Source organism: Elgaria multicarinata, chromosome 1 (genome assembly GCF_023053635.1).
Source record: "Elgaria multicarinata webbii isolate HBS135686 ecotype San Diego chromosome 1, rElgMul1.1.pri, whole genome shotgun sequence".
NCBI classification, from domain to species: Eukaryota; Metazoa; Chordata; class Lepidosauria; order Squamata; family Anguidae; genus Elgaria; species Elgaria multicarinata.
The window spans coordinates 59,034,806-59,278,598 of record NC_086171.1 but is presented as its reverse complement, the minus strand read 5'-3'; the positions used below and the strand labels follow the sequence as shown (position 1 = coordinate 59,278,598).

At 42.4% G+C, this 243,793-nt stretch overlaps 4 protein-coding genes across 6 annotated transcripts; all 4 read right to left on the bottom strand.

Moving 5' to 3' along the window:
* Positions 1 to 14,014: 14,014 nt before the first annotated feature.
* On the bottom strand, positions 14,015 to 120,324 carry OSBPL3 (oxysterol binding protein like 3). 3 transcript variants are annotated; one of them, XM_063129005.1, is made up of 23 exons: positions 120,186 to 120,324; positions 74,570 to 74,799; positions 60,555 to 60,671; positions 60,331 to 60,384; positions 60,023 to 60,136; positions 58,085 to 58,258; positions 56,285 to 56,411; positions 53,898 to 54,001; positions 53,698 to 53,790; positions 50,796 to 50,952; positions 47,289 to 47,419; positions 34,707 to 34,814; positions 28,417 to 28,551; positions 27,745 to 27,838; positions 26,378 to 26,628; positions 24,049 to 24,186; positions 21,831 to 21,894; positions 18,850 to 18,928; positions 17,601 to 17,745; positions 17,228 to 17,372; positions 16,069 to 16,195; positions 15,228 to 15,350; positions 14,015 to 14,491 (listed from the first exon to the last, which is right to left on the bottom strand). In XM_063129005.1, exons 2-23 carry the CDS (start codon positions 74,660 to 74,662, stop codon positions 14,395 to 14,397), a joined length of 2,670 nt encoding a protein of 889 aa, XP_062985075.1. In that variant the 5' UTR covers positions 74,663 to 74,799; positions 120,186 to 120,324; the 3' UTR covers positions 14,015 to 14,394. The 3 variants fall into 3 exon arrangements, with proteins under 3 accessions (XP_062985075.1, XP_062985082.1, XP_062985090.1); XM_063129012.1 differs by lacking the exon at positions 120,186 to 120,324 and adding an exon at positions 107,963 to 108,049; XM_063129020.1 differs by lacking the exon at positions 34,707 to 34,814.
* A 70,423-nt stretch (positions 120,325 to 190,747) lies between these two features.
* Positions 190,748 to 194,863, bottom strand: LOC134400575 (cytochrome c). Its single transcript, XM_063128992.1, has 3 exons — positions 194,759 to 194,863; positions 192,874 to 193,050; positions 190,748 to 191,165 (listed from the first exon to the last, which is right to left on the bottom strand). The coding sequence occupies exons 2-3, from the start codon at positions 193,040 to 193,042 to the stop codon at positions 191,020 to 191,022; spliced, it is 315 nt and encodes a 104-aa protein (XP_062985062.1). The 5' UTR covers positions 193,043 to 193,050; positions 194,759 to 194,863; the 3' UTR covers positions 190,748 to 191,019.
* A 2,894-nt stretch (positions 194,864 to 197,757) lies between these two features.
* SPMIP4 (sperm microtubule inner protein 4) lies at positions 197,758 to 211,583 on the bottom strand. Its single transcript, XM_063115951.1, is given in 7 exon segments — positions 197,758 to 198,561; positions 199,659 to 199,750; positions 199,951 to 200,122; positions 200,826 to 200,911; positions 204,488 to 204,579; positions 209,907 to 210,107; positions 211,450 to 211,583. Coding segments are annotated over 7 exon segments (1,581 nt in total).
* An 11,777-nt stretch (positions 211,584 to 223,360) lies between these two features.
* On the bottom strand, positions 223,361 to 233,605 carry NPVF (neuropeptide VF precursor). The gene is made up of 3 exons (XM_063122514.1): positions 233,477 to 233,605; positions 225,969 to 226,342; positions 223,361 to 223,448 (listed from the first exon to the last, which is right to left on the bottom strand). Exons 1-3 carry the CDS (start codon positions 233,603 to 233,605, stop codon positions 223,361 to 223,363), a joined length of 591 nt encoding a protein of 196 aa, XP_062978584.1.
* Positions 233,606 to 243,793: the final 10,188 nt, after the last annotated feature.

Sequence of the window (243,793 nt, the reverse complement as noted above, 5' to 3'; positions counted from 1 at the left end):
GGGGCTAGCAACATTGTGGGCAGTAGCGTGAAACAACATTACAAAATTAAAGAAAAAGGTCCCAGATTTCTTCCCATCTGGGGAGGTTGGCGCTTGATGAAATACTGACACGGTTGCATAGTAAAGAACTAGCAACAGGGGATTTGAGGGAGAGGGGGGCACGATTCAGAAAAAACTAAATGGTATCCGAAAGGGATTCTGGAAACTAAGCCAGCTGTGTTGCCGTAGTCCTAATGCTTTGTCCATCGGGAGCAGTACCGTCTGAGCTTTGGCTCAATACTGTGAAACTGGCAGGTGCATCTGGACCAGCCGTTCTTAACCAGGTGCCCTCCAGATGTGTTGGACTAAAAGTCTCATGATCCCCAACCAGCAATGGCTAGCTGACTGGAAATGATAGATGTTGTAGTGGTATAAAATGTTTTATGAAATCAATATTATTTCTTTGCCACCCAATAGCTGGAGCTCTCTGGACACTTCACAATATTTATTATTATTATTTATTACATTTATATACCACGCCAAAGCCAAAGCTCTCTGGGTGGTTTACAAAAGAGGTAAAATCATAAAATACAAGAACAATAAAACGTAACGTCCTGGACTAGAGAATTGTTTGAGACATTTGGAAGCTGCGTTTCTAGCAATCAGTCTATTTCTCTGGAGTAATTTAACACTTAGATGATTTGGGGGGGGGGGGGGAACCAGTGGGAGTGTCTTATTTTTAGGGCTTATCTTGGCCTGTAGATCCCTCTAATTTGGTTCATTGTCAGGGCTTCTTTCCAACTTAATTAAGCCTGTCTGCACACTTACAAGGCTGGGTACAATCTTACGCCATGTGAAATCTGTAGAATCTTATTATCAGTGTTGTGGTTGTGGCATGGGATTTCTGCATCATGTTCTCTCATTCGCTTCATTAATCTGGAGAGTGGGCAGATGTTACAGCAAACAGCTGAGCATTTTCTACTGGCAACATGCAAAGTGGTAATATCCTCAGATGAATGAAAATATGATGCATCAGACTTCCAACTGTCCTGTTCACTTCCAAGAATGGAATTTAAAAAAATAAAAACCAAAACCAAGCTGCAATGTATTTGAGATGTAATATTTATTAATGTCTAGCTAAACTGGATACAGGGATAACACACATTGTATTTTACACAGTAAGATGAGCCAGAATGTTTACAACCAGTACATTATATAAAAACAAAAACAAAACAAGGAAAACTGGAAGACAAGAATAGTGCAACTATAAAAACAACAGTCCCATAATGCGACAGTCATGTGAGGCTAACCGTCATGGTAAGGTACAGTCCATCAGCAGGTTCAAGTCAATACCTTCCCAATTTAGAAAATAAATACATGTGTTGTGTGTTGTGAGATTTTCATTTGAACAATCAAATCTTTGTAGCAGATCAAGCATGCATATGTAGTAGAGTCTCTTCTGAAATATAACTTGAAATTTAAAATGTAATAAGATCAGCCTGATTCTGAAAGGGTAATAATCACAGCGAATTCTTACTAGATCACTGAGTGTTGAGGAAGATCAGGAGCTTCTCAAAAGCACATGACAGCAGCATTTCCCAACCTGGCGCCCTCTGGAGGTGCTGTGACAACTCCCATCCTCCACAGCCATCAGGCCCAATTATGCTGGCTGAGGTTGATGGGAGTTGTAGTCCAGAACATCTGGAGGAAGCCAGGGTTGGGAAGGATGCTCTATAGTAACTGCAAGGTAAAAAGAAAAGAAAATGGTGGCAATCCTATGCATGTTTGGAGAGCATGGCTGGCTGGGGAATGTTGGGAATTGTAGAACTTGATTTTCTGTTTAAACATGCATAGGGTTGCACCCTATGTGAACATTTTCAAAAGAAAATTTAGAAATCTGCAAAAGATCATTAATATGGCAACTACATAGATAAAGGGAAAATAACAATAGATGTATTGCTCTCGGAATTATGAAGTGAACAAATATTTCCTCTAAGCAACAACAAAAAGTACAGTAATACAGAATGTGATGTATTGACAAATAGAAAGCTAGTGCACATTTCCCTTCCTTCTTGATGTTAAAAAAGGTTTTTTAAAAAGCAGGGAGACACTCCCTATTCCACTTTCTTCACAGCACCCTAAGCTGGAGTTCATTTGTTTTCCCACTATTACAAAAAAAAAAAAAAAAGCAAAAGAAGCTCCCTTAAAAATTTACCCACATTGAAACAATTTCCTTCTGTGTGTGTGTTTGTAATATAGCCTAACCATGAACTCAAGAAGAGTATTATACAAAGAGAAATGGCAGGGGAGTTCTACACATCCAATGTATCAAATCTGCACCAGTCCAAGACTGGGGAGCTTCATATTATTAAAATTACAACAAGCATGTTGTAATGATGGCAGGGATGTCATGTGCACAGGCAGTTTCTCAATTAAAAAAGACCTGGGATAGAGGGATGCATGGTCATGTGCCACCTCATTGCAGCATGGTCAATGAATACATTGTAGCAAAGGTAGCAAGCTAGCAGCAATTCTGGCATGGGAACATTATTCCAAGTTCACCTTCCCAGCAAATTTCTTACACCAGCATTAATGCTAATGCTCTGTCAGCCTTACTTGTATGAATAGTAGTACCTTAACTCAATATATATGTTCTCTATATAATAGGACATAGGGACAGAAGATTAGATTATCAAACAGGCTGCTTAGATAACAAACAAAAATGGTAGTACAGAAAGCAACTTCAAGACAGTGCTGTGATCTTATATCACTTCATTAGCAGAAGCAGATTTATCTGAATACAGACTGGGCAAAATTCACCCACACTGTGCCAAAAAAACTATAGCCCCAAGCATTAAAAAGGAAATGGAGATGCTGCATCAAGGAAAACTACGAGACATGGTGTAGAACAGGCGCTTTTGAGTTCTTCAAAAGATAGTGAAAAAGGAAAGGCAGGGCAGGATTGTAGAACATAAGATTTGGAGTGGGGGGAGGTGAAAGAAGTAGAGGGAGGGGCACTGTAGGGCTTCTAACCTCCCCCCCCAGTCCCTATGGGGTCTAAACTCTCTGGAGATATTCCCCTACCCAACCTCTCATCACACCCATGAGGACATTTGTTTTAAAATAATAGACTGCACTGAGGATTTCAGGTATCCCATTTTTGTGCCTGATTCCAGATGTGTAGAACAGAAATAGTTCAGAATACTACTTTTAGAAAAGAAAAGCACACTTTGAGAAATCATGAGCTTGTTCTGCATTCCATCCAACCATCCCCATCTTCAAGGCAAAGTCAAACAAAGGGAAGTTTTAAAGCAGAAGCCATCTCTTAACACAGCAAAGTTAAATTCAGAATATTCCCTTTCTCAAAGAATAATAAAGTTATGCTTACACTAAAGCAGAATGTCATACGGGGATATGGATGGAAACGTCCAGCATTAACTGTTATGATTACATAAACTTTTAAAAGCAAGATCCTTGTTATTAAGGGTACTACTGACAGCTCACGCCTACTATACATATCTACTCAGAAATAAGTCTCATTGAGTTCATTGGGGCTTACTCCTGGATAAGTGGGTAAAGGATTTCAGCCTAAGACAGGGTTGAAAGTGCCTAAGCAAAGCCCGACGATATTTTATCTCCAGTATGCATCATCTCCACCAACAAGGACTTTCCAAGTAGAGGACTGTTATGTACATTGGTGTACTGTAATGTCCACATGGGGCTCTGGATCTGGCCAATAAAGTATTTAAGGGTGCTGGAATGAAAAGTCCAGTTTCTTTAAATTATAAATTATCCCACTGAAATGCATACTTTGTCATAAGCTTTCTGCCTTCAAGATCTAGTATCTTCTGAACTTTAGAAAGGCTGAGAATCCAAACAGATCTCCAAATTCTCCTTTAAATCTCACTGCTTTAAAATCTAATTAGAAATTATCAATTGAAATTCACAAGTATTTTGGATCGAACGTGTTTTTTTTAAGTGTTTGCTGAACACCTTTAAAACACTTGTAGCTCCTGGTGTTATAGAAGAATAACAGAATGCATTTCATCTCCATGCTTTTATAAGTAATGCAATAGGGTGTCCAGCTATCTAGAAATGTAGCATGCATGGTAAAAAGTCAGCCATGAGCTGAACCCCAGAACTTCTTTTCATAAAATCTAACTTACTCTAGATCTGTACTTTGTAGTTTGAGAGATCGACATTAATTGATCATTAGATCCTCAGTTCAGACTGCCAATTAAAACTAGTCTGTCCACAAAACATTGTTCTAATATACCAAATATGGATATGACCGTGTTTGTAAGAATATACGTACAAATATAAAAAGTTCCTTCCTTCCTTACCACTGAGATTTGGATGTATGTTTACGTTATAGACACTAAGGATGCTTCCAGATGGCTGGTTGTGGGGTCAGAAGAGGAACTACCCTAGAAAGAAGAGCTAAGTACTTGAATGGAATGGCATATGACACCTCCATCACAGAGCTTGTGGTCCTCCTATACCGATGCTGTAAAGTCTGTGTGGACTAGCTGCAATCAGCAAAGGAAGTGGCAGTCCTCCTAGTGCTGAATTGCAGTTGTCGGGGTTATGACGCAAACCTTCCATTGCAAGTGCTCTAATACCAGATGTATTGTAGGTGAGAAGACTTAGGCCATGGCTAGACCAGGCCTATATCCCGGGATTGTCCCGGGATCATCCCTGTGCATCCAAATGACACACAGGGGATTCTGGGAGCAGGCAGGGATGACCCCTCCATTTGCCTGGGATAATCCTTAGGTCTAGCTAAGGCCTTAATGCAAGGGATGTATAGATGTTGTTAAATCCATTCCATCCAGGTTTTGTGAATTGTCAGGCATCTGCTCATTCACAAAATCAGGTATTTTTTAATCAGAATTTCTTCTCCTACCCTAATTCACATTAGGACTAATGCAAATGAGCAGAAATTCCCCACAAAAGTGAAAAACTGGTCTGCCAGTCCACAGAATCCGTGACTCAGAAAAAGCTGATCTGCTGTGGAACCCACAAGTCAGATGTATAATCCAAACTCATCTGAATCCATTGCAGATTTCTCCAACATCCCGACTCGTACACATGTTGATGCAGTTTTGAGCAACTGTTGAAGCATTTCCTTCTCTTTTTGGTGGGACACAGATTATGCATTTTACCCTTGGGGTGAGTTCACAAAATACTTTATGCTGTAATTGCAGTTAATAACCTGAGCATTCAAAATTTTGCATGGCTGGAGCTTGATCCGTCCAGCTTTTTGACTGGATCCCAAGAGCTAAGATAGCACCATGTGACGCATGTGCGCCCTTAAGCATTCTCACCTGCAAATACTAGAAGTTTAAGCTGTGTAATATTCAGAGTTGTGTGATGGTTGCTACTTGCTCGAGTTATGTATGCCAATATTTCTCTTGCCATTTGGAAAATAACAGCAGACCAGGTTGGAAATATTCAAGACCACAAAATATGTCAACAAGCCCCTAAGGGAGTGGGGATTAAATATGTGTAAAAGGTTGTTAGAGCCCTTTCATAAGGGTCAATTCATATAATTCAGTATAAGATGCAATGTATTTGGAGAACTGGCTGTATGATTGTTTCATCATGCACCCAGCTCCCCGTTCTGTGTATGACAAGCCAAGCCAACAGTGAAATTAACATGATGACACACACAGAGCAGCGTCCTACCATATCAGTTAACACTGCACTAGAGGTCACTTACATTAGAGCAAGGTAATTTATGTTAGTGGATTGACATATTGATTATACTGCTATCTTGATTCCATGGGGTCTTAAAAAAAACAACAATAGACGAATTCCAGCAAACAAAACCTGATGCAATAAATAGATCAATTTCCCTTTTTGAATCAGAGACTAGATTTCTTTCTCAGGACCCAATTGATTAATGCATGTATTATGGGAAGCTCCTGGCTCATGAACAATGAATGTACTCTTTTCAAAAGCTGCATTAAATTTTAAAAATCTGCATTTGGATTGCATACTGTACAAAGCAGCAAAAGACGAAGGAAACTGGAGTTTCCACAGAGAGAAGCAGCCAAGCAACCAAACCAGTGAAATTTCCGAAAGTACAATGCAAAATTAAATTATCATTCTTAGCTGATCATTAAGCACGGAAATGGATTTATGCAAGAGACGATATATAAACAAATTGATTGTAAATGTATGTGACAAAACTGTCCAAATATTGAAGGATTTTGGAAATAATTTTTGTGTGGGAAATCTAAATAAATAATATAAATAAATCTACAAAGAAATGCAATGATAATTATATTAAATTATTCAGAAGGACTCCTTCTAAAGGAAACTATAAGAAAGCAAAGGAAATCTTAATTAGTGCAAAAAAAAAAAGTATCATGGTGACATATTGTTAAATAGAGAATGGCTGATTAAAATTAGGATTTTGTTGAGATACCAGAAGTAACTTGCTAAGCGAATACAAAGGGGTAGGAGCAAAAAGAAAATTTAGAATAACTGTGTGCCAGTTAAAGCAATCATAATGCAGGCAGACGGCCATCCGATAAGAGTTAGGATAGAATGGAGGCACCCCTCCACTATTGGAGGCAGATGGACACCCAGGAGGAAAGCTCTGTGGGCATAACACTATCACTGGTAGCGTTCTCACCAGCATTAGGAGTGTTAGATCCCCAGATGGGATATTCTGGGAGTGGGGCAGGAGCACCTTTGGATCAAATGGTTTCAAAGCTCCTGCGTTCCCGATGTCCTAGTTATCAGAACCCTCGCCCACTTCAGACACAGGGAGAGCAATTGCTTAAAACACTGCTGAGGAGGGGTGGGGGAGGGGTAAGTCTGCCTCCCATCGTTCACCCTGGCTCTGTGCCTACATGCAAGATATACTTGCCTGGAGGCACAAAGTGATTTGGGTCAGCCCTCCCATGGAAGAGCTCCATATGCATACTGAAATAAACCGATGTTATGTCCTCGCATAACACTGGGATGCAAGACATGTACTATGTCCCAAGAAGAAGATGAAATCATGTTTTGCCAATCTATAGAAGAAAGCATTCAACACTGAAAACCGACAACTTTCATTTCTTGATTCATAGGCAATAGATTGGAAAGCCTATGGAACAAGTCTATGTTTTAGCATGTACGTTTTTGGAGCATGTGCTGCCTATTAAAACTGTGATTGAACGAAGAAACAAATCCAATGACTTCCACCTCGATTCCAGACTGCAGTTTTGTCTACTTCGGATTCCTGCTTTAACATGCTGAAGTATGCTCATGAAGGTATTAGGATGCATACAAAGGATATAGGAAAAACATATAACCATTTTAGTGCAAGACACATATTTACCTGAACACAAAACAGTTAAAGGAAGATCATATATTCCATACATTTATCTAAGGCAGATGGTCAGTTTTTTTTTAAAATACAAGATATTGAAAATGCTGCTCAGAAGAGGTAGAAAATACCAAAATCTTATTTCAGAAAAGATCTGTCTCATAACACAATTAGCTACTTTGCAAAGAGTTAAAAAGAAGGGTTTCTCCATTGTCCAGCAGGATCTTCATTTTAGAAACAAACCAGGAGAGTAAAAAGAAGGAGAGTTCATGCTCTGTAAAGATTTTGCTCAAGCTAAAAACAGAACCATATTTCTTTTCGTTTGGTCCTTTTCATCCATGTTCTTGGTTTAGAAGTACTGCGTTATACTTAAGCAAATAGTACAATCTAGCAAAACATAGTTGCTTGCAACGGACGGCCATCCTGTTGATTCTAATGAGACTAAACTTTTGTTGGATTGTGCCCTAAAAGTATAGCCTACACGGTATTATCCAGATACATAATATGAAACAAATTTGGGGCACAAGCTACTTGGAACAGCCACTGTGCAAACCTTGCTGAAATCTGCCATGGTTGAACTTCAGTTCTTTTCAACAAGGCATAAGGGACGCTCCAAAGTGTCTGTGCCCATTTTTGTAAGGCAGTAGATCCATCAATGCTACTACCACTTCATACTATTTCTTAGAATAGGTTATCTAATTGTGTAAAAATATTAAGTTACTAAATCTCTTTTTATTTTTTAAAAAACCACCTTCAGTAAGACTCCAGCAGTAAGATGGAATCTTAGGCAAGAGACAAAATAAATACACTCAGTCCAGCTTGGGTAGCTTACTGACATTTTGGGGAATCAGTGGCATCCATGCAGTTTCGGCTGCTGGCCAATACTGTCTATCACGCAACTCGATAAGGCATTTAATCTGAAATGCAGGTTGCTTACCTGTAACTGTAGTTCTTTGAGTGGTCATCTGTGCAGTCACACTATGGGCTCTGCGCCGGCGCTGCGCCTTGCCTCGGAAATACTTCTCTTAGCTGAGAAAACGTTATTTTAGGCGGGAACCCTCCCCCACCATCCAGTGCGCATGACTGCGCGTGTTCCCGCCTTCCCCTCAGTTCCTTTGAGACCGATTTACGATCTTGGTACCGAGAGGATAACCCTTCAGTGTATGACACCGAAGTGGGGATGGTGGGAGGGTTGTGTGACTGCACAGATGACCACTCAAAGAACTACAGTTACAGGTAAGCAACCTGCATTTCTTTTTCGTGGTCTCTGTGCATCACACTATGGGCGATTACAAAGCTGACACTTACCGGTGGAGGGTCGGTGTCATTGAAGAACAGCTGACAGTACTGCTCTACCGAAGGAAGAGTCTTTCCGGGAGCGTGTGTCAATGCTGTAGTGCTTGACGAAGGTTAGAGGACTTGACCATGTCGCTGCTTTGCATATGTCCTCAAGTGTAACTCCTTTCGCAAAAGCTGTGGAGGTTGCCAGACTTCTAGTCGAGTGTGCCCGTATTCCTTGTGGGAGGGGAAGTCTGGCTAAGCGGTAAGCTAGTTTGATAGTGTGTGCTATCCATTGTGTAAGCCGTTGAGAAGAAAGTGTTAATCCCTTCTGCTTGCCACCGTAGCAGATGAAGAGACTCTGAGATTTGCGAAATGTTTTTGTCCTGTCATTATAGAAGGCTAAGGCTCTTCTAACATCAAGGCAATGCAATCTCTTTTCTAGGTCCGTGGAAGGGGATGGAAAGAACGTCGGGAGGATGATGTGCTGGTTGATATGGAATTCCGAAACTATTTTAGGTAAGAAAGCAATGTCCGGTCTCATGACGACTTTGTCTTTATGGAATACAGTGAATGGGGGATCGATACGAAGTGCTGATAATTCGCTTGCTCGCCTTCCCGACGTGATTGCTATTAGAAATGCTACCTTCCATGATACGAGGTGTATAGGTGCGGTAGCAAGAGGTTCGAATGGTTTCGTTGTTAATGCGTTTAGGATTACTGAGAGGCTCCAGTTGGGTGCAATTGGTTTAATTGGAGGTCTTAGGTTTTTAAGCCCTCGTAGGAATTTTTTAATTATTGGTGTGGAGAATATGGCCCTATATTGGATCTCTCCACGATGTGCCGAGATAGCAGCCAGGTACACTCGGATTGAGGAGTGTTGTAACCCTTTTTCATATAGGTGATGTAGGAAATTGAGCACGTTGGTAATGGAGCATTGCTCCGGCTGAAAAGAGTTAGTGGCTGCAAAGGAGCAGAATCGTGACCATTTTGTGGCATAGGATGTTCTAGTGGACGGCTTTATGGACGCTGATAGGACGTGCTTTACTTGTGCTGATAACTGTGCGTCGGTGTGTAAGCAGGTTCGTGTTCGATTCTCCATGCCGTTAGTTTCAGTCTGTGAAGATCTGGATGGAGGATTTGGCCGTGGTTGCATGATAGGAGAGATGGGATGGACGGGAGGTGATAGGTGTGTCCCTTGGTGAGGCGTATCAGTGTCGGGAACCATGCTTGTCTGGGCCACCAGGGTGCAATTAGGATGCAGTTCGTCCGGTCTTGTGAAATCTTCATGATTACCTTGTTGAGGAGAGGGAATGGTGGAAAGATGTAGTATAGGGTGCTTGTCCAAGCGTGTGTGAATGCATCCCCTAGGGATCCGTGACCTATTCCTCCTCTGGAGTAGAATGTTCTGCATGTCTTGTTTTCTGCTGTAGCGAATAGGTCTATTGCTGGTTGACCCCACATTTGAAAGATTTTTCGAAGTACGGTGTTCGAGAGTTGCCATTCGTGGTGGGGAGTGAATGTGCGGCTGAGGGAGTCTGCGAGAGTGTTGTCGTCTCCTGGTATATGTATGGCTGATAGATATATATTTCTGGGGATAGCCCACTCGAGAATTTGGAGTGTGAGGTCGACTAATTTTGGGGACCTTGTGCCTCCTTGCTTGTTGACGTGCCATAGTACCGTGGTGTTGTCGGTAAGTATTTGTACATGATGGTTCTTGAGGTAAGGTTCGAATGCTTTGAGAGCCTTCCTGACAGCCTCTAATTCTAAATAGTTGATGTGGTTGTTGGTTTCTTTGTTCGTCCATTGGCCCTGCGTTTGTAGTGTTCCGCAGTGTGCTCCCCATCCTGTTGTCGATGCGTCCGTGGTAAGTATTCTGGATGGGGCCGGTTGTTGGAAGGGGACTCCCTCCAATAGGTGATGTGGCCTTGTCCACCATCGAAGGCTGGCGATAACCGTATCTGGGATGTTGAGAAAGTGAGTTTTTGGGTCCCGATCTTTGTCGTAGTGGAGGAGGAACCAAAGTTGAAGAGGGCGCATGTGGAACCTGGCCCACTGTACGACTGCGGTGGTTGAAGCGAAGTAACCTAATAGGCGTTGAACTTTGTGTACATTTGTGTATGGTTTTGCAATGAGATTTCGAGTTTTGCGGGCGAGGTGGAATGCTCGGTCTCGAGGGAGGTATGCTCTTCCCATGATTGAGTCTATCCTTGCTCCTATAAATGTTATGAGTTGGGTCGGTTGTAAAACTGATTTTTCTGGATTTATGTAGAGGCCGAGAGTCTCTAGGGTGTAAAGAGTCAAAGAGATGTTGTCGTTTAGAGTTTCTTTTGAGTCCGCCGTCAGTAGCCAGTCGTCGAGGTAAGGATATACCTCGACATTGGATAGGCGCAGATGTGCACAGACCACCGCCATGCATTTGGTGAAAACTCGCGGTGCTGTGCTGAGTCCGAATGGTAGGACACAAAATTGATAGATGTTTTCTCCGATGGCGAACCGTAGGTATTGTCGGTGCGTCTCGGCGATGGAAATATGAAAATATGCGTCTTTTAGATCTACAACCGCAAAGAACGCATTTTTTCTTAAGAGTTGTAAGATGTTGTGTAGCGTCGTCATCTTGAATTTTTTGGGGCGGATAAAATAATTGAGATCTCTGAGGTCCAGAATTGGGCGAAGACCTCCGTCCTTCTTTGGTACGGTGAAGTACCTGGAGAAGAAACCTGTGTGCTTGGAATGTGGTGGAGCGGGTTCTATGGCTCCTTTTGAAAGTAGGAGTTCGGTTTCGCTGATTAGTGCGGTAGAGGGTGGTGTTGTCTTCACTGTACCGAGAGGAGGGAGGGTCTCGAATTCGATTTTGTATCCTTGGAGGATAATTTGGAGAACCCAGGAATCTGTTGTAATGGTTTCCCAGGCGTGGTAGAATTTTGAAAGACGATCGCTGAATGCCAAGTATCGGTTGTGAGTTGAGTCAAAGGCGACGTTTTTGCGGGTTGTCCTGTTTTGGCTGAGGGCGGAAACGGTTGGTTGAGGTGTAAGGTTTACGTTGAAAAGATTGAGTTGGTTGAAATCTTGCTTTATCAGTTGCTCTTTGGGTGTATGTTTGGTACTGGCGAGGCCATTTGCGACTCCGCTGAGGTTGGAGCTGTTGGTTGTGTTGGCCTAGTCCCATCTTTTTGGCGTTGTTTCTGGCTTTTTGGACTGTGTCCATCTTTTCATCTGTAGAGGCATTAAACAGTCCGTCCCCATCGAAGGGTAGTTCTTCGATTCTTGAACGAGCTTCTGGTGCCATTCCAGCTGATCTGAGCCACGCGTGGCGTCTGAGTGCTATAGAGCCCATCATTAATTTAGCGTAGCAATCAGTCTGGTGTCTAGTTGTATTGATTTGGAGTTTTGCTAGGCGTGAGGCTTCTGATTGAAAAACTCGAGCCAGTTCTCTTTGGTCGTCAGGTAAGTAATCACATAATGAGCCAACTTTGTCCCAAAGAAACAACTGATATCGGGACATAAGGGCTTGATAGTTTGTGACTCGTAGTCCTAGAGCCGATGCAGAGTATGACCTTCTACCAAGGAAGTCTAATCGTCGACCTTCTTTATCAACAGGAGAAGTATGCAGTTTCTGAGATCTTGAGTGGGATGACTCGACTATTATAGAGTTCGGACGAGGGTGAGTAAACAAGAATTCCACGTCTTTTTTCTGGACTCTGTACATAGATTCTAAACGCCGAGATGTAGGCGTCATTACAGAAGGAGAGGTCCATGTTTGTTTGACTGCTTGGAGCAGTGTTGGTGCAAACGGTATTTCTACTGGAGCTGATGCTTCGGTGAATATTGGTTCAAATATAAGGTCTGTGAGTTGCTCTTGTTGTTGTTGAGCATCGATACCGAGAGCGTGGGCCATTCGTAGTATCTGTTCTGCAAAAGAGCCCATCTCTTCTGATGGTGATCCCCTTTCCTTAGGGCCAAGGTTATCATCGGGAGAGGGCAACGACGGTTGTTCAGTTGAGGTTGTTGGAGAGTCGGAGTCGTATCCTCCAGGATGGGTAGGAGATCCTGGAGGAGTTGCGCGTGCTTCGTCGTGAGACATTATTATTCCTGTGTCTGGGTTAGACGAAGTCGCAGGGTTCCTAGTTTGAAATTGGGAAGGACGATGTGCATTCTGTTCGTCACGGTAAGCTGGTCTTTTGTCATAATAATGATCGTAACGTCTTGAAGGATAAGAATAGTCTGAGTATCTGTCATGATCGTGGTATGGGGATCTTGATCTGCTGCGATAGTAGCGTCGATGTCTATTATTATAGCGATCGCTATATACCGATGGTGAACGATGTCGAGATCGTGATCGAGAGTAATGTCTGCCACGCTCATAACGATCCACGTGGGAGCGAGGAACGCTGTGTTCCCTCGATCTTGGTCTAGATACAGGTTGATGTTGACGGGTAGAGCGAGTTTGCTCTATGTCTTCACGGCTGGGCGGATCTCTTTGAGTTAGAGGGAGCGTTGACTGTGGCGTCGGTGTCGGAGGTTCTCGGATTTCTCCTTCCGATATAGTCGAGAGCAGTTCAACAGCCGGGAATTCTGCCGGGTTGGAACTGTCCGTCGTGGCCGTTGTGCGCGGCGGAAACGGGCCGGCTTTAATGGCCTTAGATTTTTTCTTCTTAGGTTTGTCTTTCGCGATAGGTGGCGATTTGGCGTTTTTAGCTTTTTTAGCTAGTTTTTTCGCCGTCGAGACCGTGAGAGAGCGTTTCGATGTCGAAGGTTCGACATGGGTTGATAGTGTCGAATGTTCTGTCGATGTCGAAGCTTGAATGGGCGTGGTAGGGGTGGTCATGGCTTTTGGGTTATCGACTTTTTGAAGAGTCTGTTTCCAGAGTTCAGCTTTTAGCCTATCTGCCCTGTGTCTTCTAGTTTGCTTGGAAAACGCTTGGCAGTGGTGGCACGTTTCAACAACGTGTGACTCTCCAAGACACAATAGGCAGAGGGAGTGTCCGTCCGCTGCAGGGAGTTTGCTACCACAGCGGACGCACTTTCTAAAAGGAGCCTTAAGGGCCATACAAAAAGTAGAAAGGAAATAAAGTCTTTTTTTTTTTTTTTTTTTTAGGAGATGAGAGATGAGCGAAGAAGGAGGAGAAGAACACAGAAGAATAGAAGAATAGAAGATGTATAGTATAAGGTATAGTATAAGGTAACTCAGCTACTCAGTAAAATGCGAGGAGGAGAAGCTTTCCTGAGGCATCAGCTAAAGCGGTCGCAAAGGAACTGAGGGGAAGGCGGGAACACGCGCAGTCATGCGCACTGGATGGTGGGGGAGGGTTCCCGCCTAAAATAACGTTTTCTCAGCTAAGAGAAGTATTTCCGAGGCAAGGCGCAGCGCCGGCGCAGAGCCCATAGTGTGATGCACAGAGACCACGAAAAAGAACTTGCATTATCCTTTGGAAAAATAGTGTTAAAGCGTCTCTCTCTTCTCCCCCCTCTCAGAGACCACATTCATTAATTGTTTATTAAATAGCATATGTAAAGCAAGTTAGAGTTTTTGTACATTCAAACAAATCAGGGCTACTATCAAAATAGACTGGGGCCACAGCTAGACCTAAGGTTGGATGTCCTGTGTGTCACCTAGTTGAACAGGTTTGACCCCTGGACGATCCAGGAATAAACCTTAGGTCTAGCTATGGCCACAGAACCAAATAACTGTGCATGTCAAAAATCTAAATCAAGCAGAAGTCTAGAAGATCAAAGTGATATGCAGCATTTCCTTCCTTATAAATTATAATCAAGAGAAACAATAGCGAAACGTCCGCTTCTCTTTTCCTTTTTCACCACAGAACAGGATTATCCAGCTTGGAGAAACTGGGGTTTTTTCTAAGTTCCAGGTAGGTTCCATTGCTGACCCAGGATTCATCTGCAGATTTCCTGTCAAACAGTGAACAGAGCATCTTTGTTCTCCTGCTAACATGGGTGTCTTAAGTCTGCTACCTCTTTGCTTCTAACGATTCCTGATTTTGTGGTGGAGGAGAAACGGCTACAGTGCCTGGAGTTCACTTTGAACAGGTATAGCCCCCAAGCCATACTTAGCATAAGTTACCTTTGGATGGAAGCCTGGGGCCATTGCCCTCAGGCAATCCGTACTTCTACCAATAGGATTGCATGGGGACAGCGCTTCATCAATGTGCTGATTCTGGGTCTCTCTATAGGGTAACTCACATGCTTTGTTCTCCCCAAATTCCCTGCTTTTCTTTCAGCAAACTGGAAGTACAGGAAATTCCTAGTTACAGGAAATTCTCTCATCCAGGCACAAACCACACCCAAACCTAATCAGTTTCAGCAAGGTAATTATGTGCCTTCTCATTTATTTCTTGGCTCATTGTTTGTTCCAACATGTTTCCAAATTAGGTTTCAGCCACCCCACCATAAGAAAACAAAGGTGTGGGTGTGGTTTTTGTGTGGTTTCCCCCCTCTTTTCTCCCCAACTCATCTTTCTAACCATAAGACACAAATAAAGAAAATGTATTTAGCAATTAGTCAAGTGATTTGAAAACTAAACTACAAAGTTGGATCTCATGGATATCTCTTTGCTTTTATCATGTATTCAGCATATTAATAGACAAAACATTGCAGCATAGTAATCTGCCATGTTCTTAAATACTACCTGAAAAATCTAGGTTGATGTTCCATACTGTTTTCTTCTAGAACTTTCCGCCGCTCTCTCTGTAGTTGCTCAATCCTCTGCTTTTGTACTTCTGCTCCTTCAATATTCCCTTCTTCTAGTAGCCTGCCATTCAGCAATGATAAGCAAGAGCACAGCATTATTGAGATATTTCATCTTGTGCCTTTCTCAGTTCTTGCTGAACTACCTAAATTTTACCAACCACCAGACTTGGTCCAACCCTTCTACAGGCCGTAGACTGGATAGGAATGACAATTTGTGAGGAAACTCAATTGGTGGAGAAATTCCAGAATTATTCAGAAATTAGGGGAGGGGATCCGAACAGCTGCTGACTTATTCAGCGGCAGGTAAATATAATTGCTTCTCCTCTTTCTCCTTCCTAAACAAGTGACCAATAGAATTGATTATTTTACTTTGATGCCCGGAACAACACATACAGGGTTGCCTCCTGCTTTTAAAACAGAGTCAGGCAACCATTTTGTGATATGGGCACATTAGACAAATTGTTAAACTGTCCTGGGCACAACCACAAAATGGTTGCCATGGGAAGTATGCCAAAGGACAAGTAGCCTGCCCAAAATACTGAGTATAAGGCAAAAGTGTGGTCTGGGCCCCAACACACTAAAGAACTCATATGAACCCATAGTTTTCAGCACCAAGAGAAAGCTTTTTCACAGCAAAACGTGTTACTTTTTTTTTAAAGTGTCCAGGCACACATTGGTCCCTGCAGGCACCACGTTGTCTCCCCGCTCTAAAGAATGATAAATAAACGTTATCACTGCGTGAATTCAGCTGTATGACATTTAAAAAAATTAAAAATTACCTTTGGTCTGGTCTGAATCGTGTGTCACTAGATGGTAACAGTGGTCTAGTGAGTGGGTCCAATTCATTTAATTCTAATGCAAACTGTGTGAAACCGTACCACTGTTCATAATCTTTAGGCATTGGATCTGCAAATAAAAAGAATTCATTTTCCCCCACAATAAAATCTATAAATTTGTTTATTTTCATGACAGTGCAGTTACTGCCTGGTCATTTTAAATCTATAGCAAAAACTACGCCAAGAGGCCCTTTTAGTGGTGGCCACCACAGTGTCCTCCTAATAGCATGTGAAGCTATGTCCTTTGAAACCTGCTTGTCATCTTGTTAGCAGGTAGGCTGGAGAGACTAGAAAGCTGGCTTAACAATGGCCCCATTCGGACATAACAGTAAAAATTAATTAACCCACAATTTGCGTGGTTTAGGCTGCCATCATTTTGAATATGCAATTTATGATAGGGCAGCCCGCAACCAGCACACTCCATGGCAATTCATGGGTTAATCAACTCATAATTTGCTGCCTTTATGTGTGAACTAGGCTTGTTCAGTAAAGATACAAGACTAGAGCATTATTTCTTTAAACCATGGTTTGCTCATTCCATATAGTTTATACCCCAATTTCCAATTAATCCTTAACAATGATTTGGATATCCAGATGAAACTATTTACCATGATGAAGCTTTATGTCTGGCATGTGGCCAATAGCTGCATACTTCCCGTGATTTAAACACTGTTTTAAAAGGTATATCTTTTAAGAAAAAGAAGCAGCCAGGCTTAACCTTGATCTATCTAGGCAGTCATTTATGGGAAACCATTACCAAGTTCTCCAATACAAGAGTCCATCCACAGCACATAATATTGTAAAGTATTTATAGAGGAATGTGCTGAATTAAACATGCCTAGGTTAGGGGGGAAATTAATAGAAGAACCTTGTCAGTGAGTATAAAGGCTTCAAACATAGCTGTTTTTATAAGGATACTGTGTTTTTATGCTTTTTATGTTTTTAAACTTTGTATATTTTGTTTTAATGATTACTGTTTTTAACTTTTGTAAACTGCCCAGAGAGCTTAGGCTATGGGGCGGTATATAAATGCAATAAATAAAATAATAAATAAACAAATATACATAAAAATAAAATGGCTGATGGCTGATTGATCACTAACTTGCTCTCCAGATGCAGTTTGCCGAAGACGATGTTCCACAGTATATATTCTCATGCCATTTTCCAAAAAGACGATGTACTACTTTTCCATTTTTGTCCAAAACACTGCCTTCAATCTCATGAATATTGTGATTCCAGTATTTTGTCTGAATACGAAGTTAGCAAAAGAAAAACAATTTTAAAGGGTCAGAAAAAAAGTAGCTTGCTACTTTAGGTATAACAAAAAACATTACAATGACAGCGTACAATCTTCTGATTCTATTCAACATCCTGTTCACCCAGAAAATTCTTAGTAATCCTGCTCACTTTTGCATTAAATATTTTAGAGCATCCAAGACAATTTCAATATTTACAGCAGTATCTTCGTAAAGTACCTTTACAAAAGTAAGTTTGCAGTGACAGCTGTGGTCATTCAGATTCTTGATTATGATCTCTCCGTAGTGCTCTATCCATCGTTGTCCACTTAAGATATTATGAATGCAAGATGTCACCTTATTCCATTCATAATGGTCCCTAAAACTGGAATAAAATGGGAAATTGTGAGTGTGCGCTGAAATATAAAGCTAGTTAATAATGTCAAGTCCCCCCCCGCCCCCAAATGGTCAACTCAGGCACTCTGAATATCCCATTTTGACTCCCTTCAAGAAAAGCACACCATGATAAAGCATCTCACTCAGAAAGAGTTCTAACATATCTGGACAAAAAATAAAGAGAGCTGAATTAACATTCCTCAGAAATCTTGACATTTCATAAGCACTTCTCAAATTAGTGGTCAAGCACTCACTTTGCATGCAGAAATATCCCAGACACTTTCAGTTAAAAGGAACCCAGGGAGCAGTGTGATGCAAAGATGTCTGCCAAGGCCCTTGGAGATGCACTGGGCTAGATTGACCAATGGTCTGATTCAGCCCGATGCAGCTTTAGTTCAAAAATATCAACACCATATGTCAATTGAACATATAGAGCAGCCTTCCCCCAACCTAGTGTTAGGGAAGACAGATGTATTGGAGTACAATTCCAACATAGGTGGCTGGGGTGTTATTAAGATTCAGTCCAACATCCAGTGGAAGATCAACTTAGGTAATTTTTAGGTGTCACAAAATCACCTCAAGTTAACAGCCCACTAACTCACCCTGAAGCTGATTCCTAATTTAAGGTATGATGTAAAAGTGCCACCATCAAAGAATAACCAGAGTAGCTTGATTGGTTCAAAACAGCAGGCTTCTCTAAATGAGTGATTTATATCATGTTCATGACTGGCGACCCATGGAAGTTTGCGGGTCGATTAGATGACATCGTCAACATCCAGTACATCTCCCGCGGTTTCCCCCAGTAATTCCAAGTTTTAAAAATACAGAGATAATTCTGAATCTAATTTATGATAGATTTATTCCACCACTAGATGGCAGACTTTCATTGAAAAGAATAGGCTGCAATCGCATTCCCTTTCCCATTCAAAATCACGTGGTCGCTGCTGTTGTAAACACAAAAAGATCTGAGACCCGGTAAGAGTGCAGGTTTTTTTTCTTAATGTAGAGACACCCAGCCTCTCCAAAAAGATAAGAACAATTCACTACTGGCCTGATGGTACAGTTTCATCATGCATGCTATTATAGAACTTACGCTGGCAAAATTACATGTGTTGTACCAACTGGCACAATTTCCATGGATTTCCCCCAGAATTTGTTTTTCCATCTGATATCTGAAATTAAACAAACAAAACAACAACAAAACCTAAGCACATTCTTAACACCGAACACAGATATCCTGCTATTGCTAAGCGCGACGGCTTACAAACCTAGTAAGCCTTTCGTCAATAGATATGGTAAACTAAAAAAGGTATCAAACAATATGTACTTGCATGTTCATTTATGGTTCCACAATCCGATATTAGATTATTAGACTCATATTTTACTAATGTAACATCACAACTCCTATATGATGGTGTTTTGGAACCATGATGGAACTCAGCCTGGTGACAGTTATACTGACTGGGGCTCTAGTCCAGGAGTGTGCAACTTGTGGTCCCCAGATGTTTCGTCTTACAGCTCCCATCAGCCCTAACTAGTATAGCTAATGGTGAGGATGATGGAGGGGCTCATGTTGCCTCCTTTGCTTAACCTTATACACACTTATCTGGAAGTAAGCCCAACTGAATGGAAATGTAGAGGATTGCAGCCTAAGAGGCTTAAAGCAAGCAGTTCAAAACAGTTCATATAGCCAATTCATATAACTATGGGCTTTATTTCCCCTACCCCTCTTTTGAGACCAGGACCAGATTTTGAGTAACTTAGGGGGTGTCGTCACAGCGCTGCTTCGGCCCGCGTTCCCTTAAAACCTGCAGCATCGCAGTTAATCCACGTGTTAGAAGGCAGCATGGGCTTTCCAGCAGCCATTCGGCTCATCAGGCCTGACCCCTGCCCTCTGCCTGGCCTTCCACTCTTCCAGCGACCTATCAGTGGTTGCTATCCACCCTGGAATGCCCCTGGCCCGAAGACAAAGCCAGGTCACCACCGACAGATGGCAGGAAGACGGTGGCGACCTCAAAGCAAAACAAAAAGTTGGGGTAAGTCCCCGATTGTTTAAATCTGCAGCTTTGGGGAAAAGTACCTTGATGGCTGCGAGTTGGTAGCTGTGTTGTGTAACTGACGCAGGGCCACTGAGCAGCCATCACTGAGTAAACAGGGCTTACAGAACAAACAAAATATCACAAGAAGAAAAGAACAATAGTTCTCTCTATGAATCTCTCATACATAGGTTGAGAGAAAGCATGCCAAGTTACAATCGGTGATCATGATGAATAATTTAGGCACCAATCAGTTCTATCTGGGAGAGCCAGGCATGGAGATCATGTGATTTGGCCTTATGAGGCCGAATCAATCAAAACAACTAATTATTTATTTCTAGTCTGTCAATTTAAAAACTGCTCTTCAGTAATAGGATTTTCCAGGTAGCATACAATTTTAAAACAAATGCAGTCGAATTATGAAAATAAAAACAGAATCAAAGAAATGGCAACAAAGCTATAAACACACACTGGAATGCTCTGGCAAATAAAAATAAGTCTTCACCCAGTGCTGAAAAGGCACAAAAACTTGCACCAGATGAGCTTTTCTGGGGTGGGCGTTCTGTACCCAAGGTGCCAGGGTCAAGAAACCCCTCTCACCAGCTGCCAGCTGCATAATTTCAGATGGTGGTGGGATCCTGAGAAGCAGATCAGATGAAGAACAAAGTTTTCTGTAGGGCTTACATGGAAGATGTCAGTAGGGCTTACAGTATATGCAGTAACTCCTTTTAGCTCAAACGTTTGGCAAAAGGGACACAAGTTTATTCTTCTATTGGTATGTTCAAAAAAAGCTTGGTAAAAGTTAACCTATCTGTTTGGGTTATTACACACTCTCTTTTATTTTTTAAAAAAGGAAAATGCAGAGAAAATTATAGATGCTAATCTTGTTGACTGCGTGCATATCACATGCTAATTCTAGCTTGCCACCAATTTGGATGGCTTTAAAGGGGGGTTGGATAAATTCCTGGAGGAGAAGGCTATCAGTGGCTACTAGTCATGATACTATGTGCTACCTCCAGTATCAGAGGCATGAAGCCTGTATACACTGGTTGCTGGGGAACATGGGTGGGAGGGTGCTGTTGTGCTTATGTCCTGCTTGTGGGTCCCTGGTCGACAGCTGGTTGGCCACCGTGTGAACAGAGTGCTGGACTAGATGGACCCTTGGTCTGATCCAGCAGGGCTCTTCTTATGTTCTGATTCTTAGTATGTGGTAGCAAGATGCAATCAATTGATTTCTAAAATAATCTCCCCCACCCACAAGTGTATAGTCAAGGTTCCACAGCGACAGAAAGAACACTAAATTCTAAGTCCTGAAGATGTTCGACAGCTATCTAAGGATGTTGTCGGCACATGCTTATTATGTCAGTGATTTGTCTTTCCACACAATACTATAGAAGACATACTTTGGAATGCTGAATGCAATGGGCAGTAACCTATTCAACACTTCTGCTAACATAAATCACATTGCACGAGCACACATGACCTCTAGCACAATGGAAATTGTGTTTTGTGGCGCAATGGGTTTCCCAGGGATCACACCAGCAAATGCTATTGGCACTGTGCTAGAGGTCGCCAATGCTAGCACAGAGGTGCCACTGCCCCAAAAAATGGGGGAGGGGGCAGGAAAAGGTCTATAGTTGCTACCATTGAGCAGAAACCTCATTCCTACAGCATCCCAGGAAGCAGGGGTTGAAGGCTCCTGCCTACTTCCTAGGATACTCTTTGAATGAAGTTCCCTGGTCTTTGGCAGGAACCATAGACCCTGTTCCTAGAGTGTCTTTTCTCTCTTTTTGGTGATCATGTGTGTGTGTGTGTGTGTGTGTGTGTGTGTCCCCGTCCCCGCCGCCACTCAGCAGACATCTAATGCAGACCTTTGGACAGAAAAGGTTGCACACCGCTGCATTAGCACAGCTTCATTTAGGTTATCAACACGATACTATCCAGAGTCTGAAGCCCTCCAATACCTTCTTCTTTAGAGCTGCTGGCTTTATATCAAATTCTAAAACTAGTGGTACTAAATGTTTCGTTAAAGAGTTACCTTGCCAAAACACAAAGTTATCCGATTCAGCATGGCATGCAGATATAGGTGGGTGATGACTGACCTAACAGTAAGAGAAAGGGAAGGTTACAATTATATTTACAAGTTTGTTTTCAATTGCTCGTATTTCCTTCCCGTATGCATTTTTCAAATGGTTTCCGTTTTCTTTTGACCACAAGAGGGAGCTTGCAAAATTAAAATCAGCGATGAATGAAATGCATAAACACAGCTCTAAAATAAATATGTTTTTTTTAAAAAAACACATAGGGGGAGTTGTGAGGTTCGCTCATGTTTGCAAAGCTAGATATTAATATTAATTTATATTTCATTCGTAATGTAGACGTTAAACACAACTAAGGATGTTGTGAATTTATTTATTTTATACAGAGGCAAAAAGGCTTCTGGAAACAAAAGACCAAAGATAACATCTACAGAAAAGCCATATAACAAAGGAAACTTGACTTTTTCAAAAGTGCTGAATAGCCACACACTCCATTTATCTCAAGGGGTCTGAATTTGGAACAGGGAGTAGCAGAATACAATACAAGGGCTCTCATTCATCTTGGTCAAAATATTTTCTCAATATCTGCTTTGTTTCTGAAAAGATCCAAATTAAATAAAATTCAGGCTGCAGGGAAACACACAGAGGGGGAAAATATCAGAAAGAGTGTTGCTAACCTTCATTTCAATTTCTAATTAGATTCAAATGCAGCCATACTAGAGAATGTTATTTAGTGCAGGAGCCCCAGGATTGAGAAAAAGTTATGCATTTCCTGACAAGAGTAAGGCCGTGCTACTTAGAAACTTATTTTTTGCCATTTGTTACTGTCTTCAGCAATCAGATTTTTCTGGTTCCTACCTAGACATCTCCCTCTTGGACGACCATTAACTTTGATTGAGTTGTTCTGAAGACCAGTTTAGATTCAATGTATATCTACCCCACACCCATAACAATGACAATAAATGTCTCCGTATGTTTCCAAGCTGTATCCCTTTTTAGCTTAGAGAAAAGGCAAATGAGGGGAGACATAACATACGTGCACAAAATTATGTACGGTGAGGAGAAAGTGGATAGGGAGACATTTTATTCCTTCTCATAATATTAGCATCCCATGAAAGCTGAATGGCGAGAGATTCAGGACCGATAAAAAGAAAGTATCTCTTTACACAGCTCATAGTTAAACTGTGGAATTCACTACCACAAGATGTAGTGATGGCCGCCAATTTCGATGGCTTTAAAAAGGGGTTGGATAAATTCCTGGAGGAGAAGGCTATCAATGGCTACTAGTCCGTATGGCTATATGATGCCTCCGGTTGCTGCAGAACATGAGCAGGAGGGTGCTGTTGCATTCCTGTCCCGCTGGTGGGTTTCCCACAGGCATCTAGTTGGCCACTGTAAGAACAGAATGCCAAACTAGATAGACCCCAGCATAGTTCTTCATATTTTTATGTCCCTCTCTCTCTTTCTTTCCCTTTTCCTGGAGGTGAACCAGTAAGTCTTCTAGCTACTCTTTTAAACACCCAAACAGTTCTCACATAGGGACATAAACAAGGCAGATTTATTTTGAGAAAGTTGTCACATCACTGCTCATATGTCCATCAAGGATAAAAAGAAAATGCAAGTGAAAATAATGTAACCTGGTGTTATATCCTTGCCCAGCAAGACTATAAAAAACTCTCAGTGCAGTGTTATTTATACCAGCATATATCTGGCAAGCTTTGCTGATAATAAAATGGGCATTTTATGGAAGCCCCATTCACGTATTACTTCTGCCCCCATCATACTGCTTGGCCCTGCCTTACTAGACGGAGCATGCTTGACACCAGGGAGGGGCCAAGAGCATGGCTCTGGTCCGCAATTATGAAGAGAACCACTTTTAAAGTGGTAACATCTGATAAATGTTACCACTTTTAAAGTGGTAACATTTCACCACTAGATGTCTCAAACCACATGGTCGCCCCTCTCCATCTGTGTAATGTATCCCATAACAATCATACCAAAAAGGGGGAGCACAAACACCCTGGGTCAGCAACGTGATTTCCCCTTAATGTAAAGATGTCCCCAATCTTCCCAAGCCTGAATTGCCATTGTGTGAGTATGCCATGCCTCTGAAGTGGAAAAATAAAGCTGTCTAATATAGATTGCCCAAGAGAGACTCCTGCCAAGTAATCAGAATTAGCTTGTTTTTCAAACTGAATGACAGTAGGATTATAATACCTGTTCAGAAAAAAACTGGAAACCCTTATCTTCACGGACACATTCATAGGTTTCTCCAAGCACAGGATTAAATGGCTTACTTCCAGCTCTGTAGTAACTGGATGCATAGGCAGATACAGCAAAAGCAGCCACATATACCTAAAAACACAATGCACAGAATTATGTTGGTAATTAAAAAGTGTGTGTGTGCTTGTTATCTCTCCCTACATTTGTGTTTTGTTGTCTTTTAAAAAAGGCTTTTGGTCTCATATTGATGTCAGATAACATTTCTCTCCACTTGGAAATTTTCAGATTTGTGTCAATACCTCCTGCAAGCTGGAATGTTATCTTGAGCATGGAACATGACTCAGTGTTTATAGAGTTACTCTAAACCCTTTCCTAAAGTTAAGAAAAGTGCAAGATCCTGAAAAGGAGCACAACAGACTTTTTAAAACAACAGCAGCAACGAGGTGCTTTGAACAAAACTGCGGTGGAAAGAATAACTTTGTGACTGAATTTCAATCTGATTTCATTCTCATTACAAAAATGACCTGCGTACATCTCCCAGGCTAATGAACAGAAATGCTGAAGTATGCCACAGCTCAATCAAGGTCAGATTGAGTTGCCGGTTGTGAAGGTTCCTGGATTGCAGCCAGAATGTTTGCTTCATGTACAGAATGAAGGGGTGCTAAAAATATTTATTGGGCTGTTTATGGGGATCAGAGTACACTGCAGTCCCTAACACCACCACCACCACCAATACCTTAGAGAGAGCACACGTGAAGGTGCAGAGTGAAGCCTTTTCTTTTCTCAAAGACTGCAGGAGAATTGGGGCCAGTTTATACATATGTTACTATATCCAACACAGAATACTCCTGGAATGGATTATGCAATTATGAAAATTATGCATAGTGTGGAGAATATGGGTAGGGAGACATTTCCCCCCCCCTCTTCCATAATGGTGGAACCCAGGGTCATCCCAAGAATCTGATTGGTGGGAGATTCAGCACAGATAAAAGGAAGTTCTTCTTCACATAGCTCATAAACTATGGAATTCTCTACCACAAGATGAGGTGGCCACCAATTTGGATGGTTTCAGAAGGGGGCTGGATAAATTCCCGGAGGAGAAGGCTATCAATGGCTACTAGTCCTGATGTTCAAGTGCAGCCTCCAGTATCCAAGGCAGTAAGCCTATATGCATCAGTTGCTGGGGAACATGGGTGGGAGGGTGCTGTTGCACCATGTCCTGCTTGTGGGTCCCTAATCAACATCTGGTTCGCCACTGTGTGAACAGACTGCTGGACTAGATGGACCCTTGGTCTGATATGGTATGGTTCTAATGGAGACAACCTAGAACCAATGTCATTTGCAGGCCAACTTAGATGATACTTGAAATGTGTGAATGCCCTCCCTGTATCTGTTTTGTTAAATTCAACCAGTGTTTGGGACTGCAGCACACAGTGGTGGGCCGGGCGGAGGGGGGTAGCTAAACCTTTCCTTCTGCAATGCCGCACCAAGGAATCCCACCCCCTACTCCCCACAAGCTGCTGTTCAGACTAGGAGGAAAGCTGGCTTTGCTACTAATGACTTTCCCTCCCAGGGATTGGGATAACAACATGGGGGAAGCGGTTTACCACCTCACTGCATGCGATGGCCCTGGCTGGGACATGCAGCTGCTGTTTTTGCAGTAAAAGCAATGCTCATGCTGCCCTTCGCAACAGATATCTATTTTCTGAGAAGGAGATTAATCTCAGTATCAGTAAATGTTACGCTTAAAAACTTATCTCACCATCGAGAAAGGCTGCCAGTTAAGTCAGCTAAGCTCAGGAAGGGGCCATTGATGGTGTTTCCTTTGCAAAAACTTCTTTCTGAACTTAAAAGTGTCTTTCATCTCTCTCTCTCTCTCTCTGTGTGTGTGTGTGTGTGTTGTATTTATGAGCACTGACAGATGGCAGACTTCTCCTGGGCTGCATAGAGTTACTGCTCAAACCTTTGCAAGTTCACCACTGTACTTTTTTCTTTTTAAAAAAATTCTGACAGACTCATGGGTAGGCTGTGCATGAACCAGCTGCATGGGAAGGACCAGACATCCTTTCCCTTCTATTCTTCAGCTGGCTCTTTCAGTGGAGTAAGGAGAAGGAAAGGGGGTGAATGGCACACGGGGACGGACAGACGGACACCTTCAAAGATGGGGGTGGGCTCCAGTGCTTAAGGTGATGGAAGCCCATTGTAATGGACACATAGGTTTGCCTCCATAAGACAGACCAACTATTCCATGCCTGACCACACGTGAAAGAGAAAAGGAATCCCTCTCGGACTTGACCTGTCCTGGTATACAATTTCTTCTTACCATCCTTTCATACAGATTAGGTGTATGTGCTGCCTTGTCCAGCAAGTCACTGTACTCCAGTTCCTCACAGAGTCGCTGCAAAGTGTTCAGTGGTTCATTTAACTCTACTGGCATAGCCACCTTGGAGAGATCTTTCCCGATATTGTTCCGCAGAATGTTCCAGAGGCTGATGTTGCTAGTGTTGGGGCATGGAGCTGGCAGACACGTCCTCCGCTTGGAATGACATTCCAGGCTCCCATCAGGAACACAGTCTAGAAGACAGATTCCAGGATTACATTCGACAACATTACTTTTGCAGAATTCTCTCTCTTTGGTTAATATTTCTTTTATGTGTTGCATTTGTTCCATCCTCCCGCCCCCCCAAAGAGTTCAGACTGGTCGCTTAACTAAGACACAGCCAACCCAAGTTTCATAGCAGTGTAGGAATTTGAAAGCCTGAGCCTCCTGGTTTCCAAAACCAGCTTCTTTACTTGGAGATGGGTAACCTTCTGGGAAACCCATGTGAGCCATGCACAAGGCCAAAGCCACATCCCTACCCCATTCATTCAGGTCCATCCATTCACACATGCATGTCCCTCTTTCCCCACTCTCTTTCTCTGTTCCTTATTCTCTCTCCCCCTTACCCCATGCAGCAATTTGGCTTAGAAAAAAGATCCAATTCATGCAAAGAGGGCCTTTTCCCTAAGTCTAATTGCTCTGCCGGTGTGTGTGTGTGTGTGGGGGAGATTTTTAGGGGGGAAGCATGCAGAGAGGTGTGGGTTAACCTTTCTCTCCTCTGCTGCTCCCCCAATCCACAACAAAAGTTCCCATTTGCATACTTGGAAGTGTTTTTTCTAAGTCCAATTGCCATGCGAGAAGGGGGGGGGGTCAAGAAGGGAAACTAGGAGCCAGATCCAAGGGTTCTCTGGGGGGCTGTTTTCACAGTGCCGGGTTCGTGTGGCTCCCCCGCCAAACCCTGTGCTCTCGCTGGTGTGTGGCGGTTGACCGAATGAGGGGAGGCAGTGCGGGCTTTCCAGTGGCCATTAGGCTCACCATGCCCACCCCCTCCCCTTCCTGCGGCTTCTGGCAACCAATAGGAGGTCGCCTTCTGCTCAGGAATGCCCCCGGAGTGGCTCTGAGCAAGGACTTCGCTCTGGCTGGGAAAGTCAGGGTAAGTTCCCAACCTTTCAGCCACACATCTTCACCTCTTTGCCCCGGAGTGGCTTCGAATCTGCAGCTGCGTCATCTAACTGATGCAGCGCCGATGTGGAGCCACCCCGGGGCAAGTACAATGTCAAGACAGCCTGTAGGTAACAAACCAGCCCCAACTCTGCCTTAGCTACTGCACCACAATAATCAAAACAAAAAACAAAAACCATAACTCCTACCAAGAGTCTGCCTTTCATTCTCTATGTCGTTACTTAGGTTGTCTTCAGAGATGTTATCACTTACATCACTGGCATATGAATCATCATCAGATACCTGAGAAGGAAGGAAACACGCTTTCATTCTGATTGAAAGAGTGGGGGGGGAACCCCTTTTGCATGCGTAACGCCACAGTGTTCGGGAAACTGAAAAAGTGGATTAAAATAGGTCATGAAGTTTGAAGCGGATATTGCAATAACGGAATGCCATTCTATCATCTGTTACAGACTTGGTCTTCATGCACCTAGAGCGGTGTGTGTGTGTGTGTGTGTGTGGGAAAGGCTGAATATACATTCCTACATTAAACAAAATACCATTGCAATGTTTGTCAGAAGGATACAAGGCAAATAATATTTAAACATATGTTGCTTAAGGTTTTATTTTTCTTTATTTTGGGGGGAGGGGGTAATATCTACATCTAAGCAGCATTTCCTGTATTCAACCCCCGGCCTCCTGTTCTGCTCTTAATTTGTTTTTTAAAGACCAGCAGCAACTAATGATTGCGTATGCTGAAATGGCACATAACATGACACTTGCTGAACCCGGACTGCAATTAGTGTGAAAAGACAGCAAAGGTCAAACGACTTGGAGACCAACAACATGAGACCAATGCTTCTGATACGAGCGCCCCAGACCTCATTTTCTGAAGAACTGGCAGACAGCAGGACTTCCTGTGCATCATAAAACTCTGTGAGGGAATCTGTGATAGACAGTCGACTTTCGTTGGAGATCTGGTGAACTAGACCCCTGTTTTCATCGTCTGAATTTTCCTGCAAGAGAGAGAGAGAGAGAGAGAGGCAAAAGGCCCCTGAGCAAAAACGTATTGCTAAGTATAAAGGGCATGTGGCTGTAAAGAAAGTTACAAAAAACTTTAAAGATTTCTAAGGAATGTTTGCTCAAATTGCAGTGAGGTGGGCAGGAAAGAGAAAACTAGATAACCTTAGGAATAGGATCCCATATTCTCTGTGGAAAGTTACATCTGCTGCTTTTGGATCTGATAATGCAGAACACATTTTTTTATATGCATATATTATTTGCGGCATTATAACAAGTATGAAGTACAGAACAGGGGTGGGCAACGTGTTGATCGCAGGCACCCAATCTGCCCCTGAACACCTTTCTTGGCACCTGCCAAGGTGCCCTCCCCACAGTTTAAAATAACAACAACATATTTTCTTACTGGCAGCTGGGATCACTTCTAAGCCAGTTGAGGGTCTCCAGCTGTGGCCATCTTCATTTCCAATGAATGCCTCTGGGCTACATGAAGGTTGTTCAAAGACGTTGCTTAGCATGTTGTGGCTCAGACCCCACCTCTGCCTTGTGCACAGCCATTTGGGCAGGTTATTTGTCCTTTGTGACTAGCTACGCCTGCCATGGTGGCCATTTTGTGGCAGTGCCCATGACAGTTGGTCTGGAATACTTATGAAAACAGAGAGCAGGAGAAGAAAGGAAAGATGCAAGTGGGCTCCCTCATCACAGTACCTTCAGCAGTTTCATTTTGTACGCATTTGTGAGGTGCAAAGTCTGGAGAATCCTTTTAATTTTCTTCTCAGATAAAAGGTTCTTTAACACCACAAGCATTTGTCAAAGAGTAAATTTGGCACAATGCACTTCTCAACATTTTGTTCAAAGAGTAAGCAACACAAATAGCTAACTTAAATTGACATCCCTAGGTTATCTGACAGCTTATCTGTAATGTTTTTCTTTTCTATTAAAAGGCAATTACAAGGACATTTTCGCTTTGCTGTTTTGTCCTGATAATTCGGTCACTTAACTACCAAGAGCTATTCAATGTGATGGTGCTTTACACTAAACATATTATCAAAAAAAATCAAGTCAAGAGGATTAGGAACACTTATCCCAGTTAGCCCTGGCTATGCCACTTTGATTGCCAAACTGGTATGTTTCTATATGCTTTCAAGCCAGTTACTATGATTATTAGATTTTGCCTTATGCAAGACAAGCTCATCATCAACAAATATACCATGTTGGATCAAAGCATTTCTTAAAGTAGAAGAGAGATCATTACCACAGCAGGATGTGTAAAAATGTGGATTTCACAGTTTCTAAAGCTCCATCTAGCTCTCTTTTATGAAAAACAAATCAATAGACTTTAGCATAATGCAATGTGAAGCAGTTGTGTACAGGGCCTAACTAAGCTATAGAACACAATTATGCAATTGCTCATTTCCCTCGCCCCCTTTTACTTCTCCACTGTTTATTCACTATTCCATATATGTGCAACCCAAATGCTCTGCAAAGGTATCAATGGGGTAATAAGTATTATGGAATAGGGGCAAGTTAGACTGAATGACCAAGGTTGGGGGTTGGACAGGAAAGGGTTAATGAAAGTAACTTTTTTTAAAAAAATGGAAATTGCAGGTAAATAGCCCACTAGGCCTACGAAATGGTCAGAGACTGGTCTGGAAAGAGTGATCAATTCTGGAGAATGGTCCTTGTCATCCTTCTCCAACTTTCCCCCCTCCCCTGGCTGGGGATGACATCATCAAGCTGTGTGTGTTGGGTAGCCATGTCAGTATGACTATGTTTACCAGTTGCTTGGGAACATGAGCGGGACAGCGCTGTTGCACTTGGGTCCTGCTTGTGAGTTCCCCACAGGCAGCTGGTTGGCCACTGTGTTAACAGAATGCTGGACTAGAGGGACCCTTTGTCTGATCCAGCATGGCTCCTCATACATTCCTTTGAAAGCATCCTCTATTTGAAGGGCTGTTCAGCCGAACTCCAAATGCCCATTAACACTTAGCACCTGATGAACAGACTGAGCAGGCACACCAGTCACCTCTTCCAACTCTTTCCCATGATGGCGATCTGTACTGCATCTCTACAATTATAGTAATTGCTTCCAAATTTGCATCTCCACATATAAATTACCATATGCACATTTTATGCAAACCTGTCCCCTCTTTCCTTCTATTTTTTGTTGATCCTTACATGCCCCTCTATGTGTTGCATATAAATGCATAGATGGAAATGGATGAACTAGTTGGACAAAGAATCACATTTTGCTTCAGTGCCCGGAAAAAAGCAATTTCACCAAAAGAGAAGTGATGGCCGAGACCAGAGGTAGACAACTTGAGCCTTCCCGGTGCTTTAGCCCACAACTCCCATCATTCCTTACCACTGGGCATGCTGGCTAGAGTTCATGGAAACTGCAGTCCAACAACACTTGGAGAGCCACAAGTTGCCCACCCCTGCCATAGGCAAGGAAGACTGGGGGCTGTCCGTATATGCTCAAAGCCCCATGGTGGCTGCAAATCTGGGCAGTATCAATTATATGACACAGCCACAGATTCGCAGCCAGTGCAGGGCTTTTCTGTGAAGCTGCACAGTGAAAACTTGGAGGATTTAGCCCAATTTTTTGGTGGGAGCGAGGTCACCCAGGTCCTTCTGTCATCTGACCTCGGTCCATGGCCAATCCAGGGGGGTCACAGTCTTGGAGGATGGCGATTGGTCACCTGAAGCCAGGAAAAGGGCAGTGGGGAGGGGGGACAGCTCCATTACCCGGATAACCACCGGAAACTCCGCGCTCCCTCCTTGGGGTAGGAATTAGCTGACGCCACCCCAGGTAAGCAAAACTGCAGGATTTAGGGGGAACGCAGCGCCAACGCAGTGCCGTGAAGACAGCCCCTAGCTCTTTTACAACTGAATATTTATTGTAATTGTGCCTGCAAATGAGTCCCTGTGACACATGGGTTAGGGACAGATAGGACTACTGGCCCTGAGAAAGGTGCTCCGGTGTCCTTTAATCCTGGCCCAGTTATAATTGATCATGATAGATTTAATTTTCATAGCAAACATTAACCATAGCCAATCAAGAGGTGCAGCACACATTCACTCAGTTGCTTCACTGAACTGCAGCAATATGACAATGCCTGGATTAATAAGTTTTTACCCAGTTTACAAGAAAACTATCAAAGGCAGGCGCTGAAAATATTATGCAATGAAAACAAAAAACAGCAATGGATTGTATTCCAATATGAAAGCTTGTTTTCAGAACAGGTTGAAGTACAGAGGCCACATAAGAATGACGGCGAGTTTTTGGCATTCAGAAATGCAAGGGAAGGATAATTCACTAACAACTTTCAGTACAAACAGATCAATTGCATCGCTCCAAGCAGTAAAAATCATTTTAAAAACGTTCATTCGAGAATAATTTGCTAGAAGTCTCTAATATATAGGAACATATGTGTTCAGCTGCAGAATAAAATACATCCAGACAAGATTGGCCAAGGTTTTACTGGCTTCTCTGAATTTTCTCCTTGGACGTCTTTTTGTAGACATACCTTATGACAAAACTGGGCCCCAAACCCATCCCTTGTTTGTAAGGCCTTTTATTGGTAAATCCAAAAGTTAAGAACTGCTATTCCCCTCTTATCAAGCCTTATCTTTTGGAATCAGCAGAGTCCATGTCCATCAAGCCAACCAGCTCTCTGGGGCCTTCCACACATTTAAGTCCCGTTCATTTCAAGGGGTCTACTCTAAGTAGGACTTAGGTTGGATTTTACCCAGAGTAGATGCATTAAAATGAGTGGATTTAAGTTAGTCATGACAAACTTGAGTCCCATTCATTGCAAGGGGGGGTACTCTAAGGACTTAGGTTGGATTTTACTCAGAGTAGACCCCTTAAAATGAATGGGACAACTCCCATTCATTTCAAGGGGTCTACTCTAAAAAGGATTTAAGTTGGTTTTCACCCCAGGTCTTCACTTTGGAATTGCCAATTTGATGACATTATGACATTGATGTCCTGTTGAAAGAGAACAAACTATTGATCCCTATTGTTACACCTCTTCTCTTTAGCACACCTCCACTATTACCTTATGGGCCAGCACCCTTTTACCAGCATGTTTTTAATTGATTTAAAAATTGGTGTAAAACAAACCAAAAAGTGTTTCGGAGCAACCCACAAACAGTGATTTTTTTAAAAAAAAATTAAACATATGGCTAACACAGTATCAGGTGTATTTCTTACTCTCCCACCCACAGAGCTATATTACACCCAGTAGCGTGGACAGAACATAATGGAATATACACAGACTAAAAACTATATCCAATGTGTCACTTGAAATTCTGTTTATAGCTTAGGGCAGAAGAGCAGTAACTGAATAAGACAAAATGCAGTCTTGCAGCATCCCCTGGGCCCCATGCGGCATGCAGAGAACTTACATGATAACATAACGATTGGCCCCAATTGCAGTACAAGTGAGGACACATTAACTCCTGGTCTTTCCTGCTTTCCAGGTCATAGCACAGTATACTCCCAAAAAATAATCACTGGGATTTACTGACACCACCTGTTTACACAAAATGTCAACCAATTGGTTAAATGACCCTGCCAATTTCTATGTGGCTTCTAAAAAAAATTAGTATATATCCTCTGAATAAATTACTGTACCATTTAGCATTTTAAAAAGCCAGCGCCCACTTCCTTCTTTTAAAATTCCCACTGCCTGCCTACTATGATCTGTAAATATATCTCCATTCAGCTTCACTTTGGCCTCCAGGCAATCTCAGGGCCTTGCTAGACCTGCTGGATAAGCCTGCAGGTAGGAGGGGCGGCGGCGCGCTAGAGCTAGCGCGCGCTGTCGCCGGCTTCTAGACGCACGACGCGACGGGGCAACGGGAAGCCCCGTAGCGTCGGCTTTTTTTTTTTTAAAGGGACCATGTGCGCCAGAGAGCCGCCAGACAAGGTAAGTGGGTTTTTTTAAAAAAATTAAGCCCCCGCTCCCCCTGCCCCTGATCCCCCCCCACAATTCCTGATGCTCCCCTGCCCGCTCGGCCGTCCTCCCCCCATCCCCGATGCCCTGTCCCCGGCTGTCCGTCCCTTGCCCCCATCCCCTGTCCCCGGCTGTCCGTCCCTCGCCCCCGTCGGCCATCCCCGGCTCTCCTTCTCTCGCCCCCATCCGCCATCCCCAGCTCTCCTTCCCTCGCCCCCATCCGCCATCCCCGATGCCTGGCCTTCTCCCCCCCTCTCTCCTGCCGGGTTCGGCCTTCCCCCCCGCCCCTCTCTCCCCCCCCTGACCCGATGGGCACAGCGCTCGTATGAGCGCTGTGCCCAGTCCGTGGCTTTTCCCAGCTACTTGCGAGTAAGCGAGCAGCCGCAAAAAGCCACGGACCCTGCTAGACATTCCGCAGCCCCGGCCTCAGGCCGGGGCTGTGGAAAAGCCAGGCCATAAGCGAATTCACTTATGCCGGCTTAAGGCAGGTTTCAGCGTGGCCTGACCCCAGATTCCCCTGTGCGTCATCTGGATGCACAGGAGGGAAACCGGGCCTCACAGCGCGCTAACGCCTGGTCTAGCAAGGCCCTCAGTTGCTAGTGAGAGAAACACATACAAGCTGAAAGGGAAACTGAGAAGGAAACGCTGTGGCTCAAGCTATTTTGTGTCTTTGCAGCTTCATTCTTTCAAACAACCATTTGTGCCGGGGTGTGTGTGTGTGTGAGGGCGGATCAGCATATTATACTGCCTATCTAAGTAGCTTTTGTGAAATATCATTTTCAGGCTGCATTGAAAGATCTTGCTTTGAATGACTATTTACAAATAGTGCATTTGGCCTCTCGTGACATTATTTGGGATTCTTCTGTAAAAAGCTGTAACTGAGGGAAGAGCAGTAAGTTAGTAAAGTGCTGAAGGGTACAAAGTTTGGCGGCACCAAACAAAATGACACAACAGCTTTGGTTAATGAAACCGCAGAAGAGATGGAAGAACAGAAAGAAGCCTGCCAGCAGAAAGCAAGGAAAAGAAAACTCAGCTTTGGGAAGCATTCACCATTAATGTCGTCCTACAATGTCAGATGAGTCAGAATCACGAGGAAAGGAACAGCTGAACAGGATGGAGCAGAAGCAGGGCACTGGTGGGGCCAGGAATGGGGGAGAGATGCAGAAAGACAGGAAATCCATACCCACCTTTGCCAAATCAGGGATGGATTTTGCATTAGCTGCTGAATCAAGGAGCATAGATTCGGCATGTATTCTGCGTAACCGGTCTTTAAGATCTGTGTTTTGTGCTATGGCCTGGAGTATTTAAGACAAAAAAAAAAGTACATTTGGGCTATCAAGGTGCTCTTCGCTAATCTCGTATGGTTGCCTCTTTGGTACAAAATACAGACAGAATAGAACTCTAAAAGGTATCTGAAAGAAAATGTATACTTGATTCCTTTTTGGACTTTCTGTCTGCTAATAATGCAAACAGATTCTCTTTTCCACTAAAGAAAATGATGGATTTAGATGATGGGGAGCTGAACAGCAGTAGAGTGACCACATGGAAAGGAGGACAGGGGGCTCCTGTATCTTTAAGAGTTGCACAGAAAAGGGAATTTCAGCAGGTGTCATTTGTATATATGGGAATCTGGTGAAATTCCCTCTTCATCACCACAGTTAAAGCTGCAGGTGCCCTGCCCTCTTTTAAATCTGGTCACTCTAGCATAGCTCCTGCAGCTTTTACTGTGGTGATGAAGAGGGAATTTCACCAGGTTCTCCATATATACAAATGACACCTGCTGAAATTCCCTTTTCTGTGCAACTGTTAAAGATACAGGAGCCCTGTCCTCCTTTTCATATGGTCACCCTAAACAGCAGCATCTTTTGCAGAGTAACGTCTAGAGAAGCAGAGGGGTGACTAAGGCCTAATCAACACCAAGCAGGATATTGCACTATGAAAGCAATATGAAAGTGGCATGTGTCAATGGGCCCCAACAGTTGTCAGTGCACTTCAATACCACTATAAAGCAGTAGTGTGGCTCCTGCCTTTTATATACCACTTTCATATTACTTTCATAGTGCAATATCCTGCTTGGTGTAGATTAGGCCTAAGACTGGCCTTTAACCAGAGACCAAAACTATTCCTTTGCCACACAGTGTGAGCTTTAAAGCGGCTATTGCAGCCTTCCTCAACCCAGTACCCTCCAAATGTGTTGACTACAAGTCCCACCATCCCCAGAAAGTCACGGGTGATGCTGGCTGGGGATGATGTGAGTTGTAGTCAACACATCTTTAGAGGACGTCTAGAATTGGAGCCTATCTAAGGTGTGACATTAAATATGTTGCTTACAGAAATGTTAATTCTATAATATATAAATAAATAAAAATAAAATTGAGCATGGTGGGTGCAGAGAGGATTGGGACAACAGTGGATGGGGAGGTGAGGTTTAATCCTTCCCTCTACCACTGCAATTTGGGGGGGGGCAAGGGAGCTTTTTTTGCTATTGCTATTTGCAGCACCAAGGTTGGGGTATTTTTCAGGATTTAGGATGGAAGGAAAGGGTTAAACCTCCCATCCCTGTGCACGGTGGTCCTGATTCAGATTGCCCCTGCACCTGGTTGTAGTGAAAAAACAAAAACATCGGACCCTGATGTCATGCATTTAACAGCATGTGTAGTTAGGCTCTAAGCGATCGTAGAAATGTACGAAGGTGGGAGATGTAGGAATGAGTTCAAATCAGGCCCTTCAGTAGATGCTTATCATACAGATGCCACTTGAAGGGTTACAGTGCTCTGAACCTTTCTGCAACTAACAGTTTTGTCCCAACCATTGCTACCTTTGTTTTCACATTCTCTTAGTTTCCTCGAACGAGATAGGATTTTTGGTAGAAATATGACTAGTACAAGTATGACTGTGGAATGTAGATGTGATGATTATCTTCTAGAGGGCTCTCCATTACAGAATGCCACCGCCAAACAGGTGTGAACATGACTTTCTCGGTCTTCCTAGTGCAGCAAACACTTCCCTTGCTTTGTGTTAGAAAATTGTCATCATCCTCACCATGAGGCAACTGGTCCCCCCTCAGTTTTCAACTTAGGAGAGTGGAGAAGGGAACTGATAGAGAACGTAAAGACCAGCACACCTGAACTAGCCCTTCTTCAACAGGAGAGGTCTAGCTGCAGAGTAACATATAGCCATCTCCATTACAACACATGTGAAAGGCAGTAGAGTCAGTCTCAAATGGTAAGAACTGGCATTAAATTGTATATGAGTAATCAGGGCAAGATCAAACAAGCCTCTGCAGCAAGTGGGAGTAATTTTCCTCAAACAGAATATGATTTTTGGGCAAGTACGACTAATCTCTTGGGAATGTATATTTGTTAATGATCTTCCTTAGCCGTTAGAAGAAATGATGCTGAAATCACATTCCCATTTACCAGAGTGTAATCTCCATTTAACTCAATGGCTTACTTATGAGGAGACATGTATAGGATTGTGCTGTAAGACAATTCTTTTGGTGAGACTAACAGACAGCTGTGTTTGTTTTTAAATTGTATAGGGATGTTAGAAAAGCTATGTCTACATGCAAGATAGTAGTGTAAGTGTCTAAAAAGAGATTTCCATATTTGTATTTAAACATGACATGATGTGGTAAGTACAGAAAAGTAAACAGCAAAAGCACATTTCTGAATAGGTGAAGCAGATGTCAAAGACTCCAAAGTGCACTCACAAATTTCATGAATTCTATCGATGGCACTTTGCTTCCAGAACAATAAACATTGTGAGATTTTCAGAACTTGATGGCAGGCAATTTGAAAATATTTATGTTTCCAGTGCATTTACACGGCTGGCTGGCACCTGCTAGGAAATGTAGCATTTTTTCTGTCTAAACATGTATAGGATGTTTTTCTGAGACGTTTTTCTCACTCTCTCATAATACTAGAGCCTGAGGTCATCCCATGAAGCTGAATGGTGGAAAATTCAGGATAGCTCATTGTTAAACTATGGAATTGGCTACAATATGGTAATGGTCACTAATTTTGACAGCTTTAGACAAATCCATGGAGGATAAAGGCTCTCATTCCAGGAGAATTTGTCTGGTGTTACTTCTACTTTCTTTGATAGATTCTTTGGGAGAAACAGTTTGGAGTACACCTAACAATTCTCACAGTGGTCTAATTAAGGGATCCCAACAAAGAAACCCATGTGCCTCATTCCCTGACTCCAAACTGCCTTCCTTCTGTACCCTTCTCCTTTGTCTACCCCCCCCCCAATAACCGAAGTACCTCTTTCTTATCAGCCATCAAATCTCTCCTAAAGAGAATATATGCTGGGGAAAAAGCCAGAGGGGCACTTTCTGTAACTGCCTGAATTGCATCCTCTCATTCCCAGGAGAATTTGGCAGGGTCATTTGTGTTACACCTTCTCTGCCAACCCTTCTTTTCTAGGATTTCCTGGAGATGCTTTGCTATAATCAATATTTCTTCTAGGAATACATCAAGATGTCAGCTCAGTTCTTTGCAGTGACTGTCTATAAGCCCCATCCCATCTAGGTCAAAATGCGCGGCTCCCGTCCTTTCTCTGTCCTCGCTCCGACATCGCTTCCTGAAAACCGGAAGTAATTAGGCCCATTCAGTCTGGTAGGAGAGAGGAGCAACCGGACTTTTTCTGGTGGGTTTTGTGGCACAATGAAGGCCAGAAGGGGCGGAAGACGCATGAGAGGCAAATGACATCATGAGCCCAGTAACAAGCATGCAGTAAAACGCTCGTTGGATGGAGCTTAAAGTATCATCCATAGACATACATGACCAAATAAAGTGATGGAATATTGTGCATTGAGCTTCATCTCAAGCCACTCTATGCAAAACTATACATATTTCACATAAATGCATAAATGGCACATAAAATGGCTGTCTATCATGAAACATTATACTGAGGCCTGTTTCAGATGCCCAAACCAGAATTGGAAACCTGCTCAAACTGCATTTTCAATTTCTGCCTTGGAGATAAAATATGGCTTGTTGCAACAAATTTGGATGCAAAGACAAATTATTGTTACTCTAGAACCAGGAAGGAAAGAGAGGATCAGAGAGCACCAAAAGGTTAGGTGGGAGAGAGACGGTGCAGAGTCAGCATCATACTTCAGAACTGACAGGCACCTCAGCAGGGGGGATACTACCAGTCTTTGAAAAACGTTGACCTTGGGGCTAGTCCTCATAGCATTGATTACGACATCCCTAGTGTGATTTTGCAAGGAAGAAACGTCTAAGAAAACTAATTATTCTGATCCTACCAATAAGAGACAAGAAGAAGAAGCAGAAGAAGAAGCAGAAGCAGAAGAAGAAGCAGAAGAAGAAGAAGAAAGCTAGGATACTAATACAGCTTGATAGGTAAAGTCACTCTAGTTTTGCAAGTTACTGCTTGCAAGTTCAGATGCTAGGGAGGCCTTGAGCTTTTAGAAAGGTAGATGCAGTATATACCTTTCCTCTATCTGAGTTCAACTTCTTTCATAGACTTTCAGATAAATGAAAGGGGGAGAAAGCAAAAACTCAGTTAAAGTGCTCTATTGTAATGATTCTTTGGTAGAAATTCCTTCTTGAACAGATGAGCTGCACTTATGAACAGGTCTGCACTTTAGTTACACACAGCAGTGTGTTTGCTGATAGTGTAGTGCAAGAACCTTCACCAGGCCTTATCTCTGAAAACGTTAACAACACACAGTTTGTGGGAAATTGGTATTCTTCCAATGGGGAGGGTACTTCAAGGCTATCTGGTCCTGAAGTACGCCGCAGACTAAAACAGGCAGAGCTAAAGGAAGGCGAGAGAAGGTCGGCCTGGCTAGCTTCTCACCAAAGGCTTTTTCAGAACCCGTCTCCTTGAAGTTAAAGTGTTCTGGGGAAAGGCTTTCCATTTTTCTTGAAAGAACCTGGCCTCCTTTTCATATAGTCACCCTAGTTTATTTGTACCACTGTTTGGATATTGTACGCACTGATCTTTCTATTATGTGTTTATTTACCAACATGATTGCTATTTGTAATAGTTTCTATTGTATTTATTGAATATTATTTTATTTACTGCTTCTTGATATGTTGTGAATTATATTTCAGATCTTCATCTGTTATGCTGTGAACTGTTTTTTAAAAAAAACAAAAACAAACAAACCCACATTTGTATCCTGCCCTACATCACTAGGATCTCAGGGCGGTATACAGATAAAATCAGAACAATGTAGAACAATAAATATACACAGCTAAAAAAGTATTAAATCATTAACAAACTAAAACCAGTAGAAAAGCTTAAAAGCAATAAGAACCCAGCGGGCTTTGTCCGCTGTGGCACCCCGGTTGTGGAATGAGCTCCCCAGAGAGGTCCGCCTGGCGCCTACACTGTACTGCTTTCGTCGCCAGCTGAAGACCTTTTTATTCTCTCAATATTGTAACACTTAATTTTAACCTAAATTTAAATCTTACTGTTTTAACTCTGTATTTTAATCTTATATCAATTTTGCTGTGTGGTTTTATCCTGGTTGTGCTTTTTATACTGTATTTTGTAATTGTGCTTTTAACCTGTTGGTTGTTTTATTGTGCTTTTAATTTTTGTGAACCGCCCAGAGAGCTTCGGCTATTGGGCGGTATAAAAATGTAATAAATAAAATAAAATAAAACAAAACAAAAAATAAAACCATGTGCTACCTAGGAGAATTTTAGCCTTCAAACTCTTTAATAAAAAGCCACATTTTAACTTGGCACCGAAGTGAAACCAGCACCAGTGACAGTCGGGCATCGAAGGGGAGAGTATTCCACAACTGGGGTGCCACCACAGAGAAAGCCCTCTTTGGGCAGAATTTTGTGGGAAAGTGGCATACAAACAGACAAGGTGAGGGGCAATTCAGAGCATGACATACCATGGCATCGCAACTAATGTTAGGTCACAGGAGTGGTAATGGGCTCCTCCTGTGCCTTGTACTCATTTCGTGATCTTGAGCCACCTGCCTCCACCCAGTCCAGCACTCACAGTTGTTTGCCTCTAGGGGTATACTGCCCCTGAACATGGAGGCTTGATTTAGCTGTCATGACTGATAGGCAGGACTTCCATTGGTGGAGCAGCAGAGCCAGTCAGAGGAGCTTTGGGAAGATGGAACAGTGAGAAGGCTGTGGGGGACTTGCAGCACCAGCTGCCACGGATCATCCTTTTCCACCTGCTGGTTCAAGGACAAACACCAGGTTGCTGAGGCTAGGCAGCATGGAAAGAATCAAAGTGCTGCTGAAAGGAGCGCTTCCAACAGAGTTCCATAAGACATGCCGGAAGAGTTTGGCACCCAGCCCAACTTCTTCCTCTAGGCAGAAAACAGTAGTCAAGATATTGTTTCAGGAACAAAAGTGCACAGCAATCAAGAGCTGCAGGATGTAGATGATTTAAGAGTCAAATGCATGGGATTAAAGCAACAGGACGTACCTCCCTCGCCACAGGATTTAAGAAGACTCCTGTTTAAAATGACTTTATAATTTTGTTTTGTAGAATTTACTTGGAATATTATTTATTATTAATTTATTTGTTACATTTATATCCACCTTTCTTCCAAGGAGTCCAAGGTGGTATACATGGTCCGCCTCCTCTCCAGTTCATCCTCACAGCCACCCTGCGAGGTAGGTTAGGCTAAGAATTGTTGTGGTTAGGTTTTTAACCACAGAAGGAAAAGGACTCTAAAGAGTTAAAAAGATGTCCTTGGCCAGATTGTCTCTGCCAGGAGAAGTCCAGTATGAAGCAGATTCTTCCCTGGCCTACGTGCGGTACGAGATGTACAAGATGAAGAGACTATTGGTTAATTGGGCCAAGGAGAAAAGTGTATTTAAGAAGTCCATGTTGTATGGCTACTTACTGCTGGAACTTACTGCTGGAACTTACTGCTGGAACTTACTGCTGATGTTATACTGCTACGTTGTTGCTGTACTGTGAAAGGACTGTATATATGACCATTTATTCTGTAAGTAATTTATTTAGTGTCAGTAAAGCTTCTTACTGACCAAAGACCGTGAGTGCTTCTTTTTGTTCCTAAATTCAAGCTGAAACCATTTCCAGACTCTACGCTGCTGCTATTTCGCACTCTGCTATATTTTTGGGTAAGCAATTACCCCGATAGGTTATGCGCCCAGAGAAAGTCTGGAAGGCATAATTTTTGGTTGCTGGAAAGCTTGAGAGCAAAGGAACGCTGGAGGGAAAGACGGAGTCGAGCTCAGGCAGTTCATCGAGCTCAGACGGGTCTGTATCCAGTGTGAGTCGCGCTCCAGCCCAGCCGGTGAGGATGGCCCAGGTTCAGATGGCATCCAGTATTCCGGTGGAACGGCTGAATGAGAGAAATTACTTAACGTGGTCATTCAAGATGGAAATGTTTTTGAAGCGGGACAGATGTTGGAACGTCGTGAGTGTCCCGAGGCCGGTTGGTCAGACTGCTCAAGAAGCACAAGTGTGGGAAGAGCAGAATGAAAGGGCCAAAGCAAACATTGTCTTGAGTATGGAGGACTCGCAAATTGTCCATATCAACAGAGATGAGACGGCAAGAGACAGCTGGAATGCGCTGAGACAGATTTATGTGCGTGCGTCGGCAAGCACACGGCTGAGCCTCACCAGAGAGCTGTATCGGTTAAAGTTGGAGGAGGCTGGAAGTTTGGCAAATCATCTCCAACAGGTGAGATCTCTATTTGTCCAGTTGCAGGAGGTCGGAATCGTTTTTACGGAAGAGCATAAGTGCTACCTGATTTTGGGGTCGTTGCCTCAAAGCTGGGACATTCTGACAACCAGTCTGGAAAGTATGAAGACTGATGAACTCACTCTTCATTATTTGACGGGTCGTTTGCTCCAAGAAGAGAAACGGCGTCTTTCCAGGAAGGAGGAAAACTGCCAGGAAAGGGTTAAGCAGTCAGCCCTTGGCAGCAGAGAAAGAATGCAGAGAGATAAGTGTTTCCAAGACAACAATGTGGAGAGAACCGCAGTTGCAGTAAGAAAGTGTTATTTTTGCAAACAGCCGGGTCATATCAAACGCTTCTGTAAAAAGAGGAAGAAGGGAGTTACACAGGCTGGAGAGGAGAAGGAATGCTCGAATGCATTTGTTTCAGCCACAGTGAGGTGTAACGAGGCCCAAGAGGTTTGGCTGATTGATTCTGCGTCGTCCAGAACAATTTCTAATAATCCAGAGGCGTTTCGGAAGTTGGAACCAAGCAAGGTGAAGTCAATCACGCTTGCAGATGGACGAACGTCGAGGGTGGAAGGAATTGGCTGTTGCTACGTTCCATGTCTGCAAAAGGAGTGTGAACAGGTTCTGTATGTTCCAGATTTAGATTTTTGTCTCCTTTCTGTTAGTGCTCTAACGTCTGAAGGATACGTTGTTACGTTTCAGAAGGATGAGTGCCAAGTGATTAAGGATGGACAAAATGTGGCACTGGGACATGTTAAAAATGGACTGTTTTACATGGGTGCAGGTAAAGAAAGGGTGGCACAAACTGGTAACGTGCCAGACCATAAAAATTGTGTTCATGAGTTGCACAGGCGTTTAGGTCATGCAAGTTTTAAAGTGTTAAGTCACATGCCTCAAGTGTGTACAGGGTTAAGCTTGCGAAACTGTAAAAATTTCTTGGATTGTTCAATCTGTCATCAGACCAAATCCCGGGTGCAGAACATCTGCAGGAAAAGTGACAGGGTGTCACAAAAGCCTTTTGAACTGGTGTTTATTGACTTGGTAGGGCCATTCACGCCTACACAAGGGGGATCCAGTTACGTGCTTGTAATTCTGGATGATTACACACGCTTTAGTTGGTGTTATTTACTGAAGCGAAAATCAGAAGCTTTTGAAACTTTTAGGGATTGGAAAACTTGGGCGGAAAAGTTCTTTAACAAGCCCATTATTTCTGTGCAGTCGGACCGTGGGGGTGAGTTTGTTTCTGGAAGGTTCTGTGAGTGGTTTAGGAAAACAGGAATCACACACAGGTTAATAGATCCCCAAACTCCTTTTCAAAATGGGTCAATTGAGAGAAGAATTGGAGTACTTCAAATGAAGAAAGATTCTCTAATGGCTGATGCAAACGCTGAGCAAGATTTGTGGGGAGAAGCATTTTTAACCGCAAACTATCTGTGTAATAGAACCTGGAGCAGGGTTACAGGCAGTTCGCCTTACTGTTTACTTTTTGGTTCAAAGCCAGATTTGTCTCACTTGAGAACATGGGGGTCTTGGGCATACGTGCATATCCCAAAGTCAAAAAGATCTAAAGGTGAAACCAAGTCTGTGAAATTACGTTTTGTGGGTTATTCTGGCATGCAATCCAAATCTTGGCGTTTTTCCCTAAGTCATGGGAAGGTGGTTGTTTCTAGGTCTGCTACTTTTCAGGAGGCAGGTTGGGACAGGATTCAAGGTTCCCAAGTTCTGTTAGAAACCGTGAACAACCAGGAGAAAACAGTAACTCAGGGGTTAACTTCTCAGAGCCCTCACATCTCTGAGAAAAGTGTTTCCACTCCCAAAAGTGGAAGGGAGGAGGGAAATGAAAGGGAGGAAGAAATTGCCAGTGTACCTCGTCGTTCACAAAGAAAAAAACAAAGGAATTCCACCTTTAAAGTATTCAGATGAATTCAGTGTGTGTTATGTGAAGTCTGAACCTGAGAGTGTTACAGTGATGTGTTGAAATTGTCTGAACAAGAGCAAGAAAAGTGTTTTCAGGCAGCGAAAACTGAAAGGGGGTGTTTTCAAACACATGTGTCTGTATGCAAAGGGGCAAGCAAAAGAGTACATGATTGTGGAGCTAGTGGTTCGTCTACTGGTGGCAGGGAGTTCCCAAGACCACATTCAAGAAAACTCAGCCCAAAGCTGCAGGAAGGGTTGAAACTGAAGTCTCTGGGGAAAGTTAGGTGTTACCTTGGTGTAGAGGTAGAAAAGTTTCCAAAGGAAATTACCTAAAAAGCCAGAAGCAGAAAGTTTTAAAATTGCTGAAAGTTTGCAAATTGGAAGATTGCAAAGTAGTTCAACGCCCCAAAGCACAAAGTTTTTCAACAGTGCTTGGAAGAAGAAAAAAAAGAAAAGCTTACATATAAATAAATCTCTGGGAAATGTAACACACAGAGAAATGTACACAATGTTGGGATTGTTGTAAACATGTAAAGTTGATTTCTTACAGGTGAAATGTAATGAAATGTAAATTGTATTTTTTCTGTAGTTAAAAATGAAAGGGTGTTGTGGTTAGGTTTTTAACCACAGAAGGAAAAGGACTCTAAAGAGTTAAAAAGATGTCCTTGGCCAGATTGTCTCTGCCAGGAGAAGTCCAGTATGAAGCAGATTCTTCCCTGGCCTACGTGCGGTACGAGATGTACAAGATGAAGAGACTATTGGTTAATTGGGCCAAGGAGAAAAGTGTATTTAAGAAGTCCATGTTGTATGGCTACTTACTGCTGGAACTTACTGCTGGAACTTACTGCTGGAACTTACTGCTGATGTTATACTGCTACGTTGTTGCTGTACTGTGAAAGGACTGTATATATGACCATTTATTCTGTAAGTAATTTATTTAGTGTCAGTAAAGCTTCTTACTGACCAAAGACCGTGAGTGCTTCTTTTTGTTCCTAAATTCAAGCTGAAACCATTTCCAGACTCTACGCTGCTGCTATTTCGCACTCTGCTATATTTTTGGGTAAGCAATTACCCCGATAAGAATCTGTCCCAAAGTCCCCCAGTGAGCTTTATGGCTGAGTAGGGACTAGAACCCGGGTCTCCCAGGTCCCAGTCCAACAATCTAAAGGCCATCGTATATTCTAGGGCCATTGTTGCTGATGCAGAATGTGAATGTTGCTTGGTGCCATTTCTCACCCATATGTGAAACAGACATTGGGTCAAACTGCTAATCAATGGAGCTTGAATTAATATTAGGAGGTGGTAGGCCCAGAGTGAGGCCTAGTCTACACATTCAGAGGGATGAGGAAGGAATTAAAAAAAGAGAGTCCTGAGACAGTAGAAAGCACAGCACAACTTCGAACTGCAGATAGGGAATGCCATTTTCTTTTTTAATGCTCTTCAATGTACAAAAGTTTCCAAGCCAGTAGAAAAGGAACAGTGCTGTGAGGACTAACCTATAGACTCTTTCCCTGATGTTTTAGTTTTTGATATGTGGGAATTATTTAAATGGCAGGAAATAATCAATGGTGCCCTCCACACAACATGATAACCAATGGTGGTTCAAACATAACTCTGCCCAACATTGGTTATTTCAGCCAAATAACCAACCGTTGGTTAAAAAACTCCCTCCACCCGACACGATAACCCACAGTGGGTTAAATTAACCAACTGTCCACTATTTAAACCACTGTTGTCTGAACACAATCACTCTGTATTTACTCCAGTTAACCAGCCCTCAATTCACTTCTGCTTTTCACCACAAGCCTACACCATATGTTCTAATTTAGGAGAACAGCAAACACACTTCTTCTCCCTGTCAAAGCTCACTGCCGTTAGCTTGATGACTGTGAACATCGACAGCAGAAGCAGCAGGTATTCCAAAGCCAATCTCCTATTCCCTTGGATGCAGGCTGGTGACAACGCAGGAACTGCGCTGTAAGCCGACCTCTTAGTGTCGTCATCAGTTAGTGGGAGAAGAGACTGAAGAGAACAGGTTAGTGCTAAAACGTCGTCAAGCTTCCCAGAAAGCAGTTAGTAAGTTGGTTAAAATTTCAGCTTGTTTAGCAGCATCTATTAAGAGAACATCAGATGAGTTTGTTATCATAAAGAGGGGAAAAATGAAACATGAAGTGCATCCTATCCAAACACACAGCACTGCGGTCAAGGCACATGCTAGATTGCCCAGTTACTATTAATAATAATAAAAAGGCTTCACGATAAAAGGTCAGATTCTCTTTTAAAAATAGCTATATTCACTACTGAGACATTTTACTCCCCCCTCTTTTTTTTAACAATGCTCAGTTTATTGTCTAACCTTGCAATTCCATTGTTGCTGGATAATTCCACACAGCTTCCAAAATCAATTTTATAAGGATTGCAGAATACCAATTTTAGAGATGTTACATCAGACCCACATTTTGCTTGCACCTGCCAAGCAAGGGACTGACTCTAAGATATCCATGAACAATACAACCAGTTCAGTTTATCCATGCAAAAGCCACTTTCTGGGTTTTGTCCCATCCCTTGCATGACCAAAAAACAGAACAGAGACTAGAACTGTGCACACAAAGCCATGTTCAGTTCTCAGTGTATCTATGGGACAAAAAAATGGGCTGCAATTTGACTCACAATTAAAGGGGGGGATATAGATGTCACCCTGGACACAGACAGACTCACCCCTCAGGAACTTCATTTTGGTGCTATTAAATGTACCCCTTTACTTTCTCCCATATAATTGAATGGCTACCATTCACTCCTATGGGGAAAAAGGAGAACAGAGCACTTCGGAAGCAAAATCTGATTGTCCTGCTTCCATTAGTGGGGAATAATGGGGTGCAAAGCATGTCTGCATGCACAGCACAGAGACACACTGTGCCTCTCCCAAGGGTCCCTGCTGCATAAAGGGATATTCTTCCGTATAAAACCTGGCTATTACAATGGTTTGCAACTTGCTAGTGAAATAATCTGTGCATATTAGAAGGGTTAGGACATGAAGGCTCTTTGGCTTCTTGACAACATTCTTTTGCTCTCATTCCAGTGAACTGTAAACACAGGCAAAGATCAAACCAAGGAGAGATAACAAATGATTTATAAGGCACGTCTCTGAATATCAGTGCAATCAACGAGGGTAACTTACAGATGATAAGGCATTCTTCAGTCCAACTATTTGTGCCGCTGGAGATGAGGCTGAATCATGTTCAAACATCTGCTTCAACTTCTCTCTCTCTGTCGAGATTGTACTAAAAGCCGTCTTTAAGGTAAAGTACACTATAAAAATGGTTTAGAAAGGGTCTAAGTTACAGAAATGACAGTCTGTAGGGCAAAATGCAGAACAATTCAGTGCAATGCAGTGGAGCAAGATAAAGAGTAAGAGTGTAAATTTGATATATGTATATATATATAGAGAGAGAGATGATTGTTTAATTGTTTTGTGCGGGATTTTTTTAAAAAACCTAAGAAGTGGAATATAAATACTTTAAAATAACTTGGTCGGGCTAAAGCATTAAATTGCAACCACTTCATTAAAGAAGAATAAGCTGATATATAACCTTCTGGATGTGCTGCTGTTATACTTATTTTGAATAAAGTCTTAACTGACACTACCTGGATAACTTGGGAAATACTCAAGTCAGCTGGTTCACAAAGTCAAAATGATCCATCTGCCTTGACAGTGTTTGTGGTCCATTCGGCAACTGCACACAAGGGATTGGATCCAGATTTAATCATAGTTAGAGTAGACCCATTGAAATCAGTGGGACTTAAGCTAGTCATGACTAACTCAAGCCCCACAGATTTCACTGGATCTACTCTAAGTACGACTAAATCTGGATCCAACCTAAAGAGTATTGAGATTATTGTGTGAATTTAGATTGAGTGAGTATAGGGGTGGCATCACAGACAGGGAGTCTGGAGGCGGCATTAGCAAGATCACGAAGAGCAGGCGGTCCTTTTGCTGCTCTTGCCGGGCAGCTCTGAAGCCGCTTGGGACAAGCCATAATGCCAGATTTGGATGCCTTCCTCAACAACCCAACAAGACATGAGTTCTCAGGCTGGCTTGCGCATGGCTGGCAAACCGCATTGAATCATCATGACACAAAAAAGGCTGGCAACCCACTGTGGTTTATCGTGTCGTGCAAACCCAATCATAGGACATGTCTACACGGGGCGATATCCAGGCCTCTACACCTGTAGGTGTAGACATGTCCATGGATGAAAATGCCCATATGATTAGATTGTCATTAAATGAATGTATTGCTAGGTCATCCAGATTCACCATTAGCAAGCGTTACTTATTTAATTTTTGTGAACCGCCCAGAGAGCTTTGGCTATTGGGCAGTACAAAAATGTAATAAATAAATAAATAAATAAATAATTCCTGGCATGTCAAGGGTTATTTCTATTCAACACTCAACATGCTGTTAAGTAACATCAGCTAATGGCGGATCTGGATAACCTAACAACACATTCACTTAATGCCACCTCCCCCAGCCTGGTGCCCAACATGTGCACAGGATAGCTGCCTGTGGGATAATAGGAATTGTAGTCTTAACACATCTGGTGGGAACCAGGTTGGGGAATGCTGACTTAATGATAGTTTAATCATATGGGCACTTTGTTCCCTGGAAAACTGCTGCTTACAGCGTCATCAGACAGGGGGCAAATTGAATTTCCCTATCACTGCTTTGCTGCCTACTGCTGTCCCACAATAGGGACAACCATCTTCCTCTTTCTTTACATGGGGCAGGAAGCAACGGCCATGTGGCCCATTCAGTGTGCATTTTTATCACGCTGCCTCTTCTGCACACAGCAAGAAATGGCAGCAAGTTTTGTTATAGCCCCCCAAAATCGGGTTTTCTCTGTCTTATTTCATGACAGAAAAAAGACCAGAAGGAGCAGGAGACGCACAGGAGGTGGACGTCGTAGTCAAAAGGACCCACAAAAAACTGTGAGTGGCCAGTAATGAGCGTGCTGTAAAATGCTCGCCTGATAAGCTCCCTTAGAGTCACCACCTAATGCCAGGATGGGATTGTCTGTCTCTCCAGATGTTGTTGGACTGCAACTCCCATCGTTCTTCACCACTGTCTATGCTGGCTGCGGCTCATCAGACTTGTAGTCCAACAGCATCTGGAGGGCCACACATCCCCCACTCCTGACCTAATACATCCTGGGCTAACATGGAACAATTTCAAGTGTTCATGTGAATGTGATAATCTGAATCCTTTGCAAGAGGAACAGACTACAAATGTGTACTAACTAGACCCTGGGGGTGGGGAGGAATCAAGACACCTCTAAGACGTAATTCATATACCTATTTCTCAGTTTTCACCACCTAAAATTGGCAGGTGTATCAAGTCTGAGAAAAGCTTGACCTAATAATGGGGTTAATCACATTGAGCTATATGCAGGTTTAAATTTATTTATTGCATTTATATGTTTTGTCTACAAAGGGGGAGGGGGAAGCCAATTGGAGGGAGCGGGGGACTCATCCCTGAATATTTTGTGTTTAATGAAATGTTTGAAAAATATATCCTGTTTATAAGAGTTGTGCATAAATGAATCAAACAAGTCTCTGCCTCATTTACAAAGTTTGCTTTTCCCAGTGCATCTAGAACATTGCTAAAAATGAATATTGATGGGCAAAAGATTTATACTTTGCTGGCATGAATGCTGAACTGCTGGTGTATTTATTTATTTTGCAAAAGGCTGACTAGTGCCAGCTCGAGCTGGCCTTCTAGCTCCTTAAAATGAATTTTGTCTCTTCTGGATTCACTAAAAATAGGTTACTACCATAGCAACCCCCTTACATCAGAAATGCCAACTCTGAAATTCAGCAAGCTTCTTGGAGCATGTGTACATATAGACCAGATGTAATCTGCTGCTGCATTTTTAGATAAAGATTTAAACAAATGGCTTTCAAGGTTAGAAGATCCTAAAGACTTGCATTCAGAGTCATGGTGTAGATGGAATTGGCTTGCCACAAAAAATTCAGCCTTTTTGTTAAAAGAAAGAAAGAAAGAATGATGACTGGAAAGTATTTATAAAATACACATCAACTTTCTTGGTGGATAGTTAAATATGTCTTCATATATAAAACTATGCATACATTCAGATTAGGCCATAACAGAAAGAAAAAGTAACTAGTCTAGCATTCAAGAGGCGGCTGGATAACCATCTGTCAGGTATGCTTTAGGGTGGATTCCTGCATTGAGCAGGGGGTTGGACTCGATGGCCTTATAGGCCCCTTCCAACTCTACTATTCTATGATTCTAGTCTGTCATTGGCTAGTGAAAAATAATCCAAGAATCAAATCACCATTTCATACTTTGATAACTCTCCCATTTCGGTGAGGGTGAGACAGACACATTAAAGTCAACTTTAAACACACACACACACAATGTTGGTGTATAGTTATTGGGTTGGATCCACTCTTAGTATTACTCCTTAGAGCAGACTCACTAAAATTAGTGGGACTTGAATCCTGACTAACTTAAGACCCACTTAAATCAATGGGTCTACTCTAAGTATAACTTAGTCTAAATCCAACCCAATAACTGTACACCAACATTTTATTTGATATTTTCACAAACTCCCAAATAGCTTTCACTATCTTTATTTCTATCAAGTGAAACAAAACCCCATTTACCTTTGTGTGCTATGTGACACAAGTCTTCTTGCATTTTAGAAAATTCTGATGTTGTTTCAGAACCATTAGAGTAAAGTTTCTCCTCACCAAAATCTAATGTAGATAAATTAGGATTGGAAGCATGTAGTCTCAGCGGAGCGGAAAGAACAGTTGGTACCTACAAAGGACACACACCAGCTTCTATTAATATAAAAGGTTCTAAGTTGCCAGATTCAAGATTTAGCAAGCAAGGAAAAAAGATATCAATCCGAAAAAGACTATTACCACTTGCAAATGAAAAGATAAGAATTCATACAGATTTGCTACGTTGCTTACCCAAAGTGTAGAAAAGGGCAACTAAAATGGACCTGGAGCATCTCCCCTATGAGGGAAGGTTACAACAGCTGGGATTGTTTAGCTTGGAAAAGAGGAGGCTAAGGGGAGATGTGATAGAGGTGTACAAAATTATGCATGGTATGGAGAATGGGGATAGGGAGACATTTTTCTCCCTCTCTCAAAATACTTGAACCCAAGGTCATCCCATGAAGCTGATTGGTGGGAGATCCAAGACAGATAAAAGGAAGGACTTCTTCACACATGCATAGCTAAACTATGGAATTCACTACCACAAGATGTGGTGATGGTCGCCAATTTGGATGGCTTTAAAAGGGGGTTGGATAAATTCCTGGAGGAGAAGGCTGTCAATGGCTACTAGCCCTGATGGTTGTGTGCTACCTCTGTACAGCAGTTGCTGGGGAACATGGGTGGTAGAGTGCTGTTGCACTCATGTCTTGCTTGTGGGTTTCCCACAGGCAGATGGTTGGCCACTGTGTGAACAGAGTGCTGGACTAGATGAACCTCAGTCTGAAACAGCATGGCACGTCTTCTTATGTTCTTATGTCTGGAAGGCTTTCAGCTTACAACTAAAACATTACACACAAGCAAACGCTGTTCTTCCTGTAGGCCTAGCAAAGTCACTTCTGTGTCCTGTTCTGTAACTGTTCACATAACATTAACTTAGGCTCCATCACACCAACGTTTCATCACACTCTCGTCATGCCTGGTTTGCGGCTTTGCAGTGCGGCACACAGATGACATTGTGCCTGTCCTGCCTCTTCCCCTCCCTTTTTCAAGTTTTAGTGTAAGTCCCGTAGGGTTTGCATTAGAATTGCTAGTGCCTGACCAAAGTAGCGGAAAATGGCTTGAGGCCTTACGTTCTTTGCAATTATAACCATTAGTGTCAATGAACTCATGTTTAACTCTTTCCTGGTCCAGCACAGTGTCCCCTTATGCGATTACCTTCTTGCTCTACTCAGCTTCCCTTTTTCCTCCTCCCATTCAAGCTTCCTGCCCTAGCTCAGAAACTCCTCCATAATTTGGGGAGGCAGTTACTTATCAGTCACTCACCTGAAAGGTTGTGCTCCAACTCCTCATTAAATGTTTTGCTGAATCCAGGGTTTTGGAAGTATGGGGAAAGGCAAGGTAAGGGGTGGGATTGCTACGCTGGAGCACAGAAGTAGTGAAAGCACATTGGACAGTATATTAGGGGTTGGCATTTGACCGGTCGAAAACAAAAACAAAAACAAAACAAAAGCCATGGTCAATTGACTGGTCAAATAATAGGCAAGTATTTAAAATTGTTTTTTGTTTTGTTTTTAAGAACTGTAACAAAGAACACAGGTAATTATGCTAATTCCAGAACAACTACTAGAGGACTCCCTCCCAGAAGCATCACAGAGCACCATGCTAGATCATACAGCCTTCCTCCCCACAGCAAATGCGACTGACACTGTGGAGCAATTGTGAGCTTTGTCACATTTTGTTTGCACATGCCTGAGAGGTAGCCTGGAGCAAGATGGCAGTCAATCATTAGACTTAGGAGAAGAGCTTTGGGCTCTGTTTTGCCCTGGCCGGTATGTCTTCACCCATCCAGAGGATTCCTCCACTCACACCCATCACCAAGGGCATCTTGCAAAACAGTACCAAGTCACCTCTGTTTTTCACTTTTATTATGGGATAAAGCAGCAGAGTACAGCACTAATATTTCAAAGAACATGCATGTGTACCCCTACAAATGAGCCACATTGAGCAGGGTTTGGACTCGACGGCCTTATAGGCTCCTTCCAACTCTACTATTCTATGATTTAGTACATATTGTATGCTCCGTGACAGTGCACATATATGCACTAAGAGCAAACATAGCTGTGCTGGGAATTGTTTCTGTCTTGGCATTTTCTGACAGTCATTCTAGAGTAAGGGTGCAGAGCATTTTTGGAGTGGTGAGTCTACCAGGCCCTCCGCAGGCCAGATGATGTCCAAAGGTATGTCCCTACCCATTAATGTCATCACTCTGCTTCACTCATTGGCTGCAATCAAATAATAATATTTGACCAGTCAATTGACCAGCATCCCAGCCCTATAGCCTGTGTAAAACTCTGCCTTAATCTGGTTCAGACTAACACTAGCCTAGTTCTTCTTCCCCAAAAGGCAGCTCCTCTCTATCGCTTAGTGGAGAGGTCTTTCCCAGCCCCACTCCCATATTTCCTGGGTATTGGCATGAGGTGTTATGCAAACAAATGGTGTGGTCTACCACTGTGTTCCCGCCCCCCTTTCTGGACCCCTATAAACTCAGCAACCCAAATAGATGCGCTCCCTCCAAATGGACGAAGCCAAACAAAGACAAATGTTGTTTATTATGTTGTTATAAGTTCAATGGATGAAAGGCTCAATAAACTAAAACAGCACCCTCTGCTCATACTCCATGCTGCTCACACCTGCTCACACCAGCAGAATGAAATCACCATCTGTCACAGATAGCAATTATCAGGACTATCAATTACACTGGAGAAAAATGAGTATTTCACCGGTACATCCATACTGTATTTTAGACTAAGGAATGGGGGGAAAGAAAGAGATTGGTTACCTGCAACATTGCTTTAGCATCTTTACCGAGACCTCGGGTACGCCACCTCCTGTGTGTTCTTTTTTCCTTTTTAGGACTTTCAAAAGGGATGCCCTTTAGAAAAGAGCAAAGAGAAAAGTGCCATTTATTGTAAAACTAGAAAGAAAGTGAACATGAGGTAGTAACATGAACCCCCAGAAGTAGCAATTTCCACAACTAACCTGCATGGCATTTATGGCAGGTGCTGAGTACGTCCTATGGAGAACTTCCATACTTTGCAAAAGCTGGCTCATCTCCAAGAGATAGTTATGACAGTGGGAAAGGTCTGTTTGGCACAAAGAAACATTTTTCAATGGCTTTGTAAAATTGAAAAGAGAGAAAGAGAGAGAGAGAGAGACAGGGAGAAAGCAAAATTGATAGGCAGACACAGATAACAAATCTGTCACCACATTTTTTATTATAATTGATTACTGGATCATTTGGTTAAAAAATGTAAAGGATGCAAATTTCTGATATATTTGATCCCAATGTTTCAACAAATTCTGGAAGAATAACAAGTATTAAAAGTGACCATTATGTAAAGGTATCCAATATGTTAGAATTTAGCAGATTCAAAATAGCTGAGCAAAACATACCACCTGTGTAAATAATGGCTTTCTAACATATGATCTGTGTTGTTGTTGTTTTAAAAATAGTTAAATAGTTATATTAAAATTTTGGGGCAGAGAAAAAGGGATTTACTGACATCTTTGAACATATGGCTTTTATTTCTTATGGTAAATTTCAACTCAATATAGATGCATAATTTCTTATTTTTAGCATAGTAATGCCATCTAGTAATTATTTGCCGTTGTAATTATTAGTTGCCTCAAGGGAATTGATGAAATTATCCAGCTGTTAAGATGCATGTGAATTAGTGCTGTCTTACAATATCTGGGGTTGGAGAGGGGGACTAATAAATTTGAAGAAGTAAAATTGATCTGTTCATGAGAAGACATTCCTTCTAAACTAGTTTGTGGGAGCTAGTCCTTTGCTCAGTGTTCCTGAATACTTAAATTTCCCCACATGCATACCACATTAGAAGCAGCTTTCTCCAAAAGTAGGTGGAGGAAAGAGAGTTCTGAAAGGAGTTCACATGTGTAACCTATTCATATCCATTGCTTTCTCAAAGAGTTTTGGGCACAGAAGAAGAAGGGGATACCTATAATAATAAAGGAGAATGTATTTGTGTCTGTCTGTCCATCCATGCCATAGTTTCAGGTATCTAGGCCGTAAAACCTAGGTACCTGAAACTTGGCATGTATCCTAAAGAAACCCTAGGGAAGTGCACCTTGGAGTTTTAAAATGCATTAATTCAATGTAATGATTTCAAATGTGTCCATGCGTTTATGTGTCAGAAGCCTGCAGTGCCACCATCAATACCTAGATGGCAAACTTCCCATACAGCTCATAGCTTTGCAGTCGATACAGACTGGAGCCAAGGGAGATAGGCTGAGGGACAAATTATATGGCTCCCCTCCATATGGGGAAGCTCCTCTGGGGGGGGGGGAATGGAGTGGGAAAACCCCTCCTTCAAGAATGTACCATGGTAGATGTTGTATAACTCAACTTCAGTCATCTATATTTAGTATTCAGCCTTTTTAAGGCTGAAACAATTGATAAGTCAAGTGAACGGTTCTTGATGTGGGGAGGAAGATAAGCATACTACGCCCTTATCTGGACAGAGATAGCCTAGCTACAGTTATCCATGCTCTGATAACCTCTCGCTTGGATTACTGGAATGCGTTATACGTGGGGCTGCCTTTGAAAACGGTCCGGAAGCTTCAGCTGGTACAAAACAGGGCGGCCCGTTTACTAACAGGGACTGGCTGGCGAGATCATATTACGACAGTCCTTTAACAACATCATTGGATGCCGGTCCAGGTCTGGGCCCGATTCAAAGTGCTGGTATTGACATTTAAAGCCCTAAACGGTTTGGGGCCAGGTTATTTGAAGGAACGCCTCCTCCCATATGTACCTGCCCGGACCTTAAGATCATCTACAGGGGCCCTTCTCCGTGAGCCCCTGCCAAAGGAAGTGAGGCAGGTGGCTACTAGAAGGAGGGCTTTCTCCGTTGTGGCACCCCGGTTGTGGAATGAGCTCCCCAGAGAGGTCCGCCTGGCACCTACACTGTACTCCTTTTGTTGCCAGCTGAAGACCTTTTTATTCTCTCAGTATTTTAACACTTAATTTTAACTTAAATTTAAATTTTACTGTTTTAACGCTGTATTTTAATTTTATATCAATTTTGCTGTGTGGTTTTTATTCTGGTTGTGCTTTTTATATTGTATTGTGTATTTGTGCTTTTAACCTGTTGGTTGTCTTACTGTGGTTTTAATTTTTGTGAACCGCCCAGAGAGCTTCGGCTATTGGGCGGTATAAAAATGTAATAAATAAATAAATACTCACCTCAATGTCACATGATAGCTATACTTTTGCTTTAAAGTTTGATTTTTGAAATTACCTGGTGGGCATTGCGCAAGACAGCTGTGTCACAGGGAGTTGTGCAAAAACAAATGTGAAAACCAAGCAATTTAAACATTTGGAGTCCTTTTAGGGGAAAAACTACCTTTGGAGCACCTTTCCATATCCTCAGACGACTGCAGCCAAGATGGAATCCTCGATTCATTGTTTGAACAGGAGAATGATAAACTACTTCCAGCCTGCATTGAATTTTGTTGCGTCATACTGCCTCTCTGTTCCATAGAGACAAGATTTCATTATCATTATTATTATTATTATTATTTATTTATATAGCACCATCAATGTACATGGTGCTGTACAAGTATTCCAATTGGGGGGGGAGGGAGGGGGGAAATCGCCTGCATGGCCTGTTGTGATAAATGGGCACTTCAAAGCCAAGTGCAGAGGCCTATGTACAGATTCAGAAGGCTTGCATAAGCAAGTTCCACGACTTGTAAAGGTTGTATACATTAAAAAGCTTTACTTGCATCTGTGTTAGTCTGGAGATTGGCTGAACAATAATATACACCTAGGGACGGTTGTAGCTCTGCTACAAAGATTTAACTCAGTCCTTAATTCTTATAGGCCAGTGAAGAACAATTTATACTACCATTTCCACATGCCAAAAATGCAAAAGCTACCAGACTGCTTCACCATATATCCACACCACTGAGTCAATCTATGATCCACCATGATAGCCTGGCATGAGAGTCTGGGCAAGGGAGTCTGAATTTCAAGTTCATGCTGTACCAGGAAGAGCACAGAATGGCCCTGGGGTGGACCCTTTCTGAACCTAAACTACCCCAGCTATTACAAGAAAAGAGGGAACTGAGGAAAGTGAATAATGAGAACCAGCACAGTAAGGGCTGCAGTGCATGGCATACCTCACAAAATGCCATACAAATACTTGTCAGTCCACAACTGACACATGAAAGTATCGACACATGAAAGTGCCCCTCTCTTCTAATTACAGAAAACTAAAACCACACTGCTCAACATCCATTTGCTTGGGTGAAGTTTCAACTCAGTGTTTTGATCTTTTATGTTCTGTTTTGGATAGGGTGACTATATGAAAAGGAGGACAGGGCTCATGTATCTTTAACTGTTGCATAGAAAAGGGAATTTCAGCAAGTGTCATTTGTATGCATGCAACACCTGGTGAAATGCCCTCTCCATCACAACAGTTAAAGCTGCAGGAGCCCTGCCCTGTTTTGTATCTGGTCACTCTAGTATAGCTCCTGAAGCTTTAACTGTTGTGATGAAGACGGAATTTCACCAGGTGCTGCACGCATACCAATTACACTTGCTGAAATTCCCCTTTCAATACAACTGTGAAAGATACAAGAGACCTGTCCTCCTTTCCATATGGTCACCCTAGTTTTGGAGCCAACTTGTACAGGACAAAAAGAATGACTGTCGCAATGTTTTTGATAATGGCTGCTATGCTGCCTATTTTAGATATTCTTCCAACATCTTCTATCATGTCTCTTCTCTGTTGTAGTCTATACACCAAGGGTGGGCAACACGTATGTGCATGCGGCCCCTGAAGTCTCCAGTATGGCCACTGCCTCCCCCTGAAATTCCGAGAGACACCCCCAAAACTTTATTATTATTATTATTATTATTATTATTATTATTATTATTATTATTGGGGGTGGAGGTTACTAGAGCTCCAAAAAGGTCAAAATTAGCTTGCAAATGAGCTAACATGTAGCAGCTCCGGTGGCCATTTTGTTTTGTATTTTATTTTTTAAATTTCCCAATTTTAGGCAACCAGATGAAGGGGAAGTGGGGTAGTGAAAATGGCTCCCAGACCTCCCAAAGTTGTCCATCCTTCTATATGAAGTGATCAGATCAAGTTAATCCCTGAGGGAAGCCCATTATCATTCATTTGTATAGTGCCTACCTTTCTGCTTGATGTGGATTCCAAAAGGCCAGCGATGGATTCTGTAACAGATGCTGCTGCTGGGAAGAAATGGTTGTTGATATCATGCGGAAACATAGAAATTTCATTTTGACGATACATTCTATGATGGCGCAGCTTTGCTACCCATTCATCAAAGACTTCCTGAGATTTTGCCTAGAAGAAAATGGAGTTTATAAAAACTATAATTATATTCTTCCAAATTAGTGGCACTCAACACAACTGGACTGCAAGGTCTCATTTCTCTCTCCTCAAAGGAATATGTCTACCCAAGCGTTCCTTTATAGCCTCAAACCAGAGGACACAGGTTTTGCTGCAGCGGAGGGAAGGCAACAGTCCTAACCTTGGTAACTTGTTTCTGCTTTTTGGAATAGGTGACAGGTGAAGTGGGACTGGGGGAAGGAGGAGAGGCAGGGCTGACAGTTGAGCATAGTGGAAAAGAAGGGCTTGGCACAGGCAAACTGCAGCACAAAAGGTAAGATATAGGCTAGATGTAAGGCAAGGAGAACAGGGAGCAACTTAGAGACCTCAGCGTACTTCTTACCTTGCACAATGATTTTTTAAATGTTCCAAGTGGGTTATCAGGCCAGCAAAGCAAAGACAGACTAGTGACTGCTCAACACTGTAATTCCCAGTGGCCCCATTCAGAAGACACCTTAAACCATGGCTTTAATCACCGTGGTTAAGCCAGAAAGCCTTATTCACCATGGTTAAAGCCATGGTTTAAGGTGTCTTCTGAACACAGCCTGGCTTTTTGGCTTAACCACCGTGGTTAAAGCTGTGGTTTAAGGTGTCTTCTGAACGGGGCCAATAGCTCCTTTGGCATGCCTTTTTGAGTTCTGTTATACACAAGCAGAAGTCTAATTAACACTGGTCTGAAGTTCTTATCAGAGACTTGGATCTGAAACTCAGTCTTTAGGCAAAGTTTCTCCAATGTACCCCCCCTGAGGCACCACATCATTCCTATTCTATGGCTTCACTTCTAGCCAAAGACCAACTTGAGAAATCAATCCTAAGACAAGGTTCATTAAAGGAAAAGCTAGAGCTTAAGGGGGTAGCTTAAATTTTTATCCTGAAGAGCTACTCTGATCAAACGTCTTCAAAGAAAACTTCACAAACCCTAATATTGAGCACATATGGTCAAACTAAAACCTCACAAAGGTTTGTACTGAGCATTTAAAGTCAAACTTTGATTGTAACTTAGAAACCAGTCTTTTGAAAACCATGATAGAACAGCAGCATAGCGGACATTTTATTTATCTCACCTACCCAGCTGAGAGGCCAAAGGGTTTTTAGTTCACTGTACAATAATTGTTCTGAAGATTAAACTCAGATCTTCTATTGCTCTGGGTTTCTGATACCGCTATGCTGTATTACACCTCAGTTTACTGCACACATCTTTTCAAGCATAGCAGGAGGCAATTTTCAAAATCATATTTATGAATCAATAATAAACAACAAATCTATAACACAGTTCATCCCTTGCTTTAAGTACATTGAACTTTAAAAGCATATTCAATAATTAAGCTATGTTCATCTATTTTTACTCAAATTTTCTCCCCATGCAAGGGAAGTTATTACATTTATAACCAAATCTGACACCTTAGGCCCAAATTTAGAGTAAGATTTATTTAAAACATTTTAAAAATTTGTTTCATTTCATCCAAAAACGATCTCAACAATATAATTAAGTAACTTTCAACTTTTCTTTGTTTCAAATACAGATTGTATCTAATTGCAGTGCCCTTTGCTAAGTAAGAAGGTCAATGCAGAACAGAAGCTGCCAATAAAATAAAAGGCAAAATTGCAAACTTAGTAAAACAGGCATATGTAGTAGAGTAAACAGGATTCTCAGCATCCATATAGAGCTGTTTAGGGTGAATGAGAGAAGACACCCCATTTTTACTTAAATAGTATTACCTTTAAATGATAAATGTGTTCTTCTGTATCCAAATCTATACATTTTGTCGATTTCTTCACAGACATCACTGAAAGCCCAACGTCTATACACCCATGCAGCTTCCCTCTCTCTATCTGCCAAGAGACATTTAAAACTAATTATTTCAATTCAGGGAGAGGACACCAGAAGATGCCAGTTTCTAGAAATATCTCTTTGTGCCTTTTGATGTCCAGCTTGGAAACAGTCACATATTTCTGTCATCAAAATGTAACTCGTCATCACATTAAATCTGTACAACATTTGCACAATATGCCTTTAAGGTACTTACATCAGCTGGACTTTTTGCATACTTCAGAATTCCTTTGTCCAGAAAGAAGCATCTCTGTAATACAGAAGCAACGCTTTGAAGTCAGATAGCACAAAATGCTGCAACATTTTTTTCTAAAAAAAAGAGCTGCAATATTCTCTCCCACAACCTTTTAACAAGGACACCAGGCAAAGTGACTTAAATGTTAATGGCAACAAACGATGGTGACAATGTCTATTCCTCACCTTGTGCCAGCCTTTCAGAGGCCATTTCCTCTTCTTCAGCAGGTAGCCTTCCTGTTTCGATGGTTCCTGTGTGTAATTCATGGCTCCCCGTAACCCTTCTACAATTTCCCAGCTGTCCTGTTTGGAAACAAGGTCCAAAGTGTGTGATGAGTTTTCCTTTGTGAAGTGAGAGGATGGATCCAGGAACATTTAAAAAGAAAAAACCTGAACATATTAACAACAGTTCCAATTCCCAAACCAGGTGATGTGAAGTATTTGGATTTATTGATGACAGGCCCACGCTTGGAGGCTTCAACATATCTACATAGTCCATGGGTTATGATGGGACGAACGCAGAAAAGCACATATAAATGCACTCATTGTAGAGTTAAAAAGAGTGTATTTAAAGCAAAGTACTTAAATAAAAATTAGAGAAAATTGGTCTGACTCTAAGATTGAAACAACTCCAAGTAAATGAAATGTGTTTGAACCTAATGGCAACTTAGGGCTTTATAGTTACAGGAACAAATCTAGTTGAGCCTCAAGATTGCACACTCCCTCTCCTTTCTCCTTCTCCGGCACGAACAAGAGAAGTAACTAAGAAGTGTTCACTTCTGTTTTCGATTAACCACAGTTCAGTGCTACATCCATAATTAAGGTTTTCTTAACATTTTTTATTAAAAACAAGTCAGCTTGATATCAAGCTGACTTGTTTTTTAATAAAAAAATGTTCGATAAACCATAGTTTCGGTAAACCATAGTTAAGACAAACTAAAGTTTGTCTGGATCCAGACATGATGCTAAACTGCAGTTAGTCAAAAACTGCATGAGACTCAATTATATGTACAACATCTCATAGGAGATGTTGCATCCTTATAATGAACTGGTGTGGTACATAAGAACACACTCCTCTTCGTTCCAGAACCAATTAATCTTCTGACAAACAAACATTGCCATCTAGATGTAAGGAGATATTTGTTGCAATAATTCTGGAAACGAAGCAAAGCCCATTAAAGGAGATACGAAGAAATCATATTTATGACAGGAAACATAGGCACCAGCTTTGACAAGTCACGATTGAGATTGATTTGGAAACGGCAAGGCCACAGATAATTCCTTGCAGCCACCTGTCCCTTCCTTTTAAAAACTGCAATTTAGTGTTGAGAAGGATTTGACAAAATGAAATGAAATATCGCACAAATGTTCTCTTCGGAGTACATGAGCATCAGAGTACCTCAGGCCTGATGAGGTCCCCTCTCCTTTTGTAGATCACATCAGCCATAAGCAAGCATTCCACGACAGATGGGACTTTCTGAAGGGGGTTTACTATAGTGAATCAAAGGACCAAGGGAAACGTTTTCATGCCAGGACCAACTGTATGTGGATAGGCAAAAGAAGTGTGTGTGTACAGGAGTGCATGCATAAATGAGTGTGCAAACCTCACCTATGCTCTCTTTATTGTGGCATAATTGGCAATGTAATTATCAGACACTCACAAAAAAGATTTTAACCTCCAAAAATAGGCCATTTTAGTTTTGGCTATATAACTCAAAAAGAAGAGTTTTTTGTTTTTGTTTTAAATGAAGAAAGAAACTCGCATTCCAGTTGAATTTTAAGATGCCTTTTAATAATGTGCTGCTTTTAATGATATATTAGTTTTTAATGTTTTAATTATATGTATTTTATGGCGTTTGCATTTGTGTTATACTCCGCCTTGATCCAGAGGGAGAGGCAGCTAATAAATAAATAAATAAATAAACAAATTATTATTATTATTATTGACTAAAATCGATTAAAGGGCTTCTTTCCATCCAGAGCTGGGCCAAACATTCAAATATTTGGCCCAAAAGCTACCTTTTGCCTCCAACGGTTTTGGAGCGACAGCAATCACAGGGCAGGCTGGCAGCCGCCATTCCACCCACCCCACCCCCCATTATACCCCTGTGAGAACAACACCAAGTCATCACATTGTACTGTTCATAAGAGCATTCTGAGGAGAAAATGGCAGTCACCAGCTTGCAGTTGACCATAGGAGTAACTGCAGCTGTGGGGATGGTTTGCCCCCAGTGAAATCCCCCACCCCCAGTCTTCCAAAATGTTCCACTCCATTTTGCAATCTGCAAATGGGGCAACAAAAACAAAGTAGCAAGTTATCTTATCATACCCTCGCATCTGTTGTTGCGATCGCTGTTCCAACCTTCCCCAACGTGTTACTCTCCAGATGTTTTGCAATACAACTCCCATAAGTCCCAGCTAACATGACCAATGGTCAGGGATGCTGGGGGTTGTAGTCTAAAACATCTGAGTACACCAGGCTGGGGAAGGCTGTTCTGTTCATTTTCTTCCCAGTGCTATTCCTTGCATTTCATGTTATATTTGACTTCTGTATCTCCTGCTTTTTTTCTGAGGAGCTCAGAAAGATGTGCACATGATTCCTAGTTACTGGCCAGACCTTGATTTTTCTAACTTCAGAACAGAACTATGTTAGGTAGCAAGTTGAAATAATATGTTAGTTTCACTGTCATGCAGTCAGGCTAATAGATGTCAGAATAAAGGACAGGAAGATGCTTTTAGCTTATTTGTTTATGGCATAAAACTTGTGAAGGAAAAACCAGAGAAAAACACCGACAACATTTTCAGTAACGTGGAAAGCAGAAACTGTTGTAATCCACAGACTAATTTCTAATCCTTTAATTTTGGAGAGAATATTAGCTTCAAAACTTGCTTTTGAGAATCTTAAAATCTCATTAAGTTACCTAGACTAGAAGACAAGACTCCAAACAAATTACAAACAAAACACACCAGCTGTGACTCAGCCCGTCCCCACCATAAATACCCAGCAAGGGGGCACTATTTTGTTATTGGAACCCTAGGTGGATTCGGGGAAGATGAACTATTATTAAATGGAAAATGTTCAAATTATTTAAGCATCCACTTCATAGAGACAGACAAAACCCTAAACCTGATCTAGCTGACTAGCCAAGTAAGACCTATAGGATATAGAAAAACAAACAAACAGGAGATGGAAAGTATGAGCCTCTACACCTGTGTGGGAGGGGGGCGGGATTGTTGCTTTCTACTGGCAACATGGGCATTTAAGTCTCCAGTGCTTTAACCTCCAAATGACACAGATGCCTCAAATGCTGCCATGAACTTCCTGTGGGATGGTGAGAAAGTAAACAAGTCAAGGTTTAACATCCAATCATTTTTACTATTATTGCTTTCGTGCATTTCGTACTCATCACTGGTGTGGTAAGCAGGGCTGGCCCCATACATTTCGCTGCCTGATGTGGAGAAGAAAATGGTGCTCCCCCTAAGTCCATAGGGCCCAAGTCCAGTCAAGTTATTCTGGGACCCCAAAAAAATGCCTTTCCCACAAAATATCCCACAAAAATGCCTTTTTTCTACCCGATACCCTGGTTTGGACAGGCTAGACCAACCTGGTTCCCTCCCGATGTTTTGAAGTACAATTCCCAGCATTTCTGACCATTAGCCATGTTGGCTAGAGCTGATGTGAGTTGAGGTCCCTAAGAGTATGTTTTTAGGATGCTTTTAGGATGTTTTTAAACAGTGTATACTATGTTTTTAATCAGTATTTTATGTATTTTGTGCTTATTGTTGTTCCCCACCTCGATCCAATTGGAGAGGCAGGTAAGAAATATATTATTATTATTATTATTATCGGTGCTAGACCATTTAAGAGCTGAGCCAAACTTCCCTTTGAAGTGTGGCTTGACTTAGCACCAGCTGCCCCCTATTTTTCCTGTCTACCTCTGGCATAAAGGTATCTTGCAAAGGGGAGGAGAAGGGAATAGTTTGGGATAGCGACATTGTGCTCCTGGTGGTAACACAATGGTGTCTTCTGAGCATGTTCAGAAGCTCTCCATCATGAACAGGAATGTTGGGATATGCAGTTTTAATTCTTCCAGGCAAAATTCATTCAGCAGGGAGGAATTAAAACTACGTTTCCCAGCATTCCCAGCAGCAACAGAGGGAATGTTCAGAAGACTCCATGTTGCAGCCAACAGCACAATGCAAATTAAAGTTGGGCCCTCCCCATTGACAGTTCCCCTCCTCCTCCCTTTGGCAAGGAAAGCTTGGGACAGATGGTGTGCAGGGGGGAAAGGTGGAGGCCTGCCAGGATTACAATCAGATCAGGGCTCAGCTTCCCTCAAGAATCCTTTGAATAATAATAATAATAATAATAATAATAATAATAATAATAATAATAATAACCCGCCTCTCCCTTTGGATCGAGGCGGGGCACAAGACAAATGTAACATCATACAGCTAATTAAAACAGAAAGACCACTCCTGTTTCACAAGAAGATCATCAGTTTCCACCACTTCAAGTGGAAACGTTTTCCATGCTCACCCAGGGGGAATCTGCACATCGTTCTGAGATCGCTTCTAAGCGACCCCAGTGCGGCGTGAAAGCAAGCGTGTAACTTGCCTTTTGAAGAGCCGACGAAGAGACGTCCTTCCCGCCGCCGCCGCCACCCGCAGACCTCCTCGCCGACCAGCGAGGAGAGCTCGGCTGAAGAAGGCGGGGTTGAGAGCGGAAGAAGCTCTCCACCCCGCCTTCTTCCCCCGAGCTCTCCGTCCCAGCCGGCGAGGAGGGAGTTGGGTGGCGGGGGGCGGCGGGAAGGACGTCTCTTCGTCAGCTCTTCAAAAGGCAGGTTACACGCTCGCTTTCACGCCGCACTGGGGTCGCTTAGAAGCGATCTCAGAACGACGTGCGGATTCCCCCCATGTAATACTAACTAGGGCAATGGGTAGAAATCATTGGCATAAAACAGCTAGAATGTCTTCGCATCAGAAACCTATTCTTGGATGACCGCTTCTCATTTTGAACTTTAGGCCCTGGGACAGACGCCCAAGCGCAAAACACATGCACAAAGCGTCCATTGGGAATGGCATATACACATTTCAATCACCACTTTCCCTCAGCGACAGCCACAGAAGTGTTCTGTGCTAGGCAATAAAGTAGCAATATAAATGCATGTCCACCATTCTCAACGGACATGAGGGTATGACTATCATACATCTGTACCAGAGTACAAAATGAAAGAGCGGGAAGTGGCCCTGAGAAATAAGTAACCATCTTTCAGAGACACATTTTGGCTTTTCCTTTGACTATTTCTTGCGGGAGGAGACAGCATAAAGAAAACAGCCTGTAACTTAAAGCAGAGGAGGACAGAAGTTAGATCTGGATCTGCTAAGTACATCTGGGTGACTAGCGGCAAGTGTTTCTGATTCCTAATTGTCTAACAGTAGGAACCAAAAAGCTTCCCCAATGCCCAAAATTAGGTTGCTGAAAAATAACACCTGGGGGAAAACTAGAAGTGGATTTTGGTTGAATGGATTTGTGAACTTGATTCTGGTACTGATCTCGAATTCCTAGGCTGAGCATGTGCTCAAAGGTGCCCGATTCCTTAATTCTTCGCATATGTCCGCCTGGCTGAGCTGCTATTTTGTACCTGACTCCGCTTGTTGGACTTCTAAATTCTACTAATATATCTTCGGGGTATAAATTTTATTTCAAAACAACACCAATTTACAGAAACAATACAAGAGAAAAAAACATATCAGAAGGTAAAAAACACTAATATATCAAGCAGATCCAACAAGCCTGAGATCTGCCCACCCCAACATAAAGAGTTGTTCTGAATACTGAACACTCCATCACGTTTTCTACCAAGGAGACTTTTAATTAAAAGTGACAATGCCTAATTAAAGTGGGAATGAGGTGGCACGCTACCAACTCTCTGCAGAAGAAGGTATCATGACTGTCACATGGAGCCAACATTATCAGTCATCACTGAAGCAAAAGAGAATAGCTATCTAAAAAACATTTATAATATAGGACAGGTAGGTCTATGCTTTTATCTGACAAAAGTCACAAAACCAGCCTTCTCTTTGCTTTCCTCATTCTAATATGGTGCTCAGTTACCATTTTAACCCACGTGCCTATACAAAAGCAGTAACACCATCCAGTGGGAGAGTATCAACAAACTGAAACACTGTATTTCTAACATTCTAGACGAAGACTGGTGCATGAAACCTGTGATTAGCTGAGCAACGATTGAATCCATGAAAAAGAGCACAATTACACTAAATTGTTTGTTTATTGTGGGGATAAAAAATGCTTCTCTATTTAGGATTTTTTCCCATTAAAAATTGCAAATATGATACTTTACGAACTGCCTCTTTAGATTTTGAGCTCAGCTACCAGCTGAGTGCCCCATAGAACTCACTTAATCCCACAATGTACTTAAGAATCCACCTGCTGTTACTAAACATTAAGACCCTGCATGTCAGCCTGGCTCTCCCCTTACTTCCTTTACTGAGAGAGTGAGAATGAGAGGATGTATTTATCTTTGTAATTGTGGATTTGTATTGAATAATAGTGTTGTTTCTATAGTTGAAGTGGTCTAATTGTTAATTTTTTCACACAATAGGAAGTGCTTGATACTCCAGATCAGGGGTGGGCAACTTGTGGCCCTCTTGATGTTTTAGCCTACAACTCCCAATATCCTTCACAACTGGCTATGTTGGAAAGGGATGATGGCACTTGTAGGCCAAAACAAGTTGGCCGCTCCTGCTCTAGATAATTGTTTGGGGTCCTTTTCTAGATCTATTCTAGTTACAGATAGGGGTGATCTATCGTGAACTGTATCTGGAACACAAGTTGTGGATTTAGATTGTCTCCTGGGCAGGATCTACACTACTGCTTTAACAGTTGCTGCTTTAACAGTTATAAAGTGCTTTAACTGCTTTAAAGCGCTATAAGCGCTGCGGCAGAGTCTTGCTATTTACTGTTTTACTCTGTACAGCACCATGTACATTGATGGTGCTATATAAATAAATAATAATAATAATAATAATAGATCCGGCCCTGGTATTCTAGGAGAACAATACTAAAGAGACTGAATTAGATACTATTCCTTAATTATGGGTTTTTTTTAGTACAAGACTAAAACATAGTGCCCCTGTTCAGGTCATTATATTTCTGCTGGAGAATTCTCACCTTGCAAAACGTACTTTGTGGGCAGGCTTACTGCAGTTTATGTTTCAGAAACATATCAAATGCAACTCGAGTGCCAACCCCGAAGGACACTGGAAGGTAGCAGGCAGTGTTCAGAGGTCTCATATTTTTCTTTAAACAAAAATGACATGCCAACATGATAAAAACACACACCCAACAACAACTCTGGAAATATCAGGCTCAAGAATGGAGGGAAGCAAAAACATTCCTTTAAGCATTTCCTCTCAATATCATAACTTCATCTTTTTAGCCCAAAAAGCACCATGGGCCTTCTTCTCAATTCACCATGCATATATGATAAGAACAGATTGCATATGGACCACCCGATGAAAACCCAATCAGTCCAATGCCAGGCCAGCCTGAACAAGTTGTATTGTTGCTGTTAAGAGGATATATAAACTATTGGAACAATTCACAATGCGCAAAATGAGGGAGATAAGAAGGGCAGTGGGGCTGTTCCACCAGCCCTGATGAAAAACCATTTAATTTTCCTCTCTTCCTTTCCATCCCCTCTTCCGTTGTGTGTCGTGCCTTTTTAGATCATAAGCCTGCAATAGTGAGACAGTATTCTGAATTTAGGGGTCTGAGACTTTGCTAAGCTCAAGCATAAATCATAACAGTCAAAGCCTGCCTTGCTTTACCTCTTGGGTGTAAGCCACTCTGAGAGCCTTTTTTGGCAATAAAAATACCTTAAATAAATTAATTAATAAAATGAGGTGATGTTCAAAAGCTTAGGTGGCTTTAATAAGGATTAGTTAAATTAATGGACAACAGGTCTATCCATGCCTATTAGCCATTATATTTAAAGTGGAAAATTCATGTACTGACATAGCATCCCTTTGAACACCAGATGCTTGCAGCCAATTCTGTCCCCTGTAGCATCTCCTAACTCACAAGGCAAGATGCTTCATAGGGCATCTAGCCAGTTACTGCTTAAGAGCTTTATCACACCAGCGTTATACTGTGCAATCACTGCGAATTGCATGCAAAGGACTCAGAAGTTTTCCACCTTAAAATCTGCTTTGATTGTGAAGTACTCCCATGCATCCTGCCTTAATTGTGCAATAAAGGAAAAAGATTCGCCGTATTTAGCCCCTACATTTTGAGCATATCTTCCGAGCCGCCGCTGGGGCGCAGGAGCAGGATTTTAAAGAAATGCTTACATCTGCGTAAGCTTTAAAGATAAAGACACCAAAATTGGCACAGTAATAGATACTAGGGAGAGCTTTAAGCATACCAACGTTGAATTGAATTGGGTCATCCGTTGATTTTTTATGATTTTTTACATTTCCCCCCTTAAACTCACTTCCTGGTATGCAAAGGATCGCTGTCGCCCAGTAGCAAAAACAACAACTGCGAAAGCTTAGCGCTATGGGGATAATCTGAGGGAAGCAGGTACATGGGATGAAGTGCAGACAGAGTGCTGGACTAGATGGACGTAGGGAGTGATCCAGCATGATATATTGCTGAAAGCTTTGGCTGTTAACTTGACATTACATATAATAAACTAGAAGCCACTCATTTCCCACTCCATAGTGTACTAGATACTCCCGAAAGCCATATTTTATTTTAGTTCGAAAGAATGAAAGAGTGAGCTAAAATAGCTCTCAGACTGATGCTTGCTCTTACAGCTCTTTGAATATACCAGATGACCGCGCCAGACTTTTGACTAGAATAAATTCAGTCAGTGGTAGTGAATATTTGCATGTGCCAAAAATAGAAAGCTGCTTTGTGGAGGAGGATAGGATTTTGCATCAGCAGCATCAACTAAAGCATTTGTTACAGTTCATAAAATTGGCACAAATCATTTTACTTTGCCATTCTCTTTTTACTCACTTCAGAGCTGTTATTGCATTGTTACTCTTGTACCATACTTGATTTTAACATATTTTCAATAATGTGCTCTCCGGTCATTAATATATACCCTCAGGCTGCAATCCTACACCCACTTACATAGGAGTAAGACCCACTGAACTCAATGGGTCTTACTTCTGAGTAGACATATATAGGGTTGCACTATTGAGTAACTATGGCTGCAATCCACTGAAATGAATGGGACATTTGAGTAAACATGCCTAGGCTTTGACTGCTAGGCTTTGTTCTGGAGCTTAGCAAAGTCTCAAGACTCCTAAATTCAGACTACTGCCTCACTATCAAATGCTGCCTTGCATTATTAAAGAAGAGGGAAAACATGACTTGAGTCATCGTAATAATGCAAGAAGATAAGAAACAGGATCAATCATTAAGCTCTTCCCAATGCATAAGAAGAAATAGAATAAATGTACAGCCAAAGAGTTTTTCTTTGATAGTTGTCCTTTGAACACTACCTGCTCCCAACTAAGGTAGCTGACACTTCTGTAACTCACTTTGACAATTTCTCCAGGTTACATTTGAAAAGCTGCTGGAATATGAAAATGTCAGTAGACCCAGCTACAAATTAGATATTACAAGGAAAGTTTTTTTTCTAGACAAAAACATAGCAACAAAGAAGTTGCAGAAGCTTGGATAAAATGATTTGTATATTTGAGATGAAATAAATCTCAGTGCAACCAAATGCGCATTCTTTGGGTTTCATATTTTAAATCTAGAGAGAATACAATAGTTAATTTAGAGACAAGACACAAAGAAACCTTGTCTCTAAATTAGCTAGGATATGTCTCCCATACCTACAACAACACAAAAGCTATGAATTATAATCAAGAATCTTATCCTCCTTCATTAACAAATGAACATTTTTTCCCCCAGTGGCTCAAATGATCATAGCTCCAATCCAAAGTCATCAGGTCAAGGAACAGCACAAATCATTCAAACCTGAGAGCAGGGGCTTGCCTCTTTAAAAGTGGGAGCTGCAGCAGAAAAAACAACTCCTGAACAAAGTCTTTAGCTATACTATAATCCTTTCCTTGTACATAAATAACACCATGGGAACAGAAATTTAAGCGTAAAAAAAAGCCATCATGGGAGAACCGTGGGCTTTAGTTTGGCTTGCTAGAAGAAATGAAAAACGTCCTGCTGAATTGCAATTCTTGACAGAGCTTTTAAAACATAAACGTCTCCCACTTTCTTTATACAGCTTAGTACCAAAACGTATGTTACATGCTGATTCCATATTATTCTGCACTCAACAGAAATCAAATTCCCACCGGCTTCATTGGATTCAATGTTGTTTGCACTTCCCCTTTTTGGGTCTATGAAGGCATACGTGGCTATGCCTTCTTATTCCCTCCCTGTAAACAAGGAAGATGTGCACTTTTTTCTGTCTTTCACTGAAGCTGAGAATTTAGAACTGAACAGGAAGAAAATGAGCTGAACTTTTGCACAAATGACTCTCCTACTGTCTCATTAATTGGCATGGGCTTGGCGCACAGGACATTTCCAAAGTTTTTTGTTATAGGCAGACGGAGGCAACAGCACAGAGCACACTCAGTATGGCCTGCTCAGTCCCAAGGATGCAGAGATGCACTCTTTTGAAAAGAACAGGCATGGCTAGTGTGTGAAGCGCTTCTCCAGAGAATCATTTGCCCTGCTTACCTCCCAGCATGCAATGTGAACAAGTCCACAGCATAGAAAGTGATGTTGTAATGAAGACTTGTTCACATTGCACTCTAAGAGGTAAGCAGGGCAAAGGATCCATAGGAGGAGGGTTTCACAGACCAGACATGCCTGCTCTTTTCAAAAGAGCACACCAATGTAAAGAGACAGTTGGTACTCTTACTTTAATTTATTTTAAAAACAACAGCGTAAATTTTGAAGTGCAGATGCTCATCATGACAGTCCCCATCTTAGGCTTTTGTTGGAGGTGTCAATCACTATATGTTCTGGATTTTTGCAATAATAATAAGTGTTTGGAAAACCAACTTGGAAAAGATTAGAGATCACCTGCATTCAGGTTTTTGTTTTTTAATCTGAAGTTCCTACCCACCCCCAATAGGAACTTTGCATATAGCTGCAAAAGATGAAGAGTCTGTCAGGAAAAAAAAAGAAACAGCAACTCTAATTAAGTACCTACACGGTTGAATACACAGGGACTCAAATCTGGATGTTTACGAGTAAAGCACTCAAAACCCTGGGCCTGGATGGACGTACCTGTTGGTTTTAGGTTCTCTTATATGTAATTTTTAAAATTTCAAATTCTTTTTGTCCTGAATCTGGATAACTTTGTGAATTGGAGGAAATTCTTATCAAAAGTGAACTGACATGAAATTCTCACCCATCCTGAGCAACGGGGCATACTTTGCCCTGTAGTCCAAAGATGGTCTTGGCTTCTTAAAAAAAAAATCTGGGTCCTGACTGTGTGGAAGCCTATCACACATGAGTACCTTGCAGATGACCACATTAATGTGTGGATGTCTGGAACTGAAGACAGGCAACATGCTCAATGCACAAAGGAAACCAATACCTCTGAACATATCCAGGATGTCTGCTCACTTCCTGTTGTCCCCTGAAGCTGTTTAAACCCTCTTCTTTCTCATAATCTGATTTACTTAATCTGATCAGTCGCACAGACAGTGTGAAAAGTATGAAGTGTTCCTGACAACTCTGCCAGGTAAAAGGAAAGCAAAAAAAAAAAAAAAAATCTAGCCAGGAGTAAAACCGACATGTACAGGAAATAAATTATGTGTACGGGTGGGTGGGATCACCCTCACCAACAGAGACGAAAAAGAAAGGAATAACTCTTACTCATCACTCTAAACTGATCTTAAATTAGAAGTGGCAGGTCTGGGGGGGGGGGGTTTACTTGCACCAATCTGATTCAAAATAATATATATATTTGATACTTAATTTTCTTTTCTTTTTTGCTTTTAAAAACAGCTAGAGCTGTATCTATAAGAATCTGAGGTTTCATTTTAATATGTTCAGAGGCAGCTTCTCTCTTAAATAATAGTGCTAGGGACACATAAATGAGGTTTTTTCTTTTTTCCTTCATGCCCTGCTAATAAGCTTCCCAGAAGCATTCGGCTGGCCACCACTGGAAACAGATTGTTAGATGATATGGATCTTTGTTTGATAACCTTCTCTGAAGTGTTGTTGTTGTTGTTAAAAAAAAAGAGTTTCTAGTCCTTATGATAGCAGAGGGCTAAAAGGTATGCGACCAAGTTCTGAACTTCCACATGTGAATGAGAGAAAGACAGGCCTATAGATTTTGGTGAAGTTTTACATCAAGATCAAGATCAGCGATACTGTGTTTTGTTTTAAAATTAAAATATATGAGTACTAAGGCCATGCCAATGAGAAATTTTTCACTTATAAGAGCAAGTCAAAACATTATGCAGCGGTACTACAATGCAGATGGATGCTATTTTGAATTAGTAAATCCCTTGAAGATTGCAGCAGTGCAATGCAGCTATTTAGGAGCCTAGACAACTTGCTGTGTTTACAAGAATTCTGACATCCAATCTACATGCCAAAGAATGAAAGGGAAAAAGATTAACTGAATTTTGACACAATAAGACTACTTGGGGAGAAGGAGTCCTGACCTAATGTTTACATCTGATGTGCTCTAAGGATTGCACAGTAATCAAGCCTGTAGTTTTAGTATCTTTGCCAAAAAGATGGATTAAGGGGTGAGAGAGAAGTAGATGCTGATACTAAAAATACCCAGCTGTAAGGCATTATTTATGTTTCCACGTGGTTAACCCAGGAACATCTTTGAAGATATACATGACTACGGCATTGCCCAGAATCATTATGGGCATGCAAAAGTGCTTACAGACAGTGACCAGGCCATGGGATGTTCTTTTCTTTTCTTTTTTAAAGTAAAGTTGAGAGCCTTCTTTCTGAAAAACCAGGTGGTGATACCAGTTGCGGTTTTTTGGTGAAATTTTTGATCCATAAACAAAAGTGTCCTGTAATATCCTTAATCTTAATGAGAATAATAAAATAAAATAATAAAATTAAGATATTCTCCAGTAAAACTGCTGTGAGTAGTCACTAATATTAGATCAGTGTGGTAACTTTTACACAAGTGGTTCCCAACCTTGAGTTCTCACATGATGTTGAACTACAACTTTCATAATATCCAGCCAGGGTGAACAATGGTTGGGAATTATAGTCTAACATCATCTGGGGACCCAAGGTTGGGAACTACTGCTCTACACAAAATGATGGACTTCAGAAGATTCTCATGAAATCTATTTTTCCCATTAACTAAAAAAAACCATTTAGAGAGAGGAAGGTGATTTTTGATTTCTAAATTAAATCAGCTTCCAGTTATATATGAATCTCATATGATGAATAAAAGACCCAACAGATGAGCTGTTGAGATCTTGCTGATGGATTCCAAAGTTGCTGACATAGTGCTAAATAATTTCTAAGGATGGGATCAAGCTGGTGAGTTTTTAATATAAAAATGTTGTAGATCCATTAATTCAAGAAACCTTTCTTTGGCTGAACAGAAACCACCATAATGGTGAATGTTTAAGGACAGCCAGGTGGAATGCTGCAATCTATATGAAGATGTTCATCTGACACATTCAACATCCATGGCTATGATTATTCTTCTAATAATAAATCTAGTTTCCTGATCTGGCCTGCCCAAGGGCAAGCATAACATATAAAATGGTATTATCTAAAAATTGTATACACAGCCACACTTTTGGCAAGCTAAATATTTTTCCTAAGAACATGGCAGCATGCTCTCTTTCACACAAATGAATTTTCCAGCAGTAATCCAGTTAAGAAAGAAATGCAACCATTTATAATTCACAGAACAATGCTAGCAGTGCCCTCACAATGCTACTGAAAGGAAGGGTGCAAATTTAGTATGTAGTGTGCAGCTAACACAAAGCCAACTCACTACACCCCAAATTCACCACGGATCTACGCAACCCCAGATACTCAATACACCAATTTGGTCATGTGAATTAATCCTGAGAACCAGAAACAATGAATAAGGTAAACAGGCAGAAAGTTTGATATCTTTGTCTCCTGTTCTTCACAAAGTATGATTTCAAACAAAAAGAAAGACTAAACAAAACTTCATATTTACCTGTCTACTTCCCTGCTTAGAAGAGCAGCTGCTGGTACTTCTTGAAGGGGACAAGACTTTCTGAGACACACCAAGACTTTTTTCTTCGGTCATGATCTTGGAAAGTATTTCTTCTGAATCAATTCAATTGCAAAACCATCAAAAGGGCAGGAAGACATGGAAGAGAAAGGCAAGAGTCATCGTTTCCCCAAATGCATTCCAGTGGCATTGTTGGTGCTCAAAGGAAATTCCTAAGAGAGGGGGAGAAAAAACCAACAGCAGGCAGTTCAGATTTAGTTCATAGTAATTTTAGTTCATAGTAATCAATGGGATGTAACTTAAGTCTGATTGATTCAGATGGGTCTGATCTAAGTATGACTGTCGGGATCCAACCCATCATCTCCGTAATTACAGGGAATCTGTAAGATAGGCTTAAGGCCACTTAATGCATTTATGGACCAAGTTAGACTTAACCAAGCATTGCTGGGTTCACATGCTTAGTGATTACATTATATCACATCAGCTCAAAATTATGCTATAGGCATAAGATATCCTCAGGCCCTTTGGCTGGAGCAGTTGCCAAAGGGACAAACACATGGAGGGGGCATCATCAATATTAGCAAACAAAACAGAAATATAGCCAAGTTGGCCATAAGAAGAAAACAAACAAAAACAAAAGTCTTGCCCTAATATTGAATTAGCAAAAAGGACATTCTAACGGAGAAGAGTAGGAAGGCAAAACTCACGAACGTTCAGCCCAGGCTGCTCAAAGATTTAACGTGGTCCTGGATAGAAATGTGAAGGCCCAGGGAAAAAAATGGGGGGGGGGGGGAATCAGGAAAATTTTTTTTTCCCTGTTTCTTTTCCTAAGCTTTTTTGTTTTTTCCAGAAAAATTGGGGGGAAATGAAGAAAAAATAGATTATGGAATGTTTTATTTTAGCATGATGAATAAAAAATTTAAGACTAGGTGTTCATATATTTACTTCTCCAAATGATTTCTAAAAACTATGATCAGTATCAGATTTTTACAATTTCTGTGCACTGAGTACAAGCAAGTCCTAGGTTGCAAACTGAGACTACAATTCTCAAATGCAAGAGCAAGATGTATTTCTGCCTCTAGGAGGCACTGCCATTGAAGCAGAGACTGAAACTGATAGTGATTGCTATAGTTCAGAATATGAGTCTGTTTAAATTTCATGCATAGTCATTGAATCTTGGTCCCCCACCCCACCCTTTTCTCAGTTCTTTTTATGGGAATGGGGGCTTTATGTCTGCTTGACACTGTGAACGACTAGCGGAGACATAAATAATTTTCTTTGTTACTAATGTTGATGGTTTCTTCTGGGTTTTTTTTTAATTGTTTTTTGTCTGTTCCTCATAAACTGGCAAAACCAAAGAGGTTCCTTACAGTCCAGGTGTTTCTTACAGTTCAGGAGCTTGTAGCTCCATTTGTTACCAAAAACGGGAGGGGGGGGGATAAAAAGAAGTAAATTCAATTTGTAATAATTGTTTGAATACATTGTACTTTTAATATCCCAAATGTGATAACTTTATGCTAAACCGACTTGCACATAATTACATTTTATGTTCATAAAGTAACAAAGTGACCTTCAATCTGTAAAAAGTGTTAATATTGCATTTATTTTTCAATTTTGCTGAAAATTTCCATCCGTCCCCCCAAAAGAAGCTCCCCCCCGGGGGAAAAAAACCAGTTTTTTCCCCATGGCTTCAAAGTTTCCGGAAATTTTACATCTCTAGTCCTGGATAGCCTGTTTTCTGGTAGTGGTGTAGGTGTGGAGTTACTTCCCAGCTCCTTACCCACTTGGATTCCATTTGTTAGAAGGTCAAAATCTCACCCAACCGCTGCTAGAGATAATAGTTTATTTATTTTTCCCCAACCAATTCTTGCAGCAGTACTTAAAAGCTGTGGCTATTTAAGACAACTCATTTTATCTTATTCTGTTAGTTTTACCCTACCCAGTGCCTATTTACCCTACCCTGTGCCTGTTTGCATTCTCTTCCCCTCCTTATTGTTTTATTATGATTTTATTAGAATGTAAGCCTATGCGGCAGGGACTTGCTATTTACTGTTTTACTCTGTACAGCACCATGTACATTGATGGTGCTATATAAATAATAATAATAATAATAATAATAATAATAATAATAATAATACATAAACACATATACGTAAACTGGTAGAGGGCATTCCAAAATCCATTAGTGTAATACTTTTATTAGGCCAGGCAAAAGATCACAAAAAATGTGAAAGATTCTGAGATCTCTAGATCAACATTTCCCCTTTTCTGGCTCTAAGCAGCCTTAGTGGCAGCTTCAGGTCCAACTTTGTAACCATCACATGACCTTCTAATTTTAAATAAAAAGCAGTAACTGACCCATATAATGTGAAGTATGAAGTGAAGGTATTTTAAAGACTCCCAACATAAATGGGGAAAAAAAAACATTTAGGAAAATTATACCACCAAGCCTCCCCTATGTAACTTTCATAAGACAGTAATTCTGGTGAGTAATGAGGGCAGAGATTTAAGTAACTACACGTTGTTGAGTCTGGCAGAAGAAAATATTAAAAGCAGCCAAGGTTGTAGCCTGCATCAAAAGCCTTGTTGGAAACCAGCCCAGCACCCATGTATAGTGTGAGCTATAGTAACCATGGTAACAGATTCTTTTCATTTCACAAAAACTAGACTAAGGAGTAACACCTTTTTACAAACTGAAGGGGGGAACCCTCGTATAATTAATACATAAAAGGTAATATTAAATTGCATTATCAAACAGTGCTCAAAGTTATACATGATATGGGAACAAGGTGGTCATTTACACCTTGCTAAAAACAACAACAGGAAATGCATCACAAAAAAGATGACAAAAGTGTGCACCAATTTGCGTAACATTTGCATATGGTGATTTATATGTATAGATGCCAATTTAGAAATAACCTTAAGGCATCCCCTTAACCATTTTGTGGTTAAGCAGCATGGTTTAGCGTGTTGTCTGAACCAGGCCACTGAGTCAACAGCTCCTCTAGCTTGAGTCTCGGCTAACTTGGTGCTGGCCAGGGTCCTGGAAGATCTGGCCTGGTCATTCAACACCCTAACTGGACTTGTTTTGACTTGACCTGACCTGCCAAGTCCTTGCCTGCATGTGCTTTGCTGGTGATCACACCTCTGGGAGCCTTGACTCAATTTATACAGGACAGCTCCCACCCAAAATCTAATGAGGACTGAACATACTCAATGTCTTCCAAAATACATGAAATGTTGGATTGAAAATAATAATAATAATAATAATAATAATAATAATAATAATAATAACAACAACAACAACAACAACAATAATAATAAGTGGGGGCTGAAGGAGAGTGGATTGGCCTGCTTAACAACCCCCCCCCCCAAATCCTGTAGGAGGGCTTGTCTGGCTGATTCCTTGAACAGGAACACTCCAATTAGGGAGTGAGGATGCAATGCAACAGATCCTACTTGTCTCTTCCATATTCAACAGGGTACAGCAAAGAGAAGTTTTCCCCTGATAAATAACTGGCTCTAATCCAGGAGTGGGCAACTTTTGGTCCTCCAGATGTTTTGGCCTAATAGTAAGAATAACAATAACAACAACAACAACAACTTGTTTGATTTCTTACTTGCCTCTCCCTCTGGATCAAGGCAGGGAACAACACTAAATACAAAAATACTATAAAATACATAAAAATGATTAAAATATATAAAACTAATACATTATTAAAATAACAGCCAGACATCTTAAAATTCAACTGAGGACATGGGTGTGTGGGGCAGATTGTACAGGAGAAGGCAATCCCTCAGGTAACCTGGACCCAAACCATGTAGGCATACCACACTTATCATCCCTTACCATTGGCTATGCTGGCTAGGGCTAACGAGAGTTCAGGCCGAAACATAAGGAGGCCACAGGTTGTCCGCCCTGATCAAAACACTACATCTCTCAGGAATTCTTGCATTCAAAATCAATATCCAAAAGCATCTTCATGAGGCAAGTGACAGAATATGTAACCTGCAATTACCTGGTGGCAACAAAAACCACCACCACACAACATGATAGCCTTTTACCTTTAAAAGTACCGCTGGATATTTTAGAACTGCACTTTGTTAAATTGCCTCATGTGCCTGCAATACTAAATTTAGAACAACTGCGAACCATAGGCATACCATACATTCACAACATGGCATGTCTCCAACAGAAGCGATCCATGTGTAGGCCAAGCTTTTCTCCCATGGCCAGCAATGTACTCCTGGGTTCATGAACTTTGCCCAAGATCCCAACATCACAAGTCCAGGTGTGTGAAGAACTTTTGTATTTCACACTGAAAACTACTGCAGGAAAAAGACTGGAATGAATACCCAGGCATGAACATAGCCCCAGCTACACATCAAGACCTTATTCTCAGTTTATAAGTTCTCTTCCATTATGCTCCAAGGTGTACTTTTAAAGCACCCATTCCTCGCTTTTCAGAACTTCTTAAAAAGGCTCCATTTGTTCCCAAGAGCTCTTTTAGATCAGCAGCACTGATTCCCTAACTCCATATTTCAATTGTCAACGCCCGATGGAACACATTTCACTTTCTGCTTCCCTGAGACATGAATATAGCACGGATGTGTCAACACAATTCACTAGTATCTTTAACTGCTCGGGTCCTGTCTAGGGAGTGAGACACAAATCACCCTCTGCTGTCAAAACTCTGAACATCTGATCGCTTAGGCGTAATTTTATACAAGAACCTGTACAAATGCCTCAGAAAGCTTGAGGGGAAGGAAAAGAACTAGCTCTGCCTTTCTGTGTTCAAAACTATTCTGGAAATAGGAAAGTACCACATAACTGAGAGTTTTACATAGTAAAAGCATCACCCAGCGGAAAGAAAATGAACATATGTTGTTAAAGGCACTTCAAGGAATTATATTCTAAGAGCCAAGCCAGAAGTCCCCAACCTTTTTTGGGTCAGTGGGCAAATTTGGAATTCTGAGAGAGTGTCATATCTGCTCTCACAAAATGGATCCCATATTGGGCATGACAGGTCACAAAACACTCATGTGCCAGAAGTCAAACTGGTGAGAAAAGTAACTTGCCCCAAAACATTGCTACAAGGCAATGAATCTCCGAAACACAAAATCACAGTTTTGAACCCAAATAAAGATAGCACTGGAGGTCAGCACTTTGCTTTGCATAGCAGCTTCTCAGTTAATAGTTTTTTTAAAAAATTAAGAAAATAAAACAAAAGTTAGGAGAGGCAGGAAGCCTGCTGGGCATCAAGAGAAGAGCTTGCAGGCACATTGGTGCATGAAGGCACCATGTAGGGAGACTCCAGAGCTAAGCAGTTATATGATTTTAGGATCATGTTGGTGAGATTTTAGCAGTTTGTAGGTTTTGTCTTCCAAGCAGCTTTCATCCGTATCTGACCATGGGGCTGTCTTTATGGCGCCAGGTTAGCACTGCCTCCCACTTCAGCCCTACACTCTTCCTGTCCCGGGGCAGTGTTGGCTAATCCTGACGAGGAGAGAGAGCGAAGTTTCTGGGTGGCCATCCAGGTCCCAGAGCTGCCCCCTCCCTCTTCCTGGTGGAAGACAACCAATCGCTGGTCGCCTTCCACCAAGCTGGGTTGAACCTGGCCGTGGAGCAACGTTACACTGCGGAAATGCTGTGCTGACATCACTCCGTTCAAAAAAGTCAGGGTGAATCCCTGACTTTTTCAAAATGCAGCATCGCAGAGAAGCTCCATGGTGGCTGTGAAGCTGCCCCTGCATCATCTAACCGACAGGGCGCAGATCCACAGCCACCGTGGGGCTTTCCCCGTATATAGACAGCCCGCATACTTTCTTTGCAGATACAGCTTATGTTACGGGGCAGGAGACAGATTTCATATATAACTTCATTGTGTTTCTGTATTGCTTATTTGCCTGGAGGTGGGCCCAATAAACATTTCAGTAATTGAAGTGACATGCAGTTGAAAAAGAACAGGAAAAACCTGAGGTCCTACAATATACATATATCTAGAAGTTTCAATAATGTTAACAATATACTAGAACTATTTTAGAATTCCCTTACATTCATTGTAATGATAAATCACTTCTACACTCTGTTGTACTATTACGTAGCAAAGTGTGATTTCACTCCCAGCTCCACCTTCAGCCTTTCTGAAAGAAATATTAGAAGAAAGCTGGCAGCAGAGTTGCCATGGAGCATTTATATATATATTTTAATTGTTGCTGCTTAGCGCTTTCTATTGCTCTCATCGCTAACCCAGTAGTTATCCATCGTATTTTTAGAATATACAAAACTGTGTCTAAAAATACAACCTACTTTATCACTCATTCAGTTTGCCTCTAAATACCATAAAGAAAGAAAACAAGCTCATTTTCTGTCATTGTCCATGCAAATATTTGAAATACACAGAAGGTGGTTTTCAGGAACTTTGCAGAAATGCATTTCTAATGTGGTCCGCTCAAGGGCAACCACAAAATCTACTCGTTCATAGTCCATCAAAAGAGATTTTGACATAAGACCAGACAAGGACAACGGAAAAAAATAGGAATTCATTTACAAAAAATGCAAGAGGAACAGGTTATGAAGTTAAAGAAAACACAAGAAAATGTATGACCTTCTAGATGATTTAAAGAACAGCAACAAAAAAGAATTTCATGCTAGCCCTGATCTAGTGTGAACACAAATGACTGGGTTCGGACAATCAGTGGGCAAAACAATGCAGTATGGGTTGTTTTGCCTATCCCCGTGTGTGCAGGTCACACAACCGGCATTTCTTTAATTTCCTGAGCTGAGCCAAAGGTTGCCATGTCATCCAAACCGGCATGCAGCACAGCCAGGGTAGTATCTAACCCACCCTGCAACCCATGGCTTGCAGTAGGGGTTGTAGGGTGAGTGAGAAGCCACCCCGATGCGCACTGGGTTTGGACAACACGGCAACCCATGGCCTGGGTAATTTAGTAAATGACCAAGACGTGCAGAGGACACAAACCATACTGCATTGTTTCCCCTGCTGATTGTCTGAACACACATCTAGTTCCCACATAATAAAGCTTCCGCCATTCTTTTGTTACCTATATTTTGTGAGCAGCAATGGGGAGGAGGCAGCTTTTACCCAGGCAAGTGGTTCTCATCTGGGGGTGCTGCTGGATTCATCTTTGTTGCAGGAGGTACAGGTTGCTCCTGTGCCATATACTTTTTGTTCTGCTGAGGTTTTGTTTTTTTATCTGGCATTTAAGATCTTGCTTCCTTTTAGTCGTTCTGTATTTATGAGTGTTTGGTTTTATTTGCCTTTTAATTGTCTTTGTTTTTTTTTATATAGAATGGAAACAACTCTGAGAATGTTTATTGAAGGGGAATATATACAAATATCTGAAATAAATCCTGCTATTTCTATTTCCTGCAAGCCAAGATAGGTATGCTAGGTATGAAGGGAGACCTGCCAGATCCACATGTGCCTCTCCTTAAGCATAAATGAAGTTCCTTGCTGCTTCTGCAGATGCCCCCTCAAGCATGTGAATGACAGCTTCCCCATGTTTTCATCCCAACTACATAAAGCCTGACCAGATTAGTAGTGTTGCAGTCCTTCCTTCAGTTGAAAACATTTCACAGAACAGGAACTGACTTTCCATCTGTGTATTTGAAAACAGCCAGCACAGCAGGGCCTGCCTTAATAAGGTTCTGTAAGCATAGTTATGCCCTAGATCGAAAATACTAATGGAAATACAAGAGGGGTAAATAGGCTAATTGCCAAGGCAGAACAGAGGTCTCACCTTTGGAGTGGCCCAGATCCCACTGCACATCTGAAAGTGCAAGAGCCAAGCCACCCTAGCAGTGTGCAATAGAAGCACCTGTGTTCAGAATTAATCTTGTAAACAAAAGGATGGTTAGTCTCATACGGATGCGTGCACACCCACACAAATGGATATCAATAATGCACCTCCTACATTGCAGTAAACTTGGCAAAGTTCACATGGTTGAGTTCGGACAAGACAATAGTCAATGGTGGATTAATAGTCAACTCCACGGTTGATTATTGAGGGGTACTTCTCACACTATATAATTATAATCAACCATGGTGTAGATTAGGGCCAGCATCAAGTTGACTATTAGTCAGCAGTATGTTTGATTGGCAACACCCTGCCCTCTCTCCCCCCTCAGTCCTCCTGCTAGTATCCCATCAGCCATTGCAAGTTCTGCTGACTGGACTAGAGCAGCAGCCATCGCTTTGGTCACTCTTGCCAGGGGACTCTGTAGTTGCCAAAAATAACCAACTGTGTGTGACCAAATAGTCAACGGTGCCCGAGACAAGACACGATAACCTGTGTTTGTTCAAACAATCAACTCTGAACAGTGTTGGTTATTTGCGTTGGTTATTTCAGCCAAATAACCAACCATGGTGTGAAAAAGTCCCGACAGATGACACAATAACCTACCATTGACTATTTAACCCACCGTTGGTTATCGTGTCATCCGAATCCAGACATGGACTCTGTTACAAAGAATTGAGCAGCATCTCCAAAATGTGTTTAGCCCAGCTGAACAGAAAAAAATGTTTCATACAAGTTGAACTGCTCAAGCAGGTAAGACACTAAAAATAGACATTCAAGTACAGTTTGGCTGTAATTGATGCGTTCCGTTAGCATCTCTTCTTCTCCCTGACAACCCAGTCAAGAGATAAAACCAGGACAGCCAGATTTTAAAAAAACACAAAACCCTGAAGACCTAACCAATGTGTTTTAGATTTATGGTTCAATTGTTCATTGTTTTTACAAGACCTAAAACATGTGTGACATGTTAAAATAAACAGAGAAACAAACTGAAAGCCTTCATATAGGTGAGATGCTAGGGAACATGGGGGTCTGGTCAGGCAGGTGATTTGAGTGACATTCTTATAAACATCTGCCGCCCGTAAATTTAGGGCTCTGTTGCTCTTACATGACTTCACTGGGCAGCCCTTGCATCAGGCAGAGCCAGTTGGCTGCCTCAGGCAGCAGATTTGGGGTGTTTTGGAAGGGCAGCAAATTATTATTTAATTTATTATTATTGTATGTTTTAATGCCGGGGAGGGAAAGAGGCATTTGTGGGGCTTCCTGCCTCAGGTGCCAAAATAACATGGCTGGCCTTGAGTACTGAGCAAGGATTTGCTGCTAACAGCAAAATGCCTTGAGCCGGCCCTGAGGCTTCAGGTAGGCATTACAGCCGGGTCATAGTGCTGCTCACAATGATAGCATCCTACCAAATGAGTGTAGCAGCCTCATCCAAAGAGAAGGTATTTTGCTTCTTGGAAATATCTTTAAGAGGCCAATCCATGCGACTTACATCCTGTGGTAGATGGTTTCATTACCAGTTCAGATTTTATTCGTCCTTATACTGCTGAATGTATGGATGTGTGCGGGAACAAAAATCTAGTGCAACTATCAGAAAGCACTTCCATACATATATATTTTTACGTCGAAGAACGTTTTGTGTGAGTAGCCCTCTCTACATTACAGAAACAGTCATCAGTCCCGCACTCATTGAATCATTTTAATTTTTCTAAATACGTTTTTTCCATTTCTGATTCATACCCTAAATAAAGCATCTAACTTCCTGTCAATCCGAAAGCAGCAAGAAATCTTAAACTGACCACTTTCTAATCTCTTAAAAAATGAAGTATGTAAAGCAGTGGAGGCTGGTGGTTCTGATGTCAGTGGGGCAGTGAATCCACTCTATGGTTCAGTCACAACCAGTCAGAACTCTAAAGGAACTATCCAACTTAGATCACTCCTTTAAAGTCTGCTCCTGAATGAACCCTGGAGCAGATTCACCGCCCCACTGACATCGGAGTCACGGACCCCCATTGATGTGCTTTGCTCTGCATTTCCGGTATTAAAACAGGCACATTCCCCGAGTGTGTACAGAGAATGCCACACACAGGGCCATGTGCTGTCTGCCAGTAAAATGAGCTATTTGTAATACCATTCATACCTCACCATTCTTTAAGCAAGGCTATTTCCTCAAAACACAAATAATAATGCTTCTCTCTCAGACTTAAAGAGCTTCCATTTAACAGCACACTGTAGCCTTTACCACTCTTGAACAAAGTAATCAGCTCTTTCTTTTATTTAGTAGTGGCTGTCGGTCTTTTTGCTAGAGCTTTTGAATATTTTATAGCCTGCTGTCCTCTCTCCTTAGTCTGAAAGGCATAAAAGCTCAGGTACCATGACTTCTCAAAACTAATTAGATTTTGGAATCCTGACAGAGACAATACAGTAGACTGACTTACAAATAAATTAGCTTCTGATTATTAGGGGCAAGCATTATGTTGCTCTCAAATGCATGTGTGTTTAGTAAATGAAAAACAGCATTGGGAGGGACAATTGTGAGCAGAGGAGAGGCATTTGGAACACAGTGCGGAGGAAGCAACTTGGGGTGATTGGGAGCAGGAAAATAGCAAGCAGGCTACGGATTAAGCACTACCTTCCCATGCCAATCAATTACTTAAAATAGCTCCCTCCCAAAAGCTGAATGAATTTATATAATGCACAGCAGCAACCCTTGGAATTTCTTTACAAGCTTTTGTGTACATGTAGTTTGCCTCTTAGACAACAGCAAGAGGCCATCTTCAAATTTGTGTGTGTGTGCAATAAACATACCTTTTGTATTTTCTTCTCAGTAATGAGGACCAAGAAACAAGGTTTGCATGTAAATCGAACTTCATTTTATTTCTAAACCCTTATTTTCTGTTTTTTATTCCTCACTTCCTCTTTTCGCTCCCTTTTTCCTTCCTCTTCCTGGGCCCCTCTAGGGACAAACCTCTTCATAACTCAAAACAAGGAAGTGCATACCACTATTAGAATCCAATACTCAGGGCAGCCTGCAACTGTGTCAGACCACAGATGGATTGTGCTTCTGGAGATGCTGTAAGTTAGTGATGAGAAGACTGAACTCTGAAGTCAAATTGTCCTTTTGCAAGGAAGTCGTGCTCCTTCTTTTCGAACAATAATATCCCGGTTTGATAAGCCAAGATATGCATAATAAGGCTTGTGGCCATGATCTCCATTGATAAACCACCACTTACTTCCTCCCTTTTTGATGCGCTGCAATAAACCTCAGAAATCTTCCATTATGCATTAGTTATCTAGGTTTGAAACAAGCCAGTATCTTAAACCACAGTTTGGTTTAAGATACTGACTTGTCCTGAACTTGGTAAGCACAGTTTCGCAGTTTGGATGAAATGGAAAGCTGAAGACTTCCAGAGTTAACTGTAGGTAAGCTAAGAAGAGAATGAGGGAAGGGGCTGTACATACATGCCCAGGCACAAGCCTTGTCAATAGGGTTATCTGAATTCAGCTAGTCTACTTCTGCTTCTACTAGCCAGAAAGCCAATGTTGTGTAGTGGTTAAAATGTTGGACTGGGACTCAGGAGTTTCAAGTTCTAGTCTCCCATTGGCCATGAAGCTCACTAGGTGACTTTGTTCTAGCAACTGACTCTCAGCCTAACTTATCTCACAGAGTTATTGTGAAGATGAAACGGAGAGGAGGAGGGCCATGTAAGCTGCCTTGTGTTCCTCAGAAGAGGAAAAAAGGCAGAAGCCAAGTTCCCACGCTTAATGGGGAGCAATGAATTGTGGGGGCAAGCAGGCTGGCAGTGAAGCGAGAAAGGCTGGTAAAGAGCAGCTGCACAGCCACAGCAGTACAGACCCAGCTGCAGCAGCATCTCCTTCCCAAGAAGGGATTGTTGAGCCAATCAGATGATGGGTTGGGGCCAAAGAGGCGGACCCAGTATTGTGAGATCTCTGCTTTGTTCTGCCTCCAGTTCAAGCTGAGGCTCCCAAAGGCAAACCTCCCACGCGGCTCCAGAATTGCAGTTGCTGACTTCCTCGCCCACCCACTCCCGGAAGTAAGATGTCTTGCAGTGGCAGAAGTAGTCACCAGCTAATGGAGCTGGTTAGGAATGTTAGCTGCGCACCAATTGGCAAAAACTGTGCAGGGTTGTTGTTGTTTTGCCTTCCCCTTGCAAGATTAATTCCATTGTGAATAAGTTGATCTGGACTATGAGTAAATTCCTTGTGGATGCTTCATTTGATAACATTTGTCACAATTTACGTACATAGGTGTGATAGGCACCGGGCTGGATCCATTGGTAAGGGGGAGTGGGATTGGGCTCCCTGCTCCCCCACAGTGAAGATACCTGTAAGGGATCTCAAGGACGTGGCGCCAAGACTAGACCAGCCTCGGGGCTGCAAGCTGGCCACGTCCGTGGTGGTGGCAAGGGTAGCAGTCTGCGCCGTGGTGTGCCCCTGGCCTTTCCAACCACCACCAGTGCTCCTGGCATGTGGTCCAGAAGAATCAGTCAACAGGTGGGCGGGCCGATTACAAGAACCACACCCTATGCCACTGCCAAGCCTATTCAAGGGAGTCAATAAAAGTTGTGGCCAATTTATTATTCCAGCTATGCCTGTGTGTCTATTTGTTCTTGTCCTTTCGTCAACCGGACCCAATTAAGCACTGTCCGCATGATCTAAATTTAATAATAGATAAATAATAAATAAATTATCTCCCTCCATAATATATGGATTATATTACTGCCCTGCTTACTGGATGGTTGCAAGAACTGTCAAGATAAATATGAAGTGCTTAGACTACTCAAAGGTATAAATTAATTACACAGGCAAAGCTGTGTACATGGCACTTTATAAAGAATGAAAGGGCAGGTCCCTATGCCAAGGAACTTAATGTCTAGAAATTGACAAGAAAAACAACAGAGGAAGGGGAGGGAAATGAAAGCAGAAATAAACAGGTGAAGAAGACGCCATTAATTCAGTTACACATATTTAGATTTAGTTATAGTAGTGTCTATTGCAGGGGCGCAGAACCTAAAATGGGTGGAGGGCCAAACTGCCCCTTATTGTGCCCACTGTGGGCCAGATAACATCAGTGGTCATGGCCAAGCCCATTGATATAACCCCCCCCCCACTTTTTTCACTGTCTTTGTGCTGAGGAAAGCCACAGTGTTCTGTGTCTCTCTGAGCATGGAGAAGGGACCTCTGCTGGCACTAGGAGAAACAGCGGTGTCCCCGGGTTCACATCCCACTTGTCATCCCAATAGTGTCTAGGGTGACCCTATGGAAAGGCAGACAGGTCTCCTGTATCTTTAACAGTTGTATAGAAAAGGGAATTTCAGCAGGTGTCATTTGCATGCATGCAGCACCTGATGAAATTCCCTCTTCATCACAACAGTTAAAGCTGCAGAAGCCCTGCCTTCCTTTATATCTGGTCAAGCTTCAGCTATTGGGCGGTATAAAAGTGTAATAAATAAATAAATAAATAAATAAATTCCTTTTCTATACAACTGTTAAAGATACAGGAGCCCTGTCCTCCTTTCCCTATGGTCAATCTAATGGTGTCCCAATGGTGATGGCAAGCACCTTGCAAACCGACCTGGCCAGGGTTGGGGGGAGCGGCTCCTCCCAGTGCCAGCCAAATCCCCAGGATGTCCTGAAGGGAAGTGCAAGCAGTTTGCAAACAACCCCCAAGGAGGTTCTGCTGACCAGACTGGAGAGCCCAGTAGGACAGATAAAGCCTGTGGGCTATGGGTTTTGCCCCCATGGCCTAGAGAGCTCTACCAAATGCTTTATGGAATTGGGATGTATCCATCAGGCATAGATTGGGGGGGGGGAGACAGCGTGATCCAGCCAAACTTAGTGCTCAAGCCCTACTGATTATAACAGGAAAATTTTGTACATGCTACGTTCTGCTGTATTCTTTCAGATTTCTCTTGGTACTTTCTTATTATGAGCGTCATCAGACAGGGGAAAATTGCGGTTCCCTACCGTCACTTCTCCGCCCCTGTTTCTGTACCACAATACTTCCTCTTTCTACCAGGAGAAGAAAGAGAAAGTAAACAAAGACCACTTGGCCCATTCAGGGGGTATTTTTATCGTGCTACTTTTCCTGCACACAGGACAAAACAGAGGCACATTCCTATAAAAAAAAAAGGTTGGATTAAAAAGGGTCCATTTTGCGACAGAAATCAGGCAAAAAGGAGTGGGAGGCATGCAGGAGGCGGACGTCATCGTCTAAAGGATGCGTGAACATCCATAAGTTGGGCAGTAGTGAGCATGCGATAAAATGCTCGTCTGATGATGCTCTATGTCAACCATACAGGTAAGTCAGAAGAATTTCATCAGCTCAAAAAACTTCTACCTGCCTCATTGTACACTGGGTGATGGAGCTGGCAAGTTATTTAATCAGAAGGAGCTTCATATGCCTCAGCTGAAGAAGTAATTACAAGTCCAAATTATTTCATATTTCTGCATGCTAATAACCCAATTTGTAAAATAGTCCCTTCAGAAAATGGAATAGCATATGGCTAATTTTATAGATGCTGGAAATCGCAAGCACTGAACAGTCTGGCATCAATTTGCAAATATATTTGTCTTTTGTACAGCACTGATATCATATCTTGATCCAATTTAGTTCTCTCCTACATGGCTGCTTTAACAAAAAGGCCTAATAAGGAAAAAGAAAACTGTCAGCAATGTAGTACAGAGATTTCATGCTCAAATTCCAATGAATTATGCTTATATAAGAAGGCATAACATTACTCATCCCTACAGCAGACTGAATAGGGATTCATTTTATTGACACAAAACTGCTAACATAAGAGTTAAGCTGAACTACTTCTTAAAACATTACAAAGTGAACTCAGCCAACACCAATTCAGTATTAAATAGGGGAGTCCTGTAGATTGCTACTGGCAATTTTCTTTTGCAGCTATTTTTGCTGTGGAGAATGAGATCAGTTTCATTGGGAAACATTTGCACTGTCTAAGAAAAATAATTTCCCACACAATATTCATCACATGAGTATTAGGCAGAAGAGGGTGTTTTTGCACAGATTTGAGTGGCTCTTAAGCATGAGTATGCTAAAGAAGAAGATAAAGAAGATACCCTTTCATAGATGTGTGGCTGATTTTTCTTAACTTTTATTCTCTCCACAGTACTTCCTGTGTAAAGAGAGCATGGTCAGCAACTGCAGACCTCAGCCTGGAGAAGCACTCAGCTGCCTCAAAGGCAAGACCAGTGTGCAACACTTCTTCCTACTGCTGCCACTATGTCTTGATTCACCCTAGCTCCTGAGCGAGAAAGTCCAAGAGTTGTGAATTAACTGTCTACTTGGGTGGGGGCCACTGCCACCCAATTCCCCAGTCAGCATTGTGCAAGTGCAACCTGGTTTCTCCTCACCACTCCTTGGTCAACGTTATGTTGCGTGAGAGGTGTCTGGTGCACAAAAGGAAGGTTCCTTGGGAGGTTGCAGCTATACAGGTTCCGAATTCTCCTTCCCTGAAGGAGAAGGCTCTCAATGGTTACGAGTGCTGATGGCTATGTTCTACCACCAGTATCAGACAGTCTACTGAGGAACGTGGGCAGGAGGGTGCTGTTGCACTTGTGTCCTGTTTGTGCGTTCCCAGTCGACAGCTGGCTGGCCACTGTGTGAACAAAATACTGGACTAGATGGACCCTTGGTCTGATCCAGCAGGGCTCTTCTTGTGCTCTTAAGCTTTATTGGGAAAGATCAGGTAGGGAGCATTAAGAAGATACAGCAGGTTATTCTCTAAAGAGCCTCCACTAAGCAAAGAAAAATCTAAAACTTACTTGTGAGAAGTAAGCAGATGACAAAGGAAGGATGAGTGCTCATAAAAAATAAGGCCCATTTTTATCCCTGTCGAAACAGGAGAGCACATGGTAAGGAGAAAAGGATCCTCCAATCAGTTACAACTTTTGTGAACTTGGTTGGGAATTTTTTTCTCTCCACTTGGGCATGGCATGTCTTAACGCCTTCACAAAGAGAGATGGCCACACTGTGACCAGCTATAATGACTACTTGCTAAGGCTTTTCAACAACTCAGGTAGGCAGAATTAAGAGGTATGAAATAGGAGAAGATTTCTTATTTATTCCTGGTAGACAGGACCCATTATATGTGTTTATGGGGAAAAGGGGCACTACATAACACAGAAGAAAGCTATTGTGGAAGCAAAGCAAAGAAATGGGAATTTTCCACTCTCATGGCCCAAATTTGTTTCACGGAGGGTCTTTACTTTTCCTTTCATGTTGTAGGAAAAGCAGAAACCTTCTGAGACACTATGCTACTCAACTATGAACTATTTCTGACAAAAATGTAACAAAACAAATATCCAAAGCAAAAACTAAGGGGATCTTTACACCAGGGTTTTGTTGTGCAATCATCATTCCTCATGCATAGTATTTTCCAAGAACTTTACACAACGTTGTAGTCCTCCAGACATTTTCCCGCACCATCCTACTGCTTCGCCTATGTTATTTCCGAATGTGGGAAATGTGGTATCTTTTTGAGCTGCACCATTAAACCACCATCGCCCGCCTGTGTTCTGCCATTTCACAAAAAGCCACTTTGTATGGGTAGTTCTTAGGGGTGCAGTTATGTCACCGGTGACAAGGGGTTGGCAGAGTCACCTCCGCCCACCATACCTGCTCCCTTTGCCTCTTCACCATTCTGCTACTGATTGGCCTGCAGAACACAACACAGGGGACTCCGTAAGCGCAGTGGAGCATCATTGTGGTAATATGGCATAGCTGACACTGCTGAGACCATAGCACTTTATAATGGGATGGGGGATCGTAGCTTGTGCTTCACCCTGCTCTGCAGTTGCTGCCCAGAAAAGTTTTAACTCCTTTCTGCTCAATCTCCTTTCTGCTCAAGATTGAGCAGAAAGTATAACTGAGATTGAGCAGAAAGTATAACTGCACACAAAAGTATAACTGCTTGCTTTGGGGCCAGGAGGAGGAGCAGAGCAAACTTCCGAAGTTGTAAACATATTGTGGATTCAATATAAAAATGGCTGAGGTAGGGCTCGGAGGCACCGGAAGTAAAAAGGGGAGGCAAGGAAGTTGAAAAGATAAAGTTCATGCCGAGAGGGGCTGCCCCAGAGGGGTGGACAGACGGCGTACAACACTGCTGACATCCCACTAGGGCCCTTTCAACTCCTAAAGATTATCCCAGGCAAATGGAGGGGATCATCCCTGCCTGCTCCCAGGATCCTCTGCGTGTCATTTGAATGCACAGGGATGATCCCGGGATGATCCCGGGGGGGGGAAAGGCAGGTGCAGAAACGGCCTAGGCTTCACCTACCAGTGTAAATGGCAGATAGCATTATGCATTTAAAGAAAAACGGTTTGTGTAAAGAACCGATCTTAACCCCGCAAAGAGCCCAGAAGAAGAAGGTACAGTATAGATGTGGGATAAAAGCCTCGTGTAGAAATGCTCTTATAGTAGTGCAGTCAAAACTACCAAACACTGTGCCTGTCTCTCAGCACAGCTGACTCACTGTGCCCTTGAGACAGGGAAGCAACTCATTACTGCCTGGAAGAAGTGTGTGTAAACTGAATCCAAGTATGGGAAACTGCCCAATTTCAGAAGTGCTGGAAAGACCCACTCTGCCTTAAAGCACAACAGCTCAAAATGTAGCACTTGAAGTTGCTGTTCTAGAGAAAAGAGATCTGTTGTGCTTTTTAGATCTTACTCTGCTGCTGATTTTTACTTTGATTTTATTACGTTTTAATTTTTTTTATTCTGTTTTTATAGAGTGTGGTTTTAAGTTTCGTTTTGTGAACCACCCAGAGGACTTCAGCAGTTGGGTGATATATAATTCCAATATATATGAAGTCCCCTCAACTTGTCTTCCACATACTCTCTCCTACTAACCTTTCTCCCGCTCCTCAACCACCTCCTGCAAGCTGAATTTTCGTAGATTCGAATCTACGCAACGAGCATCACACTACAGAATCAACAGCGAGCGAGGAAAAGGACTGAGCGAGGGAAAGAAATGAGCCGGGGAAACAAACGAGTGGGCGAAAGGCACGAGCGGGGGAAAAGAACGAGGCAGCACAGGAGGATACGGGGGGGGGGGGAAGCAGAGCGTTGAAAACAACACGTCCCTTGCCTCTGGCTGCCCATTTCCCCCTGTTTGTTTTCATATTTAATATAAGCTCCGGAGAATCATAGAATTAAAAAATGAAAGAGCGCGAAGGAATGAGGGAACCAGAGGAGGATGTGATAAGTGGGAAGGCGGGAGATCAGCCAATCACTTTGTCCTGCCCTGGAAGATACGCCCACATGTCAAAAGGCGATTTAACTCCCCCAACGACACATCAGTTTAACGCAGCGCACATTCGAACGTTGCTCAAAAGTTGTGTTAAATCGCAACTGTAAATATGCACATTATCGGGTTAAAAACACGGTGCTGCTGCATATAGACAGCAGCAGCATGTGTCCTAAAATGCAAATCTGCGCATTTACTTCAGTGTAAAGAGCCCATGTAGATGTGCCCATAGAATGGATAAATTCATGTTTCAGTCACAATAAAGAAGTAGAATTTCTCAGCACATTAAATGACAGTGTCTCAGAACAGTTGGTATTGGAACTAATCAGAGTGGAGGTGACTCTGGACTCAATCCTAAATGGTGCTGTCATGACCTAGTGCAAATGCGAGCATCGTCGAACTGACTGGAAGCAATGCCTATGTAATTTCTATGTAAATGGAAAATTGCCAAGGAAATCCAACATAGTCACAGACGACTTCAAAAGAAGCAACTTCTCTAAAATGAAGGAACTGTTAGAAAATGAAGTTGAAAAGGGAAGTCCAGATGGTCAAATCTTTCCAGAATATGTGGGTGTTACTCAAAAACACAACAATAGAAGATTAGCTAGTGTATCAGAGGTCAGGAGGTCCCCAGCATGGTCAAGAAGTAGTATCAAGAGGTAAGAAGTCCTCCTTCAGAAAACAAAACTCCTGTCCAAATAATGACAAAAAAAGCAGTTCACTAACAAAATTAAGACCAACAATAACCATTCTTTAAATATATCAGAACCAGGATACTGGTTAGGGAGGTACAGAGGATGTAGGGTAGATACCCGTGCCTAAACCAGTTTTCAGGAAGGGAGTCTGAGGAATTGAGGCAAATAGTGGAGACAAAAGATGAAGTTCTAGATCTTATTGGCAAATTGAAAATGAACAATCACTGGGTCTAGACAGTGTTCATCCTATAGTTCTTAAAGCACTCAAATGTGAAATTGCTGACTTGTTACTGGTGTGAGGGGCAAACATTAAGATGAAAACTATGACCTGGGCTTGCATACTCTCCTGTTTTAAAAGCTACTCTGAAAAATGGCTGCACGATGGAAGTCTTTCTGCAGGCTTCTAGGCCAAATTAGTTGTCCAACAGGAAATTACATCAGATCATAGATTTGGCTGCACACATAAATGTTTCAACAATTCAATCCAAAAGCATTGTATAATTGAGGTGAAGAGAGAAAATTAATATGTTTGCTAAACCTAATCTAATTTTCTAATCCAAACCAATCCAAGAACACAGCACTCACACTTATCAGACTATTTACATATAGGCCAGGCAATCTCAAGAATAAATGAGTCAAACCTACTGCTCCTGTTATCCATGAGAAGCATCTTGATGAAAGATTGTGGCCATTAAGACATCAATCTGGGAGCTGTCTTCACGGCGCCAAGTTGGTGCCGCCTCCTTTAGAAGCCCTGCATTTTAATTCCCTGTAGTGGCATTGGGGAATCCCGACACCAAGGAGGGAGTGCGGGGTTTCCGGTGGCATTCTGGGTGCTGGAGCTACCCCACCCTCCTAACCTCTTCCTGATGGAAGATGACCAATTGCCAGTCACCTGGAACCAAGTCAGACGTTCTGTCCCCGACTTTTTCAATGTGCAGATTCACTATTCTATGATTTTGGTGTACTTAAGGAACACAAGAAAACTATAAGAAAGCTTTCTAAATCTATATGACCAATTAGAACACTGCAGTCTCAACATTAATATGCACAGGTTGATGAAACAAATTGCCAGACACACACAGGGTGTGGGTGTAGTGCGGGGAGGTTGGCCCACACTCCTTCAGGCTGTCTATACATTGTCTTTGTCCCGGGGTGGCTCCGAGACCACGCTGCATCGGTTATATGACACAGCCGCCAATTCGAAGCCACCCCAGGGCAGAGAGACCAAGATCTGCAGCTGAAAAGTCGGGGACTTACCCAACTCTTCTGCCATCTGACCTTGCTCCGTGGCTGATCTGGGGGGTGGGGCAGTCCTGGCAGATGGTGATTGGTCGTTGGAAGCCAGTAAGAGGGTAGGAAACCGGCGGAAACCCCGTGCTCCCTTCTTGGGAGTGGAGATTAGCACGCGCCACTCCGCAGGAGGGAAACCACAGGGTTTAGGGGGAGCATGGCGCCAATGCAGCGCAATCAAGGCAGCCCCCTTGCAAAATGGCTACTAGCAAACCATCCTTCCCTACTTTTTCTTCTCAGAGAGCATGAATTGCCTTTGTTGCCCCACATGATTTCCTATTAATTTTCAGATATTAATTTTCAGATTATTTATTTATTTATTTATTTATTTATTACATTTTTATACCGCCCAATAGCCGAAGCTCTCTGGGTAGTTCACAAAAATTAAAACCATAATAAAACAACCAACAGGTTAAAAACACAAATACAAAATACAGTATAAAAAGCACAACCAGGATAAAGGACCACACAAGTTCATTCACATCCAATATTAAGCTCTGACAATTTTCTCTTTTTTGGGGGGCAAGGAATTAAGCGAAAAACCCAGCAAGTCCCTTCTCATCTTGCCTTGCTTATTCCTTTGCTCCCATGTACATCATTCCCATCTTGCTTGAAGCTCAAATCAGCAGGTGGGATTTGGGGAGCAGGCAAGGTAATATTGCACATTTCCCTCTCTTCTTTACTTGCACACTTTCAGGTAACAGGGAAGGGAGAAGAGAGAGAGAGGTATGCATGCAACTTTATTCACAGGAAAATATATAGCCATTACCACTGAGAATGGCACCTTGACGATATTTTAACTCTTCTTTTAGCCTTTTAATTTAGCCTTTTAATTTAGCCTTTTATGGTTGTATAAGCTGCATTTTGTTTAATTTTATCCATCTTCTTAATGTTTTATGTGTTTAAATTGTTATCTTTGTTCAAAATATGTAAGCCTTTTACTGTTTTAATGATATTGTTTTTATCTTACAATGGTCCTTGGACCCAAGCAATAAAGTACTGATGATGGAGAATGGCAAATCATGGTACCTCCTGACAAGTAGATCTACTTGCAAATAAATGCTGCAGACCGATTATTGGTATAGCACACTAAAAAGCCATCTCCCAAATAGATCTCCCAAATAGATCACATGGAAGCATCCCTTCATGCTAATTCCAGTGGTATGCTAATAGGGGCAATGTTCCTTGAAGTATCGGCCTAGATAGAAATCATGAGCAATGTTGTGGTAAAGTTCATACTGTCACCCCATAAACCCTAAATCTAGATCCAACCCATTATAATTGCAAGGCTGCAATGTTGCTCATGATTGCACATGTTTTAATCCCCAAATCCAATACAAAATATGGCACGTGCGTGTGCACACACACATCACAGATTTGATATTAAATCCTTAGCTATATATACAGTTGAAGCAAATCCCAGGGACTTGTCCAATGCCGCTTGATGCTTTTGCCAAGCACTTCTTTTTGCCGTTTCACGCCATCAGCTTGCCGATTTGACAGTTTTCATAACACTAGTGCTGCCAACATTCATAGGTGAGTAAACAAGAGCGTTCCTTTTTTAATCCTGCAGTCAGAGTGGGCAGATGGGAGAGAACAATGAATGTAATCTAGAGAGAACATCATAGGAGAGAGACAGGGCTGTGCCATGAAGCAAGAATCCGTGGGTAGCAAGAGAACAATATTAATGTGACTTTAAAAAAGAGAACCCCTCCCTTGAAATCTGTATCAGCTGTAATTACACCCTGTGGGAGATTTTTAAAAAATTCTTCTCCAGTAACTTTTATTTCAACACTCACGATCACTTTCTCTACATTACTGCAGACAGTAGGACAACCTTCCCCAACTTGGCATCCTCCAGAGGTGTTTGACTACAACTTCCATAAACCCCTGTCAGCATGACTGGCTGGGGATGGTGGGAGTTGTAGTCAAACACTTCAAGAGGGTGGCAGAGAGAGGAAGCTTGCAGCAGGATATCAGCCAGTGTGCTGGTTGGAGTGTTGGGTGGGGGACTCAGGTTGAAGTCCCTACTCTCAGCCTAACCTACCTCACAGGGTTGTTATGAGGATAAAATAGAAAGGAGGAGGGCTGTCTGAACCGCCTTGGGTTCCTTGCAAGAGGAAAAAAAGGTTGTGCTATAAATGTTTTATTACATAAAAATAAATTTAAAATAACATTTTAAGGTTCTGTAGCACTGGATTTTGTTGCTTCCAATTTTCACTTTGAGGACATGTGGGAGAGTGGATTTATTTTTATATCAAACCCTATAAAATTAAAGACATCATGTTTATTTTAAACTTTGGGATTAGGTTTGTTTTTGATTTTTGTTTTACAGGGAGTCAAGAAAGGGAAGGAAGGAGATGTCAGTGATTTATTTACTGTTTTATACTGTATGCTTTTATCTGTACACCGCCCTGAGTTCTTATTGATATAGAGCGGGATATAAATGTTTTAAATAAATAAATAAATTTACCCCAAGTGGTTATTTATTTATTTCATTTCATTTTATACCGCTCAGTTGCCAGAGCTCTCTGGGTGATCCACAACAACTAAAACCATAAAATACAAGACAGTGAGATACAAAATAAAGGTTTAAAACTATTTATTCATTTGTTTATTTAAAACTACAGTATAAAATAATAAACAAATAGAAGCTAGCAGCAGTGCAAAGATTTAAGAAACAAAACCAGATATAAAACAAAAACTGAAAAATTAAAATGCTTGGGAAAATAAAAAGCTCTTCACTTGGCGCTGGAAAGAGCACTATGTTGGCACCAGGCGAACCTCTCTGAGAAGCTCATTCCTCAACCAGGGTGCCACAACAGAAAAGGCCCTCTTCTTTATAGGCACCTACCTCGCTTTCTTTGGCAGGCATTATCAGAGAAGGACTGCTGAAACTGATGGATGGATTATGGGAGAATAAAGTGAAAGTAGAGAACGCAGTGTAAAAACGTTTTTTTCAGTTGGCCTTTGAGAATTAATTACTGCTGAAGCCAGCTCTATTTTTCTTTTCTTTTTTTTCCTGTTCTGCTGCTTGTTATCGTGAGTTTTTAGTTTGCATGTATTCTTGTTTTATTGTTGTCAAGTGTTCTGAAGATTGATGAACAGCAGAAATACTTTGAACGAACAAGGAACTTCAACAAACTACTTGCCATAATATATATTTAAAAGGAAGTATAATTGGGTATTTTTATTAGTTTTTTATTTCCAACTTCTGGAAAGTATAAAAGCAGAGCACGGCAAACAATGAACTCTTGAAGAATTTCTCCAACATGTTGCAATCACCCTGGCACACCCAGCCACAGGCATTTGAAATACTTGCATTTTTAACTGCAGTTCAACCCTATTCAGGACAGAATGTTCAAAGTTGCTTATAGCCTACAGCAGTGGTTCCCAAAGCGGGCGGTGGGATTGCATAGGGGGCGTTTAGAGGCAAAGGGGCAGCAGGGGGCACTCGAGGTGGTCTTTTCCGTACCAGGAGTTTTGGTTACGGAAGGAAATTTCTGATCGCTATCCTGCACTATGGAGAGTGGTTCAGAAGCTCCTGGTTGCATTTCCAACATCATATTTGGTGGAATGTGGTTTTAGTGTGGTCTACCTACTTCTCTCCAAGCAAAGAAATTGACTCCAGATTACTAAATGTGGTGATTTAAGACTCATGTTAAGTGACTTTAAACCAGACATTGGGAAACTGGTATCACTTCATCAAGCCCATCCATCACATTAAGAATTTACAGAATAGTAAGGTGCTCTACCCTAGTTACTAAATGTGATATCTAATATTCTTGCTAAATGACTATCAGACTTTGAAAAGATGATATCACTGGATCAAGTTCATCAATTATGTTTAATTGAATAAACTAAAAAAAATGTAATTGGTTTTTGAATAAATATTCAATTAATTGTTACCGTTTTGAATTTTATTGTTATTATCTTCCTTAGTGGGTCGTTGAAAACCGCTATTCTGAATAATTATTTTTATAGTGTAGGATAGGGGGCACTGGGCATGAGTTTGTGGAACCAAGGGGGCGGTTACCAGAAAAAGTTTGGGAACCACTGGCCTACAGGGATCACTTGTGATAATAGATGGCTTGGTGGCATTAAAATTGGCTCCTTACATTTTGACTTTCTGAATTTGACAAAAACTGGTTCATACCTATGGGACACCCTAGCACCAAGCAAGGGATTTTATTAACCATCTCACCTTATACTTCACCCTGTTCCCAATAATAATGGTAGTAATGGGCATTACCACTACTCCAAATGGCAAAATCATAATTCTGTCTTGGAAATAAAAATTCATGAGTTAAGTAACTCATATTTTAAAATACTACTTGCTTTAGGTATCTGCAGTTGCATCTATTTTTGTTTGAAAACCCAATCTATATTTCAAGAGGGTGCAAAACAGAGTAGTTTACATGCTCACAGGTAAGCTCAAAAGGTTTGAAGCAGTAGGTGAAATACAAAACAGATTTAGGGGTTCATCAGACGAGCATTTTAACACATGCTTGCTACTGCTCACTCACAGTTATTCATGCGTCCTTTTGCCACCACTGTCTTTTAATCTGAGGGGTTTTTTTGGAAATGGAATGTGCTGCCATTTCCTGCTGTGTACAGGAAAAGCAGTGCAATAAAAATGGCCCCTGAATGGGTCGCGTGGTCTTTGTTTACTTCCTCTTTCTTCTCCGGGAAGAAAAATGAAGTAATGTGGGACAGGAGCGGGGATGGAGAAGCAACAGTAGGGAACCGTGATTTCCGCCGTTTTCTGAGAAAACAGAGAAAGATGCATTTCAAATTCTGATTGAACAAGCATTCTTTACTCTGGGATGGTATGAAAGAGACAAGGTAATTCTTGCACAGTTACAGCAGGGTTGGACAGAAGGGGGATTGGGATTTTTGGATGATTTTCAGTAGAGCACCAAGGGCTTCTGTCTCCCAGTAGCAACAAAAATACAATTTTCCTCACTAATCTAGGGTGCTGAAATGCCACAAATCTTGGGTCAAGCAAGAGTGGACTTTTGGTTGAAAGGATGGTGAGCCAAGTTCAGTTCTGGCACTGAAAACAAATAGGTTCAGAATGTGACCAGAGGCACCCTGTGCTTTAATTCCAAATGGTTCTGGTTGGTGGATCTTGGGATACTAGTAAATAACAAAACAAAGAAGATCTGATAAGCTTGAAATCTGTATGTTCCTGAGTTACAAGAATCTAGGAATTAAAAATCCAATTTCCAAAGTTATATCAGGGTCTTTAAGGCCAGCCTCTGATATTCCCAAGCACATTTCCTTAGAAAAAAAAAAGAGAAGGAAAAACTCCAACTGCATCTGAAACAGAGGCTGTGATACTATGTATGCTTGCACTGAAGTAAATCCCATTGAACATAGTGGGACTTACTTCCAAGGAAACATGCATAGAAAGGATTGCACTGTGAGCTTGCTTCCAGATGAAAGCTCCTAACCCTAGCAATCACTTTTCAATCTTTTTCTCATTAATAGATTTTCTGCATTAAGGAAAAAAGTAAGAGACACAGTCACGAATATCATAGAATCACAGAATAGCAGAGCTGGAAGGGGCCTACAAGGCCATCGAGTCCAACCCCCTGCTCAATGCAGGAATCCACCCTAAAGCATCCCTGACAGATGGTTGTCCAGATGGTTGTGGAAGACAAAGTTCTTAAGAGTCAGCTAGAGGTCAGAGCTTTGCTTTGAAACAATTCTAGCTGTGGGTGTGGGTGTAAAACTTTTTTAAAAAGTTTAAATCTGGACCGGTTGGGTGTTTTGACAGGGACTGATGGACCTAATGTGTAGAATAATAGGGAAATAGGCAAAATAATGTCTACTATCACCCCTTCCAATGCCAAGAACCCATTCTTTTTCTATGTAAAGGATGTAGGAACTTGTGAAAAGCCTGTCAACATGCATAAATTGTGTCATACTGCTCAGTCTATGTTAGGATGGACAGAAAATAGATCTCCAGATGTGTTCGATATCAACTTCTAGAATTGGCTGTGCTGACAGGGTCTTCTGGAAGCTGAAGTCCCAAACATCTGGAGATACATCTTCTGCCCATCCCTGTTCTAGGCAATTGCATCCTTACAGATCCATGAGTCAACACAGAAGAGATACACAGAGAAATATGATAGTCTTTATCCTAGCAAAACAGATTACTTTTAGGGGGCAAAGAAGCAGTTTGGCAAATCAGAATTTCAGACGGCTTTTGCATTTTCAGAATTGGAGAGCAAACATTGCTGCTGCTTCTCTCTCCCAAAATGCATTGTTAGGTGTAAACTGATACCTGCAAGGTCTACTATTGACTAATTCATTCAATCTGCAATCCCCATTTTGAGACTGGATGTATCTAAACTGCAGCCCTCAAGGCCACATCATCTGGCCTAATTCTGGGACATTTCTGTTTCTTTCCGACCTCCTATATTTTGCACCATCTCACCTGATGAAGAGTTCTGGAGAACTCAAAAGCTTGTCCATTTTTGTGGAATTTCGGCTAGTCCTAATCAAGGTGTTACCCAACTCAGTTAAATAAGTATTCATAAATTCACTAAGTTTCCCCCCACCCCAACACACACACAACTATCCCGAGGAAAGTAGGAAGAATGCTGGTCTCTTTTTTGGATGAGGAGGTGAGAAGGTTAATCCCCTTTGCCTACACACCCACAAAGTTGCCAAACAAGTTCTTCAGTGCTAGTTTCACAGAAACTATTATGTTAGCTGAATCTCAGAGCCAGATTTGAATGATCCAAATAAGGGAAAGAGGAGTATTTTCCATACTAACTTAGAATGTCCACAGGAGACCTCCAGGATCACCGACCAGTGGGAAATGCATATGTGCTCCAGTTGCATAATCTGCACACATTTTCCTCCAGGTGATGATATAATGGGCTCACCTGTGGGCCTTCTAAACAAGTGTGGGGGAAAGAACAGGAAGCCTATTTGCACTTCCTCTTCACCTGTTTTTTAGAACGTCCAAATATCTATAACTGATGTCATATCAGTCAAAAACAAATTTCAAATTGCCTATCATGAAACTCTCTCAGTGTCTTGATCAAGACATTAGATTTCAGCTGAACACCTTGCAGGTTTGGTGCCTGGTAATAATAATAATAACGGGGAAAGAGCTCAGTACATTAACAATGAAAACATGAAACACAGGAACACTGTTGATTTGGTAGTCCCCAAAGCCACAAAGCACATGACCTCTAAACCAGGACAATTAAAAAAGTTAGAACACATCAATGTCATTTAAAAACAACAACACATAATAGCAATCATAGCTACATCATCATGACATATGTTGAAATAAATTGTGTAAATAAATAAAAGCTCAATATGTATTTCTTTATTTCTATTGAGATTCAATAAAAATGTAACAAGCTTGTATTTTATAGACTTTATCTGCATTCACACAAAATGCTAAGCTAGACTTCTTCAGAATTGCTTGGTAACAGGTAAATATATTGGTGCAAGCTGCCTGATTGCTCCCGCTTAGCTACTCCTGCAAGTGGCAATGGCTCAACTAACCAAAACTTACCAGAATAGAAACGTTTGTCCAAAAATTATGTCCAAAAATTATGTCCAAACGTTTGTCTCTCCTGCTTGTCTCTCCTCTAAGAAGTCAACGTTTGAAGCCAAGGTTTGTAGCTGGCTTACAGATCCTGGCTTCTTAGAGGAGCGACAACCCAGGGTCTGGGTTTAGAGGCAAAGCTAAGCTTTTCTGCCCTCATAAATTTCTGATTAGTTTAGCTACTCTCACTCATAAGAGGAACCAGCTGGCACTGTGCCCAAACTATGGCTTAGCATTTTGTACTAATGTGGCCACTGTGTCATTAAACAATATATACGGTCTGCCAGTAACAGAAGCATTTTCAAAAGAGTTTAAAAAGGCTATTTGATTTCTCTCTAGAGACAAAATGTATAATAGGTTTGTAGGAGTTGCGTTGCGGAAAGCCAAAACCCAGTTTTAAAACAAAACATGGGTGCTTTCAAGTGAGGCACCCCACATGATAACAACAACTACAACAGAATACACTGTCCTGTTAATCTTATTTATCTTACCGGAAGATAAGTATCTTCAGGTTAGTTGGAAGATCTGTGTTCTAACCTGAAAATATTTATCTTCCATTGTATTGGTAACTCTGCTGATGAATGTTGCTAGGATTGTAGTCAAAACAGAGCTGCTGAGGAAAAAAAACAGAGGTAAATATCAGCATGCTGGGTGGAATCCCAAGGCTTGGAGTAGTACAAAAAGAAAGAAAAACTTTAGGGAGGAGAAAAAAGACTAAAGGAGGCAAACAAAGGACTAAAAGCCTAATGAGGACTGAGCATGCTCAGTAGCCAAAGAATGTAAGGTCAACATAGAAAAATAAAAACTGAACAGGTCAGCAGAGGGAGGGAAGAGAAGGAGTTGAGTGCCTTCTTGGGGAGGGAACATTTGGCTGAAACCATGAACAGGAACATTCCTTTTAGGAGAGAAGATTACACTGCAATATTTTGTTGCAGGTCTCATGTGTATTACTTTCCACTCAGCAACGTACAGAAATAAGTCACCAAAGAAGTTTTAGGGAACTTCTCAGTTGACCTCTCCCCCATCAAGGAAAAAAATGGCAGCTTAGAGACTCCTGAACAAACTTTCTATATGAAAAGAAACATAGAGGAGGAGTAGATTATTTGTTTTTCAATCACTCTCTTCCTCCAAAAAGTTCAGGGCAGGGTACATTATTTCTCCTTCCCCCACCCCCGCCCAAAAATTGTACACACACGAGAGTCAGTGTGGTGTAGTGGTTAGAGTCTTGGACTGGGATTCAGGAGATCCGGGTTCTAGTCCCCACTCGGCCATGGGAGCTCACCAGGTGACTTTGGGCCAGTCACAGTCTCTCAGCCCAACGTACCTCACAGGGTTGTTGTTGTTGTGAGGATAAAATGGAGAGGAGAAGGACTATGTACGCCACCTTGGGTTCCTTGGAGGAAAAAAGGCAGGACAGAAATGCACTAAATAAATAAATAAAATACTCACATTTTATCATGAGGGGTAATTTAGTTGGAAAGTATGTATGTGTGACCCAAATTATCAAATGAGGTTCTGAGCTAAGCAGGGTTTTGAACCAGGACACCCCCAAGTCTAAGGCCAACACTCTAACCACTATACCACAACTGGCTTTGTTGACAGTCTAATGGCCAAAGTTCCCAGCCAAATCAAGGTAACAAGAAAGGAGAAGGTATTGTTGTTGGAGGGATGACCAAATGACACACTTCCACGTGCTTGCATTTTAACATTAATATATTATTATAAACCTATAGCAACATGGAATACTTTTTAATTAGAGCACAAACATTTGAGAAAGAAGGAAATTCATTTCTATGGCTGAACTCCATCAAAAAGCCCTGCTCTTGGATCTCAATTCCTTCAACAAGCAATGAAATAATCGGTTGTCTCCTTCTAAATTATTCCTATTCCACACTTCTGCATTTGTAGGAGCTGATTAGGAAAACCCTAAAGAATTAGGCCTGCCCCCACCACCCAACATATGTATAAGGGGGGGAATTATTGATATAATAAAGGAATGTACTGGAACTGGTTTTGAATAAGGCACGGAGGCTAGATAAATTGTTTAAGCCAAGGTGAAATACCACGATTTACAAATAAGTTTCTTGGAACTGAAGAAACAAGTTTCTCAATCCAGACTTGAGATTCAGGTGGACTTTGTTACCAATATACGGACACGCTGGATAAGCAGTGGAGGCTGGTGGCTCCACTTTCGGTGGGGCTGTGATTCCATTCTGGGTTTCACTCAGAAAGAGCCAGAACTTTAAAGGTGTTATCCAAGAGGTCTTGTTAGTTCTTACTGAAAACCGGAATGGAATTACAGCCCCACTGAAATCGATGCCACCAGCCTCCATTATGCGTAAAAAAGTTATTTAAAGCAATTTGACTAATGAATAACTTACCAGGTTGCATGAACCCTCTAAAAATTGCATAAACAGCAATTTGCATAATAAGACTACATGGTAAGGCCTGGGAGCCTCCTTTTTATGTCCTGTATTGGTTTGATGATCTGATAATCTCCAACTCTTCTCAGTGCCAAATGTTCCTGTTGTAACTATTGTATTTCCTTTTTTCTTACCCGCAATCCAAAAGCATATTTTCTGATTGAGTGATTTCTTTAGTCCAGCACAATCTAAAGAGTCCCAAGACTGGACACGGGCTGCAGGGAAAAAAAACATTCCTTCCCCTATAAATCTACTCGGGTTTTCATATTCATACAAATATTACTTCAACTTAATACAGCCTCAATGGACTTTAGTGTTTGTTCCAAGTAAGGAGGGAGATCAGCATGAACAAATTTAAGAGAGAGCGATACTCCTATTCTTGAACCATTTGTTCATGGCAACGTTACCGGCCACCGTTTGTAAGGTGTGACTGTCTACCACAGAAATAAGAACAAGAGCCATGCTGGATCGTACCAAGGGTCCATCTAGTCCAGCACTTTGTGGCCAACCACCTGTCGACCAGGGACCCACAAGCAGGACACAGTGCAACAGCACCCTCCCACCCATGTTCTCCAGCAACTGGTGTACATAGGCTTACTGCTTCTGATACTGGAGGTAACATAGTCATCAGGACTGGGGGCCACTGATAGCCTTCTCCTCCAGGAATTTATCCAAACCCTTTTTAAAGCCATCCAAATGGTGGCTGCTCTGCCCCCCAATTCCAACACACACGCACCGCCACTTAAGAACATACAAAGAGCCCTGCTGGATCAGACCAAGGGTTCATCTAGTCCAGCATTCTCTTCCCACAGTGGCCAACCAGCTATTGACCAAGGACCCACAAGCAGGACACAATGCAACAACACCCTCCCACCCATGTTCCCCAGAAACTGGTGTATCTAGGCTTACTGCCTCTGATACTGGAGGTATTTTATTTATTTATTTATTTATTATTTTTATTTTATTTATTACATTTTTATACCGCTCAATGGCCGAAGCTCTCTAGGCGGGTCACAAAAATTAAAACCATGAAAAACATAAAAACAACCAACAATTTAAAAATACAAATACAAAATACAATATAAAAAGCACAACCAGGATAAAACCACACAGCAAAATTTGATATAGGTTAAAATATGAGATGAAAACAGCAAAGTTTAAATTCAAGTTAAATTAAGTGTTAAAGTACTGAGAAAATAAAAAGGTCTTCAGATGGCGACGGAAGGAAAACAGTGTAGGCGCCAAGCGAACCTCTCTGAAGCTCGTTCCATAACCGGGGTGCCACAGCAGAGAAAGCCCTCCTCCTAGTAGCCACCTGCCTCACTTCCGCACATAGCCATCAGGACTAGTAGCCAATGATAGCCTTCTCCTCCAGGCAAGTGAGTAATTTGTCTCCACAAAGCCAAACACAGCATGAATTTGAGATATTCTCACATAATTTACAATCGACGCCACCCTGAGATCCTAGTGATATAGGGCAGGATACAAATGTTTTAAATAAATAAATAAGAAAACAATAAGTGTAAACACTAACAATTTCCTTCTAGTCCAGAGTGTAGCTGTTGATTTGATGAAAAATAAATTCCAGCCACTGTGCATGTTACATCTGAAAGAAGCAAAGCTTCTTCATGCTTGCGCTTGCCTCTTTAGGGCAGGTGGGCAACCTTTTTTCTGTTGAGGGCCACATTCCCTCGTGGGCAATCTTTCAGGGCCACATGTCAGCAGCCAGGTGCCACCAGCCAGATTTTGGCAGAAAAATCTGCTCTTTCTGCCACCCGCCTTTTCTCCCTCTCTTTTCCTTCCCAGTGAGCTGCCAGGGAAAAAACAGATCACTCTTGCCAGAAATGTAACAAATCATCATCAACATCTGCAGAGGGCCTGTGAAATTAGGGCAAAGGTCAATTGGGGCCCTAGGGCCGCAGGTTTCCCGTTGCTGCTTTAGGATGTGACATATCGGCTGTATTCAGCGGTAATGCTAAATTATACTTTAGTGTTATAAGAATGAGCATAGGTGAGTCTTGGCTTTGTACTTCCCTCACCTCTTGTTCTCCAGTCCAGTCATGAAGAGAGAATGGAAGCTTTAGCTTCACTGCAACTTAGTGTGTCATTTGAAACGTAAACTGTGGTTAATTTTAACTATGGTTAATGAAAACAAAACAGCTTCATAAACTATGGTTTGAAGTTAGCTTGTTTACACTAGCTATTGTAAAGTTTAACCACAGTTTGTCCAGATTCAGGCAATGCTGCAAACTGTGGTTAATCTAACAAGGGAGCAAAAACTTCCCAACTCCTCTCCACAGCCAAGACAGGGGAGGAAGGTGAAGCAGGGAACGCACAAGCCTGAAGCCCAATGCAGCTCATCCTCATACACTAAGCTGTAGTTTAGCATTACATCTGAACCAGCCCGTTCTAGACTTGGTAGAGAGTTTGCAATTGTCTGAAATTTAAATTAGTTCTCCAATGAAATTTAAAGTAGTTTATCGTAACTTCTTAAGTCAGAAGGTGATGCAGAAGATCCTGCATAAGAAACTGACATTCATAGCTAAATCACATTTGTCATGGCTGAAGTAGAATATGACACAGAGAAAACAACTGCAAAGAGATTCAATGTGATTAGGAAGAAAAGCTTGTTGGGAGGGGAGATACATTACTAAAATCATTTCTACAAAGATTGTAATATACATGCAAACAATTGCAGAAATGAACTGCCAGTTAGCACTCCACTAGGTCATCACAAAAGGCATTTACAAAGCACCAGAAAGTCTGAAGTATTGGTCGTGTGTGTGTGTGTGTGTGTGTGTGTGTAATATATATATATATATATATATATATATATATATATATATATATATATAATATCTAAGCTGCCTGTAGCAGTTTTCAGTGTACCAAATGCTCTAGAGCAGGGATGGGCAGAAAGTAGCTCTCTAGATGTTTTGGATGTCAACTCCCAGCATTCCTGAACAATGGTCATACTGGCAGGAGCTTCTGGGAGTTGAAGTCCCAATCTTCTGGAGAGCTACCTTCTACCCACCCCCCACTGCTTTAGAGTTCTCATTTATTTATTTATTTATTACATTTCTATACTGCCCAACAGCCGAAGCTCTAAAGAGATACCACCCTACTAAAGGCCAACTTCATGAGTCTGTCAGAATTTGAAGCTAGAACCTCAACACATGCAAATGGAACACTTTTATCCACCACCCTAACAGCAGGAAGAAGAAAAGCATGACCAAACAAGAAGTTTCATTTCTTGAACCCAAGGACTTACTTTCTAAATCTGCAGAGGACTGCAAGACCGTCTCTAATGCCAAAATAGAGCCAACCTGTTGCTTATGTACACCCAATGTTCTCTGCTGAAATTTAGCATGTGATTCCACATAAGCCCTCAGATACAAATCAACAGATGAGTTTCACTAGGCCAAAGGGGAGAAAGACAGCAATGTTAAATTAATATTGCGTCCATGCAATAGTCACGCAGGGGGAGGTCCCACCCAAAACCTCCATCCCCATTCCCAAGAAAATTATACAAGGAAGAGCCTCTAAGATTAAACTCAAATAATCCAACAGCAAGCTACTGTTTTTCCAAACTACACCACCCATCTAATCCTGTTCAAGTAAGTAATCAAGTTTGTGGAGCAATCAGCATTTGGTAATAGAAGTTATCAATAATGATGCTAAGTAAAATTACATCAAACTGCAAGTAGAATCAGTATGATGTGGCAGCATCTGAAATCGTAGACACAATTTATTATTTTTCTTTTCCTTTTAAAAATTCTCTCATACTAGACTGTTGCACTCTTGGACAAATGTCAGTTTTGCAGTTAGTATGAGAATATTTCCAACAGATTAAACAACAAAGGCGGGGGGAAAAGTAGATGCAGTCATGGACCATAGAGAAATGTTAACAATACCTTGCTGATAGAAGACAAAAATGAAGATATTTAATGGAAGTTGTGTGTGCATACATATCTCACATAATTACATATGCATGCACAAACATTACACATGAGAAAAAGAAAATATAGATGGATAAAAGTATGTCTCAACTGTACAAAAGTTCTATTGCTTCCCTGTTCAAGCTTATCAGCTGAAAATCTGCTTACTTAAATCCTGGCTAATAAAATAATGAGCATTTTAGCTGTGCAAAATCCAAACTAAAATGATCCACTATTAACTGGAAGTTAATCTTTCTACTCAGTGTTCTCATCCCACCTTGACAGAAGTTACATGACTGCAAGCATCAAGCACAGTAAAGAATACAACTATCACAGCACTGTCAACCTTCTCTGTTCTTAACATACCCTCATCACTCACCTTTCGATTGCTAACACACTCATATTCTGCGAGAGAAGTCACCTGCTGGTAAATTGGGGTTTTTGTTTTGTTTTTAAAGAAGCTGTAGAGCAGCTTTTCCCAGCCCACGAGATATGATGGGTGTTGAAGAAATCCGTAACAGATTCAAATGTGTTTCTATCAATTCAATCTGTAGATTCCACAGTGGGCCAGCTTTTTCAAAGTCACACGGCTCTGCATGTTTGCGTTTTTTCACTTGGGGGGATTTGCATTCATTAGGTAATACACGTTAACGCTAATGCGAGTTAATGCAAGTAGAACGAAATTCTGATTTAAAAAATCCAATGAGCGGACAATAGAATGAAAGATGCCTGAAAATCCGTGAAACACAGAAGGAACAGATTTACACAAAATTTACCTAGATGATCGACAACTCCCATTACCCACCAGCGTGCCATGCTGGCTGCAGGTGATGGGGGATTGTATCCAATCCATTTGTATTGCACCAGATTGGGAAAGGCTGCTTTTAAGTGATACTTTAAAAGAAGGTGCTTAGCAAGACTATCAGAATATTTAGCAAAGTCAGCTGTGATGTCCAGCATAAACTAAGAACCCAGATAAGGGATCCATGCACCTTAGAATTCATCTGATAAATGGCATGCACACGCTGATTTAACATGTTCCCAGATCTACAGAATATAAAGTCCACCAACAAATCTCTCCCTTCACCTTTATGCCTTCCCACTCTGCTGAGTGTCCAGTCACACTTCAGGACATCACCTTTGATTAGATAAAGGGGTGCATCCCTAAAAAAAACTTTGTGAAGGAATGATAAATCCAATCCTTGTCATACTTACCTCACGTCACCTCAAATACTGTGTCCAGTTGTGGGCACCACACTTTAAGAAAGATTCTGGAACGAGTTCACAGAAGAGCAACAAAGGGAGCTAGAAACTAAGTCAAGAAATGAATGAGGATCAGGGCATATTTAGCCTTGAGAAGTGAAGATAGGGGCAGGGGCGGGGGCGGGGGGATAAGATAGCACTTTACCTAAAGGGCTGTCACACAGCAAAAGGCCGCAACCTGTTCTCTATCCTCTAAGACTGTATGTCACGAAATAATGGGCTTAAGGAAGGTAGATTTTGGTAGAACATCCAGAAAAACATCCTAACAGTCAGAGCATTCAGACAATGGAATCAACCGCCTAGGGAGGTGGTGGGCTTTCTGTTACTGGAAGCATTCAAGCAAAGACTGAATAGCCATCTGCCAGGGATTCTTTAAATTGGATTCTGCATTTAAAGAAAGGGGGTTGGACTCGATGGCCTAAATGGCCCCTTCAAACTCTATGATTTTATGCCTACTGAAGATTCTTGGATTTGCTTCCAAGTGGGCTGCTTGCTATTTTACTGTATATTTTTTGTTACATGAAACTCTTCTACAAAAATCAATAGGATTTCCCCCCCTACTGTAGCTACAAAGAATACCCTGTTTTCCTCTCCTCTTCTCATGCCGCAGATGTAATACTGGCACTTATATCTGCAGACAAGCTAGTCATCCATAAGATGGTAATTGGTTAATACCACCAACTGTTGTTTCTATCAAATTTTATGCAAGTGTGAGCAAGCTCTGTAGATCAGAATAATTTTACTAGGCAAGGACAAGACTTGTCTCAAGAAAAACTCTAGGGGGGAGGAATCATTGAATCATAGCTACCTCCTGTAAAGCAGTGATCTAATAAGCTACCCTCTTATTTGCATTTATGCATTCCCCCATTTGTATTGTATTTGTTCTGCAGACACACACACACACACACACACACACACACACACACATAATCCTTTGAAAGCAAGATAGTAATCCATCTTTCAAGCTGTGGAAAGACAATTTTACACAAGCTATCAATATCTCATTGATTTGGCCAGGATTATATCCCAGGAACCTTATATATAACATAACATGATATTTAATCTGATATGATGTGATAGAATAGAATAGACACACAAATTTTGGCAACTTAAAGCTCTTTTCAGTGAAAGGGGCTGCCTTTGGAGTGAACTAGACATGCCGAATTCCTTAGAGATAGTTCCATCCTACTCAACTACAATAGCTAAGTTATTGTATGAGAAACTCAGCACTTGGGCCACAGCTAGACCTAAGGGTTATCCTGGGATCATCCAGGGTTCGCCCCTGCCTGAGCACTGGATCCCCTGTGTGTCATCTAGATGAACAGGTTTGACCCCTGGATGATCCAGGGATAAACCTTAAGTCTAGCTACGGCCTTGATCTCTCTAAGCAGAAGGAAAGCACTGATGTGAAGAATCACCAGTTTCCCCTTTCCCCTTAAACAAACTTACTAAGACTTCATCATTTGAGATAGTTTAGACTTCAGCCTTGATACGATACTAAAACTGTGCCAGGTCTGTATGTTGACTGATGATTCATGTGTCAGCTTCTGAGGGTGCAATCCTAGGCATGTTTTGAGAGAGAGAGAGAGAGAGAGAGAGAGAGAGAGAGAGAGAGAGAGAGAGAGAGAGAGAGAGAGAGAGATCATACAGCTCCAAGCATTCTCCGGCCAGAAGGTAGTTGTAGAACTTTTTCCTGTCTAAACATGTATAGGATTATGCCCTAAATCCATCTAGAGACATTCTTGACCAACTTACTTGGGGATTGCAGCAACAGATGACTTTCCACCTCTTTTGATCTTGACGAACTTCCCATAAACAGCATCTATCTTTCCCAATTTTTCTCCCATGTTTGTGATAAGCACATTCTTACATACGCAAGTTTCTGCCACAAGAAATGTGTTCATCTCTAAGGCAGGTGAGGACAGACTTGAGGCTTATGGGATCTACTAATTTTTGTGAACTGCCCAGAGAGCTTTGGCTATTGGGTGGTATAAAAATGCAATAAATAAATAATACTTTATTGTTTACTAGAATTGGACCTGGCTGCAAAAGGGCAGCTCAGGGAGCAGAACCAATTACACACTACACCCCATGAGCCATATATTGGGATGACCTGATTACACAAGGATGACCTGTATACATAAGGGTGAATTTGCATCCCAGTTACTACAGATTAGCAAATCCAATTTAGACCTAAAAATTGCTTTTGTTTGGTGATCCTTACTGATGTACTACAAATCACCCAGTGATCTACCAGTATATCCCAATTTACCTTCTGCCCACCACTGCTACAACCCCTATAAGCCCTAGCAGCATGGCCAATGGTCAAGGATTACAAGAGTTCTAGTCCAAAAAAATCTGGAGGGCACCATGTTGCCTACTTCTGATATAGCTTTATTGGACATGCTACAGACTGAAGCTCCATCACCATCCTCAGTCCTCTTGAGCTGGAACTACATATTTAACTCATTGTTGCGTAAGACACTACCCTTGCGAAGTTTTTTGCTACAGCCGCCCCTCCAATCAAGAAAGCTATATACTGCAAGAGAACAGCCCTGAATGCTGCACGCTGGTATAGTTCCACATCCTGGACTTCTTGCAATGAAGATGACTGTCCCATGTTTCAGCGTCTGCCTACCAGAGGATGTTGGCTTAACTGCAGTAACAAACAGCGGCTGCTGCCACAGCAGCAGCCAAAGTGGCCCCAGAGGTCTGGCCTGCAATTCACAACCCATTTACTCCCAATCGATCCAATTAAAGTCACCGGGACCACACTAGAGTAAGTGGCTACAGATTGTTGCCTTAGGCATATGTCATTTTGGGAATATATCTATGGGATTGTACATCTGTACGCCAATCGGGTTTGCATTGATTCACCGGTTTTAGGTGCTTTTAAAGGTAAAGCCACAAATGGAACAGAATACCGCAAATGAAGGAAACACACACTGGCTATCGTTTGTCTACTTCCAATGGTTTAGCTAATTTAGCGGAATCACCACTATTCTCATTGATTAAACATATCCCATAAAACAGATGACTGCCTGGAAAGAAAAAGTTGAATAGCAAAGACCAATAACACTGAAGGGGAACAAATGCATTAACAAGGAGAAAATAATCACTTCTGTGCATTGCAGAGAGGCGCCCTTCAGCTACCGCCCCCAGCCGGGTGGGAACTGCTTTTTTTTTTTTTTTTTTTTTTGCAATGTACTGCTCCCACATGGGCAGGACCAATCACATGGAAGACCATCATCGAAAACAGGGTCTGGGGCAGCCAAGGGCTGCTGGTGAAGGGCAGCAGAGACATAGTTCTCATTGGCAAAGTAAGTACTGGAATCATAAGACTGAAAGATCAGCTAGTTCTAGGCAAGTTTTCTGAACCAATGCAAAAACATACTCCACACATCTCTCTTCTCCATTAACCTATCCACATGATTAAAAATGTTAATGCAATGATGGACGTTGTGCTGCACTGGATACACTTTGGACATGGCTCGTGGGACTTGGTTTCAAATCACTGCTTGGTCATAAAGATGACCACCTAAAGTCACTATCTTTCACCCTAACTAAAGTAGGCTCACAGGGCTCTTAGAAGAATAAAATGGGATGAGCACTTGTATGACTGAGCAGCCCATAGGAAGGGTGGAATACAAATGTTTAGCTGAAGGAAAATCATCCTGAATCCAGCAGTAGACTAAATACATAGCAAAATGTCCCCTCATTCTGGTGGCTAATTCATACAAGCCAGGGATGGTCAACCTTTGACCCTCCAGATGTTTCAGCCTACAACTCTCACACACAACCCTGCTGGTATAGCCAATGGTGATGGATCATGGAGATTATAGGCTAAAATATCTAAAGGGCCACAAGTTGCCCAACCCTATCATAAGACATTTTCCATTATACCAGCCTGAAACCCGACCTTAAGAAGTTAAGAAAAACCATCCTAGTTAAAAGCTATTAATATTATAACAGCCTTCCTCAATCTGGTATCCTTCAGATGTGTTGGCTGAAAGAGGCTGACAGTTATAGTCCAAAACATCTGGAGGGCACCAGGTTGAGGAACGCTGACTTATAATATAGGAATACCACTCTCCTTAGTTTTGGCAAGTAGGGATGTCGTGGTTACTCTAAATACCTGTGTTTAACAGAATAATGCTATATTTCCACCAGACTCCTAAACAGCATGCATCCAAAATACGTGTTACTAAATTATAACTCTATTTTTACATACATATTTTCAGCTCCCTTGAGGTGACAAAACTGATAAAGCCAAGCATACAGTCTTACAAATAGTATTCTAATTCACACGAGTTTTAATTCAGAAAAACCTTAAGCAGAATATGTTAAGCTTTTTTTCTTTTTTATAAAGGTAGCTTCATTTCAGACGTCATTCGCATTTCCTGTGCTTTATGAGCAGCCTGCAAGTTCCTGGACTGACCACAGTTGCAAAGGCCCCCATCTGCTCTACCTCTGATTAATTCATACTGAAAGTAACAGTTTTGCCATTGAGCAATTTCTACACACAGAAGCAATTTCTAATTAACCAGACAGACCCAGGAAGCTGAAGCTGGTGCTATGAGACATGCTGCATAGCCAATAAAATAATATATAAAAGATGGACAGCATCTTAGGCAGATTCATACACTCTATGACAAGTACAGACTAACATTTTTTTCAGATCTAAGAGGACTCCACCACTGGAGCAACAGCAATAAGTGCCTCTTCGGATTTCGCGAGGCCGGCCCTACCATTAGGCAGAGAGGCACTTGTTGGAGTTTCTGCATCAGTTGCCAAATTACTTGGCTGCCCTTGAGTACTATGCACCTTGAACGTGGGCTGAGGAGTGGAGAAAGTGATATTTGCTGTTCCATCCCAGACCACAAAATGCCTCAGGCTGGTCCGGCAAAGCGGTGTGCCTGAATCTTGGGGTGGGGAGCCACGTAAAGACCTCGGGGAAGAAGACTGGGATAGGTTTAGAGCAGAAATTCCCACCTTCTAATTTAACTGCCTGGGGAATGCTGGGAGTTGTAGGCCAACACATTTGGAGGGCACCAAGGAGGGGAAGGCTGGGTTACAGGAAACTACACAGCAGCCACTAATTTTTTTAGAAAGTCTACAAGTGTAACAGGAAAGGACAAGTAAAGCATGACAAGGCAAAAAGATCCAGGCTACATGAGCCAAGTGTACTGAAGGTTTTTATACCTTGAGGTAGAAATGTGTCTAGGGCTTACTTCAGAGAGAGAGAGAGAGAGAGAGAGAGAGAACTTTAAAGGGCAGCCTTGACCACAATCAATAAGTGAGGCTCTTTGGCCAGTTATATTGTGTTGCTTTTACTGAGAAACAGAAAGATTAAACCTGCTAATATAGAGGTTAGTATAATTCGGGTGCTACTGTGTTTCATTTTGACAGTAAATAGTTTGAAGCGCTACTAGAAATAGACTCCAGATCGCCAAAGGCACTACATTCTATTCAAGCGTTGCTCATGCATTAAATAGAAAAATATAAAAAAGCCTGATTTACAAGCTCTGCTGAAATGCAGTGCAGTCAGAAACTTCATTTTAGAAATCTGTGGGTTATCAATGGAAGTCAAAAGGCTAGGCAGATTTCCACCCACTGCTCTCTTCCTCAAGAAGGCAGAGAATTAACAGCATTTTTACAAATGCTCCTCCTCCTCCCTCCCAATCCCCTTTCCTTTTATGTCATGTCTTTTAGATTGTAAGCCTGTGGGCAGGGACTGTCAAGAAATACTTTTGTAAGCCGCCATGAGAGCCTTTTTTGGCTGAATGGCGGCATAAAAATACTTAAATAAATAAATAAATAAATAAAAGCAAAGATAGCCATGTCAACCTTAAGTAAGAGTCCAAAACTTATATTAATTTAATACCTAGAATAGGCCAACCAAAAGATCACCAAAAATGTGAAAGCTTTCAAGATCTCTAGATCCCTTCATCGGCAAGATGAAAAAAGCAAGTGGGGAAGAGGGGATATTGGGGGGCGGGGTGGGGGGGGAGAGAAGCTAACTTGATGCATCTGCATGTTCAGAGTCCCAAGATGGAATGGGGAAGAAGGGCTCTGCAGACATTCATTCTAGGTTCTCCAGGTCAAGTGATGTTTTCAGGAAGGACCTGCAGCTGCCCCTGGAGGCTGCTAGGAGCCGGAAAGGGAGAAATGTTGGATCTCACATTTAAAAAATATATAAAATCCACCTGTGCTCCGAAGCATTTTTAAAGTAATGAACAAATAAGGAGCTTCCAACATTATCATTTGATGTTAAGTTCAATGCTTTGGCTCCTTCAAGGCACAAAGATTTGGGATACACATGTTGGATTTTAAAACAACAACTTTAAGCTGGACCAAATCTAGTTCTTAATATTATAAAAACTTTTATACCAGATGGATATATTCAGAGCAAGATTACCTGTCCAATGAAAGACATCTCAACCTCTATCCTAAACCAGCCTTACCCAGCCTGGTGCCCTCCAGGTGTGCAGTCCAACACCTCTGTAAGGCAGCAGGTTGGGGAAGGCTGTCCTAAACTGAAAAGGAATTATTTCACACAGCGGGCCCGTTCAGAAGACACCTTAAACCATGTCTTTAACCATGGTGGTTAAGCCAGAAAGCCAGGCTGTGTTCAGAAGACACCTTAAACCATGGCTTTGACCATGGTGAATAAGGCTTTTTGCTTTATTCACAGTAGTTAAAGCTATAATTTAAGGTGTCTTCTGAACACAGCCTGGCTTTCTGGCTTAACCACTGTGGTTAAAGCCATGGTTTAACATTTCTTCTGAATGGGGCCACTAAATATAATGTTATCCACCCACGAATCTCCACGTGCTGAAAGTTTCCCGTGGTGCAGTGCTTACCCCACATTTGATTCCTTTGGAATGAGGTCACAGGAACTGTACCACTATTTTGCAATATTTCTGTTTATTTACAGATATACAGGCTGAGCATAGGTGAAAGTCCTGCATTAAAACAGATGTCCCAGAGTTCACTGCTCTCCCATCAGATAACTTTGGGGTGGGGCAGCCAGTATCCTTAGAGCTCCAAAAATCCTAGCCCTTTCCTGACTCAAACTGTCAATCTCTTGTTCTTTACTCCTTGGTTACATCACCTCCAGCTTTTTGAAGTAGGGAGAAGAGACGTTTCCCCTTTCCAGAAGATGTCTCTGGCCATTTCTTTGCCATTCAAAGGAAGAGGGTCGAACAACTAATCTCTATGGCAAACTATCACCTGAGTTTACTTAACAGTAGAACATGCTTGGGTAGAACCTGCCTAGCTGGTTTCAAGGCTGTTAGCCCTCTCTCTTTGAATCAAGCACCATAGAGTTGGAAGGGTCCAGAGAGGTCATCCAGACCAATCCACTCCCCTCAAAACTCACAACAACATCCACGCTCAGCATCATTGATCTCATACAATGAATCACTGTACAGGGCCTTGCTGGCCATAGCATCACAGTAGCACAAGGCTGCCAGAACCATATTTCTAATGAAGTACAAAGCAGCAAGAACATGTACATGGTCGGAGGACATAGGAACACTGGAAGCTACCATATAGAGTCAGACCATTGGTCCCTGTAGCTCAGTATTGCCAATCAGTCACAGCTCACCAGCAGTCTTTTCCAGGCCCTTCCTGACAATGCCAGAGATTGGACTGTTAACAGGCAAAGCAGGTGCTCTACCACTGAACTCTGGTCCTTCCCCAGTGCTTTGCTTTTTCCTTTCCACTGTCGTTGGTGTCACATTATTTTATATCTTGTATTGCTGTCATTTCTGTGCTGGTCTTAAGCTCTTTGTTGACTTTACAACATCACTGCAGGCAGATGAGCAGTGGTCATCCAGACCAGACCATAGGATCAGGTTGTCTTCCTGAATTTAAATGAACAGGCAACTTATTTTGCTCTAGCTTGAGAACTGCATCCAAGTAATTGGATTTAATCACCCCCTTTTCCCCAGTCCTAAGAAGATATGAAGCAATAAGAAAGAGCAATTTCTTATCTACACTACAAAAAAAAAAAAAAAAAAAAGGGGGGGGAAGCATAGCAAAAAACCCAAAACAAAACCCCACTATTTCTGCAAGCAGAGATATTCTCAAGGTCTCTGAAGCTACATTCAAAATCCAGCTGGCTGTCAGTTGTCATTTCCAAGGCACACAGCAAGAGGGCAAGATCTGCAGTCAGTCCCCGCTGAATGCCTCCCAGGAAATTCACCTCTCCACCCCCAGTTTTTAGTAAGCGCTTGGAAACACATGCTTAATGTATCAGTCTAGAATTGGCTGTATTCCAATTCACTCAACTAAACTCTCTTTTTTTAAAAAAAAAAACCCTTAAAATCCTCAACATGCAATGCACTCCAAGCTGCTGAAGATGTGTTCAAGAAGAGGAGTAAACCAGATACAGCAATCTCAAAGTGTGCTAACAACAGCACCACTGTGGGTAGCAATAGATTTTACAAGATATTCAAAATTTGAGTCCTTTTAGGGAACACAAGTAAACTAGGACATCTTCTCATGCCTTTTCAGGCTAATGAGTTCCAGTTCCAGTTAACAGCTAGCAGTCCAAGTACGTGGGGAACAGCTGTACTCTTACATTTAATATTTAGACTCATCTGGCCTTGCTGCGACTGGGTTGCAAATAAAGGTAAGAAAGAAAGGGTTAGGCTGCATCCAAAGGGAAGTTTGAATCAGAGTTGGATGTGGTTCACTACTACTCTGAAAGAATATCAGTGGGAATGGGGATTCTATGTTACAACGCTGAACTTGAAGAGTGCTATGATCATGCTAGCCCAAGTCTACTAAATCTGCACAGGTATTGCCACAACTCCTGTGGATCTTGCAGACACTAAGGCACATTGAAATGCCAGTTGGATGCCTTAAAATCACCTTTATATTAGTGCCTTATTTAGATCTTCCAAATCCCCTCCTGAAACTAGCACAAATTCCCCGTTGTTTCATGGCAAACCCAAAACCCTTTATAGGAAGAAGTGTCTCTTTTCCATTCTGAAGCAACTGTTTGATGTAAGCGGTGTTGCTGTATTGGTATGACAAATACAGAAATAAGACAATCTCTTCTGATGGATCAGCTTCTCTTGGTGAAACAGTATGCAAGCTTTAACAATCCACAGAACTCTTAGTCAAAATGAAAGAAAAAAGTAGCCAACTGTATAAACTGAGGCTTATAGAAATTAATTGCACAGATTTCTAGCAATATATAATATACTTTAGAATTGGAAGTAACAACGTGGGTCATTCAGGCCACATTCATTACTGCATGAACGAACTGTCCAACTCTTTAAAACTCTCTTTCAAAAGACACAAACCATAAACCTATTGGCCTTCCAGCAAACTAGTGTGGAATCACTTACAAAGAAAAACAGCCTTCCCCAACCTGGTGCCTTTCAGACATCACCTCCCAGCATTCCCTGACCACTGGTCATGATGCTTTGGGAGTTATAGTCCAAAACATCTGGATAGCATCTGGATGGGGAGGGCAGCACTAGTTTCAGAAAGTCTAATTCCGCTCCCCAAACCTGGTAGAATACCATCAATGGGAGAAGATGGGAACTGCAAAAGTGCATCTTCCCCCAGAAGGTTTGGACTACAACCAGTGGCAGCTAGTGGCTCCGATGTCAGTGGGGCAGTTAGTCCAGGTTTCTGTCAGAACTCTAAAGGAGCTATCCCAAGGTGTTTTGACTGGAAGCTGGAGCGGATTCACTGCCCCACTGACATCAGAGCCACCAGCCACCATTGACTACAGCTCAAGATTCCTGACCATTGGCTATGCTGGCTGGGGATGATGGAAACTGAAATTCAAAACATTTAAAGGATCAGGTTCGTGAAGGCTGCCTGACTGAATCAAACCACGGGTTCACCTAGCCCAGTATTTGGCCTCCCCGCAGAAGGCATACAGAAGAAGCCTTGGAAAGTTCACATAAATAAGAGCCATATTTTCGGTTTGGCCCTGGCATTCAGAAATACACCACCTCTAATCGTAGGGAACCCCACCCCCAGCATCCTTGGTTCTCTCACCCCCAGTTATACCTTTATGCCTAAAATTATCGACCCATGTAGCCGTAAAAGAAAGCTACATAATGGACCAAAGAGTTTCTATATGACAAATGGAACAAAACAAACGCCAGGGGGAAAGTCGACGGGGGGGGGGGAATGGGCAGAAGGGAGGAATAGGGATCGAATTTGGAATGTTAAAAGTTCCTTGCTCCTTCCTCCCCAAATAAAAGAAATTCCAAAAAGCCATTCATTAGAAGAAGTAGGAAGATTTCTTGAAGCGGAGCCTACCTGAGAGCCGGCAGCAATTGCACGCATCAGCCGCCGGGCTCACCGTAAGCTCCTCCAAGCCGCTGTGCCCCTCTGGCAGGCAGGGTGCGGAGCGGGTGAGACCCGAGCGGCTTTTCCTCACCTTTGAACCACTTGCCAAAGCCAGCCAAAAGGCAAAGCAGCACTGGCAGGCAGACGGCCGCCAACAACACGGCGGGCGGGAGCGACAAACAGAAAGATGCACTCTTTAAGCGGCTCTACCTGTGTGTTCGCTACTCCCTTCGCCAGCAAGAAAGGGGGCGGAGCCTCGGGGCTCGCCCCATTTTGGTTCCAAGGGAGGTTCCAGAGAGGGCAAAGAATCGCCTGGCTTGATTGGCAGTCGCGTTGACCAAACGCCAGCTCTAGCGTGAACGGCGCAAAAGTGGGGTGGGGGCGCGCGCTCGCGTTTTCCAGGGCGGCCGGGTGTTTCCATGATGTCAGCGAGCGGTTCTTCTCGGACAGGTGGGAAGAGGTGATGTGGTGCGGGAGGCCAGACAGCGTGGCGAGCAAATCAAGGGACCTGCCACTCTGCCCGGGGCAAGAATTTCGCGTGCAAGCGCACTTCCCCGCAACGCGCCGTCGCGAAGTCATTTCCAATGACAAGAAGCAAAAGTACTTAACGCAATGGGTGGGTTAAAACTTAAGCCCAAAGCAGAGCAAGAGAATTTAGACTTCGGCTGCTGCCTTCCACGAAGTCAGGATTTCAATGCAACAAACTAATCCCAAACCAGCTTTACTGCACTTCTTCCTGAGCTTAGCGATTTACAGTTTCCATAATTACTTCGGATTTGCATCACAAACGCGATGCTTCCTATTCTTTTAAGGTACGATCCTGCCTATGCTTTAAGGTTCCAACATTGGGCAGGTTTTAAGGAACACAAAATTATAGAATCTCTCGCGCTTCGACGGGGCCCTTCGTCCTAAACTGCCCCCCAGCCACCACTGCCAGGGCTCGTTTTGCCAACGAGGAACACGTTGCACTATTAAAATGCAGCCTTCTGTGGCCACAGGCAGCGTTGAACAGGAGGAAGAAACGTTTTAAATAAAGAATATCTGCAAAAAACAAGCAAACCAAAAACCCCACACAAAAACACCCAGCCCTCCAAAAAAAGCACACACACACACACACACAAGGCCGATAAACGCATAAAAGGACCATAACTCCTTTGAAAATCTAGAAAGCAATGAAAGAAAACATCACCACCTAACTTCATTTCACGGCCGTGACCTAAAGAACTCGCAATCAGTACTTATAAAAGCCCAGGCAATTAACCAAAAATAGCCTTCAAAAATAGCCAGGCAATTAAAACCATCCTAGTGAGAAATAAAACTCCGCATGAATTGAGGCGAGGAAGGAATAAATGCAGGAAGGCTTTTAGGTTGCATTTCATAATCATTGCTGTTATTAATAATAAGTATTATTATTACGAATCAGGAAGTATCCCCCAAAGTGGCCCAAGCCTATTTCAAAGTTCTGGACACTTGCCTCTGAGTAGACTCCTTCCCTTCCCATTCTGTTGGATTCTCTCAATGCAGCAACAAAGGGAAGACTCCGCCAGTCCCACCCCGACTCTGCCAAGGCGGAGGATGTGACTGGCTGCTCTCAAAGGGGAGGAGTTTCGCCTTGCATTCTTCAAGTAATCGCATCAGCGCCTTGGCACCATTCACGACTTTCTTTGGCTGATGGGAACAGCTCGTCTCGTCCCGCCCCCGCCCCCACCCCCACCCCCACCCCCACCCCTGGGGGAGAACTGACAGCTCTTCAAGACGACCCGCCCGCGTGTAAAATCCAGTTCTGGGGGGGTGATTGGCTTCCAGATGACACTGCCCCATGCGAGGAATTTCATTGGTTCGGATTAAAATATTGCCTCCCCCCGCCAAACCATGAAAAATAGAAACCAATCAAAATCTTAAAATTAGCACGAGATTTGGGTTTTCTCATTTGTTTTTGTTTTCGTAGAAAAAGGGACAAAGCACAGGAGGAGGAGGAGGAGGAGGATTTTGCTGCTAAAGATCCCACTGGCTTAAGTAAAAATCTAACTGAACGCTTCACAACTTTTAATGTGGATATTCTGAAAATACTCATTTGCTGTTTGTCTGGGTGCAGGCAAAGATCTGACTATGTGCTGCTTCAGGATAAACCTATAAATCAGCCTTCTCCAACGTGATGCCCTCCAGTAGTTTTGGACTTCAACTCCCATCAGCCTCAGCCAGCATGGGCAATGGTGAAGAATGCTGGGAGTTGTGCTTCAAAAAATCTGGAGAGCACCAGGTTGGGAAAGGCTGTTACAGGGGGTTGTGAATTTAGGGTTTAATCTTACGCATTTATTTATTTGTTACATTTTTATACCGCCCAATAGCCAAAGCTCTCTACGCATGTTTAGACAGTAAAAAAAATCCTACATAGCTGGCTGGAGAATGCTGTGAATTATAGAACTTTTTCTGTCTAAACATGCTTAGAATGTGTAGGACTTTTTTCTGACTAAACATGTCTTTATTTCAACCTTGTACTTCATTTTAAAATTCTGATTGATAGAGGCTGCTTTTCTGTAACCCAGCTACAGCCATTAAGGAGAGAAGCTCTTTTCTATATACTCCACTTGATTTTATTCCATTTCTCTTTGATTTGCTGTAACTCTAAATGAAATGACATGGCCTGAATTAAGCCCTTGAATCAGGATCTCTTGCTATTGCCCATTAAAAATGCACATTTAAAATGAAATTCTGGTTTATCAAAAGACTGCCATCACGTTTCCAGTTAGTCCAATCAAAGGGATCGGCACTTAATTTTCAGAACCATCTGGGAAGACGAAAAGAGGTGGTGGTGGTGGTGGTGGTGAGAATGAATTTATATCCTACTAAGAGAAATGTAATGCTTTTCTTTTTAATTATCTCTGTCCCAGACTGGGCAAAATGGTGAAGTTCCTTCATGTCACTCAGGCTTCAGTCCTCACAATAGTTTCTCCAGAGTTGCCAAAAGCACTACTTTTAGTCTTTAAATCCCTTAAAGTCACCTCTGACAGTTTGCTGAGGTACCTACACCTGTGTAAGCCATGCTGTGTACTGTGCCAGCTGCTCACTTTGGTAGGATTGGGGTGTAAGAAACCATAACTGCTTGTGCAAGCACAGAATTGTCTTAAAAATAAACTGGTGGCCCCATTCAGAAGACACCTTAAACCACGGCTTTAACCATGGTGGTTAAGCTAGAAAGCCTTATTCACCATGGTTAAAGCCGTGGTTTAAGGTGTCTTCTGAATGGGCCGCTGTCTCTTTTGTGCAAACTATGGGATGACTTATCACAGATAAAAAAGCCACCGATATGTCACTTTATCCACATTGTCATGCAGCAGTTTTCAAGTCTCCTTGCTCTGCTGTAATGCCCATTCAGCCCTTCCTGAACATGTAGGGGTTTTATATGGTAGAGGAGGTGGCCTTGCTATGAGGCAAGGTTTAACTACGTGCACACTGTGCATAGTTAAACTATGGAATTTACTACCACAACCACAAGTTGTAGTGATGGCCATCAATTCGGATAGCGTTAAAAGGGGATTAGACAAATTTATGGTGGATAAAGCTATCAATGGCTACTAGTCCTGAGATCTATGTGCTACCTCTGGTATCAGTTGCTGGAGAACATTGGTGGGTAGGTGCTGTTGCGTTCATATCTTGCTTGTGGGACTCCCATGGGCAACAGGTTCACCATGGTGTGAACAGAATGCTGGATAGTATACACCCTGGGTCTGATCCTGCATGACTCTTATGTTCTTACATGGTGCAAAATACCACACCCAGGTTATTGACAGGGGCTATATATTTAGAATATATTATATTTATTTTTTCAGCATGCAGCACCTGGTGAAATTCCGTCTTCATCACAACAGTTAAAGCTGCAGGAACCCTGCCCTTTTTGTATCTAGTCAAGAGGGCAGGGCTCCTGCAGCTTTAACTATTGTGATGAAGACAGAATTTCACCAGGTGCTGTATGCATGCAAATGACACCTGCTGAAATTCCCTTTTTTCTACAACTGTTAAAGATATGTGAGCCCTGTCCTCCTTTTTGTATGGTCACCCTAGTTTACATATAATCTGTAAAACATGACGGTCCCTGCCAGCAGGCCTACAGTCTAAAAAGTAATGACACACAAGGTAAAAGGAATGGGGAGGGAAGAGGAAAAATAAATCTTTCAGTAAGGCTGTTGGAATGACCCCACTTATTCATCTCATGTCCCTCAGTAGTACAGCCTGCTGGAATGGCTGCTGGTGGAATTATTCTTGGAATTCACATCAAATGCCTGGGAGCCATATTCTACATGCAGAAAAAGGGAAGATCACTTCTGTGGAGCTTGAGAATAGTCTTCCCTCCAAAGTCCTGATGATGAGTGGGATGGCTGACTAAGAACAGTGATGCATGAGCAGTGAAGTGGGCTGGTTTAATTACTGCTAATTTCATGGCATTTGCACAACATCTTTTTATAGCCCTACTCAAGGGCAAGGAGATTGGAATTTCACTGTAGCAACCAGACTCTGACCCAAACAATGAAAGATAGCTAAAGTGACATGTAAAGAATAGTAACTTATTATTACGACACGTTAACCATGCAGAACTATCAGAAATCAAATAGTAACATGCACTGGTTAAACCTTATTACAAATAAATTTGATCAGAACAGAAACACACAGCCTGATCCCACAGGAGGATATTGATTCTTGCTTGAGCGCTTGAACCAATGTTGCATGTTGATTGTGGGGCCCATGCAAATAGGGCACCTGACCACATGGATCCTCTAGGCCACAAATCTAGTATACGCATCAATTTCCTGGAAGCAGCAAATCACACACACACACACACACACACAGCCAAAGAAACAAGTGCTTTGCTTTTCAGTTTCTCTGTCGAGGAAATGCTAATAAATGAGTTGGTGTGAGAGCCTGGTTCTTCATGGGCTTCTTTTGATATATCTCATAATATACACATTCATCTCATACTGAACTTCACTGTAATAGCCCAGGAGCAGAGCAAAGTTGCTCTCAATGATAGGAACCCTTTTTCACTCGACAAACACAACCATACTATGACGGAAGACTTCCAGCCAATCTCTCTCTGCAGCCTGGAAGGGTATATCTGTTATTTTTAAGAACTTTGCTCATGCAGTATTGAGGAACCAGGACTCTTGCCAGGTGGCTGAAAGCAATAAAAATGCTGGAAAGTGGGCATTCTAGAATAAATCTGGACTCAATTTTCTTGCCTTTTAAAATTTAATTATTCATTGCATTTCTACACTGCCCAAAAGAAAAAGCTCTCTGGGCAGTTTACAAAAATTAAAATCGTAAAATACAACTTTATAGAACATAATAAAAGTTTAAAACAGAATAAAACCAAAGGAAAGGGGGGGAAACAGAGTAAAAGCCAGCGGCAGTATAAAGATCTAAAAACACTACAGTACATTTAGAGCGCAATCCGCTGTGTGCTTAGACAGGGGGGAAAAAGTGCTACAGCTACCGGCATTCCCCAGCCAGGAAGGACAAAAGTCTACAAAGTAGGTGCTACGAAATCCTCTCTGGGCAGGGGATTCCACAATGGGTATTTTTTTTCTGGTCCAGATCAACTACATGAACCAAAGGCTGAATGAATAGGATGAAAGAAACTATCACAATTATGCAACTGAATGGCAAGAATGGAGCGGAGCATGATGGAGACTCCTTGGTAGAGAGATCAAATGCCATTGGTCCCACAGGATGATTTGTGAGAGTCTGCTTGGCTCGGGAACTACTGCAGCATCTCCCAAGATGGTGCCCTCCAGAATCCAGATGTGTTGGACTCCAACTCTTATCATCCCCAGCCAGCACAGTCAATGGCCATATTGGCTGGGGATTATGGGGGTTAGAGTCAACCACATCTGAAGGCTGCAGATTGGGGAACATTGAATTACTGCTTTAACATTTCACTTTAGATTACAGTAGTGACAGCTGCAATTCAAAACCAATGAGAAGGATAATCAACTTATAAGAATCAATGAAACAATGTAGCTGAACTTTTGATTGTAGCCTCCAGCCTCTAATTTGAACAAGAAGTTCCAATTATTTCTTGTTAGACGTTATTGAATGACTTTAACTACAACATTAAATTGAAAGATCACAAAGCAAATAATTTTCTGAAATAAAAGCTAAGATATCTCAAAGATCACCACATAGTTTTCCTTGCATAAAAGGCCATGTCATTTAATAGTCATGGCTTGATGCTATCAGTTTACTGAGAGCCAGACATTACTGTATAAGAGGATCAAATCAAAGTGTTGGTTACTTATGTATCTCCTGTGACAGGGCCTGAATGGGAGGCTCCCACAGAACCTGTGTACGCTGCCTTGAATTCCACAGAATTCATAATAAAATGAACTTAGCTGAAATATAAATGAAATAAATAAAATGGGTGCACATAAGGGCAAACTTACATGTTATTTGCAAGTGTTTAACAAAATGCCAGTGGCAATTTCTTATAAGAAAAGCAGCTTCAGGAAAGGGCAGTTTGGAGAAATGCTAGGTGGTGAAAGGGGTGCTTAACCCTTCTCCCTTCCACCACTTCTCTCTCTCTCTCTCTCTCTCTCTCTCTCTCTCTCTCTCTCTCTCTCTCACACACACACACACACACACACACACACACACACACACGCTCCACCACCACCACCACCACCACCACCACTGTTTCCAGATGCATTTCTATATTCTCAATCATGCATCCAGAACGTCACAGAGGAAAAATCTGCAACAGAAAGGGAACAGTCAAACACTTGCTCCCCACCCCACCATTTCTCCACTCCAAATTACCCCCCCCAAACGCTGCTTTTCCTTGCAAGATGTGGCTGCTGGAGTCTTGTTGCTTCATTCATCTTTAATGTGCCATTCTAGACATTCTAGATTAATCTGCCATTGAGGGAAGGGCTGTAGCTCAATGGTGGAGCACATTGCATGCAAAAGGTCCGAAGAGGTTCAATCCCCAGCATTGCCAGGTAGGGCAAGGAAAGATTCCTTCCTGAAACTTTGGAGAGCCACTGCTAGATGGGCCAGTGGTCTGACTCCGTATAAGCCAGATTCCCATGTACCCAGTGGCCTAAAAGTTAATAACCGCCCCCCCCCCCCCCCCGTTGCCTTGTAAGATGAGGTTTGATGTCAGGCCATATAATCCTTTGACGACTTATATAAATGTGGCCAAGTTTTCTTAGCCAAAGTCGTCTCCAATTACTATTAAAGGCCAGTTCTTTGAATTCTTGTGTGAAATAATGAACTGCTGTCCCAGCAATCATAAATAAATATTCAGTAATGAGGGTAACTGCTGGGGCATAAAAGCTCTTTTGTGCTCATTTACTTTCATCCTGTGGTATTTACCATCCCCCCAGCCCCATGTTGTACACTGTTGCTTGCCAAATTCCTTTTCTGATGTGGATTGCAATAAAATGTTATAGACATGTCCAAGTTAGGGCAATTTAGCCACTCATGTTCTAACTGCAGATCTGACCTGAACTAATTTCATATCTGAAAGCAACTGCTGGAACAAGGGCTTTCTGATTATTTATTTATTTCTTTTTCAAAATATCTAAAACAGCTTCCAGAATATAAGAAGTAAAACATAAGAGATGATAGATAGATAGATAGATAGATAGATAGATAGATAGATAGATAGATAGATAGATTAAAGGACCATATTAAAATTATATATTAAAAAAAAAAAACAGAATGCCAATAAAAACCATGGCTATCAATTAAGGAACGCTTTCTGGAATAGAGCTGTTTTCAGGAGGGGCCAGAAGCAAGACAGTGTTGGTGCCTGCCTGACCTCCAGGGGCAGGGAGTTCCAAAGAAAGGGGGCCATCATGCAAAAAGGTGGAGGAAGGGGGCTCTGAATATCTCCACGTTTACAGAAGAATGTTGAAGAATAAGAACCTTGTTCTTATTCTTCAGTATAATGAAACCGTGGGGCATTGAATCACCCTTCCCCCGCTAAAGCTACCCCTGCAAAATAAATGCTAAAAATCCATTCAAAGCATGTTAAATATGGGTGGTGTAGAAACTGTGAGACTTTGACTAAGGTGTCAGGAATGTCCTACAGCAGATGATCCTGAGAGGGGGTCTGAAAGCAAATTAGTAAAAAAAAATGGACTCAGATTTGGGCGTACGGTGGGTGAAGCAGTAATTTGAGCCCTTTATTTATTTATTTATTTATTACATTTATTATTATTTATTTATTTATTTATTTATTTATATAGCACCATCAATGTACATGTGTGCCCCATAGCTGAAGCTCTCTGGGCGGTTTACAAAAGTTAAAAACGGTGATAATTAAAAACAAATATACAAATTTTAAAACCATAAAAAGCATAAAATAAAAAATAAAAAAGCGATTCCCCTGGCCCCTAGTAGGGACTAACATTTTGCTGCACTGCAGAAGATTGTGAAGTGTGGTAAAACATCAGTCCACATACTTAAAGCTCCATCACACCTACCTATTTGTCCTGGTTTTCCCTCAAATTATCCCATAGCATATGGAAGCTGTTGTCGTTGAGCTCCATCACACCACCCTCTGCGCCTCTGCCCTGCTCTGGCGCGTGCCCTGGGAAGGCTGGGCCGGGCTCCGCGGTGCTCACTTGGGGGCTGCCGAGGGAGGCAGCTCTGCTCCTTGTCATCCTTCTGCACCCCAGTGGCTGCTTGGAGTTTAAGAAGAATCACACTTTTTGAGGGGCAAAATACGTCGCCAAGGGGGGGGGGGGAACTGCAATCACAGCAGGACATAGTCGACATCATCCAAGTCCTTCACCGTAATAGCAGACTAAAAGGTGAACATCATGGGAGTCTTTTGCATGAAATTTGCCGTGAAAGCACACTATCAGCCTGGTGTGATGGAGCTCTTAGTCAAACCTATTGCACTGGCACACTACTACATTTCTCTCCTCAAAATATAATAAATAGAAATGAAATAAATGAAATGAAAAATGCACTTTTTCCAAGTAGCCTTTGGGTTAGCCCCTTCATCCTTATTACCAAATAGGCTTTTTACTTTAAGTATGTGGAACGGCTAGGGTAAGGAGCTGTGAATCACTCAAAATAAGAGGATATGATCGTCCCACCCCCGAAAAGAGGATGCTGATTTTCACAAAATCTCCATCTGCGAATTTATAGGTATAGTTGCACATTTAGAAATAATAATTATAATTTAAATAGAATGTGCCTCTCATCATTGCGTGGAAGACTGTGATCTGGTGATCTGTGTGCCTTGCTCTGTCTGCTGTCCAGGACCATGCTGGTGGGCAACACCATGGCCCCTGATTTTCCTTCTGATGGTTATTTGTACCAGGCATGGGCTGGACAATTCTTCAAATAGAGGACACATGGCCACCCTAGTAACTGCATCTGTCCACTTTCCCCCTCTAGTTTCTTCTGTTGCCAGATTTTGGCCAAACTCCACATTTTTTGTCAGACACAAGCCGAGGTACTCAGACTATTCTCACTTACTTACTTGAGTGCTCACCTTCTTTCTAATTTGGCAATAGGTCTGGATCATCCCTGCTTGCTTCTGGCCCACCAGCTCTAACAGGAACTGGCATCTGGGAGGAAACTTTCAGTTCATAACAGGAGGGCCTGCTGAACGTCACTGCCTGCTTTCCTAATGCACCTAAATCCGAGCCAACACAAATGGGCGAGGCAGATCCCTTTAGCTGAAGTGTTGCTGACAGACTGATACATCCTTGCACGCACAAAAAGGGCATTTGCCATAGCAGCTACTTGCTTCAAAGCAATTGCCAGTTTAAACTTTGGCATTATTTGCTTTTTAACCTCAGAATAATAACTGGGGACACGCTCATGGCTGAGTGTATATTCACTCAAAGGATGTATATTCACAGATGACATCATTGCCTCGCCTTTGTGGTTTGAAGACGCTGCTCTAGTGCACATACAAGAGATGGGGATGGACTGTAGCTTAATGAGAAGAAAACATGCTTTCCGTATAGAAAGTCCCAGGTTCAATCCCTTACATTTCCAGATAAATGGACCAGGTACGAGGTGTTAGGAAAAAGCTCAACCCAAGACCCTAGAGACGGTAAACAATACTTGGAATCAGAGTAAATTACTGGGCTGGATGGAAACGGTCCAGAAACTTCAACTGGTCCAAACAAGGACAGTGAGACTGGCCATTTCTAGGCCTGATTCAAAGTGGTGGTATTAACATTTGAAGCCCTGAATGGCTTGTGGCCAGGTTATCTGAAGGATCATCCACTCCCATATGTATCTGCCCAGACCCTAAAATCATCTAGAGCAGGCTTTCTTCAGGAGTCCCTGACAAAGGAAGTGAGACAGGTAGCTACTAAGAAGAGAGCCTTTTCTGCTGTGGCACCCCAGTTGTGGAATGAGCTTCCCAAAGAGGCTTGCCTAGCAGCTACATTGTGTGCTTTCCAGTGTCAGGTGAAGGCCTTTTTATTTTACCAGGCAATTTAGTCTTTTAGTTCTGTTGTTTTAAATCTGTTCTTGTATTTTAAATCACTGCTTTGCTGCTAGGTTTTATTTTGGTTTGTATTTTTGTATTGTTGTTCTGAACTTTTACATTTTATATTGCATTTATGATGTATTTTGTGGTTTTAATCATTGTCAACCACCCAGAGAGCTTCAGCTATTGAGTGGTTTAGAAATGTAATAAATAAACGAACAGAATCTGACATGGCACAAGGCAGCAACTGGGGGACAGAATTCCTTGTCCTTGGCTTCACTCTGGAAACACTACTATGAAGAGCAGGGGTGTGGAACCTCTTTCAGCCTGAGGGCCCAAATTCAATGTCAAAGAAGCTCTCATAGGCCACATTCCCGTGATAAATGGGACTGAAGGCAAAAGGGGTGGGGCCAAAATTGCAAAAATACCAGCATATTTCAGTTGAAAGCGGAGGAGTAACTAAGCTGGAGGAGAGGCATTTCAGCCTTTTAGAATAGGGAAAAGATCTGCATAAATCCAGGAAACAACCAAATGATTGGTGGTTGGAGAAAGGGGTGGGGCCAGGGGAAAGGGGGCATGGCCATCTGGGAAACCTCAGGGGGCAAGATTGAGGGTTCCACATGGGCCAGATTTGGCCCTGGGCCTTCAGTTCCGCACCTCCGATGTAGGGGCTGTCTATTCGGCTTAAACGCCCTGCGGTGGCTGTGAGGTGGCGCTGTGCCAGTTATACGACGCAGCCACCAACTCGCAGCCACCACAGGAGCTTTCCTCCCAAACTCCGCATTTAAAAAGTCGGGGACTTATCTTGATGTGTTCCCTTGGAGCGAGGTCACCATGGTCCTTCCACTGTGTGACCTCGCTCCGGCGTCGAGCTGGGAGCTTTCCCGAATGGATGCTGAGTACTGATTGGTTGTTGGAAGCAGGTAGAGTGCAGGGGGGCGACTCGAATATCCAGATGGCCGCTGGAAAATCCACGCTCCCTCCTGCTGTGGGGATTTCCTGCCTCCACACCACAGCAGCGAATCCGCAGGTTTTCTCCAAAGCGGTGGCAAAGCGGCGCTGTGAAGGCAACCTCCAAGAAGGAAAGACAGCAGTGAAGTGACAATGTCTATGTGGCCCTCCCATCATCCCTCACCATTGGCTATGGTGGCTAGTGGGGACAGGAAGTGCAGTCCAACAACACCTGGACAGCCACACTTTCCCCACCCCTGATGAGCTCAACCATCACTCCTTCTATGTGGGCACGCTCATATTTTTGAGTGGGAAGGAAAACTGTAATATTGCAAGTGATCCCTGCCAGAATCCAAGGGGATCAACCCAGTATTGTAAAACACAGATGCAAAAACCTCCCACACATTTCTGCCACTAATGCAGTAGGCAGGCAAGAAAAACAAAGAAGCTAGGGGAAGACTGAAAGCTCTTACGCCGTCGCAGTTGGAGTCAAGTAACATTCATTAACCTAGGACCCAGCTGTCCATCACTTCCCGGTACTAAGTAGCTGGTTTGGTACTGCTGTCACTCTGATCAGCTCCCTGGTCCCACACTCGAGCGCATAAGTCAGGCTAATTAGGAGCAGAAAACAGAACCATTTGATGTGGACGAGTTGCTTTGTACAAAATATTTCATCCTCATCTGCGCTTCCTGAGCATGAGACATGTGGATCAACGTATGCCTTGTTAGTTGTCAAACAGCTGATTGCCAAACAGGGAGACTGCTTCTTTCTTTACTTCCTCCACCATTTTTTTAAAATAACAACCCTGATTGTGTAGCTATTAAGAAACTTTAAATCAGCTCCTTAGCGGTGAGTGAATTTTTTGAAAGACCAATTCAATTATTTGGTTTTTTTTATTAAATCCCACACACAGAAGTTAGACATCTCATTATTCCTGCTGTGTAGGCCAAGGCTGGGGAATTTGTGGCCCTCCACATGTTGTTGGACTCCATCAGCCCTGGCCAGCATGGCTAATGGTCAAGGATGAAGGGAGATGCATTCCAAGAACTTCTAGAGAGCCAGACTCTCCATACCGTAGGCTGTAACCTGGGACATGTTGGGTTATTCTGCCAGAACTTTTCTCTCTCTGGAACTCTGTTTGTGCTCAGAAACAAACACACATCACGCAGGTCTTACACAGCAGAGCTGGTTTATTTCCTTCAGGCTTCTGTGCAGTTCAATTCAGATCAGTTCAGATCAGCACACTGAGGCATACACAGAGAGCAGTGATCAGTAAGCAGTGATCAGTGATCAGTGATCAGTTCCATTTTACACAAGTGAGAAACTATATACACATCTTACACAATTCTTATCTACATTACATACAGCTGTGATGAGGCTAACTTAGAATCTTGGCAAGGTTCCCAGAACAGCCTCTATCTCAAGGTAATTGCCCACAGATATACTTTCTCTGTTTAACCCTGAGATAGCCATACACACACAATTTTAATGACTAAGCAAGTATTTCTTTTCATATACTTAACAGTCCTCCTCTTGCGCATGTTGTTTAAATTGTGTTACAATCTGAGACCCAGCTTTAAAAGCATCTCTTTGTGTTTTACCATTGATACTGGTTTTGTGAATAAATCAGCCAACATCATTTCAGATGGACAATATTCAAGCTTAATCCAGCCCTTCTGAATTATATCTTTCACATGAGAATAACGAACATCCACATGTTTAGTTCTTGGTTTACACTTTTCAGATGTAGCCATACTAATACATGCCTGATTATCCTCAAATATGGTTACTGGTGTCTCAATTTCCAACCTTAGATCAGCAAATAATTGTTTATACCACTCAATCTCATTACAAGCCAGAGATAAACTGATATATTCTGCTTCTGCACTAGAGGTTGCTACACAATTTTGTTTTCTTGTATACCAATCAATCAAAGATTGATTGTAAAAGAATGCTGCTCCACTGGTAGACTTTCTATCAATTGCGTTAGCCCAGTCAGCATCTGCATAAACACAGAAATTTCCATCTTTGTGTGTAGATATTTCCAATTTGTGATTGATTGTACCTTTTAGATATCTCAATACACGTTTTACAGCTGTCCAATCAGTTACAGAAGGTTTTGTCATTTTTCTGCTTAAAAGATTTACAGCAAATGTAATATCTGGTCTACTTAGGTTTGCTAGATAAAGTAAACTTCCAATCACACTCTGATATTTCTGTATGTCTTCCATTTCAGTACTGTCTGTCTGATTTTGAAAATCAGTGACCATAGGAGTGGCAACAATTTTACAATTCTCCATGCTGTGTTCTTCCAGCAATTTTTTAATTTTGCCACTTTGTTCAATCAGAAATGACCCTGTGTTAGAATCTTTTGAAATTTGCATTCCCAAATAACTTTTCACTGAACCAAGGTCTTTTAACTCAAAATGTCTTTGCAGCTGGTTTACAAATGTGTTTTTCTGTTCTTCTTCATTAAAAACCAGTAACAAATCATCTACATAAATCAGCAAATACACTACATTTGAACCATCCTGTTTTGTGTACAAACAATGATCAGCTTTGCTTTGTTTAAAACCCATTTTGATCAATACATTGTCCAGTTTCTTATTCCAACACCTTGCTGCTTGCCTCAAACCATATATGGATTTTTTCAATTTACAAACTAACCCTGGATTTTTAACAAAACCTTTTGGTTGAGTCATGTAAATTTCCTCAGTTAAATCTCCATATAAGAAAGCTGTTTTGATGTCAAAATGAAATACATTCAATTGTTTTTCTGCTGCAATTTTTAACAAAAGTTTTACACTTGAGTATTTTGTTGTAGGTGCATAAACTTCTTCAAAATCTATTAGATATTTTTGAGCAAATCCTCTTGCTACCAATCTTGCTCTGTAACGTTCCACCTGTCCTTTCTCATTTTGTTTTACTTTGAATACCCATTTACAGGTAATGGCTTTACGACCTTCAGGTAAAGGTACTAGCTCCCACGTTTCATTTTTTTCCATTGCTCTGATTTCCTCTGACATTGCTTCATGCCAGCCCTGAGCTTCTGTAGGTTCCATTTCCTGAATTTCCTCAAATGAAGTAGGTTCATAGGCTATTAGTAAAGCTCTATGAGAAACCTGTTTGCTTTGGTATTCATCTGAGTAACGAATTGGAGCTTTGCGTTCCCTTTCTGATCGTCTTGGCATAGTTACAGGCATAGTTTCCTCCTCTACAGTTTCTTCCCCCTCTCTCTCTTGCTGAGATTGTTCAGGAATTTCTTCTGTTTCTACAGCTTTCTGTTCTACAGGCAAACTTACATACTGTTTTGTTTCCTGCATTTGTTCATGAAAAACTACATCTCTGCTCACAATTACACTTTTGTGATATGGAGACCACAAACGATAGCCTTTTGTTTGTGTATCATATCCCAACAGTTTACATTCCAAACCTCTTTGAGCTAGCTTTCCTGGTCTGTTTTCTTTCTGAACATGAGCAAAACATTTACTTCCAAAAACCCGTATATGTGACACTCTAGGTTTTCTTTTGTAAAACATTTCATATGGGGTTTTTTCATGTACAGAGTGGTAAAGCCTGTTTAACAAATAATTTGAGGTGGACAAAGCTTCTGCCCAGAACAGATTAGACAATCCTGACTCTTTCAATAGAGCTCTTAACATGTTCTGCAAGGTTCTGTTTTTCCTTTCTGCAACTCCATTTTGAAATGGTGAATATGGAGCAGTAAGGTCATGTTGTATACCCTCATCACTGAGGAATTTTTTAAATTGGTTGCTAAGAAATTCACCTCCCCGGTCCGTTCTTAGATTAGCTATAGGTTCTTTAAATCTATTTTTACTCCACTTAACAAAGGCTTTAAACTTTCCAAAAGTTTCACTCTTCTGTTTTAACACATACACAAATCCAAATCTACTGTAATCATCAACAATAGACAAGAAAAATCTGTTTCCTCCTTGACTTGTCTCAAAAGGACCTGCAAGATCTGCATGAATTAATTCAAAAATTCTTTTTGTTGTTCTCTCACTATGTTTTGGAATGTTTGACTTATGACACTTGGTTTCACTGCATACATTACATTCTAGATAGTTAGAACATGGTTTGATTTTCACCCCTTCACACAATTCTGGAATCTTAGAAATTGTTTTATAGTTAGCATGACCAAACCTTTTATGAGTTAAATGGATACACTCTTGGTGTGGTTTGCAATTGGCTATTGTTTTTGTTGTGACTTTGCTGGCTACAACTTCATTTTCTGTACAAGTATTAATCACATACAAGGATTCTTTCATTATTCCCTGCACACACACCTTGTTTCCCTGTTTTATAGTACAATTTTCTTCAGTAAAACAAACCTCATACCCCATTTCTGTTAACTGAAACACACTTAGAAGGTTTGTTTCTAATTCTGGTACATATAAAACACTTTGTAGTTCAACTCCCAGACAATCAAAATATACATTACCCACACCACAAATCTGGATTTTTGTTCCATTTGCAAGGGTAACACACTTTTGCTCTGAAGTAGAAGTTTCCAAGGTTACAAATGAAAGTTTGTCTTTTGCCATACTTATTGAAGCCCCAGAGTCCAAAAACCAAGGATTCATTGTTTCTTTGACTCTTGCTAGAAGACACTTCTTTGTTGATTCAGCTTCATTCATGTTGTTTTCTTCTCTCCACTTTGCTGTCAACTGCTTTTTCTTCTTGTTGTTGCAATCCCGCCTTAAGTGTCCTGTGGAACCACAGTTAAAGCATTTCCTTGCCTTTAATGCAGCCACCACGTCAAAAGTTTTATGGCTTTGTTGAAATTCAGCCACAGGATGTTTAAAGCTCTGTTGTTTTGAAGCTTGTCTTCTTTCATAGGTTTCCAGTAGTTTTCCAGCTACATACTCGAGGGTTAAATTTTTCTCCTCTTGACTTTCCATCATGGTGACAACCGCGTCGTACGATGAATCAAGACTTGACAAAATCACATAGACTTGGTGTATATTTGTAAACTCCATCCCTCGTGCCCTGAGTTGATTGAAGATTTCTCTCATGCTTTTCAAATGGTTTGACATAGACTCCCCTGGTTTCAGCTTCATTCCATACAGTTTCCGGGTTAGAATTATTTTACTGCCCGCTGTTTCTCTTTGATATACAGCTTGTAGCGCATTCCAGCACTCTTTTGATGTATTCAAAAACTGAATGAAGGAAATTTGAGAGTCTTCCACAGCTAATGCAATAACTGCCATTGCTTTTGCATCGTCCTTAAACCATTTAGCATTCTGTGGATCTGCTCTATCTGGTGGATCCTCTGTGACTACATACCACAGTTCAGCCTGAATCAGATACATTTGCATTTTGTAAGACCATAATGCATAGTTAGAGTCATTCAGCTTTTCAAACAATTGATGCAAACCAGACATATTAGCTCCTGCCATTCCCTCTGCTTTAGGAATTGGTATCTCACCGTCCTCCTGCTGAGAGTCCTCCTCAGAGTCAGCCGACTGAGATTATTCCTCACTTTGCAGCACTGGCTTTAGCTTTCTGTTTTAGCAGACTCCTGGTTCTGGTTCTGATACTGCACCGTTCCCACCAAGTTCTGGTTCTTCTGCCTGGGTTAGGCTGGCGTAGGCTTCCTGGACTGGACTGGGCCCATAACCTTTGTTGGGTTATTCTGCCAGAACTTTTCTCTCTCTGGAACTCTGTTTGTGCTCAGAAACAAACACACATCACGCAGGTCTTACACAGCAGAGCTGGTTTATTTCCTTCAGGCTTCTGTGCAGTTCAATTCAGATCAGTTCAGATCAGCACACTGAGGCATACACAGAGAGCAGTGATCATAGAGCAGTGATCAGTAAGCAGTGATCAGTTCCATTTTACACAAGTGAGAAACTATATACACATCTTACACAATTCTTATCTACATTACATACAGCTGTGATGAGGCTAACTTAGAATCTTGGCAAGGTTCCCAGAACAGCCTCTATCTCAAGGTAATTGCCCACAGATATACTTTCTCTGTTTAACCCTGAGATAGCCATACACACACAATTTTAATGACTAAGCAAGTATTTCTTTTCATATACTTAACAGGACAGTCCTACACGTATGTAAACATCACATGAAGCAATGAATACTGTGGACTGCTGCACATTTTTACAGCTTACATGTAAGGATCATGCCATTTCTTACATAGAAGTGACTTCTGTGTAAGAGTTTGAGATCAAGGGCCTAGCTAGACCATGTTGTAGCCCGGTACAAGCCCCGGCCCGGCCCCTGTGCATCCAGATGATGCATAGGGGATCCCGGGCTCAGGCAGGGGTAACCCTCCCTTGGCCCAGGATAACCGGCACTGCTTGTGGCCCGGTATTTCCCGCGGACTCGGGCTGAGCCCGAGACCACAGGCGTGTAGTTTGTTCTGCTGCTTTTCCCGGCTACCGCATTTACTCTGTTTCCTGACTTGGAGCTGAGCAGAAGCAGGAAAGAGCAGCTGACCCAGCTCAAGTAGAAGCTATAAAAGTAAGCCATTTCCCAGAGAGCGAGTGAACAGAGAGCAAGCTAACAGGAAGAGCAAACAGGAGTTTGACAGGGGGAGTTCGGCAGGGGAGGTCAAGGGGGAGGCCTCTAAGAAAAGAAAAAAGAAAAAAAAACAAAGAGGGGGGGGGAAAACAAAGAAAAACATGAAGAGAAACCACCCCCCACAAAACCACCAAAAACAAAAAAACAAAAAAACCCACCAAAAAATCTTATTTTCCCTTAAGACGTACTCATATAGTTGAATACCTTCAGAGAGGACAGGACAAAGCAAAGGCAATTCCACTATAATCAGAAAGGAAAAAACAAAGCAGAAATAGACAATATGGATGGAAAGGAGCCCCTAGAGGTGGTGACCTGCAAAGGGTGTGCAATGTTCGTGTTTCTGCCTGAGCTCAACATGGCGTATACCTGCAACAAGTGCAAGCTGGTGGCACTTTTGGAAGAAAAAGTGAGACGACTTGAGCGGCGAGTGTCCACCCTCCAAAGAATAAGAGAAGACGAGGAGTTCTTAGACCGAACGGTGAAGCTGCAACAGCAACAACAGCCAGCTGAAGCAGAAGTGGAGTATGCTGAGGGGAGGAAAGCCGATGAAGAGGAAACTCTCTGGAAAAGAGTGACAGTTAGGAGCAGAAGAACTAGAAGGCATTCTGCACCGGTGGAACCATTAGAGTTAAGCAACCGCTTTCAGCTTCTGGAGGATGAGTCTGACGGACAGTTTGCAGAGGAAGAAGTACAGCAGACACCATGCAACAATGAACAAGAGGCGGAAGGTAGGTCAACCAAGAAGAAGAGAAGAGTAATCGTTGTGGGAGACTCCTTGCTGCATGGGATTGAAACCCAAGTATGTCATGAAGACCCATGGACTCGCCAGGTGTGCTGTCTCCCTGGAGCATAGATTAGAGATGTGACTGAAGGGTTACCGAAGCCCATAAAGTCCACAGACACATACCCCTTTCTTCTCATCCATGTGGGAACAAATGATGTCACCAAGCAGAGCTATGAAGAAATCATTTCAGACTTTGAAGCTCTGGGAAGGAAACTGAAGAACTTTGGGGCCCAGGTAGTTTTCTCATCCATCCTCCCGGTTCTTGGAAGAGGATTAGAAAGGGAAAGAAAAATACTCCGGATGAACGACTGGCTACGAAGGTGGTGCCGACGTGAGAGTTTTGGATTCTGGGACCACGGGCTACGCTACTTGGAACATGGACTGCTGGCAAGGGATGGGTTGCACCTCACAAGGGCTGGAAAGAATGTGTTCGGCCACAGCATGAATAACTTGATCAGGAGGGCTTTAAACTGAATCTTACGGGGGCGGGAGACGTAAACCTCGAGGCAACAATGGATGAAGGCCAAGGCACCACAGTACAGAGAACAGCTCCAACAGTGTCCCAAAATAGTGTCCGCAACAATGTAGGAACAAAGCCAGACTATAAAACACATGGTCTTCGATGTCTATATACTAATGCCCAGAGCATGGGAAACAAACAGAACGAACTTGAACTCTTAGTTCGAAACTTTTGAGAAACAAATTGCCAGTGTTTCAAGGAAGTGTGATGTAGTAGTGATGGGGGACTTCAATTACCCTGATATCTGTTGGGAGACCAATACTGCCAAAAGCGGCCCTTCCAAGAAATTCCTGACATGCGTGGGTGATAACTTTCTCCTACAGAAAGTGGAGGAAGGAACTAGAGGATTGGCAATCCTTGACTTGATATTGACCAATAGGGATGACTTAGTGGATAAAGTGGCAGTTATGGGAACTCTGGGGGAAAGTGACCACGTCATACTTGAATTCTTGATTATGAAGGAGACAAAAGTTGAGTGTAGGCATACACATACTCTGGATTTTAGGAAAGCGGATTTTAATAAACTCAGAACTATGATAAGTAAGGCCCCGTGGCAAGGGAGCCTAATGAGAAAAGGAGTGCAGGATGGGTGGGAGTATTTAAAAAGGAAATTTTAAAGGCACAGTTACAAACAATTCCAACAAGGAGAAAAGATAGAAGACAACAGAGGAAACCAATGTGGCTCCACAAAAAGCTTAGAGATGACCTGAAAACAAAAAGGGATACATATAGGAAGTGGAAGGAAGGCCAGGCTGCAAAAGAAGAGTACAGACAAGTGGTGCAGAAGTGCCAAAATGGCATCAGGAAGGCTAAAGCTCAGAATGAGCTGAGATTAGCGAGGGATGCTAAAAGCAATAAAAAGGCTTTCTTCAGATAGGTGAGTAGTAAAAGACAGAGGAAAGAAATGGTGGTTCAACTGCTTAATGAGGATGGCAAATTGATAACAGATGACAAAGAAAAGGCTGAAGTGCTCAATTCCTACTTTGCCTCGGTCTGGAGCAGATTATAAAGAAGTCAATCTGTAAACACCTTGAAATCAATGCGGTGATCACTAGAAGCCAACATGGATTTGTCAAGAAAAAGTCCTGTCAGACAAATTTGATCTCATTTTTTGATAAGGTAACCTCCCTTGTGGACCGTGGGAATGCTGTGGACGTCATATATCTTGACTTCAGCAAAGCTTTTGACAAAGTACCACATGACATTCTGATTAGCAAACTAGCTAAAAGTGGGCTAGATGGAACAACTATTAGGTGGATTCACAGTTGGCTACAGAATCGGACTCAAAGACTACTTATCAATGGAACCTTCTCAAACTGGGGAGAGGCAACGAGTGGGGTACCGCAGGGCTCAGTCCTGGGCCCAGTGCTCTTCAACATTTTTATTAATGATTTGGATGAGGAGGTGCAGGGAACGCTTATCAAATTTGCAGATGACACAAAATTGGGTGGGATAGCTAATACCCTGGAAGACAGAAACAAACTTCAAAGTGATCTTGATAGGCTGGAGTGCTGGGCTGAAAACAACAGGATGAAATTTAATAGGGATAAATGCCAAGTTCTACATTTAGGAAATAGAAACCAAATGCATAGTTACAAGATAGGGGATACTTGGCTCAGCAATACTACAAACGAGAAAGATCTTGGAATTGTTGTAGATTGCAAGCTGAATATGAGCCAACAGTGCGATATCGCTGCAAGAAAGGCAAATGCTATTTTGGGCTGCATTAATAGAAGTATAGCTTCCAAATCACGTGAGGTACTGGTTCCTCTCTATTCGGCCCTGGTTAGGCCTCATCTAGAGTATTGTGTCCAGTTCTGGGCTCCACAATTCAAGAAGGACGCAGACAAGCTGGAGCATGTTCAGAGGAGGATGATCAGGGGTCTGGAAACAAAGCCCTATGAAGAGAGACTGAAAGAACTGGGCATGTTTAGCCTGGGGAAGAGAAGATTGAGGGGAGACATGATAGCACTCTTCAAATACTTAAAAGGTTGTCACACAGAGGAGGGCCAGGATCTCTTCTCGATCCTCCCAGAGTGCAGGACACGGAATAATGGGCTCAAGTTAAAGGAAACCAGATTCCAGTTGGACATCAGGAAAAACTTCCTGACTGTTAGAGCAGTACGACAATGGAATCAGTTACCTAGGGAGGTTGTGGGCTCTCCCACAATAGAGGCATTCAAGAGGCAGCTGGACAAGCATCTGTCAGGGATGCTTTAGGGTGGATTCCTGCATTGAGCAGGGGGTTGGACTCGATGGCCTTGTAGGCCCCTTCCGCTATTCTATGATTCTATGAAAAGGGGCGGATGGTGCGCAGCGCTCTGCAGGAGCACTGCGGTCATCAGGGCAGGGTGGGGAGATGGGGGGAATTGGAGCCAGGGGGGATGGGGGGGGAAACGGAGCCAGGGGGGAAGGGGGGATCAGAGATCATGGGGGGGATCGGATATCGCAGGTTGGGGGATCGTGGCCAGGGTGGGGAAATCGGGGGCAAGGGGGGAGAGGGGACCTTTTTTTAAAAAAACAAACCCCTACCTTAATCGATGGTGCACTCCTGCGCACCTGGCCTTTTAAAAATTAAAAAAATGGCGGACGCGGCAGGGCTTTCCTGCAGCCCGTCGCATCTGACGTTTAGACTGGGGTGACAGCCCATGCTACTTCTAGCATGGGCTGGCCCCTCCTCCCAACTGGATTCAAAGGTAGGTCTAGAAAGGCCCCAAGAGACTTATAACTCACCCTTTTAACTGAAGCTAGCAGGGCCAGACTTGACATGCCACTGGCTGTAGGGCTGGGGCTGAGATTAGGTTTGTTTTAAAAACATTTTGGGCACAATTCTATATATGTTTAGACGGGGGGGGGGGATTCCTACAACTTCCAGCATGCCCCAACCATAAAGGAAGGGGGTGATTTGGCCTAATGCTGGTTGTGCTGTGGAGAAAGGGGTGAACATCCCCCCTTGTCCTGTTTTTAATTATTTAAATCCCTTCCTATTGGCCCCCAAGCTGCTATGTCTCTTCCCTGTCTTCCTGGGGAAAACATGTACCTGGTAAATGTGGTGCAACCAACTAAATCAAGGCACAATAATTTCACAGAGCTACCCAAAGGAGTATTAAAGGATTTCCTTGTTTAGACTTTGAAAAGGCTCTTGACTAAAGCCTGCACACAGGAAACTTGATATCTTGGGCTAGGAACATCATGAATTAAAAACTAGTAAAGAGATAGGGCACAAGGAGTAGAAATACATTACTTGTTTTCAGCCTGAGAGGAAGTTAATAGTGGAGTCATGTCCTAAGGCACGGAGTTGGAACCAGTGTTCCAAGCCAATATTTGATATATTATTAACAGATGAGAATGTATTGCTAGAATACAAGGTGATAAAGGTTTATTTGTCTGGTGGGTGAACTACAATGACCTGTTAACATTCGAGAATAAGATGAGAAGAAAGCCAATGTTGCTGGAAAACACATGGGACAGTGACTCTTGAAATCAAAAATTCTGGTACTGGGGCAGAGGCCTGCAGTCTATTTATTTAATTATTTATTTGCAACATTATGCAGATACTTTGGGGCTACAGCACAGCACAAAAGTAGTCTAATCTCCTAAGGTATGCGGCTTTCAATTTAAAAAGCTGAGAGAAAATGGACTTTAGCCAATTATTTTTCCAGCAACTGCTCCCCCCTAAAAAAAGTGTGAAGGAAAGATTTCGCCAGCCAATTGGCAAACCTAAGAATATAGTGGTTTCAGATAAACTCTGCTTTTGTAGAAAGTGTTTATGTTTAATTTCCTCCCTCTGTGGGATTTTTCTACATGCTTCTGCATCTAACCAGCACTTTTGGGGAGTTTTTTTTAAAAGAGGCATTTATTTGTGAAAGTGAAAGAAAGCATGATTGCCTCTTCTGTATTTGTGCTATTCTTCTATACCACAGTGCCACCTAGAGGTTATGTAGCAGAAAAGAAGGAAAGGAAATGCTCTTCATGTAGTGCTCAGATCTCAATTCTGCGATGAAACCAAAAGTAGATACAGGGGATTAACAGCCTTATGTAGAAAAGCTCTGTAACGACTTCCCTTACAACAAAATCCACTATATACAAGAGAATACCTTTGCTGATCTTCAGTGGTACAGAAGAAAGCCAGGGGAGGCGAGTCCAGTATGGTATGTGGTGCTGAGGGCACAGCATTGCTGGATCCAGGTTTGGGAGTCCCTTGGCAAAGACACCCTGAGTGTCTTTATTCTCCTCACTGCTCATGCTGCCAGGTGAGTAAGCAAATGAGTAACTACTGATCCTCATCCTGAGTGGTGACATACAATCTGTGCTACAGGGCAGTTGAGCAAACAGGTGGCAACAGTGACGAGGAGGAAGAACAAACCCAACAGGCTCTCAGCAGTAGATCCCATGACAGGCCCCTGGCCCTTGAAGGGAAGGATCAGTGGTCTTCACACCCTTCTTCACACGTTCAGTTGTATCCACAGAGAACCCTGAAAGGACCTTACATTTGGCTCAGTGGTATAGTGGAGCCAGCACTTCAAGAACAAAGCCCTGGGAGTCTGTTGCCTGGTTTGCATGTAACGAAAAGCAACCATGGGTGAATTTCCCTGTGGGGCTTCTCGTGGTGGCGGCGGCGGCCATTTTGAATATTCGAGCTGCAGTGGGGTGCTGCTGCTGCTGCTGCAGATTATGGTTATTTGTGAACCTGGTGAGGGTGGCTGCAATTTACACATAACTAAGCACTTTATGGACACAAATTGTTTAAAATATGCTAATTACAGCTGTAATTTGCCCAAAACACAAATTTCGTACACAATTTATGTATGTTTCTATTTTAAACGGATTTTTTTAGATGAAATCTAGAAGCTGGACCAGGGCTCCTGTGTAATCTGTCTAACCCCAGGAGGGCTGGATTTCCTCATGATGGACATCCCCTGGACTGGACCAGGCAGACTCACACATCCCCATTTCTTGTTATGTGCAAATTGCGTCTCTGATAAGCAGGGTTGATTATGTCATCTGCCAACTCCCTCTGAGTTTAACTGCAATCTACAGTAGTTGGTGGGCAGGAATGAATTGTCCAAGCAAAAATATATTGTTCCCTGTTGTCATGCAAAATATTTTGGGTGACTTTGTTTTGAATGGGCAAGTAACATATTAACTGTTGAAATGGTGGTGGTGGGGAGACCTGCTCCTGGTGGAACTGGTTTGTTGATATGAACCTATTTTGGGGATAGGGTTCAGCATCATGGCTAGCCCCTATAGAGTTCTGGCTGCTTCTAACTGAAACCTGGAATGGATTTACAGCCCCACCAAAATTGGAGCCACCAGACACCACTTCTTGAATAGACAATGATTCGTTTGCCACATGATCATGTTTTATTATCATGTTTTAACGTTTGCGTCAACGTCTTACTGATTCTTAAAAGTTATGTTGTTGCTTCCGATTCAGAAAAAAGTAGAGTGAAAACTATCCGCAGCAGCTGCTGCAACAAGAGAGCATACAGAATGGGTTAGACCAAGTTCTAGGGTTTCCAGGCTCCTGTCTATACGACAACAGGATTGCTCCTCATTAAATATAAAGCTGAATTTTCGTAGATTCAAATCTCTGCAATGAGCATCACACTGCAGCATTAACAGTGAGCGAGGGAAAGGAACGAGGGGGGAGATGAACAAGCCGGGGAAAGGAACGAGCGAGCAGGGGAAAGGAACGAGCCGGGGAAAGGAATGAGCGGGGGAAAGGAACGAGCGGGGGAAAGGAATGAGGGGGGAGAAACGAGCCAGGGAAAGGAACGAGCTGGGGAAAGGAACGAGCCGGGGAAAGGAACGAGCCGGGGAGGAACGAGCGGGGCAGCACAGGAGGGTATGAGAGGGGGGAAGCAGAGCATTGAAAACAACATGTCTCTTGCCTCTGGCTGCCCGTTCATATTTAATATAAGCTCAGGAGAATCATAGAATAAAAAAATGAAAGGGCGTGAAGGAACGAGGGAGCCAGAGGTGGATGTGCAGCGTCATGTGTCCTAAAATGTGAATTTGTGCATTTACTTTGGTGTAAAGAGCCTGTGTAGATGTGCCCCAGCTCTAGAAAGATAAAGGTTGAGAGCAAATTTGGGTACAGTCTCAGCACTGGGGTGTGTGTGTGTGTGTGTGTGTGTGAGAGAGAGAGAGAGAGAGACAGGATAAAAGATGTCTATTCAGAGAAGGGGGGAAGGTAATGCCTGGAAAAACAAGTCTTGACCTTGTTTTACTGCCAAGTGGACCGAAAAGAAAACAAGAGGAGCAGCAACAAGGCACCTCGCCCAGACCTCTTGAACTTCTGGCCGTTTAGCTCTGCCCAGATCCATTTTGGCACAAGCAAATCTACGCACAGCACAAACACACACATCTCTCCCTTGTTCAAACCAGTGAGCCCATCTGACTTGACAACTCTTATAGGGGTCAGGGTGTATCACCTGACCCACTCTAGACTATGAGAAGGAAGGAAGCTTCCTTAGATGTTGACTGAGGTTTACCTCATTTTGACTTAGTTGGGTGCTGTGGCAGCAACAGCTCCTTTCGTGCTCAATATCCTTCAGAGTGAGCAGCTGTTCAAATCCTGCAGGCTCAACTCCTGAAACCAGGCCATTTTGAATTATTGAAAAAACTGGGGTTCTGCTAGCCAGATTGCATAAAAATGGAAATCAGGCAGCTGCTTTTGCAAATGGTACAGGAAACTTGGATGTAAAAAGAGTGATTGACTCACAAATTATGGCTCAACATTTAGGTTCAAGAGGGAAGAGGGTGAGCTAGTTGCTTGTCATGTTTTAGAAGGGAAAGGGGTTTTGTGGACAAACTTGTGCTGCACATGCATGGATATCTGCACATGCATACAAAAAGCCATGCATGAGAATGTGGAAGATTTACTATGGCAATGATTTGTGTAGTATCCCTCTCAATATTCTTCCTACTTTTCCTTAGGGTTTTACTACATGAGGCTTTTATTATGCACTTGTCATTCCTTACTCATGGTGGCTGTTTTATAGTTCCTTAGATGTTGTCATGACTGTCCAGTTTCAGTTCTATGTCTAACAAGCACTTTTGGTGAGTGTTTTTTTTTTTTTAGAGCAGGGGAAATGTTCTAAATGCAACATTTAATTGTGAAAGCGAAAGAAGGTGTGATTTCCTCTTGCATATCTGTGCTATTCTGCTATACTACTATGCCACCTAGAGGTTATGCAGTGAAAAGCAGGGAAGGAACTGCTTCTCATGTGGTACTTGCATTACAATTCTGCGACAAAGCTGAAAGTAGAAGCAGCAGATTAACAGTTTCATGTAGAAAATCTTTTAGTTCTCAGTGTAAAAATTTTTTTTTATCAGGGCCAGCCCATGACATTTGCTACCTGAGGTGAAAAACAAGATGGCGCCCTCTCCCATTCCATGTACAAAAGCTGATTGAACTGGCAGATGAATCTATCTAAAACTGACGATGGGATAGCATCCTCCACTGTACCTGAAGGAGACAGGCTAACTTAGGCAGTACAGAGCAGGCTACATGGCACACAGATCTGTCCTCCAATCACTTGCTGCTGCACTTGGCACCTGAGGTGACTACTTCACTTTGCCTAATGGTAGGGACGGCACTGGTTTTTAGATTTATCACTGTAGTTCTTGCATGGTTCACTGAATACTAGGACTAATATGATGCGGCTGCTCAATATAGTAAATCAACACATTAGTCCATTTGGCTTTAATGTTATATTGGCTTTAGTCCAGCTTTAAATAAGCATTTCTGAAGATCTCTTTGAAATTCCATATAATACTTTCTTTATCAAACTAATTAAAATGTCTGCAGAAGCTTGCAGAAGATTTTATTAAATACGCTCTTCTAATATTTTTTCAAAGGGGGTTCTAGAAAGGAAGGGATTTAGCTTCCAGGGCACTGGCCAATCAGCTTGAATGAGTGAACTAATTTAGGATGCTAATCAGTGTTTGCAAGATATTCTCGGTCAGGTGCATTGACAGTATTTCCTTTGAAGCTTGCCTTAATATGCTAATAAAAAGTTTCCTCTGCTGTAGTTCCATAGATCACTAAAGACTTCAGTCTTGCAGAGTTGATCAGAGTTGATTTCCAGAACAAAGGAAAAGAAAAGAAAAATACTGGGAAATCCACATTTTCTAGGATTGGAACTTGGCATGCCTACAAATCTTTTACTGAGTCTGCCAGCTTGCCTTTATAGGGACAATGGGATTCCGCCCTCTTTTTATTTGTGTTTAACAATAAATATTAAAGTGGCTTTTCTCTTCCTCTTCCTTGGTACATGTTCACAATGGCCCCAATGACATTGCAAAATGTACTCAAATATTTTTCAAAAATTTACTCAAATATCCCTACCATGGCAGGGTATAATTATCCTGCTTTTTCTAGTCTAACTAAAACTGGTCATCTGTTATGAGGCCTTAAGTAAAACCTCTAATATGTTGTCCCCTTAATAGGCCTCACAGGAAACCTCCTTCTTCTTCTGCCAAGGTTGATTCCCAATTTCTAGGCTTGGGGAAAGTTCCAGATTATCTCACTCTGGGTCTTTCATCAGAAGACAGCAACGTAATATTATGAAGCAACAGGATATGAGCTCCCTCATCCAACTGCTGTATTGTAGCATGACATCTGTGTCCACAGCTAGACCTAAGGTTTATCCTGGGATCTTCCAGGGTTCGCCCCTGCCTGAGCACAGGATCCCCTGTGTGTCACCTAGATGAACAGGTTTGACCCCTTAGGTCTAGCTATGGCCAGTGTTTCTCCTGCTCAGAATCCAGCCCCAAAATACAAGGCTGTTGAATAAAATGCAGACCTTAGAACATTATTATCGTAAATTGCCAAAGAGGAAGCAGGCAGGGCATGCTAGTAGCAAACACAACAGTGACCATAGAAACAGTCTCAGCATTGCTGATTCAATGGCTCTGCTAAGCCTGCTTTCAGAAATTTGGCATCAATTCAATCTAGCTTCTCATTTCTGGTTGGAATATGTAGGAAACCACATGACTGATTAGATAGTTTTTTGTATGGCAGCAATTTTACAAAAAAGTTTCAAACGGCAAGCAATTCTCAAGAAACTATTTACACATATCTGTAAGATGCCAAATAGGTTGATGTGGGCATATATAAGTTTTGGTGCCACATAGGACACTTCTTTGGGTGGAATACAGCTTTATATGCAACAATTAACGTCTCAAAACTTACCCAAACATTTTCTGACTCATGTGAGGATTACTAAAGCCTTCTTGGTTGTGGTGCACTGCTCCACATTTGGAACAGTCTTCTCAGGAAACGTGCCTGAAACTGAGTCTAATGGCTTTGTGGTGCTTAGAGGAGATCTCATCCTGTAAGCATCAGGGGCGTGGGGCGTAGGACATTTCGGTTTCCTGGTTTTGAGGCTCCCCTCCCCTTCCTCCCTTGTAGGTCACGGGTAGAGAACTACAGCAACTATCTTTTACATGCTCAGAAAACAGAGCACAGAGACAGGGAAAGGGGTGCATTCCTAGAGGGGAGGAGACCAGGGTGGTATCTGTACTATCCTATGGCCATCCCAGCCTCCTTCCTTCTCCCTCTGAGGTGGCAGCGTTACGTGGGTGAAATCGTTCATCTAGTAGAAATGCAGGGCAACTGGAGCACAGAGGCAACAATCGCCTCCCTTCTCCTCTCACCCTGCACTGCAGTTTGGCAGCCTCCAGGATCAGAGTCCAGATAGGATTGCCTGCTTAGTTACTAGTTTATTAGGTTTAATTTGGCTATTTGGTCTCTGCTGCTGCTACTTGCCTTGTTTGCATGTAACACTAAGGCCTTAGCTAGACCTAAGGTTTATCCCAGGATCATCCTGGAGTCATCCCTGTTCATGTAAATGACACACAGGATATCCCAGGAGCAGGCAGGGATGACCCCGGGATAAACCTTAGGTCTAGCTAAGGCCTAAGTCATGGTGTGGTTTGTTGAAATCTGGCTTGTTGTGTCTGAGCGCATCTTCACAAACAAACTATGGCTTGTTACCAGCTGCAAACTACAAACAGAAGGTATGATTTATTGTTGGCTTAACAAGTCTGACTTATTATTATTTATTATTATTTATTTATATAGCACCATCGATGTACATGGTGCTGTACAGACCACACAGTAAATAGCAAGACCCTGCCGCATAGGCTTACAATCTAATAAAGTTGTAGTAAGCAATAAGGAGGGAAAGAGAATGCAAACAGGCACAGGGAAGTGTAAACAGGCACCGGGTAGGGTGAAGCTAACAGTATAGAGTCAGAACAAACTCAATGTTTAAAAGCTATAGGGAAAAGAAAAGTTTTTAGCTGAGTTTTAAAAGCTGTGATTGAGTTGGTAGTTCTCAAGTGTTCTGGAAGAGCGTTCCAGGCATGAGGGGCAGCAGAGGAAAAAGGACGAAGCCGAGTAAGGGAAGTGTAGGTCCTTGGGCAGGCGAGAAGCATGGCATCAGAGGAGCGAAGAGCACGAGCGGGGCAATAGTGTGAGATGAGAGAGGAGAGATAGGCAGGAGCTAGACCGTGAAAAGCTTTGAAGGTCAACAGGAGAAGTTTATATTGGATTCTGGAGTGAATTGGAAGCCAATGAAGAGATTTCAGAAGCGGAGTGACATGGTCAGAGCGGCGGGCCAGGAAGATGATCTTAGCGGCAGAGTGGTGGACGGAGACCAGCGGACTGATGCTTGTTGTGATGTCTGAAACCAGAGCCATAGCTTAACCCTGACTTATTTGCACTGCTCTCTACCCTAAAACAGAAGCGCCCCAGAAAAAGCAGCCTGAAAACAAAACAGAAATAGGAAAAGCAAGATACAGTATAATTTGCTTGCTTCTCTGCAAGGCAATACATAGATAAAGCAACAAATTAAAGTTAATATAAACCATGGCTTAGCCAGGGGTGGACAATTTTGGGGGCTCTGGAGGCCCATTTCAACCCCTGAAAGCCCCTTGCTGAATTTCATCAGTAGCAGCAGCGAAACAGTCAGTGGATTGCTGCCAAAATATGGCAGCAAACTGCGACAGTGGTCTAAAGAGGCCAAATTTAGCTTTAAAACAAGGTGTGGGCCTTGTTTTAAAGCTCATTGTTGACATTGTCTTATTTGAAACTGTATTGGAATGTAGTGTTTAATTTTGAATAATCTTGTTAGCTGCTCTGGGAGATTTTTCCTGAAGAGCTGGGTAAAAATCTCCTAAATAAATAAAAAAATATGGATGCCAATGCATGGCTTCTTGCAATGGCAACAGGGGTTGACAAGGTTGGGCATTTGATGGGTCTCCAAGATTGTGCTGCCAGTTCCATCACACCTGCTTTTTTTCCTGGTATGTACGCGTGATTTTGACCTCTGTTTCTTTAGCATGGCAAGTGCTGGTCCTTTTCATGATCGTAGTTATACCAGGGGACTCTCTTTTCACTTGTTTGCTCTCCCATTATTGCGCCTGGTCCGCCTGGCGCCTACACTGTACTGCTTTCGTCGCCAGCTGAAGACCTTTTTATTCTCTCAATATTTTAACACTTAATTTTAACCTAAATTTAAATCTTACTGTTTTAACTCTGTATTTTAATCTTATATCAATTTTGCTGTGTGGTTTTATCCTGGTTGTGCTTTTTATACTGTATTTTGTAATTGTGCTTTTAACCTGTTGGTTGTTTTATTGTGGTTTTGGTTTTTGTGAACCGCCCAGAGAGCTTCGGCTGTTGGGCGGCATAAAAATGTAATAAATAAATAAATAAATAAATACCCCACCCCGCCCCTTCTCCTTCCCCCTCCACTTCATTGGTTCTTGTCAGTTGATAGATGTGGGAGCCTCTCCCCACACCCCGCTCTGGCTTTGTGGTCTAGCATTTTGCCAATTCAAGGTTTAATCAATTGGGCACCATTTCTGCAGGCAAGGTGGGTGGGGGTTGGAGCAGCAAAAGCCTGCTCAACCGGCTCAGTTCATTTGACACAGTGTGCTGGACGAAGAGAACCGCCCTGCCCTCCTCTTTGGTCAGCAAGCACATGTTCAAAGCACATGTCCACAACAAAAGAAAAAATGTGAGGACTGCAATACACAGGGGTGGAAGGACACTTTAATTCCATATGGAGGAAATAAACTGGACTTTCCCCGCTCCAGAATAAGACAGAAAAGGGAGGGGAAGCAGTGAGATGAGTGCAGGACAGTGACGATGTCATGTGACTACCGTGATGCAAAATCACAAACCAGGCATGATGAGAGTGCGATAAAATGCTTGTGTGATGGAGCCCTTTGTATCAATAAAGGCCAGAGGCAATGTTCTCACACTCTACTGCTTCAAGGTTAAGAGAGCTCATTGGATGCATTAATTGAGGGAGGGGCTATGAGATACAGGAGGACCTTACAAGCAGACCCTTGCTCAGATTTTGCAATGTTGCAGCTGGAGACCACAGCCAAAAGAGTCCACAACACTCCTGGGGAAATCAGTGATCAACTTGTCTTCTCAGACCTGGGCATCCTCATCAAGCATTTCACCACAATGCACCATCTCTCACATAACCCATATGGCTGGGTATGAATTAGTGGTATTAAGAACAAAGCTTTGACGGATGCAGATCATCCATTATTACCATGTCCAGGAGAACATCTGTTTCCTGTACGAAAAATTGATTCGTGGTGGCAAATCCCCTTGAAGGGATGTGGTATTAACAAGATTCAAGGAAAGCTTAGCTATTTAAACTAATTGCTGAAATAGTTTAAACTAATTTCACCAATTAGTTCAAACTATTTAAACTAATTGGTGAAATAGTGTGGTGTGAGAGCCAGTGTGGTGTAGTGGCTAAGGTGTTGGACTGGGAGCTGGGAGATCAGAGTTCTAGTCCCCACTTGGCCATGGAAACCCACTGGGTGACTTTGGGCCCATCACAGACTCTCAGCCCAACCTACCTCACAGGGTTGTTGTTATGAGGATAATATGGAGAGGAGGATGAGGATTATGCACACTGCCTTGGGTTCCTTGGAGGAAAAAAGGCAGGATATACAGTAAATGTAAATAATAATAATAATAATAATAATAATAATAATAATAATAATAATAATAATAATAATAATAATAATAAAATATCCATTAGAAATTTGGTGAGAGAACCAACATGGCTGGCCTCTGATATTAGCTCTGCAGACCACGCTGAGCAGCTACCTGCTGGCTCTGCTTTTCCTCATCATTGCTCATTTTCAGAATATGGCTGATTGTGATAACCATGGTTCAACCCAGGGTTCCTGAACCTAGTGCCCTCTGGATGTTTTGGACTTTAACTCCCATCAGCCCCAGCCAACATGGACAGTGGTCACAATGCTGGGAGTTGTGGTCCAAAACATCTGTCAGGCACCCGGTTGGGGAAGGCTGTTTTAGAGCTTGTGCGAGCCCGACCTGTGGAAGAGCACTGGGTGAGATGAGTCACAGGAAGCCTCCTTTGGAAGCAGATGGTTTAAAACCCTCTTTTGAGGGGACGGATCGGAGCATGATGGAGAGATTCTGCTGATAGTGGTGATCAGTGATTGAAACTTGAACAAATGACAGGCAGTGTGGTTCAGTGCAGCCATCCTCAGCCTGGCACCTTCAGTGCAGGTGGACTTGTTGGACTTCACCTCCAATCAGCCAAAGCCAGCAGAGCTGAAGGTCAGCAATGCTGGGAGTTGTGGTCCAAAACATCCGGAGGGCACCAGCTTGGGGAAGGCTGGGATAGGGTCTTGGCTCAGGGAGACTTTTAAAGCACACCTGAGGAGCAGAATGAGAAAAAGACAGGCTTTATTGCTCCCATTGTTGGTTTGAATCTCATCATCAAGAGGCTAAGAAGGGAAGATAGTAAGCAGCTCTTCGATCACCATTTCACTTTATGACACATTGTTTCTGTCCAGGGACTAATTCCTAACAGTTTTGTGAGCCATTCCAGCAAAGGAAGGCTTTGTGAGCCTTTTTAGCAAAAATAAAAATAAAATTGTAGATCAGTTTGAAAAAGAAAGAGCAATATTGGGGAAGTGCCATTAAGGAAGAAAAGCAAAGTTGTAAGGGTCTTGAATTGAAGCACAATGCAGAAATCACCTTTGCATGTTCAGGGATTCATCAGACAAGCGTTTTTTTGCACACTCGCTAATGCCCACTCATGGTTTTTGTGTGTCCTTTAGACGATGCTGTCCACCTCCCACACACCTCCTGATCCTTCTTGCCTTTTTTCTACCACAAAATGGGCCCTTTTAAATCCGACTTTTTTGTGGGGGAGGGAAATGGAATGTGCTGCCGTTTCCTGCTGTGTGCAGGAAAAGTGGCACAATAAAAACAGCCCCTGAGTGGGCCACGTGGTCTTTGTTTACTTCCTCTTTCTTCTCTGAGAAGAAAGAGGAAGTAATGTGGGACAGGAGTGGAGGCAGAGGAGACAGTAATGAACTTCAATCCCCGCCCCCAACAGTCTGATGGAGCTCTTTGTCTCATTGTGGGAAAAATATGAATCGAAGACTGAGCCAAATAACAAACAAACAAGTGGGAGGTGCAACAAACTGCTGCAGTTGGGTTTCTCACGTTCAGGTTTTCCTCCAGCTAACCACATCATTTTCTAGGTTTTTCCATTCCCTCCTGGTTTTCTGCCCTCCTCAAAGATACTTAGTGTTGAGTGGCCATGAAGCATTCTTAAACCTCGTTGAGCACTTTTAGCCTTGGTTGCCTCCCCCCGGAAATGAAAGCCAACATATCCCATGGTCCCTGAGACCACACGTAGAAGTTCTCTGTTACTGCTTCAAATGTTGCCTTCACTGAGAGCAGGCCTTGGGTCCATGCACTGGCTTAAGTTAAGCCCTTGTAAGTTCATCACTCTACTAGGATAACATCGTTGGAAGTCTTTCGCTTTTTCACCCATGTTTTAGTTTGAGTGAACTATCACTTGAATTATTTAAGGTATGATTGTACTCATACTGTGAGATTGGTCTTTCAATCCCAAGGTCAAAATATCACCGTTTCAAGTTTCAATTAATTATCATTTGGGACTTTCCTTCTGCTTCAGTTGGTGTGTGCATTACAACCATGTACACATGACGGTTTTCATGCTTGAAATGTCACCATATCCCCTTTTTCCCCAATTGACTCTTAACATTCTACTGCTACCAAACATTTTCAGTCATCTTTGGGCTGTTTGAGGTGGTGGGGTTGCCCCCATAAGCTCTCTCTCTCTCTCTCTCTCTGTGTGTGTGTGTGTGTGTGTGTGTGGAGAGAGAGAGAGAGAGAGAGAGAGAGAGAGAGAGAGAGAGAGAATAGATAGATAGATAGATAGATAGATAGATAGATAGATAGATAGATAGAGTATTCTGCAAATCTTGGGAATCTCCTAAGCAAGCCATCGCTCCATCCTTCGTAGTAGAATTTCTAAAACAGGAATTGTAGTAGAGTTTCTGGGATGTCGCAAAAAGCACGAGAAGCTGCCTCTTGCTGCAAGCAAGAAAGAATGTGTGTTACCTACAGCAACCAAGGTCGAATTGGCCTGGGCTTCTTGATAAGACAGATGTTCACAGTACCCATGTTAGAAAAACTTTCTACAACGATAAAGGGAGGGGAGCCCCCTCCCCTGCATAGTGGTCGTTAGCTGTTTGTATAACTGTATAAACGCAGGTGGTTTCGAAGCAGGGGGCAGCCTCCCTCCCTGCGTGGATGGGAGCTCCGTTGTTATGGGAGTTTCTGACTTGCAATTAAAGCCCCTTAGCTTTGGGAATGCAACCGGAAATCCTGTTGGTGTTTGACCATTGACAAAGAAAAGCCACGACACCTCTTTTTCAGCAGCCCCCATTTTGCTTTCAAGCCTGTCAGCACTCACCACCTGAGTTTGCAGTTAGAGGGAGTAATCTTGTTTCTTATAGTTCAGCAGTAATCGCCTGATGGAAATGCAGGTTGCACAGTGAGCCACAAAAGCTATGACAGCGAATAGGGCAAGTCTCGTGACAAGTGCCTGGCACAAAGGCGTGAAAATAGAACTGCCTGGGAGAACTGAGAAAACCAATTGAATCACCATTCGCCAGACGGAGTCATGTATATGCAGACTCATATTCCAGGTGCTGCAATTACCTCAGTCATCAGTACATAACAAACAATAAATCTGATTATTAGAATCAATCAACCAAACATCTCTCTTCTCATTAAAGAGAAAAAAAGAACACATCATGTACAGAATGTCAAGTCTTGATCTTATTCGATAAAGAAGGGGTAGGCAGACGTTTGGGGCCATGGGAACATTTGTCAATTTGTGAAGCCACCGCAAAATGGTCCCCCTGGAAAATCTGAACTTGAGTATACTAAACAACTTCTTTGAATTCACCGTCTTCAGCACCTGCTTCACAGCAATCCCAGCTGCCTGTAAGATTTTTTTTTAAGTGGGAGGGGTAGGGCACCTTAATGAGCACCAAGAAAGGTGCCTGGGGGTGCACTGAGGCCCATGGGTACTACATTGGGCCAGTTCAGAAGACATCTTAAACCATGGCTTTAACCATGGTGAGTAAAGCAAACAGCTTTATTCACTGTGGTTAAAGCCATGGTTTAAGGTGTCTTCTGAACACAGCCTGGCTTTCTGGCTTATCCACCATGGTTAAAGCCATGGTTTAAGGTGTCTTCTGAACTGGCCCAATGTAGTTCAGGCCATTGTCTGCTTCTGCTTATAAATTCAATTTCCCACTGCTGCATTAATGCAGCAGTTGCTTCTATCTGTGCTATTTCCAGGATGAAGCATGGCAATGAATGGGGCACACTGGAGGAGCCCAGAGTGCAGATTGGACTTCGCTACCAGATGACTCCATTGTAGCAGCAGCTGGGTGGATGGTAAATCCACATTATATGGTACTATGTAAGTTGCAGACTATGCAAAATCCTCCCCGCTGTCTTATGATGACATCATTAGTCTGTATTGGCAAGACATCACTTAGTTCAGGCTGTAGGCCCTTGTCTTCTGATCCAAGCTATGATTTTTGCATTGGTGGGTAGATTCTTCACTGGAATCCGTCCTGGCCTCCTTTCAAAACAGTTCATCTTCAGCATTTTGCAAAGAGTCGATGACTGTCTCACTATGACTATCACAGGTTTCCTTCCAATGCCGTTTCAGCACCTTTCATCGCTGAAAATCTCTCCCTGCATCTATAGCTGTAACTGACAATCCACCCACGGGCTCTGCATAAATAAAAATGATAACCAATCTTTCCCTAGCCATTAATTTTCATAGATAGCTTTCATCTTTCTAAAATCTAGAGAGCAAATTAGTAAAATTAACTCATTTCTGTTTGAAACATGCTAACTATAGAATGCTGCCTGTTGTCTGAGCAAGTGATCTGAACTGAGAGAAGCCAGATGCTTGGCACATAACCGTTGCTTTGAAAAGTTACTTAACGGGGATGATAAACTTATATTTCTGAGCTGGTATCTTGCGAAAATGTGAAGCATTTGATAATGACTTGATACTTAGCAGAAAGCCAAGTCCTATTGAACTTGACAGTGCTGACATGTTTAGGACCTCGCTGTCCAAATTCTTTTTGCCTCTCAGTGGTGTGATGAAGAGAAGACCACTGAAGGAGTCTGCCAGGCTAACTTTTTAGAGATTTCTTATAGGTCAGTTCCACTGATTTTAATGGATCTAAGTAAAACAGTGGGATGCCAGTCTGAACAGATAGAATAGTGGTTTAAGGCAAGGGAAATTCTGAGCTAAGATCTTGCAAATACATTTCTCAGCTCATCACCATCTTTTATTCTCAGAAGTGACTGTCAGGGATACTTGTGGAACTTTTCATGTTTGAGGTTCTTGAAGGTTAGTATTTTTTCTTGGCATATGGAGCTATTAACATCTCTGGGAGCCAAAATACAAAACTCTGTCTTGAGTTTAATAGCTATTTTTGGCCAGTGACGCAGAACAGTAAATCTCATCCAGAGCTCTGTAAACGGCAGAGACACTGATCAACTGAATTTTGGACGCTTTCATTTTTTTGCATTGTGGAATGTTAATTAGCGTGATGGTTGTACTAACATCTGCTTGATGAGAATGATACAACAGGAATGCAAAGAACACATCCTGACAATTTGGCTGTGCAACATGAAAACACAAAACAAAATCGTAATGGAAATACAATAGTAAACAGCTGCTGTTTCACCAAGAAAAGAGCTGAATGGCCCTTTTGCTCTGCAAGATGTTCTTCAAACCAAGGCTCTTCCTCTATTGAATCTGCGTTCAGTACACAGACTTAACACGAGCAGGAGGAGGTGCTGTTGCACTCACAGCCTGCTTGTGGGTTTTTCCCATGGGCAGCTGTTTGACCTCTGTGTGAACAGAATGCTGGACTAGATGGATCATTGGTCTGATCCAGCATGGCTTATCTTATGTTCTTATGGATCATCATCTCCCAGGACGAAAAGGAGTCATACCATTGGTCCATTACTACCTCCTTGATTCAAATAAACCAGAATTCTTTAGAATTATTATTGTGAATGAGGCAACCTGCTAGTGCTCTTTACCTGCTCACCCCTGCTGCCCAGTTAGCTTATGACCCTGGCTTGTTGGGCAAGAGGCAAGCCAGAGTTCTTGGTTTGTGCATCACATTAAACAAACCATCATCAAACCACTATGGCTTGTTTACCCTGTGGTGGGCAACTTGTTTGCCCCTGATGACCACATTCAGGGAGCAGTGGTACAGCTGACACACATGCGCATACACACACTCATGCATGCACCCCCCCACACACACCATGTCCTCCTTTGAGCACACAAACCCATGCATGTTCACCAATTCTTCCCCCCTCAATCACAGAACTCAGAGATGGGGAGGGTTATACCTCCCCACTTGTCTGCTGCTGAGATCGCACCTCTCCTGATTCTGCAGGGAAACAGGACACATGAGGTGTCAGAATCCCTGTAGAATCAGGCTCTTTCAGTTGAAGGGCAGCTAAAATGATTAAGGGGTTGGAGCATCTCCCTTATGAGGAAAGTTTACAACAGTTGGGATTGTTTGGCTTGGAAAAAAAGAGGCTAAGGGGAGACATGATAGAGCTGTACAAAATTACATGGTGTGGAGAATGTCGATTGGGAGACGTTTTTCTCCCTCTCCCATAAGACTAGAGCCCAGGGTCATCCCATGAAGCTGACTAGTAGGAGGCTCAGGACAGATAAAAGGAAGGACTTCCTCACAAAGTACATAGTTAAATTCGCTACCACAAGATGGAGTGACGGGCACCAATTTGGATGGCTTTAAAAAAGGGGTTGGATAAATTCCTGGAGGAGAAAGCTATCAGTGGCTACTAGCTCTGTTGGCTACATGTTACCTCCACTATCAGGAGCAGCAAGCGTATGTTCACCAGTTGCTGGGAAATGTGGGTAGGAGGATGTTGTTAGGCATCCCTGGTCGACAGCTGGTTGGCCCCTGTGGGAACACAGTGCTGGACTAGATGGACCCTTGGTCTGATCCAGCAGGGCTCTTTGTGTGTTTTTAAGTGGTGGTGGTGGTGTGTGTGTGTGTGTTGGAATTGGGGGGCAGAACAGCCACAGCAGGCTAATCTCTAAGGGCTGCATGATGTGCACCTCTGATTTAGCTGCTCCTGCTTGCAGCAGCATAGATCAGGCAGTGTAAATTAGCATGCAGCTCATAAACAATAAGTTGTTATTGCTTATTATTACATGCAAACCAAGACGTTTTATCTGGATTGACTGGCAGTGGCTTCCCATGATCTCGTACAGTAGTCTTTCACAGCTGTACCCCTAGATGCTGAGGACTGAGCCTGGGCCCTTTTGCAGGCCAAGCGTGTGCTCTACCCCTGAGGTGCAGCATTTCTCCCCAAAGGTTTTCCATCTTTGACATGTTTTCCATATTAGACCTAAGAGTGCATTTGCCCACCTCAAGCATGATGGAGTTTTCTTTTGTTACATAGCATGAGTACTTCCATCTTTTACAGACTTCCAAAGAGTACAATATCCAGGGTGACCATATGAAAAGGAGCGTGTTCAGAGGAGGGCAACCAGGATGATCAGGGGTCTAGAAACAAAGCCCTATGAAGAGAGACTTAAAGAACTGGGCATGTTTAGCCTGGAGAAGAGAAGATTGAGGGGAGACATGATAGCACTCTTCAAATACTTAAAAGGTTGTCACGCAGAGGAGGGCCAGGATCTCTTCTCGATCCTCCCAGAGTGCAGGACAAGGAATAACGGGCTCAAGTTAAAGGAAGCCAGATTCAGGAAAAACTTCCTGACTGTTAGAGCAGTGCGACGGTGGAATCAGTTACCTAGGGAGGTTGTGGGCTCTCCCACACTAGAGGCATTCAAGAGGCAGCTGGACAACCATCTGTCAGGGATGCTTTAGGGTGGATTCCTGCCTTGAGCAGGGGGTTGGACTCGATGGCCTTGTAGGCCCCTTCCAACTCTGCTATTCTATGATTCTATGAAAGGAGGGCAGGGTTCCTGTACCTTTAACAGCTGTATAGGAAAGGAAATTTCTGCAGGTGACATTTGTAAGCATGCAGCACCTGGTGAAATTCCCTCTTCATCACAACAGTTAAAGCTGCAGGAGCCCTGCCCTCTTTTGTAACTAGTCACTCTAGTATAGATCCTGCAGCTTTAACTATTGTTATGAAGAACCAGGTGCTGTATGCATACAAATGACACCTGTTGAAATTCCCCTTTAAATACAACTGTGAAAGATAGGCCTTGAAAGGAGGACAGGGCTCCTTAGCTAGACCTAAGGTTTATCCTGGGATCGTCCCGGGGTCATCCCTGTTCATGTAAATGACACACAGGATATCCTGGGAGCAGGCAGTGGCGATCCCAGGACAACCCAGGGATAAACCTTAGGTCTAGCTAAGGTCATGCAGGAGCTCTGTCCTCCTTTCAATAAGGTCAGCCTAACAATATAAAACTCCTTGCTGCTACTTCCTCTATTAGGCCTCATTAAAGCAAACCCTACAATCATCGCTGATGGACCTGGCCTGCGCACTGAGGCACATGACGTACATTCTGTTTCTAACTTGTCTTTGAATCATCAAACCTTCGCTTGGTGTTGGCCGCAGAGGATGCCTAGGTAACTTGCCTTTCTCAAAAATTGTTCAGGAGTCAGATAACAAAGCTCAGGTGTAAGGAGTTCCATAAATAATTCAGCCTCTCGCTATGTGTGGGGTGTGGAAGAACTGAGAGATCGAAGGCACTGAGCTGGTGCTTTAGAGCACCATGCAGCACGGAACACAGGATAGAAACTGGGGACGACTGTACCGGCGGGCACGTTTGTTTCACAATGAATGAAAAATTGGACCGGATGGGGCCTGTTTCTGTTTTTATTAGTTTTGAATTAATGCACAGAGTCGTAAATGAGCACAAACAGGTATGTGTTTTGGTACTCTTGTTTGTGCCATTTGGGGTTGGGGAACACAGCTGTGACCATGGCAACAGGAGCTAAGTTCAGTGGCCATTCCTGATGGCTGCCATTCCTCCCCCTTCAGTCTTCCCCAACCTGTCCCCCTCCCCAACAATTGACCATGCTGGCTGGGCTCATGGGAGTTGTAGTCCAAAACATCTGGGTGCACAACAAGTTGAGGAAGGCTGCTCCAGAGAGAGGAGGAAAAGATTCCTTTTGTACGAAATGAAACAAAAATCAGCTCAAGAAAAATCTGGGACAGAGCAGATATAAGCCATGCAGAAGGAGCAGTTATTTGTCTGCAGTGCTTCGCCCAGACATGACCCCTGGGGCATTAAAAAGAAATAAAAATGGGATTTTTTTGTCAATTAGAAATGAAAATGCCGACAGTGATGTGGTCATCTGAAGACACCACCACAGATCTAGTTCCTGATTTAAGACACGATTACAAGAGGCAAACAGTTTAGGCTGATGTACCAATCATTCCCTTATCTGGACAGAGATAGTCTAGCTACAGTTATCCCTGCTCTGATAACCTCTCGCCTAGATAACTGCAATGCACTATATGAGGGGCTGCCGTTGAAAACAGTCCAAAAATTTCAGCTGGTCAAAAACAGGGCAGCAAGATTGTTAACAAGGGGGTACATCTTGACGAGGGGAAAGCCCCGGGGTGGACCCACAGTGGCGGCAGGTTGTTTATATGACACAGCCACCATCATGGAGCGATCCCAGGGTTTCCCCCTGAAGCTCCGGTTTAAAGAAGTTGGCTACTTAACCCGACTTTCTTGGCTCTGTCTCCTTGATCTGGAGCTGCAGCGCATCCGCTGGACAGGGGGCAGGCTGGCGAGCGCACCTCCCTGGAGCGTCCTAATAAAAGAAAAATGTTTTAAAAAGTAAAGCAGGGCATGGGGAGAGAGCAATCCAGCGAGCCTCTGTGTCGCTTGGCCGTCAAACCTGCACACAAAAAGAAAAATAGTTTAAAAAACATTAAAGCCGGGGGTGGGAGAGGGTGGCAGCTACCAGGAGGAGGGCCTTTTCTGCTGCGCACCCCCGGCTATGGAATGAACACCCTAGACAGGTTTGCCTGGCACCTATATTATTCTCTTTCCAGTGCCAGGCCTTTCTATTTTCCCGGTATTTTAACATTTTACCATCCTAGTCTTTTAACTTGCTGTTTTAAATCTGCATTTTAAACCTTTGCATTGCTGCTCAGATTTATTTACATTTGCATTTACATCCTGCCTTTTTTCTTCCAAGGAACCCAAGGCGGCGTACATAATCCTCCCCCTCCTCTCCATTTTATTCTAGTTGTACTTTTATATTGTGGTTTAAATTTTAAACTTAAGTTGTATTTTATGGTTTTAATTTTTGTGAACTGCCCAGAGAGCTCCAGCTATTGGGCAATATAGAAATGCAATAAACAAACAAGCAAAGGCTGTGTATATGCAAAGGTTCAGGTCTAACGTCAGCACCAGCATTCTTGGGCAGCTGCTAGACCTCAGCAGCTTGTGAGTCCACTGCCGACCCCAGTCCAGTCCCTGCCCATACCAGATGGTTGGGCCTGACAGCTGCTCACCCTGTTTAATTTCTCCAGTGACTTGTGTGATACTACGTCAGGGGAATTGTGGGGAATTGAAATGGTAGATGCCACACAATTGCCTGGTGCAGTTCAGTCTTCTTCTGCTGCTGCTTGTAGTGATGGCTCCAAGTTTTTGAGGGCCCTTGGCATGACACCCTCAGTAGGCCCCCTCCCCCAGTGAGTCTACCTTCTCACCACCATCGTCACCAGCTGCTATTGCTCCTCATCCTCCTTCTCATCATTGCTCCCACTTGCTTGCTTGACAAGTAGACAGCCAGTAAACGGTGGCAGGTACGTCTCCTCCTGCTCACCACCACTGTTGTCAGGGCCAAAGCAGGAGGCAGGTGAACAAGCAGGTTGCCATGGTGAAGACGAGGAGCAACTCCAGGGAGCTCTTGCTAGTGGGCTCCTGCTAGGGCCTATGACGGTGTGCAACCATGCCTACTCTTGAAGCTCCCAGCACCAGTAGGTAAGCCCACTGAGGAGGTGCCTATCAATGTAGGAGGGAGCGCACCAGAGGGAATTTTGCTGGTGGCCTGCTTAACCCTGGTGCTGGCCCTCCAACCATTCCCAGTGCTCGTTTAAGTAGCATTGCCAGATCTTAACCCAGAAATCCTCCCTATATCTTTAGAAGCACAGATGCTCCACTATCTTATTCCTTCATTGATTCTATTGCCCACCCCTTGGCAACTAACCAATGTTATATATGCAGAACTCCAGGCCAGATCTATACCAAGTGGGACTTTGAAAGCGATTTGAAAACGGTATATGGAATGTGCCCTGGGCCCCAACAGTTGTCAGTACACTTCAAAACCGTTATAAAGCAGTAGTGTAGATCCTGTCTCGGTTTCAGTTCATAGCAGGCAGGAGGAAAGGCAAAATGGTGTGAAATAAAAAGTAATAGAAAAGGTTGTCTCTGAGCATATACAGAGGCCATTTCTACATCTGCCTTTTTCCTTGGGATCGTCCCGGGATCATCCCTGTGCATCCAAATGACACACAGGGGATCCCAGGAACAGGCAGGGACAATCCCTCCGTTTTCCTGGGATAATCCTTAGGTGTAGAAAGGGCCAGAGATCTTTCCCCTTACCATATGAAATAATCACGATCCATCCACAGCACATCTGGGATGAGGGTCAGTTCTTCAAGGTCAGTGGATATGGCTTTCTGGTGATGTTAAGCTCCTGCACTTAAACAAACAAACACAAATTTAGCACTGGCATACTGAAGGCGAACTGGAGGACTCAGAGATGCATGACTGTTCTTCACTAGCTGGGGAATTTCTTTCTAATGCGCACAGCTGCTCAATATATAAGTGCTCTGATGATTCAGTGAAAAGCCCATGGAAAAGTTCAAAGTCCTTTTTCCCAAGGAAAAAAGAACAATAAGCATGACTATATGCAGCAGGGAGGAGGAGTGAAACACCTACATCTTAAAATTGAAAGCAAGGAATCTTGTTCCCAGAGTAGTTTTTCATTGATTCTCAAAAATGTTATTGCATTCCCTTGAGGTAGAGATGGAAGAACCTGAGTTGGAATTCGATCGTGTTTGCCTGTTGTCAAATTAAAACACACTCACATAGGAAACTATTGTTATCGTAGCATATACTGAACCACAATCACTAGGTAACCCTACCCAAATTGGTTTCTGTTTACTTTCTTTCACCTAGTACAACACTGAAAATTAATCTCCAGCTTTGCTAATATAAAAACTGCAAAACTTCTCACTTTTTCTCTCTGCCTACCAAGGAACTTGTGTGTTTCAATAAACGGTTGGAGACAAATTTGACTAATGACTGCATTTTATATTTTAAAAAATGGGGTCTTGGCCAATATGTGTTTGTTTGTCCCAACAGTTCTTGGTGTAACCTGAAACCTGCATGACACTGAAGAGCCAAATTGATCTGTCTGCAACTCTTCTTCCATTCCTCTTAAGACTCTGGTCATACAGACATCATGACTTCACCATCAAATCAGCCATCGTTTCCCCTTCTTTTTTATGGTGAAAAGATCTGGAATTCTCAAAACCTTGGGCCACAGCTAGACCTAAGGTTTATCCTGGGATCATCCAGGGTTCGCCCCTGCCTGAGCACTGGATCCCCTGTGTGTCACTTAGATGAACAGGTTTGACCCCTGGACGATCCAGGGATAAACCTTAGGTCTAGCTATGGCCTTGCTCACAATTTAGTGCACATTTGGTTGGTCCTAATAAAAGCACCAGGTTGGAAAAAGCTGCTCTATACTCTAGGGCTGATCCTAAAATCACTTATGCACAATCATGTGGGTAGTCCAATCCCCAGTTAAAATATCCTACGTGACTGGACTAGATAGCACAGTTAAAATATGGAATTTGCGACAACAAAATGTAGAGATGGCCTCCAACCCGGTTGGCTTTAAAAGATTAGACAAATTCATGGAGGATAGGGCTACTAGTCTTGATGATTATATATTAGTTCCAATATTGGAGGAAGGATGGCTCTGTATACTAGTTGGTGGAGAACATAAGCAGGAGGGTGCTGTTGCACTTCTGTTCTACTTGCGGGTTTCCTTAGACAGCTGGTTGGCCACTGTGTGAACAGAATGCTGGATAGAGCCTTCCTGTCTTGCTCCAAGCTAGAGAGACTCTCTTCCAGAATGTAGATTTTGGCCTAATCTACACCAAGCAGGGTATTGCACTATGAAAATGGTATATAAGAAGCAGGAGCCACACTAAGCAGGATATAGCAGTATGAAAGCAGTATATGGTACGCGACAATGAGCCCCAACAGTTGTCAGTGCACTTCAGTCCTGCTATAAAGCAGTAGTGTGGCTCCTGCCTTTTAGATAACTGCTTTCATACCGCTTTCATGGTGCAATATCCTGCTTGGTGTAGACTAGGCCTTGGACTCTAACCATGCCTATTCAAAACACAGTCCAACTGAGTTCAACAGAGTTTTCTTCCTGGTGAGTATACTTGGAATTATAGCCGTAGTTCAAAACAGAGTTGAGATGGTTTGATGACCTCGATTTGTTCAGGGCCAGACGTCAACATTGAAGCTCTGGGGCCACAGCCCAGTGGAAGAATCCATGCTTTGCATGTTCAGTCTCTGGCACCCCCAGCTAAAAGAATACTGGTAGCAGGTGCTGGCAAAAAATCTCTTCCTGTGGCATTGAAAAGCCACTGCATTTCAAAGTTGGCAACACTAGGCTTGTTGGACCAAGGATCTGACTCAGTTTAAGGCAGCTTCATTTTATGGGATGGTGAAGCAACAATAAATGGATGTGTTTTGAGAATGTACCAAGTGTTTTCACCTTATTAGTAAGGGCTGGTTCAAACATGCCTGTGCCTTATCATTTGATGACCCCACAGTCTCAAGTGGTGACTTGTGTGGGCAAATGACCTGCCAAAGACAGATGTTTCATTTCACTTTTCTGTAGGACTAGTACACATATTCAGCTGTTCAGTTCAGTTGATTTGATTGCATATAACCATAACGTCTTACAATTTTGCCACAACAACAAAAGAGATAACCACGGGGAAAAAGGTTGAACAAGCCACTCAAATCAGTTCATTATGTACATAATCTACAGCAACAGTTTTTAGGACCCTTGCTCTAACCTTTTTAGCAGATACTGCAAGGAAGGCTACCTGATTAGTTACATAAGGATCCATATCTACAGATATTTTACACGTGTGCTCTGTCAAAGTTCTACCAGACTTTCCTCCAAGCAAAGGTGCAAGAAACCTTTTCCTAGGACTGCCATACAGTTCATGAAAATAAATACACAATGAATACTATTTGTGGAGCCCCACATATACAAAGGTGTTGGGATGTAGAAACATATTCTGCTGCAATTCTTCTATTCTTGAGTAATGAAGTCCTTAGAAATCAAGTGATGGGCACAGATGACTGAGCCAGCCTTGAATAAGCACAATCAGCTCCCAAGCACTTGAGATTAGGAGGAAATAACACCTTCCATGTAGGTTTGATGATCCATGGTAGGGATGGGGGATACAGTCATTGGGTTTGCATTTTAATGTGAACTTAACTAATTTTGCACTCTCGAACCAATGTGAGAACTGAAACCCAGTTATCCTTTGAAATTCACACTTCTTTGAATTTTGCAATGGAGTTCTCCAACCAAAACATGCATGCAAAAATGTGTGTATTAGGGAAAAGTGCACACACAAAATGCATATATTAATGAAAATAATGTTTAGTAATCCGTTACATTGGAAAAATTGCATCCAAGCTTTTAAAAAAACAAATTCTCAAAGTTTGGGACAAACCATACTTAAGATTGGAAAAATGAGAAACTTGAGATTTTTTTCCATCCCTAACTGTGGCATTCTGTCTTTTGAGTTCTAGAGAACAGGGGTGAAGAGATTGAAGCCTACATACACTTCCTTGGCATTAGACCCATTGAATTGCTTCTGTATCAAACACAAAAGATCTGGCAGCACAGTGACTGTCTGCATTGACCACCATGGCATTATATACTGCTTGATCTGCCTGTCCTATTTTCCATTGTGCTGTTAGATAACTGGAAGATCCAGCAGTAATTTAACACCAAATTACTTCTGGTTATCCATGGGGTATTCGCAGGCAAGTGCAGACATTCTGGACAAAAGTGCACGACAATGTCTCTAGCAATAAAATACTGGGATTTGAGTGCAGAGAAAACGCATTATCTCTCTGCACCAGAGGCATTAGTTAGGGAGAAAACATTTGGATACCTCGCAACAACAGCCACACACTGTTGCATAATAGACACGTTCTCTGTAAGGGTCCAGAACAAGAACTTCAGGAACTAAATGCCATTTTGAAAGCACTCATGGTTGAAAGTGCTATGGGGAAAAACAGATCGAGAGATGCTGTTTTATGACTACTTTATTGGTATAACTTGAACATCACTCTGCGTACTGCTGTAAAGGACAAGATAAACATCTAATATTTATTATATTTGCATTCCACTATTCCTTTGAAAGCTATGACAGGGATCCTCCCTGTTCAGCCTCAGTACATACCGTATTAACATAATGTACTTGATGAATTTCTGAAACAATCGGTTTAGTGTGGTTTATTTAAATGGCAGGTCACAGTGTGGAGCATAAACTGTGGGGTGAATGAGAATTGAGTAATATCGGGTTTCATTGTGATATATCTGGATGTTTGTTGATATGAAAAACATCTCACAGTTCTCTCGCTCATTTATTTCACACTATATGCCATTGTGTGAGAAGACACTCTGTCCTTTTGAAGGGCCAGGGAATGAATTGGCATGTGATATACCAATTAATAGGGTGAATGACATTAATTTCTTTGGATCTCTATCTAAGACAACAGTACAGAACTCAGGCCTAGGGGCCAAATATGCCCCTCTGGAGTTGTTCCAATGGCCCCTCTGGGGTTGCCCCCTTCCCCTGGCCCCACATCCTTTCCTCAGCCACCAAGTGCTCGGTGGTCTTCCAGCTTATGTGCATTCCAAAAGGTTGAAATGGCTCTCCTAAGGCTTAGTTACTGGCAGGAAGAGTTGTAAGGCAAAATCTGCTTGAATGTTTGGTCTTCGGCCCCAAAGAGCTTCTCCAAAATGGAACCCATCTCTCAGCCAGTCTTGCAACTAAAGAGCCTGACCTTTTGTTCTCTGCCCCCAGGACCAGCCCAAGGTATTCTGCTGCTTGAGGTGGAGCGGCCAATGGTCCCCAACCCCCATATCAAGTGGCATGGTAGCCAAGGCCAGTCAGGATATTTTGGTACCTGAGACAGAAAATCCTGTAAGCATCTCTCTCCCTCCCTGGCACTAAATAATAATAATAATAATAATAATAATAATAATAATAATAATAATAATAATAATACATTAAGGGCACAATCTTATCTGGATTACCCATCACCCTCTGAATTTGGAGGCTGATGGCATCCTATATGCAGGGCAGGAGGAGCACAGAGGTAATTGTTGCCTCTACGGTCCTCTTGCCCTGCATTTTTGCTAGATGAGTGATTTTGCCTGTCCAGCTGAGGCTCTATGGAGCAGGAAGGAAGGAGGATGGGGTTGCCAGAGGATTTTTTTTTCATTTGCTGGCCTCCCTAGTGTCCTCCTCTCCATGCCCACAAAACTGCCCCTTTCCCTCCTCTCCAAGCTCGCATTTCTGAGGTTGTAGAAGCAACTGGCGTAATCATCTCTGCTCTGGCTGTGATGGGGAAGGGGTACGGAGCTTAGATTCCTGAGTCTTAGGTTGGAGTCTGTCCTAAGATCCAGGAATCCAAAAAATCCAATCCCCCCACCCCCACAGATGCTCTCTAGAAGCCATAGGATTGCTCTCTAAAAGCTCCATCTGACGAGCATTTTATTGCACACTCATTACAGGATTCCTCGGAGGTAGTTTCACCATCTGTCAGGGATGCTTTAGGGTGGATTCCTGCATTGAGCAGGGGGTTGGACTCGATGGTCTTGTAGGCCCCTTCCAACTCTGCTATTCTATGATTCTAAGCTCACATGACGTCACCAGCTTCTCACGCCCCTTCTGGTCTTCCTTGCACCGCAAGAAAAACCAGAAAAACTGCGAAGTTGCTGCTCTTTCCTGCTGTGTGTGGGAGAATCAGTGTGTTCACAAGGAGGGACTGAATGGCCTTCGAGCACCTTGTTTACCTCCTGTTTGAAAACAGGAAGTCACTGAGTGTCAATGGAGAAGTGACGGTAGCCAGCGTTAGCCAGCGTTTCTTCCAAGGTGTGATGGAGCTTTTAATGACTAACAATTTTTGCTGCCTTTTATAACATACAAGAACAATTGCCTAAGGCAGCCACACTCTGTCTAATGGCAGGGCCGGCTCCCTCCACCTCCCATGCATCCACCGATGTTGCTAGTGCAAGAAAGGTTGATGCTCTTGTCTATCAATAAGGTTCATTGAGTTTCATCTGAACTCCTGTGTTAATACCATTGGTATTAATAACAACACTGCAGATGTACATAGCACTTTGAAGAGCAGGTGATAAGCGACCTGGTGCCCTCCAGATGTCTTGGACTACAACTTCCATCTGCTTCAGCCAGCAAAGCCAATCGTCAGGGATTGTGGAGGACACAGATTGCCTACCCCTATTTTAGAGTGTGCAAATCATATCCATTATTTCACTCATCCTTCCAACAATCCTGCAAATATTATGATCTCCCATTTTGTAGACTGGGAGGAATTCAGGTGGAGAGAAGAGTGGCTTGTCTAAGATCACCCAGTGATTTCATGGCAAATATGACATTTGAATGGGGCACTGCATGAGTCACAGTTAAGTCTTACAACCACTACATCAACCCTTCTCTCAACAGCAGCAGAAACCCAGAAAGGGGTTATTACATCTTTTGTTTATTTATCTAAGGCAAGGATAGGGAACATGTGGCCCTCGAGTTGATGTTGGACTGCATCTCCCATTTTATTTATTTGGTTGATTTGCACCTTAAATGCAATGGCACTCAAGGTGGCACCCAAACTCCCATCTTCCATCACCATTGGCTATGCTGGATAGAGCTAACGGGAATTGCAGTCCAACAATATCTGGTGGGACAAATGTTCTTCAGCCTTGATTTAAAGTATCTGCATACCACCTTTCATACAAAAATGTCCCACGTTGGTTCATAATGAGAAAGATACAATAACATAATTCAAATACTACTGCGCACACCCACACTTAAAACAAAAACATTTTCCAGATTCGCTACAGCTCAAAACTAATTCTCACAGCAGAATGGATGACTCAATTACAGCATTTAAAATACAGCTTCCTTTTCTCTCAGATCTAAAAAAAACAAAGTAAAACAAAAGCATTTCATTTACAATTGCTGAGAGAATAAAAGTGTTTAAACCTGGCACCTGAAAGGCAGCAACATAGTCACCAGGCAAATGCCCTTGGGGAGGGAGTTCCAGGATTGGGGTGCCACCGATGGGGGGAAAAACCCTCTCTCTCGCTTCTTGCCACCCGCTTAATTTCTGATGGTGGTGGCACTCTGAGAAGGGCCACAGTGGAAGTTCTTCAAACCTATGTAGGCTGATGTGGGACAAGGCAGTCCTTGTAGGCCAGGTGAGTCCCAACCTGTAAACACTCATTCCCTTGACCTACAACTCCCATCAGCCCTAGCCATCATAGCCAGTGGTGAAGGATGATGGGAGTTGTAGGCCAAAATGTCTGGAGGGGCACAGCCACTCCATCCCTGGTTTATGGCCTCTTCCTCAGTGCCCTCCAGCTGGTCCCTCCCAGAAGAAGCTGGAAGATGTGCACACAGCATCCAGTACAAAAATCTGTACCCCACCTCGCTAAACACTCCCTCACTGCTGCCCTTCTCTTCCTTGATCCCCTTTCTTTCAGGGATCCCCTTCTCCAATGCAAATACATTCATGACCAACAGTGAGGTTGCTTAATACTGAACTGTGGGGTCCTATCATCTTGAGTACTTCATATTTTTTGCTGTCTGATAGGTTTTACATCTCCAGACCCTGTAGGATCTTAATGTGAGAAAACCAACTCATTAAAATAATAAGAACAACACTAGAGGCTTTAATGAAGTTTTATTATAATAAAGGGGGGCAGTTGATTGAATCTGCCCTAAAAGTCTTCAACATCAAAGCAATAATGCAAATGCTTTCTAGGTCTGAAATTTGGGGGTTTGACAACACCATCAATAATGCCCTGGAAATTGTGCAGAACAATTTTCTTCGAAAACTCTTCTCTCTCCCATCCGGAACCCTGCAGCTTTTTTGTGTACAGAATCTGGACGGCCATCATTTAGGACAAGAATAGAGTGTGCTCAGTTAAAATATTTTAAACGAATTGCTACCTTGCCAAATGGACGTCTTCCAGCTATGTGCTACCTGGAAATGAACAAAAATTGTTATTGGATGGCAATACTCCAAAAGCTCCTGCATAGCTATTACTTTCCTGAGCTGAAGCCTGTCCTTGATATGGATAAGAAGCAACTAAGGGATTGGCTATTTTGGATAGCTTCTAGGAGGGATCTGCAACTAATTAAAAACTCTAAATTCTTCCGGTGGTTCCCTCTTTTGAAAACAGAACATTTCAGAACCAGCTATTTGTCCAAACTGAGGCCTCTTTCCTTAAGAAATGCTTCCATTGAACTGAGATTCCAAGTTATGCCAACTGCAGTTCTGGATGGCTGCTATCTCAAGGTTCCATTTGAATGCAGACTATGCATCTGTGGCCAACATCAAGTAGAAGACATTGTTCACTCCATGTTAATTTGCCCTTTGTATAGGGATCCAAGAGAGAGATTCCTGAAACCCTTGTTAACACATGGATATAGGAATGCCCTTGCAGAAACCGTTATTTTTCTTCTGAGTGATACCAACAGTTATGGGACACATAAAGTGGCTTTATTTGCTCTGGCAGTAAAAAAGATTAGGAAGAACTAGACAAAATTGCCATAAACTGCCATGGAGATTCAGACTGCTGAGTGAAAGCTGAGTTTTAGTTAATAACAATTTCCCCTCCCAAGAGGCTGCTTTGCTAAATATTTGCTATTTTTCTTTATGGCCGTATTAATTCACCAGACTTTCAAAATGAGAAATGAGTGCAAGTATACATACCTGATAAAGGAGCTCGAGAGAAGATACCACAATTCTGGCATCTAGTCACTGATATCCTTTTTGGAATAATAGGTTCATCAGATGAGTGTTTTATCGCACACTCGCTACTGCCCACTTACGGATGTGCAAATACTTTAAACCAGACTTGGACTGGGCAGCCCATCAAATAGTGACACCCTCAGATAGAGGACTGCCCTCTGCCAGCTCTCCAAAATAGAGGACTGTCCTCTGTAAAGTAGGACACCTGGCCAATCCCCCACCACCACCACCACACAGCCTTTCCCCTCACACATACCCCTCTCAAACTCACACATGCATTGTAATGATGAGAAGGGAAAATGGAAACATCTAGAAGCCAGTGTGGGTTCACCGGGAGCTCTCTCAGGAACTGAGAAAAGAACTTGTATAGGAGATGGAAGGCAGGATATAAAGCCAATGAGAGCAACTGTGTAGCCTGATACTGTAAGGATACTGTTAGGAAGGGCCTTGCTAGACCTACCAGGTGTTCTGTGGTTGAGGAGGGGTGAAAGCGGGTTTTCCTTGTATAGGTGTGACGCCTCATGGTCCACAGGTTGTGTGGGTTATCCCAATGTTGGAGGGGGGGGGGTTGCGGGAGTTTGCTCCGGTTGTGGTGCTGTCGGGTCGAGCACAGGATGCGCAGCCACACCGGCCTAATTTTCGTGTGTGTGTGTGTGTTCTGTCCATGGCACAATTTGCGCAAGTGCAAAAGAGCGCAATCTGCGGTGGTTGGCAGCAGTGGGGGTGGCGGCTGAAGTGCTGCTGCTGCTTTTGTTGCATTCCCCCCCTGCCGGACTGGGCACAGGGGCATGGTCAGTGGTGGCAGGAGGATGGGAAAGAGTGGCATTGTTGAGCGGCAACATTGACAAGGCAGAGATGCTGCCATTTGCTTTCGGGGTGATGACAGATGTATTGTGATCCGAGGACAGTCTGCATGTGCACTCTGCGCCTACATCTCCCATCTGGCCTCTGAGTTTTTCTGGTGATGACCGGCCCTGCGCCCTTCCCCCCCCATCCCACGGAGCCAACCCACATTATGGTTCCTCACACGCCGGTACTCTGTCCGCATGCCCTTGGTTTTAGTGTGACACTCTTCTGCGGTTCGTTTATGGCCTCTCTTGCCCATCTCCCATGCCACTTGTTGGAACACATTAAAGTTGCGGTGGCTAGCCCTCAGCTGCTCTTGTATCCTCTGTTCTCCCCAAATGTCCAACAGATCTAGAATCTCCTGGTGCTGCCAAGTGACCCTCCTCCCCTTCGGAGCCATTCCTGATACCTACACACGGGCCAAGCAGAAAGAAGGGGGGCTCATCAGTTTCCGCACCAGCGGAGGTCCGAAACCGGTGTCAGCAGCCTGCCACCGTCACTCCGCCCCCCCCCCAGCAAATGCAATCAGAAGGATAGGGGAGTGTACTGACACAGTGCAAAGGGGCCCCAGGGCACATGCCCACTCCCTCGGCTGATGCTTCCCTGACCTTCCGCCTGCCGTCGTGTGGCCAATGGAAGACTGCCGCCCACCCTCGCCTGTTGCCCCCTTACACCCAGCTGCCGCGTACCCACACCAATAGGCACACAGCCCTGCCTGCCTCTACCGTGCCCGTCATTCCCCACTCGCCTTTACATCATCCGCGCAGCCTAAACCACCGGCATTAGGATGGTACCTGCGGCTGCCCACTGTTACGGGCCACCAACTTCCCATTATAGTTGGATGCCCGCCTTCCTGAAAAGTTACCCACACAGAGGTAGCAAGCTCTACATATCCCACACATCCACAACACCCCCCCCACAACTCACCAGACAGTTTTTCGGTCGTCCATTCGTGCGCAAAGCAGACCCGTTTAGTAAAAAAAAAAAGCCGCCATGCTGCTGCCACAGCTGCACATGGGGTGCAAATGGAGGATGAGATTTGGCTGAAACCGCTGGCCACTCCCCTTAGCATGCCTTCTTCCTGACCAGTGCTGACCTTGCCGGAAACTGCACTGACCTCATTTCGTCCCACACCTCCACCGCCCGTATCCAAATTAGAGCGCGCCGACAGGAAAAAGCGGGCTTAAAGCTGTTTCATAAAACACGGCACAACAGAGGTTTCACCACAGGATGAACATGGATCCTGGTGAACGTCATGTAGACCTGTAAGGACGCCGCCGGTATGTAACGCATGCTACAGCCCCGTCTAGCAATGGCCGAAGGCTAAGGCCCAAGATGAGCTGAAGCTAGCAAGGGATGCTAAAAAACAACAAAAATAGCTTCTTTGGAGCAAGAAGAAAAATAAGCAAGAAGGGGTAAGTCTGCTACTCAGGGAAGATGGCGGAGTGTTTATAGGTGACGGAGAGAATGTGGAATTACTCAACTTCCCTTTTGCCTCAGTCTTCTCCCACAATGTGAGCTGTGTTCAACCTGAGACAAGTGGAACACACGATATAAGGAGGGACTTGCAGCCTAGGATATGTAAGGAGATAGTTAGAGAACAGCTCTCCAGGGCCAGATGAATTCAGGTCTCCAGGGACAGATGAATTACCCTAGGTTGGCTGAAAGAGTTTGCAGATTTTATTTCAGAGCCACTGGCTGTAATCTTTGAGAAACCTCAGAAATCAGGTGATGTTCCAGAAGTCTGGAGATGGCAAATGTTTTCTCCATTTTTTAAAAAAGGTGGTGGTGGTGGTGGAGAGGCAAATCCTGGAAACTATAGACCAGTTGTCTATCTGGGCAACATTCTTGTATGGACTTTGGCCAGTCCAAAGAAAAACTTGATACTCTATGCCAACTTTGCTCATCTTCATGGATGCTGCCCTGAAAGAAACTTGGAGAATGAATTTCTGACTTGTGGAAAAAAAGTGCCCTTTTGCTCTTCAAGCCCTGTGCCCTGTAGCCATTATGGAATGGTGCCATGATAGCTAATCTTCAAAGTGGACAGCAGCCTCAGAGGAACAGTGCACTTTATTGGGATTGAGATATCCAAACCAAGGTCAGATAGCACTGCAGGAAAGGAAAGAATTATAGAAGCAGTTTGCAAAGAGAAGAGGGTGAAGGAAAAACAGGCAAGCCCACATGGGTACTTGTGGTCAAAGAAACAATGGGGCTATTCACATCAACGCCTGAAAAATCAGGGAGCCAGACAATCCATCAAAGAATTAAGCATGTTCAACCCCATTGCTTTCAATGGTCTTAAATGCATCTCACTGTGTATTTGACCACAGCTTTGCCTTTCTCATCATCTTTATGACTGCAGCACAATTTGACAAATGTGAAGATACTCTGTAGAGTAATTTTTCACATGGTACTAATTATAAAAACCCACATGAATAAACTCTGAATGTTTTCCAAGCTGCAGCTCTAACAAGAAAAAGATTAATATGACAAAGGATTTCTCCTTTTCTGTCATGAATAATTTTTTAAATAACCAAGAGCTCAGTCACATCTGCCAGTCTAATTTTTGTCTTCCTGTAAATACTAACTTTTTAATGCCTTGAAATGAAGTAATGTCTTGCTAATGCATTTTCAATCTGATTCTTGGACCAGCTACTCTTCATCTTCCAATGGAATCTCTCTCTCTCTTTCTCTCTCTGTTCTGACACTGCACTTCAAATCCTAGATCAGCCATAAACCTGAATGCCCTGGACTGCCCTAGGAGAACAGTAACAGTGTCTGCATTCTATATAATTGCAAACCCCATTATGACTGAATACTTGACAGAGGAGCAAAGTGCATTAAGCACCACTCAAGCCCAAGTTATTTTTCAAATGTGTTTGAAAGGAAGTTTGATAACGTGGCGTAAAGGAATCCAAACTGAGCAACCAAGGCAGGGTACTGAGTGATTCATAGAGCAGGCATTTCTTCTGTCCTATCATATCACCAGCTTAAGAGTAGCCATGGTGAACCAACATTACAGACTTCTTTTACTGTTAGGTCTTTAAAGCCCTGTTTTTATAATTAACAACACCAAACTCTGGCCTGGGGAGGCAATAATTTAATATTCTCCCAAAGGGAGAAGGTGGAATGGCAATCAAGGACACAAGACAGAACTCGCTTATACAACTGTGACTCAGAGATCGTTATTTCAGGTATGTGATCCTAGGATAACGGAACTTCCCTACATGAACAATAATTTCCAAGTAACTGAGCCCCACCCATAGCCATTTTATGTGCCTTGGGTGCCCAGAGCGACCAATGAATACTGCTCTTGCAGCCAGGCAACACTGGCACCCAACATGGGACCTATATTGACATGGCCTCCTCCATGGTGGCTGCCTAAGCTTTGGAAATCTCTTTTCCCAGATTCTTGCTTAGCCACTTCTCAGCCTCCTGAAGGTCTGTGAAGATCCTCCTTTTTACAGTTCAGTCCCACACATGTCTACTTAAATAGGGTGACCATATGGAAAGGAGGACAGGGCTCCTGTATCTTTAACAGTTGCATAGAAAAGGGAATTTCAACAGGTGTCATTTGTATATATGGAGAACCTGCTGAAATTCCCTTTTCATCACAACAGTTAAAGCTGCAGGAGCTATACTAGAGTGACCAGATTTAAAAGAGGGCAGGGCACCTGCAGCTTTAACTGGAGTGATGAAGAGGAAATTTCACCAGGTTCTCCATATATACAAATGACACCGGCTGAACTTCCCTTTTCTATGCAACTGTTAAAGTTACAGGAGCCCTGTCCTCCTTTCCATATGGTCACCCTAACTTAGAAGAATGTTCCATTGACTTCACACACAGACACAGTTCTTTATTGTGTCTTAGCAAATTGCCGTTATATACAAACACAGAATAAAACACTATGCAATTTAAAACTCCACCAACAAACCATTAAGAGCTCAATAGTTTCCCATACGGTTTTTAGACATCGTGGCACATATTTGTAGAGCATTGACAAGGAATTTGGAAGTTCTAAAGGATACATACTTCAACAGAGCTTAGTCCCAGGCAAGTGGGCATAGGATTGCATTTACCTGGGAGCAAACCCCATTGAATTCAGTTTGAATAAGTTTGTAATATAAATAAATGAACGATTATTGAATGATTCCCTGTTTGGTTTTGTAGTTTCTGTTGGATGCTGCTTTATTATAGATGTTTCATTACTTTATTTAGAAATGGCATGTTTTGTTTTTGTTGTGTAATTTTACATTATGATTGTAAGAATACTTTGAGGATGACTTGAGTGGTATGGCATACAAAAGCCATATAAAATGGCATATAAATACAACACCGTGTTGTACACACAGTGGCCAACCAGCTGTCAACCAGAGGCCCACATGCAGGGCATAGTGCAACAGCACCCTCCCACCCATGTTCCCCAGCAACTGGAATCAGAGCGAAGCCATGATCCAAGCCTCATGAGGAAGCACTTGCAGTATCCTTTTGCATGTAAAGATCTGTGGATCATCCAGTGTTTAGAAACAGTTATTTCTTTTCTTGGGAGGAGATAAAGATTTCTCCTCCCATCTCCAAAGATATTTTGTTGCCTAAATAATGCCTCTTGCTTTAGGACCCAATTTTAAAGTGTCTTGCCACAACATTTAGACACCATTTCCTGCCTGTCATCTGTCCTCCTCATGGTAGTGCCTGAAGCAGGCTGGTTCACCTAGCTGCATGGCAGGACCGGTCCTGTGGGTGGTTTTTTTTTTAAAAAAAGTAGTATTTGGAACTGCACTTATAGTGTGCAAAAGTATTGTACAGTTTTTGGCCATAATCCAGCACTGAACCTGTGTGCTCAAACACTAGGGATGTGCTCCGCTTCTAATCGGTCCGGCAAATTAGAAGCGGAGCGGGGTGCTTCGCCTCCCCTTAAGGCGGAGGCAAAGAGGATTGGGGGGCCGGCAGAGCGTGGCAAAGAGGATCGAGGTGAAGGTGGATCCTTCGCTTCGATCCGGAGCTCCGCCGGAAAGGTAAGTGGGGTTTACTGGGCCCTGCCGCTGTCGCTGATGCGGCGACAGCGGCAGAGCCCGGTAACCCCCCCTCCTCTCCCTTACCTGCCTCCGACCACGGTCCCTCGGCTTCTTCAATTGAGCCCGCGGTTCAACCAGGAAGTCTAGGCCGCCCTCCTCTCCCAGCCTTACCTGGCACCACTCCCCTCCACTGCGGATTCGGAGCCGGAGCTCTGCGGCGAAGAGGAGCGGAGTATAGGCGGATCGGCCCACAGGGCGGAGCGGGGGGTCCGTGCACACCCCTATCAAACACATTGATTTCAGGGCGATTAAGTGCTTAATCCTATGCTGGATCGTGCCCATCCTCATTGACTCCCATAAACAGATCAAAGTTAAGTCCAATGTTGCCTGCAAAACTGTAAGTGATTGCTCAGAATCTATCAGTATGCGTGCAGAAAGCATCACTTTATCCATCACATTTGACTGTATTTCCAGATAGGTATATAATTCAGTTCTGTTCTTATACATAATATTATTATTATATTATTATATTTGTTTGTATCCCTTCTTTTGCCCAATACTGGGCCTCAAGGTGGTCTTACAAAGTTTAAAACATACATTGTAAAACCTAGGAAAAGAAATGTAAAAACAAAACAAAAACAATAAACGTTTAAAATACACAACAAAATTATAAGTCATTAACATAGATGGAGGACCAAATTACTCTCCAAAGGCCTGCTGGAACAAACAAGTTTTAGTCTGCTTCCGAAAGCCCATCAACGAGGGAGCCAGTCTAGCTTCCCTGGGAAGAGAGTTCCAAAGCACTGGAGCAGACACCGAGAAGGCCCTCTCCCATGTTCCCACCAAGCGCGCCTGTGAAGATGGTGGGACTGAAAGAAGGGCTTCTCCAGAAGTTCTTAAAGCACAGGCAGGCTCATAAGGGAGAATACAGTCTTTCAAATAAGAAAATACATAAGAAACTGAACAGATGTGCTCTGTGAGGGGATCAATTTTTGCAAACAATGTGTCTGTCCACCCTCCCCCCCCAATGATTTCAATAAACAAATACAGAGCATTTTATACATGGCAGGCCATGTCTTTTGTGTTTTATAAAGGCCTTTCAACCTTTAATCACTTTGACAGTATAAGATTGATCAGGTTTATTGTGATGTTGTGACAGATTAAAGAAATATTACTTATCCGTTATGCTCAGGCGTTCCCTTTGGAAAAGGATGGTCTATTTAGATTGTGACTGAATTCAATGGAAAAAGAAAGATTTCCCTCTGGTGGCTAGACTAGGGCACTGGAGGCATTATAAGAAGAATGTCCAAAACATAAATTTACCATTTGCTTAATATCACAAAACATATGAGGGCCAGATCGGATTTAAAAAAAAGTATTATTATGCTAAATAACTTATACTTTTAAAAAACTGTTCTAGAAAAAGTATGCCTAACTTTTATGGACACAACGGTCTGCACCAATGCAGCTCCTAGCATTATTATAGGTTAAGTCAATGGCACAGGACCATCTTGCTGTGATGTTTGTCAGGTGATGCAATTCAATAACATCCTCTGTAAAAAAGGACACATGGCCACCCTAGCAGACATGGCTGCCTGGCACCTCTTTAGCTGGTTGCTCCTTTGTCCGAGGTTTATCCTTTGGTACTGTCACCTGTTTTGTTCACTGTTTTGTGCCTGAACAGATCCTGTTCCTATATCCTGGGACTGGGGTGGTGTGCGGATACTTCCTGAACCCATCCATCCCATTTATATAGCACCTGCTGTTACATATTTCCACAGTGCCTTGCAATGTGGCAGGAAGAGTGACATAAAAATAATAGAATTTGAAGAAAATCCTCATATTGGAAGGCTTTCATCTTCAGGCCTACAGCAGAAGGCATATTTTGGCAGTAATGCTTAGAATTATCTCTAATACAATGAGGAGCTTAGGGAGTTTTATTAGAAATTTTTTTCTAATTATATTAGCAGAAATTAAGCTTCCGCGTCATGTACATTCATCAGATGCAATCCTCAAAGTAAGAGAACAGCAGTTCTTTTAACCTCATCTGCCAAATTCCTTAACTTCCAGACAGCAGGAGTCTTCTATTAACTAAGAGAAAGCAAAACAGTCTTTTGAAAACACTTCTCCTCTATAGAGAGAGAGAATTTGCTGAGAGTCAGTTACTCTACTGAATGAAGGAGGGTTGAGATTTAGTCATGATTAATTTTTCCCACGGATTGCAACAGGATCTAAGTGCAACAAACATTATTTGGATCAAACTCCATGCGCTCATAATTGCAGCCACAGAGTTGCTGCTTCAAAGGAGCAGGATCAAGGAAAGAGTAGGAGCTATGGGTAATCAGACAGCATTAAAGTTTGGGACAGGAAGCAGGTCAGAAAACAGAGAGGAACTGTTTTGAGCAACAAAACACAGGAAATGCTGTTTGCTGAACAAGGAAGAGATAAGAATGGAGATCAAAAGTAAATAGGCTTATTGATCTTTGGGCCTGGGAAACAAATGGCCTAGAAGGAAGATAGCATCCAATCTCCCAGAGTTATGGATATTCCTACAGCTAGGGATACCTGACACTGCACTGCAAATACTGCCACCACCCTACTTGATGTCTGCATACTCTCTGACAGGCTAAGTATATAAATGATAAGTGTAAACCATGAGTGGAGAACCTGCCTCCAATGTTGACTCCAACTCCCATCAGCCCCAGTCAGCATGAACAGTAGTCAGGGATGATAGATGCTGGAGCCAAACATCTGGATGACTATAGGTGTACCATTTCATAGGTCCTGCTGATAGAGGAGTTACAGTTGAAGGTATTGCTGTGCTTAAGTTCTCAGAAAGACAAAGCCAGTTCCAGGGGCTGGTGAGCCAGGCCTGGTCAAGCCCAGGTTGGGGCACCGAGAGGACAGGTGAACAACCAAAGGTTCAGATCCACTAGGCAATGTCAGGCATAGGAAGGATTGGCTTCCAGGAAGGTCTGCACAATATTGGTGGTGGGGGAGATTCCAGAAGCAAACTCAATCAATGCCAAGGTCAGATACTGGTTAAGTAAAGCAAGGAGTGGATAGTATCACAGAGATCGTCAAGTAGGGCTAGGTTGGAAGCCAAAGAAGCTCAGCTCATATGTTGCTCCAACAAATGGCAGACTCATAGGACTTGGGCTTCCAAGAGGCTGCTAGCTCCTCCCCCATACAGGGCCTTCTCCCTTAAAGGGGGCAAGCTTGCTTTTGAAGTCTTTGGCTGCAACTACATGGTGACAACTGTGCTGTGACGGTGGCTTTAGAAGCAGACTCCTTGGAAACCAAGGCATGGCAATGCAACCTTCTCTGGAAGGAGGGGGACTGGGCCCAGGGGCCCTGAGGAGAGGACTGTCAAGCTTCTGCAGCCACATCATCTTCTGGGTCTGAGAGACTAACTTCCAAGGCGGCTGCTTCTGAGGAGGGGGAATCAAAGCCTTGGTTCATAATACCATGTTTCCTACCCCAGAGCAGTTTGGATATACCTTTTCCACCAGGTTTCCATTAGCCATTTCTAATGACTGGCCAGGAAAATGAAATTCTATTGGGCCAGCACTATTATGGCTAGCTGGCACTCAAAGGTGTGTAGTTTGTTCATCAACCACTTCTGAAAATAAAAATGACAATTTTAAAAAGTAACCATTTAATAATTAGAAGCTATAAGAGAATATACATTTGAAGAAAAATGCAGGCAAATTCTACTAACAGAAGAAAAAGGAAGTGGAGATAGTCAACTTGCAGATGGAGAAGTATCAGTTCTGGCATCCCCACATTTTATAAATTGTAATACCCATTGCCAGGGCATAGCATAAAGAACTCTCAATAGAAGTATCATTATTTAGTCTCAATTGACTTTTTTACCTAGTTCACCACCTAAAATTAATATCTGGATTTGCTAATATAAGGACTGTCATGTTTCTCTGCATTTCTACTCTATGCTGATTCAGGAACCTGTGTGTTTCACCCAAGGCAAGGGACAGATCAGTGTTACAGCCAGACTTTGTATTTTCAGAAACGGAGGTTAGCCATTGCTTCTCTTTCCCAAAATATATTATTTTCATTTCTATACCACTCAACAGCTGAAGCTCCCAGAGCGGTTCACAACAATTCACGACAATTCCAAACACCCGATACTCATACCACAGCCCCCCAACTGTGGAATGATCTCCCCAATGAGGCTCGCCTGGCGCCAATACTGTTATCTTTTAGGCGCCAGGTCAAGACTTTTCTCTTCTCCCAGGCATTTAACACCATTTAACAATGCTAAGTTCGTTTTTTAACGGGGCCCCAGAACTGTTGTTTTTAAATGGATACGGTTGTTTTAAGTTTTTAACTTTTGTATACGTTTAATGTTTACTGTTTTAACTTTTGTAAACCGCCCAAAGAGCTTCGGCTATGGGGCGGTATATAAATGTAACAAATAAAGGAAAGGGCCCAAGCAGGACAAGCAGTTGCATTCTAAAAGCCAGTTGCCAAAAAATGTGAACATCAGGAAGGTTACCTGATCCCCTTTCCCTTCAGATAGAAGACAACCTGTCCCTTTCCAATATTTGTGTGAAATGAACTTTTGAGTGAAGTATTGTGCCAAATCGTATCCTGCAAAATGAAAACTCTGTTGTTTTTGCTTTTTCTTGCCTTTACGTGCTCACTTGAAGACCTGCTGTTTGAATTAGTTTTATGTACTTTATGGTGTTTTTATTTGTGTTGTACCCCGCCTCGATCCAGAGGGAGAGGCAGGTAACAAATAAATAAATAAATATATTATTATTATTATTATTATTATTATTATTATTATTATTATTATTATTGCTGGATTGCCCAGAAATAATAATAATAATAATAATAATAATAATAATAATAATAATAATAATGTTACCCGCCTCTCCCTCTGGATCGAGGTGGGGTTCAACACAAATGCAGAAACCATAAAATACAAATAATTGATTAAAACATTTAAAACAAATACATTATTTAAAAGCATCTTAAATTTCAACTGGGTAGGCCTGCCGGAAGAGACCAGTCTTTATGGCTTTCCTGGCATTTGCAATAAACCTATGCACATTTAGCTGGAAACCATTAGTCCATCTCTCTCCCAGCATTGTTGACACTGATGGGCCGTTGGTTCTCCAGCGTTGCAGGCATAATACTCTCCTAGCTCTACCTGGAAATTGAACATGGTACCTTCTGCATTCAAAGTATGTGCTCTACCCCCTTTACTTAAAACATTGTTATACCATCAGGGCCCACCTTCAGCACTGCATTGGGCCTTGTAGTTTATAGCATTTTTGGTTTGGAATATCCTAGCCAAACCAAATACGCTATTCAATCATCAAAAACCCTGTTTAAAAGACAAGAAGGTAAGGCTGTTTCGCCTTCATCCAAACTCCACAAAGCCAGGAAATTGGAAGCTAAAGCTGATGCCTTATCTGGCGTGCCCCATGATCAGTCGTGATGTTCTTGCTTGCTTACAACTTACCCTCCATGCACCCACACTTTTCCTGAGTCTTGAACCAATCTTCCTGAAAATGTCAGGCTATGTAAAGTAGGCATTTCTTTCTGATATGTGCAATTTTCAGGAAGATTGGTGAAACCCTTTAGATTTTAGTAAGGTAATAACGGCCGGGGAAGGCAACGGCAAACCACCCCGCTATAAGGCCTGTCAAGAAAACGTCAGTGAAAGCTGGCGCCCCTCCAAGAGTCAGTAATGACTCAGTGCTTGCACGAGAGGTTCCTTTCCTTTCCTATAACAACCCACACCCCTGATTTCCATTTAACCTTATGGAATTTTTATTTTATTTTTATTTTATTATTCATTATAGCACTTTTATCTCGCCCTTTAGCCAAAAACTCTCTCAAGGTGGCTTACAAAAATATTTCTTAAGACAGTTGCTGCCCACAGGCTTACAATCTAAAAAACATGACACAAAAGGAAAGGGGATTGGGAGGGAGGAAGATTTTTTTTTTTACTGATTGCCTTATGTATTGGAGGCATTACTGTGCCTCCAATAATAAATTACAAGGACCACTGCTGTGCTGAAGCTGGGCCTTGACATATCCTTCTCTTCATCAAAATGCCAGGGTAATATACAAAGTATAAAACACGCTAACCACAAATAAAGCACAAGTCAGCAGAGCAGTCAGCAATAAAAGTACTTAAAAGCCCTAGTCATTTGGTTGTGGCGGTGGGGGCGCTTGGAACTTGTGGCTGCAATCCTATACTCACATTACCTAGGAGTAAGTGCCACTGAACACAATAGGACTTAGGTTTGAGTAGACATATATAAGATTGCATGCAAAAGGTGGGTGCATTGGCAAGTAAGTACACATAAGATTGTGAGGTTGGGAGAGGAAGCAGAAGGAAACCCAGTGCACATAAAATGGATTTTAAACAGGCCAGAAGATTTATTGAAAGGATTTGCAGAGCAATTGGGTGAACCAAATAAATGTGCCACAAAACCACAGCACAATAATGTCCCAAATGAACGGACGGATCACCAGCATAGCTATAGAACACCCAGAAGCTGAGATTAAATTAAATTTGAGCACCTGTGGAATTTTGCCAAATTAAAAATGAAGCCTACTGCTTCTTATAAAAAACAGTGAGTAAAAGGAATATAATTAAGAACTCCTCACCAGAGTTTTAAGAGCAATCTAAAACCACTTAACGTCATTTTAAGCCTACCTGGGATTCTGACTCACCCTTCCTACTATATTTATGTCAGCTTGATAACTCAACATAGTTAAACCTGACTTCTGTTTGTCAAACTTTCTCCTCACTGTACCCAGGCCCAAAGTTTGCAACAAAAACACATATATCTCAAAAAAAACCCACAACACCTTCCCCACTCCTAAAATCCCCTCACATCTAACAAAGTTCAGAATGGTGAGAGGCAAAAAACTTGAAAACTAAAAAAAAAACCTGTACCAACAATAGGCCAATTAGGTAATTAGTAACAGACGGTACCTGCTGCAGATTTTGAGGGGCCTTGGGCAAGACATCCACAGTGCCCCCCTCATTCAGTGAGTCTTTCTTCTCACTGTAATGGTCACCAGCTGCTATTACTCCTCATCCTTTCTCATCATTGCTACGACAGCAGCTTGCAGTGAGCAGGTAGGCAATGGCCTCTACTGCTTCTCCTTCTCACCACCTCTGCTGTCTGGGCCAGAGCAAGAGGCATGTGAACAAGCAGGCTGCCATGGTGAAGAGAAGGAGCAACTCTAGGGCTTTCTTGTCAGTTGGGCCCTTACTGGGAGGTGGGCCCTTAGCAAGAGCCCACCCATGCCTACTTTTCATGTTGGGTCTGGGAAGAGAAGATCCTTCCCACCTCTGCAAAGAAGCATCAAGTAATAGCAGCTCATAAGCAGTGGCATTGCTAGGCACTTAAAAAAATTGGGGTGCCCAGGCCCACTGAAAACAAATCTACATAAAACGTGCATATGCAAATTTATATCTGCACATGCACATTTAGAAATAATTTCCATTATGTATGTAAAATTCACAGAACACAAATCCAACCAATGAATTTCTCATCAAAATCACATCAAATAATATACATTCTTCAATTATTAATTCGCACCCTGCCCCAGGTTAGAGCAGTACGACAATGGAACCAGTTACCTAGGGAGGTTGTGGGCTCTCCCACACTAGAGACCTTCAAGAGGCAGCTGGACAACCATCTGTCAGGGATGCTTTAGGGTGGATTCCTGCATTGAGCAGGGGGTTGGACTCGATGGCCTTGTAGGCCTCTTCCAACTCTGCTATTCTATGATCTCAAATCAATAGTTCCTTTCAATGGTGTGAAAAACATGCAAAAAAGAGAGTGGGTTTTCTTCATGCGTAATTCACACACACCCTAAAAATGGCAACACCTGAACCAAAGTGGAGTTTCAAAAATGTATACAGAGTGCTAATCGAAAAGCACTCTGTGTTTGGGGGACATTGCAGCATGTGGGGAAGGCTATCCCTTCCCCCAGCAGCAAGCCCCATTGAAAATTGCCCCCAGATAGCAATTTGCCCCACACTGCATTGGGACCAATGGACAATCAGGACTCTATATACAGACCTACAAACTTCTTTGCCATCCAGTCAAGATTTAAGAGTCAGAAATGTAGACAACTAAAACCCAATTGGTAAAGAGAGGAGAATGCATAGGCTTAAAAGCCCCAGGGGAACCAATCCTGAAAGAGGCCTGATTAGATATGCTGCAGGCAAGCAAACAGCTCAGCCAATCAAAGCAAAGAGCACCATTCCAAATCAACCATTAACAAATACTCCCTGCCCCCCACTCACAAGCTCCTCCCTCAACAAATAAAACTCCCACTTGTCTGCACAAGATGGCAGTGAGGGAGCTTGGTGTAAACCTTTGTGTTGATGTCTACTTAAGGAACATCCTAGAGCAGTTTGATAAGCATCTAGGGAACATTCTGGATTATTTTTCCTGCAAGCATCAATGTGAGTTTTTAATCCATGACTCCCATCCATGGCTGCACTCTCTCCTTTCCGACTTTTGTTTGCCCGTCTGCTGCTCAGTTCAATAAGCTAATGCAGACATGGTGCCACACAGGTAAATACTTGATCCAGAGCAGAAATCTAAAGGATAACATTGAGCGTGTTGTAATTCAATCATGCTATCTAATTGAGGACCTGAGAGTCTAACATTTCACAAGAGGGATCAGTCTAAGGACCCACGAAATGCCACTTGATATGTGCAGAAGTAGCAGTCAAGGAACAGTCACACCACCCTTTAGCTATCTACTTATTAAGGTGGAACAATAATAATTAAAACACAGGAGGCTTTTCTGCAGTGGAATGATTTCCTGCAAATGGAAGAAAATGTTGTATTTTGTTTGTGAACATGGAATAACTTGGTAGTACAGTCCCACTGAAGTTAATGTGGAGTACTTTTTTGATACAAGAAATGATCAATGTAAGAAAAAAATGGCAAAATAATTTGAAATCATTTCATATTAATAAATAAACCTGTTGAGTTTTGATGATTTGTCCCAAGATTTTTTTAAAAAATACCATGATTTAAATCAGATTATTATAATTTAAATCAGATTATCCAAGGATAATATTGCCTCCATTCCTTTGTTTGCAGTCAACACACACAAATTGAAGATTGCAACCACATGGTGATCATCACATGGGTAATAAGGCTATGGATTCTTGGGTCTAAGAACATAATTTAGCAGCCTTCCCCAACCTGGTTTCCTCCAGATATGTTGGACTATAACTCCCTGCATGGAAGGCTGGGCATAGTGTATATCATCATTACATGTACATGGGCTGGGAAGCCTCTATTGGCCTCAGAGTCCCAGCATGTGAAATAAACCTATATGCAAGGGTGTATTTATTAATTATAATTATATCCTGCCTTTCCTCCAAAGAGTCCAAGGTGGCATATATAATCCTACTCTCCATTTCATCATCACAACAATCCGGTAAGGTAGGTTAGGTTGAGAATCAGTGACCAGCCCAAAGCCACCAATAAGCTTCATGGCCAAATTGGGATTAGAACCTGGGTCTCCAGAGTTGCAGTCCAATATTCCAATCATTTCATCACACTGCCTGTCACTTGCATTTTTGCATTTTCCAACATGAGAGTGTTTTCAAGCAATTTTGAAACTGTTCAATAATTTCAAACCAGGGAATACTATGCTCTTAGAAGTGAATTTTTCATTCAGTATTTTAGCTCCCTCTTCTGGTCCTACTGAACAAGTATCTGATCAAATTTGTATCATTTTTAAAGAAATCTTTCATATTATTACCATCTTGATCAAGGAATTCATTATTTGAACAGTTAACTAAAAATGCATTATAGAAGAGGGTTTTTCCCTTTGAGGCTTAAAAAACACCTCTTGCCAACTGCTGTAGAAGCTTGGCTTGAAGGGGCTGACCTCCATGTACACACAGGCTGGGCCTACAGATGTGTCTATGTGCACCCCACCCCAGGTTAAATATAATGAAACTCAAGCCTCAATACTGTGTTTGGCCGGATCTACACTACTGTTTTAAAGCACTTTATAACAGTTTTGACAACTGTATATGGTGTGTGTGCTGGGCCCTAACAGTTGTCAAAACGGTTATAAAGCGCTTTAAAGCATTAGCGTAGATCCTGCCTTCGATTGCATATCAACCCTAGTCATTGGGTGAATTGGCTTTAATAATGCAACAAACATGGTATGATGATTACCCCAATCCAGATTTCTGAGCAGTGTGCGCTCTAGTTTGCATCCTGCATATTGAAAAGGATGCTACACGGAGTAAAGCATCTTGCTCTAAGGATGCAGTAGTAACCCATGGTCATTTGTCTGACTAGAAGTTATAAGATACAGCCTTCTGTTCACTGCCACAGGTAACTGACAAAGCTCAACAGTTCCATTCTGCACCCCCAAGAGCCATACTATCGCTCTGCTTGTGCCCTCCGCTCCAATAACACCATGTCTCTTACCTGCCCAAGAGTTTCCACATCTCTTGCTTGTCTTCGCCCATTCTCGCTCGCTGCCCCCCATGCCTGGAATTCTCTTCCAGTGCATTTGCGGACCACGACGTCAATTTCTATTTTTAAATCTCACGAAAACATTTATTTTCTCAAAAGCTTTTTAACCATAGCGTGATCATACTAGTCTATATTTAGTTTTAATGTCCCCTACCCCTATTGGTTTTTCCCCTCCCTCCCCTATCTGTTACGGTGATTTTAGATTGTACGCCATATGGCAGATTGTCTTGTTTTGTTTTATTCTGTACAACACCATGAAAATTGATGGCGCTTTATAAATATTAACAATATTAACCATCCCTTTTTAAAATAAAATCATAATTGAGGGTTGGAGGAAGACCCTGGAGAATGCTTTGTTTAGGAGAGTACTACAAATAAGAAATCAGCTGAGTGATAGGAACAGGCATATTCTTGTTGCGTTCTGTGCTTTTGAATTTTGTTATCTAAGGCTTTAGGCACCAGTCTTGGGGCCTGCTGGTGTCTGGGTGTGTTGTGGGTTTGTGAGAGAAAGGATTGAGAAAGTCTGTCTATGGGTGATAAACCAGGATGAGAAGAGCGCATGGGTAGTGATCCAGAGTGAGAGAAAAATTATCCAGGAAATGTTTCCAAAAAGTAATATAAGATTTGCCATATGCATAATTCAGTTACTGAATGAATCAAGTGACACAACTGTTGAATAGGCTGATAACCTCAGTCAAATGGAAGTCCTTATACTTTGTAACAGCTCATAGTTTCCTTAGGGCACAATCCTATGCATGTTTAGGCTATAACACAGGATTATTTTCTGCCTAAACATACAAAGGATTGCACCGTCATTCTAATGATTCTTTTTTTCTTGTCAATTATACAGGCTTTCTGTACTACTTCATATATGCTCATAATTCCACAAACATTTCAGATTATATTTTTATTTGGAAAGAAAACTAAGCATTCATTTTTTTCCTTAAGGGCAGTGTTACATGGAAGATACATTAATTCTAACAGTTCAATTTAATCTGTGGAACACTTGGTAAGTGAGGGGTTTAAGTGAACAATTTAAACTACTACTGTACAAACAGAAATACCAGAACTGAGCTTAAGGTACATTTGAATGTGTCTTTATAGTATACAGTGGGCATTTGTGCATGTTCTCTTGGGTCAAAAAAGGTTGTGCACCCCTGCTTTATACCTATAAACCACATATAAGAATTAACTTAGAATTTTTAATTAAAAGTATTTCAGTGCAAAGGAAGAAATTCAATTGGAAGCATGATGGTGCCATCAAATTCTTGCTATAAGCAGCTGGCCTGGTAGTATCCTTGCCCATCAAAAGCTCTCCTCAAAACCTACTACTGCTATAAAAGTCCTTAATCTACCCTATGTGAAATCCAAGGGAAAGGTTGTACCCAGCTACAGCACATGGATTGTACAAATGGCAGGATCTGATCACAAGCCTCAGGGTTTTAAGCACTCTCAAGCTGAGCCTAAAACCTCATGTATGAATTAAAGCTTATGCATGCAATTCTTATGGAAATAGGCCCTGTATATATGCTGCTGCATGGACTGCACATGTGGCCATTTATATATGCAAGGTTCTTCAATGTAAGAAAAGGCATGAGCTCAAAGCACATTCCTGTATATAATCTACACACTGTAAATATGTATAAAACTGCCCAAAGTATATATACCTGTAACTGCTCAGACTCATCCTTTGTTAGCTATGCCACCATTGAAACTGTAGATTAGCCTTCCCAAATCTGGTGCCCTACAACTGTGGTCACCCCAACCAACCTCAGCTACTTGGGGAAGGCTGCTCTAGACTGTATAGTAATTAGGGCAAATATTTTATTTATGCTCCAAAGTAGGGATCTCGAGCCTCCTTGGGTTCCTCCACGGGGCAGACCAGCAAGCAGAGCCCCCCACCCCTGGTGAGGGAGAAGCAATTCAACCGACATTTTGTTTCTGCATCCCTATTCTAAAGGCTTTGTGGTATAAAAGTATGGATAATTGGTATAAACAGCTGAATAATTGGCTCTTAACTTTCATCTCTTAATATTTAAAATGAACAATCAAGACATCCCATGGTCTGCTCAGTGTATATACAAACAGGTATATAACTCTTCGTATACCCAACAGACCTTTTGATCACACCCCCATCCCCCAAATATAGCAAAAGCAGTTGGCAATGCAGCATAGGGCGGGATACTACTGTGTCTTCACACATTGTAGCACATGGCTTTCATAGTAAGATTTGTTTCAGTAAATCGCAACAGAAATGAGATGCCCAAACAGTGAGGTTATGGAAAGCTTGCTTCAAATTTGCTCTTGTTATAAAGGGAAACAAAAGGACACATTGAAAGTTTTTTTAATTACATGATCAGGAAACATGATAGTCATCATGCCTGTACTCATTCAAGCCTAATTACACAATTCTATAAATTATAACAAAGACATGTACATATTCTTTAATAACCACTCATGATCAATGTTCTCTGGCTGACGAGAAAGATTTTTGAAGTGTTAGATTCAATGCATGTAAAAATCGAAAGTTTAAGAACCAATCTCATCACAGAGAGTCATTTCCTTTTGTTTGGTGAAATAAATAAGGCAGCAGATAGCCATTACTTAGTAGAGGCCTTAAGGTATGCTATTAGATCTTCCCTCTCTCCCTTCTTCTTAATGCCAGCAAAGATCATCTTAGTTCCTGGAATATACTTCTTGGGATTTTCCAAGTACACCATCAATGTATCTTCACCCCAGGTTATACCTAGGAAATAATAACATTATTATAGATCTAATAAATGATTTATGTACTAAAGAATCACTACATCCTTCTTCTCCATTAATTCCAGACTTTGGGCCAAAGTTAAGCAGCATGCAAAACATGACACATAAATATAAAATGAACTAAAGCTAAAAACATATTTACATAAACAAGTCAACAGCTGGTTAGCCACTGTGTGAACAGAGTGCTGGACTAGATGGACCCTTGGTCTGATCTAGTATGGCTCTATTCAAAACACCTTTTAAAGACCATCATGAAGTAGTTAGTACCTCATTAGATTAGTTATCACATATATCTGCAGACTGATTATTGTTACAGGACCTTAAATACTTTTAATTTGCAACTAAGACTGTAGTGCCTGAATTTGCTTTCCTTCCCTCCCCCTCCACCCTCCCAATCCCCTTTCCCTTTGTGTCATGTCTTTTAGACTGTAAGCCTGTGGGCAGGGACTGTCAAGAAATACTTTTGTAAGCCACCGTGAGAGCCTTTTTTGGCTGAATGGTGGCATTGAGCAGGGGGTTGGACTCGATGGCCTTGTAGGCCCCTTCCAACTCTGCTATTCTAGGATTCTATAAAAATGCTTGAATAAATAAATAAATAATTAAAAGAGAGCAAGCGAAGAGTCTAAACATACTACCTAACTCTCGAGGAAATGGTCACTGATCAAATTGTCTGTACAAACATGATGGATGTTACTTATAACATGGAATGCTACTTTAGACAGAAGTAAGCCAAAACCACAACTGCTCTGCAGTGCAGAAATAGTTCTTTATAATGACTAGAACTGGTGTCAGATTGCTTTTTTCCTTCTCCCTTTCCATCCCTTTTTCCTTTTGTGCTGTGAGTTTTAGATTGTCAAGTTGAGGGCAGGGACTATCTTGTTATTTTAATTGAACAGTAAGCCACTTGAGGAGCTTGTTTGGCTGAAGGGCAAGGTAAAAATGGTTTAAATAAATAAATGAAATCTTCCTCTAAAGGGGTATTCTGTTAACTCTATTTCTTCAATTCTAAGACGCACTTTTTTCCCATATAAACATCTCTAAAAATGGGGTGCGTCTTAGAATCGCGGGTGTGTCTTAGGGGTTTTTTCCTGTTGGTGGTACTGAAATTAGTGTGCGTCTTACAATCAATGGCGTCTTACAATCGAAGAAATACGGTATCTGAAAATCTATTTTTATTTTTAAAATAAATTTATTTTATTTTTAAATAAAAATGTAAATAAATTTTAAAAATTATTTTTAAATTTATTTTATTTTTAAAACCACAAGGTGGTGCTTCCATGGCACCAACACCTTATTCATCAGGCACTTTTGCAAGTCAGACAACCTGTCCTATACCAACATGCAAGGGCTGGAGATACAGGAAAGACACTAACTTACTCTGGGCTACAAGATGAGAAAATGGAAGCTCAAAGCTGCTACAAGTTTGGAGACTCTCTTTGGAGAAAACAGTGGCCAGTTAAATATGGGAAGAAAGCACATGGGCAACCAAAACTGGGATTGGTTGAATTCTGGGATGGTGTAGAATACATACCATAATGCCCAGGTCACTGGAGTGAGGATCCATCCTGCTGGATCATTTCATTGCACATGACTGCTGCAATGCTCCCCCTGTCCCGTAACTATGTTCTTAACAGTTAGTGGTACAATTGCATCTGATCTGTAAGGTTAGTGAGTTATTTCCATTTTACCTTTGCTTTTGTTGGCTTCTGTGTAAGAGAAACCATCAGCTTGACCAGTCTTCCGGCCAAACAGACCATTCAGGTTTGGGCCAGTCTTGTGTTTGCCTCCCTTTTCAACTGTGTGGCACTGCGCACACTTCTGAACAAAGATCTTCTTGCCCTTCTCAGCGTCGCCCATTGTCAGTGCTGAAAAACAACAATGCACACTCAGAAGTAGTCCATGGTGAGCTGGGGTCATACAAGGTATACGTGAAAAGGGATAGTTATGCAAAGCTCTAGGCACTTCTGAAAGTGTTCATTAAGAAAAATCACAGTTTTTAGAACTAATCATTAAGACTAAGAGGTCAACGGTTACAATTGATGTTCTAGTGATGGATAATATATATATTAGACTGAAACATTAAAAGAGAAAATGTTCTGCCCCTGAGGTTGCAAACGACATATGGACAAGCCAAATAACCTGCAATACGTTATTTTGATCGTATTCTGCCCTAAAGTATGATCGTATTCTGCCCTAAAGCATCATCACACCCAAAAAGATGTAATTAGGGCAAGTGAAGCAGTTGATTACTTCCAACTAAGGCCATAACTGTATCTTTGGGAAACTTGTAGAAGGCTGCAATCTAACTAGCAGATAACATTGGGCATGACCTCTAATCCCCCATAACAATGCAGGTACCATTTTCACCATGCCCCCATTAAACACGTGCAACATAGTCTGAAACACATTTATTCAGGCCCTGTGTTCTCAATGGACCTTATTTCCACATCATGTTCTATGTTGCAGCTTTAAAGCAGGACCCTCAGCATTTCCTAACACGGATTAGCTCTCAACGCCCATCCACAAATATGAGGGAGTGAGGGAACTCGGTAGTCAAAAGCTGACAAAATTAAGATCTCGGTGCATTTCCGGTGCTGGCTTTGAAGGGCAAGAGTTCATCTGGGGACAATGTTAAGGTGGCGCAATTTCCCCTGTGACCTTAGGGTTTTACCCCCTGACCTTAGGTGGCGTTAAAGCAGCCTTTCCTGCATCTGGCGCCCTCCAGAGGCGTTGGACTACAAACCTCCATCATCATGGGCAATGGTCAGGAATGCTGGGAGTTGTACTCCGAAATATCTGAAGGACACCAGGCTGGAAAGACTAAAGTAGTACCTTAACACAGTGCGGCAAGGTCGGACGGGACTGGCGCCGCTGCCAGCTCGGACCTCACTGTGAGGGCCATATAAGGGCGGATGCCCGATACTGTCGCAAGCCGCCGCCGCCGCCTATGAATCACCGCGTGTAAACCGCCCAGAGAGCTCCGGCTATTGGGCGGTATAGAAATGTAATAAATAAATAAATAAATAAAGCGTGGGGCTTCCGCGAGCGGATGCGCCTTCTCGGGCCAGAAAGAGGCAGGAAAGGCGCGCCGGCTAAAGAGCCCCCCTGCCCGAAGCCCGGCCAGTGGAGCGCGAAACCCGACAGTCGCGCTAAAAGCAGGAAACGAAGCAGCGAAGGGAAATCCTGACCCGTTATTGCAGCCTTCCCCGGCGGGCGCCCTCTACACGACTCGGACTACAACTCGCCACATCCCCAGCCAAGCTTGGTTGGATGGGGATGCTGGGAGTTGCAGTCCAACCCGCAACCGTCTCACGCCACGTGGAGGCCGCTTAAAGCCTCTCCTCTCCGGGTCACCATCTCGACCTTGGCCTTTTTACCACAACCTTGACCACTCCTCCCCCCCGGCCGGTTTCCCCGGTCAGGCCAAGGCCAGGCCTGCGCCGGAGGCTCCCGCATCTTCGCCCTCCGCGCCTCGGATTCCGGCTCGGGGATCCCGCCTCACACCTACGCGGCCCCGGCCTGGAGAGGTTCCCCGCAGCCCTTCATTACCAAACCAAGCTAAGGCAGGCCTACCAAGCAGCCGCTGCCCCGCGCTCTCGTCACTCGGCTCCTGGCACAGCTCGGAAAACTCAGCCCAAGGACACCTCGTACTCAGCGCTATGTAACCGGTGCTTCTACAGCCAAACTTCCACCCAAGGCTCCTCGCTCGCCCACTCTCTGGGTTGGCCAATCGAGCGCCGGGTTAAGGAATCGCCATTGGGCGGCCGGCGCGTCCGTCATGACGACGTGTCACAGGCAAGGTAGATTGAGCCCGAGGAGAACACGGGAGAGCCGGCTCCTGCCTTGCGCAGTGACGGAGGACGCAAGAAGGCGGGAGAGAGCTGCGCGTGCGTAGAAGCGTGATAGCGGCAAGGTCAAGAGCGACGGAGAGAGCGCTGCCTTTTTTTTAAAGGGTCATGTGAGAGCGTGACTCAAGCGGGGATTCCACCCTGCGTTAGAGCACAACGAGGCTCTTATTCGCTAGTCTCAGGCATGGAAGAAGGCAGGCAGTGATGCAATCACCAAGCCATAGAAGTTGGAGCGCCTCAGCGACTGATGCGTTCAGAGTAAATGATTAAGTTCTAAGTCTGAGGACTATTGCAGCACCGTTTTGAAAAAGAGCCCCGAGGTCGGTTTTGACACGTCAGAGTAGGTGTGAGTAAATGTAATGCAGAATAGAAAGGGGGAAGCGGAGAGAGAGAGAGGACCTCTTTTAAAATCAAATGTTCGTTCTCGCTAGAATAGCTTTGCCGTTCATATTATGCATATAAGAATGGAAAGTCCGGTTTTGCAGTGCAATCCTATGCATGTCTTCTAAAAAATAATAAGTCCCATTTAGTTCAATGGGTCTTACTCTCAGGGAAGTGGTTATAGCATTGCAGCCTTAGTCCCATGTGTGAAACTGCTGAATTGTGTCAGGGAGGTATTACAGATCTCTTAGTAGAATTAGAATCTTAGCTCTACAACCAGCAAAGACAGCTGTGTTGGCCATAAGGAAATAATAATCCAAACCAGAATATCACAAAACAGTGTGGAAATGTTCAAACTCTTCATTAGGGTAGATAGATAGTGAACATTGCATGTGGGCGGGGGAGGCAAAAAATCTGACTTATGTTGAAGTCAAAGTGTCTGCATTTAGATACAATCTTAAGATGAATTCCAAAAGAAAAGAAAAAATACTGAGATCCCTATTACTGTAATACTTTTGTTAAGCCTACTCAAAGGTCACCAAATACTGTGTAGTCTTTTCAATTCTTCATAACTGCATCAAAGCAAAAATAGCAGAGGAGAGTGGCTGTTCATGAAATCTGTATTTGGTTACCATCTGAAGTTGGAAAGTGGAATGAGGCTGCAGACATTCAAATAAGACATTACCTGGAACGGAAATGGTTGCAACTTATACCTGGGCCCCTCCCACTACATATGCTGAGCCCTTTTATAAACAAAGGCTCTTCCATTCATGGCAGTGTCAGGGGAAGCCTGTGTAGCTTTCCTGGCCTGTCATATCAGAGTCCCAAAGTGCAGCCTTGTGAGTGGGATGTGTGAAGAAGCGACAAGTTTGCCCATTGTGGGAAGGGTACTGTGCCACTAGTCACACTCCTGTCTCTGCATGCTCCTCTGGCCATACTCCTAAAATTCACACGCTGGGCCTGTTCTGTTAGGCCGCTCACCCTTTTGCAGTGAATGGTTAGTGAACATGTTTAAACCATGGTTATATAGCCACCATGGTTAGGAATGGTTCCACAACACCCTAAATCATGTTTAGCTCAAAATGCTTAACTTTGGATGGAAGTTAGTCTTTTTGGGAGGGGCTCAGGTCTGCTTCCCTGTCTGGCTCAGGACAACTACGTGAACAGCTGGTCCAAGCTTCTTGCCAGGAAGGCAGCTTCAATAGGTCTCTCCTCTTCCCTCCTCCTTAATCTGGGCTTGAATTTTGCTTTTAAAGCTATCAAACAAAGACTGTGGGATATAGCCTTCTGCGACTTACGCGCTCGCTCTCATGTCTCTTGCTCTTCCAGTGCATTGCACGTTCATTACGTTGGGCCTCTTCAGCTGGCTGACTATCTAAAGAACTTGTCGGTCGCTAAATATCGTATTGCCTTCTCCAAGGCCAGATGCAATGTTTATTCTATTGAATTACTTCAGGGCAGATATGCTGGTATCCCTTATCAGGAACGACGGTGCCCCTGTAGGAATACGGAAGTGGAGATGATGGAGCATATCCTTCTGTCCTGTAGCTTTTATAATCAGGCCCGCCATCTTATGATTACCCCATTGTTGAGCAAACTGTCTAGAACTTCAGGCAAATTTTATGTTAAGTTTCTGTTGGAAGATAAGTCTTCAAGTGTAACTTTGGCTGTTGCTAAATTTCTTACAGTGGCGGCCAAGATTAGAGCTCTTTGTGTATTAGGCTAAAGTTGATAATCGCTCTAATTGTATGATTTCATGTCTGATTCTTGTGTTTGGTTGTTTGTTGTTTGTTTGTTTTCTTTTTATGGATCTATAGATCGCAATAAAGAAAGTAAGTAAAATGCTTAACCATGGTAGCTTAGCATGTCATCTGAACAGGGTCACTGAGTGAGAGCAAGGAATTATGTGCATTCAACTATGTACACAGATGGACACCTTTCCCATGTTCAACTGAAAACACAGATGCCAGAGACATGGCTAGTAGCAGGTGTAGTCCCACTCACCCCTCATGCACGCAATGAATGGCGGTTTTGTGTGAAGAGGGTTCTACTTCATCTCTATGGACCACAATCGGAGGGTTTGCCTTCTGGTCAGTGGGGGCAGATTTCAAACTTGTGGGGATTTATTGTGGGGGGCACCTTGGGATTTGGAGATCTACTGGTAAATCCTGATCCACCACTTTCTGGTCCCTCTTTAGAGGACATTAATGCTTCAAGAGTAAACTGTAAAAATAGGAGAATGAAATATAAGCAACAAAAAGCCAATTCAGAAGCAATAAGCGGAGACTTTGGCTGAGATTTTAATCATTCGTACCTTCTGCTTTTTTGAAAGGAAGAAATATGTCAGTTGAGGAAATAACTGTTCATGCCCTGGAATCTGTGCCTTTTCCCTTCCCTGTCATGATCCCGCAGGTCCCTCATGCCCCCTCTAGTTAAGTCGCTCAGGTGCTTGATGGCTTCCCCTTTCCTAAAAGAATGCTGGATATCAAGCAACTTCATTTGAGGCCGAGGCACCCCGCAATTGGGAATCCACTCTGGGGATGGGGAGCTCATTGCAATTTCCTTAAGATTAGAAGCAAACTGGATTGCCAGGATGTCTGCGATCTTTTCGAAGTACAGATGCGTTGAGGTTGGTTTACAGAGGGTGATGGGGTTGTGCCATACTATGTATTTGTTTAAACGGGAGGGTTGCAGATCTTCGTAGTAAATGGAATCTGCAGGCTTCAGAGACGGCTCTGGATCAGGTGGAACTGCAAGCTGCCTTTGGTACAAATGCTCCATTTTCCAGGTATCTGTAATTTTCCTAAATCTGTTCCATGGTAGCTTTTTTTCTTGATGGTTTTCTCCCTGGCCATCTAACTGAGGCTGAATCCGATTTTGAAGCAAGTACTCGTCTCCTCTCCTTGCTCTGCTTTCTGTCCTGGAACACTGCTGAAATGAACTCGGTGACATTTTCCCACTGCTCTGCAGCCCCTCTGAATATCTGGGAACAACGGAGTTATCTGTACAAAGAAGCGGAGGCCCATGAACATCTGAGGAGTCCTGCTGTTGAGGGCCTGAGATTTGAAATTGTCTGCCTTGAAGTGCACGGGCAATGCGCCCATCCAAGGGTCTCACTTGAGAAGTTGCTGATGGAAACGATTCTCTCTGAAGAAGAAATGGTTTAGAATAGATTCTGAAACCCTTGTTTTTACAGCAATTGTGTCTTGATACAACTCTTAATGTCAAATGGGACATAGCATTCAATGTGTCTGCATTTAATACACACATTAAATAAAATGCAAATAGCAGCTGATAGGGGGGTGATCGTTATCAGGATCCCAGCAGGTGAAGGAGAGTGGTCCTGATGAAATTCACTCATCTGAATCTGCCATTAATTCTGCCAGCCTGCTTGTTGTGATCCTGATCATTTGCAGGCGCCTTCCCCACTCCCCCCTGAAAAATGTGAATTTCTAAAAATTGTGCTGCTTAAATGTAATTCCCGACTCCCCCAAGTTGACGGGGAAAGCCTGCAAGGGCAGCAAAGGAACATTACACAGTTCCACATGTCTGGGAACCCTGGCTTGTCAGGATTCCTGATCTCATCTTATGGGGCTCAGTAGAACATGGTTATAGTAGCCTTAGCTGCTTTATACTGAGCCAGACCATGGGTCCATCTAAGCCAGTATTGTTGATACTGACTGGCAGCAACAGCTCTCCAGGGTTTAATGACATGCGTTTTCCCAGCCCTATTTGGAAATGCCAGGGATCGAACCTGGGACCTTCTGCCTGCAAAGCATGTGTTCTACCATTAAGCTACAGCCTTTCTCTATCCATTGGAGACCTTCGCTGTCAATGCAGGGAGGTCAAGAGTGGAGGGGGTGGGACCAAAGACTGTGTCCCCAGCTCACTCCATGTTTACAGTTAATCTCTCTCTGAAGTGGAGAATACTTAAAGAGGGCTTATTACTTCCCATGATCTGGACGCTAAATTTCTGTTAATGCAGCCAACAATTACACTAGCTTTTTTAGTAGCTGCATTGCACTGCTGGCTTATGTTCAGCTTGAGATCAACTAAGGCACCTAGATGGAAAGCAACTGTAGCCACTGTAAAGCAATAGTCATGCTCAGGACATTAATGGTGTTTTTTTTTTTTTACTCTGTCAATATCTGGACTTTCAAAAGAAAGTATTCATAAAATACGTGTGACTGCATACAAAGTTAATAAGTAGGATGGGATTGAAAAGTACTAGTTGTCATACTTACCAGCTCCACTTCTTTGCCCAGTTCTCCTGTTGCTCTGCCAATTATTTTGGCATCATAGTCATCTAGAAGCAAGGGGTTCATAGAACCTCTACCTTAAGTAAAACAGATATTAATTCAGGAAGCTAAGATGTGATCTTTTATTCATATCTGAAAACACACTCAAGTAATTTCCTATTGCAATTTCTAAGTAAAAAATTAAGAGGGTACATTAGAAAACTTAACATGATTATCTGAAAGTGTATTTTATCACCCTCGCTTGATTCCTAGCACTTTAAATTGTTAAAATGTGTACCTGTGTAATCCCGCTTGTAAGTGGACAGCCAAAGGGCTTTCTTTACATTTTCCAGCATATTGGCAGCTCTGTATGAAATGTCAAGCTCTGGGGGCTTGAAAGTGGATTTAGGAATTCTAGCTGAACCATTAGGGTCATGTGTCTGGTTACTTCCTTCAGCAAACTCAGAAATCTAGCATGAAAAAAGAAATAATAAAAGCAAGTATACATAAATTTTTTAAAATAGAACAAGAATAAATATTTCTGCATGTGAATGCATAGTACTGCAGGATAAGTATGGGGATGAAGCCATTATCTAAACTAAATCGCCGGCTGGGTCCAGGAGCTTGTAAATGCCTCCTTGAGAAAGGGAGTGGTGCCGGCCTCTTTAAAAGAGGCGGTGATTAGACCACTCCTGTTGGCTGTTTGAACTACCACTGGTTATCGTGTTGTGTGGGGATCACCATTGGTTATTTCCTCAGCCATAGCGTTGCAAGGCAAGAGCAGTCAAAGCGATAGCTGCCGCTCTAGTCCAACAGCTGGATAGATTTTGGGTAGCAATGGCTGATGGGATACTAGTGGGAGGACTGAGGGGGAAGAGAGGGCAGGGGATGAGTGAGTCAACTCAATAGTCAGCTCAATGATGATCCCAATTCACACCACGGTTGATTATTATAATGTTGTGTGGGGAGTACACCTAGGTAAATAACTGTTGAGTTGATTATTACCTCACCATTGACTATCGTGTTGTCTGAACGCAGCCACAGTATTGCCTAGACTGGGATTTCAGATGGGAAATTTTCTAGCATGACCTTTTGCGTGCAAACCATGTGCTCTACCACAAAGCTATGTGCTTTTCCCCTAATGTTTTTCCAACCATAGCAGCAATTACCTACACGAAAGGATGCCTGCTGTCCTGGCCCTACAACTTCTCTATCAATATTGGAAAGTTCACCGGCATCTTCGTTTCTAGAGGGGGGACCTGTAAGATTCAGATGAAAACACTCAGTTGTACTGTGATAGTCAACAAGCTCAAGTCAGAACACAGTTCTCTTTCCTGGCTTTGAGTTCTGCTGCAAGAGTTCTGCTGAAGTCCAGTTTAGCACAACATTGACATTGCTTGTTTTATTCTTTCATCACAATTTACTGTTTTGAAAGTGGAAGCAAAAGTATGCCACCATTCTCTCCTTGCACGTTTTAAAACCATTTCTGCATAATACCCATCCCATCAGTGCAGGTACAGAGTAGTGAAATAAATAGATGACAGATAGATAGATGTGTATGTTTGCATTTGATTGCATTACTGCAATTTCCTTTTTCTTCCCTCTTCTGTTACAAACCGATTTGATCACATATCAACAAAGTGGGATATACACTTCTTAAGTAAAAATAGTAATTTAAAATGTTGCACACTCAGGTTGCAATAAATCTGTTGACAATAAGACAGTATGGATTATATGATAGGCATCTGGAAGTAATATTGTAAAGGTTAAAACTTCAGACTATTTAAAACCACAGTATGTGTATCCTGTTTAAAAGCAGAGGTACACATGCTGCAGTGTTAAGAAGCTTTTAATCATTAAGGATTAATGACACTAAGCAGCATCAGGTCAAGTTGAATTAAAGATCTGGTCTCTCTAGCCCCCCATCCTCACAATGCTGAATAAGAATACTGAAGCAGGCAGAGCAATCTTTGCTTAGCCAACTATGTAGAGTTGCAAGACACTACAATAGTGGGATTAATATCCCCCTACCCTTTCAACTTTTCCAATCCTGTCTGGTCTTTACTCTAGGATGGCTCTAAGAAGTATAGAAGTGGGCAGACTTTCAGGTTCTATTTTTGTTTTGCAAGGGAACATCAGAGGCCACGTTCTATTCCAAGCAAAGATTATCAGGTTAAGAATTATGGCCTCAAGAATTGCATATGGCCTCTCTTGAGGAATTCCTGGGACTGGGTTCTATTTGCTGTTCGGTCTGTGTGTTCCAGTACTGGCAGCAAGATCATTAGAAACAGTTAACTACTGAAACAGCTGCAATTTAGAAGACACTTAAACAGTTCTCCTCTTCCACCATAATTGTTAAAAGCACCTTGCAAAACATTGTATTCTATGCACTCCAAAGCCAAGAACAGCAAATTTCAAGACGCACAGGGATAACTCCAAGGTGCTGCAGGAGCTGTCTCAAGACTTTCCTGCTCCCCCAGCTTCCACTATCTATATATTTATAGTTTGTGTTTCTAGCGACATCTTTGCTTCTCTGATAATGGATTTTGTGACACCTTTCCTCACGCAAGCTACTTTTTTTGGAGCTGCCACTGCAAAAAAAGAGAAAAGTCTCCAATAATTTCACCTCCCTGTACCTGCAGTGATGGGATGGGTATTATCCAGAACTGGTTTTAAAACATGCAGGAAGAGAATAGTGGCATGCTTTCACTTGTGAAAACAGTAAAATGTGGTGAAAGAATGCAACAAGCAATGTCAATGTTGTGCTAAACTGGATTGCAGCAGAACTCTTGCAGCAGAACACAAAGCCAGGAAAGAGAATGTGGTGCCTGGCTTGCTCAATGGGAGTCCTAGTGCTGAGACTCATGGGAAGTGAAGTCTGGCCGAGCCAGGCCACACTGCATTGTGCAATTGGTGCCTGTAGGTAAGCTGTGAGGGAGCCGGCTGGCTGGCCGACTGATTAGCTGTTGGCAACAGGCCCAGAGTTGTACCGTCTTTCCCTCCCATTTCTGATGGTGCCTAGTGGCCGAGGCAGCCAGCCCCAGGTGCTCTGCCTTCAGGCCCAGGAGGATGAGCCACTACCAGATCATGGGAGTTGTAGCCATAAGCCTAACACCCTGAATAATGTGTTAATAGTTGAACATGTTCTGAGGTATGGCGAGAGACAACTGGAGAGCGGGCCTTCTTAGTTGTGGCACCCTGCTTATAGATTTATTTTTCCCAGGCAGGCTGGCCTAGGGACTGCATTAATGACTTTCCAGTGCCAAGTGAATATTTTATTTTTATTTTATTTTTCCCCAAGGCCTTTGATATTTTATACTGTGTTCCCCCCGCCCCCTGTCATAACTAAACCACAACATTCCAAGACAGATGTAGGAATTACGGAATAAAGTTTATGATTTTTGTGTGAAAGCCTGACTATACCATTGAAGCAGAAGAGTGAATGGAGGAAAGACTGATAAATGAGGCTAGAATGGAATGGTGGGTGGGGTGAGTTGGAGAAAAGGAGAACAAAGACAGTGAGTGAGGACTGAGACATAGTGACCTGCTTACTGACCCATGCTGTATTTTAAATCAGCCACTCTACATGCCAGTACTACACCTTCCAGCATGCCTTTCGCAGCCCTCCGGTGCCTGCATCCTCTGAGAAGTGTTTCTCTCCTCTCCTTGCCGGTACTGCTCATTGATAGAGCATCGAGGAGTAGCATCCTCGAGGACGGGAGATAAGTGGCTGTCAGTCGATGCGCCCAGCTCTGGCCAGGTCCTGTTGGGACTGCCTCAGCCTGTGCTTCTCGTCCACCAGGTGTTCTATCAGGAGCCGGTATTTAAGGGCCAGGGCTGGGCCAGGCACTTGCTCCCTTCATTAGGCTTGTTTCTGGGTATGCGTAGAGTGCCTCCCCTTCCTCCCATGCACGCTTCCCTCCAGATTCTGAGGAAACAGCAATATCAGGACGGGGTGCCTTTGCTCATGTTCAGAGTTCGGCCTCTCAAAATCACATTGTTGTATCTAGTTATGATTTTAAAACCATGCACAGTGGATGGGAAGAAGCACCACGAATGGACACAGCCCATTTATATGGGTTGTTTTAGGTGGAATTGGGTTTACCGCTCAAGACCAACCTTAGGAGTCTGGGTTGCGTCTGGTACGCAGCGGCCACCTGTCTGTGCACTCACAATGGCCACCAAAGACTGGAAAGTCTGGCCTTCCACCCAAGGCATGCTGGGAGTTGTAGGCATAAGCCTAGGCTTTTTATTAAATTATTTAAAAATACTGAAAAACCCCAAAATCATGTTTTTAGATTTTTGTGGTACATTGTACAGCCAGACCTATCATCGTGTCAAATTCCAAGTTTCTAACTCATCTGGAAGTGGGTGAACATGTCTGGACATACATGACACACACATACTTTCTGCTTTATAGGTAGAGACAGAAGTTGGAGGAAGATCTGTCAGAGAGAAATTTGTGGGCTGCATGCCTTCTTAAAAAGAAAAGAAAAAAGTAACAAGCCATACAAAAACAAGAAATACAGTTATGGGATTGGATCCAGACTTAGTCATACTTAGAGAAAACCTATTAAAATCCAATGGATTTCAGTAGGTTTACTCTGAAGTATGATTGGATCCAGCCTCTGATGTCTTCCCCGCACCTACAATAATGTGCAGAACTTCCTTAATCTTCTGAATTCAGTGGTCTGCTGTCTTACACAATTGAGAATGTGATTTATGGATTCACGAAGTGCACACATTTTATTAGTCTCTAGTTAAGAAAAAAGATAGAAAACAGTAAATACTTTAAAAACAAAACAAAACCTGAAGACAACTGAACTGGGCTTTACCTCTGATGTCAATGTTGCCATGGACGTAGGGATGAAAAGGCCGATAACGGCTCTCCACAAGAAGAGTCCCTGGGGTTTTATATTTTTTATTCCTTTCATATCTAAAGAACACAGCATATCTTTTAAGCATTTGATAAGGACACACAACGAGTAGCATCACATAGTAATGTTAGGTCTTGTTGGTTCAGCTTGGATTTTAGAAAAAACAAATACTATTTCTTTACTTGACCTTCCCTCCATGTATCTATTTCTCAATATCTAAAAAAAGAAAAGAGAAAATAAAAGTGCCTATGATCAGCCAGATCTATGATCTGTGTACATAAATAGGTCCCATTGTTGGCTATGGAAGGCAAAGGACCTACAAGGACCTTTGTCCTATATCTGACAAAAGGAACTGCTTGACTTTACTTATAGTATTCATCTGCTCAGTTGCAACCTACAGCTTTCCAGTAACAAACTCATCCAAATTGTATTAATAACACAAAACGAACATGGTTCCTCACAATGAGTAACAACAAAAGCCCTCCCTACAAATGCTGTACTCTACATTAGAACTAGTTAAATATCACCACCACCCTGTTAGGGTGAGATTACACAGAGTTCAGAATCTACAATATTATGCTAGGCCTCCATGCATGTATGGAGGCTCTGGGGGGCTCATCTACACCAAGCAGGATATTCCACTATGAAAGTGGTATATAAAAGGCAGGAGCCACACCAAGCAGTACATAGCAGTATATAGTATGTGTCAATGGGCTCCAACAGTTGTCAGTGCACTTCAATACCGCTATAAAGCAGTAGTGTGGCTCCTGCCTTATATACCGCTTTCATAGTGGAATATCCTGCTTGGTGTAGATGAGCCCTGGGACACGCTACCCTGCTACACAAGGTTTATTTATTTAACAGGAAAGGATATAATGTAAATTATATATACTTACTCAGCTGAATTTTCTGCCAGGTTAGGAAGTCTGGAATAAGAGAGACACAAAGCAATTACTTCAATGTATCTAATATAGATTGTTCACATTCATGTATGCAGATGTAGAGAGGCCAAATGATCAGGGAACTGGATTGCATCCATAAATTGTCACACTGGATAGTTCTTTCCAGCCCATATAAGATGGCTGGACATAATGCAGAAACAATTTGATCAGCTTGATCATTACTCTAGCTGTATCTGTCTGAATGGCTTAAGGGGATACTGCAATCTTTAAAAATTTCACCCCCATCTAATATTGAACAAAGCTCGTGAGCGCCAATAGGACTGCAAAGAAGAAGCTGGACAAACTCCTGCTGGAATCATATTGCAGAGGTATAGGGGCACTACCCCAAAGGCCTTCTTCATACTTATCAACCTAACCACCTTTGGCAGTGGGGCAAGTAAGAAGGACTGTTGATGACCTCAAGTAAGGCATTTAAGGCTTTAAAGGTTAAAACCAGCAATTTAAATTGAGCTCAGAAATGCACGCAATTGCTGATGTTACATGAACCAATACCCAGCCCCCACCAATATTTGCTTGGCTACGTTCTGCACCAGCTGAAGTTTCTGAAGCATCTTCAAAGGCAGCCCCATAGAGCCTGGATGTCATCAGAGCCTGGAGATAACCAAGGCAAGATCCTCTCCTTGGATGGGGTCACAGCTGGCATACCTCCCTAAGCTGGTAAAAAGTACTCCTGGCCACTGCCATCATTTCAGTTTCCCTAGTTAACCGAGAATCCAAACTGCAATGTTGATATCGAGATACTGAGTGACTGTAGGGAGTAAACCAGGATAGAGGGGAATGAATTTGGTATCCTGAAAAAGGGTTAACTACAATGGCCCTGTTCAGACAACACATAAAATAATGATGGTAAACATGGCTTAGCATGTCATGTGAACCATGAGTTAGTGGGTCATTTGAACCATTCCTAACCATGGTGGCTACATAACTACGGTTTAAACACATCACTTTCTGTGAAAGAGTTATTGGCCTAGCCATGGCTTAGTGTGTTATCTGAACAGGCCCTACGTTCTGTTGCAGGTCTCCCCTGCATTTTTCTATTGCCTAGAGGTGTAATCTAAAAACATGGCTGTGAGATTGCATCTACTTACAATTGACCTTCTAGCTGGCTTTCTCATGTGCTAGAATTATTCACATGATAAAACGGTTATATTTTCATGTATTTTTCATTGTGCGTAGACAAATGTTCTTGATTAAACACTGAACGTCACCTGGAATCAAACTTGTACCTTTTATTGCACTTACTGTAAAGTGAGTCACTGTCATGCAAAACTACTTAAAGATTTAGAGCACAGATAATGGATATAAGCAGCCAGCAATGTGGCTGCTAAGCTTAAATCAATATATAAAACCTGTCTTGCTTTATTTCTTCTTCCTCCCTCTCCCCTGATGCCGGTTCATTTTCTGAAGTAATTTCATTGAATTTTTACAGGAAGTACCCAAAATCTGGCAAATATTTTGTGTGTAAATGTTACCAATCCCAGGAGACTGTCCAGAAACTCCAAGTAGTGGGGAGTTAAATGGACATACATGAAATGTATTTAGGATTGGCAGCATTCATGTTGGATGGAGGCTGGCCAGATTGCTAGAAACTTTTTTTTACTAGCTTGTTACTTGCAGGGACAGCAATTTATGTAGTGGAGGCAATTCAACCATTGTATCCCCTTCCTTCAGTCTTAAGCAGAGTAGCCTAAGCTATGTCTAGCTGCATGAATCTGTCAGTTTAATTTTTGAAGCTGGATCTACACTCCTGCTTTAAAGCGCTTTATAACAGTTTTGACAAGTGTATACGGAGTGTGTCTTGGGCCCCAACAGTTGTCAAAACTGTTATAAAGCGCTTTAAAGCAGTAGTGTAGATCCTGCCTCAGTTTTTCGTTTTTCCCAATATTAATATGTTGCAAGCTTAAAATAAACACCTCTCATTAAAATTTATACACCTTTTTGGGCACACCTATTCTAATATGTGCATTTTTACACAATTTTGTCTAACATATTCATTTTTGCAAGCACTTTCCCCTCCTACTAAGCATTCCTGAACAGCATCTTCACTAATACACACATTTTGTATGTGCACTCTCCTCTAATATACATATTTTTGCACTCATTTTTGAGTGGAAAATTCCATTGCAAAATTTAAAGCAGTATGAATTTTGAAGGATAACAGAGTTTCAGTTTGCATGCTGGTTGAAAAGCGCAAAATTTGTATGTTCACATTAAAATGCGAACCAAAGAAATTTCCCCCTCATCCCTGTTATCTAACCCATTGCTTTTTTGGAGCAATATTCCTAACAAGATGACTATCCAGATATAACCAGGTACATTAGAAGCATTGTAGGGGAAGCAGGTACGTTTTGAAATGAGGAACCCCCTTCACAACGGCAAAACCTAGTGGAGACCTAACCAGGGGCACCACTGAGGATCTCATGAGGGTTGCAGTAGCTGTTCCTGGACACATCCTGAGGAAAGCTCTTAGAGTTACTCACAAAACTTTTATCTGCTTATTTCCAACTGCTATTGAGCATTCAGGCTTAAATATGTTTGCCCCTGTGTTAAACTCTGTAACCATACATCTGTGTATTTTGGTGCCATCAGGTGGTGAAACTGTTATAGCGCAGTCCAAATCATGCAGCACTCAATATTAAATCAGCTAAGATGTTAACTTAAAATGGGGGCAATGTGCAAGTACCCTTTCCTTCAGTTATCGACATACAGAAGTTCTCAGCAAGTGCTGAGCCCCTGCACCCAAATCTAAAGCAGCAGCCAGTGGGGCTGACATCTGAGTAGATATGTACAGGGTTGTGTCATTAATTTCTTATAGCAGAAACAACAAATATATATATGCTATAGAGACTAGCTGGCATAATATGCCACAACTGGAATGCAGCCCTCTAGATCCCAGTTCTGCATCCTGCTATAAAATGTCTACTCAGAAGTAAATCCCATTGAGTTAAGTGGGGCTTAATCCTAGGTAAGTGGTTATAGGATTGTGACTCAAACACATTTAATAGAAAATAAGGCCTCTGAAATTCAAAAGGACTTGTGTTGCAACACAATCCTATGAATATTTACTCAGAGGTAAATCCCATTGAGTTTAATTTGTTTTACAAGTGTGTTTAGGATTGTAGGCCAAATCTCTTTCATCGGTAAAGGCAGAATTTTGCTATTGCAATAGAAGTGCTGCTTTCTTCTGGGCAGTTATAAACAAATCCAAGAATTGTGCCACGAGTAAAATGCATGTGTCATTTTTGAATGATTGCACGTGTAAGTCATCAGACAGCCCATGATTCCAAGATCACATAAGATATTTAAGACCGCAGTTGCAGCATTTTGGGATGAAATATGGGAGGGTTTTAATAAAATAAATTATTCTAGGGCTGGGCCAAATCATTCAGCCCCAGCTATTTTTGCAGCATTCAGGGAGGTGGGGACAGAAAATGTTCAGGTGGGGGTGGGGAGGGCAGGCATGGGAGCAATTATCATTCCAGCCCCCCCCCCCCCCGAATGACTATATCTCAAAAGGAGATTTGAGAACTAGATTTTCCAGTGGCTGGTGACTCTTTGGCTCAGTTTTGACAATACGCAATAACCACTGGTGGTTTTAGTCAACGGTTGCTGTTTGTGCTCCCTGTCGGGTGAAAACCACCCACGGTTGACTTTTTCATTAAAAAAAAACCACTGGAGAAACAACTGACTGCAGTGTTGACTAAGCACTCAACTGGTGGTTATTGTGTTGTCCAAACTGAGCTGGTGGAGTTTTTGACCCGCTGAGTTGACTTTTTCGGCTGGCCAAAGAAGAGCCAAAACTGAGATGGCCGCTCTGCTACAGCCAGCACAACTCACAGAGGCTGCTGGGATAGCACCTGGAGGGAGGGAGGGAGGGGCAGAGGCTGTGTCAGTCAAATGCCAGGTTGACTATTAATCCACTCAACACCAGCCCCACCCACCCACAGTTGTGTAGGAACATGTCCTGTGGGGAATACCCGCAAAAAACCCAACCTTGAGTTGACTACTCCACCCACGATTGACTAATGTGTTGCCCAAACACAGCCTTTAAAAGAGAAGAAAGAAAATATTAACAAAACTCTTGGACACTTGGAACCCTTGTAAGTACTCATCTCACCTGAGAGCCATTCAACTCCCCTCAACACATCTTGTGGGGAACAAATAGACAAACAAAGGTGGGAGGAGGAGAGAATTTTGCCCTGTCCTAAAATATTCTGGCTTCTTATCTTTTAACTTGCCAAGAAACATCAGCATCTCTGAATTTGCTTCTGGATTAATGGCGTAATCCTATGCATGCTTAGATAGAAAAAAGTCCCACATCCCAGCTTTCCCCAGCCAGCCATGCTAGCTGGGGAATGCTGGGAGTTGTACGACTTTTATCCTGTCTAAACGTACATGGGATTATGCCCTAAAACACAATATCCACTCATCAAAAGGCATAGAAATCGAAAGATGGGACCTCTCTGGTATTGCCATAGTGGTGTTCATGGTTAATCTTGTAAGGTGGCTCCTAGTTTGTGTGAGATTCTGGCAACATCGGCTCCCTCCTTCCAGATTCTTGTCCTGCTTTCAAGGCAGGCTTGTTCAGCTGGAATGTTTCCCTTAGTTTCTCACACCTGAAACCAGAGCAAACGTCCTGAAAAAAGCAGCTGCAGCCATGACACTCTCAGCCAGGTGTACGTAACTTGGGATGCCCAGCCTAGTTTCATGCGTTCCTTGGCCTAATCTCAAATGTTCTCTGCAAGTGGTCAGATCAAACCTCTGTCAAGAGCAATCTCCCCCTTCCTTGGCAGCCAGGTGGGTAGGGAAGGAGGGAGGGAGAGGGGGGGAGGGGAGGGGAGGGGAGGGGGAAAAACTATGTACTATGTTAAATATGTAATATGCAGCTGATCCTTGCACTTTCATTTGCTTCAGTGTAAGCAAAAAGAAAACCCCTCCATTGGCAGCAATTGAGTTTTCATTCCTTCTTTTTTTTGAAGCACATGGGGGATGAATTTAAAGAACGCTAGAGGTTGGGTGTGAAGGCTTAAACATCCTCAACAGGTTTGCAATAGTCCCAATCCAGATTCAGTCCCATATGCATCCTACATATTTAATGGAGTGTGTGGTTTAGCCCCCTCTCTTTCCCTGCCACCCCTTCTCTCTGTCTCTTTCTCCTTGGCCTAATCTACACCAAGCAGGATATTGCACTATGAAAGTGGTATATAAAAGGCAGGAGCCACACTACTGCTTTATAGCGGTATTGAAGTGCACTGACAACTGTTGGGGCCCTTTGACACATACCATTTACCGCTTTCATTCCACTTTAATAGTGTTATATGCTGCTTTGTGTAGATGTGTCATGGGCCCCAACAGTTGTCAGTGCACTTCAGTACCACTATAAAGCAGTAATGTAGATCCTGCAGTGCACTTCAATAGCGCTATAAAGAAGAAGTGTGGCTCCTGCCTTTTATATACCACTTTCATAGTGGAATATCCTGCTTGGTGTAGATGAGCCCCTTGAAACATCCTCCTCCCCACCCCACCCACCAGCTGGTTTCCATGGAAGGGGCAGATTGCTCTTGCTAGAGGTTTCAACTGATCACTTGCAGAGGACTTTAGTTAGTAAACACTAGTTAGTATTTCTCACCTCTTCTGTGCCCATCAGCCTAGTTGCTGACCCCATGGCAAACCAGCATATCTTACACACAGCACCCTAAAATTGACAGCCTACCTTGGGCAATTAGGAAAAGTTTCTCTGCTTTAAATTTCATCATCCATGTGGCACACACGTGTGTTAAGTTCTTTTTACTGTTTTGTATGTCAAGGTGATTTGGATGCTGTCGGCACCAGAATGCTAGCCAGGCAAGCCTCTCTGGGAAGCTCATTACAATGCGTATATTCCTACTGTAATACAAAAGTTATCTAGAAACAAGATACTGAAGAAAATGAAATAAGCAATGAGTAGCTACTCATTACCTGTCTGGAGATGTAGGTGGGCCTGGGGGGATACGCAGTGGAGTTAGGTGATCAGTAGGTTCCCAGGTTTTTGTTACTAAGGCTGTTCTGTCTTGTACATCATTGTAGAATGACATGCCTGGGTGGACCTCCATCGTTAATAGCTACAAAGAAGGTTTATACATAGAAAATGGGACGTCAAACAAATCAGCTTCTGCATTTGCTTAGTCTGAGCTGCTAACTCCTGTTTGAATAGGTAAATAGAACTGTTTTTGCAACAGTGCTTCCTTCCTTACTGAATGGGGTCACCTTTCAAATTGCAATGTAAAACTAAAGAAAATTTGGACAAATAAATAGGACCAAAAATATGAGGATGAAGAGAAAACTTGGGGGGAAACCCAGTGGGATTTGTTACCAAAAGACGCAACTAATTTTGCATTTTCAAAGGGCTTTTTCATACGAATGAAATAAGGCATTCTTGTAACTGGCCACTCGTGGAAAGTTGTGGGTTCCTATTCAACTTAAGGCATCATAGGGTGTAAGGTTCAATGGTCAAGCACTTTAGTGAGAAACAACATATACCCAATGATTTTATCTTTTGGGCTATTGAAAAGGTGAATGGGAATGATAAATTACTGAGCAAAAGAGAATTGTTTTGGATTATCTCTTTAAAAAGTATGTTGCCAAATGGGCTTAATGAGGACTTCGATTTCTCTGGGCTAACATAGAGAATGCAATGTGTATTCAACATCAATTGATATAACACATATAGCAAATGCTGACTGAAAGTCATAGCAGGATCAGTGCCCGAGCTTTATGGGGTGTAGTCTACTCAACAACCACTTGGGATATATAAGACACATCTCAGGTTTGTGTCTGGTATGAGAGTTAAATGCTCTGAAAAACAGTGTATACAAGCACCTTAAGGTAGGAGTCGTTGCTGGTCTTGGAATCAAGGAATTTAATAACTGGTTTATGTTTGTGGGGACTGGGAGGACAATGATTTGTGTAAGGAGTGGATTTGTTAAAGGCTCTGCAGATGTAAGATGACATTGTTTTACTACTGTCTTAATCAGTTAGAAGAAAAAACATGAGAATATTGTATGTTATGTTTAAAGCGGGGATTTACTTTTAAAGTTATACCCATAATAATGGTTAGAAGGGACGAACATGTGAGCTAAGAGTGTACGCTCTAGCATCAAGCCTACCTTTCAATTTCAGTGCAATGTGCTCTGCTTGATTCCTGGCCTGCCCTCCATGTGGTGTCTGACATCACAATGATGTGGTCATTGCCTCCTTATGAAATAGAGGCGATTGTTCCTGCTGTTGGTTTTTATCCTTGAAACTGAGCCCGTTAAAGTTGGCATAGTGGGTTTTAATCAATGGATGCAGAAGACTGAATGTATTGCATAATAATAATAATAATAAGCTATTATTATTATTATTATTTTTAAATTTTTAACATTATACACAACATCAAATTAAACTAACACATAAACACAATTTATAATAACAATACATAATTTTAATAATAAAATACTAATGAATAATAATGTGCTCCCCACCTCCAGGACCCTTATTTTCCTTTCCAAAATTGTAATGATTCTTGTAAAGGTTTACACCCTTTCTCCTTTATTAACACAAACTCTACAAATAATCTCCATATCTCTTCAAAATCGTTTTGGTTCAATAGTCCTTTTTTAACTTTAATACTACCCATTACCTTATCGTTAATAGCAATATCCCAGACTTCCTTCTACCATTCTTCTATTTGATAGTCGCCTTGCTCCTTCTATTTCCTAGATATCATTAATCTTGCTACTTTAAATAAATTTGTTATTAAATCTTTAATGGCTTGCATGCAGTTGTCCTTCTCATAAATTGACAACAATGCTATACTTGGACATACCTCTAACATCACCCCAATTATTGCATTTATCTCCTTTTTATTCTCTCGGTATTTTAACACTTAATTTTAACTTAAATTTATATTTTACTGTTCTAACTCTGTATTTTAATATATCAATTTTGCTGCATGGTTTTATCCTGGTTGTGCTTTTTATACTGTATTTTGTATTTGTTTTTTTAACCTGTTAGTTGTTTTACCCTACCCTGTGCCTGTTTGCATTCTCTTCCCCTCCTTATTGTTTTACTTTGATTTTATTAGAATGTAAGCCTATGCGGCAGAGTCTTGCTATTTACTGTTTTACTCTGTACAGCACCATGTACATTGATGGTGCTATATAAATAAATAATAATAATAATAATAATAATAATAATTTATTATGGTTTTAACTTTTGTGAACCTCCCAGAGAGCTTCAGCTATTGGGCGGTATAGAAATGTAATAAATAAATAAACACCATTTGCCAAACTTTCTGTATATGTTCACAATTCCACCACATATGAACGTAGGTGCCAGTTTCCTGGCATCCCCTCCAGCATAACATGGAATATTTCTTATCAGTTTGATTTAATCTTGTTGGTGTTAAATAGTACCTCCATACTAATTTATAATAGTTTTCCGTTATTCTCATCAACATAGTTTTCAAAATACGCAGGTCCCATATCTTTCCCCAACTCTGATTACTTATCCGCCTCATTAAATCCTGGTCCCACATCAATTTAAAATACTCTTGTTGTTCTTCAATTCCCAGCAACATTTTATATATTCCACTCGTTATGCCTTTTATATCTATGTTTCCACCTTTATCCTCCCTTTGTATAATCTTTTCAAATTCTGTATATTCTCTACACTCTTTATTCTCGTTTATCCATTTCCTGGTCCATTGTTCTAATTGTATAACCTCCATCCATGAGGTCAAGAAGACCTATTATTTACCTTGACAGGAAGGAAGGTTAATTCAATGAAGGAAAAGTAAAGTCTCATCACACCATGTTTTGAAAACCAAGCTGTTACCCTCTCTCTTGACAAGTCTGAAATAGAGGGACATGTATGACAGCAATGGCTGGATCATCATTCTCATTAAACAGAGGCTTATTTTTGCATTCTCAACATATAGACAGAACAAAAAGCATTACAACGTTCAATGCAGACAGTGCATTTGGTTTCTATCTGGTGCGCCCATGTTACTGTAAGGTTCATGCTTGAGCATGAACGGATCTACTTCAAACGTGGCATATCTTAAGGGATATCACGCTGCACTGAAATTGAAAGGTAGGCTTGATGCTAGAGGAACAAGTGAGGCTTAGCTCACTTGTTCCTCCCTTCTAACCATTATTATAGGTATAACTGTCAACATTGCATGGGAGGGATTGGAAAAGGGCATTAGCTCACTCACAGAGCTAATGCTTGAGGTCTCAGGTTCGATCCCTGGCATCTCCAGGAAGAGCTGGAAAACCTCTTGAGTGGACAGCTGCTGCCAGTACAACAATACCAAGCTAGATGGACCACTGGTCTGATTCAGTATAAGACATGTTCCTATGTTCCTAACTAATGAAATAGCAAGGTTAGATCCGGTGGATGGGTGGAGGATATTGTATGATGGCTGCTGGTGGAATATTCTATTGTCAGACAGATTGCTGATTAATAGCCCTGAATGTTCAGCATATATATAACATCTCTACGTTAAGGGAAATCGCATTGCTTACCTGAAGCTTTGTGCTTCCTGGTTCTCTGGCGCGATTGTTATGGGCTACGTTACACAGGCAGGGAGGGGTGACTGCATGACTTGAATTGAATACTTCCCCTCTGTTCATTTCAATTGAGGCAGCACCATCTAGTGGCAGAAGATCCCACTTTTTCAGGAAGTTACCACGTTAAAAGTGGATCTTTTCATAGGGAGATTTCCAGGGGATACCTTGACAACATTGTGTAATGGGCATTTCTGTAAGTGGCCAATCACAACTGTGCAATAAATTCTTGTTTAAAGTAAGAATACTGTCTTATAGACAACGCCTTTTCCCTTTTTACAAAGTTTAAGGGGCTTTTTACATTAGAATCCCACATTTTTTAAAGAAACACTTTAAAAGTAAATCCCCACTTTAAACATAACATACAATATTCCGATTTGTAACTTCTAACTGATTAAGACAGTAGTAAAAACCAATATTTTATATTTGCATAGTGTTTAACAAATCCACTCCTTACACAAATCATTGTCCTCTCAGTCCCCACAAAGATGAACCAACGTGTATATAGTTATTCAATTCCTTGTCTCCAAGACCGGCAATGATTCCTTCCTTAAAATAAAACCATTGAATATATGTTGTTTCTCGCTAAAGTTCTTGAGCCTTGGAGCAATTTGTATTGACTACAATGGAGCAGTTATTCCAACTTAAAACAATTCCTAAAAATCAAAGGTTGGACAGATCTGATTCAGACAAGGCATGGCTAAAGCCCTACTTACACTCTACCATGGTGCCAAGTTTCATGTCTTTATCTTTAAAAATGACAGAGCTGTAAGTGTTTGTGTTAATTTCCATAGACAATAATGTAGCGGTTATCCAAAAACTGATCAAAGCTCCCCTGGGGCACTGCTCAGCAGGTATTCATTGGTTTTTAATAGGGGTGTGCACGGACCCCCCGATCCGCTTCTCTTCCAGGTCCGCAATTTGCAGATCGGGCCGCTTCGCTCTGCCCCGCTCCGCCTATAGTCCACTCCGCTCCCTTCTCTCCCCCCCATAGGCTTGCATTGAAATCCAAAAAAGTATACAACTTTTTTTCTGTTAAAGTTAGAAACCTCAAGTTTGGCACCATGACACCTCATGGACGTATACACATGCATGCCAATCCAAGCGTTCTCTGATTTTTGGGAAATTTATGAAAATCAGACACCCCATTTTCAGACATGGACTTTTCTCCGAATTTGACAGATAAAAAAATTGGAAGAGGGCACCCTCACAGATGCCATCTAGATCCACAATCATGCCAAGTTTCAAGCAAATCCCATCATCCCCTGATTTTTGGCGGGGCTTAAACCTTTTAACTCACCCCAAATCAAGTCCCATGCTAGAACTACGTCAATTTTCACGTTAGAAACCTCAAGTTCAGCACCATGATAGATTATCCATGGATAAACATGCATGCCAAGACTCAAGCCAATCCCATCATCCCCTGATTTTTGGGGAATTTATGAAAATCGGACACCTCAGTATCTCAGGGATTTAAAGCTGCAGACAGCTCAATGGGGCCATTTCAAAGGAAATCCCAACATGCCATGAATTGGGGAGTAGAGATAAACCTATATGAATCTTCTTCCACACTTGAAAAATTGATTTGGAACTTCAAAAAGTCTAAGTGAGCGCAAGGAGGACTTATCCCCTGAGTCGAAGCAAGACACACAAAAACCATCCCTGCGAGGCGGGCAGGGGAGGAGGGAGGGAAGGCAGGCAGGCAGCAGACATTTCTGGGGGCATAAGGAAGTGAGCCAAGGATAGTTTCAAAGCCAGTAATGCAAACCATCCTTGTGAGGTGGGAGCAGCACCGAGAAATGCCTTTTTTTTTTGTATCCCATAACTAGGAGGCTAGGAGGATAAGAGTAAAGCTTTGTGATCCTTGCTTCAGAGTTGATTGACTGCACTGTGATCACAGCCATTACTAAACAACAAAATAATAATGTTAATAGCAGTACTAATTAATATTAATAGCAACAATAACAACAACAAGGAGTTGAACCACAATGAAAGCCTGCCTGACTTCACTGAAGAGGAAAAGCCAGGAGAGCTTGGGCTATAGGGTGTAAATATAAAATGGAATAAATAAATAAATAAACGAAGGAGGGGTGGAATTAAAAGCAGCAGTGTTGCTGAATAAACAACAAGAATTTTTTTTTTTAAAGGCTATATCTGTCTTTTACCAGTAAGAGGGAAGTGGACGTGCCCAGAGGGAGGGGGAATTAATTATGCCAATTTGACTGGCCCTGTTTAGGGACCAGTCTTTAAGAAGCGACCTGCCACTTCAACTCATGACAGGCATTAGCTTCAGTCTCTCTCCACTGGGTTACACTTTGGAGGGCTCTGATGACCCTCCAAGGACAGGAGTGTGTGCACTGGGCACGTCCACATGCCCTAGGGGACCTCATCCCCTTGCACCACATCTATTTAGTTGTTCACCAAGGTTAGGGTGGGTAGCAGTGCTGTGTTTCCTATCTGTTATTTATTTGCTTAGTATATGATTTCAGGTTGTGTTTGTGCATTTGGTGGGGCTACTGTTTTAAAAAATACTGGGAAAAGTCCGTTCAGACTAAGAAAGAGAAGTTTCCCAGTATCCCAAGTTACCCGTTTTGCCTATCCCGTCCTCCAACTTTGGGATCATGTGATCATGACTCTGCCTCTCAGCACTTCAAAAAGGTACCTCTCCCGCTTTTTTTACCCGATTTAAAAAAAAATTATAGCAAGCGAACCGCACCACGCAGAGAGCTGAGAGTAGGCTCAAAATGACCCCCAGCCACGACTCTCTAAGCACAAGAAATTTCAGAAAGATAGCTTAAAAAACAACACAGTTATCCCCTATTCTTTTCCGCAATGCAATCCTATGGGCGAAATTTTCCAAAATGGCGATCGGATCGCGCCGTGAAAAGAGAAGCGCTCCGCCTATGGGCGCTTCTCTTCGCCGTGCTTCTAAGGGTCCGCGGTCCGCTTCTACTCCGCCTCTGGGCAAGGCGGAGCAGGCCAATTCGCTTCTGATTCTCCGATTCTAATGGGAGCGGAGCACATCCCTAGTTTTTAAACTGTCCCCTCTCCACTCCGCAAACTCGAAGCTTCAATGTCGAAGTTTTGAATGTTCGTAGCAGAGCACACAGCTCTATTTTTAAAATTGTATGTTTTTGTGGTTTTAAATGTTTGTATATTGTTTTAAAGTGTTTTTAAAAGCCGCTGCTGCTCTTGCTTTATTATTTAAGCCTTGATATGATTAGAAATGACATACTTTGTTTGTCCCTCACATCTCAGATGATACAAGAAAAAAGAAACCATAATACGGGTTACAGAGGTCTGGACTCATCTAGTGATAGCCAGCTTTCCACCAAGTCATCTTTAGTCTCTAAGGACTTGTTCAGACAACACCCTAAGCCATGGTTAGGCTGCTCACCCCTTTGCAGCAAATGATTAGTGAGCATGTTTAAACTGTGGTTATGAAGCCACCATGATTAGGAATGGTTCATGTGTCCCGCTTAGTCGTGGTTCACATGATATGCTAAGCCATAAGGTTTAGCTCAAAATCCTTATTCACCATGGCTTAGCATGTTGTCTGAACAGGGTCTGTGTTTAAGTTTAAAAAGAGGTGTTTTTTTTTTTAATGAAGGGTTTAGTCACAAACATACATTTTGTGTGAAGAACAAAGAAGGGTGGGAGCTCCTCAACCTTCCTGAATCTCATGCCAGCAGGCTGCTTTGATTTATTCCATTCTCTTCCCAGCCTTTTCCCATTTCATGAATAATATCTGTGCATGGGTAATAAATAATCTACAGATAGCCATCCCTAGGTATGTTACCTGCCTAGTGTCTGATTGTGGCTTTACACACTTGGCAATGATTATTTTCCTGACTTCTACACTGTAAAACCAAAGAGAAATTTGCATAGCAAACCTTATTTCATCTTTTTCTTTTTTATATATATAGAAGTCTTCGTGCACAGGAAGAAATTCCAATCATATTTTATGTTTGTACTTTTGGGAGGCACAGCCTTTATAAAAACAAACTCCAAGCATACTTATTTATTTCTGAGTCACATTTCAGCTGCCTGCTTTACTCTCATTGGGGTTTTCTGCTTTATTCTTAATGAGGTTACCTTTAATGACTATGCATATAATGACCGGGGACTTCCTTGCTATAGTTCTGAGGCTGTGTGTGTATGCCTGTGAAATTTGTGTTTATCTCAAGAATCTTGGTCAAAACATTGCCCTTTGTACGCCACAACGGCAACCACTTAAACATCTCAGAGACAGATGAAGAGTTGAGGCAATGCGAGGGAGAGAAGGACAGGCTCTGGAGATCCTATGCGGCAGGGTCTTGCTATTTACTGTTTTACTCTGTACAGCACCATGTACACTGATGGTGCTATATAAATAAATAAATAAATAATAATAATAATAATAATACTTTCAGCTCTGGCTGATTCACCAGCTATGGCCCTTCTTCAATTAGGATAGCCTGGCCACATTGATCCATGCTTTAGTAACCATGTGTCTGGACTACTTTCAGCTCTTCTTCAGTCAGGATAGCCTGGCCACATTGATCCATGCTTTAGTAACCATGTGACTGGACTACTTTCAGCTCTTCTTCAGTTAGGATAGCCTGGCCACATTGATCCATGCCTTAGTAACCATGTGTCTGGACTATTGTAATGTAGTCCAGACACATTAGATTGTTTTTTGTATTTGGGTTTTTAGATTGTTGGATGTTTTATTATGTTCTTAATGGTTTTAATTTCTGTGAACTGCTCAGAGAGCTTCGGCTATTGGGTGGTATAAAAATGTAATAAATAAATAAATAAATAAATAAAAATGCTATGTTGGGCTGCCCTTGAGGATTGTTCAAAGGCCTCAGCTGGTGCAGAATGTTGCCTTTTAATTATCGAGCAGTATGCAGTGTCGGAGTCATATTACATCTACCATTTGTGATCTGCACTGGGTGCCTATTTGCTTCCGAGCCTACTTCAAGGTATTGATATTGACCTAAAAGGCCCTAAATGGTCTGGAGCCCAAGTGGAATGGCTCTCCTAGGGTAGCTCTAGACAGCTTGTTTGCCCCGCAGTAAATGCGCAGTGATGGCATTTTGGGCAGATGACACAGCTGTCATCCCGAAGCCATCTAGGGGCAAACCCCTGAAGCTCCACATTAAAGAAGTCGTGGACTTACTGCGACTTTTCCAGCCTCCAAAACCCATATTTGTGTATCTTTTCATGGGTATTACCCTGGAGGAGCGCAATTGTGGGAATTCGGATAACGAGGTGCCAATGCGACCTTGTATAGACAAGGGCCTGGTATGCACCAGCCCAGCCTTTGAGATCATTGCAGGGCCTTGCTCGTGGCTCCCGCTATGGGTAATGCTGAGGGAGTGTGGGCCCAAGCTAGGGCCTTCTCAGTTGTGGCACTGTTATTATGGTGTGTCAGGTGTCTTCAGCAATTAAGTTTTGCCACTTGCTTAAGGCATCCTTCTTCACCGAAGCCTTCCGGTCCTTTTGACAGTTTTCAGGAGTGCTTTGAGTCTTCTGTTTTGTTTGAACAGTCTCTTGTATTGAAAATCTAGTTGCTGGTTGAATTATTTAGGGGTTTAATAGTATTGTTTTATTAGAACATGTATTTTTCTTTCTGAACTGATTTCAGATTTATTATGAAGAGTGGTATATAAATTAAATCAAATAACTGCATACATAAATATGACTGGGCTACCTATTGAGCAACTGTACCGAGAACTAAAACTGTGTAAGAAATCATGTAGCAAAGTATTGTCCAGTCTACATTGTCTGCTTTGCCCAGCAGTGGCCAACTTGAATTTTGGGCAGAGGACTTTACCAATGATCCGAACTGAGATGGGCGGGAGGGTGCTACTGCACCCATGGCCTGCTTGTGGGTCCCTGTTCAACAGCTGATTGGCCACTGTGTGAACGGAGTGCTGGACTAGATGGACCCTTGGTCTGATCCAGCAGGGCTCGTCGCATGTTCTTCTTATGTTCTTATGAGAACCTTTAACCATAGCCAAGCACTGAACTTGGGACCTTATGGAAGCAAAGCATGTGTTTATCTACCATCTATTGTTCAATTGAGCTCTTCTATCGAGGAAGCACAACTTCTGAACAGAGCTTATGCACTCTCCACATACATGGGGAAATCAGGGTCCATGGTTGCACATACAGAATGTACACAGGGTAAATTGCACATGCCTAGGTTAGGCTTTATTCAGCATTTAAGACAGGGGTGCAGGACCTCAGGCCCAGGGTCCCAACTCGGCCCTCTGGGGTTTCCCACAAGACCTTTTCCCCTTTCCCCAGTCCCACCCCTTTCCCTGATAGTTTTTGTGTTTCCCACCTGTTGTGCAGTTTTTCCTTATTCCAGGGGTCTCCTAAGGCTAGGGTGACCAACTGTCAGGATTTCCCCGGATTTGTCCTGGTTTTTGTTCTTTCCATGGTGTCAGGGGGGATTTTCTATAATTTTCAATAATGTCCTGGAATGACACACCTTCCCCTTTATTAGCATGGCAGGAGGGAATGACATGCTTTCTTGAGGCACATCATTCCCCCACCCCGAGCTCCAGTTGAGGTCTTAAAGGGGAAAGTGGGTCATTCGTGGACATTATAGAAAAGGCCCCAATTGGAGTGGATGGTGGTGGTACAGAATGAAATCCTTTCCCCTCCTCCACTCCAATCGGGTTCTTTAAGGTGGCGGGGGAATAACGTACTTTCTGCAGGACTCAGAAAGCTGCTTCCCCACACACACACTAGGTGTCCTCTTTTTTGGTTTCCCAAATATGGTCACCCTACCTAAGGCTCAGTTACTGGCAATAAGAGCTTGAAGCAAAGATATATTGGCATTTCTGGCCATGCCCCTTTTGCCTTTCGCTCCACCCACCACTAGGGTGTGGCATTTGAGAGCTTCTCCAGAATTAAATTTGCTCCAGGCTGAAAGAGATTCAACACCCCTGATTTAAGATGACCATGGGGTTGCAGGCCAGCAAGTGCAGAACTGCTCTCCTCTGCATACGTTCCATCCACACAGGTGTGTTGTTGTCTGAACAGGGAGATAGTCAATGGCCCTGTTCAGAAGACACCTTAAACCATGGCTTTAACCACGGTGGTTAAGCCAGAAAGCCAGGCTGTGTTCAGAAGACACCTTAAACCATGGCTTTAACTATGGTGAATAAAGCAAAAAGCCTTATTTACTGTGGTTAATGCCATGGTTTAAGGTGTTTTCTGAATGTGGCCTAGCTTTCTGGTTTTAACCACCATGGTTAAAGCTGTGGTTTAAGGTGTCTTCTGAACAGGCCCACTGTTGGATTGTGTGGAACTTGTTCATAGTGCAAAACATTTGGCTTGAATGATTCCCCTCAACTGCTGCTAAAGACAGGAGTAATGGTTAGTAGTACAGAACAAAATGGCTACTTCTATTGAACAGGTATATGCAATATACCAAATTGACTAGTCAGTTTCCTGGAACAGAGGAACATCAACAGCGATTAGAGAGATGTTATTTGTCACGCCTAAGGTGTTTCTACTAATTCTAGAAGCTGCAAATGAATGGCAAAGAATCAACTATTGCAGGAGAGAGAAACCTGTGGACTGCTAGATGTTGTGGATTACAATTTCCAACTTCCCCCAACCATTGGCCATGTTGGCTGGGGCTGATAGGAGTTGATCCATATCTCGGGGGCTCACAGTTTCCCCACCCCTCAACTTTTACTATCACCCTCAAGGTGTTAAAGTAGCTTTAAATATTCTGACACAAACACTTGGCAAACTGGGGTGGAGAAGTTATTGATCTCTCCTTACTGCTTTTCTTATGCTCGTAGGGTGCAATCCTATGCACATTTAGACTGAAAAAAGCTCTGCAACTTGCAGCATGCCCCAGCCAGCACGGCATGGCTGGCTGGGACCTGCTGGGGCCTGTAGGACTTCTTTCTGTCTAACCGTACATTGGATTGCACTGTTAATGACTTTTCCTTTCAGCCTGAAGTACGCTTACCCTTTCTAGTACTGTTGCAGCTCATCTTATACTAGGTAGCCTTCATGTAGTGACTTTTTTTTTTAATTTTGCTTACAGTATCTTCAGTTTCATACAACACTGTTTTTCAAAATGTTATTTACAATTGACTGGACATCATCTGTAGAGAGTAGAAATCTTCAGCACAGCCACAGAAACAATCAAGTACAACAGTTATCATCAGCACCCTACAAATGCTTGCAATGGAAATAATTGTTTGAAAGCAGAGGGCTTCTCCTGCCCCTGCATTGGTCCCCCCCTCCTTCAAATCGACTTTTTAGAGAGGAAATTGATCCAAAGTCTTCCAAATGCCATCCCCTTCATCATCAGAATCCCTTTTCATATGGTTGTATAAACTGCCAAATCTGAAAGGAAGAAAGAAAGAAAGAATCAGCCACAAATAAGGGATGCTGAAAAGGTTAAAGGTATGGATGCGAAGTAGAGATGTGTAACTCTGCACCATCTCTGGCTCATCCTGACAATTAATTGGGCTTGTCAATTGTTCCAGATGAATGCTAACACACACACACACACACACACACACACACCCCACCACCTCAAGAGTTCCCACCCACCAATTGTACGATATCATGAACACTTCAACACTTGAAATGCCACTTTTCTGCTAGTCCCCATTTCCAACACACACATGATCTTTTGGAAGGGACAGCCAAAGAGAATTTCTGTAAACTGCCCAGAGAGCTCTGGCTATGGGGGCAGTATATAAGTGTAGTAAATAAATAAATAAATAAAATAAAATAAAATAAAATAAAATAAAATAATAAATCCTTCAGATGGGGTGGGGGTGGGGGAATCTTGTTCCGGCAGGCCTACCCAGATGAATTTTAAATCTAAGAGTTTTAAGATGTTGTGACTGTTATTTTAATATTGTATCAGTTTTATATGCTCTTTTAATCAGTTTTATGTACTTGATTTATACTGCATAGTTGTATTTAATGATGTTCCCCACCTTGATCCAGAGGGAGAGGCGGGTAAGAAATAATAATAATAATAATAATAATAATAATAATAATAATAATAATAATAATAATAATAATAATAATAATAATAATACCATTGGCTCTGAAGTTGCATCTCTTCCGGCTTCTGCAATGAGCTGCAGTTCCATGGAGGAAGAGAGCAGGAAGCCAAGCGACCATGTGTCCCATTCAGTTTAGTGGGACAGCGCCCTCTAGTGGACATTTTATAGTGAAACTTCTCCTGCACAAGGCAGGAAATTGTGACAAATAATGTTATAGCTCAGAAGAGTTTCATTTAATGAAAATTAGTTTATAACAACAACAAAAAAGTGTCTGAAGGAGCGAGAGACACGCAGGAGGAACACGGCATCGTTAAAATGACCTGCAAAGATCCGTGTGTGGCCAGTTACGAGTGTACTTTAAAACGCTCGTCTGAAGAAACTCAAAGGGTAACACAGGGGTATAGACCCTCAGGCTCAGCATATAAATCTAGCCCTGTAGGTTTCTCCAGATGTCCATGCCCGTTACTGCTTGGCACTGATTTTTTGGTGTCTTCTCAGTTTCTCTACAGTTTTTTCCCTATTCTAAAAGCTTAAAATGCTTCTCCTAAAACTTAGGCTCAGTAAGAGTTCTAAGCTGCAATATGCTGGCATTTTTGGTATTTTGGCCCTGCCTCTTTTGCAGGGATTCTCCAAAATGGAATTTGGCCCTTGAGTTGAAAGAGGTTCAACATCCCTGGGGTAACAGGTGGTGGAGGGATTCCCACAAGGCCTCTCTTTAGCTGTAAATTTGAGGATGGCAACCTATTGTCCTCCAGATGTTTCACACTACAACTCAGATAAGCCCTAATTAGTGTGGCCAATGATCAAGGAATCTAGGAACTGTCATCCAAAACATTTGGAGGACACCAGGTTGCCTATCCCATCAAAACGGATGGAGCGTATGGGACATATTGCCAGAAAATTACCCTCTCTGCATCATTATGGATGATAAAATACCTTGATGCCTACAGGGAAGTCAGTTACCTAGGAGGTTGTGGGCTCTCCCACACTAGAGGCCTTCAAGAGGCAGCTGGACAAGCATCTGTCAGGGATGCTTTAGGGTGGATTCCTGCATTGAGCAGGGGGTTGGACTCGATGGCCTTGTAGGCCCCTTCCAACTCTGCTATTCTATGATTCTATGATTCTAAGTCCTCTGTTGCCTGTTGCTTCTCTTGCTTTCTCAAGGAACATGGAGCTTTATGTGGCTTGGGGAAAGAAAGGCAAGATAGACATGGAAGTGGGAGGCAGGGTTTGAAGCCCATTTAGAATTGCGTCCAGCTTGAAGAGGGCTGGGCCCGATTTAAAATGGGACCATTTCAGCAGGAGAAGGTCACATCATGAACTTGAAGTTTCCCACCATCCCTAGTCTGAAGCGGGAGCAGGAAATCGTGTGCGCAGAATTTGCAGGAAAGGTCTGAGTGATGGGGTACCACCGGAGAAGATTTATTTGCCAGAGCAGGGGTTCATCTGCACTTTAGATGGAGTGTGCACCTTTTTATTTTTAAAATTGCTGCGCAAATGTTTATGCGTGTATCGATTCATTTGTCAACTTATTAATTTTTTTAAAAAGTCACGTTAAGTGCAGGATGGTCCCGATGGTCCCGAGACCACAGGAAGAATTGGGCTTTCCCATAGTTTCTTTATCCCTGGGAAAACCTGTCCCCATCCCCCTGGGAGTCGCTTTGTGTCATTTGGATGCATAGGGATTCAGCTGTGACCAGCCCGGACTATCGGGCTGGTGTAGACACTGCCTGAGTCACAAAGTTAAGATACTTGTTGTTTGTTATGTGAACAATACATAAAGTATTCAGTAACTGAATGAAGTGATAAAAAAGAACAATCAAGCACATTTTGAACTATTTACTTCTTTTTGTCTTGGTCATAATCTTGGGTCTCTTGTGGCAGGTTGAAGGGCCGTGCTCTCCCAAATCGTTGTGGCAAGTTATGGAAGGAACTTTGAACAAAAGGTGCTCTCTCAAACCTGTGCGAGACAGGAATAGGATGCCTCGAATGGCTTCCAGCAGATGCCCTTCCAAATCTGAGAGGCAGGTTGGCTGCAGGTTTGATGCTTCTCTCCTCCTGAAAGTTTCTGCCAAACCTCAGTGGCAAATTAGCAACCGAATCTGGCACCTTCTTTATGGTTGGTGTACTCATCTTAATGATGTTCTGCAGCTCCCAGTCCTTCAGTTCTTCAAGGTTCACACTTCTCTGCTTTTCCTCTATAATGTCTTCACTAGACTGAAAGGAAAAATAATTAAATGATTCCAAGGCAATGATTAACTGATGACATGTTGAGAATTCAGTTAGATGGTGATTAGGCTTCTGCACTTATGGCCATTTAGAAAAGTTGCATTTGTAGAGATGAAATGAATTGTCACTGGAAGATGATGATGATAATGATGATGATGATGATGAAGAAGAAAAATAAGATGACGATGATGATTACTCCTCAAACACTAGATGCTCTTCAACAGTTAAGTTCAAGGGAACAAACCCTATCTAATGGCTTGCCATCTAAAATGACAAGAGGTTGGATCTGGATTTAAGCTGGATCAACTGCACTGGTGGAAATGGACATCCCAACTTCCTACAGTAGCCCCTCTGGCTACCTAAAAGTGCTACATGGAGAGTCAGGAGAACCTGCTGAATGGGGTGAGCTGTGGGGTGGTGGAGCGGGATCCCCAAATTTCTGGTGGTAGGACCTTCTGAGAACTGAGCCCTTCCTCTCACAGAAGGTCACTTGCTCTTGTGGAAGGCAGATCTTACATCCAACCCATTATAATTTGATAAAGGAAAGTCTAGGAACGTTTTCAGGTTACTCTGAAGTGCCATTTTGTTGTCACCAAATATCCCAGGAATGTTTCCAGCAACTTCCATGCATTAGGGAATATTTTATTGCACGTTTTAGTGATCTTAATGTGAAAAGCATTCTGGTCTTTAGCATATCATGGCCTCTGATTTGCCCTTTGCACCGTGCCTATATTCATATAGCTGTTTTGCTTCTCATCTGTTTGATGTAAACTTCCTTGTGTGTTTCCTGATCCTTCATGACTAGGGTGATCATACTTGGGAAACCAAAAAAGAGGACACCTGGTGGGGGGGAGTGGATTTCCGGGGCTTCTGGAAAGCATGTCAGCCCCCTGCCACCTTAAAGCCCCCAATTGGAGCAAAGGAGGGGAAAGGGTGTCTCCCCCCCCACTCCAATTGGGGCCTTTTCTATAATGTCTGGGAATGACACACTTTCCCATTTCAGGCCCCCATTGAAGCAGTGGGGGTGGGGGTGAGGAAATGATGCACCTCCAGAACGCATGTCATTCTCTCCCACCATGCCAATGGTGGCCTTATAGGGGATAGCGTGTTATTCCAGAACATTATAGTAGATTACAGAAAATCCCCTGACACCCAGGATAGAACAAAAACCAGGACAAATCTGGGGAAATCCTGACAGTTGGTCACTCTATGAGACCATGATTCCTACTGATTTCTAATAAAGGGAGCACCATTACTGGTGATCAAGTATTTCAGACTATAATCCTAAACACACAAGAAAGGTAGTAGGTCTTAATCCAAGGTATTCCCATCAAACTCAGGGGAACGTATTCCAAAGTAGTCTCAATGGACATAGTCCTATTGAACACAGTGAAACTTATTCCAAACATGCTTAGGATCAGGTCCCTAATATTCTAACTACTGGCGGATTAATCCTGATGCTCGGAATGCTCTTGACCAAGGGAGGCAACACATGGCCCATGGGGTATATGCAGCCGCAATGGTCTTCCATTCAGCCCCCCCCCCCAACACCACTATATTTGCTATGGTAGCAGCAAGGCCAAAAAACAAACAAACAGTGATTTTGTTTGAATAAGAAAAGAAAAAAAAGCAGAATCGTGCTCCTGGGAAGCTGCTGGGGAGCAATTCTGTTACCAAACAATGGACACAAGCTCTGTGTGCCTTCTTTACAAGGAAATTTGTCATCTTTTTGCCATTGTGACAATTTTCTCCCAGGCATTTAATAGCATTTAACAATGCTAAGTTTTTTTTTTAAAGGACCCCAGAACTGTTGTTTAAATGGATACTGTTGGTTTTATACTGTTGTTTTTGATGGTTTAATTTTTTTATATTTTTAATGTTTACTGTTTTTAACTTTTGTAAACCGCCCAGAGAGCTTCGGCTATGGGGCGGTATATGTAATAAAGAAATAAATTTCTCAGAAGCAGGGGGGAGGGGTACGGCCCCTGGTGGGTTCTAGGTGGGCAATGCGGCTCCCTATCCCCAGAAATTGGGCACCCTTGCTCTTAATTAATACCATACTGAACTGGTACTGTGTGGCTTTGTGGTGGGACGTTTTGCAGGGAAAACACACCATGGGGCTTAGTGTGAGATTCTGAGATGCCTGGAAAACGAGTATTCACCCTCTCCAGTAATCTTAACCCCCATCACTAAGGGCTCTATGAACAATATTTGCACTGATGCACCGCACACTAATTGGAGGGTGCCTATGACATCACTCTTACCAGTAACATGGATCCCTGATCATGCAGTGCCTATTTATTTATTTATTGCATTTTTATACCGCCCAATAGCCGAAGCTCCCTGGGTGGTTCACAAAAATTTATGTCTTTTTATAGTTAATTTCTAACCCACCCCATTATCTAGAAGCCGTGTTCCCATCTGTGTGCTGCACTCAGACAAAAACAGAGGGGTCCATGCAGCCTTTTCACAAACTGCCACTGGGATTCCCCCGCTCCCCAATATTCCAAACTACCTACCTTCTCATGGTTTGAGTCACTGAAGCTGCTTAAATCCATACCTGGCTTTAAACTCTCCCCAGCCTGACCTAAGAGGCATTTAGCCCTGTTCTACTGGGTGCCATGTCAAGGGAGCCTATGTTGGAGTACTGTTCAAAGCAATTGTAGTACTACAAAAAGACTAACTATGGGTCACCCTCCCATAAAAAGGAACACTTTCACCTATGGTTGCAATCCTGTGCATACTTCATTTACTGGTTTATTTGTTTATTATTTATTAGAAATGTACTAACCAATAAATAAATATTTTTTCATCACTTTTTCTGAAGCTAACCAATAAAAACCATAATATATATATGTATTTAAAACCACATTAAAAAGATGAGTGGACATTACTACTGAGTAGACATGCATAGGATTGCATTGCTCAAATGCACCTCAAATGATTAAGGTGATTCTAAGTGCTAGAGGCAGGTGGCTCTGATTTTGGTGGGCTCTAAAGGAGCTATCCAAGGTGCTGAATCCAGTTTGAGGGTTATGATTCAGCATTTTGGACAGCTCCTTTAGAGTTCTGGCTGGTTCTAAGAGAAACTCAGAGCAGAGTCACTGCCCCACTGCCTCCACTGCTTGAAAGGGCATGTCTAGATGATGCCTTATCCCGGGGATCACCCCTGTGCATCCACATGATCCCCAGGGGATCCCGGGGCAGGGAGGGATGATCCCTCCATTTCCCCGGGATTACCAGGATGGCTTTTAGCCCAATTTTTCCTGAGACTGCGAGAAGTGTGGGCAGCTGTCCCGGTTTCGTCCCAGTTCCTCGTGAGTAAACGCAAGGAGCCGGGAACTGGGCATGGGGCACAGAGCTCTTCAGGCACTCCATGCCCATCGGGGGTGGGGAGCGGGAGGGTTTTGTTTTTTTTTTTTTTTTACCAGCTCTTCTTGTTTTGTTTTTTTAAAAAATGGCTGTGATGGCTGCGATGCCTGGGACATCGCGTGGCCCATGTGGACTGAGGGGGAGGATCTCATGATTAGCATGTCATGAGATCTCTCTCCTCCCCTTGAGTAGACATGCGCTAAGTCACCCAGAAAGCCCTAAGCCATGCTGCTAAATGAAACAATCTGAAATGTGTGAAGTGACTGCCTAGATTGGAGGCAAGAAGGACAGGGCTTAAGGGGACTTTCCAGACCACCCAGACTGTGCAATTTTGGCACACGTGGTCCAATACAATACAATTATTTTAAAAGTCTGGAAGGGGAACATTTGGTTAAAGCAGTTGCAATTCATTCAGAAAGCTGAGATTTTCTACACAAGTAGTGCGTGGTACACAACAACCATTCCCAGAAACATTTGAAAAACAGAAAATTTTGCACCAGGCAGTCCATGCCTTTGTCACGAAATTAACCTTATAACAGAGGAAAACATTTCCATGCAGAGGAACCTAAGCTACCCATAGAAATAGAATGCTGTATTGTGGAAATGCCATTGCCTCTTCAGACTCGAATTTGGTGGAGGGGGACACTTCTCTGTGAAGCAGAGCCCTGCAATTTGGTATTCAGGTAGACCAAGAGACATCATTGCATATATATGGACATAGGGCATTTGTACATCTTTGCCCAGCAGGGTGGCCGTGTACGCACTGCCCAAAAAAGTGGACACATATTTTGCACAAAATTTGCCTCTGCTCATTTATATGCATCCATGCACATTTAGAAATAATGACGATAATTTAAATAACAACACATCTCCCCATAGTGCAAAAGGCTGTGAGCAAGTGACCTGTATGCCCACTCAATCTGCTTTCTGGGTGCTAAGTATTGAGAGCCAGTGTGGTGAAGTGGCTAAGATGTGACTGGGAGTCGGGAGATCCAGGTTCTAGTCCCCACTCGGCCATGGAAACCCACTGGGTGACTTTGGGCCAGTCACACACTCTCAGCCCAGCCTACCTCACAGGGTTGTTGTTGTGAGGATAAAATGGAGAGGGGGAGGAGGATTATGTATGCCGCCTTGGGTTCCTTGGAGGAAAAAGGCAGGATATAAATGCAATAAATAAGTAAATAAACTTCAAGGCTCCTGCTCTTTGCTTTACTTTTAAACAGGACATGGACTGGACAGCCCTTCAAACACAAGGCACCTTCAAATAGAGGACTGTCCTCTGTCAAGCCTTCAAATAAAGGACTTGCCTCTGTAAAGTAAGACTCATGGCTACCCTTGTCCCCACTTGGCTACCCCAGTGGTTAAGCTAACTCCCACAATAAACCTGCATTTTAAATCTGTATTTAAATCTCTGCATTGCTGCTCGGTTTTATTCTAGGCCTTAGCCAGATGGGGCGATCCCCGGGATTGTCCCTGTGCGTCCACATGACACACAGGGGATCCCAGGATCAGGGAGGGATGATCCCTCCCTTGCCCTGGGATCTCGCCCTCGCCTTTGAGCCCGCTTTTTCCGCAGTCTTGGGATGATCCCGAGACCGCGGAATGTGTGGACGGGCATCGTAGGTTATCCCAGTTCCTCATGGTAGGGTGGAGGGAGGGGGGAAACTAAATTTAAATTTTAAAAAACCTACCTTTCTGTGCACAACCATTTGTGCGCTCTTCCTCTTTAAGAATTTTTTTAAAAATGGTGCCCATGATGTCCTCACCGTCCACCGTTGACGTGTGCTGCGTGTAAATAGAGGGGGAGATCTCGCGATAAAAATATCGTGAGGTCTTCACCCCTCCATCCCGCTAGACCACTAGGTCTAGCTGAGTCCTTAGTTTACTTTTATATTGTAGTTTTATATTGTGATTTTAAGCTTTCATATTACATTTTATACTGTACTTATGGTTTTAACTTTTGTAAACTCCCCAGAGAGCTTTGGCTATTGGGTCATATAGAAATGAAATGAAATAAATAAATACTAAAATGTATGTTGTATCTGTAGGCTATGATGCCCTAATCTATAGAGCAGACTGAACATGGGGAGGGGGCAGAGATTTTTTATTTTTTGGGGGGGGGTACATTTCCCCTCAGAATAGAGGATAGAAATATTTTGCAATTTTTTTTTTTTGAATGTAATAATCAAAACATGGAGCAGGACATTTACCTCTTTATGAGGCCACCAATCCCGAACAGAGCGACTCTACCCATGGGACGGAATGTTTGAGTGTGGCAAGGATCCCGTTGCTTTTTCAGTCTTGGATTGAAAAAAGGCAGCAGGAGCAGCTGGGACCATGCACTGTCGCTTGAAGTGTGCACACATTATTTAGTATGGGGTGGGCAACATGCAGGCTGCATGTGGCCCTTGTTGTGGCCACTACTGCATGACCCACGTCCCATTGCCATCTGCTGACCCCCAAATTCAGGGGGTGGGTTTGGTTTAGAAAATGGCATCTGTAGTTGATGCTAGGGATGCCAATTTTAATTGTGTGTGTGTGTGAGTGTGTGAGTGTGTGTGTGAGAGAGAGAGCTCCTGTGCAATGTGTGTATGTCCCATCGGGGGAGGATCCAAGGGGTGAAAATGACCCCTGAACCTCCCAAAGTTGTCCACCCCTGATTCAGTAATAGTTATGTTATAGAAATGGAGAGCAAAGGATTAATCAGCTTTTATAACACACTATTGTCATGCTGGACAGCAGCCTTCATAGGGATCGTTTTTGGAGCTGAAGAACCATGAGCGGAAGGAGAAAGCATCTTAGTGTTATCCCATGAGCTTTATGCAAGTGCTAGTGGAAGACCTCTCACAGTGCAGCACCACAATGTATCGGTGGTTGCATTACAGAATGAGAAATGTAGTCAATACAAAGATACAGGCGGTAGCAAGCACATTCTGGTGGGTCACAGAAAGGTCTTGACTAGAGCTTGTGCAAAGCCCTGCATAAGAGCTTGCTCAAAGAGAAGAATTTCTCTGAAGTTGAGAGCAATTTTTCTTACACAACATTCTTCTGCTAGCTTGGGAATGGGGAGGGGAGAATTTCTTTCAGCTCAGCTTTTCAGAAGGAGTTAACCAAATTTCCTGTTCCCAAATTCATATGCAAACCAGAATGCAGTTCTCCTTTCATATTCACAACAACTTAGAATTTTGTGATGCTGTTTTCCGAATAAAAATTGCATACAGGAATGCATATATTTGGGAAATGGGTGCACAAACACGCATACATTAGGTGGAAAAATGTACAAAAATGCATTATACTAAGGAAACGTGCTTGCAAAAATGCATATATTAGGCAACATTTCATATAAAAATGCACATTTTAGGAGAAATGTACAAAAATGCATACAAATATACAGTTTTTTTTAAAAAAATGGAAAACTAATGTGGAAATGGGACAGAATGAAAGTAACATTGAAAAAAATGTAAATGAAGTTGACAGCTTCATTCATTTTAACTTGAAAACAGCCCTTAGAATGAAAGAGGCTTTCTGCTAGCAGAACAATATCTTGAGATGTAACCTAAAGCCCCATTATACGAAGAAACAAAATATCACTCAAACCAACAAGTTTTATTGCATGAAAGTATAAACACAAATTAAGTTGATGTATGTCTTGATCCATATACCTGCTGTCTGAACATTTTCTCAGTGGATCTCTGTGTATATCAACAGCAGCAGTTCTTAAAGTTAATATTATGCTAGTAAAGTTCTTACCTCAGAATAGTTATCATCGCTGTATTCTTCTCTGCTCTGCAAGTTGGTTATTAACGATTCATCAAAGCAGATAGTTTCGCGGGCTAAAAGGAAACATGTAGCTAAAGAAAATAATATTAATCTGTTCATCGGGATAATTTTATTTTCTCTTAGATTGTATTTACATAAGAGATCAAAATCTGGACAGCATAAAAAGTAGCATCTTTTTATATTATTAGACAACAAAAAACATACTTTCACCATGACGTCAGTACCAAACACCTTCATTTTAATATGAATTAGAGGTGCAAAGTGCAGTATTATGCATGAGAAGAATGCAGAGAATTTGTTTTGTGAACTTGTTTAAACAAAAGTGCTTCCTCTCAAAATAATGCAGATGACTTTACAAATATTTTCCTTGCTTATTAAAGAGCTCTCTAATTAGGGCTACAATTGTCTGGCCTGATACAATCACCTTATGCTTAATAATTACTAGATTTTACATAAAAGCATATAATTGTATTACTTGTAAGCTTCAGTCATCAGAATTCGGAAAGAAAAGGTCAGTGCATTTTTAACATAATTACAGAAGTTGATGGTTGTTACTTTTTTAGCCATGCAAAATTGCAAACACACACACACGCCTTATCCTAGCAAGGGCGAACGGCTCGCAGAAACACTGGTGGTGATCATACAAACCTATTCAATATATAAGTAATGATGTCAGCCACATGGAGGAACAAGATGCTGAGTTCTGCTCCTATGCAAGTTCCAGTGCAATGAACAGGGGTCATGCAGGAACCACACATGCTCCAGTGAACTCTTGGCCTAGAGAACACACTTTTATATTAAATGGAATGAAAATGTGATCAGTAGTAATGAAAAGAGCAACTTCGTCTTTTAAGCGAATCAGTCGGTGTGCCGTAAATCATTTGATTCTAGCAGAAGAGCAAGTTTTAATATTTTTCGTTGCATTTCATATAATAATACAATGATAAATCCTTATCCATTATTAACAACACATCGTGCAAAAATGATACGCCTTACATGACTCATGTCACCAATAAGTATCGAAGGATTTCCATAAAGATGAATAATTCATTGCGTATTCATTTTGCCCCAGTGTGTAATGACCTATTTTATGGCTCATTTTGAAATAGCATGATTTAAAAATGCATACATTTCTTCATTGAAAAATTGGCCCAGTCATTTTTCATACATTCTGTGTATTATGCAGCATTCTAGCTGTACTATTAACTGATTTTTCCTTGGTCTACAAAATGCTGTTCTGTACAAAAGTTGAAGCAGATGTTAACAGCTTACAGTACAGTCCTATGTTTGTCTACTCAGAAGTGAGTAAGAGTTCAGTGGGAGTTACTCACATAGTTTCTCTTACTAGGTGAAAGCTCCCTAGCTATGTAGCTGTTGAGTTGCATGTGGTCTTACATCACACTATCTTGCTGCCCTTACCAGAAAGCTCCTCCCCATGCTACCATGGCAACTGCCTGTAGGGAAAGGGAATTTTGCTGGACAGAATGGGGACAGCCAGGCCTGGGAATGAGTCTCGCAGCCCTGTTCCCTCACTGCCACTGTGCCTACCAGCTGATGTACACACACAAAACCCCTCCACACGAGGGTGAATTCTGGGCCAGTCAGGTTCCTTCTCACATGGAGAAGCTCTACACACATAGGTCAGCACAGGCGAAGGGCCCCTTCACATGGCCGTCAAGCATGCAGTTGATGGGGGTGTTGCCAGTGTGGGACTGGGTGTCATGTACATGCTTATTTTTTTTCCCCTGGCATTCACACATGCTGGCAAACTGACACGAGACACTCAGATCAGTGAGGCTTCTTTACTGAGGAAATCCCACGGTAACGGGTGAACAGTTATACACTTTAAAAATACACTTAACATTCAACAAGGTCTCTGGCCTTGTTGAAGACTTATTCCTAACACTGGGCTGCACAGATCAAACCCACCACTCTCTCTTGTCAGGAAGGTGTGGCTGAGGTGGGGTGGGAGGGGCTTGAATGACACTCCTATTGCTACACGGCTTCAGGCTTCTATGTTTGAAATCCTTAAAGCCCTAAAACTTGGCCCATGATTTTGGATGAGAAGTGGGAAGGGGGCTTTTCTCGGTTTAATCCCCACACGAATCACCTCTGTCAGGAATTGATTAATTCTTTCTGTCAATAATTAATTGATTAATTAACTAAATGTTGCAGCTTTACTTGTAGGGCTCACAAGAGGAGTGCAATCAATGGGTTTCTAGTTATCTTCTGGGGGTCTTGGGGACTCTGTATGGGCACATTGGGAAGTTGGAAGAGTGATGTTTGGGTGTCTGATACTATCCTTGAGCTGCAAGCTGGTATGTATCTGGTTCTGTTCCCACCTGTTGCTGTGTAAGGAACTGCTGACTACTGCCCCATGGAACTGCAGCTTCTGAGGAAAGAACCTTCCAGATCTCGCCTGGCTCCAGCCACCATTGACCTAAGCCATTGACCTAGTTCACACAACACGACAAGCCAGAATACGAGTGGAGTATGGGTTGAGTGTGGGTTGTCACTGAACCATGGGTTGTTGTGTTGTGTGAACCAGCTACACTAACAAACCATAGTTTGTTCACCATGAACAACCCACAACCCAACAACAAATTATAGGTTGTCTTTGTGGGTTGTTTCTGAGAAACAAACCATATTTTGTTAGCGTGGCTGGCTTCACACAACACAGGCTGTAGCTAGATCTAAGGTTTATCCCAGGATTGTCCTGGGGTCAAACCTGATCATCTAAGTGCTACACAGGGCATCCAGTGCTCAGGCAGGGACGAATCTGGGATGATCCTGGGATAAACCTTAGGTCTAGCTATGGCCACAACAATCCATGATTCAGTGACACCCATGATTCAATGATAACCCACACCGAACCCATGATCAACCCATACTATGGCTTGATGTGTTGCATGAACCCAGCGATTGACTCTTCCTGGGCTGAAAGAAGTATAAAGAGCTTCCATTTGCTCTCAGTCCTTTCGCCGGGTTTGTTCCCCCAGTCCTACCTTCTGCATTTCCCACAGATCCTAACTGCTCTTTCATTTTGGTTCCCAGTTTCTGGCTCCTGACTTTCTCCAGACTGCTGCCCATGGCCCAGCCCTGACAGGCTATTAAAAACTTGTGGATGGACGGAGAGAGCCTTTTTCAGGACTTTGGAAAGCTGTATGCAATGGAGAATCCAAAGTAGTTTGGAGGAATTTGTTTAACTAAACTCTTAACCCAGCCCAAAAACAGAACTGAAGGCTTTTATAGATCCTGTTGATATGCAGCCCATCCCTGCATATCCCTAACTTTTCTCTCTGCTTGTGAAAAAGACTTTCTCCCAGATTTCTCAAGTGTTCAGTACAAATTACAATATTTCCATTTGTGTATTGGAGGCATCTTGGGAGGATTTTTTCGGGGAGGGGTGTTTATGTCAAAACTTTCACCTTAAGCTAAAGCAGCCATCAACCTTTAGGGGGAAAGCCTATGGGAGAATTTGGGTAGAAAGACCCTTCTTAGTGGTGGCTCCACACCTTTGGAACAAACTTCGATCAGGGGTTCATCAGACCCCTGTTCTGCTGATCTTCGGACGATTCACCTGTTTTTTTTTGGCTTTCCTGTAAGTTTGGGCTGTTAGTTTTTATTGGTGAGTTTTTATAATTGATTTTAATTGTCAATCTCTGTTTTTATGGATTTTATTGAATATGTTTTTATGGATTTTATTAAATATGTTTTTTATGGATTTTTACTGTATCCATTTTGTGTATTTTTAAAAATCTTGTAAGCCATGTTGAAGAAGATTATACTCTTAAAGGCACCCTGGAAATAAGTTTAGATATTTAGATAATAGGCTGGCTAATGTGAGGGCAGAGTCAGAGCTTAACCATTATGATGTTTTGTAGAGATTCTGTTTCTATTGCTGTTTCTATGGTAATATTTAGTAAAGTTTGGGGAATTAGATTTATAGGAGAAAGAACTAGTTTTTTAAACTGCATTATTTGTAAGACTCTACGAGTCTTTTAATCTTACATTTTCTTAATGAACCAAATCTTGTATAACAGTATAGCTTTTTCTGTTTTTCTCTTGATTGTGAGCAACAATACCGAAGGCAGAAAACCATTAGGAGATTGGTGATATTATAGCACGAGACCAAAGACAATTATATCATCTTAGTAAAAAGAAAAAAGAAAAAGTAGAAGAGCAGGAACAAGAAGAGGAGAAGGAAAAAAGTGAAAACAATAATTTATATTTGGACATGTTCTTCAATTATACATTTGATTTTAGTAATAAAACAAACATGTCTTCAATAGCAGCTTGGGCTATAAACACACCCGTACTTTTTACTAACTCCTTGGAAAAAAACAAACCCACACGGCACTGTACTTACAAATGTACCGTAGCATGTAGTATCTCTAACTCATTCTTTTGTATTAATAATTAAACTTATTTAACATAAATTATTAAGTGGGCTTGGATTGGCTGCAAATCAACAGCCTTCATAAAGGCTTAGGAGAGGGAGAGACAAGCAGATTTAATCTGAGTTCAGAGGTAATAACAAAAGACCCAGGAGGGAGAAAAAAAGTCTTCCATAAATTTATACCACAGCCTTTCTGGATATATTTTTTAAAAAATGCATTGGTATCTTAACTAAGTGAACTGCTAAACAAAGACCTTTCAAATATATGCTCTCATTACCGTAGAATTTATGAAGAGGGGATTCTTTCAGTAAATCTATCACCCTGATTAGTAGAGCTTTTAATTTCCCCAGTTCCTCTTAATTTGGGGGCCCTTTCTGTTACTGCATATAGTCCATAGCAAATGCTTCCTACATGGGGCCCATTTGTTATCTATATGAGCCACAAATGCTGTAGTTCAGCTGTTGTCCGGAGCTGCCCCTTTCGAGCATGCAACTCCAGTGCTTTGCACTGGCTGCCTATTTGCTACCGGGCCAGGTTTAATGTTCTTGTACTAGTATAAAGCCTAAATAACTTGGACCAGGATACCTGAGAGAGCGCCTTCTCCCCTACCAACCTGCCCGGTCACTGAGGTGACCTGAGGGCATGCTCCTGGTGGTTCCACATAGACCTATCATCCAATTGGAGCCCACCAGGAGAAGAGCCTTCAGTGTGGTGGTCCCCTCCTATGGAATTCCTTGCCTCTGGAGGTCAGGCAGGTGCCAACTTTGTATTCCGTCTGGTGCCTCCTGAAAATGTTGTTGTTCCTTTAATGACCAGCCACGGTTTATTTTGCATGTTGTTTCTTTTAAAAATGTATTTTTTATTCTATTTTATTTTGTCAACTACTCTGAAATTCTGAATGAGGAAGTGGTATATAAATATTGTAAATAAAAATAAATAAATAAATAAATAAATAAATATACTTTTACTATTGTGGACATAGGAATTTCATTGAATTGTCAGAGAAACTTTGTAAGACTGCCTTGAGGCCCAGTATTGGGCAAAAGGTGGGCTACATATAATATTAATAATAATAATAATAATAATAATAATAATAATAATGATGATGATGATGATGATGATGATGATGATGATGATGATGATGATGATGATGTTCCATCGATCCTAGTACTGTCTACTCTCCAGCCTTTACCATTTTGCTGGAAGGCTCCGGGTTGGAGAAGGCTGGCTGAGGATGATGGGAGTTCAGTACATCTGGAGGGCACCAGAGTAGGGTGACCATATTTTGGAAACCAAAAAGGAGGACAACATGGTCGCCCCCAAGGGGGCGTGTCCAGTACCAAGGGGGCGTGCCCACCCGAACATAGCCTTGGTCACATGTCTGATTTTACAGCACACATTTAAGACAAATCTGTTCTACATAACATCTAAATGTTAAAATCACTGAAATAAAGAACAAGTGAGAGATTCAATGTATCTGAAATTAACTTCACTCACTCCTACTTTTGTAGGTTTTGCTGTACTTTGAAGCTTTTGCTATACTCTGTGTTACATTCTCCCCTTCCCTCAAATCATAGAATAATAGAATCATAGAATAGCAGAGTTGGAAGGGGCCTACAAGGCCATCGACTGTATCTTGACTGTATCTTGACTCTGACTGTATCTTCACTCATTGCAAGCTGCTGTTGTTGTTAACAGGGTTTGCTACTGGCCTCAGATCTGTTTCAAATTTGGTATGGCTAAATCTCTACCTAAAAACTATCATGGTGACAACTTTCAGCTCTTTATCTTTAAAAATGACAGTTTAAAAATAATAATTTTAAAACCTCATTTTTTAAAAAAATTCCTAAAAAATCAATGGATGAACGGATCTGTTTCAAATTTGGTGTGGCTAAAGCTCTACCTAAATCCTATCATGGTACAACATTTCATCTCTTTAACTTTAAAAATGACGATTTGAAAAATAATAATTTTAAAACCTCAATTTTTAAAAAAATTCCTAAAAAATGAATGGATGAACAGATCTGTTTCAAATTTGGTATGACTAAAGCCCTTCCTAAGAGCTATCATTGTGCCAAGTTTCATGTCTTTATCTTAAAAAATGACGGAGTTACAAGCATTTTTCTTAATTCCCATTAGAGATGCTCTTTGAAAAAAAATCCGGATTTCCCCTCCCCTCCCGGATTTGCCATCAGAAACCCGGACAAATCCGGTCATATGGTCACCCTACACCAGAGTAGAGAAGGTCTGTCTATTCCAGGCCCTCCATATGCTTTTGGCCTACAACTCCCTTCTGTTTTAGCCAGTACAGCCATTCTCTCCTATGAGACTGCGTTTTTTGGGTTTTTTTTGATGGTGTCACTTTGCTGCTCCTTCCTTCAAAAACCCCACAGCATCGCAGCTACAGGGTGGAAGTGGCAAATACCCATGGCAGGAGGGGGTGCAGGCTTTCCAGGCAGCACCAGCCAGCGGCCATTCAGTTCATTGAGCCTGCCCCCTGCCCTCTGCTCAGCCTTCCTGCATGTTCCCCCGACCTACCACAGGCCTCGATCTGCGCCAGAACACCCCCAGCCTTTATGCAAAGTGAGGTCACCACCAACAGATGAGCAAAGAAGGTGATTCCTTGGAGTCAATGGAAAAGTTGAGGTAAATCAGTGACTTTTTAAGTGCACAGTTTTTTTGGGAAAAGCACCTGGTGGGTGTGAGTTGGCAGCTGCGTCATATAAATGACGCAGCACCATTGCACAGCCACTATGGGGTGTACAGAGCATATAGGCAGCCCTGCGGTTATCTTTGGGGAAGGCCCTTCTCTCAGTACTGCCATCATCTAAGCACATTTAGTAGGGATGCAAGAGAGGGCCTTTTCGGTGGCTGCTCCCAGGCTCTGGAGCCCCCTGCCAAAGGAAGCTATATTGGCCCCTCTCTATTGTCCTTCCACCAGCACGCATTTTTAAAAATCATCATCCTACTACCTAGCACAAACCCTGCCCCCAACCTCAGTACTTTCCCTCATCATGGCACAGGCCTGGCTCCAAGGAAGAGGAGGACTCTGCAATGGAGGGAGGTGAGCATCCCAAGTAGCATCCCAAGTAGATAAACAAGTTCTCAGGATGCAAGATGTCGCCAGTAGAATAATACAGGTGACAATCTTTTTGCCATGGAAATGCTGCAGACTTTTCTCTACCCCCTGAAGGAGGCCTCAAAACCAGGGACAGGCTGAAACGCATCGGGCTTTTTGTTAATACATTTATTCTTGCATCCTGGGAACGTGTTTCTCTTGACAGTGAGTAAATATCACATGATGTCATCACGCAGGCTGGCCACATGAAATCAACCAATTGGAAAGGGAGCACATAACGTGGTGACACATGATGTCATGCTACACCACGCGATTCCAAACTATAGCTCCCAAGATGACCTTTAAAACTGTGCGTGCACAAAAACTTGAATACATAGAATGAGATTTCATATTAAAGGAGAACTTTCATCCAAGCTCCCATGGACGAATTCATCACTTTCCGAGTAAATGATGAATTCACTCGGGGTAAGTTTGCCCATCACTAATTATGAGGCAACTACTGATGTTCTTGACATATACAACAGAATTCACCCTCAAATGTCAGTCAGTGTTCCATTTGCTGCTTTAAACATCTTTGGTGTTAGGAGAATGTGGGTCCCCGTTTGTTTTCTGGGAGGAGGCTACATCTGACATTTTTCTTTACATGAGTGCATATACCCTGTCAACCAAACAGCTGCTTTGTTAGGGCAAAGAGACCCTCAATTCCTGTGGGACTGTTGGCTACCATCTGCCACTTAACTGTTTACGTTGCTGGCAGGGAACTCTGCCTATAGTTTCTAATCACTTTCATTGAATTTTGTGGTTCACAGCCTGTTGGCTTCATGATGAAACATTAGTCACAAATTTCACACTAATTGTGCATGTATCGCTTATAATGTTGGGATACTCAGGGCTAAACTAAACACTATGTTAAATGCATAGTGTGTAAAGTACTTTTCTCATGCTTTAGCGTAGACATGTGAGGCCCTGATCCCCCGACACAGGGGCTAAAGAAAAAACATGTATTGATGCCACCTAATTCCCCCTTTCTTTAGCTCTCCCTGCAACTGGAGAGGGGTTTAGGGAGGGAAAGCAGCTGGGTGGAAAGATTTACTCACCCCCACCACTACTTGTGCATGGGGTTCCCAATATGGATGGAGGCCCCACGGCCTTACACTAAAGTAACAAAAAGGATGTGCTCAGCTACAGTGGATTTAACATGGCACGTAGTTTAGCCCTCAGAAAAGCCTCTACCAGACAAGGCTGTCTTCTCCCTACCCTTTTTTAATGTATTTTCCTTACGCTGGTAGAATTTAGGTTCTTGAACTTTACTGGGAGCCAAAATAAATATTTATTTATTATTGCATTTATATCCTGCCTTTTTTCCTCCAAGGAACCCAAAGCAGCACACATAATCCTCCTCCCCCTCTCCATGTTATCCTCACAACAACCCTGTGAGGTAGATTGGACTGAGAGTCTGTGACTGGCCCAAAGTCACCCAATGGGTTTCCATGGCTGAGTGGGGACTAGAACCTGGATCTCCCGACTCCCAGTCCGACATCTTAGCCACTACACCACACTGGCTTTTGTGTCACACATGAATAGGACGTTTTTACACTAGGGTATCTAAAGGAAGTCTTCTCCTGTATGTATCTGTCAGAGCCTTGGCCATTTTTGGAGGCCCTCCAACAGGTGCCTCCGCCAAAGAAAATGACGAGAGAGGGCCTTCTCAGTTGTGGCACCCTGCTTATGGACTGCCCCCACCTCAAAGAGGTTTGCCTAGCACCTACTTCATTATCTTTTCAGCAACAGACAAAGACCTTCCTTTTCTCTCAGGCATTTTAGAAACCAAGTTCTAGATTTTTATGATGGTTTTATCAATTTCTGCGCTGTTTGTTGTTTCCGTTTTGTATTGTATTGTATTCTTATAAATATTTGTATTATATTTTACATTTTTAACCGCTTGTATGTCATTTCAGCCTTTTAACTGTTTGTAATCCACCAGAAAACTTTGGTTATTGGACAGATTAAAATATAATAAAGACATAAAATATAAATAATACATTTTAATAATAAAATATAACAATACATTTAATAATAAATAAATAATAATTTTCTTCCACATAGCTGCTGCTGCTCTTCTTCTTCTTCTTCTTCTTCTTCTTCTTCTTCTTCTTCTTCTTCTTCTTCTTCTTCTTCTTCTTCTTCTTCCATGGCAGGTGTCTCTGATCACTATTAAAAAGCACAGCATGGCCTCCTTACCTGACTTTGCAGCTGAGCCATTTTGAGTATGTGAACTCTAGTAAAACTGACTAGGATAGGGAGAAAGGCCTGTCATTTTTATCCAAATGCAATTCTCTCCTGGGACACTGTGGCCTTAGCTAGACCTACCTGAAAGTCCGGGGGAGAGGAGGGGAGGGGAGACCTCGTGTTGCGATTAGCACGAGATCTCATCCTCGTTTACACACAAGGCGCAACAACCTCAGGAAGAGAGGTATTGTGCCCACCATTTTTTTTATTTTTTAAAGGGGACGGAGCACACAAACGCTCGTGTGCAAAGGTAAGTTTTTTTTAAAAAAAAATTAATTAATTTCCCCGCTCCCCCCACCCTACCCCTGATTGGCACAGTGCTCCTGGCTCCACACAAGTAATTGTGTGGAGCTGGGTAAACCCGCGAAATCCGGGCCCAAAGTGGAGGGCTGTATCCTGGGGCAAGGGAGGGATGATTCCTCCCTAATCCCGGGGTTCGCGTCGGGATATAGCCTGGTCTAGCTAAGGCCTGTGTCTGTTCCAGGGCCAGCTCTACCAGTAGGCAGAGTCAGGCAGCTG

What these genes read in the sequence shown, in the direction of transcription:
- OSBPL3 (XM_063129005.1), bottom strand. Translation starts at nt 74,662, where the DNA reads ATGACCGAAGAAAAAAGTCTTGGTGTGTCTCAGAAAGTCTTGTCCCCT. An exon ending in GTGTCACATAGCACACAAAG is followed by an intron (nt 47,420 to 50,795) that starts GTAAATGGGGTT and finishes CCATTTTTATAG; the next exon opens with TGTACTTTACCTTAAAGACG. An exon ending in GAATGAAAGGCAGACTCTTG is followed by an intron (nt 26,629 to 27,744) that starts GTAGGAGTTATG and finishes TCTGTCTTCTAG; the next exon opens with ACTGTGTTCCTGATGGGAGC.
- NPVF (XM_063122514.1), bottom strand. Translation starts at nt 233,605, where the DNA reads ATGAACAGATTAATATTATTTTCTTTAGCTACATGTTTCCTTTTAGCC. An exon ending in GCGATGATAACTATTCTGAG is followed by an intron (nt 226,343 to 233,476) that starts GTAAGAACTTTA and finishes TTTTCCTTTCAG; the next exon opens with TCTAGTGAAGACATTATAGA. An exon ending in TATGACCAAGACAAAAAGAA is followed by an intron (nt 223,449 to 225,968) that starts GTAAATAGTTCA and finishes TCTTCCTTTCAG; the next exon opens with ATTTGGCAGTTTATACAACC.
- LOC134400575 (XM_063128992.1), bottom strand. Translation starts at nt 193,042, where the DNA reads ATGGGCGACGCTGAGAAGGGCAAGAAGATCTTTGTTCAGAAGTGTGCG. An exon ending in AGAAGCCAACAAAAGCAAAG is followed by an intron (nt 191,166 to 192,873) that starts GTAAAATGGAAA and finishes ATTATTTCCTAG; the next exon opens with GTATAACCTGGGGTGAAGAT.